The following is a 279679-nucleotide window of genomic DNA, read 5'->3' on the forward strand; positions in this document are numbered from 1 at the left end:
AGCATCAGGATGGTCACAGTACTCCAATGGGGCTTGGGATCTTCGTTTTTAAAACCCTTCCTGCAGCGTCATAGATCCCCACCAGTGCTGCTTCTCGCTCTTTTCAATATAGTGCAGTGTTCAGGAGTTTTGTGATAGTCAATGTCAATAGACTTGATTTGGGTGTAAAGTGGGGGAGAATTCTGTTGTTAAAAGATAGGCATGCAGTGGTTTTTTAATGTGGTTGCACTGGCTGTGCAGAGGATACGCAAATGTGAAATGACCTAAGAGAAACCCATGCACTTCTGGAGGCCAAGTGGGATATATTCTTTGGGAAGTCATATTGCCTCTCCACTCACTTCACTGCTACGGCCACAGCTGCTGCATCTCACAATTTCAGCACAGCATCCTTTTCCTGCCAGCTCAAAACAATGTGTTCCAAGTCATTGTGTCCCTCTATCACTCTAATTGCACTTTCCTCTAGGGAATTTTTCCAAAGCTTACTGTAATGAAAGGTGTCACTGCTGAAGTACATATGAGCCTTTTGTGCTAAATATGACATGAACAAAGAACAAAAGACAAACACTTCTTTTGGAAGCTTAACCCTTCCAGGGGATACAAGAGAAAGAGAGATAGAAAAGAAACAGAAGAGCCCACACTAGAGGTAATGATGGACAGAGGTCTCAGTATCTTCTTCACATTGCTAACCTTTTGGAGACATCTAAGAGAAGGATACTTGCTGAGGAGGATTCAAAGTGAGGTCAGAAGAATCGAGTGCTTTTACAGAGATCTCTTCACTATGTTCTGGAATAAAACCTTTAGGTGTTCTGTTCTACTTTATAAAGTAAACATGAACACTGATTCTAATGCTAGTGATTTTCTACTATCTTTGACCATAAAAATCTGTAAGTCAAAAAAATATACAAAATTCCTACCCAGAGCTATCCCAAATATCTTCTTTTATTCACTTGCAGTAGAACTAATATTTTTTGTTGAAAGCTTTGATGTAATAGGTTGACTTGAATTTCATAGATTTGCATGAATTCAAAAAGGTCAAAACTTTCAGTCCTTAAAAGTATTTGTCAATAATAATACATAATGAACTGATCATTGATTGGTCTGTGGAGTTGAATGCTTACATTGATGTATTTATGGCTTCCAATTGTTACTGAATTTCATAAATAAAAAACATAGAAACATTAATGGGCAATATATATTTTACAGTATAAACAGGAAAGGCTAGAGCAAATGCCTAGACGTGTAATCTCTTTTTATTGTCATTGACAGTGCACAAACAGGCTATCTAGCTCTCATTTATTAAGGTAATTTAAATAACTCATATGCTCAAAACAGATTTTTTAAAGACTTTCAGGAACTCCACAGAAAAAATAGTTATAAATTTGAATTGCATTAACGTAAGGCGTGTTTGAAGAGACTAATATCAGGCCTTTAACTAGTGACTAGTTGGCCTGGTATGGCAAACCTTGCCCTTGATCATCTTTGGTCTGCTAAGTCCATCTGGGGCTTTATTGTTTGTACCACTGTGGTCACTAAAAACCTGTTGTAGGTAGATCTTCCTGGGAAATAAGGGAAATAATTACTCACCAGAGGTGGCCCAGCATCCTGTGACAGAGATGGGGTATGAATATCTGGATGAGGGTGCAAGTGTAATCTAACACACAGTTATTCTAACATCTCTATAAAAAAGGAGTGAGAAACCGTGTGTGCTTTGATGTAACTTAGAGGATCCTGGACTGTGTTGTACCAGTACTGTGTCACAGATAGGCAAGTGCTAACATCTTACATAGCAGACAATGAATATAAGCATTTGCTATAGAAAAGAAATCCATCTTCTGGAGATAAAAAAATGGCTTTGGTGTCTCTCACCAGAGGGTCTGGTAGCCCAGACATCTCTGAGAGTTTGTTCTGCAAGTACTGTAAACACAAGGACCCAGAAAACAATATCTTTTGCTTATTTCTTAGGATCTCTAGTAACTGCAACTTCAGATTGATCCATGAAAAATCTTTGCCTTGTTGTCTTTCTTCATATTCATGCTATTTCTTATGGACAAGTTATTCCTCTAAAACAAATAAAACTGGAGGCAAGGGTGGAAACAAAGTTAGGGAGGAGAGAACTTCTAGGCATTTTTGTCATTGCCAGTCATGTTTAGTATTGGACTTTGAGAACAAGTTCCTCCCATATTCCTGAAGGAATATTACATGGCAGACAATAAACTGAAAAGCACAAAACAAAGATCCTGATTAAATCAGCAGAAGTATCACAGGTCAAATTCAGTTGGCCCTACACAGTTCTTCAGAGGTAAAGTTGTGTTGGTCCTAACGGGCTTGCCACAAAATAATTGCATTGTTTTTTCCATCCGTATAATAACATTAAAATAAGAAGCAGGTGCCTAGGAGGTAAAAATCAAAACAGACCATAGATTTTTCTCACTTGTGACAAATGCACGTCCCTCTGTTAGTAGAAAGAAGAGAGATTATGAAAGATAACCTTGATGAAGGGTTACCGTAACACAAGGATCACAGCACGTGCCCAGAATGCAGTACCATACATTTGCAATTGTGTTATCTCTGAGGTTAATGTTTTGACACCAATTCAGAGGCAACCAAGCCATTCTGAAACTCAGTGGGCTACATCCATTTTCCTTGAAAATCCTGCAGTTGTTCTTCAAACCGACCTAAGTGAGGTTTGAAGGTAATCAGGGTTTCCCAGAAATCTATGACCAGTACACAAAGTAAGCAGAGAATTACTTAACGGTTGGAACATGAAGCTTACTGATTAAAAATATCTTTCCCTGGGTGTTATGCATGACCTTGTGAGTAAAAGCCATCACCCCATTCCCACTGAGTCACTTTCAAGTGAAACACTAGTGTAGCAGAATAAAGGCAGCAGATTCAAGGCTAGCTCCTTAGCTAGTATAAGTGAGTGCAGCTCTTCCAACAACGGCATTATATTGAATATTTTCCCTTTGAGTGATTGAAAATGCAAGCGTGGAAAACACAACCTCTTGGTGGAGGCCACTGAAACCTCTGTGAAATGGTGGCATCACATGCATTGCTGAATGTTGTGTGTCATCCTTGTTGATGCAGGAGCAAATTAAAATCTCCAGCTACTGTGATTAGATCAACTAACTATTGGTAAAAGTATGGCCCAAAAATCACATTAATCTGGACTTACTATTTGTTTTATAGATAATTGATTCCTCCTGCTAAGAGTCGAAAATATACTTGTTCCAAGAGATACCTGCCTTATGAGCACCGCAGACCTCAGGGTTCCTATTCACTGATTGTGATATGTGTTAGGTGACGTTCCAATGAAACAAAGGTTACGTGTAAGTAAAATTAGGTTGCTTAGTCTGTCCCATGCCAACTACAGCAATTCTTTTGGCCTCAGCAATTTGTAATGGACACACTTTTAACTGAGGTTGGCTTAACGATGCTTTAAAGTGATTCTAGTAGTGTAGAGTTTTGAATAGACGTTGATTTGATACTCCATTCAGGTCTGGCACACTATCTGACTGTTGGAAAAACTAAGAAAATGAAACATTGAAGAGTCATTTCTGAGCTCCAGAAATGCAAGAAAACTGTCTTGCAGCACCCTAAACAATATAAATGCATGGATTTTTGTATGCACTGAGGAAACCATACTTTAGTCTCCCCTGGATTGTCCCAAATATATTTGGATCCTTGACAGCAAAGGGAAGGAGAAGAGAGGAATATTACTGCGAGAACAAGCAATTTTTATCTCTAGCAATGTTCATCTCTCCCTGATAGTGAAACTATTTCTTTCTTTGCTGTCCCATATTCTGTCTCCAAATTTGCTTTGTAGGGCTTACCAAGGTAAGACTTGGGGTTTCCATAATATATACAGCATTTTAAGAAAAAACGGCTATCAATATATCACTGTAATAATACCATGGTTGTAATAAACCTAAACCTACTTAATTTCACTTGTTGCTTATGAATTTTTCAAAGCTTTTGGTTTTAACTACTTTTGCAGAGGTCATAATAAATTCTGATATGACACATTTTTCAACATGTGCTCTCTCAGATAAAAGCAGAATGATTCACTGGATGATCAGTTTTGTAATTATTTGGATGGGGGATTCATTATTTGTTTAGTATTTTGAAACATTTTGAGCTAGGTTCCTAGAGTGCTTTGGAAACAAAAGGCCAATGTTTCCCTGGAGTGAAGTCATGGTGAATTGCATTTGATGACTACACAGAACCAAGTGAAGGAGCTTCAAAATACCCCCATGAAATAATTGGGAGGAAGTTCAAAGAAAGCAAAGGGATAAAGTAATTTTTTTGCCAGTACAAAAAGAATCTGCCTCCAAGCAGGAATCTAGGAACAGATTCCCTTGATCGTCAGCCAACAGTTTTACCCATCTGAAGAAGCCAACTGTTTTCTCCATCTAAACTAAAGCAGTAGTCTGGACACAAAATATGGACACTGAATTATTTTGTGCATCTGAATCTTCAGAGATGTAATTTCCATCCACCTGCATCCCTTGTTTCAGGGCTGTCAGGCTGCCGTTTGTCTGGAATGGGCTGGCAATTGTACCTCAGAAGGTAAAATTTTCTATCTTCACCCTCCTGAGTCTCTGAATGTGCTCTGACTGCTGCCCTCAAAATGTCTTCAGACATTAAAGGTCCCTTCCAATCCAAACTATTCTGTGATTCTATGATTCTATTAAGAAAGGATGCAGTTTAAAGAAGGCGAAGCGTCTTTGCCTACTCACCATGTAAGCAGGATACAAATATGAAATCAAAAGATGCTGAGAAAGCAAAAAAACCCAACTCTATGCACTTGTGGTGACTTCCATCCAAATCAAAAGAGGTGCAACAGTTCAAACACTACGCGTTTTAGTTATGCAAAATATAAAAAAATGGGATGGGGATATAGTTAAAGGCTTGCTTTCAGAACAGGAACAGATACTTAGGAGATCAGCACCCTCTGGAAGAGATGCAGGAACTGACCATGTGAGCACCCAAGGACCATTTCAATAAGTAAAGCAGACTGGCTGAAGACAGATATTTAAATTAAGGTGCATCTACCTGAGCTGGTTTAACCTTGCATTATACCCATTGAAATAGTCATATAGGCAGCAGAGCCCTGACAGCAATTCAGCTCATGCTAAGGAAGACACACATAATGCGGCTTGAGATGACCTGGGGTATTCAAGATGAGCAGGTGGGACATAAAAGAGACCTAAATCCTCCTTGAATGGAATGTGAAGGCCAGAAAAGATGTTACAGGACATCTGAAATAAGCTGTTACCCTCAGCCTGCTAGGTCTGCAGGTTCCTCTGACTTCACTGGCTGGATTTCCACTAATTGTAAGGAGATCTGAGACACTCAGCTTGCAGGCAGAACGTCACAACTAGATATCTAAATTTGAGTCAAATCTGTAACTTGGAACACAACTTTTATAGTTATACTATGCATGAATCTTATATTTTTCAATCCTGTAACTTTGAATTTCATGGCACTGGTATTTCATGGTGCCACTTTTCATGATATGGCAAATAAGCTGTGCTCTTACAAAGAGTGCTCAAAATTGGTCCAGGGGCAATGTTTCACATTGTGCACACACAGAGTCGCACACAGCATGGCCCTTGTGCGTGACAGCTTTGCATGTTGTGAAAACATCGATAAAAGCTTTTCTTTTGAAAGTACTGGATTGCCTCTGGAAGAGAAATTAACACTTTTCTGCTTCAAGTTGTTATTCATCTACCTGGAAGAGGAAATGTTATATACCTATTTATATATAGGTCTGGGTTTACTCCTGAAGCACTTATCAGAAGTGTCTAATTAAGAAATTTATTGCTCTGTCTCTATATATTTACTGCTTGTCAGTGCTGCTCAGGAGCCCACAACCATGCCTTCCCCTGTAATCTCAGAGCACACACCTAAGGGAAAGAGCACACACCTCTACCCAACTGAAAGAAGCATTTGATTGACCATTTAATTGGAGAGGGACGATTTAGGGAGCAGGCTGCTAGCTTAGCCATTTCAGTTATGCCACCAGTTTTACCTAGCATGTATCTGCATCCATTTTCCCAGAAGAAAAACCAGGTTATTCTCAACAAAAATATTCGCATGGTACAGACTTACAAAAGCAACTTCCAATACGCAGCCTTATTTGAATTTCTCCTATAAAACAAAAATTAAATTTTGGTGTAGAAAATTATTTCTAAGAAAAATCCAAATGTTAGCTTATGGAAGTGGCAGTCACCAGAGTAACCTGAACTCTTCTCTATGCAAAAATGTAATTACAGCTGAAGACATCTTGATGTATGGGGTCCAGAAAATGGAGGAAACAGTCATTTTAGGATTTTCTGCAGAAATATCTTAACATATTTAGGTGCTTCAACTATGTGTTTCCCTGCCAGACATATTTTCCATGTACAGATACAGAAAAAGAAACTTAGAGGGAGCATTATCACAAACAGCAACAAATTCCTGCAATCTATGCTATCAGTTGTATGCCAGTACTTATTTCTAAGTTTAAAGGGTAGTTTTTCCAGTATATCTGAGCAATGTAAAGGAACAAGAGAATCTCTGTTATTTACACAGGTTTACTGCTCTTCTGTGATATGAGTTTTGCATCAGCACTTCTGGCCCTTTGCTGACTTCAAGATTTCTCTAAGAAAGCTTAACATTTTATAAAAGTCTTTGCTCCTCTGCCTCAGTTTTTCCTGGAACGCTGCTTTGTTTCTATGTGCTGCAAGGCACAGAGAGTCTTTCAAGTACCATGTCCTTTACTACACAGTTTCACTTACTTGGAGAATCTGCTATAAGCACCCTTGACACCTCCACACATCAACATTCACTATAAGGAAAACTTGTTCCTGGATTTCCAAGATAAAGACAGGGAATTAATAATGTTACCAAGCTACCTTGCAAAAATTACCTTGCAAGGGTGAGTTTGTTACGTAGCAAAACTACATTGGGAGCTGCTATTTGGGACACTTTTTGTAGAGGATTACAGATTACACACGGGGTCATTCACTCCTGTTACCCAGGTAGGATGTACCCCATGTCACCCCCTGTAAAAGTTATCTGACACAGCTGAAATCACTAAGAACTGTGCTGATTTATTCTAGCTGAGGTTCTCTAACAAGGACGGCTGCATACACGAACATTTACTGTGATTACACATCTAATGTTCCCTCTCTTTGGGAGATGGACTGTCTTAACCCAGTTTTCATTCATTTTTTATTCCTGGCGCTGTTTTCTAAACACAATGAGGGTGAAATATTATGAGAATGCTCCCTTGTTTTTGCTTTAATATAGCAGAATTTAATTTTATGGAACTATTTGTACAGTGTCGGAGCAGAATCCTTTCTAAAACTGGAGAGATTTAAATGAACAGAAGACTTTGAAAATAAATATGTCACTGAATGGGGTTGTGTCACCTTCACAGAATTGCCCTGAAACCCACGGAAGGGCATCAGAAAACTTCCAGTAGATTGAGATTAATCTTTAAGAACGTATCCCGAACAAGACAGAAAAAAAAAAAAATTAGACAGCTAATCTATTTTATATAGTACTATAATTCTGGAAACATTGCAGATTTTCCCTACAGAGCTATATTTCACCCAATTTATTGCCTAATAAACTCACACTCTATCTAAGGCAGATAAGACTTTATAGAAATTTGAAGAAAAATTGCCATTATAACTTCTAACTTTTAGTTATTTTTAACTTTGTCAAATTTTGCTCCTGATTCAGACTCAGTCCAAACTTGATTTTATTTTTTGTTGCTTTCTTGTTCCCTTTTGTTCATTTGTTTAATGTAAGCTTGAGCAAAATTAAGCCTTTTCTTCTCTTTTGTCAGCTTTTTCATGCTCTTCTGTAGAGCACACAAAACAACCCCAAATCATGTTCATTATGTCCTTTTGGAGACTCAATTGTTAACACAGGTAGATGCTGAAAGCTGAAAATTCTAGCTTGGGAATAGCCCTGGCGAAACATACCCCTCATTTGAAAGAAATCAGATTCTGATTTGACTAAACTAGGTGATTTTGGCATTTTCATACTGTTCACAATCACTCGGGTTTTGTGGGGGGTTATTTGCAGAACAGCCTAAGCCATAATTCAGGGCTGTAAAGAGGCTGCTTGTAAGTGCTGCTGAGGAGCCCACAGTCATGCCTTCCCCTGTAATCTCAGAGCACACACCTAAGGAAAAGAGGCTTGTGCACAAAAGTAAATTCATTACATACCAAAACCATACTGGGAGCAGCTATCGTGGGCTTTTTGGAAAGGGCTGCAGGTTGTAGGTGAAGTAACATTTGCACCTCATGTTTCCTATAGCCTAAATTCACTGATTACATTGCATCCCCTTATAAAGTGGGCATGTGTCCCATCCTTTTTTTCATTCACAGCAATGCCCCATGGTGGTCACACGACCAGGTGTTAGTCCTGGGGAAAGGAGTCCAGAGAGGGACCACATCTGTGGGATCTGAGGGGGGCAGAGGAGTCCTGTTGTTTTGGGAGGAGGGCCTCTGAGTGGGAGAAAAAGGAAGTTTAGCAATTGCCAGTTGCCTCTGCGCCAAGTGTGAATGACTGTGTTCCCACAAAGGTTTTGTTGTGGGTGTCCTTGATCTTTGAAAAGCTGAGGTAAGTCGCATTCAGCTCATTTCAGAGCTTGAGAAAGGAGAAGTTCAAACACAGCATGTGATAAAACAGCTGCGTTAATATTGGACCATGCTTTAGCTGCTGTCAACTGTTGCTCCATGGAGATCAAGCTCCCCATCTCTCCTACCTGCTCAAGGTTCTCTAAGCTTCATGATTTAAGAAGCTTTAATGATTGAAACATTTTTACTTGAATTTTAAGGACAGGGAGAACTGTATTTTCTGAGCACCGACCTTGTGAGTTTTTCAGTGTATAGACTGCAGGATTTAGCATCCTTCCCATCTATCTCAGCTCCTCCTGATCTTAACAGAGTGCACTCTCATTTGTACCCAGCTGCGGGCAGGAGGCACGGCCGTAGAACAGGAAATACACCGCTGCGCTGACTCTGCTCCAGACTACAAAATTTACTTTCTGAGAAAATTGATTTGTACTATTTGACCATTACGTAAGGAAGGTAAACCTTGCATACTAGTGCTCACTCTCAGCGATAACGACTGCCTGGTGTTTGCAGTTCCCTGGGATCGTGAAACGGTCAGGACCAGATCAGATCACTGCTCAAGGAAACCTGGCAATGGGCGTCCAGCTGTGAACACACCAGTGCAGAGGTGAAATTCTTTAAAATGCTCCAATTTGTTTCTGTAAAGATGCTGAGAAATATTTATGGGTTGAAAAACACCTTCCAGCTCATCCTCAAATGCCACCACTGGATGGTACGTTCCTAGGTGGGTTGAAGTGCTCTGACCCTCGAGGCAGGAGCAGGAGCTGCATTGCCTTTAAAGGCAGAAGTCCAGCTGTTTTCCAGCCACTGAAATGAGGCAGTAACACTTGTCTGACTAAAGTCTACTTTGTGTTTGACTAAATCATAACTTCTAGGAGCATTCCTTATCTTGCTTTTATAAACATCACAGGGTGGTAAATGCAGCTTATGCGCTGGCAGTTTGTTCTAATAATCCTCAGGTACAATCACTTAGGGAAGTGGGAAGTCTTTGTGTTTTGGGTTGTTTCTTTTTTTACTCACAGCTGTTTGTTCCTGCTATGTGTCTCCCCACTTCTGTAAAAAGGATTTTGGCACCTAATATCTTCTACCTGTGAAGGCAGACGACCACCGTTCATCATCAGAAATATGTGTGTCAGGTTGGAGGGGCAGAGCGATCCATTTGTAATAACTTTCTTTATCCTCTTCCTATTAAGATACTCTTTTCATCGTATTTCTGAAGCGTTGCTCTGCAGGAGAAATGGTGTTTAAGTTTGAAGTTCTTCTGGGTAACTGCTTCCTTCTGTTCTAGCTCGTATCATTTCTATGCTACTGTAACTGAAATTCATATAAATCAGCATGTGACTCGGTTTCCAAAGTCCTTGGCTAGACCTTACGTGACATTTAAGTGTTGCTTTCAGTCTCAGGCATGGAGACAAGAAAGGTAGTAGCACTTCAATTCCCAGTCCCAGCTCAAAACATATTCAGGAAAATTTTACCCAAAGCTACTGCTAATCTGAAGAAGGTGGCGAATGGTTGAAACAAACAAAGGGGTGAAGTGAAAACAATTGTGACAATATTAAATGTAATTCAAAATCTAAACCACATCATATTAAATTTTGATGTATATAGCACGTTTAATAATTTATGATAAAAGAAACCTCACAGCTATCACTGAAAATGCTGATACACTGAAAACCATACATTTTTTTATGTTCTGAAGAACTGAAAATGAGATTGAAGGTCACACTTCAGAAATGCTTTAGGGTGCCTTCAGACACAAATATCTGAGATGTCTGAAGATAGGTTAAGATAGGTCTTGGAGATGTCTAAAGTCCTCTCATTGCCAGTGGAGATCTGGGACAGGATTGCTTAAATATAGACACAAGTTTTTTTTCTGGAAATAATGGTGAATTTTACCTGACTTCCAGGTTCCTCCCCAGAAGGGTGTGGATCTCCTCTAGGTCCTGTATGATACTTGCCATCCTCACGTATCAATCTTGAATACCCAACACATATACATATGAGCAACTAATTTATCTCAAGGTGTCTATTGGTACTTTAGAAGACAAAGTAAAGAGTAGCTCCTTTCTGTAGAAGAATCCAAAGCCTGTCATTAGGTGACATTTATACCACATGGGACACAAACGTCTTCAGACTCAGGTTTAAAGATGCTTACATATTGAGTAGGGAGGGTCCAGGGCCAACTGAAAGTGTGATGCCCAGGTCTATATCTACCTGAATTCTTCCTCCTCTGCATTTTGGCACACCCAAAGTCAAGTCTACGTAGTCACTCAGGCATATGAGTGACTTTCACTAATATGCTAAAGGTCTGCACAAGTCTTGAATCACTACCCAAGCCATCATGAAACACTGCCTTTCATGTTCTGGAAGTGACATACATCCCCTTCGTGGTCTACTCCTGCATCCTTTGTGTGGCTTTACAATACAGTTATGAACAGGGATTCAAACCAGAAATGGCTACAGCTGTTCTGGATGTCTCTGCCTTCCTTTGCCCAAGCATTTGTCACGTGGGAACTGTAACCAAAGCTCACTGCTTCTATATCAGTAGATAGCTGAAAATCTGGAGATTAGTTTTAAAGCTGCTGATGAAGGTGGGTTGGAGCTAAGTTACAGAACTTTGGACTGACTTGAATTCAGAGCATTCATATTTTCACTTTGCTGACGCTGCTGTAGGAGTTTACATGTGAGAATGGTAACTTCCTAAGATACTCTAAAGTAGATCCTGTAGAGTTCACCATGGCATCACCTCTCCCTTGTATCCCAATGGGGAACAGTCTGTATCAGGCCCACCATATTCACTACTTGTTTTAGTGCTGTGAGAATACTACTAAGATCTGCCTAATTATTTTGTTTGGAACTCCGTTGGGACTACTGTTGAAATAATCCAAAGTAGTACTTGTCTGCCCTGCAAACTGCATCCCCATATCCCCTACACCATTGCAAAGTACAAAGCAACTAAATGTATGGGATTAAAATGATAACAATAGGTGTCGACCATTCAGTGCCACACTTGAAGTAGTCTGGAAAACAAACTAGAAACGATGAGTGAGAGAAGTTCTTTCTGAAGGAAAAGAAAGATCTGTGTTGTCAAGTATTGAGGTGGTTTTTCTGGTTTAACCACCTATCAGTGAAAATCAAAACAAAATTATCTGTTCACTTCTCACTATGTACCCAGATGCCTCAAGATAGCGTGTTTTTTGTTTTCTTCTGTCTCCAAGAGATGACTCTGTCTTCAGCCTTTTTCAGTGTCACAGAAAGGTTTTAGAAGCTGTTGTAAATATGGATGAGAGCATCTTTAAGGTTTTCATCAAGTAACTTCCTTTTGTGTCAATGAGGACAAGCTGAAAGAAGAGGATCTGTGACCAAGAAAAAAAGAAATCTACGTAAAAGCTAGACCGCATGACAGGAAACAGAGGTCTGATAGAAAACCCTCTTGTTTGCAGTTGTTAACCCTTTGCATATAGAAGCTAATGCGATACAATTGTGACTCATAATATGGGTAGGTAAGTATATCCTGGACTTCCGTAAGTTGGGCATGTGGTAGGGACTGTAGGCGTGCCCCGATCCCCTTCCTCCACCATGATTGCGCTCTTCTGAAAAGCTTTAACAATTTAAACGTTACTTTGTCAAATGAAAAGTAGCAAATTCGATTTGTCAGAAGGTATAAAGGTATGAGTTTGTTAAGTCTTACCAGGAGTGCTAAGTCTTTCCTGCAGCTACAAGCCTGTACCTAGTCTATTACTACAGCTCATCTGACCAAGAGTAACTAGTTAAGCAATGGTAAAGTAATTGTCAGTCTGAATCATTCCATCAAACTCTCCTCTTGAAAACAAAAGAAGAGACTGCTGTTAAATGTCAAGGACTCCTTGCCTGGCAATAGACTGAAATTTGGAGATTTATGATAAACTTTAAGAATTAATTTTCCTGATGCAAAATTATTCAACTGGAGTTCATAGTTAGCCCCTGTGGTAGGGATGTAGTGACATTGCTTTTGTGATGAAAGTGAATTCAAGCTGTAAAGGCTGTTTATATACTTTATAAACTCTCATTCTTTACATAAACATGCATAATTTTCACCTCTGAATAACTGTGTATTGTTTATTCTTTAGCAACTGTTGTATGCTGAAAAAAAGTCTGTGGCGGGTCCCTATCTTACTTTATGTTCTTTTTATTCCTCTAACTTCTTCTACCCATTCTGCATGGTAGGTGAGTAACAGGATATTGTTCACTGAATTGCAGAATCATGGAGTGGGTGAGCTTGGAAGGGACCTCTGGATATCATCTGTTCCAACCCCACTGCTCAAGCAGGGCCACCTAGAGCCAGTTGCCCAGGACTGTGTCCAGACGGCTTGTGAATATCTCAAGGAGCGAGACTTCACAACCTCCCTGGGCAACCTGTTCCAGTGCTCAGTCACCCTCACAGGGAAAAAGTGTTTCCTGATGTTCAGACGGAACCTCTTGCATTTCAGTTCATGTCCATTGCCTCTGGTCCTGTCACCGGGCACCACTGAAAAGAGCCTGGCTCCATTCTTTTTGCACCCTCCCTTCAGGTATTTAAATATATTAATAAGATCCCCCTGGAGCCTTCTCTTCTACAGGCTAAACAATCCCAGCTCTCTCAGCTTTTTCTCATAGGAGAGATGCTCCAGTCCCTTAATCACCTTCATGGCCCTTCATTGGACTCTCTACAGTATTCCATGTTTCTCTTATACTGAGGAGCTTGGAACTGGACACAGGAATCCAGCTCTCATTCCAGTTCTCATTCCATTGTTCAGCCTTGACTTCACTTGACATCCTCAGGTGAGAATGAAGACTTACACATGAAGGCAGATTCAGTCTCCCAAAAAAGAAACACCACCGAGGTGCTAAGGAGGCCTTCTGATTGGTGAGCTCAGGGTGGAGCACTAGCTGCTCAACATGAAGAACCATCCTTGATCCATTCTGCTGAAGCTGTGCCTTTTGGGGGAAAAAGATCCCAAAAGTTGTTGAACTACCAACGATAATTTAGGCAGCAGAATGATGCTTTCTCTTTATGGTTAAGGGTCATCTCCCCAGGAATCCATTCCTTCTCCAACATACATCTTGCATACTATGTGAGCGGGGCTGGAAACTCGGGACCATTTCAACAGGAAAGGTGAAGCTGTCCAGATTCATTTTCTTTTTCTCATACCCTTCTCCTGGCAGTAGATAATGTTACTTCCCCATATCCTTCATGAGCGATTTAGCCTCTACCTAAATGTATATAAAACAGGTGAGTAGTACCACTGAGGTCACATTCTGTTACTCAAAGGAAAGAAACGTCCTCTTTCCACTGCAATTCTCTAACTTATTTTGAACACGTGCTTTCAGGAGAAGATTAATTTCTCCTTTAATGATCGGGATGCATTGAGTAGGTCTCTATTGACTGGAAAGAAAGACCGAGATGACAAGCCTGAATGTAGAGCTCCTCAGTTCTTCAGATGAATCCTACTCCAAAAGCTTAGGTGAGGTGATGAGTGTGCATCTTCTCTGAAAGGTAAACTGTGTACTAAGGACATATTTTTCTCCATCAAGACTCACATCTGAAAACTCCACAATCATCAGCCAGTAGTTGTACTTGCTGAGTAGCTGCAAAAGCAGCCTTTAGTCAATAATTGCTAAGTCTTGTAAAAGAATGCGTAAGTGGGCTAATGTCAGCCTGTCCATGGAACTGCTGTGTTCTGGGCCATCTGTTTTTAATTTCTTCATTTACTGAGAAACCGTCATGTTCCAAACACACTATAGAAAATGCTGAAACCAATTCAGAGTGTTTTTGGCATTATGTTCTTTCTGTGTAAATCCTGTTAATGTTTGTTTCATAAATGATACTTTTTTTTCAGTTCTTATAATGATTTTGATACGTTTAAACGAGAGTGTGCAAAAATGTGAGATATTTTCCAGATTTTATCCTTCTGTGATTACAGGAGTGTGTAGTACCTTTTAGAACACAAGGCAATGCTACCATTACTCACACAATGAAAATAATCATTAACTGGGGTGTCAGTGGCCAGTACCATATCTTCAGAGATGAAGAATGTTCAGAGTCCCAGCTATATGCAGTAACAGAAAATTAAAAAGTGTTGATCCTTTGGGATCAAGGTGAAGGTAAAGACCTTGAGCTGAGTGGAAAATTAAAAAATGAGGCATCCTATTGAAATGAAAGATCTTGGGGTCATAGCACAAAATGTCATGTTCAAAGACTATTGTTCTTCTTGGAAATTAAAAATCTGACGGTAAAGGAAGCAAAAAGGAAAAAGAAATTTTAAAAAATCATAAAAATTATGTGCAAAATCTCTTGAAAGTGCATGTTACTGGGAAGTGGTTTGGGGGACTGCTCAAAACCATTCAGTGATTTCTTTGTTGTTGTTAAGGTTTTTTTTCCCAAAACAACTTTCATGTGTGGATGTTTCAGTATGTTTCCCAGAAACAGATGTGACTTATTGCATGAGTTTAAGAATAGAGCCCTTTGGGAAAAAAAAAAACTTCATGGGTTCAGATTTCCAGGTTTTTCTTGTCTCTTAGATGTCTTAATTTAAATGTCATATACCACCAGCATCTCCTGCCCACTCCAAAAATCATTCATTGTCTATCGATCATAGAATTTTCTTTTTAATATTTTTTAGTATCAAAAGTTCCAACTTCTAAAGCATTTTGAACTTTATAATTGTAAGTAAAAAATAATTTCAAATCAAATAAAGACTTTTTTTGTTTTCCTGCTAGAAAATATCAGGCAGTGCATTTGAAGAATTTCAGAAGTGTGAAACTTTTGTAAAGATGGAGCTTTGCCAGGCTTAATACTTTGCTTAGAACAATTTCCCTTTTGGCAAATCCACATTGCTTTTAAACCAAACTGTCTGTGTTGAATAACTTTCACATGGTTCTAATTAAAATCGTTCCAAATTACTTAGTATAACCAACCACTGTTTTCTTGTATTAAGGCCAAGGAGACAACAGTGGTTGGAGCACACACATGGATCATCCCAACCTCTCACGGACAAAGCATGCTCTGTTGCCTAAACACATGGCAAGATGTACTGAATAATAAGGTCTCCTTCTGAAAATAAGCACGTGCCACATTTGAATTAGACAACCAATACTGAGACCTGGAGAGCATATAGGCTTTTGCAGGAAAATTCACATGTGTATTCAATGCCCTCAAAGATCTGGGGTTGAAGTCACTGCTTCAGACTTCCTGTGGAATTTGGGCCAAGTCATCTAGATTCTCTGCCTGATGACAAGTATCTCAAAAACTATGAACCTCTCCAAAACTTTAACATATTCAAGGGCTGCATAAGTACCTTCATTAGAAATAAATCTAGTATTATCAAATATAACCCTACTTAAGATAACAGGCAGGTTTTATCATTTCAAATTTCGTAGCACATATATCAACTGGAAGTGGCTTAATTCATTGGAGTTTTATTACAGTCTAAGCCTAAACCAAGCCCTACTAGTCCATTCCTCAGGCTGCTGCTGTCCAAAAGTGAACTATAGACCCCATGGGATAAGTTTGCCAGGAGCTAGGGAGAAGGAGCACAACACAGTTCCTGATAGTAGCAAATTACCCATATGCCTGGTTACGCAGACACAATCTTCCATATTCCTTATGCTGCCATTTAGACTACTACCAAATTTCCCCCCTAATGGCTTGGAAAAGAAATTAGGAAAAAGAAAAAGTAAAAAGAAAAGAAAGTTAAGATTTATGGACTGAGACTAGCAATCATTATTTTTGCTTCTGTGAGGAAAACCACATTCTAATTGCTCTTTTATTTTCTTTTTCACAGCATGGAATTCTGCCAAATTAGGGGCCATTAGCCCAAATAGCTGCTCTGCTCCCACCTACTTATCTGTCAGATGCAACAGGGAGGAATTACATGGGATCTCTAAGGAGATTCGTCTACGTCATAGACTTCTAAACTACATGATCTGAGACGTTTACAACACGGTACAAAGATTAGTCGAACAAATGTTGAATAAATGTTTGTTGTTAATGTTTTCTGGAGGAAACAGTCTGCTTGGTCTTGTATTTGTACTGGTGTGGCCTAACAGGTGACCTTGCCTTAGTACTAGAAATTAAGGCAATTTGTAAGGTGCATTGAGTTCACGAGTGGCCATGCAACATCAGTGTGAGAGTGCCACTGTGTAGCCTTCTATATAGCCTTTTTTTTATAGACACTTGTGTAAGTTTCATAAAGGGGCCCAAATATCCTTTAAATTCCAATTAAGAATTTAAATTGCTCATGAAACTTATACACATAGATTGATAGAATAACATAGTTTAGAATGGACCTCTGGAGATGGCCTGGTCCAACGCTCTGCTCAAAGCAAGGGCAGCTTAGTTCAGACTGCTCAGGGCCACGTCCAGTCCATTTTTAAATATCTTCAAGGATGGAGATTTCACAGCCTCTCTGTTTCTCAGTCGTCTGAACTAGCTGCATAGTGAAAACTTTTTTCCAAATATATCAACATTTTTCTTTCATCACAACTTCCACATGCTGCCTTTCATCTTGTTGCTGTAGGCCTCTAAGTAGTCCTTGCCTTTATCTTTTTCATGGTCCTCATCATTTCCTGGAGTCAGTAGAAGAAGATACGCATGTGGAAAGAGAAGGTGCATCCTTAAAAGCACAAGTGGTTTTAAGAGAGAGAGTTTGCTATTCTGAATTTACTTATCTGAATAGTTTCTTTGTTCAGCTAAAAAATACAGTAAAAGCAGCTTTAATCCTATGACTAAACATCCATTCAGTTTTGCCAATTAAAAAACAAAAAAAAAGGGAAAAACCTGTGGCACTGACTTAAGTATCCAGAGATAAAAAGGAGGGAGGAAAAAAGGAATTATTTTATTTTGCCTTAGGAGCGCCGGCCTGGAGCATAGGCATGGGCTCTCCCCTATCTCAGTGTTCAGCATCAGGACCCACCTTGCCATGTAATTGGTCTCACATCTCTTCCTTCTTCAGAGCAATGCAACTTTTTTTACCTTCGAGGCTCCCAGATGAGTCTTTTTAGGAAACCAGTGTTTTGATGACTAGAAATTTTCTTCTAAGTTGCAGTTAACGTTCATGTGTTTCTCTGCCATTACTCCCTCTGGCTGGAGCAGTCTTCTCCTTCCTGGTATTTACCTTGCAACGTTCAGGACTGCCAGCCTGTCTTCTACCTGTCTTCCTTTGCTACAATTAAAAACCCATACCTTTTTGCCATATTTTTTTCTTTAAAATTGGTCCCTGATCACATTTTCAAGCTTTTCATTGTTGCCAGGAGAGCTAAATATGGTTTGGCTTTTTTTTTTTCTTTTCTTTTGTATTCTTTTTCACTTTTTCTGCTGTAAACTGGGAACTATAAAATGGAAAATCTGCTGAGCTTTATTCTTTTTCAGCAGCTAAGATATTTTTTAAAACAATCACCAAATATTAAGAGAATGCAACATTAGCAAAAATCTGGCATGATCGTTAGGGACTGGCTGTGACTTTAAAGAGCTACGGGAGGCAAACAACAAAACTGTATTCTTTTTTTCTCTCTTCTTATGTCATATTAATAAAAGATGATTTTTTTATATTAATTGCATGAGTTAATTCAGATTCTTTCTACTAGCATATGCTGTCTGTTCAATTTCCAGGCTTTGATAGCAGAACAGACAAATAATCACATTTCTTAGTCCAAAGCCAACTGAAGCCTTTGGGGGAAAAAAAAAAAATAGGCCATTCTGTCCAAAATGTGAGCTTTTTAATTTAATTGGTCTTCTTCCCATCAGAACTGGGTCCTCATTTCTAATATATGTTTCATTTTTCCAATAAAAATGTTCCCTTCATAGATTGTTATACACAGAAGTGTACAACAAAGCCAACTTTGCTGGAATACCAAAACAATGATGTGCTGATCATATTTGTTTTTAATGAGAGGCAGCCTGCATTGATTACACCAGAAGTGAATTATTAATCCAAGTGTGACAAAAATTTAATTTTAAATTTAATCAAGATCAAAATCTTGACTATATTTCAAAATCTAAATGTGCCTCTCACACATGCCTTCAGAACTCTGTGGATCTACTGTTAAAAGAGACAAATCAGCTTGCTGAAGAAATAAGTAGATATTAGGTTGAGGTGAAATTGTTAGGGAAAAAGGGAGGACTATATCTCCAGGAGACTGCATACAAAATGATTGATTGACTTGATGTCAGGTTCCCAATCCTTGTTTTAAAGTTTTGGGAAGTTCACAACTAAATTTGCAATGGGTATGAAAAATTCCTCCAGCAGTAGCCAGTCTGCAATCTCACAGTGCTTCCGTGACAGCATGGGGAAAAAAAGCTTTGACTACACAACATAGTATGAGATTTTCTAAAACTCGTATTTTGCAAATCTTTTAAACTGTACTGTAGTAAGCACTTATGCACTGTTTGAAATAGTGAGTTTGGTGAACCTGAATCACTGGCACATACATGTCAATGGTCACAAATGCAGGCATATTTCGGTTAACATCCTATAAAGCATTTTACACACATGCAGGAGAGAACTCATAATTATCATTTCTTAGGCCAACCAATTTCCTCTTAGCTGGCTTTTCCTCTGCCCAAATCCACAATCTCAAATTGTTTGCTATGTCCTTGCCCTTGTTGCTGACACCTGACCTTTTAATGCATTTCCATCTAAAGCATTAAAATGACGAGAAATAAAAATGAGAAACAAGAGAAAACCGTGGTTGAACTTTTCCTTCTTAAAGTTTGTCTTTGTTTCTCCTTGCTCTGGATGTAACTGTTCATTTTATGTTTTCTGGGTTGTTATTTTCTCCACAGAGGACAATAAGAAGGCTGAATCACATATTACCCTTTTACGGAAGACAGTCTTACCTGATTACCCATGCTTCCATATTTTAACTAATGGGGTGGGAAGGTTTTCTTTTCCTATTTGTTGTGTTCTATCCTATGTGTTGCTTTCTTTGCTTTGGTTTGTTTGCTTTTGTGGATATAAGAGTCATTCTGATGGGATATCATCTCATTTCTTTCCAAAAAGCATGTTCGGGTATTGTGTACGATGAGACTTTGCCCAGACTAGCTCTTTCAAAGTTATGCCTAGGCCAAACTTAAAAATAGTTTTGGGGTTTTTTTTTTACTTGAGGATATGAGAGGCAAGCTAAATGACAATGACTGAAGAACCTATTTCTCCTCCCCAATGACCATAGAAAAAGTCAAAGAAAGCCTAGACCATGAGGGTTATGTGAAATTCACTTCCTTCTAAGAAAGTGTTTTTGAAATTAAGATCATGTTTTCAAGCAAAGTCATAAGTGGAAGAAATCTGAGATGGTAGAGATACAAAATTTGGGGAAACAAATGCAGGGATAGAGAATATTTCTACAGCACGAAGGGTCTTGGAAATCTTTATTATAGTGAGTAATTTTAATTGCCTTTCTTTACACACACTATCAATTCTGGCTTCAATGATACTCTGTTTTGGATATGTCATTGTGTTCAGTTTCCTTCTTGATATTGTTACCATTTTCTTTTTATGTTAATTACTTTTTCTTCCTGTGTTTCCCAAGAATGAACTATTGCAGCTGTGGTAAATATTGAAAATTCTGTGCCTAAAGGTAAAAAGAGCTGTTGAAATGTTCAAATTAGCTGACATTAAACAATAGCAAATGCTCCTTTGCAATCCTGGTGGCAAAGACAATAAAATAAGGAAATTACTGTGCATAAATAAGACTGTAAATAAAATTACAGCTTAATCTAGCCCTCTGAAAGAGTGGTAAAGAAGGAAAGGGAAGGAAAGAACCAAGGAAATTCAGAGGAAAAAAAGGAATGAAATTATATGAAATCACATTATCAAGCCCTAAGTGTAATTGGTTTTTGAGACAGCTTTGAAAAGTGTATGTGGGAAAAGGCAAGAGAACAAAGAGAGAAACAGCCAAGATATTCAAGAGGATGCTGACGAGAGGATGCTGACTCCTTTCCTAGTGTGTTTCAGATCTTACTCATATGGAGTTTTACAGATATCTTTTTTCAGTCCTCCTGTTGGCTCCACACAGGTAAACTTTTACCCTGCAAGGGACTTTCTGTATAACTATTATAGCAAGAGAGAAGGATTGAGAGAGCAACGACACAGCGACATGAAGCACAAATGCCTCCTGTTTATAAATGAAAAGCAGAAAGGGAGGTAAACTTTTCTAAAATTGGGCCTCCAGGAGAGCCCTGCAAGCAGAATCAGCAATCAAGAAATAGAAGATCTGATTTATGGGGGTGGGGGGGGTAAGGCCTTATTTTGAGCAGTAGTGGATATAATTCTATGGAACTCTTGCAATAAACAACTAGAATTTAATGCAAATAATATTTTTGGGTACCCAGGACATTTCTTGTTGCAGTATACTTATGTTTTACTCAACGTGCAGTTAATCTATGCAAGGATTCATAGAATTTAACAAACAAAAATTATATATTCTTAAAAAAATATAAAACCTGAACTGGTCAGGCAGTTGGACTAGATGATCATTGTAGGTCTTTTCCAACTGAAATATTCTATTCTATATGTTATTTTAGTAGTAAGACCAGCTCTCCTTTAGCAAAGCAAGCTTAATTTTGGTGGTCTGATCGATCAATAACTTACTAATGTAGTAGCATCACTTCTGAAATAATTAACAAAACTACTAGCTGTAATAAAATCTCCCTTTTTCCAGTTTATGAGATTACAATCTTTAATCACATCTTTCTTTTCCCATTACATTCCACCAGCATCATTTACTTTTCCCTCATCTCTTTGTGGTATAGGCATGCTAGAGCTCCACAAACACAGGGTTAACCATCTAGCAGGATCTGGGATAATTTTTGCTCCTACTGAGGTCAAAGGCAAAAATCCTGCTGAGATCGCATGACAGCCAAATTGCATCTTTTGCCACATTTCTGATCTCTTCAAGTGGTTGTTGTTGTTGTTGTTGTTGTTGTTGTTATTATTATCCTTATTAACTGCTGCAGATACTGTTGGCCTCCCTGGGGAGTCTTGTAAACTGTAACAGGAAAGCCTGAAATTACACAAGAGACAAAGCACGGTCTAGCAGATAGGTCATCGTGCTTGGGCTCAAGAAGACTTCGGGTTGATTCCCAGCGGTAACCTGTAATATAGAAACTTTCACTTCTATGCTTCATACATAGTTCAGCACACCTTTCTTTCATTTCTCTTTCTTCCTTCTCCTAATTACCTCTGGTGCAAGCTTGCTCACTCAGGACCTGTCTCTCACTGTGATCTGGGAGGTTCTGAGGATTTCTGTGATTTCCCTCCCCCCGACCCCCAGAATATGATCAACATCCTTGTTGTGCAACTAGATGCTCCGCTTATTGAGGAAATTAAGCACCAATCCCAGAGAAAGGTTCTCTGTAGCATAGTTTGAAGCTTTGTAGCATAGATGAACAACTAATAGCTAAGGGTAGCTGCTCTTTCTGTCTCAGTTAAACTCTCTTGCCTGCATCCACAATTTAGTATAAACTGGGCTCAGCTGTACCTGATGTGTTCAAGTTCAGATCTGACATACCATGTGTGGTTGGAGCAAGTCACATTGATACCTGCTCCTGTTTCGTTGGAGCTTAAAATTAAAAGTGCATGTTCATTGCATTTTTTTAATGTGAAAATACTGAAAACATGAAATGCTTTTACACAGGAGGGCTTCTTTTCCAGGCTATGCCTTTGTGGAAGCATTTCTGTACAATATTCATCACAAATATTTATTCTGCTTTAGTTTTCTCACTTCACGGTAATCCCAGATAACATCTCTGCGCACAAGAGCCTCACGCCCTTCATTATTTCAAACTTCAGATCTCCTCATGTGTGGGGTTTGTGTATGTTTTATATTTGCATAGGACCCATCTGCCCCAGTCATCACACTTTTTTGCTTCAATGCAAAACCCACCACCAAGTGCCAGCAGTGTAATGAGTTACCATCTGTCAGTTGAAGTGTATTAACTAACAGTGCAAGTGCTCCTTGGGTGTTGACCCGCATGACTTCAGCCAACGGTTGGAACATTTCCAGGTGTTACTCCATTTCTGCCAGAAGTCATCACTGCTGCAGAGAAGTTGGGGAACATGTAAACTGATCAAAGTGAACAAAAAAGCTGTATCAGACCTTCTGCTGGAGCAGATGAGGCATTCTGCTCTGGTGATGCTTCGTGGGATTGGTGTTCCTCACCAACTGTATGGAGAAAGCAGTTGAAAGCGGTAGCATGTCAAATTGAATGCATTCGGCTATACTCACTCAGCTGATAGATGTAATTGAGCGGCTCATGCGTCCTTCCCCTGTAACCACACCAGAGGGTTTTACCTGACTTTCCGTAGACATATTTTGCATGCTTTTGTTACTCTGCTGTAAACAGACATTGAGATAGCGCAGCAACCAAGGCCGTGGGAGACAAACCAGATAGGAGCAGAGCAGTGAGAAACATTCATTCTATCTGCTGTGCCAAGGGCTTGCAAGGATTTTTTATAAAGATTTCCCAACTAAGATTTCAGAATGTTCACATTTGGGGATAACAGCTGCTCTCTCTGACACCCCTCACCCCAGCAGCATGGGCTTGGAAAGTGCAGCATTGTCGTTTTTGAGACTTGTAATGATATATACCCCGATGTGTGGGAGGATAATGTTGTCCTTAAGGTCAGGTAGAGAAGATTCTTTTTACTAACCAGTACCATTTCATCATCTTGGAGGGAAAAGAGAATCGGAGACGACTCATTTTTCATAATGACCTAATTTAAGAAGACTGATATTTTTTGATATAATAAATACAATTCTGGGGTATGCTCACATATTATAGCAAATTTAATCCACCTTCTAAAAGCACTTTCTGGCATCTTTGTTTACTTGCTGTAACTTGAACAGCTCTTCTGGTTCCACCTTTCTGGTTTCAGAATGGAAAATAAGGAAGAAACAAATATGTCCTGATATAAATCCTACAAGATTAAGGTATCTGTAATGGTGTTTCCAAGGCAGCAATAACAGAAAGAATTTGCAGAAGTTGTTGTTGGGAAGTTTCAAAATCTATTTTTTTTAATGACTTAACAAAACTGACTAATGCTAAGAAACCAGGTTGAGAATAGTTCAGACTAACAGTAAATTGATTTCACATTTAAGCTTTTTAAAATACCCTCCTTCCCAGTCATGTGGCCTGTTTATATTTCATTCCATAGATGAGTAAACTTTATTGCTAAAATTCATTACCTCGTTCTTCTGCTCATTTCTTTTTTTCTGTTCATCAGCTGCTAAATATTTGACTTCAACTTAAATGTAGTTTAAGGAAGTTCTGATGCTTCCTAAATGATGCCTTTTGGGCAAAGCTGCAGATGCTCTGATGTCAGATAAGTACCTGCTGTTAATTGCACTGCATCTCGAGACACAGTGTAAAAAACCATAAAAAATAAAGATTAGAAAGATTATAGATTACATGTGAGCAAGACAACTTGAGCACAGGAAATAGTGTAATCAGATTACTGCTACCTGATCCATATGAGCCCATGTAGAACAGCTACTTGAATGATCTTTCTCAGTTGGCTTACATGTCCAAAAAAATTATTCAAATAGACATTTTTGAATCCTTAAGACATCTTAAGCCCCTCATCCCAAATATGCCAGGAATAGTGTGTAAGAATTAGCATGCAAAGTTTCACACCCTTCAGTTTTGTTGTGTGGAAGCTGAGAGATGACGACTGTGATACAGAATATTCATCTAAGGATCAAACAATATTTTTGTGGAGTCCATATTTTGTATGCATTCTCTGAGCAAGAATGAATTGCTAGCACAATGAGCAGCTAGTTTCAGCTTTACTCATGGAGGTATAATCTATTTCTCCACAGTCAGGTTGCAACAAGTATGTGTTACCTAGAATTAGTCTGCTAAGTGTTTTTTTTTTCCTACTGCCTGACAACGGTAATACCTGATTTTCTGGAGTCTCCCAAAAGACAAGTTCATGGGATTGACAAAGAGATGTGTGCACCTTTTGGGGATGTAGAGTTGTACACACTTTGTATTCTTGGTACTAGACGTACAGGAATGTACCAATCGGGAAATATTTCCATCATCTCTTCAGGGCATTCATGACCTGAGATACTAAAACCCCAGAAGAGCTGTGGTTACTGTCCTTTCTGTCTGTGGCCAGCGTATTTACATGTGAAGCAAAACTGTACTAAGAAAACTGAGTGAACAGCCTTGGCTGCCATTTGCTATATTATCTCTTTGGAAATACAATCAGAGCCATAAGTGAATAAAAAAGTCATGCTTTTTGGTCTATATTGGTCTATAGGAATATTTTGATGGTTTTCCAGGTCTGTTCTAAGTCAGAACTTCAGGGGTATTTTTGCAGTTCTCAACTCGGGCCTTACATGCACCAGCCATCAGAGGGCAAAACTCCTAATAAGGTGAGCTTGGCAAGGCAAATCCTACATGAGGATCCATTGCAATGTGAATTTAATCAAGTAGCTGCCAGGGCTCAGGTTATTCCATTATCCAGGAACAGAGAGGAAGAAAGGAGAAAGAATCCTTGGTGGAGATTCAGCTCAAGATTCAGATATCTAAATTTAGGCAATAGATGCACATATCTACACGTAAGTTAGGCATTTATATTCCCATGACAGTCATTAAAAACCCAGTCAATATAATCAGTGGACCTTACAGCATGATTTAATTCACAAACAAGTTGATACTTTCAGATGAGCTGAATAACTTTCCAGGATCTATTGATGCTACAGACGTTCTGTATTGACCATTTATTATACAGTCCATTGGTATCAACATGATTTTATATACCTAACTCATATAAAGACAACCAGAGTTAAAAAGCATAAATGAAACAATTCAATTTAGTTTTCTATAATACTAAGTTTCACAGGGCCATTTGCAATGCCATAGCGTTTCTGAAGTATCCAGAAGAGTTGACAGCAGTAACACAGGACCTGCAACCTTTTAGACTGACAGCTGGAGCCAGATGGGAAGCTCAGGGATATCTATAATGGCAATGGATACCTATATAGGGCAACTGAATCAAGTCATAGATGTTTCAAAATCTTACTCGCTCTGTTCCTTCCCCTCCTCTCCATTCCTCATGTTTATAATACGACAGAGTTGCAAACTCATACTTGCTCTCAGGAACAGAGGACTTTGGTGCAAAGGTTCAGCTGGGAGTGTTAGCTCCTGCCTCCCAGTGCCTCTGGATGTGAACGCACAGTGGCTGGCCAGTTCACCTGCTGATTCAGAGCCTAAAGGCTCAAACCTAACCTTCATACCCTATGGGAAGACATCTGTAGAGTGCAGGAGTGGCCTATTCAGTTCAACCTTGGCTAACACTCATCAGTGACCATTTGCACTGTGTACTAGAAAACACTATCTCATTAAGGTAGAGTGCTTCATGGGTAATGGAAGTAAACAAACCATCAAAATCATGGGCTTTTCACAATTAAAATTAACTTACTATTTTCCAGTTAAGATATATTTGCTTTTATTTTCAAAGGAACACTGCAGTACCACAATGCAGTGTGGTACTTTCGTTGGTATAATTTTACTCCTGCAAGCTTCATAGAAAAACACTACAAAATAAAAAAAAAAGAGGAAAAAAAGGGGGATGAGGGGGGAAAGCAGCAGTTTCCAGAGAAGAAGCATACTTACTATTCAGTGGATGCTTCATGCTCAGAATCTCTTTCTCAGCAAGTTTACAAATACACCCTGCTCTACTGAAATGACCTTTACATGCCATCGGAAGAGTCGCTGCAAAGAATACATGACACCAAACACATCTCCCAAAAGCAAATGCCACCTCACCACGTAAATGTCAGTAGGCAAATCTTTTTGAAGGAATGCTGATGGCCAAAGTCAAGTCCTGCTGCACCACAGCACAAGACATGCTTCGAGAGTTCAAATAATGTACATTTGTTTTTTAAAGACTCCAACGATTTCTTTTGTCTTGTTTGCGTTCTTCCAGGAATCTAAATGATTGACAATCCCTAATTAGTGTCTGATGAAATCTTTGAAAATAACCAGCTCCAAAGGAAAGACAAAGTTTAACAGGCTATATTTAAGAGTAAATTAAACAATCTAAAATGACTGGATACCTTTTTCCCTCTCTCATATACATTGCAATTTTTTTTTTTCCAGTGGTCAGCTTAGACTAGGTCTCCGTCTGTAAATTATGAAATATGCTAAACATGGAGTATCTTACTTCAGAATAAATGTGACTTCTGTGAAAATCAGGTCTTAAAATTTTTAATTTCTACACTGGCTTTTTCTCCCCTACACCCTAATATATATAAGGAATCAGAATGTTTCAATATAATCTCAGTACATTACTTTGAAAATGAAAAAAAATGGAGAAGGACCTTTTCTATGACTCTTCAATATTGATATCCAATGTTATCATTCTTTGCACATATATTTTATTCTTTTCTCATGGACACTAATTACTGTATATTCTGTAACAAGTTGAAAGACAGATTCAATCCCTAGAGTTCTGCTGACCCACATTATCATATCTCCTTATTCAGGAGAGCTACGACAATTTAAATCAGCTGAAAATCTAGTCCCATAAATTGTTTACTGCAGCAAGATGTAAGATACACTGCCATTCCTCATCTTTAATTAACTTTCTCTGTCACGGCATTAATGTGGAAGCATCAGAATAAGGAAAGAACAAGGCACTTGCTTCTTTGTATCTTCCTAACAGATTTCTGTAAGTGCTGTTAAGGTAGCCACTATAAATCTGTGTAATTCATAATAGAAACTATTCCATGTGTGGAATGACAAACATTCAAATATGAGCTAACAGAATAAAACAAAGTCATAGTCTCTGAAAAGCTTCCCCTAGAGAAAGGAAAACCTAACCTAAAGATACAATTTCAAAGGAGTAGGGAAGATTAGCTCTGCCTTTCATGATCTTATTATTGATTTCAGCATAATAAAAGAAAATCTCAAGGCAAAAACTTGACTTTCCTAGCACACACACACTCCACTCAGTTATTTCTTTGTGCTTTTATGTTGCCCCATTTCTCAGCTTGAGAATGACTGACTGTGTTAGTAATTTTTCCTAATTATTGGGAAAAGACAAGAATAACATTTCTGGTACAAGAAAAAATGGATTTCAATTGGTCTCCAATAAATTTAGGCTACATTTTGTTAGGTATTTTTAACCACAGAACAGATTCCAGACCAACCTTTTAGTAGGTTGGAGAGGACAACCAGTCTAATTAATTTTAAGATAGAGTTTGATTAACTGATAAATACAATTGTTTCAGTAGTAGAAGACTAGATGTGGAATGAGATTCCCTCAATAATCAGCAGAGAGAAATACATTAGATCCTATATAGGATGGTGTGAACTGTCCTCCATAGGTGCCTATTTCTCTTATATTATTTCACATGAAGCAGAGAAGGCTGTCTTCAGCTAGACATTAAACTTGTGAATAGCTAAAAGTTGGCATGTGACAACACTGACAACCCAATAGATCTTCCATCTCGTAGTATGCTGTCCAACTTCACCTTGGTCACACAGTCCTGGGTGGGAAATTCAGCTGGCCCTTTTACTCTCCTTGAGCACTTGGTCCATCCCGATTCCAGAATGTGTTTAGGGATTTTGCACAGGATTGCTTAAGGTTAGCTGCCTTGTTCCCAATTCAAATATACCTTTTCAGGCTCCAGAGCTGTAACAGAAAAACAAACAAACAAACAAAACCAGAAGGAAAAAACCTAAACAAACACCACCCCACCCACCCCATCCGAAAAAAAAAAACCCACAAAAACCTCCAAACCCCACAAGCTAAAAACCAAACAAGTATACAATTTTCTTGAAAGAGAAGACCTGCCCAACTCGACTTTAAATCCTCTGGAGACCTATAGCCATTTTATCCAAGGCTGGGTATCCTTTCTCTAGCTGTGTTTATCTGCAAGGAATCATTTTGTCTGATTACAGTGAAAGTCTCCTGACGCTGTCTTTCCTTAGTGCAGAATATTCAGTGGTGAGTAAGACAAATAAACAAAAAAAAACAAATAACAGTAGTGTCCGTAAGTAAGAATCTGATAAAATCCTCAGGCTAGGTAGCCTACAACCCTGACAAAAAGGATGAAAGTAGAACCAGAAGTCTTTTGTACACTTATACAGAAGCTTCTGATCCTTTTGTCCAAGGTAATGAAGGAGTGGCCAGATTTCACGTACCATGTAAGGATATCTCCCTACATGCTTTGATCTTCTACCCATTCCTCCTTTGGCTGACTTAACAACCTATGTTGTCAGTCGGTGTTGTCATGACCAATAGATAGAGCAGAAAAACCTAGACAAGACTGGAGTGCTGAAATTAAGCAGGAGAACAGAGTCAAGACACTCCTGAGCCAAGAAGCCAACATGAAACTGGGCTTAGAGAAGATGCAAAGGGCTATGAAAGCTGAAAATTCAGCTGGAGTAAAGGCAGAGAAGATTGGAGGTCAGTTATTTTGTTACAGTTGGTCTGGGCTTAACTATCCCTCAGGCTGGCCTGTCATGCCATCTTTGGGGCATGACAAGGAAGTTGGGATGTAACTGCAGATTTTTGTTGTGTGTCTGAGAAAGCATGGAGGGAAAACACGTGGTCTTTCTCTGTAAAGTAAGAAGGACACAAGTGAAGAGTGATGATTTAGGTTATTTTTACCCAGCAGTCCAAAGGCATGATAATAGCTCCTGTAAACATATCTAGTGCGATATTAAAGCAGTTTTCTCCAACAGTAGTCTGTCTCATGACTCAAGGTCAATAGTTTTCATTAAAACTTGTAAAACCCTTCCAAAAGTCCTGAATAATACAGATCTCAGTTCTTGTGCTGATCCCCTGCCAGCTATTTTAATGCTGCCTTGGAAATATATACACTCGCTGCAAGATCACCTTTGAATTGCACTGCCAACATAGCTTTAGTCTTGTTTTCCAAAAGAGTTGGGCATCTAAAAATACTAATCCCCAGGAAAACAAACAGTGTAGCAGGACCTTTGTGGCTCCACACAGTAACTATTCCAAGAGCGAAACGTTTGCTAGATATCAAGGCTTAAAATTGCCCCCACTCCCATACACTTCCTACATCTTCCCACTCCTGACTTGTGTTCAGAATTCATCCACATGGCACTTTGATCATGGGGCACGTCTCACTGAAAGTCAAAAGGATTTCCATTCTTAAGTGACTAAGTAGCTTTTGAAAATACAATGTGTGCTCCTTAGGGGCTTGGATCCCTTCAGAATAAAACATGACAATTAAACTTCTCTCATCATGATTGCAAAAAGATGAGTAACAGACAAGTGTGGATTTGTCAAGCAGAAATCGTGTTAGCAAAGTCTAATTTTTCTTGTGAACTTTGTGAACAGGAAAGAAAATATTGATGAGAGATACTATTGCATTGGTAGGGCTTCTAACACTATTTCTCATGACAGTTTCATTGGAAATTAAGGAAAAGCTGGCCTTGATGAAATTCTTACAGGCTGGGAATAATGCCACTCTATACCATTCCCAAAGAATAGCTATCAGGAGTGTAATGTCAAAATTCAAATATACCTCACATAGATTCTATATGGTTCTGTTCTGCATTTGATGTTTTTTCGATGACCTGAATGATCAAAAAGACACTATGTTCATTAAACTGCCAAACACAAAGTAGGGAGGGACTGCAAGAACACTGGAGGACAGGATTCACATTCATAAATATCACAACACGGAAAAAAATAATCTGAAAGAAAGAAAAAATGCAATAGGAACAAGTGTAATATAGTCCCCTTTATCTGTAATAACGGACTTTACATGGACAGGATGGGAATTAGCAAGTGGGACAACAACTTTTCAGGAAAAGGGGTTAAAATGGATGAACAAGAATCAGTGATGGCTCATGGTTTCTAAAAAGGCAGTTACCATAAAGAGATGTATTGTCCTAAAGAGATAGGAGACGTTGTTGGTCAGCTTATGTGCATGTGTACTATGAGGGTGGTGAGACACTGGAACAGGTTACCCAGAGAAGTTGTGGATGCCCCATCCCTGGAAGTGTTCAAGGTCAGGTTGCATGGGGCTTTGAGCAACCTGACCTAGCAGAAGATGTTCCTGCCCACAGAAGGGGGGTTGCAACTAGATGATCTTTTCCAACCCAAACCATTCTATGATTCTATATGTAATCTGCAAACCAAAACCACGATGTTAGTGTAAATATATGCATGTAAACATAATTACACGCTGAATAGTGAGTTGCCTTCAATGGCATCACCATAACCCAGAGATGCTCATAAAGGAGAAGCTTGTGTTGGTACTCCAGAGATGAGGGCCTCCAAAAGGTACTCAGACTAGACCTGGACATAGGGAAAATAGCCTGAATTATCTTGCCAAATCATTCACCAATGCTAAGAATTTGGCAAGAGTGTGATGTCAACTAGTGGACTCCACAATTCAGGAAAATGGAAGAGCCACTCAGCCGAGTCCAAAAGACTCAGGAAATTTCAGTGAAAAGAGATGGGTAAGACAAGAAGAGATGGGCTTAAATCACAACATGGAAGATTCAGATTTTAGGAATTTTCCTATGATAAGAGTATTGAGACACAGTCTAGGGGAGGTGTGGGATATCTGTCAATATAGTATTTTAAAGACAGATAGATAAAAGTTTTTTAGGAATCATATATGGATCATCATACAGGAATCATCCTGCTTTGAGCCAGGCAAGGCTTAGATGCATTTTACAGTTTACTTTTCTATTACCCTACAGCCTGGGTTACTGTAGTTTTATATTTTCATATGTGGAAAATACAGAATAAGAACTGCTGTCCTCATTAATTTGCTTAGTCTCTGTTGAATCATTCATCTTAAAAATATTGAAAAAATGAAAATATGTAATAGTTGAGTTTCATTTATTTTTAAACAACTTATTTTGATTTTATGTTTTGAAATGCATTAATCATGACAGCCAAGTAATCCAGACTGCTTTTTCTGGTTCTGTAGTACCAACAGAAGCATGAAAGAGTCCAGGTTATTTCTACTGTAAACAAATGCAACTTGGATAGATGCATACGGGGAACATCCTGTAGAAGAATTTGTTCATTGTACCCTGGCTTTCAAAGCAGAAGTGCCATTTCAATGCAAATGCCCCTGGAAGAAAAAAACTCTGATGCACTTTCATATGAATTACCCATGTACATGTGTGTGTGTGTGTGTTTCACTTTGATAAAGCAAATTAAGCTGAGAGAACTTTCCTGAAGGCAGAAATGTGCAAGAAGGCAGATACAGCTTTCCATTGGGAATTTAAATATATTGAGTGGCTTAGAAACCTGATAAAGACAAAACACTGTACCTCCTTGAGAGGTAGTGTGCTATGCTGGTAGTGACAGGCGTTCATGTGGGTTTGAGTCTTGGGGGTGACACACTGCAGTACCCATCAGAAGTCATGCTCATTCCCATTGGATTTCTACCCTCAAAGATGTGTCTGTTTGTTCTTGGCCATTAGTCTCTGCCAGAAAGACCCCATCTCATCACATTGGTCATGTTAACCCCCAGAGCAGGACCAAACTCTGAACAAGAGTTTGGGGGGATGGACAGCATTGCCCATGACTGAAAAAGCATGCTCGATTAAATTAACCCCAGGGAGTCATTGAAGCAGATCACACTCTTTTTCTGCCTACAGAATGGAAAGAGGACCAGAAAACTGATTTATTTTCCTGCTCAGCCTTGCAAACAAAGTCTATTTATCAGCCAGGTTTGTTGCAACATCATAGTGTCAAAGCTCAAGCTGTAAGCGAGGTGGTACCAGCTCTAAATTGGCTTCACTGGCAAATAAAATGGAGGAAGGTATTGATCTTTCTTCTCTGCTAGATTTTAATGTGTGTGATGGGGACTGAGGCTGGGAAGGACACGTTGGCTTTTGACCTTTCCTCCTCTCTGAGAGAAAATGGAGAGAACTATAGAGGTCATACGTGCACAGCCACTGCTCTCCACACCATCCTCCCTCCCACACTCACTACAGGAACAAGGCTGGAGTCAATCAACTCTTCGGGCTTGTGAGAACACATCGTCTGCAGATTTGAATTCCCATGGTGAGGACTGAGGATGGTGCCCAGGTCTTCAGACACTGTGGTTCTTCCTGTTCAGATTGTATTTGGCTGTCACTCTGAATGCCTTCCTTCTCCTCCTGTAACACCTGTATGATCACTGCTTAATCTTTCCTGTCAAGCTTTTTTGGATGGGAGGTTAGCCAAGAAGGATGCATACACGATTCTCAACAGGTTTCAAACTTATTGGGCATGTATATGTGTATTAAAGCTGATGGTTTTTCTATATTATCAGAGTTCCTTGTAGCAGAACTAGTTTCACTCAGAAAACATGGGAGAAAAATAAAACTTAGACCACTTCGCTGGAACAGAAATGCCTTACCTATGTGGTTTAAAACACAGCTGAAAGTGACTGAGATCGAGCAGATTGCATGGGACAGCCATTTTGTCAGCCTCACATCAGCCTAGGTGGCTTTAAGAATCAGTGAAGTGCCAATAACATATATACTAATGGTAGACAGAAGTAGCTGACAAGAACAACCCAATGACAGTAGGCTGTTCACTGATGGAGGATGAAGAATGTAATAAGCAAAAAAAGGGACTTAGTTCTTAAATTAGGGATCACTTGAGTTGTAAGCCCAGAAAGGAGTAACTATGAAAAGAAAGCCCTGAGAATCCTTAGTTTAAGAAATGATCTTCCTATTTCCATATGCCTATTCAATGAGTTAAAATAGAATTTGATTTTAATGGTGGTGATATAACCACTGCTTGCTTTAATAAATTTGGTACCTGCAGCTTTTCCATAGCTTACCAATTCTCTGGCCTCCTTTTCCTCTAATAAATTTGGAACATAACATCATCACTTCAATATGATTCATGCAACCTGACTTCAAAATCTAATTTTTAAATGCCTAAATCTGAACTGGTCAGTTGGGTTCCCTTTAGCAATAGCGGAGAGAAATCAACACCTCCAGAGGGCAATTCATCTCCATCTAACATAGTCATAAAATGGTCACCAAATGAATCCATTTCTGGAAGCAACCTTTTCTCTCTATTTTCTCTCTATTTTCTGTAAAAAGAACTTTCCTAAGCTTAGACCAGCTTAGAGTTACACACTTAACATTTAGACATCTAAAATTGCGAGATATGAGTCACCACCTGAGTTGCCCAAACTCCACTCTTTTGTGAAGTGAGAGACTGTGCACAAGTTATAAATATGCCGTAATCATCTAGTAATGTTGTTCTGAATGTTACATCTCATAGGCAGCAATTCTTCCTTTAAAGGAATTGTGTCTTTTTTTTTTTTCCTTAACCATTCATCAAGCAGGAGGTTAGCATGCAATAAAGGAGATAACAAGAAACACCTTTCAGAGACAGTCCTTTTGAATGATGATCTTAATGTTCTATCATTACAAGTCACCAACTTCTCCAAGGTAAAATTTATGGTGGTTTCCACACCTGTTTAGTTCTCCTGATGTGTTCTTCTTTATTTATAGAGTTGTTTAGCAGAGCCTGTATTTCTAAGTTTCATCTTTTATTTTTTCTTATAAATATTATTTCCACCCTAGAGAGCCATGAACCTTTTTCTCTTATTCTAATACATTAGGTAATGTGATAGTTTCCCCGCTCACATCAGGAATGTAATTAATCTTTCAGGTGTCAGCCTGATTCTGTAGTAAATTTTCAATATTTTGAGGAGAATGGAAGAATGTTTTAAAGAAAAGCCTAAGGATGTTTACAGCCTGTCCTGATTTCGGCTGGGATAGAGTTAAATTTCTCCCTAGTGCTGTGTTTTGGATTTAGTATGAGAAGAATGTTGATAACACACTGATGTTTTCAGTTGTTGCTAAGTACCCTGTCAAGGACAACTTCCAAGCAAAGGCTGGGAGGGAGCATAGCTGGGGCAGCTGGCCCAGCTGGCCAACGGGGTATTCCATACCATGTGACATCATGCTCAGTATATGAATGGTAGGCATGTTCCAGGAAGTAGCAATCACTACTTGGTTATTGGTCAGCGCGGGTGGTGAGCAATTGCATTATGCATCACTCATTTTGTATATTCTATCATCATCATCATCATCATCATCATCATTATTTGTTATTACTATTTTCCCTTTTCTGTTCTATTAAACTGTCTTTATCTCAACCCACGAGTTTTTCTCACTCTTACCCTTCCAATCCTCTCCCCATCCCACTGGGGTGGGGAGTGAGTGAGTGGCTGCATGGGGTTTGGCTGCCTGTTGGGTTAAACCACGACACGGCCCAATGTAAAGGGAAGCTAGATCAACTGCACTATGGTTAAAGTATCGCCAAAATCTACCCTCAGTGTCCTTGAGCTTTAAATAGGGAAAGCTTTGCATTCAGTCCTAAAGTCCTTATTTTAGAGAAAATAAATGGGAATTGAGGACAAGCTGGAGAAGGAACCTGTCTTAGTTATGTACAACCAAACACCAACCTTTGCATGATATTTCAAAGATTTTGAAGATTTGCCAGACATTTTCAAAGATTTCAAATTGAAGTAGGTCAGATTTATCTCCCTTTCTAATAGCTCCTGATTCAACTGAATTTTCCACTAATCCAAGGAAAGTTTTTGAGTTGTTTTGTTTTATGTTCTGTAGAATAACTATTAGGCAAGGTGTTCGGAATTTAACCGAGTACAAAGGGCAATATTGGCTGCCTCTTCCACTTAAACTGTACGTCTAAGCCTTGAAACCTCTTTCTATATGGCACATTAGATAGTGTCCAGCTTTGTTGTTTTATTTCCACTGGGATTTGCAAGTGTTCAGTTTTACCTTGTGTTCTACATTCCTGTGAATCCCACATTTTGCAGGATCCACCATAACAGGAAACAATAGGTTGGTTAAACCTGATTCAAATCCAACAAAGCCAAATGAGGTAAGAAAAGAAGCATACTACCAAGATATTTGCAGTATAAATATGTGTATATAAGAGCAGGACAGGAAATCTGTCATTATTTAGAGGTTCTGGCTGTGCATGTTGTTCAGAGCAGATTAACCTCTTCCCCAAGAATCTCACAGTGTGGAAATAAGGAATTATAGTATGTAGATAAAATATAGATATTTGTGCAAGAGACATCCAAATCTGAACTATTTACCTTCAGTCAATGGAAAGAAACAAGCCCTTTCAGAGGACAATTCCTCCTCAAGTAGACATCAGAGCATCTCAGACAAACCCTGGCCCAAATTCTCCTTTTTCTCTCCACTGATTATTGCAAGGGTCTGCACTGTGACTAACTCTGTTGTAGTCAGCTGAAGTCCAGTGAAATTATTGTTGTTTGGTAGAACTGATTTTTCTATTCCATTCTCTGCTTGGGAAAACAAATGAGCAATTCTCTCATTCACCAAACTAACACAAACTATAGATGTGAGCTGCCTGCCAACTATGGAATTATAGGATATCAACAAGCAATAGTATCTTGTAAGTCCACTGCCTGAGACATGTCCAAGTGGTAACAAGAGAATTTAGCCTGTGAACACATTTGGATTTAAAGCAGGTCTGTAGCACATCAGAAGCAAATGTTAGAAATGACCATCTGGTGAACTCCCACAATTCTCACTGAAAGCGCTTTAGAATACAGTCTAGAAAGCCTTAAGCCATATCTACACTGTTGGATGCATTCACTACAGGGAGATTTCCCTGGTCCCAGCCCAAATAGTAAAGTGTAGCTCATGTCCATCCTGTTTAAGATTAGCCATCTCTAAAGCACAGTGTTGTAGCCACCTGGCATAGCATTTCATTCATGTCTTCCCTGGCCTCTGTAGAGTGCTCCTGTGGCCCTAGGAAAGAATTGTCATTTTTAAAAGCATTTGGATATTTTTCAAATTAAAAGTGTCTTATATAATGTGAAGGTTGTGTCACAGCCCACAAGCTCAATGTTTTTGTAGCATGAAACTAAGGAAATGCATTGAATGTCCAGAATTGAGATGGGGGGGGCTATGTGGTCATTGTAATGACCACGGTGATGGCTGCTGTTTAGCAGAAATAGACCTTATCTGTTAGCTTTTCACTGTCTCTTTGTGCCAATGAAATCAATAAGGCGAAATAACAACAGCAAGACGGTCTCCCACAGCGGGAACAGCTGAAGTCTGTTCCTTTGGTTTTTCGTAGGAAAAAGGATGCAGAAATGTGTCTTTTCAGTGCAGGTGGAAGACAGTAACCTCATCTAGAAAAATAATAGTTCTTATTTAAAACAACAACAACAAAAAAAAGTGTCTCTTCTATACAAACAGAAGCCGAACCTCGGGATTTGGAGAGTGGAATAGTTTTGCAAAAAGGTGTTTTGTAAAAAGGTGTCTTCTACTAGTTGCTTAAACACTACTTCTGTTTGGCCAAGACACAGGAAGTTGAAAAATAAAAGGTAGAAACATCATTGCTGGTCAGTGTTTCACACAGCATGGTTTATTTTTGTCTTGCTGCTAGGCTACAAAGTGTTGCCTGCCTTACATGGTTCAATGGCTTCAAATAAACAACCGGCAGTTCAACTTAACAGGGACTGGATGTTGAGTAATGTTTGCAAATAGTGAATACGAAAGGGCACAAACATGGCTGAACTTTAGAATTCAGCTTGATGTTTGTCATTTATTTTGTATTTGTTTTGGAGGAGGGATTCGACCAAATACTAATGATGATTGATGATATACTGAAGTTTAAGAATGATGACTTTAACTCACAGATGTATGTAGAGAGACCAAATATAAAACATCATTGTACGCAAACATTCAGAAAATCCCCTTTTCAAGGCAATTCTTTGTGTTTTCTGTAGGTGTTTACTGATCCCATAGCTGTGGCTTAAAATTCACTCCCTGGAAGTTAGGCAATTGGAATCTTTTTGGAAACTGCATTACAGCTGATTGAATAGCTGGACATTTTCTCATTCTATGGTCACATGGTTATCATTGGCTGAAACCAGTGGCCAAAAGTTTTCCCTTTACAAGAGTCATAATAATACCAATTTCCACAATAATTTTTACTCAGAGAATAGATAAGAGCAAGACAATGCAGCTAAAGATGGGGCTGATCCCAAAACTTCACTTACTCAAGAGGCACTACAGCACTAAATCAGACATATTGGACGTTCATCAAACCAGTTGTGCCCACAAGCATGTGCGTCATGCCCTCTTGAATATTAATCAGTAATGAAAAGACTCGTAACTTGGCCATAATCCAGGGATGGTGCTGGTCAAAAGACTTTTGAGGGTTTCATAACTGAGCAAACCCTTCACATGGCTCATCTTCTCAGCAGTGACAGTTCTCCAGGGACACTGTGTCTGCCTTTCCATGCCACCCTGGTCTTGGACCATGTCCAGTCCCACCATCTAGTCCCACCACCATGTGGGATGCCGAGGGTGGTGTTAGCCAGTAGATGTCACTGGTGGAGCACTGGGCTATGAGATAGACACAGCAGACTGTCCAGAAGACGAGCTGTAGACCTGCTGGCAAGTAAAATGGTTAATTATCTTCTGATTGTACAAAAAGCCAATGCAAACACACAGCCAAAAAGACCTTGAGCTTCAGGATTTTTCTTTTTTTATTATTTCTATTTATTGCTTTGTCAGCAACACGTTGCACCTGGGAGAGAGAATTTTCAGAGTAGCATCTGTCTGGACAATGAGGCAGCAATTTTCTTCTCTGACACACTTTTGTGGCTATTCTGGGGAATTGTAGGAGAGCAGGTACAGCCTTCTCTGTTCATTTTGCATTCTGCTTTTCTTACTGTGAAAGCACAGTTTACGCTGTGCAAAAGGCAGGGGCTTAATGAAATGTGTTACGGGTGAATGATGCCCAGTGCAGGTTCCTCTCTTCACTTCCACCTGAATGCCAAGAGGCCAGTCTCTCCCCCAGAAAGTGCCACGCATTGAAAGATTTATCTACATGGCAGTCCAAGATATAAGAAGATACCAGCAACAGCACAACCTCAGCAACATGGAGCTCAGCACCGGAGTCCGTGTGACCTTTAGTTAAAGCTTTCACTGAGGCGTTACCGAAATAAAGGAGGATGAGACTTTACCCTCGATTAACCAGTCTGAATCCAAAGAGGCACAACTGCCTCCAAACTATGGACTCCAGACTCAGAGGTTTGCTGCGATTATTATTTTGGTACTGAAGTGCTGTGCAAACCCAGAACCCAAAGGTTTTTTTTCCACCTCACAACTTATAAAAATATAGAATTATATAACAATTAATAACAAATAAAAGAATATAAAAAAAGAAGCAACGACAGCATGGGATTGATTTGCCTAAAAATAAATGTGGATTGTCTCCTAGGCTGCCTTTCAGGTAGAGGAAATCTAATCAGGATATTCAGAGGAGTGCAGGACATTACAGATCCTAAAATAAGTGTCTAAAATAGATTGAGTGAATCGTGCCATAGAAGGCTGGGGTTTTTATTCCCCATTTTTGCGGGATCCCCAAAGGAAACCCCCCATTTTTGAGCCCTCCAGTTCAGAGATAGACATCTGCCCAGCAGGTGTCTAAACTCAGAGGTCTCCCACCAAGAGACGTGCAAACAAAAGGCTGGCCTCGAAAATAAAGTGTGTGGGAAAAATGTAATTTCCACCATAAACGAGCCCAAAAGTGTCTACACTCAAATTCTGATACAAGCTATTAATACCTGCGGCTAAAGTGAGCATGATCTGTTCCCAAGCATGGTACTAATTCTAACACTTTAATCCAAAGCTGAGATCCTGACAAATCCTCCCAGGGCACTGTTTAATTTCATTGATAACTTTTTGATATTCAGATTAGGTATTTCTTTTCACTGTGGCATCAGATATCTAGGTCAGTAGTTTAACTTCAATTTTCATTTGCATTAACTTTGGTTTAACTTCAGAGGGTGGAGGGGGATAGGTTTGGAGAGTGAAATAAAACTATCTCCTTCGGGCCTGAGCACCTTATGCCATGCATTATTTACCAGACTTTTTGATAACCTGTTTCACACACGAAGTACCCTCACTTTAAGGACTAGTATCTATCTTATTTCTACTTTGTCTGGATTCACCTTCTGAGCTGGCAACCATGCTATGTTTCTGATTCTTTTCCTCTATTTAATAAGAAATTGAGATCTAAGTAATTTGTTTCCAGCAAAACTTTGCAAATTATGTCTATATAACTAATAGAAGCCACCTGATTCACCAGTGCTGTTCCATAGATCAGAATAATTGCTTGGAGGTGGAAAGAAGTAGAAATATACTGACTCATCAAGACAGGGCTTTTAGTGAACTATGAGCCAGGATTTTTCCTTCATTTGTACTAATAAAGTACCTTTTAAATTGCCTTGCACACAGCAGGATGCAGAAACAATTATGAAATGGATCTGATGTCCACATCCTCAGGAACACTCATAGAAAGAACACTGCTTCAAAAATAACAACCCAGGCTCCTTTTCTTCATCGCTGGCAGGATATAACCTGTTCCTAAAAACTCCTCCATAGTGTATTCCCACGAAGTAGGCTACAAATGTAACAGCCATGTGCCTTCCAAGCCTGTAACACAGGAGGGGAAACCTGGCCTTTCTGCTTCAAAAATACTGGAAGTAAAATAATTGCAAGACCTGCTACATGCCATTAATCACAATAAATTGAGAAATTTAATTACACTTTACTAGCTGGTCTGAAAACCAGGAGAGATAAGCTGTTCTTGAAAGTGATGTTGTGTTAAAGACTGTAACATGATATAGGGCAAGCACCTGATTACCAAATCGCAGGATTTTTAAGCTGGAGGTGCCACTGCTCCCACTTTAGATCATGTACATCAAAGGTGGTTCACAAACCAATAAACTATAAGGTGGCATTACCCCACTGGAGACAGCAAAATTAAGCACTCACTCAAAGACACTAGTGAACAACATAAAGATTGTTTATTTCTGATGGGTCCTAACTGCTTTGGGGTTGATAGGGTGGATAAAGGTGTTCTGTGTGGATTTGAGCAACCCCAAACTTTGAATGCAGTGAGAGGAGGAGAAGGAAGTTTAGATTCTGCATCTGAGTCTGCATGCAAGCTCTGCAGCTTGCAAATCCTCCGAATAATGCTTCCAATTAGGACTTTGGATGCCACGACTCCATAATTTTTAGCATTTGAATCAGGCTCTGCAGTTTACTATTCAGAAAAATCACATAAATAAAATATACAGTGGAAACATTTGCTTTCTTATTATAACTACAAACAGACTAATAGGCAAATAAATGAACGCAATCAAACTGAATGTTCTCTTCATTATTTCATGGGAGGTAAAAATCATCTGCAAACAAAATCAGATATGTTTTGTGAGTTTGAGATACACAAGTATTTTGAAAGGATAAACAAGGTAATGAAACCTGGCTGGTAAGAAACTTGATTTAATTCAGAAGAGGAAAAAGAACGGGCTATATGGGCACTCAGTAAAACAGACAGCAGTTCAAGGAGAAGTGTGTTGAAAATTTTAGTGGGTTGAGTGACATAGGTTCATGGTCATTTGGAGAATGACTTCTTCTGTATGCCTCAGTTCACCATCTTGAAAGCGGGCAATGGTCTACAAGTGGCACAGATCTTCCAGTCAAAGATGCTTCAGAAATTCTTGCCACACATGGCCATTTTTTCTGGCAAGCCATAAGGGGTGTTGTAATATATTGCTCAACATGCATACTCGGTTGTGTGCTATGCAATAACAAAATACGGTCAATAAGGTTTTATAAACAATGAACAATCCAAACAACAGAAAAGCAGAAATAACAGTGGTGGTAAGGACTGTATAGCTTGCTTAGATAGTAACTATGAAGAGCTGCTTCATAAGAAACTCTTAGTCATCACACCTCCTAATCATTCAAACATTGTGCTGGGTATTCACCACCATCAGTCTGAGCCCAGGTTTTCCTACACGAGGTCTGGACAAAATTAGGTTCTTGCAAAGGAATTCTAAAAGAAGAAATAAATCTATTTAATCATTTATCAAAATAAATTCACTGATAGAGCAGAGCCCTACAATGCTGGCATCTCTTCTGTTCTCTTTCTGTTGCTCGCTGCAGATCTTTGGTCTTTCATGACAGGGCTTAGGGCTCTAACAGCGTTAGGAGCTTCTTGTAACCTTGAGGGGATAGAGAAGGGAGGGAGGTGTGTGGGGTGGATCAAACAAGACCTGATTCATTTCATGCAGTTGCAGTGTGGATCCAATAACACCAAATGAACTATCAGGACCGTGGTTCAGGTTATTCTGTTGTTCTGGAGGTAAAGGACATGGCTGGAGGTACCTCTGTATAAGGAGAGACTCAAGACTCTTTTCCACGCCAAACAGCTGCCTTCTTTGCTTCTCTGTGCTCCTTGGGCAGGGAAGCCAAGCTTGTAAGAGATGGGAAGAACTGGAGTTTTAGTGTTTGCATTCATCAATAGTCTCTTTTTGTCATTTTTCACATGGAAACAGTATAGAGCCTTATAATTATTAGTCTTTAACTTAACAGGTAAGCGAACAGCTATGCAAGGAAACAGGTCAGGCAGCAAAAAAGGCAAGAAGACCAGCTGCTTTTCATTTAACGATTGCCCAGCTAATAAACAAAACTGTCTGAATCAGGATGCTCCGGTGGTACCACATTTCAGTCTGAGCCTTAAAAGACCAGACACCTGCAATAAGCAGCAGAAATACTTAAGGATGTTTACCATCAGGATCTTTAGGCATTGATAGTGTTATCTGGCAGCTCAGCAGAAGTCTCAGGAATGTCAATAATTCCTGAAAAGTGAGCTTGGAACCTAACAAAACACTATTAAGGGTCTAACACCTTTTCCTGTTAGGGATTTGGTGTGTAGTAAAGAAAGCTGAAAACTCATGCACACTTGTTATTTTGGAGCAGTCCCTGCAAGCATACATTTAGTTCACAATTGCAAGGCAATTTGCTTCACTTTGAGAAGAAATAAATTATGCACTGCATAGCCAAATTAATTGAAACTTCCCCTAGGTGAGAATTAAGTTAAACGCATCAGTCAATCTGGACCTAAGAGAATTTGCAGGTGAAGAAAGTATATTTATCTTGCTGAGCTCAAAAACTCACACACACATGAGCCCCTGTGTATGACTCTTAACTCTGAGTCTTCCTGCTAATATGATTCCTTGACATTAAAGACACCAATAAGCATCTTAGAGACCAATTCAACAGGCTCAGCTTAGAGACCTGGAGCCAAACTCTGTTCTCAGGGTTGTGAGTCGCAGCGGGGATGGGAGAGCACGGCAAAGTGGTCACTACCTCCAGGGGTCTGCGTGGACCCTCATTCACAGACGGCTATATCCCTTGAAAATCAGCAGCTGAACCGTGGAAGTCTGTAGTGCTGTATTAAAGAAAAGCAAATTTGGTGATGGTTTTCTTTAGAAAGCTTTTATGCACTAAGCGTGGAATAGAAAAGCAAGAAGGGCTTTCTAATCTGCTGGTTCAAGTGGAGTAAAGCCTTTGCATGGATCCAAGGTCTCCGCTGCACAAGCGCTAATCTGAAGTGAATGGATAGAGGCCAATAAAGTTGTTCCAGATTTTGGAGAGTAACAGAGAAGAATGTTTCCTGGAAGTTCATTGCAGGCTTTGAGCTGCAGGGCTGCCTAGGTCATGATTGGTGGCAGTCTGTTTGCGTTATTTTTCACTGACTACAACAGTGAGGCCACCAATGTGACTGCATTGTGACTGCACTAAATGTGGTCCTGATTGATTAAAGCAAATAGATTTACATGACACGGAGCTGGAACAGGGATTTTGCATGACGCAAGGGCAACAAGATTTAACAGCAATTGCATTAGCGGTGTCCTTCTGCCCGATGCACATATCATATGTGTAATCACATCAAGGGGAATAAACTCAATCAAAGTAAATGCTGTCAAAGATAACTAGCATTAGGCAAAATCATCTACAAATAAAACCATCATGGGCCTTCCAGTCTGATCCATACATCTATGTGGTTGGAATAAATAAAGACCTCAAATCTTGTTAGCATTAAGCTGATTTTCATTCAAAGCATAATGGATGGCCCTTCCAGGGAGACATATCACTAGTGCATGTTCCCACCTCCTGCTTCTTCAAGGAAAACCTAAGCCAATGTAAAGGAAAATCAAATCAGTGGTGCTAAAAGGGTTTGGCTGTTTTTAACTTCTTTTTTATTCATTCTTAACCATATTCTTCTTTCTCATCTCAACATTTTAGTTCTTCAGGGAGGAGTACAAGGTCATACCACTTGCCAGACAGGATCAAATACCTTCTTCCCTGAGAAATCAATCTTATCCAGACGCTAGGCAAAGATGTTAAGAAATGCCACTCTGGCTGCAATTTATTCCAGCATGAGATTTCCTCCTCATGTCTGATCATTACGAACAGTTGTAAACTCTAAAGCAGGAGACATCTGTAATTAATGTCATTTTTATCTCATTCTTGACACCATATAACTGTTCAGTCCTTTCTGGAAAGTTGTTAAATACTTAACCTTGAAAACTCCCTGCCACCATAGCTACATCTATATGAGGATATTGAATCATAGAATCATGGAATAGTTTGGGTTGGAAAGGGTCTTTAAAGGTCATCTAGTCCAACCTCCCTGCCATGGCCGGGGAAATCTTCAACTAGATCAGGTTGCTCAGAGCCCCCTCCAACCTGACCTGGAATCTTTCCAGGGATGGGGCATCTACCACCTCTCTGGGCAACCTGTGCCAGTGTTTCACCACCCTCATTGTAAAAAATTTCTTCCTTATATCTAGTCTAAATCTACCCTCTTTTAGTTTAAAACCATCACGCCTTCTCCTGTTGCAACAGGCCCTGCTAAAAACTTTGTCCCCGTCTTTCTTATAAGCCCCTTTAAGTACTGAAAGGCTGCAATAAGATCTACCTGAAGCCTTCTCTTCTCTAGGCTGAACAACCCCAACTCTTTCAGACTTTCCTCACAGGAGAGGTGTTCCATCCCCCTGATCATTTTTGTGGCCTCCTCCAACAGGTCCATGTCCTTCTTGTGCTGAGGGCTCCAGAGCTGGACACAGTACTGCAGATGGGGTCTCACCAGAGCAGAGCAGAGGGGCAGAATCACCTCCCTTGACCTGCTGGCCACTCTTCTTGAATGCTCCAAGGTTCTGAGTCCAGTTGCTGATGAATCACCCATATGTAATGTTAAACTCTCTCAGCCACCAAAATAATGTGACCGTCTATGAAATGACTACTGAAGTAGTCCCTCGCCTGTAATAGGTCCTCAGCTGTGCTAGAGAGGGCTAGCTGACCAAAATTTAACAGTATGGAAGATTGTATTCCAGTGCCACCAACCAGAGGTTTTAAGGTGCTATTTAATCTACCAGTATGATGTAGCTGGTGAGGTCAATAGTCTAATAATGTGTTGAATGAAAAAAAGAATGCCTTTTCTTTAATTTCGTTCCGTTCCCTTCTGTACCTTTATGAAAAAGAAAACACTATTTGTTACATTCTCTATCCCATTGCTTTGTTTTTACTACTTAACCACTATTCTCTTTCTTTTTGTGAAGCTACCTGTCTTTTCCTAGAATTTCGCTTTTTTTATTGGATTCCCCTCACACTCCCTCCCACCAATATTGGAGTATTACTTGTGCCCTCCTCTGATTCGTTTATGCTCTGCAAATCCTTTTCAGGACAGAGTAACCAGTACTGTCAAGTGCATCCAGAAGAGACCAATTTGTAGTTCCTTCTGGACAGATTGAAGCTCTGTCCGCAGCATAGACGAAAGAAGAAAGTCACAGTTGCTCATGAAACAGGGATGAACAGAAAGGAGATGTATATAGTAATACAGGAGACCAATTGTATAATGAAAGAAGATTGCCTTTGCTTTAGAGACTTGGCTTCTTTGAACTCAGATGTTCTCTACCCCTTCTTCAGGGCACTGTATCAGGAGGTTTGTGTATCTCCACTTGGCAGAAATCCACTTCTGGTTGAAAGTGCCTGGTGTTGTCACAGGAGCAAGTGTGGTTGTACGGGAAGAGGCCATTAGCGCATAGAGCCAGGGATCTGCTGTGGAAATATGGCCACAGGTTGCCCAGGCTTCCCATACTCAAATATCTAAGCTAGTTCAGATATTATTCAAGGGATTACTTCTGAGTTATACAGACAACATTACTGCTGACCCTGAAAAGCAGTTTATTCCTGGGCTGTGTTCACTTTTACTCCGAACACCACAGAGCAGCAAGAAAGGCAATAGAGCAACACATGTCTCCCTTGGCTGTGTTTGCCCACATCCTAATATTTACCAACCTTAGCTAGGTCAAATTAATGTGCAGCAACACAAAGAAATGAAGCTTGACAGAAAAGCAGTTTTAGCTGATTTTTATCCTAACATTCAGGATGACATTTGTGGTCAGACGGAATTCTTGTGAAAAATGTTACTTTGCGGATATCTCCAGATTTAAAATTTCCTTTTCCGTAGTGGAGGTTGATGACTTGTATTCAGCTGAGCCAAGCAAGAAGATAATAAGAAGGTAACAAAAAGGAGAGAAAAAATAAAAGAAAAAGGAGGTAACAAAATGGGGCCACCCAGCTGGAAAACAGCTTGGCAAAAAAGGACCTGGGGGTCCTGGTGGACACCAGGTTGAACATGAGCCAGCAATGTCCCCTTGCTGCAAAGAAGGTGAATGATATCCTGGGCTGCATTAGGCAAAGTTTTGCCAGCAGGTAAAGGGAGGTGATGCCTCCCCTTTATTCAGCTCTGGTGAGGCCACACCTGGAGTACTGGGTCCAGTTCTGGGCTCCTCAGAACAAGAGAGACACGGACATACTGGACAGAGTCCAGCGAAGAGCCATGAAGGTGATTAAGGGACTGAAGCATCTCTCCTATGAGGAAAGACTGAGAAAGCTGGGACCCCCTAGAGAAGGAAGGCTCGGGGGGATCTTATCAATGTGTATAAATACTTAAAGGGAGGGTGCAAAGAGGCTGGAGCCAGGCTCTTTCCAGTGATGCCCTGTAACAGGACCAGGGGCAATGGGCACAAACTGAAACACAGTTTCCTGAAACAGAACATCAGGAAACATTTTATTTTTCTTTCCTTTTTCTTTGTAATTCATAGTCCATGACAGCTCTTTGTGAATTGCTTTCACCACACACTTGGGTCCACCTAACTGGACACCCAGTTCCAATTTTTAGCTAACTAAATCACAGCATGCTGCATTCAAGGTCTGCTGAGAACTTGATGCTCCCAGACATTTGTGGTCTAGATGCCCATATGTGGATCTAGATGCCCAATGACAATCCTAAGCATTGTGGCATAGTGATTTTCCAGATGCTATCTGGGAAGAAAGTTGCAGAGGTGGGAACAAGCATTCAGATCATTCAACTCCAAAACGATTAGCTCTTCGCTATATTTCTACAAATTGGAGTTAAATATTGCATCCTTGATTTCAGCTGAAGGGGTACTATGTGTATAGGTACAAATGTGACCTCAGATTTGATTCCTCAAAATTACAAGGGGAAAACTGTTGTGGTTTTTTTTTTTTTTTTAATCACACAGAAAGCAGGCTAAGGCTTAAGGGACACATTCTGCAGGGCATTGATTGCTGGCTCGAAGGATGCCAGTATGCTTAGTGCTGCCTTTGGGTCAGCGGGACTAGCTCCAGTATTGCTGCTTGACCTTGCAAATAGACATAAATGGGCTTGGTGGTATTGGTCCCGTGTCTCCTCTTTCCAGGCTATGTACTTTCTGATGCCAGGATGCCTTCCAAAGATTAGGCAGAGAAGTCTGAAAGCCTTCTTTCCTTTGCTTTGGAAATAATACTTTCATAAAGACTGAACTGTAACCCATCGAACTTGGTTCCTTTGCATACCTCTGAGTTTGAGCTGGATGGTTTTATACTGAAAGTGGGTGAAGGCTGTTACATTCCTTTTTCTATTCATTGTCTGGCTTGTTTACTTAGCGCTCAACAAAGACAACTTTAGCCTTCAGTTTTAATATGCCAGGTGCACTACAGTATAAAAGGCATGAACATGATTTATGATGTATTGGCAATGTTCACGTTACAATAAAGATGCTGAGGTGTTATTGTGAAACATTTCATTTTAAAAGTTCACAGTCCTAAGAAACAAAATTAAGCATGATGACTTATAGGATACATCAGCAAGTTAAAACGAGGAAGTGCTGTGTTTTGAATGGGGTTTTGCATTACAGCTCCCCACACTTGAATTAGCGTACCCTGCATGGGAAAGTCTAAGCTAAACTATGCAGTCTGCTCCTTAGAAAAATGAGCACAAAAGAAAGAGAAAACTGTGACATATAAGCGGTGCTTTCTTACAAAAGGAGAGAAACAACTCCCACACATTTAAATCCTTAGGATATAAGATGGATTTCAATGCACCCCTCTCAATCTCTTGAAGTAAAGGACAGCCACTACTCCAAACTGAGTAACCACTACAACATGCATTTAGGTTGCTGCTTCAGAGCCACTCTTCTTCCAACGGGAATGAACTTTATTGGTTTTTCTGCTTTTTGTCTGTTATTCAGTCAAGGTCAAACTGATGTTAAGCATCTAGAAGTGATGAAGTTCAGGGACAGCACATTAAAAAAAGTAGTAAAATTTCAGGGGAAAGTGTAAACTACTTTTAGGATGGAGCTTGATCAGCTTATGAAAGGGCTGTGGTTGTGTGTGATAACAGAGACTGGAATCATTATTTGAACAGGTCTCCATCATTTCCTTCTCTTCTCTCTAATCTCACTCTGCACAGAAACATGCTTATTCTTCCTGCAGAACGATTAACGAGTGTACAGGTGGTTGGATGGACCCCAGTGGCACTCAATCAAGGCTAGACCACCACTAGTCTTGTTCCCATCAACCTGATCAGTTCGTTTTACATTTCCACTTCTCTCCTGCAACACACCTCCTGCCCACATTGCACATTTGCTGGAATATTTCATTCTCTGAAAGCTTGAACTTCTCTGTATTTCAGGGTGTATAGAAGTCTGAGCCTATTACTCAAACATAGAAGGGGCTTGTTTCGTTGTCTTTGGAAAGGCATTACCCTTGTGTACACAGCTCCTACGTTTCTCTTTTGTTTTTCACTCTGGGGAACTCCCATGAGAGTTTTGTCCCATTACAATGACTCCACACCTTGAGACGTGAGCAAAAAAGCACAAAAAAAGATCTATTTTGAGCACATCTATCATCTAATTGTTTGGAACAGAATGCAAAGTGGGGGCAAAATGCTGTGAATGGCATAACTCCACTGAAGTGTCTCATATGTTCACTGCCAGACTTTTGAATGATTTACTCAACTAGCTGAAAATGTTTTATTGGCTATTCTTCCTTTGACCATCAGTGCAGATATCACAGGGGACTTTTGCATCCCCTGGTGTAAACTTCGCTCTGCTTTTTCAAGAAATGATTGATATTAGGCTAGAGCAGCACTTTTGAGAAATCAGGGGACTGGCTGAAATGATAAACAGTGGCTGCCACTTTCTGCCTCCTGTTAGGATAGAGAAAAGATGACATGGCATCGTATTAGTGACCAAGACTTGACTTTAGGCCAGGACTTTCTATGGACTTGAATTTTTACCCCATATCCCACCTCACATACTACACACTAAACACATGCACACATATTAGGTCAGCAAACACCTGCTTTTATTTCATATTGCTAGAGGTCAATGCTAACCAGGCAGGAATAAAATATAAAGAATAGAATAGAATAGAATAGAATAGAATAGAATAGAATAGAATAGAATAGAATAGAATAGAATAGACTACTTCAGCTGGAAGGGACCTACAACGATCATCTAGTCCAACTGCCTGACCAATTCAGGGCTTACCAAAAGTTAAAGCGTGTTATTAAGGGCATTGTCCAAATGCTTCTTAAACACTTAACTTACTGTTAAGATGAAAATAAAATAATCTTTTTTTTCTTTTGTTTTTGCTTGCATAAGGTTTTAATTAATTTTAAATTTAGGATCTTTGCCATTATGAAATGAAAAAAGAAAAATCTTTCTGAATCTGACCCAACGCTGAGTTTGGGGATAGATGAGTTGAAACTGTAGAAATATCCCGAGTTAATCACAACAGATACTTCAGGCTGCTGCTTCCCCATGTCACTTTAAAAGACAACTTTGCAAGGCTTTCAATAAGTAATGAAATTAGCAGAAACAGGCATCTACATGATATTTGGAGATGGTTTCAGAATGCATACTATGCCTGAGTACAGCTTCTCCCACCCCATACTAATTACCCTTCAACACATCAAATACAGAATCAGAATTTTAACTAGCTGGGAAGCCAGCTTTCCACTGGAACAAGGGGGGTTGTGTTGAATGTTAGCGAGCTGGATCTTATGTTTGCAAGATTTTCATTTGAAGATAAGTTATTGTAATTCATTGAATCTCAACTATATATTGAAAAGACTTTGCAGGTAACATTTTCTAAAGCGTTTAGCAAAACTAGCGGTAAAAAGAATTTCTGCATTTCCTGCAGAAATTAATGAGCTTCTCCTTATACCCTATTTAAGTTGTTATCATTTATGTAGACAGTCACATAAAGTCAGTAAAGCTTCAGGTAAAAAAAGAAAAAAAGTGGAAAAGAATTGTGTATTAATGGTAAGGCAAGGGAATAAAACTGCTGGTATATTTTAACCTAGTTAGTCTGTCAGGGAGACAAGGACATTGGGAGTCTGTGAGCAGCCACGTGCAATGGTCACCAGCAGAATGGACTCATGAGCAAGGGGCAAGGCACTGTGGTCAAGGCATGCAGAGGTCAGGAGCTAGACCTTAATCAAGCAATGGAATTAGCATATGGACAAGTTTAGGATGGGACATATGGAATGATGGGTTGTAGGAACCAAGAGCTACGACTAAACAGGAAGGAACTAGGAGAGAGACACACTTTGCTGTTGCCAACTGATAACAACTGCTCAAACAGCCTTCTACACCTGGCACGTGATATTCCCAGACAGAATCACTGGCTACTCCTTCCTCAGCTCACCAAGCACTTCAGGTCCAATGTCCCTCAACAGAACAACTGTTGCCAGATTACCATTTGCAGAACTTGGTCATCTAAATGAAGCTTAAGGGAGGTCAACATAATGGGAATCTTGGACAGAAAATCCAGCTACATTGCCTAGTTTCCAGGAATCATCTTCACTAGTGTTAGCTAGATATATAACTTGCCTGGAAGCTATCTCTTTTCAAGACATGAGTCTGTTTTAAATGCAAACTGGCATGCCTTGGAGGGTAATTTGAATCACAGAATAATTTGGGCTGGAAGGGACCTCTGGTTGTAATTTGGTGCAACCCCCCCTGAGCAATAGGTCAAGCACTTTGTGAAAGGAATGGAGTGGCAGCTCTGACCTCCCGGTCCTCTGAGCATGTACTGGTTTTATAGCACAATTACTCTCAGTCAGGTTTAATCAGAAGTTGTCCGTACGACTATAACAAATTTAGGTTGATGCCTCTGAACAGAAGGGCCTACCTCCAAAGTATATTTGCATCTGTGTGATTCCCTTTTTTCTAATTTCTACATTTTCCACTGCTCCTTTTCTATCCTAGCTTTACTGTGTCTGCTTTTATCACCTTTACAACAGCTGCAGTCAGCCATTTTGATAAATATCATAATGACAGCAAAGACACCTATAATATGGTATATCAACCAACGTAACCACTATTACCATATTCATTTATGCACCTTATGACGTTGTGCTCAGCAATAAAAGCTTGGGGAAAGAAGGAAGAGGGACATTCGTGGTTATGGTTCTTATCTTCTCAAGGAGCCGTTGCACATGCAGAAGCCCTGCTCTCCGGGAGGAGGCTGGAATCTGCCTGCTGATGGGAAGCAGTGAACAATTTCCTCTTCTTGCTCTGCTTGTGTGTGCATCTTTTGTTTTCCCTATTAAACTATCATTATCTTGATCCACGAGTCTTCTCATCTTCCTTCTCTTTTTCTTCCCATCCTGCAGGAGTTCCACACAGATACCTAAATTTACATGTCATAATTAACAATCTCAAATCCACCCCGCAAAAGGACAGGATTCAATTGTCTACAGATAGCTGTTTAGTGCCTTTTGTGGTCACAGGGTATCTGAGACTCCTGAACCAAATGCAAAACCCATGGAAGACCAGTGCTCATCTGGTTTGGCAGCTGGTGCCTGGGGGATATCCGATAACATCTCAAATGGCATTAGATGACTGTTTAGGCAACCAAATCCTATTCTAGCCTTTTACAATTGCAATTTAAAAATGGAGTTCAGACCATCTTTGTAGAAGTATCAGACTTGCTCACAGTCTTTACATGGGAAAACAAGATATATAACAGCTGGCCAGTAACAGCACTATGAAATAAAAGCAAAGAGAGCCGTGTGTGACAGGATGGCGATAATGGGATTTGACATGAAATGTACCCTGTGGTAAGAATAAACAAGAATGTACTTAGTCCCTACCTTCTGTTCCTTTGTTTCAAGTTGGGAGCTCTTGAAATAGAGGAAAAAAGTAAAGGAAACAAGGCAGTCAGTCAGCTTTGCTAAACAGTCTGGTGAGCATATGGATTTGGTCTTTCTTCAAGAATCAGCATGTAAAATTTCCTGAATTTTATTATACAGAAGCCTGCAAAAAAATCTCTTGGTCATAAAAATACATATATCTACCACTCAATAGTGAATCACCTAATGCATACGGCTCCTTCCATATTTGGGACTTTAGCCACATTATTGTCTTAGCTATTTTTTGTACCTGTTTTTTTGTTTCTTTGGGGTTTTTTTTTTCTAAATGAATTTCCATGCCTGACTATTAAGAAGGAGCATTTGCGACTGTTAGTGACACTAGAAATGTTTGGGGATTATATATTAAGGGCAGGGATTGAGCTCAGAATGATTGTTTGCTTCCTGCTACGGATAAAGTCTATATGATTATTTCCTTTTCCAGCTCCTACAATTTTCTGTAACTGCAGGTATGAAGTATTTTAAAAACATCTTTGTATCTTTCCTCCTGAGTATTGTCTGCATTCCAGATCCAAAGGGTGATCCAACCCCATGGACACAATTTATGTCTGCACCTGACAGTAAAAGCAGATGTAAACTTGAGAGAGGGCGTTCTTGTCTCTGTAAAGGCTACAACATTCAAAGCTTCCTGACTCATACGGCTTCGGCTGTTTGTGAAACATGGCATCAACGCAATTTAGAAGCATTGCAGTTGGAGAGTGAGAGAGAAGTTTTTCACAAAACCATGACGCACTGTGTGATGCCAAAGAAACTGTTTCTCCTTTGACAGCCTTTGCGTTGCTACCTATAAAATAACAATAAAGGCACTCCTCTTAGCAGTAATAACCCAGCTGAGTCTCTGAGCCTTTTGAAGATGTATTTGTGAAGCAGAAAGAGAAGAAAAACCAAAATACTGAATGGAACCTACAGCAGAGGCAAAATGGTCCTGTTTAAACTGGACACTCTAATATATACTGCAGGCTATATAGCAGAAAATGACACCGTTAGGAAATGAAAACTTATTCCAGCAACATATAATCAATCTTTCAGCAGCTTAAGGAGTTAGCATTGAATAAGACAGTAAGCATTCATCTTCAGTGGGTTTTTATTAATGCTGCTGTTAAAGTGGCTGCTACATCAACTTGTTTTCATAAAACCCCACTCCATGGACCTGTTGGACCGAGTCCAGAGGAGGCCACGAAAATGGTCAGGGGCACGGAACACTTCTCCTATGAGGAAAGGCTGAGACAGTTGGGGTTGTTCAGCCTGGAGAAGAGAAGGCTCCGGGGAGACCTTATTGCAGCCTTTCAGTACTTAAAGGGGCTTGTAAGAAAGATGGGGACAAACTTTTTAGCAGGGCCTGTTGTGACAGGACAAGGGGGAATGGTTTTAAACTAAAGGAGGGGAGATTTAGACTAGATCTAAGGAAGAAATTTTTTACAATGAGGGTGGTGAAACACTGGCACAAGTTGCCCAGAGAGGTGATAGATGCCCCGTCCCTGGAAACATTCCAGGTCAGGTTGGAGGAGGCTCTGAGCAACCTGATCTAGTTGAAGATGTCCCTCCCCATGGCAGGGGGGTTGGACTAGATGACTTTTAAAGGTCCCTTCCAACCCAAATTATTCTATGATTCTATGAAACCTGTAAAAATTGTAAAAAAGAATTACGGGCTTGTGCCTGTAACAGTTGTGCTGGCACACACAAAAAGAAGCCATGTTCTAGCCAACCCTGTAGCACAAATAATACACTTAGGCCATTAGAGGTTCAAGTCAAAGCCCACTACATTCCTTCCATCCTCTTCAGAAGAAAGTGGACCAGGCTATAGGTCATCTGTTCTGTTGTTCAATGTTACTCTTCAGCATTGGATTTGGGGTTGACTTTTACAGGCAGTGATCTGACCGAGTTAGGCAATATCTTTGCAGAGCCAAAGGGTTTTTTACAGAGACAACAAAGTATTAGAGAAAGAGAGAGAGATAGATAAAAAATACATACATACATGTATATACACATGTATATACATACATAGTTACACGCATGTATGTACTCCAAAAGTAGTGTAGTAAAGTACAGCATCTGTTTAGCTGTCTAAATTCTCTCTTCCTTTCCCATCTCTTCCTAGATACTCCCATGCTGCTGGGAAAAAATGGGACAACAGATGCAGTGAGAGCACCAGGCAGTTCTGTATTTTTGCATCTGGAAAGGTGAAAGGCCATTTTATTGACAGAGATTTTTGAAAATGTGGCGAGTTGGGGAAATACATTCTAGCAAACCAGCTCCCTTTCTCACACACTCGCTCATGCACAGTGGTGTGTGCCCAGCATCTCTCCAAGCTGCAACTGCCCATTTTGAGCACATCCACAGTGAAAAATGATTGACTGTGCAAGGAGCTTGGAGTTTCTGACTCTTGGATAAATGGGTGGGGGTTTTTGGCTATATCTGAGAGTTTTTTGTTTGGTTGCAGGACTTTGGTTTTGGTGGGGTTTTTTTAATTTTTATTTTTTAATCCTTCTGCTCATTTGTCTTCCCATGTCAAACTCTAAAGTATGTCTTGTTCTGTTCCTATAATACTGGGCTATATTTTTTTGCCCTTTATTATGCAGAGGAAAAAGGGGTCCAGCTAAAAATGTGAACAGTTGAATTTAATGTCAACTGAGTCAATAAGGAGAAGACTTTGAGCTTTATCAAAAAAAGGGGTCAATTACTTTAGGTTTGCAGCTTGGTTCTGAGCCTGACCCACGACCTCACTGGTAATTAATGTCACAGTTGCACTACACAAGGAGACAAATGTGCTGTTATTAGCAATTAATATCACAGCTGACCTGAGCTCTAAAGGTTCACATGTGGCCTAAAGGGATATTTAAATGCTTTGTGTTAGCAGCTGGAAGTTTTATATATGCCATTGTGTAAAGTCAGAACATTGTGAAGACCTTTAAGGCACTCAGAAACAGGACAATAATATTTGAATCTGTGCCTCAGCATCTCTTGCAAAATATGAAGTAAAGTCTCCACATCTTGGAAGGAAGCTAATAGACAGACAATGCAATGACAAGCTGCTCACTGTTCTATAAAAAACCCCAAAAAAACAGGTAAAAGAAGTAAGATGGTACCAAATACTTCCCTCATGGCCTGCTTTCTTTTATAACTGCTATTGGCATAAAGAGATACTGAGCCCTTCTACATGAACCAATTTGCACCTAAAATGGGAATCCAAACAGGTGCCAGTACCGACATCCAACATAATTCTCTCAGGAGTCATCTAAACCTGAAGACACTTCAACTCCTACAGTACTATCCCTTTTCCCTTGAAAGCTTTCTAGACACCTGCAGTGCCTCTCACGCCTTCAGCTGGATTGGTTTGATTAATTAAGAGACAAACGCACATATTTATACACCACTGGAGTCCTAACACTAGCTGGAGCAGCAGGTTGAGCCCAATCTGCTAGGCTAATTCAGAGCCAAACTACCCTATGTAGATCCCTGACTGGTACCTTGTAACAAGCAGAGGTAATTACTTTCCTTTTGACCACAGTAGGGGTGTTAGACCTGCTTTTGATATAATACCCTGCTGCTCAGAACACAGTCTAAGACCTTTTAAGCCTGTAGCACCCACCTGACAAGAGACTGCTCTAACGATCAAAGCACAGATGAGGAAAAAGAAGAAACGTGTGGCTGAAGATGCTATCTTTCCACAATAGTGATGCCACATTCATGGGGCTAGAGGAGAGGAGCCCAGACATCAGCAGGTCAATACCAGTCCAGCAGTCCATGAATCTGCATCACAAAACACCAGGATCTAAATATAAAGGCACTAACCTGCAGATCCTTGTATCTTTTTATTAGACATGTGTTTTAATTTCTCTGTGCAAAACCTGTACAGTTGTATTAGTTCTGCCAGTATGGAGATATAAACTGATTCACTGCTAGCCCTCCAAGAGCACCACGGAAGGTGGGTGGCCTCATACTCCAAGTCCTCTGCTCTCTCCAGGCCTGTTATCTCCCTGTCCATATTACTACATCTCAGTTTCCCACCACAAGACCTGCTGGACACTGGGCTGCTAAACAGCTCTTCTGCCACAATATCTGCTGTCTACTGGAGCACCACCTGCCAGATAGGAGACTGATGATGTGTTGCAAGGTTTCTCTCATGACGCAGGTGGTCCTGATGGCCTTGCACTTCCTTGGAAAGGGGGTGCTAATTAAGCTGCAGTAATGCCCCATGTGCTGACTCTGGCCTGGGGAGCAACACGTAACCCAAGAATTCACTATGAAAAGGACTTCCAGGCCCCTATTGGTTTAATAAACCAACACTTGTTTAAGTGGTGGTGTTTGTATCACAGATATTTCTCCTGGAAGTACATCCATAATCTCAGGATTCAGAAAGTGAGAGAGCAACCTGAACAGTTATTCTCTCTGCCCCCTCAAAAAAGATGGACTGCATCCTTCACAGCTTGAGGATGGTGGAAAGATGTGCAGCGGAGACTGAGGCATCTGGGCATATCTATACAACATGTATTCCTGCCAGGCGGGTAGGCATGTCTGTTTTCACCAACTGCCCCTCTGTCAGGGATGTTAGACAGCGTACTGGGTGAAAACAGCACTGATTGCCATGTTACTCTGAGGAAATGGCTCCCTTCTGGCCTTGAAGAGGTTGTGGGGATTTACAGACCCAATATTTTACTTCGTGTTTGCCGTAGGCAATCTATGGTGACTCAGGAAATCATGGAAATGTAATCACCTATGAAAGCTCTCAGAGTACCCTCTAAAATTCACCCCTTTTCTCTTAAAATGTCAGGACAAAATGCAAAGGTAATAAACTTTGCGGTAATAAGGAAACTTTATCATCTAACAAGCCTATGAAACCTACCTTATCTTAAATAGCCTGAAGGTATTTAGACTAGTCACCACATAATGAATGTCATTAGCATTAAGAGAGGTGAATTTGTGTGTGCAGATCATTGTAAAGAATTTGGATGCATTGTGAGATTAAAAAACAACACCAAGATAAAAAACCAGCACTGGGCTAGAGATAAGGGACTCATTGTCCTGGTAGTACTCAGAGGTGTGTATACCAAGGTACAGAAATTATTTCCTCTATTCAGAAAACAGAAGTGGGCAGACATCTCAATTTGCTTGTCATTGCTTCTTAGCAAAATGCTGTTGCTTTTATGTAGAAATTAAAGTTGAGTAAATTGATGATTAACAGGATGAGGAGGGAAAAAAAGCCTCATAATAATCTAGCAGTCAAGATGAGGACAGGCAGTTCTGAAAATAAGCAGGTGACAATGCCATTTTCTCATTTTCTCTGTAAATACTATATGACTCCTGAGGCATTTGTTAATCAAAATAATGAAACAATTCAGTTAGCAGTTGTCAGGTCACCTGAGTTTCCTCACCAGATTAGCTTTGGTCTCCTGCTATGACCTTGTATCTTAATGGAGACATGATGTGAACAGCAGCCAAAGAATTGCCCCCAAAATTCTATTTCCTGCCATTACTTAGATCGGAAGAGCAACAAGATAAGGCAAAAATGATATAACTTAGAGGATAAAATATATTAAGGATCAATTTTCTAATTTGCCTGTGTGGTGCTGATTAATTAGGCCCTATTATCAATCGCTTTTTGAAAAAGGCAGTCTTTGTATGCCTTTTTCTTCTTGTGCAAAACAGGGATTATATTGTCTTTCCTGGTAAGAAAATACATATGTCACAACCAATATTTCTAATTTCCATTCAGATCTTCCAATTAAAAAAAAAAAAAAAAAGTGAAATGAATCCAAAGGACGCCTTGAATCTAAAGTCAGGCAGCATTTGCGTCTTAATTGGAAGCGGAGGCTGGCGAGGGCGGGCGGGAGCGAAGCCGCTGCCTCTGTCCATGGTGCTGGATCCCACAGAAAGAGCTGCCCGACCCCTCTCGGGACTTCTGGCTCCTTCTCTGCCAAGGTACTGACAAAAAGGTTTTCAGCAGATTTCTGGTGATTTTTTTTTATCATCAGTGCCAATACAGGTGATTATTAATTGCATTTTCTTTGGCAAGCACTCATCTCTAAAAGGCTTTTATACATCAACATCCCGGCCATTCTCTATGGCTGTGGGTGTGAGAGCCACTGTAATCACCCTGGGGAGGAATTTTTCTGATCTAACCTCAATGTCTAGAGTGATGGCTTTACAGCCAGTAGACCTCTAGTCGGTAGAGTCCAGGACAGAATTAATTCAGTGCTAAACAAGATGTCTGAATAGGTCAGATAAATAGTGACTTCAAAATAATTGTTTCTTTCTTTTGTTTATAAAACAAGCTGTCTTGATTGGTGTAGCTGTTTGCACCGAAATTATCTAAAGTTACATGAAGATAATTCCACTCCATTCAGAATCAGCCTACATTAAAACAATTGAAATTACAATAATCTCTGTCACTCAAGGTGGGATTCACCTTCTCCAGTACTGAAACTGTAAAGCAGATACCTATTCAGACCTGCATTATCTCAGGCTCCTTCTGAAGTCAATGAAGAGAGATGGGCATATTCAGAGGGTGATCATAAAATAGTTGCCTAATACAGGTGAGATGAACCACCTCCACCCTTACAAAAAGGATGAAGTCAATTAGCTAAGCAATAAGGGAGAAGGCTGCTGCTTTTGTTAGCATTGCCGTTGCTTGCCAAGTATGTCTTCTGTGGATGACTCTGGATGACTTTGTCATTGACCCCATGTGCCCATGCAAGCTACTCATGCGCCAGGCTTGCTCTTGCTTATATTTTCTTTTTAAACATTCATTTGCCTAGCTTCTTATATCTCTACAGGAATGCCTCTTGTTGCTCTGTAATGACCCTGAAGTAATTTCCCAGATATTGTGTTGTGAAATGCAAATCCCAAAATCATATTGCAGCCGGGACTATGTTTTTTTCCCTCCTTTGACTCTCAACAAAGCAGACATTTGCTACTCTTGTTACTTTATTGTCTCAGTAACACATACCTGACCATGATGAATTCTAGCAAATTCCCTTTAAAAGTTTACAGATTAAAGGTCTGCTGCATATTCCTCCCCTAAGCCTCTAGGCTGTTAATAAATGGAAGAAAATCTTATTTCAATAACCTCTCTTCTAATTAACATTCTTCTCTGCTTTTCCCTGGGTATCTTAAACATCTAGTGCCTCACTGGGACTCAGCTGGATAGTGTCTTCCTACAGACAGTGCATAGCCCTCTACAATATTAGAAGTTGGATAACTAGTAATGTTCAATTTATGTTAAAAATTAAACATACATGGAAAGCCAATGTCTAAAATTACTCATTCCCTTCCTTTCCTTTCCCTTTGAGTTTGGCTGTATTTATGGTCCATTTGTTTGATCTGATTATTTTAGGCACCTCAGTTTAGCTGCCTGATAATCTCCTGCCTGAGGGCATGCATTGGTTCTACCAGAGGAGATCATTAGGATCAAATGAGCACACAATAAAGTTAAAAAAGCCTAATAATTTACCCTGCTACTTAAGAAATGCAATGCTGAACAGATCCAAAACTAGTATTGAATATGACTCGAAGAAGTTTGTGCGTATGCCATCTATTTCACAGATCTTACATACTGTAACTTAAGGCCCCAGGTTTCTGAAACTTCTGTAGTAAATAAATTTCTGCATTGGTGTTTTAGCCTATGCCTACCTACAAGCACCAAATGACAGTTCTGCGAAAAGATATCCATCTCAGTGCTTGGTGGGATCTCATGTAGTCATCCTATTCCAGCTGATGATCTTTTAGCTTTTCCAAGATAATGAATTCTTATGTATGCATATATCCTAACAAGTATAGTGGATGCAAGTCAGCTGCCAAATGACCAGAGTCAAGTATATAGAGGGTAGGGTGGGTATACGACGAATCTCATAAAGATTGAAGCATACAACAGAAATCAAAAATTCCTTGATTACAATTTAGTGATATTCTAGAGGGGGCTGTGTGTTTGTTTACTTTTGTGTAAAGTGTTTTGGTTTATACCTAAAAAGTGCTATGCTAATTGAGTAATGGAATTAGGACAATTAGAGACGGCCACAGCTGTATTTTTTTATTTATTAACCAATCCCACTCCTCACACCCAAAAGGAAAAGAGCAAGAGAAGAAAAAATAAGAAATATTGAAATAAAAAGAATAACAAGGGGAGCAACCCTCTTTCTTCCACATGGTTCTTGGCACCCCAAATTATTTTGATCAAACCGTAATAAAACACTCTGTTTCATTTAGCATTTATTCAATGCTTTTGTATTAATTTACATTTATTTTTTAAAATGAAAACCACAACAATTAAATCAGCTACTACTTCATTAACAGTTATTATATAAGCATAACTGTTCTCAAACACTTCTCCCAGTTTAACTTCAAGCTTTTTTTCTGTTGTTTCAAGCACAACAGTATAATATGGTCAAAAAGTTCAAGCTGGAACACTGCTTGTGAGTGACAAGGGGTTGCCTCTGATTATGGGATATATGTGGATTTGTTTAAAGATGACTGATACTGAAGATTTTTTTCCCTTTTGATTTGATCTCTTTGAAAAGGGAACTTGTTTTCATTTCAAAGTCATTGAAGGCTCCTCAGTAACGGATTTACAAGGCTTATGTGTCACAGCACACTACTGCTCAACCCTTGAGAAAATAACCCCAATTATCAGGTTATTTTAGGACCTTCCACTAAATTTGAGGGTACAAATGAAAATACATTAGTCAAATTAGTTCAACTGGCTTTGGAGAGATAATATTTTCAATAGGTGTTCTGATAAAAGTATTTGGCTGTGTTCCTTCATGTATTTACAAACATTTGTGTTATAGTTTTCTTTGATTTTACATTTTACCCCTAAAAAACCTGTCTTTGACTGGAATGACACTTCATTCTTTTTCCAGACTATTCTTATGTAACTATTTAGGCACTAGGTTTATTTATTGAACTAGCAGTTTAAAATGGGTCCCAGAGATTGTCTTGCATCTCAAATTGCTATTTCAGACCTTGTCGATCCTGATCCTTTCCTGTGGACTGGTGATGTTCTTACAATTCCTTTTTTCTTCCATAATTTCTGTTCACTTCTCATTAACCCTGTGAGTCTTCCAACCACAAATTACTCTCACAATTTTAGAACGGGAAGGTATCATCTTCTGTCCTGTGGGGTTCAATTAATTGCATTCATTTGGTTGTAGATTTGCCATAATCTCTGAAAATTATTCCACATTATTTGTGGGTTTCACAACTTGAGATGAACACAGGCTCATCCTCATGGATAGCTTTCCTTGTAGGTTTTTATATTCAGAAGATTTTCAAAATCAGTAATTAACATCAATAGTCATTCAGAATCTGGGGAATTAATATGAACTCATGGTCTTTGTGAAAGCAAACCTTGCAGCTTCTGAATATCATAAATGCTTCGTTGTTCTGCTCCATCTTAGCAGCTAATGGATTCTGCTTAGACATTTCATATTTTCTGGCTTCTTTTTTTTTTTTTCTTCAAAAACAAGAATGTGTATTTGAATTGCCCCCGATTCCTTTGATTTTTTTTTTCACTTTTTTTTTTCCTAGATCTGCATGTCAATAACACAGGTTATCTGAAGTTGTCCAGTGAAACAACACTCAAATGTTGTATATCTATCTGTTATAAATTATCATTGTTCTACCATATGAAAACACATTATAGAAATTAACATCAAACAAAACTAGAACAATGATTGTTTGAAGACTCTGCTTTCTTCCGTGCCAGCAAAAATTTCACCAGATTCAATCTCACATCCAGGAAAACTTTGAAAATCCCTTTGTTTTCCTTAATGCACTATTTAGAATGATTTACAACTTTCAGCATAATGTAGCTTGGGCACTGTGGAAATTCAGTAACTCTCAAAATAGGGCTGACATTTTAATCTTGGCTGCCATCATATGAAATCTGTGAATGTAAGATCTGTGAATGTGGATAACCCCTCTTAAATCCATTTCCAGTTTAATATTTCAGATTGATAATGCTGATTTTTTCTCTATTTTTCACTACTTATCAGTGTGTCCTGTAACAGCGAAAGCTTTCATAAAGACTTTGGGAGACTTTGGTGCAACTGAAGGTTGGTGTCACCAATGGTCTCACTCCATTCACTCTTTGCCTCAACCATGTAATGGCCAGGGTGCTACACTTTTCCCATGGTAGACTCGTGTTTTACCTGTAAGGACCACTGATTAAGTCTGAAACAGTCTGAGGCAACTGACCCTCACTGCACCAGGACTTTTTTGCCAGGATTGTTTATGTTCACACATTCTGTGAACATATTTCCAGGTGATTTCGAGGCTTCCTGACAGAGTTAGGCTTGGATGTGAAGCAGGTTGTCTAAGTGGAAGTTCTGAGCATGTCAGAAGAACCTACACACCTCCGTTGATGTGGTCTGACACAGGTTCCCCAAAACAATACCGGAAGTTTGTAGTGAAATGAGGAACTGAAGGCAGGTCCCTCCCAGCTCTTTCTAATCCCAGATCTGCAAGGCCATCCCTTTTTACTTGTCAGTTCCGTTGATTTTCCCCAAAGTACATAAAATAACGTTGTTGTTCTTCCAGTTAGGCTGATGCCTCTTCAGAGAAGAACATATTGGGATGGGACTCAGTTCACAGAGGGACACCAGCATTTTGGGGTGTATCTGTACATAAATTGAATTTCCATTAATAATCCCCTACACCCATTTTCCACTGATCAGGAACCAAGAAGGGAGGGAACATGCAACACTGAGCTGTGGATAATATCAATGGAACACAATTAACCATCACAACAGGAATCCAATTACTACATCTTCTTACTTCAGCTAATCCATCTGACTTAAGCTACAGTGGGTAATGTTTCTGACTTCCTTAAACCATCAACTTTTTTTTCCTTCTCTCATCTCTGAAGCTGGCACATAGACATTGCTGCTCAAAACTCTATTAATCTTGTTTCTCAATCCTCATTTATTCTATCTCAGACTCAAAAGTACAGCTACTAATGGCGGAGGGATAAAGAGGAGGTACGAACATGCTATTAATGTCTTCATGCTAAATTTATTAGATTAAATGATGGATTTAAGAACTGCATTGTAATCTCAAATTTGGTAGCATTGCTGGGAAAAGGAAAGTCTGTTACTAACATGTTTGATATCGGACGAAATTGATCCTGGCATCATTAAAATGGATATTTTACCTTCTTCACCTGCCCTACTGACTGACCCATTGAAGTCTTAGTCTTGCAATGTGTCTGTTCTGCTCTTCTAGCCCTGATTCCCAGATGAGATAGTGAATTCACTTGAATTGTGAACTTCAATATCTCTTCTACTCTATTGTCAGATGCCTAGCAGCTCTGCCAATGCTCATCCATCCTAAGCTAAGTCTTTTTCCTCTCCTGCGTGTGTGCTGAAATCTTTAGTACTGTTGTCATTTGACTGGATTAATGAATAAGGGAGCTGAAATCACCACTTCTGGGTAGGATTCAAAGCCTACACCACAGTGAGAGTCTCCATTACCATGGGCTGGGCTTCAGGTCATATTCCCTATGATATACTGGAGGCTTTGAAGCCTGTCGTCTGAGAGTAAACCTCTAATACTTACCAGATCACTAGACTATCCATTTGTTTAATAAAAACAAATGGACCTGTAACGAAAAGTACTGAGGCCAGACCCTCAGTGGAAGGAATGGCTGGAAGTAATCAGCATTCCTCCATTGATTTCTGTGATGATTTAAGGGTATTAACTGACCATCAACTCAGCGGAGCATTAAATCAGTGTTACACAGGAGAAAAATAATTCCCCCTAAACATTACTATTGAATAGGTCTATACAGCACAGTGCGTATGATGCTCTTTTTGGTAATGCAGCCTCAATTCTATTTCACAATAGAATTGTTTTTTCCCAACACGGAGTCATTCAGTAGCCTGTGTGTTCAACAAAGGCAACGCCTGCATTCCAGCCTCTTGCCAACAAGCCCATGATTTGTGTTTGGCTTGGTGTTTATTTTTGGGGTATTGTTTATGTGATTTAGTGATATAAACAATGCTGATTGTGTGGACAGAAATTTAATAACTGCATTGCACAAGTCTGAGGGTTGCATGTATTTTTAGCGTATGCTAGGGGTTTTTTTGTTTTGGTTTGGTTTTTCAATTAGGATATGAGTGTTTAGTTTATGGAACTGACTTTCCAGAATTTGGGATTAAACTTGGGACTTCTGGATTTAAAATCTAAGCATTTACTGCTGGACTTCATAGTTTCACCCCTTCTGTTTGTGCTAGTGCTCCAGCTGTTTTTGCAAATATATCTGAACTAACCAGAAACTGGGGTTTTTCTGAGTCCTGAGCCATGCCAGGAGCTTGGTAAAAACTCTGGCACCATGCCCATATGGACTGTCTGTCCTCTGCAACAGCATCACTCTCAATATCTCTACAGAGCTGTCCCTGCTGAGATGTCCCTCATGCGAAATCTGAGGCATTGGCAGACAACAGAGAGGTCTCATGTAACTGCTGTGACGTGAATTGGCTAAAGAAGGAAGAAAGCAGATTTCCACTGAATTCTGCCTTTACTTCTTCTCATTAGACAGTGCAAGTTTTGAAATCCCAGGAAATCGGAGGTTTTCCTCTTAGCTTCATGTTCTTCCAGTGTATACAAGATGAATGAAGCTTACTTATAAAAAATAAAAATCTAAGGACAATTTAAAGGATTTTATCAAAATATATCTTCTTTTTAATGAGAACATCTTTTGAAACTCTTATGTTCTTCAACCAACAGTGGATTACACATAAGAAAATTTAACACTTATTGACTCTACTGAATAAGAGAGTTATATTTTTTAAGGTGAGTGGGTGAGATGTATATTTTTTATACTGAAGGTCTTCTTACTTTGTTGTTAGTTTAAATGATGATTTTTCCTTTCAAAACCCATGGCAGCCTTCCTCCACTCTCACCTTACCCAGTACTGTGACAAATGTATAGAAAAGTCATAAGGCAATAATATTTACCGTTATTTAAGGCAATAATATTTACCATTGCAGCAACTTTGGTCTCCTAAACAAGCATCCCCCACCTCCAAAGAAATATTCTCATGCACCCTCTGCACTTAACAGGGTTGTACCACACGTGCCCCATGCACCCACCCACACCACCTAATATCAGACACAGAGAGAATTGCAGAAACTGTGATTTATGTTGTAAAAGCCGTTAGTGAGAAGTGGTCTCTTTGCTCTGTGTCTGCACAGCACGGAGCATAGGGGGTCCTCATATAAGTTTGGGGGCTCCTGGGACTGCATTCCCACAAATGCATTCCTAGCATTAATCATAGCTGGAGATGACAAGCACAGCTTTGAACTTCCACACTATGTGAATGGTACTGGTGGATGCAAAGACAATCTCTAACTCAGAAAATGAGGTAATGTTACTCCCTATCTCTGTCACATATGAAGGGCTGTTTGTTTCTCCCAGCCTCCTACGTGCCCAGTTAAACAGGCACGATGGAAGTCACAGTGATTTTCGCTTATTTTGAGTCCTCAACAGGAAGGGTCAGACTACGATTTGGAAACTGAGAGGTCTTTCTTGCATGATGGCAGGCTCTGATACAGCTGTTATCATTCAAGAAGGAGGGCTTGGGGTAGCAATGTTTTTATGGAAATGTCACTGCAAGTAGCAGTCAAAAAAGCAAATGAAATTTTAGGAATGCTGAGGAAAGAAATAAAGGAAAAAATAGAAAACATTGCTATGACACTATGGGTAATGTGCTGGCATCTTGAAAATTGTGTGCAGTTCTGGTCACCTTATAGTAACTCTAGAAAAGCTACTGGGAAGATCCATCACTGGTGGATGGCATCTGAATGAGGAGCAACTGAATAGGCTGGTAGCTAGCCTGGCAGTGGAATGACTGAAGAGGGTATGATGGACACTTATGAAATCAAGAATGATGTGAGCAGTGGCAGAGAAGATGAAAAGGCAGCAAATATTCCCTGCTTTTCTTGTGAAGTAATTATTCCGGATCAAATCAAATTAACAAGTGGCTGGTTCAAAACAAAGAAAAGTAGATGTTAAACAAAAGGGATGTTGAACTGTGAAACTGTCTGAAGCAGGTTGCAGCTAAAAGTTGCATGAGTTCAAAAAGCCATTGGAGGTATTTGGAAAAGGAAAACCCATGAAACACACAAACACACCAACACACCAGTTCATCTCAGGAGGTTCTGCAAGCCTCCACCTCACATCCGAGTCTCATATAGTAGGAGGTTGAGAGAATATATCAAGGAAACTTGTCTTATTCCTATATCCATCCCCGGGCAACTGCTTTGGACATATTGAAGACCGGATACTGAGAGAGATGGATTTGGGGACTGATCCCATAAGGACATTTTTACAGGTTTTACCTTCTCAGTGCACCTATTTTTAATGTTTGTTTGCTGCACAGAGCAGCATTAGAGTGGGAAGTGAGTACACGAACATGTTTGCTAGGTTAAATATATAAGACTGAAGTGTGGGCAAAACCAGCTGATTAATATTCCTTGAATGAGGGTGAGCTATCTGACCATATATGATTTGTGAGAACACCACCTAAGAGCTGCATCATTCCAAATAAGTAATGACAGGGAAAAAAACTACCAAAGGTGGCAATTATACTTTCCCTCAGATTGGAAACTGGAATGGAAAATGTAAGAAGCTTCATAGTCACAGTAAACAGCATAACACACTCAGTGAGCTGCAAAGTTTTTGCAGAAATGGTTACGTTACCTAAAGAAATAAAATAAAATTCTATTGACCGAAAGATATCTGTCTTTCAAGCCACAGACGTGTTTACCAGGGTGTGCAAGAAGTCTCACGGAGGCAGGGTGAGCTAGTGGGTGGACCAGAAGGCTGGAAGCCAGCAGGGTCCTGTCTTCTCCCTCTAGCTACTGAGGGTTTTCCTGTCGGTTCCTTTGTTGATACAAACTGTGTTGTTTGCAGCTGAGTAACTGAATTTTCATTTTTTTGCAGCGCTAAAAAAAAAAATAACAAAAAGATGGAGAAGAAATATTTTGCTTCAAAAACTTTAATTTCTTAGTGAAATAAAAAGGGGAAAAATAATTTTGTGGCAGCCAAACCATTAATCCCAAATGATCCTTTTATTTTAGCTTTTATGGAGAAATTTTTTTTAATGGCACCATGTTCAAAATTAGAAATGAAACAATTATTTTAAGAAAAAACTATTCAAAGATATCAGCTTTTTTCTTTTTCTTTTTTTTTTTTTTTAAATTATTAACTGGACATGAACACTCTCAGTGCTTTAACTGACAGATTTAAAAAAAAAAAATTCTTTGTGAAACAGGATTTGTGCAAAAAGAAATTTTTCAGCTCTATTGCTGAAACAATGTAAACCAAGATGATCTCCTATAATGAGTTTTTGCAACACTTAGCATAATTGTGTGCTTGTAACCAGTGCTAATTCTAGAATAATAATAACCACAATTTTAAGTGTATATGTGAACTTTACCTAAACCTTCTAAATGCATTGAGATTATCCACAGAAATGAAATGCTAAATGAGATTCTGATTCAACAGCTGCAGAGATAAAAATAACTTAAACCTACCCATCCTCTTCATATTTTTCTGCTTGCCCCAACAGCTGGTGCCAGACTCAGAAAGTACAGAAAATGCAAGAAAATGAAGGTAGGTTGGACTAAACGCCAGCAGAGTATTTTGACCTCCTCCACGGGCTGGATTCTAACACGGGGTAAGACTTTTGAAACAGTGCAGCTGAAAGAAGCTAGCTTGAATAGGCTGAGATTTCACAGCTCACTTTCCAAAATTGTTTATTTATATCAGATTTGAGCCCAATCCAAAAACCTAGATCTCACACTGCAGACATTAAAAAGCAGAGAAAAACGTTCAGCCTTTTAACCTCACCCGGCTGATCTTTACACAGAGGATAACCATTAACCAATGTTCCCTCTCTATTTTCCATGTTTTCTGCCCTCAGAGTACTAAACTGTTTTTTCCTGCTGTCCTGGATTTGTGTTTATATGTTTCCTCCAGTCCCTGTATGTTTTGGGATTGCAAACTTACTTAAACAAGTATAATTTGATGGGAAAAGCAGCTGCAAAGATTTCATGCAGCTTATGTTCCATTTTTGCCTTTACTATTCACCAGGGCTGATGTCCTCCTCAGATTTCTTTACAACAAATGCAGACTTTTCATAGCTGGGCATGATAATCCAAAAATATCACTCTCATAATTAAGAAGCATATGTGTGTTGCATGCTAACAACCATAGTTAAGCTTGCTGGATTAAGTATACCACTTTAGCGTGAGCTGGAAAAACTACATATCTTCATCCGTGGTGTCTACATGCCCTTTCAGTTTCCATAGCTGCTCGGTAAATGATTTCTTTCACCCAGTTGGTTTCAGGAGACAAATTAAAAAGTCCCTCTGCCTCTAAATTTGATATCATCCTTCTACTGAATGGCATTAAGGTCTACTGTGGGTTACGCCCAGTGTTAGACATATGGGCTCGTGTCCAACGTCAGTACATTTCAGCATGTGCAAAGCCAAAGGTATTAAAAAAATTTATAGCCTGAAGCAGCATTCCAGCCAAAAAGCTACAGGTCTCAGAATAAGAGGACTAAGAGTATAAACAAAAGACTTGTTTCATCTAGTCAACATCCTGTAACGTTCCCAGTAGACTATAAGTGGGACTTCTCTGACTTCCTAAAACTCAAGAATTTCATCCCAGAAGGCAAGCTTGTTAAGGGTACTTAACTGACTAATTTCAATGGGAATGATGTTTCTTATAGCCCTTTAGAAACACTAGCCTAGACATGCATCTTTAGATTTTATGAGTCAACCCAGCTGACTTCTAAAAGAGCCCCATTACGGTCCCAAGGCAGATCTGCTCCCCCTAAAGACACAGGAGGAGTCTTTTTTTTTGGGATGCATCTCCCCTAAGGTTATATATCCCCAATAAGGGCACTTTCTGCAGGAGTTATCCTGCTTTCCTTTACAGTCGTGGAGAGAAATAGGCATTTTGAGGTATTGTCCATCTGCCCAGATTTAGACAACTACTTTAGAGAGAAACAGATCATTCACTGCACTCCACAGACTGTACTCACCAGATCTCTCTTGTCCAGAAAGGGAGCTGAGGTTTGTCAGCTCAGCAGCAGATGTCAGATGAATGTCACTCTCTGTGGCCTAACTAGTTACTATTCCCAATAGTATCTAGTACTAGAATTGTATCTCAAAGACTCTCATCCTTTTACCATCCAACCCTTCCTGGTTCTGGTTTGCTTGTCTGGATGCATGCTCTACCAGGATTAGACTCCAGGGGTTTAGATTTTTCAGCAACAAGAGCAACGATTCTCTCCTGTCGTCCAGCAGCTCCCGAGCTTTTCCCGCCTCTTCTCTCTTCCATAATCATAATATTACTTCCATTTACACTTTCAGGTTGGCCACTCTACTTGGGCCCCTGGTTATAGCGAAATAAAATATATGCTGTTTTGGATGAGGATTGCAATAATCCTGCCCATCTGCTAAATATCTTCAGTTGAGCCCTGAGCTTCCTCCTCCAGAGTAGTCCTTTCCATGACCAGCTTCCCTTATTAAAACTCACCTATATTGTGTCCCTGCAATTACATTGCCTAGTTTTTTTGGAGAGGTTTAAACTTTCATTCAAGATGAGAACACACTGGAGCTAACAAAAAGCAAGTGGCGCTCTGCCACAACTTACTGGTATCTTAGTTCTGTTTGTTGCTATATATGTTTTCCAAATTAAGCAGATTGCTTTCCCTTCCAACTAGTTCAGAATGTGAATTTCTTCTGCCGGTAGTGTCTCCTTCTACCCTGTAGACTTCTCTTTTTGGAGATATTTCTCTGTAAAGATGACACTCACTGATGAGCATTGTCCTCCTTCTTCTTCCCAGAAGGGAGCTGGCACTGACTTCAAACAGCATCTCTAACTGCATTTTGCAACGAGCCAGCCCTCACCATTGATGTTAATATGTGTCTGCAAAACATCTCGCTCAGGTCATCATCACCATTAACTCCTACCTTGTGCTTTTCTTTGGAGAGCACAAAATGCTTTGCAAAAGAGAGAGGACTAACAGCACTGTTGTGCAGATGGGAAAACCTGAGTTGCCAGTTCAGCCGCGCTCTAACCTGAGGTTCAAGCAGTTACCAGCCAGACTGCCTGCTCTGCTGGGGATTATCTTTACAGCAGAGCGGGTGGAAATGAGTATATGAGCTCTCATAAATCACTTCAGGGTGAAGGTCAGGAGCTGAGCTCTCATAAATCACTTCACGGTGAAGTTCAGGAGCTGAGCTTAAGCCCTTTCCAATACCTGAGCACCTCGGGCATGTGCACACAGACCCTGTGCAGCCCCTAAGTGCCACCAAGGCAGCAGGGACAGACCTGACCCTGGATGTGGAGTAGTCAAGAGAGATTGAAGGGCTGCTGCTTGCCCTTTTCACGCCATCCTGGAAAGCCAGATGGACCCAACAAGGCCACATCCTGCACGTGTTGTATCTATCCCACAACTATTACATCTATCCTATCCCGTATCTATCCGTTGGCAGGCAGCTGAACATGAGCCGGCAGTGTGCCCAGGTGGCCAAGAAGGCCTATGGCATCCTGGCCTGTATCAGAAATAGTGTGGCCAGCACGAGTGGGGAGGTGATCGTGCCCCTGTACTCGGCACTGGTGAGGCCGCACCTCGAATACTGGGTTCAGGTTTGGGTCCCTCACTACAGGAAGGACCTTGAGGTGCTGGAGCGTGTCCAGAGAAGGGCAACGAAGCTGGTGAAGGGCCTGGAACGCAAGCCTTATGAGGAGCAGCTGAGGGAACTGGGGTTGTTTAGTCTGGAGAAGAGAAGGCTGAGGGGAGACCTCATCGCGCTCTACAACTACCTGAAAGGAGGTTGTAGCGAGGTGGGGGTCGGTTTCTTCTCCCAAGTAACAAGCGATAGGACAAGAGGAAAAAATGGCCTCAAGTTGCACCAAGGGAGGTTTAGGCTGGACATTAGGAAAAATTTCTTTACTGAAAGAGTGGTCAGGCCTTGGAACAGGCTGCCCAGGGAAGTGGTTGAGTCACCATCCCTGGAAGTATTTAAAAGATGTGTAGATGAGGCCTTTAGGGACATGGTGTAGTGGGTATGGTGGTGTTGGGTTGAAGGTTGGACTCGATGATCTTGGAGGTCTTTTCCAACCTTAATGATTCTATAATTCTATGATTCTATGATTCTATCCTGCAACTATCTATCCACCATACAGAGAACCTTGCTATGCAAATAGAGCACTGCACTGTCTGCCTTCCAAAACGTACAATGTGGTGGGCACTGCTGAAAACTTCGTGGGTCATTCAAAGGGACACAACTCAGGTTTTTTACTGTGGCCCTAACTCATAAATTGTTTAGACTACATGTCCCATTCATTTCTTATCCGAAACCATCATCAGGAGAAATCCTTCATGCCAGATAAGGTGTGACGCTACTGGAGTGTGACTCATCTGGCATATTTCAGGATTAATTGAACCACAGCCTGAAGGGTCCCTAGGGAAACCAAGTCAGACTTGGTGTCTAGAGCTATGTGGAATGAATCTCATCTTTATGCTGACTGTTTCCATATTTAATCTTCTCTGTGGCTCCACTGTTGTTTCACCAACCCTCCATTCTCACTTTGAGGAGCATAAAAATGCCTGTTTACATCTTGAGAGTGTGTGCGTCTATGTGCCCACTATGCAGAGGAGGCAACTCCCATGTGCACCTGATGGTTTGGGAGCATAACCCCCCTATGGCTTTGTGCTCATAACACCTTTAATCACATTTCAACATTTTTCCCCAAAACAATGAAAACCTCAGTCCTGGGGAGAGTGCAGCTAAAGCACATTCAAGGGAGATCACAGGCAGCGCACAATGCACAGAACAGGGAAGAGACAGAGAGATTCATCATTGCAAGAGCAGCTGTGGCCACAGAAATTACTTACCGACTTCTTACAACTACTGTCCAGGAAAAGAGCAGAAAGAGGCTTTTAAATAAAGATACCAATTTTCTCCATAAATCTTTTAGCAATTCCCTTTGGTTAAATTTGGTCCAAAGTTTCTCATTGGAACCGTTGATGTTGGCTGCCGATTAAAAGCACCCAAATGGATACATTTAATTTACCTTTTTGTCGTTACAGTGCTAAAAGAAATCTAAGGCAGACAAAATCAGAGAGGATTACTCATGTATCCAGAAGCAAATACATTCCTTAAAAAGGAATAAAAAAAAAATCTAGTTGTGACTACCTTTTAGAACATTCCTGGGAGGTTATTCAAGGGATCATAAGAGACCAGAACACTATTACAAATAATCAGAATATGTGGTTTGGTTTTTTTTTATCTGAGTCAGAGCATATGAGGAACGATCCAAAGCTAGCAGCTGTACTTTTAAGAAAAGGACTGAAGGAATCCTGTATCTTTTAACCTCCTTCCTCAATGTTTGACCCATCAATACTTCTACTTTAGAGCTTCACTACAGTCATTGAATTCACCTGTGTCAAATTGGCATCCCAGAGTGATGAAGCAAATGCTGAATTCCCAAGGAATCAGACATCAGTGCTGAGGATTGATTTTGTGCACTCGTCTTCTCTTGCCACTCGACAGGTGAAGCCATGAATGCAAACAAGACCCAAATGAAGTTGTAGAGTGTCATTTTGAAAACATATTGAGTCCACGGGCAGAAATGGTAGCTCTTAATGAATCTTCATATTTCAATTGTATTTACTTTAGCTTAATAAATCAATAGTGCATGCTGTGACAGCTGGAGGATTGCTGCCTATACACCCAAGCTAAATCAAAAATGTCAAGACAAGTGCTCAGGATGCAGAGTCACACAAAACAAGCCTAGAAGGGACCTCAAGAAGTGATTCAATCTATTCCCTCTCCATGCTAGCTCCCAGGCCTGAGAAATGTTTCTTTAACCTGTGCAGAGATCGTCATTCCACACTCTGAGGATACTATATATGACTCATATAACTCAATATAACCATATAACCAATACAAACTGATTGGGAATATAACCATAATCTCTTTCCTTTTTTTTCCTCCACCCTCCGCAGAGAGTGCGTCAATATGGGGAAGTACAAACCTCTGTGGGTGGGTGTGGGAAAATCCCATGGATCAGTACAGGTAGCTGCCCTGCTGAACGGGGCCTGGGTGTTATGCTGTGTCCCTCAGCGTGTTTGCATGAGACGTATGCTCTGGGCCCCTGACAATTTTGGTAGCCCTTTTCTCAATCCCTTTTAGCTTCTCACATCCCTCTTGAGCTAGAAGGGGTGGGGGAGAGCAGAACTGTCTACAAGGTTTCAGGAGTGACCTCACCAGTGCTGAAGAGGGGAAGGATGACAGCTTGACTTGATCTGCAGGCAACGCTGACCCTCATGAATGCTGATATGGGCTTTGCCTTAATCTCAGTTGGAGTACACCGTTGGTTTATATTCAGTCTGATGTCCACCATAACACCCAGACACTGTTAGCAGGGCAGCTGCTCATATATAGACAGAGACATCTCAACATCAGAGTTAACTGAAGCACACACATAGGAGTTATCAGGCTGGACTGGGTATTATATCTCATTCCATATCCAAAAAGGCAGCTTGGACCAGTGATTAGGGCTAGGGACCAGGATTTAAATGCATCGTCCTTTACAAATTACTGAGATTATTTCAGACAAATCCTTAAAGGCTCTAATCAGACCATCTGTTACAGGTACTCAACATCCTAATTACAAATCCCACGGCCTTTTTGTTCAAGAAAGCAAAACAAATGACTCAAAGTTTAGGGTTCCTATTTCCATTTAACTGTATAGTCAATGAAAAGAGTTAGTCATGGTATCTGAATTAATCTATATCAGGACATGTGAGTGTATTCCTTACCTTTTCCACGGATTTTCTCTGTCCATGTAGCTTTCTCCTACTTCAAAAAGGTATCATAAAAAAAACATTCATTCACAACTTCAATCTGCTCAGGTAATGTGGCAGAGAAGAATACCGGTTTCACAGGCGGGTCTGTCTCAAGCACCAACCAATACTGCATATTTCATATCGGTCAGCACGGGTGGTGAGCAATTGCATTGTGCATCACTCATTTTGTATATTTTATCATTATCATTATTATTTTCCCTTTTTTTCCCTGTTCTATTAAACTGTCTTTATCTCAACCCATGAGTTTTTCTCATTCTTACCCTTCCGATTCTCTCCCCATCCCGCTGGGGGTGGGGGGAGTGAGTGAGCGGCTGCGTGGTATTTGGCTGCCTGCCAGGTTAAACCACGACAGTCCTTTTTGGTGCCCAACGTGGAGCACGAAGGGTTGAGATAACGACACATCTGACCCGAACGGGTTAAAACAAATTTGTTATAAGCATTCATTATATCAGTTTAGTACTCGATGTTCACAATGTTGATTTATTTGCTCTCAGAGTTTTTGGATCTGTTCTTGCAGTTTTGGTATGTAGCACCTTACTGGCTGTCTATACTGCTGATTATCAGTTTGTATGTGGGGTTGGTCATCTCTGGGAAATGGATTAAGGTCATTGCTTTGCTATACTGTGTGACCTGGCTTTATGTTATGATAAAATTATTGGTCACGAGCCTGTACTCAGCACTGCCATCATTTCTGTTCTTTGGGAGCTATCTTTTGGAAACTATTAATAATTACACTTCTTACGTCTTCACCTCAGAGGATGAATTTAGGGGAGAGACAAGATGGGACACTTTCTCCCACTTGTTCACCTTCCCCTCCATAATCTTCAGAAACTCCTTTTTCTTCTATCCTCTTCATGAAGACGTCTACAATATTCCCTGAGAATTTTGAATATCCTTGGGATGTTCAAACGAGCATGATCATATTGCTATGTCTTCTGAATGTGGTTCAGGCCTTGTTTAGAGTTAAACAACTCTTCAGGAATACTGTCCAGAGATCAACCCCAGCAACAGATATAGTGACTACTCAAACCCCCACGACAGGCACTGTAGCTACTTCAACCCGCACAACAACCACCGTGGCTACTTCAACCCCCACAACAACCACTATGGCTACTCAGACCCCGGCAACAGTTACTACAGTTACTCCAACCCCCGCAACAGGCATTACAGCTACTCAAACTCTGCCAACAGTCACTGCAGTTACTCCAACCAGTGTGACAAGCACTGCAGCCACTCAAACCCCGGCAACAGTCACTACAAATACTCCAACCCCCGCGACAGGCACTGCAGCTACCCAAACCCTCGCGACGGGTACTACAGCTGAACCAGAGGACCAACCGTCGCTGGTATCCGTCGCCCCTGTACAGAAGAAGAAATCTTTGAAGTGGAAGTCAGGTCGTGTAGAAAAGGATGATGGAAAAGCAGGGCCATCACGAGGAGGGGAGGAGGAAGAGGAAGAACTCATAAATGAGACGGAAACCACCCGATCCTTATCCCTGAATGAGTTGCGAGATATGCGGAAAGATCTTGGCCGTCGTCCAGGTGAGCATATTGTTACCTGGCTGCTCCGATGCTGGGATAATGGGGCCAGTAGCCTGGAATTAGAGGGGAAGGAGGCCAAACAGCTGGGATCCCTTGCTAGGGAAGCGGGTATTGACAAAGCAATCGGAAAAGGGACACAGGTCCTCAGCCTCTGGAGGCGACTGCTGTCAGGCGTAAAGGAAAGGTATCCCTTCAAGGAAGATGTTATATATCGCCTAGGCAAATGGACCACTATGGAGAGAGGTATCCAGTACCTGAGAGAACTAGGCGTGCTGGAGGTGGTTTATAGTGACCTGGACGACGCCCGAACACCCAAAGATCCAGATGACGTCCAGTGCACCCGACCCATGTGGTGGAAGTTGGTACGGAGTGCACCAGCATCGTATGCCAGTTCGTTGGCAGTACTGTGCTGGAAAGAGGAAGAAGCACCAACGGTGGGTGAGGTGGTTAACTGACTTCGGGATTTTGAAGAAACTATCTCCTCCTCCCTTGTCTCGGCTGTGGAGAAACTGTCCCGGGAGGTCCAGCAACTCAAAGAGGATATGTCTTATTCTCCACCTGTACGGACCAGTATCTCAGCCATTAGGAGTCAGCGTTTTTCTCCTCAAGAGAGAGGATATAGAAAGTACACACCACGGGGCACCCTGTGGTTTTACCTGCGTGACCACGGAGAGGACATGAGGCAGTGGGATGGAAAACCTACCTTCATCCTAGAGGCACGTGTACGTGAGTTGCAAGGAAAAACAATCACACAAGGGGGTTCTCCCAGGAAAAATGCTGCTCCAGTTGTCAGGAAAAACATGTCTCACGACGGTCCAGTTTCCAGTGAACAGTTCCCCAGACAGAGTAGAAGGGCTGATCTTACTTTGGATTGTAATTGCAATGAAGAAATTCTTGACTCACGTTTGCAAGAAGTGAGAAGCAGATACTATGACCAGGACTAGAGGAGCCCTGCCTCCAGCCAGGTGGAGGAAAGGGACAACCAGGTTTACTGGACTGTGTGGATTCGATGGCCTGGCACATCAGAGCCACAGGAGTATAAGGCTCTAGTAGACACCGGTGCACAGTGCACCCTAATGCCATCAAGCTATAAAGGGGCAGAACCCATTTGTATTTCTGGAGTGACAGGGGGATCCCAAGAGTTAACTGTATTGGAGGCCGAAGTGAGCCTGACCGGGAATGAGTGGCAAAAGCACCCCATTGTGACTGGCCCAGAAGCTCCGTGCATCCTTGGCATAGACTATCTCAGGAGAGGGTATTTCAAGGACCCAAAAGGGTACCGGTGGGCTTTTGGTATAGCTGCCCTGGAGACAGAGGAAATTAAACAGCTGTCCACCTTGCCTGATCTCTCAGAGGACCCTTCTGTTGTGGGGTTGTTGAGGGTTGAAGAACAACAAGTATCAATCGCTACCACAACAGTGCACCGGCGGCAATACCGCACCAACCGAGACTCTCTGATCCCCATCCATGAGCTGATTCGTCGACTGGAGAGCCAAGGAGTGATCAGCAAGACTCGCTCACCCTTTAACAGTCCCATATGGCCAGTGAGAAAGTCTAATGGAGAGTGGAGACTAACAGTAGACTACCGTGGCCTGAACGAAGTGACGCCACCACTGAGTGCTGCCATGCCGGACATGCTAGAGCTTCAATACGAACTGGAGTCAAAGGCAGCCAAGTGGTACGCCACCATTGACATTGCTAATGCCTTCTTCTCCATCCCTTTGGCGGCAGAGTGCAGGCCACAGTTTGCTTTCACTTGGAGGGGCGTCCAGTACACCTGGAACCGACTGCCCCAGGGGTGGAAACACAGCTCTACCATTTGCCATGGACTGATCCACACCGCACTGGAACAGGGTGAGGCTCCAGAACACCTGCAGTACATTGACGACATCATCGTGTGGGGCAACACAGCAGAAGAAGTTTTTGAGAAAGGGAAGAAAATAATCCAAATCCTTCTGAAATCTGGTTTTGCCATAAAACAAAGTAAGGTCAAGGGACCTGCACAGGAGATCCAGTTTTTAGGAATAAAATGGCAAGATGGACGTCGTCGGAATCCAACAGATGTGATCAACAAAATAACAGCCATGTCCTCACCAACTAGCAAAAGGGAAACACAAGCTTTCTTAGGCGTTGTGGGTTTTTGGAGAATGCATATTCCAAATTACAGTCAGATCGTAAGCCCTCTCTATCACGTGACCAGGAAGAAGAACCACTTCAAATGGGGCCCTGAGCAATGACAAGCCTTTGAACAAATTAAACAAGAGATAGTTCAGGCAGTAGCCCTTGGGCCAATCCGGGCAGGACAAGATGTAAAGAATGTGCTCTACACCGCAGCCGGGGAGAATGGTCCTACCTGGAGCCTCTGGCAGAAAGCACCAGGGGAGACTCGAGGTCGACCCTTAGGGTTCTGGAGTCGGGGATACAGAGGATCTGAGGCCCGCTACACTCCAACTGAGAAGGAGATATTGGCAGCCTATGAAGGGATTCGAGCTGCTTCGGAAGTGGTTGGCACTGAAGCACAGCTCCTCCTGGCACCCCGACTGCCGGTGCTGGGCTGGATGTTCAAAGGGAGCGTCCCCTCTACACATCATGCAACCGATGCTACGTGGAGTAAGTGGGTCGCGCTGATCACACAACGGGCCCGAATAGGAAACCCCAGTCGCCCAGGAATCTTGGAGGTGATCATGAACTGGCCAGAAGGCAAAGATTTTGGAATATCCCCAGAGGAGGAGGTGACACGTGCTGAAGAGGCCCCACTGTATAATAAACTACCAGAAAGCGAGAAGCAATATGCCCTGTTCACTGATGGGTCCTGTCGCCTTGTGGGAAAACATAGGAGGTGGAAAGCTGCTGTATGGAGTCCTATACGCCAAGTTGCAGAAACTGCTGAAGGAGAAGGTGAATCGAGCCAGTTTGCAGAGGTGAAAGCCATCCAGCTGGCCTTGAACATTGCCGAACGAGAAAAATGGCCAGTACTCTAACTCTATACTGACTCATGGATGGTGGCAAATGCCCTGTGGGGGTGGTTGCAGCAGTGGAAGCAGAACAACTGGCAGCGCAGAGGTAAACCCATCTGGGCTGCCGCATTGTGGCAAGATATTGCTGCCCGGGTAGAGAACCTGACTGTAAAAGTACGTCACGTAGATGCTCACGTACCCAAGAGTCGGGCCACTGAGGAACATCAAAATAACCAGCAGGTGGACCAGGCTGCTAAGATTGAAGTGGCCCAGGTGGATCTGGACTGGCAACATAAGGGTGAATTATTTATAGCTCAGTGGGCCCATGACGCGTCAGGCCATCAAGGAAGAGATGCAACATATAGATGGGCTCGTGATCGAGGGGTGGACTTAACCATGGACGCTATTGCACAGGTTATCCACGAATGTGAAACGTGCGCTGCAATCAAACAAGCCAAGCGAGTAAAGCCTCTTTGGTATGGGGGATGATGGTTGAAATATAAATATGGGGAGGCCTGGCAGATTGATTATATCACACTCCCACAAACCCGACACGGTAAGCGCTATGTGCTCACCATGGTGGAAGCAACCACCGGATGGCTGGAAACATACCCTGTGCCCCATGCCACTGCCCGGAACACCATCCTAGGCCTTGAAAAGCAAGTCCTGTGGTGACATGGCACCCCAGAAAGAATTGAGTCAGACAACGGGACTCACTTCCGAAACACTCTCATAGACACCTGGGCCAAAGAGCACGGCATTGAGTGGGTCTATCACATCCCCTACCATGCACCAGCCTCCGGGAAAATCGAACGATACAATGGACTGCTAAAGACTACGCTGAGAGCAATGGGTGGTGGGACATTCAAGCATTGGGACACACATTTAGCAAAGGCCACCTGGTTAGTCAATACCAGGGGATCTGCCAATCGAGCTGGCCCTGCCCAATCAAGACTCTTACGTACTGTAGATGGAGATAAAGTCCCTGTCGTGCATATGAGAAATATGCTGGGGAAGACAGTCTGGGCTACTCCTGCCTCTGGCAAGGGAAAACCCATCCGTGGGATTGCTTTTGCTCAAGGACCTGGGTACACTTGGTGGGTGATGCGAAAGGATGGGGAGGTCCGGTGTGTACCTCAAGGGGATTTGATTTTGGGTGAAAATAGCCAATGAACTGAATTTTGATGTCAACTGTTACATGATATTGTATATCATTATTTCTATGATATAGCAGTGGTATAGCAGTGAAAATCACCCAGATTAGTGAAGAATGAACTAACTCCAATGAAACCGAGCGAAGTGCAACGATGATAGAACTGGACGAGCGCAGCAGTACCGAAATGAGAACTGGCTTCAGGATGCAACGGCCCAACACCGCACACCATCTCTTCGGCCCTGAAAGACTGTTATAACAGATGGAGCCCAAAGTCATGGACTAAATGAACTCAGTGGACATTTTAGAGGGATAGTCCATAGACCGAGGGAATGATATCTGTGCGTGCATATATATATATGTGTGTATATATAAAGAAAGATAGTGGTGGTTAATTGAAATGTATTAAAAAAAGATGTAAGACCTAAGCACGACATAAATGGTATGGAATAAGGGGTGGATACTGTCCTGGTTTCGGCTGGGATAGGGTTAAATTTCTTCCTAGTGCTGTGTTTTGGATTTAGTATGAGGAGAATGTTGATAACACACTGATGTTTTCAGTTGTTGCTAAGTGCCCTCCTAGTCCAAGGACGGCTCCCATGCCTACTGACTGAGCTAGGTACACGAGATGGGAGGGAACATAATCAGGACAGCCAGCCCAGCTGGCCAATGGGGTATTCCATACCATGTGACGTTAGGCTCAGTATATGAAGGGTAGGCGTGATCCAGGAAGTACCGATCGCTACTTGGTTATCGGTCAGCGCGGGTGGTGAGCAATTGCATTGTGCATCACTCATTTTGTATATTTTATCATTATCATTATTATTTTCCCTTTTTTTCCCTGTTCTATTAAACTGTCTTTATCTCAACCCACGAGTTTTTCTCTCTTACCCTTCCGATTCTCTCCCCGTCCCGCTGGGGGTGGGGGGAGTGAGTGAGCAGCTGCGTGGTATTTGGCTGCCTGCCAGGTTAAACCATGACAACGAGGTTCCTTTATAGTCAATGTCAATCCAGTCAATAATACCTTTGGAGTTTTGTTTCTAATAACAAGAGTGAGAAATCAGTAGCACAAGAAAGGAAAGCGGTAGATTCTCCATCTCTTGACACTTTCAGGCACAAACTGCTCACCTTCCTTGGAGCTATGCCTCAGCCAAAGACTACTTAGTGAACTCGTTGTAAGAAGTCCACAGTCCCAGTAATTTATATATTCTAGACTCAAAACCTATCACAGAGAAGAATGAATCACCCTATGCAGGGAATAATCCATTTCCATTGACTGTAAAAGGAGCTGAGGGAAACCAGCTCATTTTAGAGCAGGTAGTCTATCTCTAACTTCACTGTTTAAATAATGGTGTGGTGAATCCCATCCCACATACTATGTAAGAGATCAGGGTGGATGAGCTAATGATCCCATCTGGCCTTTAAATCCATGAAAATCTCTGAAATACAAGCTGATTCAAGGGACTACTTTCCCACACAGTCAGCCAACATAACCAATTTCTGCAAGACAGATCTGAAGACAGCCAAAATTTTAAAAACCATATGCAGAGTTAAATACTATGAATTAAAAATACTGGAGAGTTTTGAGAGGATTTACATTCTCCGCTTCAGAGATAAAAAAAAACAAGAAACGGGGATTAGGAAGAAACCACTCATATGGCTAAATTATCTCAGAGCTGACTGTTTCATGACTCCTTCCTACCTGCAACCAAACCAGACCTGTCCCATTTTATGCTGTAATCATAAGACACACTTTTTAAATGCCCTGTGTTTGACCACTCATCTTGTCCCAGGATGTCATGGGTTTGTGGTGCAGTAACACTGCTCTGCTCCCACTGGGGGATCCCATGCATCAGGCACTGATATCAGCAGATCAGCCAACCGTTCCTTGCATTTGAGGTCTCCATGGAAGAAAAAGACCACGGTGATTTGCTACGTGGCAAGGAATGTGACATTAAAAAAAAAAAAAAGCTCATTCCCCTATAGCTGCCTACTACAATGGGTTTTACCCTTACTGTGAGACCTGAGACCATGTCCGTCGCATGGCTTCATAGAGAAAGTGTACACTCATGACATGAATAGCTGACTGTCTCCATGATACAGCCCACTGTACATCTTGCATCAGGTTTCCTGTAACTTGAAAGGTCTGCCACATGCTTGTTGCTATCAGACAGCCTACAGGACCAGACAGACCATGATTTGATCCAATATGGTAACATCTTATTTAAATTTTACTTAGACAGCTATAATTGAAATGGACTCTTCTTCACTAAGCAAATTTCCATGTTGGATATTTTTTAAAGTCCGGCATCAAAAGAGAATGTTCAATCAAAGACTACTAAATTAGGCTGAAAAATGAAGCTAGGGACACATTTCCCCTCCCAAATGAGCATGTAATTAAATATTCTTCTTGCATTTGAGTAATTTCAGTGAGCTTCAAGCCTTTGGGCTACATTCTGAAGTGGAAGATTGATTTTATAGAAGTTTTGATGAAAAACTGGCTGTATTTTTGAAATTTCTTCCATTCCTGTACCACGTCTAAGTGAGACTCATCTACCTTATGATTAAAATGACTTCACTGGAGATTGATGTGAATTAAATATGACTGGTGGTGCCTCATAAATTTCCAGATACCCATATGGTAAATGGTTCTGCACAGTTACAGGACCCGTGGCTTTGAATGTATCTACAACGAAAGATATTGCAGCATGCCAGCTTGCTATTAGAGGGTGTTGTCACTGACATACTATTAGAGTGTCGACTTTGCAAATGGCCTCCGTGGCTCACAACTACGAGACAGCTATCATAGCTGTTTTGAAATGGCAACAAAACACACCTCAAACCTGAACAGAGATATTCAAACCATTGGCAGACCAGCTAGGTATGGTATAAGACATAAAGTAATCACAACATTATGGTGATGTGCTCAAGTGAATCAACCAATTAGTTTATTAATTAATTAGTTATCAGGAGCATCATGCTTGCCTCGTGTTTACATTTCACTGTAAAGGCCTGATCTACTTACCATCTCCCAAAGTAGCTTTGGAGAGTGTACATAATACTGTACTTACTAGGAGAGACCCAACTCGCAGGTGTTTGTCAGTCGAAGGAGATCATGGTCTACTGTGCTCAGATCAAAACAGGATCATCCTCCAGGAGCTGATTCAGCTAATTGTGCAAAAATACGTCCAATGCTTGAGGACACAATCTGTGTTCCCTTAAGTCTGGCCAAAAGGTTGGGTTCTGCTTTGGATTCGTTTCTCATCATGCTGGTGTGAGGTTACCCTGGTACCTCTACTGTAATCAATCTTTTTGTCTGCTGATCTAGCTTATCAACGTGGCATGCTCATGAATAATTGCCTGAGGATATATATAGTGTGCTGATTAGACCCAGCATTTGAAAGCTGGCTATGTCTGCATGACAGCCTAGCCACCTTTTGAACTCCAGATAGTGCTTTCTGTGCAAAGATGAAGGACTTGAAACTTTTCTGCAGAGCTGGAGCCCAGCCTGGTGGGATCGCCTGGCCAGTGTGGGAGAGCAGAGTCCTGGCACTCCCTGACGTGCCACGTGAATCAGCCCAGTAGCCAGAAATCGAGCCCTGAGCAGACACACCTTGTGACGATGTTGAGCAACAGACCTGGAAGTCACACGGGCACAGTCAAAGTATTTTGCCCCACAGAGCTCACTGCAGTGCATGCAAAGTTCATATGCCTGAAAATAAAAGCTGTCTCAAGATCTCCATGGCATATCTATGCAAATATTATCACTGTTATGAGATACATGTGAAAGAGGTTCATAAGTACATAGTATGTCCAGGTTTTATGGCTTAGCCTCTATAAATATTCTTCAGATTGCTTCCACAAGGTGATTATTAATCCACCCCTGGCTAGGTAAGAAAAGGGATTTTTTTAAATCCTTCTAATGACAATCATGGATTTTTTTGCTATTTGCCTCTATTTTCCCCTCTCTTTAAACAATAGAGAAATGGAGAAGTCTTGATAGGCTTTGGAAATGAATGGAATATAAAGGGTTACACTAATGTAACTACAGTTTTTAAGAGAATTTATCATGTTTAATTATGTACCAAAACCAAAGAACCATGCTTGTCGAAGTGGATTTCAAGCTGATGACCATCCTTTGAAGGAGCCCACAGGTAACTGCTTCCCTGTTTCCCAAGTCAGTCCAAGCAAGTAATTTCAGCTCAGATTGTTATTGTTTGTATAACCATTGCACTTATCGGCTTTATGGATTGTACAAATAAGCCTAACATCTAAGCAAATTGAAGGGATAAAAAGGAGAAGTGTCAGCTTGCTGAAATAGCTGGAGTGAAGAATGTGTGAATAGCTGGAGTACCAGATTTGAATTGAGGGTCCTGGTTCACAGGCTGTGCTGTCTCTCTGAATTAAATCCTCAACAACACAGTGTCTGCGAGCATTTCAGCATCAAGATTTCCACTCAGTCCACAGTTTTAATGCCTGAAGTGACCTACTACACAGCCAAAACCAGAGCACAGGGCACATCTGGAAGAGATATCACTTGCCGTGACCAAGCACTCCTAGATGAGAGCATTGCCAAGGAGAAAGGTCTAGACTGTGGTCAAGATGAGTAGATCCCACATGTGCTTTCTGTTAAGTTACTCACAGATGGAGACAACAAAACCCTGAATCCCAGTGAAATCTATGTCACCCAGCTTTAGACATCTACGATCTAGGCTTCTACACCTGAAGTCGTCAACCCTGAGCTGCATAGGCTTTTTTCTAAGGGGATTCATCTGACCTGTTTCAGATATCTACATCGGGATGAGCTACCTCATCCCCTGGATTGAAGTGATTGAACTCCCAATCATTTTTAAAAGCCTGGAGAGACATACAAATACCTGTAACATGATGCCCCATAGCTCAAGAACCATAACAGCAGTTTGAAAGAGCAACACTTATTCCAACACCCCAAGTACCCGCATCTTGCCCAGTCTCAGTTGCCTGTCCAGAATAGCACAGATGTATTGCAAATCCTGTAGATCCTGTACTGTGTTTACCACGCTCACATGGCTACGATGGAACATCTCAAATGACATTGTCAGCCTATGTTTAAGCAAACAAATTCCACCCAGAAAGCCCAACAAAGAAGTTGTATGAGGGAGTAATGCTCTTTTTTATGTACAAAGACACAGTGGCTCCAGTAAAGCCGGAAGATTGTCTAAAGATGCGGACTGTGGTGCACTGTGATAACACTTCACTATTTACAGGCCTGCTCTTGACAGGTAGTGTGCTTGCTTTTGTGGCCACAATTAAAGAAACACATGTAAATACTGACTTTTATTACAGGGCCCTTTTACTGTCCAGGAATAGACCAAGCCTTGCACAACACAAAAACCACAGAGATTTCCTTGCTGTGAATCTCATCCTGCTGGGGACTTCCTCAGCAAAAAGGCTCAAGCTCTATGGCTTTGACACAGTCCCTGCAGGGAGGAAAGGAGGTTATCAGAGGAGGGATAAATGCCATCACTACTCCTTAAGGTGAAACAGGTTTAGTTGCAAACCCTGCTTGCAACTAAAGAGTTAAAACCAGCCATCTCCCTTGCAGAGTGCATTTTGCAGCCTGTGGTTTGCAAGTGGGGCATGCATTGGCAGCAGAGAGAAGATAGGAGACAGCCACTATTGATATCTAACTCTTTATATGATGTTTGACTCTTGTCTGAGCCTGACTGGTTGCTCTGATATGCAGTCCTGTTTATCTGATCTGGGACACTTTTGACCCAGCTCGGGAAAGTCCTGAGTAGGTCCCCAAACAGGAAACAGTTTGAATAGACATTTAGCTTTAAGCACTTACTATAACCTCACCAACTTCAATAGGATTTGAGTAACTGAAATTTAAAACAAGTCTACTTTTTTTCCCTGACTCTGGATAATTTCTTAAAATGAAGACTTAGCTGATCATAACCCCCAATTAAGAGATTCCTTGTTACCTTTACATTGTTTAAAATTATTATTTTCTCACTTGTAAGCAAATTGGAAGACTGGATTTCATTTTGGAGTTGATTACGGTCTCACATTTTATAGTCATCCTTGGTATAGAGGGTAGCAGAGAACCTTGGTTTGACCTGGGTGTGGATACATGGGTAAATCAGAACATCTTTAGATCTGCAAGTTTTATCTGTGTATCTGATGCTGTGTCTTGTGGTCTCCACCCATATTGTTGAAAAACTTTGATGGAAGGTATGGAGACTTGATGCAGTAAGTTTCCGGAGCCGCATGCATCATTGATCAGCTATGCCTAGAACACACACATAAACAAATGAAAATTGGTAAGCTGCAGTTCAACAAGACGGGGATGACTCACTGCAGAGTGAGTACAACCCACTCACCTCCCCAAACAGTATGAGATATGGCACAGCTGCCTTTGAATTCGCCCTCAGAGAACTAGTGGCATTAAGGAGGGAAAAGATACTGTAAGTTTTCTAGCCCAGCTGCTCTTGTCAATGGGTTGTTTTATGTGCAAAACACATCCATCACCCCCAATTTCTGCTGGGAATCTTGCCTGCTATGAATACCTAAAGATAGTAGGATCTCGATGGGGTCAGCAGAGGTATTTGTTTAAAAAGCTCAGTCCCCTGTCTTACCTGTGACCAAAAACTTGGGTACCTAAGAACAAAATTTCCCATAAGCATATACATGAATGCTTGATGCTGTCCTCAATATTTGCATTAGAATATTTGTTCCTTTGCCAACTGCATACAGCCCAGTTTTCAGGCTATCTCCAGTCCAGGATGAACCAGTACACAGATGCCTCTCCCACCCTGCATGAAATTGTGGAGCATGAGTGCTTGCTCTTTGCTATTCCTAGCCAAAGTACTTATTTGCTGACCAAAATGTGCGTGACGCAGCATGCAACACAAATACGAAAAACTGCTCTGCTCTGAAAGGTTTACAGTCCAAGAGGTGGACACAGAAAAGAAAACACTGTAAAAATACAGAGGACTGAGTGTAAATAGAGAGATAAGGTAGTATTTAGGGAGAAGATTGATGTTACAAATGCCAAGGGTCACATTTTTTTGTTGAAGCAAATAAATAAAACTTTGTTGAATCTTAATGAACCCCACTGGGCCTATGGCAAGCCTTTAATACATGGGGAGCCAGTCCAAGGCATGGCAATGTAGCAGCTGGAGGCAAAATCCAGTACCAAACTCTTCTGCCCTTAAGAAAAGCCAGCCACTTCGCTGTGAAATCCCTTTCAGAGTCACCAGGTAATAAAGGAGACATCAGCACAGAGCCTACACATCAGGAAAGCTTAATAAATTCAATGCCATTATCTTAACTCAAAAACACTGGAGTCTGATGTTTCACTTCCCTCGACATACATTATGTCATCTTCTTGGATAATGAGCTCTCCACGGGAAGCATATCTTTATGTGCCTGGTATTTTCTACATAGCTACAGCAGCATCTACAGTTTAAAATCTTTTTCCCTGAAAAAGCCAGTGCCAAACCTCCTGGAAGATGGTTGCAATTCACAGGCATCAAAGTAACGCCATACACTTTAACTCTTTCGCTGTCGTTTATCTCTTGATACAGAAAATGAGAGCGGGGCCTCTCTGGGGAAATGATTGCTTCTGAAATATCATTATGTCATTGGCATTTACACTGTCAAAAAATGACAGGCACCATGGAAAATCTGTTCTTGTCTATCTGGTTAAATCCAACATGATTTAGTCTGCAAATACCCTTGGATTAGAAGAGGGTTTCCCTGTTTTGTATAGTCAGTCTGGCAGGCTTTGGGCATGAAGCTTTTTTTTTTGCTTACAAGGAAAGAAGAGTTGTCTGAGGAAAAAAAAAAAAAAAAACCAAACACCAAAATGGTCTGGAAAATTACATTTATGTCAGACAAATTCTTCCCAGACAGCATTCATTCAAGAGAACGAACTGTCATTTCTTATTCCCCCCAGAAACTGTTTTATTTTTTGTATGCATTGAAGGGACTTAGAGCATGCTCTAACACTTCTCTCCATTAGCAGATGTAATGTTTTGCTAACATATAGTAGGGATGCTTAATTTGCTTGCACAAATATATCCCGGAGGCAGCAGATATATAAGAAATGCATCAGACGAGGGACTCAGGCAAGCAGCATAAACCCTTAACTGTGATATTCAGCAGCTCAACCAAGAGACCTGAACTGCAGCAGACAGTAAGTCTTTAAGATCTGATTCATAGCAAGAAGGGATGGAGGAAGAGCTCCCAACCATAATACCTGGTTGGACTCTTCCTCTCCAAGAGATTATAACTCAAAAGCAAGCTGTTCTCATTTCTTTGCTGCAAGAAGGATTTTGAATAGCAGGTTTGAGTTGGAAACAAGGAATATCCCAGCTAAATAAACAGAAAAAAAATCAATAGTCTTAAAAGGGTGTTCAACAACTGCCAAAAAAACCCCCAGGGATCTGCAGAAATTCATTCTTCACTGATGACAGTGGCATTGGTTTGTTTGGGGTGTGAGCTCACAGGAGAGTCCTCCAAGCAGGCAGATACCTTCACATTAACCACTTGGAGAGTCTCTGATTTATTTTTTTCCTTTGGAAACAACCAGATTTCTGAGATGTATGAAAGACAGTCAGCAAGTTTCAGACTCAGGTGGTTTCCTACTGAGCTGCAAAAAAACCCCTCCGTTTGGGGGGAAGAGGGGGCTGTATTCCCCTCTCCCTATTCTCCATCGCCATGCCCAAGACCCAGGCTCCAGCGAGACCCTGTGATCTCCGCGCCGTTTGCCCGACAGATGCCTGCAGGCAGCCCAGTGCTGTTGGGGAAAAGCTTGCACGGTCCGGGCGTACCGCACGGCTGGCCAGCCGCCAGCCAAGCTTACCGCTCTTGTGCAGGCAATTGACTTGAACACAGCTGAAAGACCAAGGCTGTTGTCTGCTGAGATGAAAGAGATCCCTCTTTGCATGCAAAAAAGGCGAATGAAGGCAGACTGAGTTTGCTGATCATTTTGGAAGAGGAGTGGAAAATAAAAAAAAACAAATCGCAGGAGCTCTTGTGACAGATAAATCCCAGTGAGTGTCCTTTGGATGTTCAGTGCTTTGGATGTCAGCTGGACTGTTCTTTATGCTGGGGTTGGACTTAGAAAAGAGAAAAAGGTAACTCAGCCCAGCAGATGTTAAAAAAATGGGATAGTGCTCTGCAGTGTGGCCACAAATGCTCTACTGGGCACTGACTCCTGCTCTCCACCTCTTTCCTGGGATCTGGTTACTCATAAATAGGAGCCCACTGCCCCCCAGTGCTCTGCCAGACCCCTCAGGGCTCCGGCACTCACGGTGCCCAGACCAGATGGACGGACCATGCAGATCTTCATTAATAGTATGAAGGCAATGAACAATGTTGGCTTTTGAAACGTCCCCATCTTCCACTTCAATTCTTGCTGAGACAAATGTGGCAGTTCAGACTTCTCAAAACTGGTTTCAGGCTCCTGGCAAACTCAGGCACATCCAGTCTCACAGGTTTCGGAGATTTTGTCCACCTCTGGTGAAGCCAGAGGTGGATGAAAGCTGGGATCTTGGAGAACCAGTACAAGCAGACAACTTGGAAGAGCCCTGAATCTATTATTCACAAGTATTGCACTTGTCAGTTTACACCATGACTTACAACATTTATTTACAACATAAAGCAATATTTATCGCAAAAATTAGTTACAGTGTAAAAAATTCTGTTTTCAGCAGGTGAGGGGTCTTAAACACAGTTCATGGTACTAGCCACAGAGGTTCTCATCACCCAATCAGAAACTGTTTGGGACACCAGCAGCAAATACTCTCCGTACAGAGCAGTTCTATGATGCATTTGACCAGGCTGTGTAAAATGTTCCATTTCCTGCCTCCTCCACAAAAAAATCAACTGTGTCACATCCTCTACTGATAAGGTGGAGCCTTTATCTCAGTCTCTAGAGCATCGTGTTTTAGCCCAAGCTTTCATCTTGTATAATCTCTGGTGTCAACCAAGAAGCTGGGTGCCCCTGCTTCATGTGGCTTCTGTGGCCAGAGTCGTCTTTGTGAGAGCAAAATGCTTCTTCATGGTGGCCATGACTTGGGAGGAAACCTGCCTCCCCTGGACACAGTTTATGTTAAGGAATATGGTTGCAGTGATGCTAGATATTCTGCTTATCAGCTTTTTGCAGACATAACACTGCCATTACTGCCTCCTCTCTCTTCCTTTGCTCTGCAAAGCTCTAAGGAGAAAGTAGGGAGGGAGAAGCAGGCACCCTGTTTCCTCTTGTGTCTTCAGCACGTCACGTACCCTGGAGCGGTTTAACCATGTTCCCAGTGTAAATAGCACTGTTTTAATAATGCATGGTTTTCTACTTACCTTAATTCATTCTATTTCCAGCAGGCTGCCATCTTGAGTTCAGAGAAAGTTCTTGCTTGCTTGCTTGTTTGTTTGTTTGCATAGGGTTTTTTTTTGTTTGTTCTTCCTGAGCCCAAAGAGTTTATCTTTTTCTGCCCAAACAAAAATAGGATTTTTTTTTAATTATTTTTAAGAGAACTGTTTTATCCAAGTAATTCATGAGTGAATGGTCCCCTGTGGATATGTAATAGTAATTGCAAAGCTTATTCTTCTGCTCCCAGTGGCATTGTTTGTGCGAAAATAAATGTTGAGTACTATGAAACAATTAAACCTTACCCCTCCTGGGAGTTTGGTAGGTAATTATTCCTATCTTTAGCTTATAGAGTGAGGTGAGCAACAGGAGCTGGATAATTTGCCCTTGCCCCACAGACCAAGGACAAGATTGTAGTCTGCTTGTATCAAGTAGATCCTTTTAATTGAAATATTCCACTCATGCTTTTCAGATGTTTCACGTTCTGCTCTGACGCATCCATCTCTGCTGCTCTCATAGCTTTACGAGGCTATGTCATTGGACAGGCGGAGGTTTCGAGAAGAACTTCTCCACTGGGTAACTGTTGGAGACAGTTGGGGACAGAAAGGGAAGAAGGTCTGAGCATCTAGCCCTGCTGGATGGTGGTCAGCTTGCTTTAGATTTCTCCTAGGGCCACACTAGTATCTTCCCACAAGGACACACCACATTGAACTGTGCTGCTGTGCTAGCTGGTTAGCTAGTTCAGAACGCTCTGTGCTCCACTGAACAGCAGAGACATAGCTAGGAGATGAACAGGGACCATCAAGAGCTGTTCCTCTGACTCTCAGAATAACCAAAGTCACTGAACTCCTTGGGTGGGATTCAGCTCCAGATCCAGGCACCTGAATCTCAGTGTTGACACATAGCTGTCTAAAGTCCCATAGCGGTCAGTGGAGAGCTGGTCATTCCAGTCAGTAGGGCCTGCAGAGCAATTCAGCTCATCTTGCACAGACATTTGATTTGCTGAATATCTCTTGAGGCTCCATTGACTTGAGGTTCCATTCACCCCCTAGATATAAAATCAAGCAGATGGAGCTTATCATTCATTGCAAGAGGGAAGGAGTCTTCCAATACTCCCCTTCTGTCATGGCTCTTATCTGAACCATTTACAATGCCACCGGAGCGCTCTGGGTGGTTGGCCTCGCAGCCAGGAATAACATTTCTGTTCCAGTGGTCTTCATGGCCGAAGGTTCACCTTTAAGGAACCTTTGTGGATGACATCTAATTATGGAGCAAGGTGTTGATACTTGGAGAGAACTCAAAGCAGCTGGTAAGTGAAGGAAGGACCCTTTACAGAGGAGGTATTTAGAATTAAGATCACAATTAAGGTAGAACGGAGAGTACACATTCTCAAAAGACATAGCTTTTTCTGGTGGTGGAACTCAGGCATGGCAAATGATGTTTGCTGGATTTGTGCATAAACTACATGTAGTGTGATTATTAGATTCCTTTTTCTTAATCAGAGCTTGTAATTTTTCTCTCTGTTCTTTTCCTTAATAGTCTTATTTACTGAGATCCTAAGGGTTATCTCTTTTGCTCTACTCACAGTGCTTCTAGCCAAAGTGTGGTTAGAACTACCCAAAGCTCATAACTTTTAAAAGGACAATACCCTGTTTATATATTCTTCAGCCGGAAAAAAACTGAGAACAGGCCAGGAAAGAGTGTTGTAACCTATAAGCTATCACACTGACAGTACTGCCTCACGGGGACCGAGTCCACCTTCTGTATCTTGCATTTTACTAATATCATAAGCTTGACAGAGTAAAACCCTTTTTTTTTCCAATGTTAGTACAGCACAGTATGATCCTGACCCACAACTGGAGGCTGCAGGCACTAAAAAAATAAATACAGATACAAAAATTAATAATAATTGTTAATAATCTCATAGTGCAATATTGCTTGAGTAAAAGGTAAGTATGATCTATATTCAGAGGATTAGACCTCCAGATGTTAAAAAAAAACAAAGAAAATCCCAGGGATATGGTAAGATACGATATGATGTGATGTGATATGGCTGATTTACACCAGCTGAAAATCTGGCCCTTCCCAGTATTTTTGGCTTGTGCAATTGCTCTTGTGGAACCATCAAATCAAATATGATTTTCCTACATTCAGTCTCATAATTCGTTCACTGAAACAACTGTTTAGTGTTTCAGTGGTTTTAACTTCTCTGGTTTTGATAGTTATATGTAAGCTATAAAAGGGGTTCACAATATATATTTTATGGACTGTTCATAAAGCTGACAACTGTATACAAATACATTCGACAGCTCGTTTCAGTTTTAGCACCTTGTTTATCTTTCTTCACTTCTGAAAGCTTTTTCACCGTAACATAATACCTCCCTGTACACACATGAATTTTTTTTTATTGAAGTGTCATGGCCATGATTCTTAACTCTTTTTGCTGGGCTTGGTACAGAGTACTCTGAATTGTGAATGGTGAGGACAGAGATAATTCAGGTTCGGCTAGATATTTGAAGCCCTAGCTACACTGAATGAAACCTCACCAGCTGTTTACATCTGCCAAGAAAGTCATTCAGCAAAGAGGTTTTAGGGATATATGCTGGCTTCAAGTGATGACTGTAGATGTCTACCTACGAACACCTACATTTCATGCTTGTCATAAGAAATCCCTTTACAGTCGATAGAGATCTAATCAATGTAGTCAATAGAGTCCAGGGCACAAGTCACTTCATCCCAAAGGATGCAAAATAGATGAGATAAAATGTGCTCAGGTGGCAATATTTAAATTCTAAACATTCACAATTAAATAAACTGAATCCATCAGCTAAGCTTAGAAGGGATTGATAAAGCCCATACTCATGCACCTCTCAGGTCATCGTATTTCATTCAGCTGCCCTGTCCTGAGCCCATCTTCCCTGAGAGGCATCCAGTCGTTATGCAAAAAACACTAAGAGATGGAGAACACTAAACTGAGTGGAGTTTGCCAGGACCATTAATCATCTCCATTAATTTGAGGGCGTGGGAGGTCTCATTCCTCTTTCAAATTTTCCTGCTTTCAACTAACAGACATTGCCTTATGCTATCCTCTTTTTTCTTCTGAAAATGACTACTGAAGTGTCATTTAGTACCCAACATCTTCTCATGAAGCTGCTTAAATTTAAATAACTCACCTATCAAATTGCATTAATAAATTGGAGAATGAAATATCTCACATTCTCCATTCCTGGTGTTGCTCTGTGGACTGGATTTTGCTCTGAATTAAGAAAGGTATTAAGATCTCTCTTGTTGCAATTAAAGACTTGGAAAGTAACTTTGGCTAAGTGTCCCAGCAGGTTTACAGTCAAGATGTCCTACTGGATCTGATCAGTCGGTCATATCTGTGGACACCTGTACTTCTCGGCAGAAATGGGTGCACAGATCAACGTAACTTCATTTTGCAAAACAGACTGCTAAATGAATATATTCATTATGCCACTGGAGTCGGAGACTGCGCTGGATAAATATTTGGAGTACATTGAGAGGTCTCTCTGCACAGCAATGGAATGATGCTGGTTAAACCAGCTCAAGGCCTGGTCCAATGAACTGATAATAAATTAGGGGAGACCTACAAAAAGAAATCCAGGGGGAGAGCTGGAATAAAAACCACCTTAGATCCACCAAACCTGAAAGTCTTCCTCTACTGATTGTTAAATAAGGAGACTTAAAACACAGGAAACCACAACTGTTTATGCTACATTTTGCAAATAATGATGTCCTGTAGGTGGCTGTAATTGTTGTGTTTGCAAAACAACACAGTGAACATTTTCTTGTCTCTAATCCCAGCGCAAATAATACATAGAAATATATTTCGCAGTTTGTTTATGGAATGTGATGATATTACTTTATTTAAATACAATCACAAAGTGGAAAGCAGAACAGATGCACTGTGTTGAGTTGGGAAAGAAAGCTAAATGGGGAACATCATAACCCCAGGGGCACAGAACAGCAAATCCAGCCTTCAGCGAAGTGCCGCATGAATCAGCTCTCAAGTATTGTCCTTCTAGACACTACTGTTAATAGTTTTTGTATTTCTGATTGCCAGGGGCAGAGAAGAAAAAAAAAAACCCATAGACAGGAAACACCCCAGTTGCTTTTATTTACTGCTCCTGTTAGTCTTCACCAAAATTTCTTATATTCATGTGATACTGTCCCAAGCAATGTTCAGAAAGATAAGCCATTTTATGATGGATGCCTCAGCTCAGATGTTACCTTTAAGGAAGAGGGTTAAATAATAGAAATGAGGTAAGGCAGCCACAGAGAAGATGCACTAGCCCAAGACAGTGATGACTAAAATAACTGTGCTGCTACTGATGTGATGAGGAATTAGATCTTGAACTGTTTCTTGAATTGTTCATGACTCAGGTGAGAAAAAAAAACCTTCTGGTCTGCTACATCAATCTATTAGCGAAGAGGCTGTTGAGCACCAAGCAGCTACTACCCTCCCAACCTCACATCACCGTCCTGAAGCCTAGGAAAACCTTTCGCAGCGATATGTCAAATGGAAACGCAGCGGGGTGAGTACCAACCTCCCAGCGGCACAGCAAAATGGAAGCTGAACTTCAGCGTAGTTTAATGGAAAGTGAAGCAAATGAGCAAAATCTCATATAACATATCTAATCGATTTACACAGAGATAGGCTCAAAACAGAACCATCCGTCAGGGGAAGTACAACTTGGTATTATAATACATAGGTAAGACAGCTTAATACTTAAAAATGCTCCTGTCTCCACCCACCTAAGACAAAAAATAAAGGTTTAAACCATGACCATCACTATGCTACTCCATAAAACCACAGTGCACCATTTTTAATCCTTGTGGCTCCCATCCTTGTCCCAGAGAGGGTACTCAGGGTCAAGAATGGGTACAAAAGAGGGCAAAAAGGATGCCAAATGTATGGCACAGGCTCCAGGCCAGACAGCACAGGGCTTTTCAAGCCTGCAAAAGAGGGACTGATACAAAATCTTAAGCCACATGGAGAAGGGAATGCGTGTTCACTGGCAGTGTAAGATTTGGGGGAAAACCAAACCCAAGGGCTGCTCCCGGCACCATGGAGTTCACCTGATGCCTACAGGACATCAGACTAGCTGGATCTCCATCCAGCCCAGTCCGCAGGGCAAAACGTACCATTCGACCGTGGGTGAGACTTTTCCTGTAAAATCACTGTCATGAGACACAAACCCCTTCAGATTCACTCTCTGCAAAGAAACTAAAGAGCAACAGCTGCCAATACCTTCGCCTCCCCCCCCTCAGGGAAATCTGTCTTTAACAGGCTACTTGAAAGCCTTCAGGCTGCAGGAATAAATGGAATAAGCAAACACAAAGTGGCTATTATTAGCGGCGAGATGCAGTGACCAGCTAATCGGCCATGCCCCTGTCATTTTACGATCCGAATTGAGCTTTATATAGCTTTGTTGCGTGTTCAAATCGTTGTACAACTAATTGATGTAATTAACATCTTGTCCCTCTTTTTACACTGGAAATTATAAGCCGCCATCAGGCCTACAATGAGGAACAAGAGATAGGACTGGGATTTTTCATATCAAATGCAAAAGAAACGGGAAGAAAAACGTTTTTCAGGTACCAACAAAAGCGCAGGTCTTTCCATAAAGGTTAAAGGGGAGAAAAAAGATATTAAATTGTTTTTTTCTCACGCTTTGCATGTTATCTTTAAAAAGTGAATGTTTTAGTGATTTATTAACAAGAGCTAGAGACTGGATATAACTTTAGTATTTTAACCCATTAAGCCCTTTCCCTAAAAATGGCAGGTTTCTTGGTCATGTCAGTAAGTTGAACAGCCTGGAATTAGGGAGCTGTCTCCAGGGGCTCCCAAATATAAGGATTTTGTATTCTCTCCTCAGCAAGTGGTTTAAAAGACAACAAATCTGTCCATCTGATTAAGCTTGAAAATCTAGGAGGATTGGGGAGAAAAGAACAGCAAGGAGTATATTATTTTTCTTATTGTTACCTTTATTTATAGGGCTTCTTTGGATTTTCATGCTAAAGCAAGCCTATACTTGTGGTTCCTCTTGAGTTGAAAAGAGCATTGCCCTTAATATAAAATGAAATGCTCCACGTCATGCTGGAGAGGGGAGGGATTTCCATATTTGCATCAAAAATGCAGGTCAATCTGGTCTTGAGCTGCTCTTCCAAAATGAGAAATCCAGAAATGTCATGTCACTGACCTGCACCTTGGAAGTTTTCTTTCTTTTTCTGGGGAGAAGGACAGAAAGAGGACATACAGATTCACTGAACTGGGCTGGGATTTACAAACTTTGGTCCACCTAACCCCTTCCAACCAAGCAGCTATTTCAGAGGAAGCCAAATGCCCCAACCAACAATTCCTCTCCTTTCCCAGCACAACTTAAGGCACTTGTAAAGCTCATGGCAATGTCTGGGCCATCTCCTGTGCCTCTAACCACTACCCCTACCAACAAGACCATTTCCCATCACCCTCCTCAGCGTCTCTCAGGGCTGAACCCAGCACGGAGCCCCAGGCTCTGCAAAGAGGCGAGATGCCTTTGCACTGCAGGCTGTGGCTCTGCAAGCCTCTCACTCTGGAGCTGGAGGAACCCCATAGTGACTGCACTGGCTGGTGGGTGAAAACTGAACATCAAACTTTGCTGCTTTCCTCAGCCTCGGTTTCTTGCCAGCCCATTGCAATGATTTAAAAAATAAATTAAAAAAAAAAAAGGCAAAAAAAAGAGGAAAAAAAGAAAAGAAAGGTGAAAAAGAGAGAAATTAACTAAGGAAGTAAAAAGGAAAGGAAAGAAGATAAAAAAGGAAAATAAAAAAGGGGGAAGGGGGAAGCACAAAAGGGAAGGGAAAAAGTGGGCAAGGGGTAAAAAGGGGAAAATGGGGAAAAAGAAGGAAATGGGGAAAAAAGAGAAAAAGGTGGGAAGGGATAGAAAGAGAAAAGAAAAAAAGAAAGATGGAAAAAGGGAAACAAAGAAAAAAGGGAAAAGGAAGGAAAAGAGTGAAAAGAAAAAAGGGAAATAGGAGAGAAAGGGGGAAGAGAGAAAAAAGAGGAAAAGGGAAATAATGAAAAAAGGGAAAGAATAGGAAAGAAGGAAGGAAAAAATGAAAAGGGAAAAAAGGGGGGGAAGAAAAGGGAAAGAGGGAAAAAAGGAGAAAGGAAGGGGAAAGAAGGAAAAACAGGAGAAAAAGAGAGGAGAAAACAGGAGGAAGAGGCAAAAGAAGGGAAAAGTAACAAAGGGGGAAAGAAGGGGTAAAAAGAAGGGGGAGGGAGAAAATGGGGGGGGGGAAGAGAGAAGGAAGGGGGGGAAGGAGGAGGGAGGGGGGGACTCCCCGGGAAGCGCAGCCTCCCCGCGGGCCCGGCGGCACCTGGGGCGGGCGGGGGCGGGCGGGAGGCGGTGCCGCCCCGCCCCGCGCAGGGTAGGCGGCCGGGGGCGGCGGCGGGGCTGGCCCCGGCGGAGCGGAGCGGAGCGGGGCGCGGGGGGCGGTGGTGTCCCCTCCCTCCCTGGATGCGCTCAGCCCGGTGCCGGGAGCGGAGCGCCTCGCTGCCCGCAACCGCCGCACCGCCCGCAACCGCCGCACCGCCCGCAACCGCCGCACCGCCGGGACCTTGCGGTGCGGGGTGTCCGCCGCTCCGGCGTGGGCAGGATGGAGTACGCGGTCCTGGGTGTCGTGGTGCCGCTTCTCGGCTGCCTCTTCTCGGCGGTGAGTCCTCCCGGTGCGCGGCGGAGGGAGGCTGCGGGGCTCAGCCGCGCGTCCGCGGTGCCGGGTTTCCCCCGGTGCCCGCTCCTTCGGCGCGGGGTTTATCGGGTTAGCCTCGGGCAAACTTTGGGCAACTTTGAAAGTGCTGTTGGTTTAAGGCAGGTGTATGATTGTTGGCTTGCTTTTCCCCCCGATAATCTAGAAAATAGCAATCGCTTAATTTTCTTTTTGTTCAAGGTATGCTTCCTCTTCAAGAGCGAGAGGAGCTCCTGAGCTAGAGGAATTCACTTTGGGGTTTTAGTGTTTTATTTCAGGACTGGCTCTTGGTTTCGTCGTCATTCAGGTTTGCAGCCTGGCTTTCGGTTTGCTTTGGTTTCTGTTCAGGAGCTTGATTGTTTTGTGCAAAGCTCCCCCCAAAACTGGGGTTAACGTGATGAAATTTCCCAGAGGCGATTCAGCGGCAGGGCAGGGGACTTTCGGATGGGACCTTCCTCCAGATAAAGAACAGCCACCCATGAGAAGTTTGGCAAAGTGCTGCTCTCTGACACTTTAAACCTCACGTGGATGCACTGTTTGAGGAAAGAGCAGAAGCTGGGAGCAAAGGATGTGTTTTCTGGCTGCTGTGTCCCTTCTGCTTATAATTTCCATGCTTGCAAGGTCCCTGATTGGGGCAGTGCTGTTTCCTCCCCTGCCGCAGATGGCTCGTAGCACAGCGTAGAATTAGCAAACGGGATTGTTTCTCCTGGCGATGTCTCTGTGTGCGCGCACACACACACGTGCATGCAAAAGCTAATTCTCTGTGCAAACAGCGCAGACACGGGGTTCTGCACATTTCACTGATGCTTTGTTCTTGCGGCTTGTTTCCTTGCAGCGTACGATTTCTAGTGAGATTATTCATTTTTATTCAGCAGGCTGGGGTGGAGGGGGGTGTTGGGTGCTGGCTGTGGCTGAGTTTCCCCTCTTACTTCTCATCTTCTCCCACACTTGTTTTCTGTCTTTAGGAGGTGAGGTTGCTTCACCAGCATCTTGCTGGGTTGGGTGAGGTTGCCCACAGGAACTAGGTTGTGCCATCGGTACTTGGTTGCAAGTCGCTTCTGTTTGCTCTGCTCAGATGGTGACAGTGGTTCACTCAAAGCTGCTCTGATCCCCAGCAAGCAGAGTCAGGCTAACCAAGCCGAGCCTCAGAGAATGGAAGGTAACCCAGATTTGGCACTGCATCGCTCATCTCTCCTTTCTTCTCCCCTTGTCCCTTAAGAAATGAGACAAATGGACTTATTTCCATTTTTTTGGCTGTCACTGTGAGCCACCCAGCCATCTGCATCGCCAAAGACCTTCTTTGAGGAAGAACAGGCTGGGAAAATGGATTAAAGTATTAAAAAAATGACCAGGCAATTAGTTGCTGGAATTCTAGACTTTGCTTTAGGGAAGATCCAAAATAGCTCATGTCCGGGGCTGGAGCTGGGGAAATGAGAAGGGGGCAGCATTCCCATCACTGCTGGAGCTGCTCCAACTCCCGCTTCCACTGAAGCCCATGGCAAAAATCCCATTTCTTTAAACATTGTTGGCACGAAGAGGTCCTCTGGGGCCAGATCCTGCAGAGAGTTAAGTCACGTAGTCTGTTGAAATTCAACATGCAAGTGGTGGCAGGATCAGGTCCTTACGCTGGTGCTCTTGGGATGATTGTTGCTATCAATAAGCACAAACTCCTGAAGCTCTGGGACAACAGCAAGGCACAGCCTAGGTGCAGTCCAAGGGCCTGTACTGGTTCCTTTTCAGCCCTTTTATTATCTTGTTGTTTCATACTTTATCTCACTTCCTTGCCCTTGGTTTAATGGAGCCGTGGGTTGCTTTCTCATTCTTTTGTGGTGTTAATGTTCCTGAGACCTGGTTCATACGCGTACATTAGAGATGCACATGCTCCTTATCAGTCCTGGTCTGCAAGGTGACTAATAGTGAAGTGCCTCAGTGCTAGAGAAAATCCCTGTTGTTTTTGTTTCTCAGTTTAAACCTGTGATTTGGTGCTCATTTGTAAAGCAAAAGTAACTCTGCAATTGTAACAACCTAGCTCTGGGACCTACGATGGCTCAGCAGAGGTTTTTTTTCTTGTAATTTATCGTGATAATTTTTATTGGTACGTCCTTGGAAAAACTTTGAACGAGAACGATTGGCTGATCGAGAAGTTCAGTGCTATAAAACTGTTGCAGCCATGTGGTTTCTAATTGCTGTTATAAACTTTCACCTCGGCCTCTCATGATCTACAAATGTGGAAAAAAAGGAAATTGGGCAAATCTCATTTGCTGTCGTTCATCAGACCATGCTCACCAGAGACCTGCCTCCTGCAGCCGTCAGCTTCTGACATTTTGAAGAAAAGTGTTAAAGGTGGGGGGGGGGGCATGGTGTAAATCCAGAATAATCCCTATTACGTTCTAGTGGGTCGCTTTACCTTTTTAGGGGTGTAACTAGGATTATCTGGCCCGGAGAGCTACAAGTTGGACTATTTATTTTTTCCAGTGTGTGTCTAGTAAATGAGATGTGGATAATTGGAGCAGTTGGTGGATTCCACATGCCTTCAGACTGCAAGCTTGTTGAATTAGCCAAATCTGTCCAGCTGGTGTAATTTGTGCTTTTCTTCAGAGTTTTATTCTGCTCCAGCCATGAAGTAGACACATGATGGAAAGGAATAAAAAACTCGGATCTGATCCTTTAGCAGTCCGAGTGTAAACGCTGGAAACCAGATCATTGTAAAAAATCGGTTAAATTTAAGCTCACGGGACAACCACTTCATCTCTTTTGTCCTGTCGTTGACTGAGAAGTTAGATAAATACATTTAAACCAAAATAATCAATGTTTTTGGCAAAGAGGCAAGGTACTCGCTAGAATCCTCTAGCCTAATTCCTGCAGCCAACACAAAGATCCTTCAGCAATGACAACTTGTGTTTGACAAAGGCCTTGCCACAAAACCTCAATGTGTTACTGGGTATATGATTTATTAAATTTATACATGTATAAATGCATGGTTGACTTTATTTAAAGCCATCTAGGAGAACCAGTTGCCCAACCCTGTGTCTGGGTAGCTCGGAAAGTCTCATTGCCTCTCTCTAACGTTGAAAGTTTTCAGAGTACTTTTTAGAAGTACATATATTTTAGAAGCTCTTATTTAGGGTGTAACAAGGCAAAAGAGCAAAATAGGCAAAACCACAGTATCTGAGGAAAAAAATCCTATGTGGAATATTTAAGGCTGTTTCCAACAGCGTGTTGCTCCAGCCCACCAGCGTGTCAGCGGGGGGATTCACACCGTAATTATCACACCCTCCCCGCAGCCCAGAGGTCTGTCTCCAGCAGGAAAACTCCAGAGAACCAGACAGGAGGGGAATCGTGATGTATCGTGAAAGGAGATGAGTCCACTAAAAAGAGGGATAGTTGCCAAATATTCAGCATCAGGAGGCAGATGGGACCATGGACAGAGAAAGCTGCCTGGCTTGTGAATTTGGGTGTGTATGCGTTCTGTTGTTTCATTTTTACCCTTTCGACAGTGCTTTAAAAATACTCTGTTTCAAACTCCTTCCCGTTGTGGTGTGACAGCCAGAGGGCTGCACCAGATAAAAATGCAAAGTAGGGTGTGCTGCGTTTTGTGCTAAGTCCGTCCAGTGCTGACTTGTGAGGCTGCCGGGACGTTTTGTTCTTGTTTTCGTTGTTTTATAGCGACGTGACTTTGCTGGGCGGTATTTGTCTCTTCTCACTTGAATTTCCAAGGAGGAATCATGATAGTTGGTGGATGCAAAGCAGGGAGGTGCTCTGCACATTTTGCAAATGGGCGACTGGGGCATGAGTAAGTGATGGGACCCGTGTCATGAAAAAGGTGTTTCAGCTTTCCCGAGGCACTGACCGTGAGGCTGCCTTGGAAATGGCAAACATGCAGAATTTCTATTATTTTTTTTGGGGGGGGGGGGGGGCGGGGGGGAGGGAGGAAAAGGATAGCTTTTTCCCTTTATCAGATGGTCTCCAGCAGAAACAACTGGAAAGACTGGTATCTTGGTAAAATCAGTCTTCTACTTGCCACAGCATATGCCGACTTAGTCTGGTAGGACTGAGAAGATACCTGGGATTTGGACTAGCTTGTAGACACAAATCTTTGTTGGAGATGGAGAAGAGAGGGAAGAGGGACAGGGAAGGATAGCTCCCTGTTCAGCATCAAGTGTCCCATTTATTGGCAGTCTGAGGAAGGGCACCAGATGCTCTGTAGATCAATGAGACCCAAGACCAGATGATTTTTTTTTTAAGACAGACCTGAGCGCACTTGGAGGAGATTTGTCACACTCTGCTTGGCATCTGTGACTCAAATTCAGGAAAGGAGTCAAATTATCTGTGCAGAATAAAAACTGTTACTCAAGTTTTGATGAGGAGCAGGACTTAGCTTGGTTTTATGGAACACAGGAGGTCACGTCCTGCCCTCAGACCAGGTCAGCACAAGCGTGGCAATGTCATTTCACTGCTGTGAATGGGATTGCTGCTGCATCACGCTGGCTCAGTGGAAATGGAGGTGTGGTTTTCCAACGCCTGGGAAAGGTTGTGTGATTAAATATAGCCCCGTTCTCTGGTCTCATCAACTTTCTCTCTTCCATATTGGAAAGAAGAGGGAAGTCCTTTGTAAGACCCAAAATTGAGCAAATGCAGCCAAGAAAAATCCTCAGTCATGGGCCAAAAACATAGACAAAATGGATTGGAGATGCCTGAAGACCCCAGAGGATGAGGGGCTGGAGTTCTGGCCCAGCGGGTGGGATGGATAGCATGGATAGACAGACAGACAGGCAGGTCAGAAGCTCCTGCTCCCCCCATGAGACTTGCCGAGCCCGTCTGTGCCGTGGCACTGATTTGTCCTCCTGCCCCGTGCAGCCGGGCAGGGTTTCCCTCAGCGAGTGCTGAGCGTTGCCATTTCACTGCTCCCTCCCTTCCACGCTCCCAGATGTTTTCCAGAAGTCACGAGCTCTCACAGCTTCATTTAGGTGGGAAGCGAGCCAAGAGGGGAGATGTCTTTGCCTCTGAAAATGAGATCCCCGAGGACTGCAGTGGAAGAAAAATCAGACCCTTCGTTTTGAGGTACGAGAGGGGCAGGGAAGTGATGCCAGCCATCAGACTGGCCTCCATCCAGAGCTAACACGGCTAATGCGCGGCAGGGAGGTCCTGTGCATGGCTGGGGAAGGCTGTTCACCAGCTGAGCGGTCTTCTTGTCACCGTTCCCTTTTGGAGCAACCCTGCAGCTTGCTTGGCTTCATGCCTGACCACCAGGGATTTCTCTGGGATGATTCATGTCTCCGGGCACGAGCTTCACCTTTCACATTACAAGACCCGTAACGAAGGGAGAGTTCATTCATTAGTACTCAGAAAGTGCCTTGGGGAAGGTTTGAGAAGAAAATGGGCTCCCTGAAGCCACCGGTTGCTGGATGCTCCTTGCATCGTTATACAGCTCTTTTATTTGTTGAATGGGGCAATACCAGACTTCTTCAGCACTGACTTTTTAGAAAAACCTGAAGGCTTCTGGAGGTGTAAATAAAAGTGCAAAGTTTCTTACTGATAAGGATGTTGTTAATAAAGTACCAAGATTTTCTATCCTGAAACTTCAGCTTTATTAGAAGCATCTACTGGCTATTAGCTTTGCTACAAATCACTTTTAAACTGCTTAGCCTCATGCATAAACCCCTAATGAGGGAAGAGCTATAATAGCAAGAGCACTTATGTTTAATAATTGCCAATCTGCACAAATATAAATAGCCTATGTGAACACGGCTTGACCTGCTGGAAGCAAGCAGGTGAGGTTAAGAGGCGGAAGCGGGTGCAATATTTCTTTGCTGTTATGGTCCTTGCTTCCGATATTCTTTCCCCCACTCATCCGTCAGTCGTGCGGATGCAAGGCAGATGCGGTGCCCTGAAGTCAATGCAGCCCTGGCATGAAGTTAGCGTAGGTGACATCAGAACTCAGTTCAGTAATTTTTAGATGGTTGGTTTATAAAGTGAATTTAGAGACATTTTTGTGCGCAGGGATATGTGTTGTGGGTTGCTCAAGGCTGGAAAACACACATTAGTGCCGCTTTACTGGTGGTTTATTGTGCCAGATTTTATCTACAGCACTAACTTTTATATATATATATATATAGTATTTCCAGGACTTAAAGACCTATTTTAACTTCTGTACATGAATTTTAGAGACCCTGATGTACTTTATATTAACAAAGTCCCTTTTTCAGTCAACTGAAACAGCGGGTGGTAACAGCCTTAAACTCCTCCATTAGTCACATTAGGTAGATTTCTCACCCCCAGGGCAGTCACTAACCATCCATTTCACTGTTTGCATTGCGGGGAGATGGAGACTTACACTTCTGTCATTTGCATTTAAATTCAAATGTTCGAACTGAATCGGGACTATTTTCTAATTCAGAACCAAATCAGGATTATTTTCTGATGCATTTCACGAGTGGGCCGGACAACAGACTTGGTGATGCTGTTTTGATAAACTCTTCTGGGCGTCGTGACTTGGCTTCGTTGATTTGCATTGATTTAAAGTAGAGAAGAGACCAAAGGAACTGAATACAGAGGACCCAACTCTCTGTTTGCTGAACCACCATCCCCGTCATCCCCTTCTTGCCTTTGCAGCAGGCTCAGGGATCTTCCTACTCCTCACAGTCCATTGGGAAGCCGAGTATGAGCTCCATGGGTTTTTTTAATCTTCACGCCTGTGAAATTGCATCTCATCGAGAGGGAAGGGGAAAAAAAAAATCTATTTAAATACAATTCTTGTCTGGAGGGGAAAATATCAATACTTCGTGTCTCCTTTGTAAAGCTGAAATCTATTGAGTGTCTTTTTAAAAGATGTTTCTTCGGAGCTCCAACCTTGATTCTGTGTTTAACAGATGTTTCAATTAATACCTGGTGATCTGTAACATCACAGCCAACATCTGAGCAGCGACTGTCTCCAGGGCCCTTATAAATGTCATTGTCTATCACAGCTAATCAGTCTGTGAGCTTCCTTGCAGGTGACCTCGGGGTGGGATTCACCTTGCAGATTAGGACACCTACGTTTCGGCATTTCTGTGTAGGTGTCTACGTGTGACCCAGATGCTCTGAGCTCCCGTTGTGGTCAGGTTCACATCTGCCTGTTCTCAGACCATCTGAGATGCAGGAAAAGATCCCGTTGTCCCACATCAGCCCTTTCTGGAGAGCGAAGATCCCGTAGATGCTGTGTTATCTGCCAGCCCCACGTGGATGCTGTGAACACAGAAAATAAAGTTATCTCAGATGGCACCGCGTGCCTCCGCTATGCACCTTTTTGAACCCTCATTGACTATAGCGGCAGTTCAGTCACCCTCAGGTAGACGCTACGTTTGGAGATCTTAAGCTGCAAGCTGAATCCCTCCCCAGGTTTCTCTTGTGTTGTGTAAGAATGAAAAAAGAAGAAAACCTGCTCACGCTGAGCTTTTCCCCGCAGCCTGCTTTATTCATTACTGAAAAGCAGCTTTTATTTCATCTTTCCTAAGTGGCCAGACTGCTGCAGTTCAAACTTTAAGGAAGGTATCCCTTCGCAAGGCAAAAAGGAAACAAAATTAAATATACTGAATGTGATGCCCACCCCCCCAAAGAAAAAAAAAATCTGTAACAACTCTGTGCAGTTGCAACAAAATGAAAAGCTGCTTCCACACTGACACTCAGCGTTTTTATCCACTCAGCTTGGAAACAGCCAGAATCCAAATCCTGCTGGACATTATACTGCTTCCACCTTTCTTTTACTGTAGCCAAATTCAACTCTTATTTTACGTGAATGTAGTGATTATTTTTTATAGCCTCTTTCCCCTTACAGACGCCCAACCATTTATCAGGGGAGGGGTGAACCCCTTTAGAAAGTTCACCCCATTCATGGCTATATGGGACGCATGTATTGCCTTTTTTCTTTTTTTTTTTTTGTTTTTTTAAGTCACTTTTCACAGCCCTCAGGAGTTCGCTGAGCGGAGATTAAACCCCGCTGCCCCAGCAGATGTGCTTTCTTGCGGAGGGAGGGAATGAGATCCTCCCCAGGACCGTTCAGCCGTGGAGCTGCAGCAGCGCTGACTGATGTGGTTGCGTGTCTCCTGCTGCTAAAGCCGCTTCATCCTCTGCGCCATCAGTGATCGGGCTCAATCCTGAGCTGTGCCCGGGATTTCTTGGCTGCTTTTTCCCTTGTAATTTGGGGCTAAGAATTTGGGACGATTCAACAAGGAACGCAAAGGGATGCGGTTACTTTCTTCGCCTTGCTGAGTCCTGCCACGTGTGGAAGCTACACGGCGGGGGGATGGAGCCCCTCTGCCAGCCTTGCGCTGGCCGGGGACCCCTTTGGGACTCCCTCCCTGGGGAGGTCACAGGGCTTTCCTATTGCCTTGGGGTCATTTCAAAGCAGGTGTAAGTGCAAAAGAGCCGACACCGAAACAAGCCACTTGTTTCCTGCAATGTCTGTATCCATCTATTGGGTTATTTTTTATTTTCACCCTGGCTCTTAAGCATAATTAGGCTTTTCCAGCTTTTTTCACAATAGAACCAGGTGGTTTTTTTTTTGCTTGAATACTCGAAGGCAGAGAAAAAAGCTGCTGCTGAGATGATTCCCAGCTTCGCAGGGCACCGAAAGAAGGCCAAACACACTACGTGAAGAATTACTGACGTGCTCAAGTGTCGACTGCTAGGCTGCTTGCATTTTTTTGGGGAATGACATTAAACACGGCTGCAGAGCCGTGTGGGTCTCGGCTATGCCATGCACTTAATTCCAATCCTGCAACGATTCCTCTCAAAGAATTTTCCCACCCCTTCTGTTTTGCTCTATTCTCTGATCCTTGTTGTACAGTTCCCTTTTTGCACAGTTTCTCTGTGCAAAGCTTTTCTTCACCTTCTGGAGCTGGTGCTTTGCAGTTGGGGCATGGGCAGTGTTTTTGAGCACAGGAATTCTTGCTCTTTCATCCTCTCCACAAAATTTCTTTTGCAGCACCGTTTTGGGCAAACTGAATCTTTGTTTCTCCTTGCCCCGCTCTCTCCTCCCTCCCCTGGGAAGTCACACACGTTTCAGCAAACAGTATGTCAAAGACTTATCTTCTGGCTGTTTGTGTACAATGCAGATGAGGCAAGGTTTGTCAAGAGAAATAACAGCTTCTGTTGGAACAACTGAAATATATATCTTTTTATATACATCTCATTTTGCATAAAAAAAATATATAAAAAATAAAAATAAATACTTTCAGGCATGACAATACTTCCTGAGGTCTGAAAGAGAAACAAAGCTAAGGAGCAGTTGCTCTGGGTTTAGCCTCAAGATGTTGGTCAGTGGGACAACATGAAAGAAAAGTGTGCTGGTTGGAAAACCATTGCAAAACCATCGCTATCATGCTTCTGTGTTATAGACCTATAACGCATCTCCAAAAGCCAAGCCCACAAATTAACATTCATAGTTCTGCTGGGAATTAAAAACCTGCGGCTCAGTGGAGACTCTGATTTTTATGACATGCCACAGTTTTCTTCGCGTCTTGCCATCTGCTAGTTTCCTGCCGTCGCAGAGGCGATAACTCTTGCCCACCCCTGCAGTCCTACAAGGGCTGATGGTCCTACCACCTCCTCCTTGACTAAGTGATTCGTCTGCTCTGCAGGTGCTAATTACTCTTTTTTTCTGTAATTAATTAACTTGACTAAAGGCAGAACAGTTATTTCAGACCTATATGTATCCTGAGTGTGTTTCAGAGTTAAAGAGTTTCAAAAGCTCTTTTTTTTCCCTCTAGCTGTACTAGTTGTCTAATAAAAAAAAAAATTATGTCCCATATATCAGTAGTCGATCATGGCTATAATAGCACTTAAAACTGTGATGTGAGATGTTGCTTTTACAGATCCATTCGTCTTGGTACCTAGTTCTTTTGGAGACAGCAGGTTGGATGTCTGTCAGTGGGTGAAGTTGTGCTGGAAGTGTGTGACCTACACTATAATTAAAATTACACGCCGTGAGGAAGAGAATCATAACGTTGGGGTGTGTATTTGTGCCTTCCACCTTGATTGTTGTTTTCATTTGGATCTTACAAATTTGGGGATATAAGGTTGGAACAATCTTTCTGTCTCCTTGAGGTCTCTGCCAACACAGGGCTCCTATCATACTCGTAGGGTTATGTAAGTAACTTCTTAACTTCAACTTCTTAAAGTTCACTTTTTTGCTGTGCTCCTTTGATTGGGAAGCTGTTCCCAGAGCCAGACAGCTCTGGTGGTTAAACTATGTTAGCCAAGCCCTGATGGTTTTGTAGATGGAAAGGAAATTAAAAATTGGAGCTTGCTGCCTTGGCTCTACTTGACCTGAACCTCAGAAATGTCTTAAGGGACCAATAAGCATCTGGAAATATTTTTAAACCTAGCTATAAAGCTGAAGCTTTGGTTGTCTGTTCAAATTTTTTTACTACGTATTGTTGTTACAGGGAGATAAAACAAAGCCAGGATTTATTGAAGGGACATCTTCCAGAAACACTAAATTCAGCTGTGGAAGAATAACTAAGTAAAGGGCTGAGTAAAGGTTGTGATTTTCTAAAGGAAAGACACCTAGAGTGCTCGACAGCACTGTATTTACTCTTTGGAAAAAGAAATGCAGAAGGGAAGGGAGTCCAAGTGGCTGTGCAAGCTGTGATGGAGGCCTCAAGGACCGGCCAGGACCTGTGATGCCAGCGTGGCGTTTGCCTGGGGACATGGCGAGGGCTGGGATGAGGGAGAGGAGGAGGTTATGGTACCAAATGGAAGGGCAGCTGGGTGCAACGGGCAAGAGAAACATGAGGGCAGCAGTCGTGAACTCTGGCCGCAGAGAGGTTAGGAACCGCAGCCTTTGGGTAGATCAATTGTGGAACAATTTGAGCTGAATCTCTTGTGCGGGTTGGTCACTGGGTCTGCTGATCCCACTTGGATCGCCACTGTCTGGAAGCATCCCAGAGCTGTAGCACTCCTAGGGACAGCCCGAGCTGGGAACGCTGAGCAGCCCAGATGCCGTTGTCTCTCCTGTACTGCCTTTTCCCAGTACGTTTTTTCTCTGCATGTTGTTCTAATAGTGTATTTCTCCTCCTGCTCCTCTCTGCTGCAGATCTGACAGGGTTTGTTATTGCACAACATCATCATAATAAACCAGCAACTGTGTCTTTGATTCAGGCTTGCTTTCTTCCCCATTACGGGACTGCTGAAAAGTCAAGTCTCTGTTTCTAGAAGGGGTATTAAAATGCTTGGCAGGTTGGTACCCCTCTATTTTGTAATTATTTCTTCTCTGCCAGTTCACCACTCAAGCTTCCTGGGCTGTCAGCTCTGGAAACAAGTATTAAATATATATTGCAGCCCTGGGAGGTGAGCCCAACTGGTCAGAGTACAATGCACCTAAAAATAAATGCTTATTGCCCTTGCAGAGTAGCCTGGGGAGAAGTACAAGCAAGGAACAGTGTCTGCTAGGGTAACCGTGAGTAGAAGGAGATGAACCAATAAATTCAGCTGCAGCTGGGGAGGGGCAACGGTTCAGCCACAGGATGAAGCTGGGGAGCTCATAGTTCAGTTGCAGGCTCTGTAAATGAAGTTTCTGCTAGGGGTGGTCTTGCAGCTGAATGCCTAAAACCCAAGCTGGAAATGAGAAAAATATACTTCCTTTACTTGCCCTTTGCCTGTTTCTTTTCCTTTTTGTCTGCCTACATTATAAAGACTTTGCAGTTAAGTGTTTGGCTAGATTAGCCTTGCAAATCGATGTCACGGGGATGATGCGGTTACCCCCGACATGTGCACTCGTGATAACGTCGGGGAATAAAAGCATCTTCTAAAACAAAGGGCTGGGGCTGGTGCAGGAGTGTTTGTACGCTCGATGGGATTGAATTTGGCTGGGTGTGGGAAGGTTTGTGGCAGTGAGGGGAGTGAGATGAGAACAGCCAAGAGCAGCACTGAGAGCCAGAAAGCCAACTTCTTTTGTGATGGAGGTTGGCCCATTTCTGAAAGGGATGTGTTGTCTGTCACAGGGACCGCCTCAGCAGGAGCCTTCCTATATGATGTGTATGTTATTCAGCTCCTGTGCAGGGAAAGCAATTGGTGTGATACTGTTCACAGTGCAGTGCTCGCCCTCCTGCTTAAGGAAAAACTTCGCAAGGCAAAATCACCTTTAGCAGGAGGAAAACATTACCACAGTATAGATCTACCTGTCGATGCAGGAATGGGAGGCTGGCCGAGCTTGGAGACACATCCATGTTTGGCTTTGAGTGTAGGAGATGGAAACAGATCATCTTGGAAAGCTGCTGGTTTGTTGAGAGATGGGCAGGATCTCACTAGGGTTTCATATAATCCCCCCAGTATTGCAGCTTGGCCAGTTCTCCAGTGGGAAAGTCCCACCAATGATGCCTCTCTTGGCATCTCATCTTGGTCTCTTTTTTTGAAGGTATGTGTGAGTGCATTTGGGCACGCTGCAGGACGTGTTCCTGTTGCAGGAAACTCAAAGCCACTGGAAGCTTTGGTCTCCATGTGACAGGGGTCACTGCTCTCTCCCACTGTTACTCCTTGTTTTGAGGGATCCATCCAGAGTAGACTCGGGCCTCCTTGTGCCAGCCAACGGTGTCATCATTCAGGCTGTCATGGAGGTCATGGCCGTGAAGGGTGAGAAGTCTTTTGTTAGGGAGCAGAGACAGGGAAAGGTTTTCATCAGGATGACCCTGGCCACGTGCTCAGTGTTCAGCCAGGGGTTGGGTTGACCGTCCCAGCCCGGTGTTTCACAGAGCAGATGTGGTCTGTGTCTTGTACATCTTTTGTTTCAGATGGGAGGGAGGGGAGGATTAATATTTTTGATTGCTCCCTATTTTTGACCAATAGGGAGTTCCCAGGTCCTTCACACCATACTAAAATAACAACAGCAAGTTTGAAAAAGGTGCTTCTCTCCAGAAAAAGATGCAGTCAACCATCTCCAAGTGCACATGCACAGGGACGTGAGATGCTTACAAGGGGTGAGCAATTGGGTGAGAGGGAGAGACATTTAAAATCGATATCCTACATCGACAGTGAGGTCTACGGTGGGGAAACCATTATACTTCTGCACAGCTCACCCAATTAGTGGCTGCAGCTGACCCCTGAGTGTGGGGTGTGTGGTTACCATGAAATGAGATCTAATTCATCTTAAGGCCAAGATATAAAGAATCTTGACTCATCTCTTCATATTAGACCTTGCTGACCATTTATCTTCCAAATGTATTTTCCTTATCTAAAAAAACCTAACCTTTTACTTGAGGAATATTTTCAGGAAGGTGGGTTTTTTTGCTTGTAAAGTTGCGGGGGGTGAGGGAGATATTTATCCCTGGGGATTTTAATTCTTGATTGATGGGTGAGAAAAAATAGAGTAGCTTTTTCCTTTTTTCTTCGCATTAAGAAACTGGAAAAGTTTGCAAGTTCTGACTTATTTTTCTTGACAGAAGAGTGAATAAATAAAAAACCATACTTTTTATGGATTGTTTTTAAACTTTCTTTTTCAGGCCAGAAAATGGCAAGAATGTGCCACAGTCAAGGAGCTGAAATTAAATGTATAGAGATTCTGTGCTTCCATAGGGAATTTCCAGGAGTCAGCAAATTAGAACAGGAGTGAACTCCATCAGGTTCAGCCGGAGAGAGGGAGCTTTTGTATACACCTTTTTGTATAGACTCTAAATGTCCTATACGACTTTTTCTGATCTATAAGTAAGGTCTCCAAAGAGTTACACATGGTTTAGCAGAGGGAGTTTGCTGCACAGCCTGGCAGGAGAATAGGGAACAGGATGCCAGAGGTTTCCGCGTTTCTTTGTAATCAGTTAAGTGTTCGCACTCTGATAAGCAAAGTATGATTTTAATTAAAAAGCCATTCCAGCTGGATTTAATTTTTATGCCATTGAAGAGGCAAATTACTGTGGATATAAAGAGAAAAAAAAAAAAAATGACGGTCGTCTTGTTCCAAAGTGTTTTAATCCACAGTGGCTTGGATCCCAAGTGAAGGCTAATTTCCCTGCTCCTTGGAAGAAGTGTTGGGATTTTTTTTCTCACATGTCCCCGACAGAAGGACCAGTAAGATATCCCTGCTTTGACCCCATGTATTTTTAAGTTAAGGAGTTAAGTTAGTTGTGCCATCGCAGGGGGCTGCTGCACTCGGGGAACCAACCTTGACCTTTGTTGCCTTTTAAACAAGGGCTTTTCAGAGAAGAGCTGTACATTTTAATGTACTCTGATGCTGAGGAAAGCACTTCCCTCTATTTTCTGTCCCTTTCATATGCTGCCTTTAATTTTGTGGGGCAAAGACTGGAGCTGGTGCTGGGCTAAATGTAGGGGACATTTAGCCATGTTTAGTAGAAAATGGGTGTACACCTAGGAAAAAATAAAGGTGTTCTTCTGTTCACTTACATTGTTCGGTCGTATCTGGTCATGTTATTTAGCTGTGGCATGAGATGCTGCTGTTAAATAACTCGAGTAACAGCTGTCTGATAGCAACTTGTATCACCAAGGATATGAATGACACATATCTTTCCCAAAGGCTGATGTACAAAAAGAGAGGCTGGACCAGAAATGCAACAAGGTGATAATTATAAACATCAGCCAGAACTCTCAAAGGTCTTGCAGATTTATTTTTTTAAGTTTTTTTGTATTTCATTTATTCACCCACAAGAGTATTTTCAGTCCATATAATCACAATTATAGTCTGGAATGTCGCTGTAAATAAATGGGGCAGGATCACTGAGTTTCATTTTCCTAAAGCACTTTGCAGGGCTCAGTTTTGGATGTGTAGCTGGACAGGCGTGCTGGGAGCGCGCAGCAGTGGATGGCTTCTTGCCCAGGTTGGGAAAGCTGTGGAGGAAGAGGGCTCCCTCCTCGCCTGCTGTCCTGTGAGCATGTAAAGCACATCAGTTACAAGTGACAGTAAATGCAGCTTGATTACTGAAATAATAGGCTTTTTATTAAAATATATGCCTCGTAATAAGGTACTAAAATTTGATTTTAGGCTTTGTTGCTTCTTCTCTTTCCTCACGCTGTGGCACTGCTGTGTCTTCTGTGTGATTCCCTTGATCCCGAGCATGGGAATTTAGGAATGAAATGAAGAGACAAAATCACATTTCCACACTTAGAGAAGCCACTTTCTCTCATAAATACTCATGGTAATAATTGATAAACCTACGAGGGATGCACAAGGCACAGCCGTATCCAGTTTCACTGTGATTTAAAAGCATTCCAGCTTTGTGCTATGTCAAAGTGCCATAAACTCTCATCTACAAATAGCAGACCTCGGTAATATGTGCAGGGCATGGAATGGGATGTGCTGGGCAGGAAGCAACCCCTTGAGGCAGGAAACCCAGTTAAGGGAAGTTAATGGCAAGAACCAGATGGTGGTGAACACAATTTTTCATTGCGGTGGGCAGGCACGGGCTGCTGAACAGAATATCCTCATTTTTTAGTTGTCTAGCTACCAGCTGTGGAGCTGGGAAGAGCTTCTTAAGGACTCCTGTCCTCAAACACGATGCCTGTCGGCAATAGCCTGCACTATCTTGTCTGGAAGATCTTCCTTAGCTGGAGCAACCTCTCCCATAGCAGTATGAGCTTGTGCCACTGAGATGCATTTTCAGCTCTGACCATAGATGAACCTCAGAGAAAAGGTTAAACTCTTCACAGGAAGAGTAAAGCAATTGGGTTGTGAAATCCCAGCACTGCAGATGTGTTCTGGGTCTCTGTTCCCAGATTAACACCCAGATGAGTCTGATAAGCCACGTACAGCGCAACCCTCCTTCATATGGATGGGGCACATAAGATAGCAAGTGGGTTGAAACTCTGTCCCGCGGCACATCTGCAGTCACAGGAATTGCACAATCCATTTGTTTTCATTAGGTGAAGTACGTCCAAATAGTTTGTCACTGCAGATGCAGCCAGAGTTCACTGTGTCCCCGGCTCAGTAATGCAAGCCTGGGCTTGTAGGGTCCAGCAAACCCAGAACTGATGACATGGATGTTCTGGCTTTGAAGTCCAGAAGACAGCAAAGAAAAGTAGGAATAGTATCTCTTCCCTGGAACAGCGGGACAGCTCCTTCATTCAAGATGGATTTCTTTCTCCCATACACTGGAACAGAGGAAGACGTTATGCTCCCAGCATCCTTCATCCGTTAGTAAGAACTGGATGCAGACCCTCCTTTTCTCCTGTAAAAATGTCCCCAAGGTGGGACTGGTTGGCAGATTAAGATGTCTAACTCTAGTCATTTCATTATGGTTGCTGGAGCTTTGAGGTTTGATTTAGCTGCCCACGGGTAGGGCCTTGCGCCATTTCGGATAGCTTAGGGCTCCCAGGTGCCTGTGCAGAGGGCACAGGTCTCCCATACGCCCTTTCTCGTACCAGCCAGCTCGAGTCCCAGCTCTGCTTGAGTATTTCACATGGGGCGGGGCAGCAAACTTCAGACGAATTCTGCCTTGGGTTGCGATATGTGTACAGAGACCAGCTCGATGTCACCAGTCTGCACTGGTGAAATACCAATAGCTGCTAGTCACGCCGCTAGTCACTGACCATGCCAAGACAAAGGGAAAATACTGCAAGTTGCCTGATGAAACCTTGGGGATTGGCAGCACCCAGTGGCTCCGGCAGTATTAATATGACTTTGTTTTGTCTCTTCTTGCTTCATGACATGAATATTTAGACCTTGATCAGGCTTTTTCTAACAAAAAGGCGTTAATCAAACAGGAGTGCCCCTGGAGTTTGTAAAGACTTCTGTGCAGCATTTCCTCCTCTTGAAGTTCAGAATGTTATTGAAACTTCATTATTTGAATGTGTTTTTTTCCAAACATAGAGCAGCAAGAGCAAGCGGGCTTCCATGATTAGAGGCCAGCAGCTATTTGAGAAAATCCAAGTGGAATGTAATGTCTCAGTGCCTGGGCCAAGATCTGACATCAGAAACCCAGGAAGTCTGTGCAGTTGTAGTTATATTAAGATTAGAGTAATCCCTGATGGGAAGGGTAGATTATTTTATTTGGCTAGTTATTGAAAGCAACTAATTTTCACCAGTTACCTCCAGTAAGTTGAGTCCAACAACCTGTTTCTGATAAAGCATAACTCGTACTTTGTTGAACTCTTCTTTTCAGGAGCTCAGATGGACAACTCGGCACATCTATTTCCCTTTGCCCTAGCTATTAATCTAGACACCCTGGAGAGAGTTATGAACTTGCATGGGTTTCCAGTTTGCATCCCATTGTGCCTTTCTCTGCCAGATTGAGTTGCCTCATAGCAGAATACCTCTGAACACTTTCAACATCTGATTGAGTTACCTAAACATAGGTGCCCAGTGTCTACTGAGATAACCTTATAGTGAGGGCATCCAGTCTTGCTCCAGAAGGATGCGGAGCTCCTCTAATTGCTTTTATGCTTCCTTTCCACAGCCTCCCTTGGTTTTTATTGCCCTTTTAAAATGCATGACTCAGTGTCACAGCACAGGTCTTCCCAATACCACGTAGAAAAGGAGTATTATCTTCTTGTTCTTCCTTGCTGTTCAATTTATACAGCAAACAGTTGTGTCAGCCTTTTCTCAGTGGCATGTACTGGGAGTTCATGCTGAATCATTTACCTCTTTTAATTTCCAAATCCTCCACCACATTACGTCTTTTCCAGAATTCAGGCTGCCATTCTGGAGGTCTGTGCTGAATCTGTTCTTTCTTGAGTGCAGCTTTTGCATTTGGCTGTATTCAAATAGACCTTCTCAGCCAGCTGTTATGAGTGGTCTTAGGTGCAAGTTATCCAGGTCTGCTGAATTTAAATGTTTATCTCTTGTAGATGTTGTTTAACATCTGCCTTTGTTACTAATGGACTGGAAAAAGCTGCTTCATCATCATCAGAGACACGCACATTGTCCTGCTGCTTTCCAAATACAGATCAAAATCACACGTTGAACTTTCCTCTACTGGACTGTGCCGTCTGTAAGATTTTGTTTGTTGTAATGCTTTTTTTTTTTTTGGGGAGGGGGGAACAAACCAACAAAACAAAACCCAAAACCAACCAAGCAACCAAAAAAACCCTGAAAATAATAACTTCTCATTAATCTCATATTCTTACCAGCTGCAGATTTTTCCTGATGTCTTGAGGTTCCCATATAATGCTTCTAAGCTTCATGATACATCATTGATATTTCTTCATCTATATTTCTCTTACGTTTAGTAAATATTGCTGGGTTTGGGTTGTTGGTTTACTTATTTATTTTCACTTCCGATTCCCCCTTTTAATTCATAGTTGAACTGAGATTAGGTTTTACTCAAAGTTAATCATTTGGATTGGGAAATCGTGCTTGGCTTGGTTCATTATCTTTTTGGCCACCTGGCCTGTCCTTCCAGAAGAACCATGACCTGTCTCACAGCACTGTGTGCAGATAGGGCAACCAGCGGCAGGTGGTGAAGGAGGTCCCCCGTCATCGGGCTGGTGCCCAGCCATCAGGAGAAGGTTATGTGTCAGGTAGGACACACAGACCGCAAGAGGAGTGAAGACAAGTTTTATTACAGAAGCATAATTGAGGGGACAGTGGGGATATTTTAATAGGGTAACATAACATGCTGGAGTTGCTTACTGGAAAATATAGATCAGAAGTCGGAGGTGGGAAAAAGATAACATCATCGTAATGACATCCTTCTGAAAGCGTAGGCATACGTCTCCTGAAAAGGTATGAGGGATCAACAGAGAAGAGCACATAAGTGCAGTGATCCATTTGCTACAACTGTTTACTCAAAAATCAAATTTTAATAAACATTATAATCAGTGCAGTGAAATTTCCCACAGTCCACAGAGAGGACCTGAGAGGGGAGCTTCATTCATTTCGTGGGGAGATAGTTTTAACGTTGTTATGAACAATTTAAGTGCTGTTTCATTAACAATTTTATGGTTACTACAATTAATAATACCAGAGAAGAAAAAGAAACGTTCCTTATATTAAACTCAGTTGTCAGTAAATAGAATACATGCAAATGGGGATATCCTGTTTGGTATCATGGTTTCTAGAGATACGTCTGTGTTTATAGAATATATTCCTATTCATGTGACTTGGATGGCAGGCTTAAAAACTTGGCTGGGTTTTCTCAGTTAATGTTTTTCAGAAAATTCTTGGAATACGTTTGTTGTGTGTCCATGCTTGAATTGTTACTGCGGCGAATGCCTTCTGCGGGAAACCTGTGACTTCCAGGAGTTTGTAATGTGGCCAAGAAACCTCTGCTCAAGATAAAACTTCGGAGGGAAGAGGCACTGGATTTTTTGTAATTATTATTTTTATTTTTTAATGATGCACCTTAAATGCTTTAAGATGCCTTGGGTTTTGTGGTTATTTCCCCTAAGGCATTTTGTGTCTAGAAACTTTGACGACAGCTTGAGTTATTGCAGAGGGATTTTTAATGGGGTTTTAGATCTGCTTGTACAGTTTCATCTCTACTTACATCCTGAGTTTCTTGAAGCCGTGAGATTTATCCTCCTTGGATGGATACACTTGGCTGGACTTGTTAGAGAAACAGAAAGTGCATATGGATGGCTTAGCAGGTGACATCTTATTTCCAGTTGCATCCTGAATTAACACCCTAACAAGAGAGTGGTGTCGGCTGGGGATTGCAGGCAAAGGTTTTACACTGGTTGCTGTTAAAGTACCAGGCAAGACATTGCTAACGTGAAGTTGTCACAGGCAAAAAGGTGAAGGAATATCATGGATCACAAATGAATGGTCAGGAGGGACACAGCGTGAGGAGCCATAGCCATCTGAGATGGAGACAGATGCTTGGAGAAGCTATCAGCAATCTGGGAAGAAGAACAAGCGTTGGCCAGAGCTAACACCTGTATTTTTACCCTTCTATTTCAACATGAACGTATATATCCAAGAGATAACCTGTTGTGGCGCTTTGGGAGTTGGAGGATCTGAAGGGGGATGCCCTTCTCAGATAGCTTTTCTGCTTCTCCTCCGGGACAATGTTATTGCTTGCAGTTTATTTTTCCTGTTCAGCTGCGACTCTGGAACACAAAGTTCATTGGAGTGTGGCATTCACCTGCCGCACTGCTATTACCCGAATTTGCTGAAAGGTGATTTTGTTCTTAAGACTTAGATAAGGGATGTGGAAGAGTTACACTTGGTTCTTGCTCCTGATGAAACGTCTTGCCCTCCTCAACTATGTAAGCTTCTCTTCTCCGCCTGCAAAATCCGAATTTCTCAGTCTTTTTTGCTTGTTTTAGCCTATTTTCCATGTCAAGGATTCAGAGCAGGGACTGAACACACAGGCAACTCCTCTTACGTTTGGCTGCTGATTACATTAGACTGCAAGTTACATCAACAATAAACTGGAACCAAGCTTTTGTTTTGGTTAAAGGAAAAGAGGCGAGTGACCCCTGATAGACATTTAATTGGAGCAGATGTGTCCATTTTGGGGTAAAAGCCCTTGAAGAAGCTGGGGAGAGTCCAGGCAGGGCCAGAAGAATGATGAAAGGTCTGAAAAAAAGCTGTAGGGGGAAAAAAGTGAAAGAACTGGGGATGTGTTTTCTGAAAAAAAACAAAACACTGAAAGGAGAAATCACAACTTGTCTTTAAGTATATGAAAAGGCTATAGAATAGAATATAGAATCTGCAAATAAAAAGCGGGGGAAAAAAAATCTGTTCGTCATAACCAGACTGGGTAGAACTAGAAATTTGGGCCTTAAATTGCAGCCACAGAAATTTAGTGTTTCACAAAACAGACAAAATCTTTCTGAGGGTCAGCATAGAGAAGCCTAGGAATTGATTAGGGTCTATAAGGACACTGTGGAGTCTCTGTCACTGGGGACACTTGACAAAGGATGGGACAAAAGCTTGTCAGAAACCATTACTGGGACTTCTTACGTATCACACAGCGATAAAATAGTCGGTCCCTTACAGGTGCTCCTAATCTTTGTTGGTTTTTCTTTGCCCTTAACCTGTGATCATGATAGCTAGATTGTTAAAAGAAGAATCCCAAGAATTGCATATGCTCTCTTTTCTCTTGGCCAGCTTGAAATCATTTTCACACAGAATCCCAGGCTGGTTGAGGTTGGAAGGGACCTTTGGAGGTCATCTGTTTGGCTCTGTGAAATTTAGTCTGACCCTCTGCATAGCCCTAACCATTAGTTTCTGCTTTGGACCTCCAGTACAGGCAGACCCGAATGATTTTAAGAGACTCTTCCGGTAAGTCATGCCAGTCAGTGTTAAACCATTCCCAAGCAGTGCTTTACTTCTAATCCACATTTGTGTTGTTAGAAAATTCAGACACAGGAATTTGTTGAGCCTTTTTTTTTCACATTAAATAGTTATCCTTGGTAGGAAATCTTCTTATGGTTTAAGCACTTACTGGTTGTGATAGACTTTTTTTTTCCCCTCTCTCTCTATAAGTTTAGTTGGCATGTTTTGTTTTGGCACTAGTAGGTTTTCCAGACCTTTAATCATTCTTATAATGCCATTGAGTTGGTTAGCCAGGGTGTATATTGTGCCAGCTACCTGGAAACTAGGTGAAATCCTGGCTGTTTCCAAGTCAATAGAAATCTCTTTGACTGAAGTTTGTGTCTTACAATTTACCCTGCAAAGAGGCCACCACCTCCCAGTGCAAATTTATTGGTTATTATTTTTAAAGGTGAAAAAGTGGACACCTAACTATGTAGATGACCTTTTGCTGTATAAGAGGTGGTGGTACGGCTCTTCTCAACAAAACAGTCACCTAGAAAGATTGTACAGTCTCCATGCTTGGAGGTTTTTAAGACTTGGTTAGAGAAATTCGTGTCTGAGCAAGAGTAGTGTTGGTGTTAGTCTGGTTTCAAGCTGAAGGCTGGACCAGCATGCTCCAGAGGTCCCTTCCAGCCAGCCTTTCTGTAATTCGATGACACTGGGCACTGCCTGATCTCCTGTAGTCACTAGGATGCCTCTGCTGAATCCTTGCATTGACCAATATTGGGATATTCCTTTGGCCAAATTTACTACTGAACAGGTTGTTAGAACCATAATTGTAAGGGATAACTCACACTTATGTTACTTTGCTATTATGTTGGATGAACTTCCACCAGCTTACAAGTGGAGAGAATTAGTTAATCAGGCCATGATTATGTTATTAGCTGGAGGCATAATACCAGTGTCACTGATACAGGACTGAGCTTTTTCTGGGCTCAGGCTCTTGCATTCCGCTTGCCAGAGCATCTGACTGTCTCAGATTTGTTCTGTCAAAACCAGAAATCATTGCTCAATACCACTGAGAGAGTATCAGTAGATTCCTAGGCTATTAGCAAAAATGACCACTCTTGTTACTGGCTTTGTACGGAGCCATGTTTCTTCATGCATATGCACAGAAGAGCTGAGTGTCAGTCTGAAGTCACCCTTGGTAGGAAATCTTCTTATGGTTTAAGCACTTACTGGTTGTGATTGATTAGACTTCCCCCCGCCCCCCCCCCTATAAGTTTAGTTGGGATGTTTTGGCACTAGTAGGTCATTTGAGAACCGAAGGTCATTTGAGGACCGAAATCCCAGTGAAATCAAAGGGACATGTGAAAACCTCCTCTTCTGTTATACCATATTATATTCAATGTTCGAAAGGCACACAAGACAAAGGAGGAAAAAGCAACAGGTAGGACTGATTTCTTAACAGCAGCTTTCCTTTTCTCCCGTTTCACCCTTCTGGAGTGAATGCTGGGGAAGTAGATGTTCCCTGTGCTCCTCGCTGATATCCCTGCTGCTCAGCATGCTACTGCTTGTCTCTCAGCTAATTCAGTTTACATACCTAAAGGAGATGCAGAGTCAGCAAAATGGTTTTTTCCCTCAGTTTCATACTTTCTTCCCCAGAACCAAAGTTGGGTTTAGTTGTTATTTTTTTTTTCTCTCTCTTTTGTTTTTTTTTCTTTTTTCTTTCTTTTCTCCTCCTCCTGGCTTTCCAGCATTATTGTAGCTAACCGGCAGGACTGCAGTTTCTGGGGCAGCTGTCTGGTATCATTGCTGTCTCTGGATTTGATGTGACCAAGCATACAGCATCAAGGGATGCTGGAGAGGAGCCAGGAAAGATCAGGCTCTGGAAGAGAAGTTGCAGAGCAGGTAGGTGCTAAGGCATGGAGGAGGTGGCTGTGAAGGGCTGATTAATACTCATTAATCCAGTGGACCACCATCGTCCTTTAAATTATCCCTCTCTGTCCCTTTATAAGGGTCCTTGCCCCCTCTATTGCAGGCAGATCTGCGTGGGCCATTTGCAGGCATGTGTGCAATGTGTGATGAATTCTGCATCTCCTTGATCACTGAGGCCACCAAGGAGCACTACCCTCTATGAGGATGTTCAGAAAATGCCCCAAGAGGTGTTTGCTGGAGACAGAGACCATGTGGAGAAGAGTATGTTGCCTATAATACTTCAGTTGGTCAGCTTTGTTGTACGTGGTCCAGCATCCCTCGAGTTCAATCGGCTAACAGGTCCTTTTGCTCTGTGGTTTCCACCAGAGGTTTCAGATTCTCATGGACCTTTTTGTTGGTCGCTCCCTCTTTCCTCTTCTCTTTCTATCACTGCATTTCATTCCATCCTTATTAAAGTCAATGGATCCTTAACTAATACCACTGCAGACCTCCCTGTGGCTCTGTATTTCTGCCTTCAACACAACCTGCAGTCTTCACGCTTAGCCACTTCCTTCGTTTCCCTCCAGTTGTTGTATTAATCCCCGTATCTATCGTTAAGGCAGTCATCCCTTTTGGCATGCCATCAGACTATTTACTGAACTTAGGACAGATTAGATTCACTGATTTTTCCTCTCTCCAAAAAAAAGCCCAGGAACCTTATCGAAAAAAGCTATCAGTTACATTGCCACGATTTATTTTTGATAAACCACATTTTGTATTTTCTCCAAATCTCTGTTTGCTGCCATGCTTTCAATTACTCTTTCCTTCAAGTGGTGGTCAAAAATCTTGTGTACTTTTGTGGTCAGATTAACCTGCTGGTAGCTGTCTGGATCTTTTTTTTCCCCTCCTTCCTACATATAAAAAAGCATTACATTTGTTGACTTTCAGCCAGATGGTACCACTCCCACCATCCAATCTGAGCACATTGTTCTTTCTTGAGTGGCTTTCACCTCATATACAACAGTTTCCATACCCTTGTTTGCCTTCACAGTCAGCCCTGTTGTTGTTCTCAATTATTCAAGCTAAGTCATTTTTACCATGTGTAACTATTCCACTTTGTATTAGTAAAATAATATTTTTATCTCCGAATCGTTGGAGAAGCCAGTTTTCAGAAGTGGGGGGTGGGGCTGCATATGACTTCTCTTTTTTGGGGGCTGTGTTTAGTTTTGTCTTGAATTTCAGCACTTTGTATAGCCATCTCACTTTTTTTTTCCTCCGTTGTTTTTCTCTTTTTATTCATATCACTGAAAGACATTTTCTGCTTAGCTGAGCTGGTCTTGACAGCAAAGGCCAGACTTCTAGCAGGGCTCAGAGGTTTTCTGCTCCTTGTACTGCTCTAAACATCATTTTCTTTCCAGAGCCATCAGCCGCTCTGCCCAGGTGTTCTGATCATTCCTAATGTCCATCTCAAGTTTTATCTTCCTAATTATCTAATCTATTATTTTCCTCATCTCCAATATCCCGAAAGTGAGATTTGAAGTCTTTCTCTTGTTCCCATGGAGCAAGGGCCGACTCCTTTCCCACTCTTTTTTCCATCCAAATTCTCTTTTTCTCTGTTGGCTCTTTCTGGGCTGACCAAGGTATTTTGAGGAGAAAATTTAAATATTTCCTAGAAATCAGGACATCTCTGACAGACGTGGACATCAGCGTACACTGGCATTTGGGAAGGTCTTTTAGAGACATGTAAAAGCTGGTAACACAGAGTGTGAAGTATTTAGGGTTTTTTTGTGACTGCTTTTGTCTATCTTTGCTATAAGGAAGGAGTTTTGGGAGGCAGCCAGACCAACCTCACATTTTTGTTGTGGGTTTTTTTGGGGGGTTGGGTTTTTTGGGCGTTGTTTTCTTTTTTTTTTTTTTGGCTACTAATTTGCTGAATGATCTTGGGCTTTCTGCCTTGGTTTCTCCATCTGTCAAAAGAGGCTAGAGATACTACCTTTGTAAAACATTTTGAGGTCTACCGCCAGTGGCATCACCTGAGAGAGGTCTGGTGATACTGCACTGCTAAGATTCAGTTTTGCCATCTAAGCATTCATTTTCGGTGTCATTTGTGCCCTTGTATATTTTCCCTTTTAAATAGATAAAGCAGAAACATCTTCCCTCTGAGCTTTTTCCCCCATCCCTGTTGTTAGCAGGTAAGAATTAACAAAAAAAAAAGCCCAGCGCAATAAAGTAGAATTAATTATCTGCCTGAGTAGCCGGTTCATCACGATCTAGTTGCACAGTGGAAAGCAGCTGCAAGTTGACTTTGCTTCAGGGACCAACGGGAAGCAAAACTGTAGCTAACAGCCAAGCTGGGACGGTGAGGCCATGCAGGAAGCGAGGGTGAGATCTTTGCTTCCTTAAAGCCATTGGTAAACTCTTTCTTGGCCAAGCCTCGCCATCTTCAAACCATGGAAATTGCCAGTGAGTTGCTTTGATTTGTGATGCAGGTATTTCTAGCATCTGACACTTTACTTCGATCATCTCTTTCACTTGACACTCAGCTGTGTACTCAGCTAATTGAGATGCAGCCCTTGTCACAGCATCCTTGCGTTCTGGGATCTTGAGTCTTTTCTGAGTGTTATTAAGAGGAAGGTGGTTGGGCTGTCAGAGATACTAAGTGTGGCCCTCAGGCTCCCAGGAAGACATCAATGCTCTCTTCAGGTGGAAGTGTTGTATGCGTGCCTGGTTTAGCGTGTGTGTGTGTGTGTCATGTCGTATTTGTTAAATTTCCGTGTGTGTCTAAGGCTCTTAGGCTCATATTACAACCGGTTTAACCTGTAGCTTTAAGTCCTTCTTTTCAGCCAGGAAGACGGGAACCACGTTTTGAATTATTCCCATATTTTCATACTGATCAGGGTGAATGCTGATAGTTTCAACTCTTGTTTACTGTTTCCTCCAGGAATGTAAGTCCCTCTAAAATCTCCGTCTTTGGTCAGTTCGTTAAATCCTGATGAGAACATGTTCGTCTTTATTAATTGCTCAGATGTACTATATTCTCAATATAGACTAGCCATTGGGCACAGTGGGGGGTATCAAAACCAACGGCTGAATCCAAAGCTCCCAAACGTAGATGTAATTAGCAGATTTCCTCTAGGAGAGCTCTGGACAACCAGACAGTGATCTCCAGCATGTTCTGTTCTTCTAAATCAAGGCTGTCTCCATGTGTCCATCCTGCACTCTCTTAGGTAAGGATCTCTTCAGTTGCTCTCTGCTTGGTTTTCCCCATTCCTGTGAATCTTTGTTCTTCACTGCAGCAGTGCTCCCTGTGGTTGTTCTAACCTTGCTCTCTCTCCCACGTTTTAACAAGTGTCTTGCCCTTTTGCTTGCTTCCTTCCATCCTCAGCCAAAGAAGGGAAGGGTGGCCCTGACCTGATTTTGTTGAAGATGGCAGCTTTTGTGCTTGGAGTAGCTCCAAATCACTGAGGTGCTCTTGACTCCCTCGTTATTAAGACCAATGACTTGATCCTTTGTTCTGAAACACAGCCTAGGCAAGGAGTTTGTCCCAGTAGGCTCTTGTTCCTGGAGGACACACCTGGATGCTTCAGACTGTCCGTGAAGAATCTTTCTATAGAGAGCTCTGATGCTTTATAAAGGATGCTTTATAAATCCATAAATAACTTCCTCAGCCAGAGCCTTGTTGACTGAATTGCTTCATTTGAAAGATGGAAGATTAATTTCTTCGCGTTCTCTGAATGAACGAAACTCATCTTTTGCCAACATCTCTGTATTTTTTGTACTCTCCCTTGTAGGTAATCAGTCTTTTAAAGTGAACTCTTTGAAATGAGATGCATTTATAGATTGTTCCAGGCATGTACCTGGATTTCAGTAGAAAGCTTTGAATGGTGGCACAAACAGGCCCTGTTAGGGGCACTTTTTCAGGATGGGAAGTGATGTATGAATAGTAAAATCACCCTGGAATTGGTCCTAATTTGATTTAATAAAAGATATTGAAGTATTGATAGCCGATGACGTTAAAACCTTATCACCAGCTGTTTTATAGAAACGCACTGTGGTGACTGCTGGAAGACATATACCGTAGGAAGGATTATAATATGCATGTCTTTTTTCTTATGTGTTTTATGTTTCTTGTTCCTTTATCTCCTCCTGGTTGCTCTTGGGGAAGTGGTACTAATCTTGAGAAACCTGTGCTCTGACCCACAGGTTTCTCTTGTGGTTGCTGGGCCACAAGATTGGAAGATCCATGTCCTAAAGTCATTTACTGTTCGGTGAGCTCAGGAAAGTTTCAAGCACTGAGTGCTCCAAATGCTGAATGTGTCCAGTTTTGACTGCTCAGCTGGAGATGCTAAGGCTGCTATGCTAAAGCAAGGAGAGGGCACCCAGTAAATGCCAAACACCCTCTTTCGTCCACATGGCTAGCTTTGCTGAGCTTCAGAGTGCCTGCTCTGCCTAGAAAAAGCTGTGCCTGGGACATTGGCTGCTAGAATGCTCTGTAACATTGCCACTTTGCTGTTCAGTCCTTCCCTGAGTGCATGAAAAAGAAAAAAAAAACCAAAACCCTGAGTTTGCAATGAGAAGCTGGGCACGGGAAACGTATCCTCTCCAGACAGCCCTAGAGCTCCAGGTGAAGTTGCTGCTTATTGCAGCTGTGAGGGTTTCCAGCACAAATGGTGGGCAAGCCTGATGTCAGTCACTCCAGCCCTTGCTTTACTGATGGTGTAGTAATGCTAGATTAACACTGGATTTCTAGACATTCTCAGTTTCAGTTCCCCTAAAAGTTAAAAGGAGCTGCCCATGTTGCTAACCAAAACTATTGTTCCTCAAACCAGACCACTGCAGTATTTCTGAGAACTAGAGAACATCCAGCTTGCTTTATCCAGCTCTCTGGTTATAAATAATATCCAATAGCCAGCCTTGCAGGAGGCTGGTGGGGTCCTGTTTGCCAAAGGTTTTGTGTACACAACGTGTGTACGCAGCTCCCAGGCAGTGGGAGAGGTCTAGGGGATGGTTGGGAATGTAAAGGGCAGGGAAGAAACCGCAGGGACTTCACTGTGATTTTGATCAAGCTCTTATTTTGTCACAGCCTCCTGTGACACTGAACTGCCCACTTACATATGGATTCCCCAGGGCATTACTCAAACTGCCAGTCTCCATTGCTCTGGCTGTGGGAACCTCTTCTGCTCTACCCCCCACCCAAAGCCTTACGACTTTCTGGGGCCGTCTGAGCAGATCTGAGTTCTTCAATGTTGTGGCAGGTGGACTTGGTTGGTGGTAACATCTAAGTCAGATTTCGGAGGAAAACAAGACTCTGGGGGAGTGAACTGAAGCAACAGGAGATGCAGTGGAGAGCTGGCAGGACTGGGTGGGGGCCCCTGTGGTTGCCCAGGGCAAGAATCAGAGCTGGATGGATGGAGGCTTTGTCAGGAGTTAGCATCTGGCCCAGGACAGAGGAGACAGGAATGAGACATCTGCTCGGGGCTTTCTAGTCCCTTCTCAGCCTGCAATTGAATTAGGGACCATTTCTTCTGTGCACAGCAGTCAAGAGGTGGCTACTCAGGAGATAACTCGGTGCTGGATGGGCAGCAATTCAGGACAGGATGACCAGGTTACCTGCACATTCTCCTGAAGCCAAGTACCTTTTTTGAACAACAGTGTTTCAAATCAATATATCTTGAAAACAACAACCTGTAAACATATTAGAGACTTACTAGTCTTTCAGTCAACTTCTCGATAGGGATCCTGCCAGGTACCATCTCACATCTGCTCTTGGAGTAGGCTGGGGAAGGATGGGGCTGTCTGGAGGGGGATAATTCAGTTTAGAGTTGAGCCCAGGTCTGTGGGTTTTCTCTCATTTAACTTTAGATATTTGCAGTGTAGACTTCCACCCCTCAGCCAGTTGCCTAAGGCTCCCTGGTTGAAGCAGTGTAGGGTAAGTTTCCTCTGACCTATTTTAGACAGTTCCTTTAGTTTTAAGTGCCTGCTTCTCTCTTCAGGTGAGGAAGGATATTCCATGTGCAGTAGGCAGATGTAGGCCCAATGGATCCCCACATCACGTCTCTGAGTCCTGGGGGTCAAGCAGTTCTGGATTTGCATATCCTTTGTATTTCTGCTGTTCCTGTAATTGGCTGAAGAGAAGATTTGGAGGTGAATTTCCTCCAGAAGGTTCGATCAGTTTAGTAGTTAAAATTCTGACCAATCTGTAAGAAAAGGAGCAGAATTTTCCTCAACCAGGCTCTGTCCTTAGACCCAAAGGTAAAAGGAAATTAAAAGCAGTCAATGACCAGTAGTTCAGGGAAAACTATAAGTTACTTTGCTGCCCTCCAATTTCTACAGAAGTCAGGTAGTAGAGTCCCCTTTTTTCCTTCCTTTGCTGCCCCTGTGTACTTTAGGGATAATCACTATCATTCCGTGCTTATTTTTCTCAACTGTAACAGAGGTATTATAACACTTTGCTCTTTGCTCTGAACTGTAGATCTAAACACCACTGATCTCAGTGTTGCAGCGTCCCTCTATTTCTGCAATAGCCTGAATTCAAATGCTTCATCTGAGCTTCCTGGAAAGGAAATTTGTACTTACCTACTCCAGATGATAATTTGAAGTAAGGAGCTAAATGTGCCATCAGAGCTGTCTGCTACTCAGTTGTGAGAATTTACTCAAGTGCTGCCTCTCTTTTAATTACTGTGTCATTACTCCACTGCCAGGGCATCATTTCTTCCTTAAGACCTTAATTCAGCTCTGCTTTCCAAGACAGGCATATACAAGCGTGTCACTAAGGAGTTAAGCAACACAGCTGCTCAGCTTTCCTTTCCTTCTGGTTCTCCAAGCTCTTTGCAAAACACTCTGCACATGTTTCCTTGATCTTCCAACCCCTCACACAGAAAAGGGACAATCAGAATAAATGAAGTCTCCGTGCCTCCAAGCTGCTGGATTGATTTGGCCAAGTTGCCTTTGTTTAACAGAGCCTGCTTAGATGAGCTGGAAAAAACCATCTGCTTTCCTTGTCAAATGATAGATATGTTATTGGCATGATTATATTTGGCAGGAGCATAAAATGGAGTGATTTGAACAGCAAAGTGAGAGTCAGGATACTTGGGTATTTGCCTGGACCTCTTTTATTTGGAAAGGTCTCCTAGGGACGCATACTGCTACCCGTGCTCTGAGAGTCCCTTACTGATGGCTGGTTGCAGAGTAGTGTATTTACAACACGATTAGAGGTCATAGCAGAAAATAGCTTGCCTCTGCTTAAAAAACATTGTTTTTGCAAGTCCTTCTTTATTGATCCTACAAAGGCCACACAGGGTGTTTGGCATGTTTTGAACTTGGTCTTATCTCTCAGTTTATGTCTATATTACTGGTATCTAACATTTGCTTCCCCATGCTGTCATGACATATTTGTAATATGGTTTTGGATTCTTAGACAAAGGTCCTTTAGAAGAACAAATAATTATAATACTCCATAAATACTTCCTTCCCCCCCCCCCCCCCCCCCCCAAGACCACCAGAGCTTTTGCAGCTTTTAAGTTTGACAGTATTATTGCTGGAAATTGTGTTACCCATCAGTATAGATAAAAATCCTGTGTCGGTGTCTTCCTTTGGTCCGCTCTCTTTGCTCATTCTTGCACTTCTACACAGTATTTTTTTGGCTCACTCAGAGGGTTTTTAGGAATAAAACTGCATTTTCCTGAGGATGTTCAAAAGGAAGAAACTGAAAAGAAACTGCAAATCTAGTTTTAAGATAGAGCTGAATGAAGTTATGGAAGAAATTGAAGCCAAGATTGTTGCATAAGAAGTTCCTTCAGTCCTGTGTTCCTACAAATAATGAGCATAAATGAAAGCCCCGGACTGAAATTAATGGTGAGCTCTTCTGGCTACTAGCCAGAAGTAGCTCCTTCAGGTTATGCCACTGAGGCTTGAAATAAGACCTGCCTGCTAAAATCTTTCATTTCCTTTGCTGTCCACATGAAAAAGGGTTGAGAAACTCCATCTCCATCTAGAGCAGAGACTGAAGTCATGTTATAGAAACTGTAGGAAGGCAACTGATGCTCTTGTCTTATGCTGTTACTACCTCCACAGAAGCTGTGGGAAGGTAGTAATGGTATAAGAAATTTTCATTCAGATGACTAGAAGTGTACCCATGTCACTACTGTGTGGGCTCTGGGAGCTGAACAGAAATGGGTGAGGGATGCGATTTCATCATCTGTAAGCTTTTCAATTCTACTCCTCCCTTGTTTGACTCCAAATCCTGTTATCACTGTGGACACCCTAGTCCCCATCTCTGCTGGAGTTTCCATACAGCGAGCTCCAGCTGAGCCCAGGAACACTCTGGGATCAGGAGAAAGGGAGGTACTGAGGGTCAAGTCACTTCTTGTGGGCCCATACTCCTGCTTACCAGCAGCTGTGGCTTCACCGTGAATCCCACCTGCCTTTGAGGAGTTGCCAACTGGGCAAAGGAGTTGGCCTGTGGTTAGCCTGGCCCTGCTAATGGCAGACAGCATAGATGAGACTAAACATTTTTGCGGCTCCTTCAGTCTGTGACAATCCTTTGAATTGTATTTAATTAAAGAGTGTACACAATGGCTTTCTTTGCAGAGGCAGACTGTGCCGTAATCCTCGAACAATTGTTGGGATCCGGCAGGAAGGAAAACTCTCATTAATAAAGACTTTGGGGATAATTCCACATGAGAGTTGCTGCAGAATTCAGAGCTGCAGGAAATCACATCCAAAAAAACATTCCCTTCGTTTTTCTGCTCAGGGCTTCAGAGTGTGTGCAGGAAAAATGACCCCTGACAAACACACCACAATTTTTACATGGTATCTTGAGCATGCCAGGGGGGCTGAGCGAAGGAGGATTTACTGAATTTCAGCTTCACCCACAATGGATATGCCCAGGAAACTGGATTACTGTTCACCAGCTGATGTTAGTGTGAGCTAACCAAAGCTGGCCAGGCTTTATCTACGCTTTTTGGATGGGAAATGTGAATTAATGTAGTCCTCAGCCCCTTGTCTGCGTGGCCAGTTGCCTGCTGCAGTGAAAGATGCCGAAGCCCAAAATCTCTGCCTTTTCCACAGGAAAAAACAAACAAACAAAACAAAACAACACAGCAAAAAAATGGATCTGACAAAGAAGTAAAGTGAGTTTGTTCCAAGCTGTCTATAAAGTCTACTTCAAGCTTTTCTAGGAGGAATACACCAAGGAAGGAGAGTTATTAGTCTCTCATCCCAGGGAGAATCCCCCTTGGCAGGCAAGACTTGCAGCTCTTGAGGGATCTTTTCAGCCATGAGCCTTTTGCCAACTGGGAGGTGAATTAAGGCAGCTGAACTTGTTGCCCTGCTCACCATCATGCCAGCTGAACTGGTGACCTATCAACAAAAAAAGACACACTTTTCTGTTTCCTAATGATGTCCAAAACTGTGGGGGTTTTTATTTTTTTTTTTTTTTTATTCCAGTTGCCTTTGTTAGCCCATAGCAATGACGGCTGTGATATGTGAGGGTCATTAGTGTTATCACTAGGGAGGTAGAAGGAGGGTTGCTGTGATTGTTTGGGTTATTTATTTACTTGTTTAGTTAACGTGGAAAATGAGCCATAAACTAGAAGGCCTTCAATGTGAGTCTGTTTGTTGACCTTGATGATTCAGTTAAAGGTCTTTAGACATTAAATTCACACATCACTGACCTTCTCCAGCTAAATAGTAGGTATTTTAGTTTGAACTGGTCCAACTACAGTTAGTGAAGTAGGATGAAAACCTTCAGGGCTGATGCTCGCTAGCTCTCTGTGGACTAGAAGGAATGGTAAAAATCAGTTCAGACTAAACATACAGCTTTTACCCAGCTAAAATGAAGGAAGATGTGTCCCACTGAGAGAGAAGGTGAGAAACATCCCACTCTTTCTTTGTTTGTTTATTTATAGAATCATAGAAACTTTAAGGTTGGAAAAGACCTTTAAGATCGTCGAGTCCAACCGTTAACCTAACACTGCCAAGTCCATCACTAAACCATGTCCGTAAGGACCACATCTACACATCTTTTAAATACCTCCAGGGATGGTGACTCCACCACTTCCCTGAGCAGCCTGTTCCAGTGCTTGATAACCCTTTCAGTGAAGAAACTTTTCCTAATGTCCAATCTAAACTCATAGAGTTGGCCTTGGGCCATCGATCCAGCCTGTCCAGGTCCCACTGCAGAGCCTTCCTACCCTCGAGCAGATCAACACTCCCCCTCAACTTGGTGTCATCTGCAAACTTACTGTTTGTTTGCTTTTAAGTTTCTAGTACTGTTTTAGAGAGCTTAATATATATGAGGTAGCTGTTTTGGGGTTGGAAGATCCAACACAGAATTTACACGGGCCTGTGCCCCCTGTGAAAGCTGTTGGCCAAGAGGGATATCCTCGGACATCTCAGCTGAGGCTAGATACCTCTATTCGGGAGACTAAATCCCACCTCAGTGTCTGGCTCTACTTGGAATCAGTGGGGATTGGGCACGTAAGTACTCCTTCCATCCAGCCACCCACATTGCTCAAAAGCTCACAGCAAGTCAGCACCAGCACTACAAAAGCCAAGATCTCCTGTATTTTGGTGTTTTAGCTATAGGGCACTCTTTTTCCAGTGGTTTGCCTAACATAGATGTTTTTCCTCTTGGTGAGATTTTTAAAATTATGTCTATAATCAGGTTTACCTGAATCTCTCACAAGCCCACTTTTCAGAATACTAATGATGAATCAGCCTCGGGTTTTTTTTTTTTTTAAGTATTTACTCAAAAGTAAGTATCAGGCCATTGAGGTAAATATGCAATCAACCAATTTAGGCATGCGTTTTTAGTGAAGGGAAGATGCGGCAGCGAAGTACTTGCTAATGGGCTTGGTAGAAAATTTACAGCATAAAAAAATTTTAAAATGTATTGTAGAAGTACACAGTGCTTTGCCAACCCTGATCAAAGTTAGAGCTGTATAAATTAATTTATAAAGTGAAAACTTGAGTTATTTATAGATGTGAGATGAATTTGGCAATAGTTTAAGTCCAGAGAGTTAAAACTTTCCTTTGAAAAAGTCAGAATGTTTTGAAAACATTTCAATCTTTATTTTTACAGCAAGTGTTCTGCAAATCTCTCACGCTTCCCCTCACACTTTTTTAAGGTTAAAATAAAAAGGCAAGAAGCACTGTAAATCAAAACAAAATTAATCTATGGTATTTTAGATGAGCCAAGATAAAATTTCCTAAGATCTGTTTCCCTTTGGGAAAAAGAAATATTTGAATACCAAGACAATTCCAAATAATTCCCCCCCTTCTCGTGTTTGTTTTTTTTTTATTATTTTTAATTTGACTAGAAAACTGCATAATGAATTGTTTATACACGACTAAACAAGGCCCATTCCTAACCTACAGGAAATGACAGTCTGAGGAAGACATGGAGTGAAACAGGGAAGAGAGCAGGTTGGATTAATAAGAAATGGTGAGAATAAATTTAATGTGCTAAATTATTTTATGATTTTAATCCAAAGGGCAACTTATATCAAACAATTGTTCCTTCAAAGGATTTCTGGGCCTTCTGTCTTACAAACTTGTCTGGCAAATATATGGATAGAGAAATAGCTCACACATTTTGAAACGAGACATGAAAAGATCTTTTTTTTTTTTTCCTTTCTCTGCCTATTTCTGATGAAAATATATGCTTTTTCCAAAATCCAGCAAGAGTGAATATTGAATCAATGATTTCTTACAGGCAAAGGCTCATCCCCTGTTCTCAAAATCTGTCCCTGAAGCTGACCTGACTCATGGTTTTTCCTGCATCGCGTCTAACAGTGACGGTATAAATTCAAGCCGAGACTTCTTCTCTCTTCACATCATTTCCCTCTCGCCGTCTCTTTGCAGCTGAGTTTCTGAATATTCTCCCTGCTGAATGCTGTTTCCCATTCCTTTGAAAGAGATGGGGTTTTGTGCAGCGCCGTGCGTAATGGGACCTCAATTTCTGCTTGCAATTGCCATAGCAATAAAGCAAGGTGTTCCCTCCAAGTTGAGTGTGTTGGTGACAAGGGGACTGTGTTATATGACCTGTTGTCTAGCTCCTGGTTCCTTTTTTGGAGTGCAAATTGTCATTTGCACATTTTATGATTGAGGCTGTTCGTGAATTACATGTTGTAAGGAGTCCACGATTAATTACCTGAACATTTATAGCTACTGTTGTATTTCAAACACAATACCATTAGGTCTGACTGAAGAGAAACCACTTTGGGGGAAAAGTCTTATCGTTGGGAATTTCCTGCTTTTTAGCTCCTTGATCTCCTAATCTGCATCAGAGATTTCGTTCTTATTTGATTTGGGGTTTGTTTTGCTTTGAATTAGCATGAGCCAGGAGGCAGGCCACGTGAGAACGGAGGGAATAAACCATCTAAGCACAGATCTCACTGCTTTTGGCATGAATATTAAAACGGCCATCTTCCTGCCCTAGATAGCTGTTGGTGTTAGGTTAGTCAGGCAGGGTTCCCAGAGCGTAAAGAAGCAGAATTGCTCCTGATCATCAGAAAAAAAAATAGGTTGTTTTTTTTTAAGGAAGGCATGGAGGGAAATGCTGTTTTTTCAGCAGGCTCTGGGTTACACTCCCTTCTCTCAAGCAAACATAAAATAAAGCTGGATATATATCCCCATTGTGCAGTGGCCCAGGAGAACTCAGACGGCCATGAATCCCCAGGAACACATCTCTGAGGGTAGATGGGTTTTGCTCACTCTCTTCTTCTCTACCCTTTCTGCAGGCATCCAGCACACGTCCGGAGTGCAGCATCATGCAGGAGATTGAAGAAGAGCGCAGCCAGTGCTTGGCAGACCTTACTGGGGATAATCAGACTTCAGGTATGGGGACGCTCTCTTCTCTCCCTGGCCTGCAAGCCAACATCACCCAGCCTCACATCTGCCTTGCCCATGCCATTCCTCACCCCTTCTGCTGCTGGAGCAGGGCAGTCATTCCAGCTGATGTTGAGCTCTTACATTAGGAGGGAGAGAAAGAGGTACTTCCAAAGTACGATTCAATCAATCAAGAGTTTGAACAGCTCACTGGGGATCACTCGCTGCCTGCCAGCTGGGTAAGCGTAGCTGAGGTGTCTCAGTGTGTTTAATCACAGTCCGTCATCCATCTCTCTGAACTGGAAGTGCCTTAACCAATTTTACCATGGGGTCTGAAAGTCTGAAGTTCTCATAGGCCTTGGGTTACTTCAAGAGAAGTCATGGCGACCTTCTCCTTCCGTTGAACTGCCCTTCCATCCCCATGCCAAAATTGCTCCTGTCCTGGTGGTGAAGCAAAGGAAGGAAGGGTCTGCTCCAAGGCTGCAAGGTATCTGTGAAGTTGGGCCAGGTGGCTGAGATCCTCTCCTTGTTCATGTGACATGGAGCGCACACCACATTGGGCAGTCCGCTTGGAAGGCCCTCCGGTCCCCTTAACCCACTCCCTGATTCATTGATCAAGAGAGGAGGACCAGCTCAATAATGCCACCTTTGCTCTCCAGCCTCCCAAATTTTCTCCCTGCCGGCCTCAGGCAGCAGCCGTGGAGCTGTGCCTCCCTTGAGGAGCAGGCATGGCACACCACGCGTCAGGCACGTGCGGTTTCAGAGCAGGAGAAAGGCTGCGGGATGTTGCTGTGAACCAAGGAGCTGCAGACCAACCTGCGATACACGACGTGGGTGGGTGATGTTGAAAGGGTCTATGCTAAGACAATTCCCCAGTGGGCAACCTGCAGAGAGCTTGGGAAATTTTGATACAGCCACCCATGCTCAGTCTTAAATTGTAGAGATCAGTCTGGCAGAGAAAGCAAGCTTTTGGTTTTGGTGCTGTCCCGTCCCATCCCATCCCATCCCATCCCATCCCATCCCATCCCATCCCATCCCATCCCATCCCACAGTAGTGCTGTCAGAGCCCCAAGTTGGGGCATCGAGTTGGACCTCTCCACCTCCAAGTGCCTCTCTCAAGTTACAGGTCCTGGTTTTGTGAGTAAAGGAGGTGTAGGGACCAGTGGTAGGCTGTCAAGCTCCGAAAACAAGGGATCACGTTGCTGGGGGAAAGGGGTGGGAAGATGCGTATCCTGCATGATATTTGCATCCCACCTCCTGAAAGAGGAAAAAGTGGAAGAGGATGTCTTTTCATCCTCTCTCCCTTGGCATTGCTTGCAGCTAGACTACGGACTGAAGGACTGTTCTGCACAATGCTTATGAATGATAGAATAGCATCGGAGGGACAAGCTGATCCCTGGAGGAGCTTTACTGAATGCAAGGATGGCTTTTGGCCCCTGCTTTTATCTACTAAGATATGGTTTTCTTTGATTTGGAAACTATTTCAAGTGGCTCTGTGTGGTTAAATGGAGCCGTTTGAAGAAATGTTCTCCTGGAATCCAGTAAAGGGAAAAGTCAGGGTAGTTAAAAACATTCATCTGCAAGCCAACTAAATGCTTTATTTCATTTTCATGGACATTTAAAGGCATTCAGTTAAATACAGTACATTCACAATAGAAGAATAAATACTTGAAGTGTTAATATTTTCTTTCTGCTTTTTCAAAATGGTTTTTCTCATTGGAAAGTTTAATCCAAAACAGTTTTTTTTTTCTCTCCACTGAATTAAACCATTGAAAATATTTTTCCTGATTCTGATGCAAAAACACACTCAGTCATGTTGCAAGCCCTTAATGCCCAAGCACTAGCAAGTATATAAAAATCCTTTGGAATTTGGTTTTCACAATGGAATGCTGAAATATTGGACTGGGATAATTCTGCATTTCCACCAGTCTCTACCCATGGTCATTAAATGGGACTGATTCAGAAATCGCAGTTGTGAGCACTATAACATATTTTTTGTCCATGGAGACAGTACCTGCTACTCCTGAGTTAACGTCAGATGTCATTTGTGTATGTCTTCATGTCCTGGGTAGAAATGGTCATTGATGACATCAGTGTGGAACAAGTGTCTGTAGGGACACAGCACGTGTCCAACCAAATTTTACAACGCAAACTGTGTGGAAAGCAGCTGGCATCCATTTGCCCCAAAATGCCAGCAGGTATTTAAGAGCTCAATACCTGACTCTTAGCTAAGGCACTCACGGCTGCCCTTGCAATCAACAGAAAGAAACAAGCGTCTCTAAACTGTTGGCTCTCAAGTGGGTGACAATGGGTGAATCATCTTACGGAGGAGTCTGTTTTGAAAGTGGTGTGGACAGATAACTTCAAAGTGTCTATGTGTTTCCCCCTTGGAGAGTTCAAGGTACAGCATGTGAGCACATGTAGGTAGAAAACGCTGTTTTTCTGGAGTGGGGCTCCATAATTCGATAAATGTAGCTGAGCACAGCTGCAAAATAAAACTTTGAACTTTGATGGTTGGGGGTGAGGAAGAAGTTTGGTGGGGAGAAATCTTATGAAGGTGATGATATGAGATCAAACGAAGATGTTGACTGTTTAGTCTGAGTGTTGCTGGAAAGAAAAAATCCTAGTGAAACTCCCAGGAAAAATGTAATTTTAACACAGTTCAATCCCCCAGAGAAGAAGGATGGAAAGCAATTGAGATTCCCTACCATCCATAATGTAATACCTTGATTTATGACCCGGTAGGTGTATTGCCTTCTGCGCATTCCACATCCTTTTAGCAAAAGGAAAATCACTTGAGGTTTAGATTTGTTATCCTTTCTAATTAAATGAGTGGAAATAAGGAAACACACCGTTTCGGTACAGTCTGGAAATAAAGCTTTGTTTAGAAGCCATTATCAATTGTATTGATCAGAGGGGCTTAATCACGGGTGTAATTTGATGTGTCAGATAGATTAGTCACTTATTAAGAACACCTGATGGTAGTGCTGAGATTGATCACCGGCTCAGGATAAGCAGGTAGATTTCCACTGATAAAACAAGAACATCTGTCTGAACGCTATTTTGTCTTCGAACACCGATTCCTTCTAGTGGGTGTATACGCATGGGTGAAATCAATGCTTTCTTTTCAAATTAAACCTCTGTGTTTTCAGTCCTGGTAGTAGGTGCCAATTGCTGTTCCTGGTGTCAGCAGTCCTGGACCACAGGACTGCTATTTATTATTAGTAGGATGAGAGACTCTCTATTCCCCATTAGCAGTGTGATTCAGTCAGTGAAGTTACCCACATTCAAGGAGACTTTAGCAGGGACACAGGAGAGACGCAGGGGTCACAAAAGCGTGACCATCTCTGGTGAGAAGAGGTTAGCTTTTCAGCACGGGAAGGGCTGCAGAAGATGCAGCTAGGGAGAAAACAGCAGGGAAGACCCGTTTAAGCTGGCAGTGTGTACCCAGGAGAAAAAAAGGGCTGTGAGATCAAAGTCTGGACTTTAAAGGAAGTTTGTAACCATCAGAGGATACTGAACAGCCTTTCTGGAGGTCTGCAGGAAGGCGTGTTTTATTTACTTCATGGCAGAGCTTGCCCAGTTTATGACAGGGTGTGTAGGATGCAGTTGCGTATTGGATTGGATTCCACGAGCAGGAATCCCTTGCAGTCCTCTGCCCTGTTATCCTTTTACCTCCATGCTGAAATAACTGGTAAGGATGTAAAGCGACAGTTGTGATTCAATACCGAAGTGGATTCTTTACCATCAAGACTAAGTAGACTGAGACCGGTTTGTTTCAGCAGGCAAATAGCCATTGCATGGGAATGACTTTTGGTGAGGGATTCCTTTCACTTGGTTTTAGGTAGCTCCAGTGTATGCATCTCTTTTAGGATGTGATGAATTATGTTCAGATTGTTTTGCCTGTTGACGAGATCTTCATTTACTGTGAGAGGATTCTTAGTGAGCAGCTCAGCTGCGTTGGAAATAACCACACTTTGCAGATGATTCCTGTCCCCGGTGTTCACTGGCTCGGAGGGGATCTGGGCAAATGAGGTAAAGTCCCAATTCCATCATTAGGAGTGATGAATCTGTTTGTTCACATACAGAATTGCATTTCAGGAAGCTAAACTTTCACTTGGGTATTTGTTAGATGATCTTTCCAGCCCTTTGGCCCCCAAAGAGCGCTCACAATATAATTTGAGGCATTATTAAAAAAATCTTTTGAAAAAGTTGTTCCTGTGCAAGTGGCAGGATTTTTCCCTGCTCAGTGTAGGAGACGATGTACAAAATGCCTCATCTCAATCTCAGTGCAGACTATGTTCCTAAAGGACCTAAAACTTAACTCAGTGAGAGTGCCTGCACCATTTCTATGAAGTGATATAGAAGACTTTTTTGCTGGGTTTTGACATGTTGGAAAAGGAGTTTTGGTTATTCCTCCCCTTATCACAGCGCTAAGCAGAAAATGCTGCTGGATTGCATCACACACAGACATGCCTGGGTGTTGGACTAATGAAATTTGTAGTGTTGTTATGTGTGAGATGTCTGGCTTTCCTTGCCAGAAATGGGCCATTGTCATGGCAGGCATGGCTGGGATGCACTAGATGAAATACCGTGATGACACAGATCATGTCTGCTTGGGATGATGTCATGCAAATGTGAATCTTTAGCTGTGGATGCCTTAGTTTCCCACCCCAAGCATGTTTTAATCCCACTCCACGCTAGTCTCAGAGTTGGTCTCCCTGCAAACTTTGCCTTGCTTGATATCCATAGATTATTGCAACTGTAGCAGCACTGTTGCTGCAGTTAAGGAGACTCCTGGATCTCTTGGCCTTAGTTTTCCTCCTTTAAAATAGAAAAATTAATGTTTTCCTATCTAGCAGGGGTAAGGTAAAGACAAACATTGAAAAGCATCCAGCTATTTTACGACTGGGACTTATAAAAGTACTGTGGGCAGACAGAGGAATAGGAAATGAAGTATTCTGGCAGCACCCACAATTTAAATTCACAGGAAGCTGCTATGTATCTGGGGAGAAATAACACCCCAAAAGAGAAGATTCATGTCATCCAGGTTAGGTTGCCTCTTCTCTTTCTCCACCTCTCTTCTCCCAAATAAATCTGTACACAGCATCGTACATCAATCTGCAATGGCTGCGGGTGCAGGTTTTTGTGGGTGATGTTTTCCCAGCAGTTGCTTAGGGAGTTCCTTGGGGATGCTCAAGTTATATCGAACCTATACAAAACCACGTTGCCCTATATGCCAGTGCCAAGCAATGCAACGGTGTAACAGGCATGCAGAGGCAGGAGCTCAAGTCGTGACAGTGCTCCATCATCCAGAACAGCTGGGACGTTTAGCTCAGCAGCATCTCGGTGCAGTTACACCACCAGTGACCCTGCAGCACTGCTTTCTGCAAGGTGGGCGTGCTGTAAGCAACCAGTAGCAGGTCAAGTCTGGGGGTTCAGCTGCATCGTTCAAAAGGTTCCCAGTTCATCCCAAATTTTTAGCGGCCAGTGGTTGTGGGAGTCCTGCCTGGGCAACTGCAGGATCAGTTCAGCCAAGTCAGCCCCAGGATTTGAATGCCTTCAGTGAGAGCTCTCCCTGCTGCCCTGCTGGGCAAGCACGATGAGAAGTTTTTGAGAATTGCTTTGTAGACAGGAGTTTGCATGCTGCCAGCAGCGATAGCAGGTTGTGAGCTGCCCAGTAGCTGCTTGGGCTGTCTTCTTTCCCTTTCTCTTTGCTCTCTTGCTGTACAGGGCTGCTTCTCTGGTGGCATCTCCCACCACTGCAATGTAAAACAAATAAATAAGGCGATTCCGCAACCTGGGGTTCTCCAAGGCACTTAGTAATTTTAGGAGCTTGTAATAAATAGAGTTCCTCAGTCCCCTGCCTTACTTTGACAATGCTTACAAACATATTTCAAAAGTGAAGAATGCAATCCCAGCCCCACTGAAAACCAGGCTGTTCCTGCGGATACTTTTTCAGCCAGGACATCTGTATGCAATACAGTGACTGCTTAGCTGATAATACAGTTAGCAGCAGTAGGGAAGCTCTCCCAAGAGTTAGGAGGAGAGGATGGCTGAAGGGGGTTTGGTTTCCAGACTCACAGTTGGTGGCAAATCTCTCTCTATGTGAAGTGTGGCTGAGCTCCTAAAGGCTTGCTGCAAGGCAGGTCTCACTGCTGCGTTGCTTCTTGCTGACTTCCACTTGCTTTTTCTATATAATGATCCCGGAGCACAGAGGGGGTGTTTTTTGTTTTGGTTTTGGTTTTGTTTTATTTTGGTTTTGGTTTTGTTTTTGTTTTTCCATGGCTGTAGTTTACGAACAGTTCAGCTTAACCTGAAGCATCCAAACTAAAAAAAAGTAACCCTCTCTTTTTTTGTTAAAAAGCCAAGAAAAGCAATCAGCTCTAGGTCAGTTGGCTTAGCTTATTATCTGTTTATCCCATTATTGCTGATCAATTCGCTCTGCAATCAGATATTCTTTCAGAAGCAGGAGAGTCATTTAGGGATGGCAGTTGAACAAGGTACTGTGGCTCGTGTTTGGGTGGGATGAGCAGCTCTGGAGACCATGCCGCTGTGCAGGAAGCATGGGATCGTATGGTAAGCAGCCTTCATGGAGAGTGGTGGGAATATCAGGCAGTACTTGGGTACAGGAACCCTGGCCCAGTTTCAGAGTTTGCTTTAATGGCATGGAAGTTTGAGGGAAAATATTCAAGAACAGAGAGGGAAAATATTCAAGCCACAGAAGACTCCTGACACCAGAGCCTGATGACCTGAGCAGGTGGGATGTGGTTTTCTGCATTAACATAGTTCCTTGGCTTTGTATCACAAAATCACTGAGGTTGGCAGGGACCTCTTGATATCATCTAGTCCAAACCCCTGATTAAAGCACAGTCAACCAAATCAGGTTGCTTAGGACCATGACGAATTGTGTTTTGAATATCTCCAGGGATAGAGACTCCACAACCTCTCTAGAACCTGTTCCAGTGTTTAAGTATGTTAACAGGGAAAAAAAAATCTTACGTTTAAATGGAATTTCCTGTTTTTCAGTTTGTGCCCATTGCCTCTCTGTTTTCTTTGCTTTCCACTGAATGCCATCAGATATTTATACACATTGATAAGATCCCCTCTGAGACTTCTCTTCTCTAGGCTACAGTCCCAGCTCTCTTAGCCTTTCCTTGTACGTGAGATGCTCCAGTCCCTTAATCTTCTTTGCAGCCCTTTGCTGGACTCTCTCCAGTATGTCCATGTCTCTTGTGTACTGGGGCGCCCAGACTTGGACCCAGCACCATAGATGAGTCTCACCAGCACTGAGCAGAGGGGAAGGATCACCTCCCTCAACCTACTGGCAACACTTCTCCTAATTCAGCCCAGGATATCATTCACCTTCCTTGTGTCAAGGGCACATTGCTGGCTCATGTTCAACTTGGTGTCCACCAGGACCTCCAGGACCTTCTCTGCAAAGCTACTCTCCAGCCCATATGGGTGCATGGCATTATTGCTTCCCAAGTGTAGGACTTTGCATTTCCTTTTGTTGAACTTCCATCACTTTATGGTTTTTCAGGACTTTTTTTTTTTTCTCCAAAAGGGAAGACCTTCGGCTTGATTTGGATCCTAAATTCTTGCAGAAGTTAAGTGTAAGTGAAATGAGCTCAGAACTTCACAGCTGGAGTCTCTCAGCATCTCACAGAGTCAGACCAGCATTTTGTCTGTCTGTTCCCCACAGTTCAGTAGCGTGGAGATAGCTGAGATGATTTTCTAAGTGTCACTGAAAATTGCCAATAACCATCCAAGAGCTGCTACAGTCGAGCTGCTTCTGATACCTCGAGTACTTCAGCCCTACACTTTATATTTGCAATCTAGACCTGTCTGTCTTGCAAGCAGGATTTGAAACCCAATCAAAAAGTCAGAAAAGTGGAAAACATGAAAGAAAATAGTGCCAATCCCTCTCCCAATGCCTGTTCACATCTGCTTAACTTGTACGTGCTTCACACTTGCTGTGGGCAATAGAGCTGAGTCCCGCAAGCTCATCATCAGCATTGTCACATGCGAAGAAATCCAGGTGGGAAATGGCCCATCTTGTTTAAACTCCGAATACTCCTTTTGCTGTTCCACAGGCCTAAAGCGGGGAGGCTGGCTTGAAAAGCCAAATTTGGTGCTTGGGGTTCTTTGTCAGTCTCCCTTGAAGAAGTCAAGGCGTGTTTGATGGGAGAAGAATCAGTGAACATATGGAAATTAAAAGTCAAGCTGGAAAAACGTTAATGAAGTTTAAATTAGGAGTCTGTTTATTCATCACCATCTGTTTATAGTGCAGTAAGATAAGAAATAATTAATAGTTCCTTGCTTGCAAAAGTTCAAGTGAATTCTCACCTACAGTTGCATAAGACCTCCTGGGATAGATGATGTGTCGGTCGGATTTGTGTGACAGTCCGGTTATCAGCAGCTCCCCAGGTGCTCCATCGCTCGAGCAGGCACTACGTGGCTGATGGCAGCTCAAGCGCTCGAGGTAGTGCACACAGCAGGGTGGAGAAGGGGGTGGATGGACCACTCACCCCAGGCTGGGGAGATGCTGCGTTTTCTGGCTGCGCCAAGGTGGTGGTACATCCCTGAGACCTGCCAAGTGCTCATGTGGGTGCTCCTTACACCTTCATGTACATGAGGATGGATGGTTTTGTTAGCAAAAAGCCACTGTTTTAAACTCGGTAGCGGAGGGAGAATTCAGATGAGCTGCTGAACTGGCAGATTTGAAGGGTGGTAGCTTCCAGGGGACGTCTTAGCAGATGTCCGAGGGGGACTCCAAGTAATAATCTAAGGTAGCACTGGTGCAGCCAGAGGAGAGACCTGTCCCCAGAGGAGAAGGTCTGCAGAGAGGCTTTGCTTGCAGGGGAAGCAGGCAGGTTTGTCCCGATGGTTCAGAGCAGTCAAAGAAAAAAGTCAAGAAAAATAGCCAGACCCTTGGACAGGGGTTGACTCTTGTGAGCCCTTAGCCACACATCAAAGTTCTTAACAGATGCTCTTGGATAACCAGTGTGGCCTCCAGTTGTCATTTCAGAATTGTGTAAGGCTTTCATAAATCTTGTACTATATCCACCAGCCCCTCCAAAAATCTCATATATCCTGGGACATCAGGAATGGCATTAAATGACTACTGCTGGTCAGCTAAATCAAACCCTGAGGATCTAGTCAACGTATTCAATGAAGCCTGGAGAACAATTCAGTTCAGTCTAAAATAGATACCAACATTTGATCTTAATGATCTCTTTAAAGGCAAAGGGACCTGCAGGACTTCCTTCCATCTTGTCTTTCTTTAGTTTTTCGTTTACTGTACTTTATTACTCTGGTCTAGGTGATACAAAAGGCCTCTTGCTCTGACTAGCAGCATTGGACAACTTCCAGGTATGACATCAGTCCTCTCCATTCCTGGACGATGTGGCCTCTCCTACAACAGCAGAAAATTCAGCCATGTGACATCAAGACCTTAAACCGCAGACTCTCATTTGTCTCTCTTAGAGGATCAGTACTAAAGTCAAGGTGCCTTTTATTTAACAGGAATTTTTCTTCCAGTTATTGAACAGTGGCCATGATACTCAGTTGGGATAGGCCACTGTATGGTACCACCAAATGGCCTGCCTTCATTAACGCTTTCCTCATCTGCTATGGGACTCTTCCCAGCCACCCACACTTCATGCTGCAGCTCTTACAGAGGTGGAGCCTGCTCTCTGGAAATTCAAAAGAAAGAAATCTGCCCTGTATTTTTCAGAGGACAACCTTCCCTTGGCCATGCTAGGAAAGCTGGCATCTGAACCATGAGAAGGAAGCACGTGTTGCCATGGTCGTAAACTCAGCTTCAACCCTCAGATGTGAACAGCCCCCAGACTTTTGTGTTGGCTGCTTTGATCCAGTGCGAAGCCAATGGCCATTCTTCCAGGTCATGAGTCTCTTTCTGAGGAAATAGTACCCAAAGGTCTTTTCCCTACGAAGCTGCTATTTGGCTGTCCATCCTTGCTTGGTAACCTGCTGTTAAAGGAGGGTGCACCTTTCCACTGAGGACTGCTAATTCCCAGTTGAATAGTGGTACCTCCTCAGTTGTTTGTCGCTGTCTGAGCCTACCCTATCTCCTGAAGTCCAGACACTTACCAGCGACAGGATGAAATTCAAACACAGATCTACACAGCACCTCATCATTCTTCCCTGTAGAGCTAAGAGCTGATTTTTGCCTCGACCTCACCTTTCTACAGACACAAGCACGAGATAAGACGTTACAACATCTGTTTTGTGCCTTAATACGCTATAGGGGTGGAGGCTTTGCTTTTGTTTTGCCTGTTGCTGACATGTCCTGGCTCCAAGCTTTCCGACAAACAGCAGTGTTTATTTGACTTGGGAACAGCTGTCTTGTGGCTCGTCGGGATTAACAGCCATTTAGTGGACGTAAGTCTTGTACTGAAAAAGGCATTTTAGTTTTGGAGAATATGTAACATTTTTACATGCCATCAGACTTTTTGGTTACCTTTTTTTTTTTTTTTTAGCATGGGATAATATATAAATGCACACAGCCTTAGTGATGCAAAGGTTATAAAAATAAGGAGAAAATGTCATTGCTACAGACCAATGGAAAGCAAATTCAAAGCACTTTCAAAGCTCTGGATAATTGCTCAGATGAAATCCATCTATGCAGAGCTTTTGTTTCTGACAACGGCTTGTATTTGTCCCCCTCGCATCCCGTCAGTCTTTCGGTTAAGAAATCGCCCCTTCCTGACCTTTTTTATTTTTCTTTTATGGCTGACTGTATCAGGGCACTTTCGTGATGGTATCTACCCTTTTTATGTAAGATAAGTACATTGCAAAACATCGGATATGCCATAAGTTATGTCAAATTCCTGTTACAATATATGGCTGAGGTCCAAAACCTGCTGCAGCTGATGGAGATTTTTCCACTGGTTTTGCTATGCCTTGGAGTTTCTGTAATCTAGATGCCTTTATTTCTTGATATCCGGACCTTTTAACATAGGAAAGTGAAATTGTGGGGAACATGAGAAGCTGAGGTCGGAGGTACCACGCTTCACATCCACCAGGCCTAAGTACGGTTTCTATTATGGAAAGCTTTTAAATTATCGGTGTCTCACAAATTCAGCTTTTCTTCTTTCTTACCTTCTAACCATTAAATATACCTCCATGTGAAACCAAAGCTTTCTGGCCCCTCTTGTCCCTTCCTACAGAGCTAAGGTACAGGGCTCCCACACAACCTTTCCTGCAGATGCCCCTCAATATTTATGAGCGAGAAGCACATTTCCAGCCCAAACTCCAGCACATTTAATAAGCAAGACCCAGATCATAAAGATTTTACAGGATTAAGCTCTCTCCAGCTTTGCGTAAGTATCTTTCTAGTAACAGGACAGGCAGTTGTTTTTTTAGTGGGTTGTCATATCTTAGCCCAATATTTACCGTGAAGAAGAGCAACACAGCATTGGCTGAAAATCTCCTCCATTGCAAAGCACATCATTTGGTCTTGAAGGTACAGGTTGCTATTTTAAAGTAGCAACACGGTAAGATTCCCCTTAATCATGCCATAATTGCTATAGGACAAACCTCTCCACAGCTTATTGCAGACTGGTAAGCCGTGAGCACATTGCCAACGGGGGCTGTCACTTGCCTGTTTGCCTTCAAAGAGCAAGTCGGGTTGAGTTGGTCAGTGGGAGGGTTTGCACTTCATTAGAGTGGCCAGGTCTTCTGAGCTGTCATCTTGATGCTGCCATTCAAGTTGGCATATACATTTAAGCAAGTCAAGGAATTCATGCAGATCGGGCTAAATGTTGGAAAGTTGAGGAAAAGTCTCCTGACTCTCACAGCACTTGAAGCATCAGTGAGAGCTGCTGCACTCATGTCCTGTCCTTGCTTGGCTGGTTTTCTTAGGAAGCCCCACAAAATCTTTAATGCTTTCCTCCTCACAACATCCCTGCTTCTTTCTGGTAGGCAAGACAGTGAGGTACAGAGGGGCTACAGCCTGGGGGAGACCCATTTTAGATCTTACATTTTGAGGTAGTCACTCTTGCTTCCCCAACAGTCAAAAAATCATTGCTAGAGGTTAAGCCTAGTCATCTTCATCATTAACTGCAGTCTGGAGGTGCCTATGGGAAAAGCCGTATAGGAAAGGTAGGTACCTAAATTCAAAGTCTGATTCTCTATAAATCCAGTTCTCTACAACTTCTGGAAGAGCAGGGGGATTTAAAAGAGGAATGAGGAAGCCCTGGAATAATCCTTTAAGCATGCTTCATGTCAGAGTATGAGAGATCTATCTCTTGTTTAGATGCTGGTGAAGAGATAAGTTATGTTTTTGGCAACCCACACTGTAAATCTTTCTCTTAAATCTTGCCATCTTTTATTTCAGTTTACATGTTCTGGAATTAGGCAGAAGGGCTCAACTCACAAATTTGATTTATGAAAAGAGTGATCTGGAGGGATGAAAAAAAGTCAAGTGTTTATTTAGTTTGTTGGTTAAAGAAAGGCTGAAAGATTAGAAACTTTTTTTTTTTTAACTTGTTCCCTAGTAGATGTTGATGACTGAAAAACTCATAGGATTTTCATGCTTAAAAATAATCTTCCAGAAATAGTCTCTGGTGATTTCTTTCATGCTGTTTAGAATGACTCAGTCTGGGGGCTTAAGGTGAGGTTTCTTTCATATGTCTTTGAGTCAAATTTCTGCAAACATTTAGGGAGAAATATGTCTTTTAACATTTCCTGTTGAGTGCTTGGACGGCTTCTGCTGGAAACCACTGCAGAAGTGCAAACCAGTTTTTATAGCAAGTAACGGTGTTGTTCTTACTCTCCAGCTTGTACACAGAGTGGGAAAAATTAAATCAATATCTCTGGCTTGCCACAGATACTGAAGCAAACTCCAAGGTAAACTCTTCTCACTTACCCTCAATCTGGGGATCCTTTTTGCTTTCTCTGATTGCCCAAGTCCATTTTCTGCTGAATTATGACGGCAGATCCCTCACTGAGGGATGAATAAAGGAGCATCAGTGCATCACAAAGAGCACATCATGGTGGGAAGGAAATGCTACAGTGTCAGGGTTTTGCATACCCTGGCAGGATTGTGGTTTTCCTTCAGCTAAGTGGTTTCTCTGTCCCATCCTGCCTACAGGGCTGGAGTGATAGCAGGCAGCATGACAGGCAAAAAAAATCCAAATTAAATGCAAAGCCATGGAAAGTTGAAAGGGGAGCTCTGAGGGGATGGGTTTGCTTCAGAGCAGACTGTCAGTGTAGATAAAAATGAAAAGGTGATGAGATGGAGCTGGGGGAGGAGAGATGCCTGCAGGATGCTTGGGTGCACGAGTGGGGCTGGGGGGAGGAGGGCACAGCAGTGAATACGGGAAGGAAGGGGTTGAATTTTGCAGGGAAGGGTGGGAGGATTCATTTAGTGAAGCCTTGGAGCCAAGCTAGCCCCGGTCAAACCAAATCTGTCACAGAAAAATAAGGTAAAACTCTATTGTGCAAGTCCAGGGCAGGGCAGGATGGGGTAGAATTAAAACCACAAAAGATACAAGGGAGAAACTGCTTCCACACTAGAAGTGACTAAATAGGCTAGGACACTTCAACTTGAAAAAGAGATGCCTGAGGAGGGATATGAAAGAGGATTTTATGTTTTTTCTCCCCAGGGGAAGGGATATTGTGGTTAGGTTATGAATATTTCTGTCTTTGTAAAAGAACTAGGCAATTCCTAATGAAACCAGCGATGAGCCTGTTCAAAGTGAATTCAGAAAAGGATGTATTTTTTCTTTCAGTGGACACTTAAACTGCAAGTCCTTGGCCCAGGAGGTTGTGAATTTTAAAAAATTTCCATGGGTTCAGAAGCAAAATCAAATTGCATTTAATTTAAAAGATTTATGGAAGAAAAAGAATCTAAGGTATTTTTTATGATTACATACAACTTTTAAGATTTAAATAGAAGATTATCCCTGATTCAGGAAATCTCTGCTCAGCGAAGCACTAGTAGTAACCCAAAGCTCACGATGGGTTTTCCTAGCCTCTACTGAATTCAAGCTGCCTGTCTGGAACCGAGTTAGTAGATTGTTGCAGGGACCATCTTTTGGGATCTTTTTTCTTCAGTCAGGCAAAAGCTTAGTGCTCAACTGGGACAAGAATGTTGATGCAATGATAATTGGTTGTAATGAGACCAAACTGGGCAAACCATGGGTGAGCACCTAGGCTGCACTTCTGCACGAGCTTGTCAGTGGGAGAATAAATGTCACCCTATTTACAGTCCTAACTCCAGATAGGTTGGAAACTGCTTGCTGATGTCAAATTGGATTGAAAAGGAGTTTCCATTGCAAGCACACCAGCCTGTGATGATACCCTGTGATATCTCAGCTTGGCTTAATCAAGCTGCGCCTTTGCCTTGCTGTGGGTAGTGAGAGGCATGCAGATCCCAAGATACCCCAGGCATCAAATGGGTATCTTTGCATCTGAACATGGATTCAAAGAGCAAAAGTCTTGTGTGTGAATGTCCTTCAGAAGAGTCCAGGAGTGACCCTATTCATTAGGGAGGATTTGGTGTGAATGAGAGATGTGCTGAAAGGTTTTTTTCTGAATTAAGCGTTCAGCTGGGTTAAGAGAGTGCCTGGCCCCAGCCTAGTACCATTCATTTCTTTCCTCAGCAAACCTGGTCACATCTCAGAGCCATGCCAGAGCTCTGGAAGTCATGTTTATTCATGAAGGAAAGTTATTCTCTGCTGCTTCCTAGATAAGCTTTGACGGTGTATTTGCTGTAAGTGTAGATATGACTCGAATAAATGGTTTTTGTGCTCTAGTCTGCCAGTTTTGCAAACCACTGAACACCTGTGCCTCATGATGATTGTCCTGTTTTCTGATTATTAACCTTTTAAAGGGAGAGGAAATGAGGGCCTGAGCTTTGATTCACATTTAGAGAAGACAGTGGAAAAGGTTATCACCTTCTGCAGCTGTGGTGGAGTTTCCTAACTCACTGCAGCCAGGACCGTATCAGTGGTCCTCAGCCACTTCTTCTGAGACAGAGCCTCTTAGAGGAGGGCTCTCCAAAGCCCAGCTGAGGCTGATGCAGCCCTTGGCTTGCACTTGGGGCACTTGGCTTGCAAAGAGGGAGGCTGAGCTGCTGGATGTAAAGATCTGAGCTCCGATGTGTGGCTGACAGCCTCTGGACCTCCAGACGTTCATTGATGGTCCTCCTTGAGCAAGACTTCAGGACCCTATTTCAGGAGGGAGAGAGGTGGCTGCTAGTAATTACACTAATTGCGTGGCTTACAGTGCAATGATGAGCAGTTTGATCTGCTTATCTGAATGAAGGTTAAAAAGCAGCTTCATTAGAATCAGGAAGGGTTTCTCCCTTCCCTGAAGGGAAGATATTTAGCTCCAGAGAGCACTTCACGATCTACCAGGCAACAGCAGGACAAAGCTGAGTGTCTGGAAGTCACAGTTAAAATAATTGAAAAGGAAAAGACTCTCTTTTATATATATATATATTTTTATAATGACAAGAGTTTAAAGAGTGTACCTGATTACTCAGGGATGTGGTAAACGCTACTGTCTTGAAAAAGTCACACACTTATTTTTACACTGGTTCCCCAGACTCACTTGTGATCCCTTCCGAAACAAAGCACAGCCCTTGGCAGTGTGTATTCCTTAGCTTTCAGTAACGAGCAAATGAGCAGAGCACTTCTTTTGACTGAAATTGAGTTGAAGGGTAGGTGTATTCATGGCTCATTTGCACCTGCTGCCTTAGGTAAGGATTTATAAATACCTTTGCATCCTTCCTGCAGATACTGAGTGCAAGAGAGAGGACAACATTTATAATTAATTAATGGAGAAGCACTTAGCAATCACCAAACATGATTTGATCAGGCAAAACAAATTGTCATCTTTATTACAGCCACGAAGGCCAAGTGATGCCACAGGGAAGAGAGGGATTTGTTTTTTCTGAGGCACACTGCAGCTGTTTCTGCCCTCAAATACTTTTCTTAGGTATTGATCTGTCACGCTGACATGACTGAATATTGCCTGCCAACTCCCTGATCCCAGCAGTTTGCCAGGGTAAGGGCTATCAGTTTTGGAGAAAGAAAACCATTTTCTGGAAGGCTATTTGATAAAGGTTCTCTGTGTCCTGCTTTGGATGGACAGGCACAAACTTTTGCCTGATGTTGTAATGGGATGACTACAAGGCGAGCGGCAAGCGTTGGACTGCAAATGCAAAGCGTCTTGCAGGTATCAATCTTTGTATTGTTCTAATTCATTAAACTCGAGTTACTCATGCAGACCCTCTTCTAGTCATTGGAGAGAAGAGGACACCTCCAAAGAATGATTCATTTTCTGAACTTTAGATAACCATCCTACGGTGACATGAACTGCCAGCCAGAGCTCTGGTTTCCATTGCCTTCTTTACATTTACACATCTGACTTTTTAGATGCATAAATTTAGCGGTATGAATCCCACCTTTAAAACCTGGACCCTTCCAGGCAGCTGCACAAATATTGTCAATGCATCTGTGGGGGCAATAAGGAAGAATGGTTTTGGAAGAGCTAATAGGCAGATATGAGAGGTCTTTACAGAGGCAATAATTTTTAAAGATCCACTTTGTGTGTCTTGCAAGGCCAGTCTTGTGTGTCTTCACTTTATTTTAATCAAAGAGAGCTTTTGTTACAAAAGTGAACACCTGAAAGCTTTTTTTCATGCATCACAGGTGGTGGTGAAAAATGCTAACACAAAACAAGATACAGATCACAAAAATTCTCAAAGTGTGTAACTCAGGACATTTAAAAAGCCATCTGATGCTATCACCCTTGTATTTTATTTTGCATTATAACCTGACTTGAGGTAATGGTGCCCTATAATTTATTGAGGTTGATGGAGGAAAAGATTGTAGAACATGAAAGATCCTGTCATGAAATCATCTATTTTCCATGGGCAGAATATCTAATATCTTAATACTTTTGGAGCTGCTGGCTGTTTGGTGGCAGATAAGTATGACACTGTGGAAACTGAGCTTTGCAGCTGATAGTAGAAACCTGAAAACTGAATTTTAATGAACGATACAGAAGAGCATGCACGAAGAAGATACCGTCAGTTATTCTGTTTTTCAGGCTCCGATAAACTCACCTCAGGACTTCATTTGAAAAGTTCTGTTTGCTCATGAAAGAAGGAAGGAAAAATCTGTAAAATAACTTTGAAAGAGAACTGAGGGTTCTTTTTCAGCTTCAAAGCATTTTTGTGTGCTCCCTTTATTGATCTGAGACAGCACGCTGCCTCAGTCTGAACAGACTGGTGATGACACCAGCCTTTTTCTTAGCTCAAGTAATAAAAGATGATTTAAAGGAGGGATTTCAGATTGGGATATAATTACCAAGAAATGCAGCTTGACAGTGGTTTTCATAGTTCCCTTTGCTTGCATGTGAAAAGTATTTTCTCAAAGCTTTCTTCTTCATATTCTAGTTTCTCTTGTTAGGCTGTTGACCTTAACAGCAACACGTTAGTCACATTTGGGGAAGTGTTGCAATCTAATGGGGCATGACAAATAACCGAGAGCAGAGGTGCTATAAAAAAGCGAGGTCTTTTGACAACCCATCTATCTAACCCAGGCAGCAATTGAACTGCCTGTCTGTTGGAAATTTAAAGGGGGGAAAAAAATGTTTTCAAAATTCTAGTAAGAACTCTAAAATATGTAACGTGTTGAGGCAAAAACACATCTGATTTTTTTTTTTTAATTCAAGTCTGCCAACTCCTGTTGACTTCAGTGCTAATGTTACATTATTCAACAGTGCAGCATGTATGTGATATCATTAATGTCTTTTGAGAAAGCAGAAATAAAAGGACAAAATCAGAACAACATATTATAACTCTGTAGGAAAGACCTGCAATTTTTCTTCTCCCAGAAAGTGTTTATTCTATCCAGAAAATCTTCAGAAATTAAGCATTTCATAACAAAATCCCGTGTTTTCTCCCTGAAGTTAGCTCCATTGGTTATACCTTCATTCCTAGCTTGGATAGCTAGGAGGGTACCACCTTGCACCACCCTTCCATAGAGGGCATCTCCTGGCGACAGCACTGTCCCTCCTCAGCCTCCAGGAGTGTTTTGTACCTTCTCCCTTTTTAAGGAAAAAGCTACTTCTTGAGAAGGATTTGGTTCCTGATCTCTTGGCTGTCATCAGTGTCCCCTTCCCGCTGAGCCCATCCCCTGCACAAATATCTCATTTCAAGGGGAAGAAAAAGCCGGTGACAGAAGTTTGGGGGAAGCAGAGAAGGAAGGGGAGCATGTCTCACATGTTCAGACCAGGTGTTTTAATGCAACGGGGAGAGATAAAAGCAAGGGAGAGCGCTATTTTATTAGGCATTTCTGCCTTTTTCATCTAAAAAACGGTGCTGTTTTCTGTTAACTCTGATTTGCCTGATTCTTGCACCGATCTGCTGTTCTTTCTGTGCCCATTTCTGGAAAATTACAGACATCACCAGTGCTGAATTTCAGGGGCTAGGGTAGCTGAAAGCCACATATTTAAATAAAATATTTTTGTGCCTTTCCTTCCAAAAGGTGCCTGCACCGAGGTGGTAGGCTCCACACGCCTTTGCACAGCTGCTCTGCTCTGCCCCGGTTCCTCCGCTCCATCCAGCAGATACCACTCGTCCTTTGTTCTACCATCCGCTTTTTTCTTTTCCCCAGGTTGCAGAAGGCAATGGGACAACATCACGTGCTGGCCTGAAGCAGAAGTGGGAGAAGTTGTGGTACGGCCGTGCCCAAAGTACTTCAGATTCCTCACCACTTTTCTCGGTAAGCAAAACCAGACAGCTCGTCTCACTGAAATGGTTTTATGGCTTCACTGCCTGTGGGGTTTCACATCATATCACAGGGGAAGCTTCTTGGTATAATCAGAGGGAGAAACAAGCTCTTTGCACAAGGTAAAAGAGGTTTCCAAGCCCAAACCATTAGAGCATCCTCCCTATCCTTCTTGCAGAACCACGTACTAGTGTGGATCACAGGGTTGCAAAAATGGCTCCTGGTGAAATCCAATAATATGGATGTTGTGCAGTGAAAATTGAATCAACTTGTGTAATAGTATGTTTGTTGTACAAAATGAACAGTTTAGCACTATAATTAATTAAGTCTCTGACATAAAATAAACAAGCTGAAACTTTACGTAATAAAGTATCTTTCTGCTGAAATGACAAATTTGGCCGCTGGCCAAGAAATTAACCTGACAAATAACGGGCAGGGAAGGTTAATGGAGAAAGTAGCTTTACTCGCTGTTCAGGGTGTTCTGGGAAGCTTTAATTTAAAACTCAGGTCTCAAGGGCCGTGCAGCAACAGGACTCTCTGTCTCCTGGTAGTTTATAGTCATTATTTACTATTTTTCTTATAGTAGCCCTGCAGGTCTCCGCAGAGGATTAAGCTCTTTTGCACTGCAGATTATGCACCGAGCTGATAAGTCTCCACTTTTACAACCTTGCGGTCCAAACACACATGATAAATTATGAATGGGAGTAAGGATACAATATCAGGCCAGGGCACTACACTGATTAACCAGCACACGCTGATTACATGACTTGTCCAAGGCCACACCAAAAGTCTTTGCGGACCCAGAAGGGAAATTCAAAATCCCCGGAGTCCTATCCTAGTGCTGTAACCGCCCTGTTTCCAAAACTCCCCAGTAGTTCATCACTGTTGCATCAACACCCAGGGAAAGCAGGCAGAAGCTGCTGTAGTGTCACATCTTGCAGGACAAGACCCCTGCGCATTGGTTCAGCCATGTGGAATAACTGCCTGCTGTTGATGCTTTGTGCCCTCTCCCCTCCTGAGCACAACATTCGCTCACTGGGTTTTAGAGACCCAGCAGAGTTAGTTAAACAGGAAGAAAAAAAACTCTCTAAGAAGTTTTTCTAATACTTCATCCCACCAGAGCAGAGCAATGAGGAAAGTATTATGTATATTTGATCTCATATATATATCATTGTGGCTGTCTTGAACTTAAGCTAATTGTCGTGGTTTAACCCCAGCCAGCAACCAAGACCCACCCAGCCACTCGCTCACTCCCCTCCCGGTGGGATGGGGGAAAGAATCGGAAGGGCAAAAGCGAGAAAACTCGTGGGTTGAGATAAAGACAGTTTAACAGGTAAAGCAAAAGCCGCGCACACAAGCAAAGCAAAACAAGGAATTCATTCACTACTTCCCACCGGTAGGCAGGTGTTCAGCCATCGCCAGGAAAGCAGGGCTCCATCACGCGTAACGGTGACTTGGGAAGACAAACGCCATCACTCTGAACGTCCCCCCTTCCTTCTTCTTCCCCCAGCTTTACATGCTGAGCATGACGTCATATGGTATGGAATATCCCTTTGGTCAGTTGGGGTCAGCTGTCCCAGCTGGGTCCCCTTCCAGCTCCTGGTGCACCCCCAGCCTCCTCGCTAGTGGGGAGGGGTGAGGAGCAGAAAAGGCCTTGACTCTGTGTAAGCACTGCTCAGCGGTAACGAAACATCCCTGTGTTATCAGCACTGTTTTCAGCACAAATCCAAAACACAGCCCCATACTGGCTACTGTGAAGAAAATGAACTCTATCCCAGCCCAAACCAGCACACTAATGAAGGTGGGATGCCTTTAATTGTGCGGTAGGATGGGCTTACGAGACTCAATAAACTTGCCCATTCAGAGGCAACTACTTCTCTCCAAGATGTCCTAGGACACCCTGGTCTCCAGGTTCCCCTGCAGAAAGGTGCAGTTCTCCCATAGTTCATGTGTCATTGGATCTCTCAGGTCCTTAAGAGTATCTCAAAAAACCTATGCTAAGGCAAGTGAATGGTTTCTATTCTGGGAGAAGTTCAGACTTCACCGAGAGCAGTTAGGGCATCACTTGGGCTCACTTATCTCAAAGTGCCAGGCCAAGAAAGAGCCTCAAACACAAGCCAACCCATGATCCTTCCCTGCATACCCATGTTGCAGTGTGGCTGCTGACATTTGTGCTGTTCTGTGAGCAGTGAGCTCAGGAAATGTCATCTAGCCTTGCAGCTGGCAAGGTCAGCAGCCTTTTAGGGGGATTTCACATTGCTTTGGATGAGTATCCTCTGGTTAAATGTAGTTTTCTGCATCTGACTGTCATCCAGGGATTCCAGTCACTGGAGAGCTGGCTGGTTTGGTCAGTGATGGCTAAGGCATGATTCATCTCATCATAAATTAGCCACTTAAAGAGATCAGATGAACAGCACCATGAAAATACCTATTTCTCCTCAGTTAGTGTGGTAAAGCACAGAGTGACTTGCTTTCTTGGAGAAAGCAGATTCAGCACTTAATTTCTGCCGTTGCTAATGCAGGTGTGTCTGTATGAGCTAGGTGTCTGGGATCCCATTAATGTCAACAGTAATCTAGTCGGTGCATTCAACAGACAATGTTGAATGTATGTAGGAACCTGAACAGCTCTTTAGATGTCGTTTGCTGTATTGATAAATTTTCTGTTGAGTGTAGTAGAAATGCAGGCACTAAGCTCGCAGGTAGGCACCTACGCTCTAGACACTGAGGGCTCCATTCGGTTTCCTAAACATGAGCCATTTGAGATACACTGATGGATCTAAGAAATCCATGAGGATGCCTCAACCTGTATTTAGGAAACCAATTTCTAACCTGGAACAGGATTCATATCAACTGTTTTTAGAGTTTTCCATATGTAACCCTATCTCTGAGCTTGTTTTACAGTCAGTGGTGAGAAATAGGCTCCTTAGAGGTGCTGACTTTTAGACTTTGACTTCAGGATGAGTTGAACAACATCGATAAACGACATATTTCTCTCCATTTGCAATCAAATGATTGTAGAGTGGCTCTGGCAGATGTGAATGTCTTACAATACAGGTGAACCCCACCTTTGCAGAGCGTACATGCTAGCATCTACTTCTGTAGAGAAACTGATGCCATTTCCAAAGCAGAAACGACAGCTTTGATTTTCTGTGAGCTCTGCATTTTGTACAATCATGTACAAATGTGGAAAGCAGATATGATCTTAAATAAAGGGAGGGTAAGATTGCCTCTTGTTTTATAGGATTTGTTGCAATATTAATGCCATTAAAGTTTGTGAAGCAGTTCTTCCTTTGTAGTAGTGAGTATCATTGAATAGCTTTCAAGGAAATCAATCATCTAGTTAATGTTTATGTCTTAGTCTTTGATCCCTTTGCAGGAACATGAAAGCTTATACCAAGTTATGAGCGAGAGAAAATCTTTTTTCTGTTTATGGCAGGAACAGGGCGAAATACTGGGAAACAAAGAGTTAATGTGATTTTCCAGCCTAATGGAGAATATGCTCTTTAAATGACTAATATCCTATCTCATGGTAAATAAAGGATAAAATATCTCGTGGCATTTAGAAATCTTAAAATGCCTAGCATAGTCCTGATGTCATTTGACATTAAATTTTTATGCCATTCACAAATCCAGAAGATTTTCATTATTTCGTGACATTCGTCAGTACCATGTGAAGGAGATGACAGATGAAAATATTTTTGGCACCTTTTGTTATTAAAGTGCATTACTTGCTATCCCTTGACCAGAGCGTTCCAGCTTGCTTTCAATGCATGGAAGATAACATTTGTAAGAGGGATTTGTTTCCCACAGTTTCTCCAAAAGCAAATTGTCATGTACAAGTTAAAAAGTAAAAGTTAGTACTGACAGTTTTTAAGCTTCAACTATGAGATTAATTGACTTAAGGGGGCGGGGATGGGAATAACCAAACTCTGGAATCCCACTCAACAAGGTGAGATTCTTCTGAGTTTCAGGCTTGCCAAACTCTTTTTTTCCTCTGGTGCTCTAAATTTATTCCTGCTCTCCTTTCCCCTCCCTCATGAATGCGTTTTACTTCTCTTTCCTGCTCCACTTCCCTTCCTTGTGCTTAGTGGGCCTAGTGCAATTCATCATTAATTCTGGTATATTCCTATTTTCAAGCCACCTGGAACAGAGCTATCCGGATCCTGCCTCTCTGCAGGCGGGTAGTGCCGCTTCTAGAGTCACCCAGGCATGGCAGCTTCCCTGTGTGGAGCTAAGCACACCAACATCCACATGCATTTGCATAGTTCAACTCAAAATCCTTCGATGTTGGCCAAGTACATTGAAACAATAGCAGCACTGTTATCAGATATCACTGTAGCTTCAGCCATACCTTCCCTCCCCTGCTCCACGAGTTCCTGATCTCCCCCCACTCTCCAATACATAACGTCTTCATCCCCTTACTTGGTTTGTTCATCTTCATCATTTTCGCACCAAACACCAACTCTTTTCTGGTGTTAGAAATGCACTGCCAAATACTGGGCATGAGTGGTACAAGGAACTAGAACTTGTTGGCGTTGATAGATCCCACACCATGATTTTTTATACTTTTTGTACTTCTATACATGATTTATACTTTTTGCCGGACTAGTGGAGAGTGCACAACTTGACAGGTGTAGCCAAACTCTGACAGTGCTGTCTGGAACAGACATCATCAGTGCCTTTTTGTGTGGGTAGGAAGCCATCCGAGAGGCTAGCTGGCATTGCTGTCCGGTACTGGTTCATGTCCTGCCATCCTCCTATTGCATTTAGACATAACCTGCTCCAACAGATTGAAATTCTAAAACCATATCACAAGAAGACAACAGAAATTCTCAGAGCTTAGTGACACTTGCTTAGTTCGGTAAAACAAAAGGTGAGAGTTCCCCTTGCAAGAGTGAAATCAAGGAAGGGAAAGAGCAGTTTAAGCCGAAATCCAACAAAAGCAAAATATGCAAACTGCCATGAATAGAGTCACAGTAGAAACTGGAGGAAGGTTCCAGTGGAAGTAAAGACTAACTTTGGAGATAGCTTTGATAGGCTTTCAAACTGATTAGATGATGTTAAGGATCCAGGACATAGAATCATCGAATGGTTTGGATTGGAAGGGACCTTTAAAGGTCATCTAGTCCAACCTCCCTGCCGTGGGCAGGGACATCTTCAACTAGATCAGGTTGCTCAGAGCCCCGTCCAACCTGACCTTGAGTGTTCCCAGGGATGGGGCATCTTCCACCTCTCTGGGCAACCTGTGCCGGTGTTTCACCACCCTCATCGTAAACAATTTCTTCCTTATATTTAGTCTATACATCTTCAGGGCTGCTTCTGCGTGTTCTTCTGATGGACCCACAGCATTTCATATGCAGTGAGCCAAAGATACAGAGAGGGAAAGAGATTGGACCGTGTCGCTCACTGACTGCCAGGAGGGTGAGGGACTCAGTTCTGCGCCTGCTCACTGAATATTTAGAATTTGTGCATTATGAGCTATAAAGGCAAACCAAGACTGTAAGTATTAGTCTCAGGTGAATCTTGAGTTGTCTCAGCGAAATTATCTCCCTTCCTTTGAATGTCATTGCTAAGAATGCTGTCTGTCTGGCTCAGGACATTTCCTGGCTTCAGGCTGCTGCTCTTTGTCCTGTTTAGCAGTCCTAAATCCTACAGGCTGAGAAGCAAATTCTCCAAGTCATGTCTGGCTTTGGATGTCCATGGAAGCGATGCTTTTACTGGCTACCTGGAGTCTTAAAATGAGCATGAAGCTGTCTGTGCTTATTGTTGACAGCTTTTAGGTGCACTCACCATTTGTTAGACTGATTTCCATGGTGCTCATTCAGAAGGTTCCATGCAGTTCTTCAGGCAAGATCTACGGTGGGATGAGAGTCGTGTAACCAGACTCCTGTGGCTAACACCAGCTACAAAATTTGGCAGTCGTATCGTGTGTAACCTCTAAGGTACATATTTGTGCAGAGCAATACTAAGCGTTTAGGTTTGCAATCTTTTCTCTTAAACGGGAATTTTGAAATGACAAGGATATTTATCAGCATTGATTCATGAAAACAGCAAACTTTTCTTCTTCTACATGGCAGTTGGGATCTAAAGGGTCTAGGCTGCATGAGAAAGATGATTCGATCCGGTCAAGGGATTTATAAACTCCTGAATTTAAACAAGATCGTATGTTAATCAAGATGGGTTTTCTACTGAGTTCAGCCTTGCTTCTTTCTGTCTACACAGTGCAGGTAGTCAGGGTCAGTATCACCTAATGTTAGCCATATGAAAGCTCAACAATAAATCTAGCCAGATATATAGGTTTATCTCCTGCAGTAAATGGAGAGGCACATCCCATATGTCCTGGAGGTGTTTCTCTGTGGTTTGAGTCAGCCTATGATTTTGGCACTGTTCATGGAGGGAAGTCTATGGAGTAATTCAGAACAGACACTCAGGATTTCAGCTATAGGTGGACCAAATTTGCTCATCCACAGACATAGAGATAAAATTTTCCGATGTATCTAAATCACTCGTGTGTTTAATATCATTGCAAGTTATATGCAAATATTGTCTTATACCTAAAGAACTTGGAGACAAATTCTTCTCTGGGTTTACAATCTTTTAAACCTGGGGTAACTTCAAGTTTATACCAGCATTAGCATTCAGAATCTGACCTAAAGTCATTAAACAAGCCCTTTTCTGCATAAGCAGAGACTTACCTGAGAAATCATGTATCATATTATGTTATTGTGGATGTTTTAAATCGTCATCCATCATGAAGATTGTCTTCTTTTTTTTATGTCTTCTATCATTTTAAACTTGCACATTCATACTCTTCTGTCAGATAGCTTTTTCATTTGAATTTAAAAGGTATCTTTTTCTCTGTGGTACATTTCAATTCAGCAAATATAAATCAAGAGCTTTATTGTTGTCTTTTGTCATTCTCCTTTGATATTGTGCCCAAAGTTATTTTAACTACTGTTTGATCCTATGTACATCTCAGCTGTTGTGAGCGCTTACACACAAAACATGGTTCACATCATTCCTGGCCTCTGACTCATGGCCTTTGGCAAATTCAGTATGATGGACAGCAAAGGTCTAATTCTGTCATCTCATTTTTTTTTCCTGATTCATCTGTAGAGACATTTGGAAATGACACCCTCTCTGCATACCTTCACTTTGAAAGACATTGACTGATCCTTCGTAGCATTATCTAACTTCGTTAGGACAGAAGCAATCAAGTCAAATTCATTGGATGTATGTCATTTACTGTTAATATCCAGGTCCTAATAGTTCAGACTGAAGCAATACCCAGCTATCACCGCTCCCCACCCCTTCCAGTTCTGGCACACACACAACTCTACACAACTGCACAGAGCAAAGCAAAGAGCTCCCCATGAAATACCATGAGAATGAGCCCCTGCAGATATTGAAGCAAGTGGTTAAATAGACTACTGCAGGTAGCTCCACTGATGCCACCTGCAAGCTTGCAGGGTCCTCACGTGGAGCCCTCCAAACACATTCGAGTCCCTGTTAGCTCAAGGTGAGTCAAGGAGCAGAGTATACATGTCCTGGGATAGTCAAATGAAATTTGTAAGTAGGACATGGGTAGGGACGCCGGGGAGCTGGTATTGTACTGCCTTTCTTTTTGGTTAGTTAAACATATGGATGAGACTCCTTCCACTGAATTGTGGGCACTTAATATTAAGCATCTAATCTAAACTCCTTGTCTAATTTTCCCTCCAGGACTTTCAGGACATGGGTTATCCCATGACATTTCTTAGGAAGGGATGAGATGACCTTTGGATGCCTGATATGGCCTCTACAGGGAACCTGATAGTCTACTTTAGACTAGACTCCTTCATTTCCATGGCAAAAGTTAAGTGAGATGTATCCCAACTTTTGCTCATGCTGAAGAGATCTATAATGAGTAGATGAAAACAAACAAAAATGCAGAATCGCATTTATTTCCCCCCCTCCAAAAACTATTCTCATTTATTTGAAAAACATCTTAATCTCTCTCTCTTGAGCCAGCATTCTTTTCCTCAATTTGTTTTCTTCTTTATTCTATATTGCTTTTGAAACTGGAACAAAAACTGAATAAAATGAGGAAAGGGATGAGCAGATGGCAGCAGATAAGCAGAAGACGTTATCACTACCATCGAGAACCCGAAAATGAACCAGACCCACTGTTTGTTTACTACAGTACTCATTTAAAAGGAAACAAGCAGTTGAGTGCATCTGTTATGGAGTTTGTTTACTGAGGGCCCTCGACCTGTTCAGGTGCTCAGTCCGAATGTGCCTTTGTATCACGAAGGCAGAATTGCCAGGAAACCTTCTCATTTATGTGGAATTGTGCCAATTATTTGCACAGACCACCTTGAAGTCACAGAAAAGGGGAGAAGTCAGCCAACGCTCCTGCTCCCTGTGCCCATCAGGGCAGCCTCCAGCCCTGTTTGATGTTCCTTTTTTCTCATTTGTCATGGACAACAGAAAGTCCAAGGCAGAAAACAGCAGTGGATGACCTCATTTCCACAGATTGATTTTACATTCGCATTTAGGAGTGCACCTTTCACCTTAGCCAGCTCCAGCAATGTGCACGGGTGTAAATAAAGAAACAGGTGGCTTTCTGGATATACAGCTTATTTAAAGCTTGATTTTGCTTTCGACCTTTGAGATTTGTGTTCACCTGGGGTGTCACAATGCATGTACCCCACTCCTCTGAAGGATTGGTGCTGAGAAGGTTTTGTGAGCAGTAGCTGAACCTCTCCACCACCCTACAGAGCACCCCGAGTCATGTATGTCCAGTGATAGCAGAGCACACTGTGTTGAGGTCCTTAGGTTGGAAGCCCACTGCCAACCCACGGCTTGTGGAGTTACTATGCCTCCACTTATCCTGAAGCGTGCATCTTTTTCTTGTAAATATTTCCTGATATACTATGATTGCAATATCAAAAGATCTAATGAGAAATTTGTCCTAGAGTTTGACAGCTCTGCTTTTAGTGTGAGAAAACAGAGTTTACAAAAGGTGCCTAATTAATGGGAACATGTGATGCTAAGAAGGGAGGAATTATCTGTATTTATTAAGGATCGAGATCTTCACACTTAGAAATGTAATGTGCAGGAAGGGGAAAGGAAGATAAGGGAAAATGGAGGATTTCCCAAAATCCAGGGTGCAGTAAGCTTCAGGGCACCGGAGATGTGGCAGTAATAACTGCAGACCAAGTGATGGGAAGAAGAACAAATGAAGAAGCTGAAGGCTGTGTCTGTTGTGTGACATGCTGATACCATGCCATTGTTTGTACTATGGCATGAGATTGTGAAATAGCATGAAATACTAAGCAGAAATTGTACTGAAAGAATGATCTTGTGAGATCATGACTGAGGCAGATAAAGCAGGTTTGGAAAATATCTTGTCATGACTTACCCCACAAGTTTCTCCCAGATCTAACCACTTCAGCATCCAGTTAAGTGCAAGCTGTAGCTGTCTGAAAGTCTCAGGTGTTTCCCAGTAACAGTAGGACAGATCAATAATAAAAATGGAACTAGAGACGTTCCAGTGGGCTCCGCAGCATCTCAAGAAGAGTAAATGATAAGAACTGCTATTGCTTTAATAGCTTCTGCTTGAAAAAAATTGATTTCTGACCATGGAATATGATGACAGAGAAGCAGGACAGATTGCTACTCAGAGCAGAGCTTCCCCTCTCCTTTAGAAGCTATTACAGTAAAGGGCAAGAGAAGCAAGAGGGAGACCAAAGCGAACACCCCTTAGCAATGACTGACCTTATATTTCTTTGTATGAATTCAGGCTCCCATTAAAAGCCAATAAGAGGTTTTCTTCCACTAAGATCAAAGAGCTAAAACCTCACCTATAACACAAACTTTCAGACACGTTTCTGAGTCTGAAGTATGTATTTGAAACAGATGAGAGGCAAAAAGAAATTAAGAAAAACCTTAAGAGCTAGACATAGGCAACAAATTGCTTGGAATACAGTTCTCTCTCTGCATTTATTCAGTTCACTTGTTCAGTGTTTAATTCCTACCCAGATCAAACACCTTTTATAAAGAAAATGTTCAGGTTTTATCTTGGTTCCACTAACTCCTCACCTCTCTTCTGGTATGTCATGAATAAATCATGTCATTCCTCTACCAGGCCCTTTACTGGTTGGTATAACCCAATCTGCAAAGTCATTTTGATTCATATCTCTTCCACATCATTCCCAAATACATTTATAAACCAGGAAATCGAATTAGAAGTTTTGCATGTGTTTGTTCCTGTTCCAGAAAGTCTATCCCAATTAATAAATTGTGTGTGCAGTGTTTTGCTGTAGAACAACGTCCCTCTATTTTTCCCAAGGACCAATGATGAAAACAAATATTCACTGCAGAGCAGAGTTAGACCCCTTGTATAGGGCTATGAGGATCCTGGAGGCAGAGGAAGAAGGCTTAGAGTCAGCCCTCTGGGTTGTTTGTGGGCAGTGGAGGGATCAAGATCAAGGCCAGAAGACCTCATGGAAGGTGCAGCTGAGCAGGTCCATCAGGTGATAGTGGGAGGTTCACGTCCAAAGGAGAATAGGGCCACCATCACTGGAACAATGTATGAGTAAAGGTATGGACAGACACTGTACAAGTAAAGTAGCTAGATTAATGCTCTTCCATCTAGAAAAATGTGGATTGAAAGGGTGTGAGTCAGAAGTAAATACAGTCATGAATGTTGTGGGGAAAGTAGCTGGGGAATGATTGTTTCATGGTGTGTGAGAGAAGAGGTACTAAATGAAATTGTCCATCAGCAGGTCTAAAACATACCTAAGAGAGGTATGTTTTCAGACAACATATAAGGAAATGGTAGGGGTGATAGACCTGGAAGGTACAAGTGAAAGCCAAAAGTATAAAGAGCTATCAGAATTATTAGAAAGGCATAAGAAAAATTCAGAGTATAGGAATAAGATAAATCCAGTGGTTAGGTGGGTGCAACACTAGCTCATATGCAACTTCATTTGAGGGAGCTGAGAAGATATTTCCACCATCACCAGGATATGCAAGATGCAAAGCCATAAAGTCATTTGGCCGTTTAACTTGCCCTGCTTCCTAGGAAGCTTCAACAGCTCTGCACCTAATTGGGGGGAAAAAAAAGCAGGGGTTAAAGACAAAAAAATCCTTCTTGTCTCTGGATCAGTATCAGTAACGTCAATTCATCGTTATTTGTAGATCCAACTAAAAAAGGTAAGAGTGGTGTGGGAGAGGAAAAGGAGAGGAGAATGCCTTTATCCTCAGAAGAATTTGAATTAAAACAATGAGTAAAGTCTGAATATCCAAAACCTGAAGTAAACCCAGGAATACTTGGACATTTCCATCATGAGTTTACAGGTGTTGGTTTTTTTTTTTTATTTTATTGGGTTTTTTTAATGCTAAAAAGAAACATGTACGGGTTTTTAACCAAAACTTGTCTCAGAATTTAGCGAGTCCTGCTTGTTTTCGTTCAGGGGGATTTCCTTCCCTGTCTTTGCTACCCAGAGCAGAGAGTTTCTGAATCACCCTGCAAGCGAGAAAAAGCCGCTTAGGATAGGTGTGAGCCATGGACGAGATTTTGTACAACTACACGAGCTAATTGGAAGGAAAGATAGGAGCATTCGGCTAATTGCTTACAACCATCAATTCCATTTTCATAATAGGCATGCCATCAAACCATGCAGATTAGGAAATTAGAGAGGGCTTTGTGAACTCTAAAGAAGCATTTGCTTAAATCAGGAGCAGCTGCTGGGCCAGATGGCGAAGACCTGTCCTACAGCAGACACGATAGTAGCAAGATGCAAAAGTGTACGAAGGAAGTGCAATCTCTCCTCGTGCTTCATGTACATGATCATTAATTGCCGTGGCACGCTGCAAGCAGGTTTTCAAGGAATGCAGACAGAGGTAGCACATGAGGAAGAGCCATGCTTTATTATACATACATATATTATATAGACAGCGGTTAACATTGATTTAGATGGCCCATCCTGTCTGCTTAACTTTGCAGTCGGGTAGGGTTTAGCGTACTGCAGACCGGCTGGCGTTGATCTTGAGAGAGACCCTGCCGATCTCACTGGGGCTTGACCTGAAGCCACTAACACGTTTGCACCTCTGCGGTCAATACATCTGCAAAGAGGCAGAGCTCATATCTCGGGCTGGACCAAAAAATGTGGGGATTTGATTAAACAATTATGGCCTGTCATGCTACGCGTGAGCCTTTAAGGCACCGTTGCAGTAAAACTTACCGAAAACTGGTTATTCAGGCCTGCAGCTTCACCCCTTGCCTTTCAGTAGTGTTTTATCCTTGACTGTCATAAACACTGATATAAATGAGCCAAAGGTCTAGCCTCACATTTGCACTTGTAATTCCCGTCTGTAAGCAGTGGCTTTTATACCACAGCATACTTTCGGAAAGGTGACTGGTTAGTTTCCCATCCTGGTTCTCCAGCAGTAGCTATAGTTCCTTTAGCTTGTATAAGGATTACCTCTGCACGTTATGTTTGTCAGGTCTAGAGAACTAACTTTTTTTTTCCCCCTTTCGTTTCTGCACTGTTATTTTGCTCCCTTTGTACATTCATCCCCTCCTACCTGGCAGGGAGCTTTATGAAAAGATCATCACCTTGTTCCCTTTAAAACCTCATCTTTAAACTCCTTTGTCCTGATATCTGCAAAGAGAGAAGACAGCAGTGAAAGACCTGGGGGGCTGAGATCCCTCTAATTGTCTCCCTGTGGTGCTTTGCTCAGGACTCAGATACACAATCGAGTTACTGCGTCTTAGCAATTATCGTGCGTCTGCCGAGCCAGGGTAGCTCCCGACATGCAAGATTTACACTTTTGGCAGCCATGAGAGATTTCACTTAATTTACACTACAATGAAAACAGTTTAGCCTAGTTGCCATACCTCCACTTTGCCACACGCAGAGTCGCTGTGGATGAGCTGGAGAGCAGTTTATCACCGCAGCATCAGTAGCAGCCTCATGGGAGCATGTGCCCGGTGCTTCTGCAGCAACTGTGCACCCCTGAAATGGGAACTAGGGATTTTGTCCTGTGCTCGTGACAGTACCCAGAAGAGGACTTCTCTTACACGCAAGGCTGCCATTCACAAGTGCAATTCTGAAGTAATGAGACTCTCTTGCACAATATAATTGCCTTTGCATTTTCTAACCACGGCCAAACTGAAACACAGGAGGCTCCATCTGAACATAAGGAAACGCTTTTTTACTGTGAGGTTGACCAAGCACTGGAGCAGGTTGCCCAGAGAGCTTGTGGAATCTCTATCCTTGGAGGTTTCCAAGGATATCCGAAAGCCATCTGGACATGCTCCTGAGCAACCAGCTCTAGGTGGCCCAGCTTGAGTAGGGGGTTTGGACCAGATGACCTCCAGAGGTCCCTTCAAACCTCAACCATTCTGTGATTCTGTGAAAACAGGAAGCTGAGTTCTGGTAAGACGTTTTTATGAGGTTATTGTTATTGTAGATGAGAGTTATTTGTGGCTTTTTCAAATGAAACTTTTTTTTTTTTTAAATGGAAAACCTCATCTCATCAAAATGGATGTGGCTTTTAGGAGTAGATGCACCGGTTTGACAGTTGTAACATTTCTGATCAAAATGAAATGCAAACCCCACAAAAGGCAGATTATTTCATGACTGGGATAGGGAAAAAGCTGTTAACCAATACCACCCTACCGAGGGGACTCTGTCCACACCAGGGACTCGAACCTCCTTTTTCCACAACGTAGAGGAGAGCCTGGAGCACAAACCTACTGGCAGTGGGATGTTTTCCAGCTCTCACTGTGAATCTCCTCCACTGTGCACTGCTAATTATGTGTTACTGAGTTGTAAACCCCTGGTTTTCTTTCCCATTAATTCTCCAGGAATACAGTTTGAAAAGATTCAGCTTCAGTCTGATAGGAAATGGGAAAGTTTCGGAAACCTTGTGAACTTTCAAAGGCTGGAGATACCATTTCCAAGTCCAGGAGCTTTGTCTTTTCTGATACTGCCACTCATGTTATGCGGCTTCAGTGTACTTCATTAGTGCATCATTCTGGGGAGAATTTGTGTTACACAAAGTAGTGAGAAACACAAGTTAATGGGAAACAGTTCTGGAAAACAGAATATAAAACTTCTGGTGCTTTGAACACTTTGCCTTCCCATTGACAGAAGATCGGACTTTATTACCAAAGTCCTACTATTGGTGGGGAAACTGAGACCCAGGGAGAACACAAGAACTGGCTGCAGACCTCACTGGAGGTCTGTGGCAGAGCTGGGATTTGACCTTGTAACATAAAAATCTCAGTTTAATACTTCAGTCTAAAGTTTGCTGCCTGTAAACCTCAGAGTAAGAAGTAAGCTTGTGAGGCACTTTTCCAAATTTTAAGTTCGTTTTCAGTATAGAAAGTAATCTGGTAAGTAATACTAATTAAAAATGTTGTTTGCTCTGAGGGGAGACATGATCCATCACTTGAGCCAAAACTGTGGTGTGGTAAAATCTGTATTTTCTAACCTTATACTTTTTGCATCTCCCAGACATCTAGTATGGAACATGAGAGTTATTAGAAAGGTTTGTTATATCACACCATGCGTGTGAATTTGTGCATCAAAAAGTGACACGAGCAGCAAAGAGTGGTAGAAAAACTTCTCTGGGAAGTGAGTTTCCCTAAAATCAGGGACATTTTTATTATTATTTTTTAATCCCAGTGATGCTGTATCATTGTGCTTCCCTCTACCTTAGTTTCCACCTCTGCTAAAGCATTAAGACAACTTTTGAAAGTATTCTTGAGAGCAGTGAGAAGAATTACAAAAAGAATCAAACAATTGTGAGGAAGTGCACTTAAAAAAAATAGGAGAAATATGAGAAAATTAAGCTGAAAGAAGCACCCCTTAGTTCACTGAGAATAAGAAGCAAAAAATCAAAATCACTGTGAAAGCTAAAGGCTTCCCCAAACAGAGAGGAGTTTTGAGCAGGAAATAGGAAGCAGAAAAGTTCAGATAATGGGATCCATTGTAATGAAGAAGAAATAACAGAAATTACATAACACTTAAAAAAAAAAAAAGTACTGAACAGTCGTGTCCTTGATTTGTTTGCACAAGATCTCTTATGATCCCGATATGAACGCTGGTAAAAAGAAATGCAAACAATGACTATGCAGAAAAAGCCTGGGGAACAGCAACCCACCAAACTGTGCTAAAGTTAACTTCTTTTGGAGCAGCTGTTAAATTGAACAAAGGCACCAGAGCCTTCGTGGAGCTTAGATCTGTTATAAAGACAAATTACAGAGGCAAGTTTTAGTGTCAAAATCCACCTGTCACAGGGATTCAAGAAGTGAATTAAGCCAGGGGATAGGCTGCTGCTGATTTCAGTGCAAGACAAGTCTATGGTTAGGAAGATGTTCAGGTGACTCAATTGTCAGAAATTCCTGGCGGTGATGCTTGAATATTTTCATGACTCATAGCTGCATAATTGATTTGCCTCTGTTTGCAGAAGTTTTGTTATTCCTGTGTGCAAAGAACCCCATTGTTGGAAATGTTTGCAAAGCTTTTGAGTTTCACTGATGTAATTCTTCATCTAAGAAGCAAGTTTTGACTGTTGTTTGTTCATTCTGGTTTATTGTACCAGCTTTCCAGTTGGGGATGGCAGGCAGTTTTGTGTGATAAATGACACCAAAGGAATGCCACAGTGATGTGATTCGCATGAGATGGACAGGGTAGGGACCGGTGGTCAGAGTGGGTGCTGGAGGAATTTGCAATGTACTGTTGGATGTATTGCTGCGTTGTTATTTCTGTCTGACAAACATCTATCTTGGCCTTTTAGACTACAAACCTTTTAGGGTAAGGCCTATCCTGGTCAGATTGTTAGTCTCTTCTTCTTTTGCTTGATTAATATCTGTACAACCCCTAGCCGATGCGGGCGTGAGGTCCAGTTGGGACTGGAAGAAGAGTTGTCTTACAAAATGAGACATGCTTTGCACTGGACACCCCCCTTACCAATCCCGGAGGGACCGGGAGGTGCAGAGTACCAGAGAGGCATGCGAACTTCACAGTTTTGTCAGTTTTGGCTGAAGGAGAGAGGCGTCCTTATGTTAAGTAAAGCTCCTTTTAGCCGGTTGGAGGCCCTAGGCACTCAACTTGCTTAAGAGTCCAGGAAATCTTCCTGCCTTTGAGTATACATGTTAAAACAGGCAATACAGGTTGGCAGCATCTGGTTTTTCTCCCCTCGTAGCCAAATTTTGAAGTGTTTGGTTCTCAAACAAGAGCGCAGTAGATTTTCCAGGCATCACGTTTCATCAGTGCTCATCTTGTAGACAAGGTCTGGGTTTTGAGGACTGCATTCAGTTCCCAGACCTCCGACCTCACCTGCATAATGTGAAATGAGCACTTTATCTATCCCTGTCTTGGCTTCTCACAAGCGAAGTGAAAGACGTAGATCACTGCTCTCTTTAGATGAAAAATTTTCCAGGAACAAAGGCAATATGACAATAACGCTCTCAAACAGTGGTGCAGGGCCAACAACCAAAGACCCGGGTACAACTGGCATTATGGTACCACTAGAAGAGATGTTTTGTGGGCACCTCAGTATTAAAATGTACTTGTTTTTGAGGTCTGAACTTTACGACCCAACGGGTCCCTCCCATTTATGTGTTCTGTGTAATATGAACACTTCGTAACAGAGAAAAAGTATGAGAATTTTATTCTAAGTGTTACAAAAAATGTGCTCTGGCATTTGAATCAACAAAAGGAGACATTTGTTTAACAGCAAGCTGAACGTTTCTTTTTAAATCATCCTTTTCTCTTTTCTTCCAGGGAACGTGACCAGGAATTGTACAAGCCAGGGCTGGACGGATGTGTACCCTGCGCCGTATGCCGTAGCTTGTGGATATGATTCCAACAGCACTCCAGGGGAAGAGGTTTGTAAACCTGGATGGGTAGACATCAAGATCTGCCAGGGTTTGATATCAGAATCACGTGATCTTCCCATGCCCAATTTTTTCCATTCCCACTCTGATTCCTCAAGAAAGAAGGATCCTCTTGAGGATTCCTGGAGCAGAGAACAAATGTCTGGTCAAAGAGAAGATCCTCCCTTTGATTTTCAGAGGGATGGCAGGAAATCAGAACTTGAGAAGATCAGACCAGTGTCTCTGTGATGCCCACACATAACTTCAGGAACTTGGTTTTCCATGTTCAACTTTGAAACAAACTCTCCACATTTATATTGATCCTTAAGTAGATATGGTGATTCCAGTGTTTCTAGGCCAACATAAGCATCAAAAGATCAAAAGGGATAAAAGGATATAACTCACTTGCCACCAGTGCTGCACTAAACCAGCTAAAGATCTAGAAAACTGTAGGGAACACACAAATTTTCGTGCAATGTTACTGAATTTTGCTCTCTGGGATACTGCCTGTATGTAAATTAGTAATCAATGACCAAGGTATAGTTAGCTTTATAGAGTATTGTCATTACACAGGAAGGAGTTTGTTACTGGTTTGCTGCATGCTGAGACATGAAGGGTAAAGTCTAAAGAGGATAACAAATGTTGTTAGAAGCAAGATTCACTTCATCTAACTAAGAGTTCAACATCTAATCTAAACTAGTCACCTATAGCTGTCCCATAGTCAACAAGAAAAAGCTTATGCTAGGAAAGAATTATATTTCACTGCAACCATACATTTATATTAAACCTATTCCGATGCTTTTCTTCTGTGGTATGACATATGTCAGTGTTTGTGAATGTTGGACATAGGATGCATATGGTGAGAGGTCTTTATGTATGGTCACACATTACCAAGGCACTCAAAGAGTTAATGGAGAATCTGAATAGAACTGAGCCAGCCTTAATAGTGAAAGAACACAGAAAATATCAAAGGGAAAGTTGCACAAAGAATTTCAGGGCTTTACTGAAGAAAGCCTTAGTCTTCCTTCGAGGTCAGCCACCGCTTCACGTCCTCAAGTGTCCCATTTCTCAGACTGAGCTGTGTGGCACCAGTTGCACATTGCGAAAGCCTTTGTTACGGGTCTCTGCTCTGGGAAGGTCCTCCATCAAGAGCTCTGGTTTATGTTCCAGCTGCAAAGGGGATTTGGGAATTCCTGGGACATGCTTTGGCGACCCAATGGATTGCAGCGTTGCCAGAGTGCCGCGTTACCAAGAGAACACGTATTGTGTTCTTTTAATTCTTTCTTAATTATTTTCTCTCAATTTCCGCGGTTTTGTCACGCTGTTTAAGTCTAATTTGTGTGAAAGGTGGCTGAGGGGGGTGAACATGCAGTACTAGCCTGTGAAGAAGAATAGATTTTTGTTGTTGTTGAATTGGCTGTCAATTTGGGGAGGAAGAAGTAAAGGGAGTAGAAAAAAAGAACAGCAGGCTGTATGGGACATGAGGTCCAGAACAGACTGATAGCCTTCCGTGCTTAAAACACTTCATGAACTTTTGACACCTACTGTTCTCAAGTCAGAAACAACAAGAAAAATATGAAAAATAAATAAGGGCTGTGTGTAAGATTTTGGTTGTGCATTCTGGCTGTCCCTAAGAAGCAGATGATGTAGGCACCAAAGTAGTGCGCTTATGATCTTTGCAGCGATAATGATTCCTTCTCCAACCTGACCTTTATAAACCGTGTATTAGCAAATGGGGGGGTTGTTTTGCTGTCCCGTTGTCAGACGTGATGCACAACTTCTCCCTTGTGTGCCTCCATCTGGTCAGAGGGGCCACCCCAGGTGTCCCCATAGGCTTTGTCTGAAGATGGTGAAGAAAATAGACACCTCCAGAGCTCAAGTTTGGGTGCAGGGCTACTGAAAGACTTGATACCAGTATTTTTGTTCTTTTTCTCTTACGAATGTAAATGTTTCACATTCTAATCTCAGTTACCAAGGGAAAAATGTAGAAGTTACTGAACAGAAACCAAGGAAGCTAATTCTCAGTTAATCTCGGTTTAGCATCTACCTTAACTAATTGCTTTTATCATGTTCCTGTGAAATTAAGCAGAGGCTTTTAGAAGTCGGAGAGAGAATGATGAAATTGCCCGATTTCATTCTAGAAATTCTGATTCTAAATCAGTCTAGGTCTACAGCTAGAACCCAGGCATCCTGGCATGCATTTCCTTCACTGCTGTAAATCCCTCTTTTTTCTAATAAGAATATTTTAGTAAGCTGAGCTCTGAGTGAAATTCCAATTCCATTTATGATCTTGGTTCAAATTCTCTGCTTTGATATCTGTAAAATAGGAAGTGATTGTCATTAGCAAGTGCAAATGAAGAGTGAGAAGTCATTATGTGCTGTTTCCAGAAGAGAGATGACCCCACATGCTACATTAAAGCTGAATGCAGAGCCATCTCTCTGTACACAAGAAGGATTGGTCATCATAAAATATAAGGGCAGGGAATTGCTTGTTGCATAAGACCTTTCTGTGCATAACTTGCTCCTGTGAATAACCCCTGTGAATAACTGTGCAGAAGCAAAAGGCCTATACCTGTATTCACACTGGAGAGTTTCCATCACCACTCCACTCCTGACATCTCCTATGATATCTCTTAATTTCCTTTCCCCCATTTCTGTGCTCTCCTAAATATAGTGTGGAACCACCTCTTCCTCAGATTCAGTTCCCTACCACAAGCTCCCTCCTTCTGGCCAGGTCTTTCCTGGAACATTTCTGTTCTGGTGCCATCAAGAAGGAAACTAGATAATGAGAGAAAGACGAAATCAGCGTGAAGGAAGTTGACTGCTTTTACTGGAGAAGTCTCAGTTGCCTTTGGGAGCCCAAGCTCAAACAAGACTGGAAACAAGACTATATTTTGTTAGCTTTGGGTGGGATCTGCAAGGCAGTGGGGTAGAAAGGTGGAACCTCTGCTGTTCCTTGCTGCAGTGCAAGTCCCTCCATGCAGTGCAGATGAGCAAGGCTTAGGTATGACCATACCATACTGTGTGACTCCATCACCATAGCAGCCTCCTGGCATCATATGGTAGATAAATCAGCCTGAAACCCTTGCTATGAATTATGTATTCAGAGTTACTGACCCGAAACTCTTAGTGATGTGGATTCATTGAATGGGGCTGTAAAGCCACCGTGCTCTTAGCCATCACTGAGATCTGCGGTCTAAGAAGCAATACAGATATGACCAGTGTAACCTTTGCACTCCCTGAAAGCTCTGTCTTGTTTTAACACCTCTCCAAGCTGGGTTGTGCAAATGCTAGAGGATTACTACTCATCTCTGCCGCACTGGTTCTGTAAAGTACCTAGTGCTTGTCAAGGCCTGTGAAAATAGCGTATAAAAATGTCAACCTTCACGGTTATTAAAGAGTGTTTTCCCAAACAAGGTTGAGTTTAGATTTTCTGTCTAAACTGCTCTTTGCAGTTTTGGTTGTTTGGGTTTTTTATAGAAAACGGTGACAAGGAAGGCAGAGGAGGGTCAATCGAGGGCTGGAAAAATAAGATTTTCCACAAACTGAGTTAGATTCTCATAAAAACTTGGATTTTTCATTGATAAAATAAATGTCCAAGTACCAACAGATCTTTTGTCCTTTTTTTAAGCTTAAAATCAAAATATATTGGTTTAGAGTGTTGCTGGAGAGCCTTAGGAGAGCTGGAGTTTTGTTGCCTTACTTCCCCATTTTATTTAGACCAGGATTCCTTGTTGGATTTAAGTCCTGTCATGCCCCATGCTCAGAGATTCCCTCTGTGTGCTGTCAAAGAGAAAAGCCATGAACTAATTTCCAAATCAACATATATTTCTGAATTAACATATCTGTGATTTCAATAAGAACATTTTAAGTTTTTACTTGCTGAAACACAATGTCTAGCTTCCACAAAAGCAAACCAATTTCCAGACCAGTTCTATCCTCAAATTTCCTTAATAAGATGAAGCTCATCATACCACCTCAGAGCCGATGCGTCAGTACGCTGTTTAACTGAACATTAGTCATTCCTGTTCCACAAGATTATAACCATGTAGCTGTCTCTGCAAGTGTCAAATCAGACTCCTTCCTGAACTTTTCCCTTGTGTAACTGTAACCTGGTTTTGGAGTGATCCAAGCTCTACTGCAACCGGACACGTTCTTCTTATTCACACTGGTGGTATTTGAGTCATGTTCTCTGCTGGACGTGATTTTAAAGGGTGAAGGAGTTGAAGATTTTTTAAGAGAATGGAGTAGGATGATTTCCTTGTCTCACCAAGAAAGTCAGTAAAAAGTGTATTTAGGAATGCATGTTGGCAGCTCTTTGAAAGACCTGTTTTGTTCTTTCCTTCACATTAGCAAACGGCGTTCTATGGCACAGTCAAGACCGGCTACACCATTGGACATACCTTATCGCTCATTGCTCTCACAGCTGCTATGATCATTTTATGTCTTTTCAGGTAAGACCATGAGCAAAAAAGGCATAGGTAAGGGAATGACTCAAAGGACATAGTGGCTGTTTAAGTTATAGGTTATGAGTGTTACAGATGGATGCAAAAGACTTCTGTCATTTCTCAGTTGGACAGGGGAGGAAAGTTCCTCCATCTTCCGGTACCACTGTTTTCTGATATGTGTGAGAGTTATAACTCCAATCCAATTATTTAGGTGGGATTCATCTCACTAAATGTAGATTGTTACGTGATGGATCTCTGTATTAGAGGCCATTATCCCATAATCTTGTTATAGTCCACAGAGACCTCGTTAGTATGTTATATATGGATACTATAGAATGATGCATTTCTACTAAAGCAGGTATTCAAAAGGATACAGGTGAATCACACCCCAAAACTACCTCCTGAAGTCTATTTCAGAAGCGCTTCCTGCTGTAGCTCTATGGCAAGACGTAGACACCCAGAGCCGTTTTAGACATGCTGGAGCCTCTGAGATGTGCAGAAGGGTAGCAGATATGATGCAGGACCTTTAGGAGACTCAGGCCCTTATGGATTGATGGGCAGATACTCAACAGCATATAAAATGGCATTAGATGCCTAGATTGGAGCAAACGAATTAATCCTCAGTCTCTATTGTTTATAATAGATTCAGGCATCTAAATTTGGGTGCCTCCGATGAAGAAATCTGCATATAAGGTAATCTATTATAATGTTGTTTATGTATAGGGAGAACAGCAAAAAGCAGACCTCCGTGAGATGGAAGAACCTTCTAGATGTGATTCCGTCTCCTCATGCCACTCTCCAGTGGCTTCCCTGAAATGCGTTACATGGTTGTCCAATTTATGACAGTCTGGTCCAGACATCACCCCCAAGGAAAGCTGTAGGAAACAGCACACGTTCTAGGGTACACTCACACATATACCAAGACTGGCCTCACCCTTCAAGATCTCAGCACACGCGCTCCCTCCACTCCTTTTACAAAGGAAGAGTGAATCAGACACACACGCAAATTCTCTCATCTCAACAAGGTAGAAGGTGCCAGCCAAGCTGGTGAAACTGTCAGGGTTCACGCTCTTCATTTGTGGGAAACAGCGTAATTTGACTTGCCTTCGCCTGCAAGTACAGAGGACTCAGCTCAGTCACATTATTTTGCCATCATCAGAGATTAAGAGCATAAACTCTGCCAATGCACAGTGACTCATTAAGAGGTGGTAATTTGATCATGTTGCTGAGTGAGGTCTGTTGTGGTTCTGATGACTGTACAAAGTACCCATTTCCAGATATTAGACCTTTCCCTTTAGCTGATGTAAAGTCTCACTTGAAAAAAAGACCTACTTTGTCAGAATTCGTCTTCAAAATATTAGTGGGCAAGGGACAGAAAAACCCTGGTGTTCTCAATATCATTAATAACTAGTCATTTTTAAGTGAAAATATAGTTTGTATTGCTGCAGAAAGCCTGTAATACGTGTTAATTTTGGCAGCAGCTGCTAAGAATTTATTTCTCTTCCTGAAGAAACATTTCACTTTGGAAAGAATTATTGCAGTACAAACATTCTGTAGAAAACAGACCTTTATCATGAGCACAGTTTGCTCAGTCAAAAACATTTCTTTTCCAGTGGAGAGCAGAGTGATGGACCTGTTTTCTGTCATTCTGTATTTTTTTTCTGAGAATTGAAAAGCAGCAACACTGCTGCAGATGTATGGATTGCCACATGTTTTGTGGATTTAAAAAGGCTTAAGTGGATTTGCAGTGATTTGCATCAGAACATAGTCTGTCTCAGGGTTTCTAATGTTTAGTTGTAAGTCTATGTCTTAGCAGAGGAAACATGTAAATAGATAAATAATGCTTTTGAGAAGCCTTGCTCTTCAGAAATGTTGTTTCATCTCTTCCCAACAGAAAACTACACTGTACTCGAAATTATATTCATATGCACCTCTTCATGTCCTTCATAATGAGAGCCATCGCAGTCTTCATAAAAGATGTGATCCTATTTGAAAGCGGAGAATCTGAACACTGCTTTGTGAGTTCAGTAAGTAACCATGCACATTGAAGTTTCCACCTTATTCTGTTGCCCCTCTTAAACAATGCACCGAAAATTACCTTGCAAATGCATGTGAGACGGTACTTTGGGAAGATTTCAATTTTTTTTCTCGTTTGAAAGAAACAAAAACATGATTGCTGCAGTTTAATTCATATGGAAAAGGCATAAAACAAATTAGCAGAGTCAAAAGGTTATAGGCATCTGGTCCCTTCTGAGGGGGGACCCACAACTGGGACTTTACAAGATTTTGGGGCTCCTGTCAGTCCTGTGTCCATCTCCCAGTCCCATGCTAATTTCTTGGATAGCCTGGTCAAAGGAGACTTGCAGTCCTGTGTTTAGGGACTCAATAAAACCTTTCCCTTCAGTGAGGGCGGGAGTCAGATTCAGATTCATATAACTAACTTTAAGTATCTATGGGGTAAGCGCCTACACATGAGCTACGTGTGTAAAGTGCAACCATAATCAGTTGAGCTCTAATTAATGTAATCACTGGAGTCTGGAGAGCTGTTCACCTGGCTTTGAAGAAGGCACCTGCATTTGGATGGCTCTCTGGGCTCCACTGATTGCAGTGACCAGATCTCTGCAGGAGTTTAGGCAGTAAATCTATGTGTAGAAAACATTGTCTATTTTTCATCTGGATCTGTTACCCACGCTAGCTGTCCGCAACTGTGAAATTTCCCCACTGGGATGATAAATGAGGGGAATAAAGGAGTTGGGATTTTTTTTTTCGCTTTCAAGCTCAATGTTATCAGCTGGAGCAAACATTAAGGAGGGAGAAGAGCTGTTTATCTAAAGGCCGTATTGACGTAAGAGGACACTAGTCATGAATAAATTTAGGCAGGAAATTGAAATCACCAAAATAAAGAGATGTGATCAGAAGTCATCCGAAAAAAAAAAAAAGGAACCCTCCATAATAAATTCATAACATTAGATGAGCTGCTTGCTGATAAAAGCAGGGGACTGGGCACAGCAGTCCAGCAGATCCCTTCTGGACCTGGTTTTTTATGTCATACAGCACCAGAAAAAGATTCTCTTCTCTCTTCCATCCACCCAGTTTCTTCCTCGCCTTCTGGCTTTTCTGTACCCTTACCCCGAGTTCTATCCCTGCTGTTATAGTGACCTTTCTGCTTGAGCACCTCTCCGTTGATATCAAAAAGCAGCCTGCTCCCAGCTTTTCCCCAAGGACTGTCTGCAGCACGACGCGTTCCCGTTGCAGTGGCCCTCTGGTTTTTTTCCCCCTCTGTGGTTCACTGGAATCTATTTAGCAATGGAGTTTTATTGTGAAGGTCCGTGAATGGTTAGAATGACATATAAACTGGAATAAACAATTGCCCGGTGTCTGCTGCCACAGATAACTGCCAATGCTAATTGGCAGAGGAGCCAAGAACCCAATGAGCCATGGAGTTTGAACTAACCCCTCACCCCTACGGGCATTTGCACTGGGTCGTGAATGAGGCACAACTGCAGAAAGCTGTGTGAGAAGTGTTTGCTTCAACCATCCATCCAGAAACCCTTCTGTGCATAAATACAGGACTTTGTCCTGCAGAATCCGCGGCTCCTGGAAGCCAGTGTGCTTTCAGGCAGACCCGTGGCTACCACCATTGTGTGTGTTTCTCCCCATCAGAGGATTTTCATGTTAAATGCCAGCTCAGGGTGAATGGCTGGATGAAACACAAGGGTTATAAAAATATGTGGAACAAATCTGTCTCCGCCGCACTAGGCTGAGCATACCCCTTGCAAAATCTGCACCCGTCTGGACCCAACATTTTGGACAACCCTTTAGGTCATAGGGGAATGCAGTCAAAATGCCTCTCCTAATATTAAGCTGTTTGCAGAAATAGTTATAAAATCCATTGTGTTTATGTGGGTTTGGTTGGGTTAGGTTGGCTTGAGTTAGGTTAAGTAATTGATCTGTTTGTGCTTGAACTTGCAGGATAAAGTTTTGACTTGGGAGACCTGGGTACTAGTTCATATACCCAGGGTCTAACACACAATTTACTGAAGGTTTTGTGTGTAGGGCCTTGAGCTCATTCAGTCTGAGGAGAGATTTGAACAAACAGTTCAATTTACTGAATGCTCTCACCACTATGCTGTTTTAGAAGAGGGCAAAACCTAAGCAATAACAGTGTTTTATTAGAAGAGAAAGTATTTCACTTAGTTCCTTTAAGGAAAAAAGGATAAAGGCACCCCCCTTCCGGAACAGACTCAGGGCTTTAAAATCCAAATGAACAGAGACCTCTCCCAGCATTTCTGATGAAGGGATGAAATTCCTGAATTTGGCATTACCTGTTGCAGTAAGAAGACTTAAAATTATGTTTTATGCACCAGCCACACAAAAATATTTTAAGCTCTCCACCAACAAATGTGTCAATGCTCCAATCAAGTAGGAACTCCACTACATGTAGGTGTATAAGTAATTGAAAAAAACTTGTTTATAGGCTTTGCTGCAATAGCATTTTTACTTCATTTTATCTAGTGTGGGAAACCTCAGTTACGGTGTTAACTCTATGCCATTTTAAACTCAAATAGTTTTGGATTACCATTGAGTTCAACATGAACACCCTGAAAAATTAAGTTCGTTGGGTATTTCTATGGGCCACAGAGCCTGAGAATGTGGCAGTAAGCATTTCAGGGCCAATGCAGCCAAAATACATGTGATGAGCATCACCGAGCCAGAACGTGCGCCATGCACTGGGTGATGTTTACAGAGTGATATGTGGCACCCATAGCCTCCTTGAATTCCTTGGTCCTTCGTTCTTGATAAACCCACTCCTGGGGGAAAGAAAAATCTTGCTGCTTGGGTGAAAAATTCAGCCTGTTTTCATGGGGCAGAAACCCTAAGTTGGCAAACAAGGCTTGTTTTCATAACTAAATGTAGCAAGCTTACATGATCATTGATCCCAGGACCTGCGCAAGGTGGCCCAGGCCCTTTGTCCCACACCAAGGAAACTCAACAGCAGTAGCTTTACAAATGTGCCCAAATCAATTAGGCTTGTTTTTAGGCACAATGGGGATCCCTTGGCTCATGTAGAAGCACGTAGACTGACCTTCAGAGAAGGCTGGCTCTCCAAAAGCCCACTGTGGGATTTCCCAGTGGGAAACAAAACACTGCAGGGACCTTGAATTTTCTAGAGGGGTCTGATGGCCACCTATACACACAGCATATTGCCCAAGGTACCAACAGTCATTAGTAGACCAAAACCACTTTCTCTGTCTCTGTCATAAAGTATGTCTGTAATTATGTGTAACTGAATCATCCTGTTGGCTTAAATTGCTTAAAAATAGGTATATAGTCAAGTGTGTTAGTCAATCTGGGCTTTAAGCACTCAGATGTAGAGATGATCAGGCTAGGAAGGGGCTGGGAAATCACCCACTCCAACTTCTTCGATAACTTCGATTCATTTTGATTCGTTCAGAATACATTCTGTCTCAGTAATTGGTCATTTCTGATGGAAAACTCGCCGCACAGTTGGACTCGATGATCTTAGAGGTCTTTTCCAACCTTAATGATTCTATGATTTGTTGCATCCGATTACTCATACTGCATGAAAAATTGCACCACTTTCCAGCCTGTATTTGCCTGCATTCTTCTGGGTTTTTTTTCACTGCCAGACTCAAGAGGCCTCCTTACAAGTTTTAGTTTTTCACATTAGTTTTCTTGGGCCTAGTGACCTTTCGTCTTGCCATTCCCACGCTTTGTCTTCCCCTTTCTTTCTCTCCCTGGAGAACACCCTGTGAAACACAATAGCCAAAACAGCAAACTTGGTAGAAGGATTGAACTGAACGCTTCAATTGTCGTTTCATTCGATTTTTTTGTGGTTTTATGGATAGGTTTTGATACAGTTTCATTACTGTAATATCTGGATAACATAATGATGAACCACTTACATTTCCAGCCTAGCTGAACACAAAGAGCCAACAGTTTGATATAAACAAAGATCAGGTTCTACAGATTGAATTCGGGCTGACATTTTCTGAGCTCTGCAAATTTGCCTTTGCTGAGGATTCAGCCGAGGGAGAGTAGATCATTTATCTTTTGCCTTTTGCATTCCAGTAAGACAATTAAATTCCAACAAAAAATTCTTCTTTGCAAAGGAGGGTGGGACTTTTAGGAATTGTGAACATATACACATATCTCATATTTTCAGTGTGAAAAATTGGGCTTTTTCACATAAGCTTCCTCAGGCCAAACTGATAACAGCTACAGGCCCTAAATGAACTTTATATTTGGAAGTTGAAGACAGACACATTTTCTTTTCCAGCGCACCCCCATCTGAGGCTGCTCAGGTCCATATTCTGTGCCTCATGTGGGACTGCCCTGATATGCAGGCTATTGGAGAGATGGAAGAGTATAAGCCTTTTTATGCACTTGTGTAAAAATGAAATGAATATTAGAAACTCAGCCCTTTCATTGGGTTGCGTCCTCTAGGAAAGACATCTACTCCCACCTACACAGAGGAGGGTGAGAAAACTGGATGGGTTGAGATAAAGACAGTTTAATAGATGAAGCAAAAGCCGCGCACGCAAGCAAAGCAAAACAAGGAATGCATTCACTCCTTCCCACCGGCAGGCAGGTGTTCAGCCATCTCCAGGAAAGCAGGGCTCCATCACGCGTAACGGTGACTTGGGAAGACAAACGCCATCACTCCAAACGTCACCCCCTTCCTTCTTCTTTGCCCAGCCATATATGCTGATCATGACGTCATATGGTATGGAATACCCCATTGGCCACGTTCCCTCCCAGTCCCCCATGCACCCGGCAGGGCACAGGAAGCTGAAAAGTCCTTGACTAGTATAAATGTTACTTAGCAACAACTAAAATATCAGCGTCTTATCAACATTATTCTCATACTACATCCAAAACACAGCACTATACCAGTTAATAGGAAGAAAATCAACTCCATCCCAGCTGAAACCAGGACAGCACCCCATCCACTGAGTTCAGTGGGACCATCCAGGTGCAAAGGTGTTGCCTGAAATAAGGAAGCGCTTTACAGTCTTGCCATGGAAATGAGGCCCAACGTGAAATGAGGTCCACCTTGTTTCGCTCGGCTGTGTAGAGTGAAGGAGACCCTCACTTTTCCCCGCTAATAGGTAGCAGCTGCATTTGGTTTTCATCCCAAGGAGCAGCACAAGGAGCAAAGGAAAAATCACTGCTCATGCAAAGTAGAAGTTTCTCACTGTGCTCTTCCACTCATGTCTGACCTGAACCACCTCACCCTGTCCACAAATTCCTGTGAAACCCAGCCAAATGGTTCCTGCTGGCTTCAGAACATGGGTGTTGCAATGGACTGGCTTCAGTTCTTCTTTCTGAGCTTTTTGACAGTGTTTGGTTTCTACTTAGGATTCTGCTGAAGATCTTTATGATGTTGCTGTCACAACACAAACCTAACACATCCACCTCCTCAGTCTACATTTTTACCATCAGGTTAGATAAAGAGATTTGCATCTGCCAGACAACTTCTGTGGAATATTAACCTCGTATCTGCTGATATACCCATATCTCCTGATATCTCCATATCTGCTGATCACTGCTACAATCTAAGTTTTACACCAAAACAAATGACAGAGGGGAAAGAAAACAAAAACAACCTAGAGAAAGCTCCTGTAAATGAGACAAAGAAGTAAAGGAAAACAGGGGAAAACAATGGAGGCATTGTCTGTTTGCCAATTCTCTTGCAAGTCTTGCACCAGCACTTTAAATTTCACTTCACCAAAGGTATTAAGACATTTCTAGAAAAGACCATAAAATGGAGATGAGGTGGGGAGAGAAGAGACAAAGAGACTACAGCTACATTCCTTAATTAGCAGAGGCCCTAATGGTGAAAATATTACCCAGAAGTAAAAAATAAAAATAAAAAATGCCTCAAATATGCTTTCAAAAATCAGTGCCAGAGTTAAATTAAGAATTTAGCAACAAGTTCAGTGAATGAAGGATGTGTGAAGTAATGAGAAGCTATAATTAAGAGGTTTGGGATGTTAAGTGCACATGGCCAGTAGCAACCATAAGCATGGGAGATGGACTAACCATCCACCTAGACTGTTCTAATGTTCTTGTTTGGATTTTGAAATTGTCCAGAGATACCCCATCCAGGAGCGTGTTATCATCTCTGCTAAAACAGAAGAGGTCTCTACCTGCCTAAGCCCTCACTGATATTTATGAAGTAGGCCTAAGTCCTCTCATACATGCCACAAGGAGAGGGCCTGAACATAGGTCATTGCTATGGAGCTGATGGCAAGCAGTAACTTCTTTCTGTATTGGTGAGACAGCGATTTACGGCTGCCACACTTGAAGCCTTGGTTGCTGAGCCATACCCTTCACAGCGACTCAACCACAGGGCTGGCAGTAGCAAATAAAGTGTAAAAGAGATTGGGAAGAAGGGTTGTGCTGTTGGGAGCTGAAGCTTTGCTAAAAGAATGCGGCAGAAGAAGGAAACATGGGCTTCAGGTCTGACTTTGGGAAGAAAAGAACGTGCAGTGATGGAGAGTGAAGGGAACCTTGAGTGTCAGAGAAACTAAAGGTGAAGCCATCATTTTGAGACAGGGAGGCAATGAATGTCAGTGGGGGATGAAGCTAGGCACTTGGCGTGGGGCGCTGGAGGCATGCCAGGCTAGCAAGGGAGGAAGGTCCATGCCACGGGATTGGGATTCTGCTTTAGAGAGATGGGGTTTGCAGTAGAAGGTGGGAGGAACGGTGAGAAGAGGCTGGATTTCAGCTATAAGTTGCCCAGCATGGGCATCCCTACACCGAAGAGAAACAGGATATTCACCAACTAGTCCCACAACAGAGTCGATGGGAAGCGACAGAGGGAGAGCTTGATGGGAGCTCTGGCTGGGCTCCCTCCCTGACAGTTGGCCACAGGCCAGGCCCACAAAGAATGGATGAAGCAATCCATTCCCCCAAGGAGAAAGTATCAGATTCTGGGTTCTGCTCCTTGGACTGTTCATATCAGGCAGCCATTGAGAGGGTGTGGACCATGGAGACCAAGCTCTAACATGGTTTTACACAGTTTTGCTTGGATGAGTTATCCCCTTGCCTTCTCCTTTGCTCCTGGAAATAACCCAGGAGTGAAGGCAGAAAGTTAGACTGTGGAAGAGCTCTGGATCACTTTGCCTAAGTGACCCTATCGTGCCTGACACAGCAATGCCCCAATCATGGGCTGACACCTTAAAGCAACGCAGTATGGTCAATAATGAGAGAAAATGTGACAAGTGCAGAGAAGGGCATTACTAAAACTCTCATCACCTTCTCCCTTTAGTTGCTGCCTTGTGGTTGACTTGCCTTATTACTGAAGATGTGTTCAGAAGCGCGTTACTCTGTGATTGATGAGCACGAAATAGGGACAGTTACCCCATTTACTGAGATAATTCTATTTTTACGTCTAAACTCAACTCTGAATCATCTGACGCAGAGGCTAGACCAGCTAGAGCTAATCACCATCTTAGAAATACTCACAAGACTGCCCCCAAAAATCAAACAAGTATTCCTAAGAGACAAAATAGAAAGGCCGAGTCCCTCAAAGACTGACATAACCCCTGTTAAAATCAGCGGAAGAGAAATGCTTAAATAGCCTTGAGGGTCACAGTCATGGGGCTTAAACTTGCTTCTTATGTGAGGAAAAGCAGACCTAAGAGCTTCCTACTGAATTCAACAGATAGCCTGCGTGGGAGGTGGGCAAGGCATAAAGTGCAGTCATGTGGACCACGTTTTTTGTTGGTGTAAACTGATACAGCTCCATTTATTTTAATAGAGTTTGCAAGGTTTATGCAAGTGCAGGATCTGACCCTGCCATGCTTTGCTGGGTTGCAAGCACATAAAATAGAGGTTGTCTCATGTAACTTCCGTATTAGCAGAGACAGACTTTTAAATGCCTTGCCATTTTCAACTGGCTTTCAGCTGGCATTAAAGAGGTGAAAGCACAAAGAAAGGCCGAGGTTATCTCTTGGGACTTGGGGGTCCATATGGGTTGAGCTATTGCTAGAGAAATGATACTCTAACCAGAGAAATAATACTCTATCCAGGTTCAGTAGTGACCCAGCCTTGCTGCAAGTGGAAGTGGTGGCACAGATGGAGAAAGATGGAGATTGAGCCCAATAGGTTCTTCCTAACATCTCCATCCTTCCACAGTCTTGATGGGTGTAGGCAAGACTTAGGTTGCTGAAGTAGTGTGTGTGTGCATGTGTGTGGCTGTACAGCACAGCTCGTCAGTCTAGAAATAGCATTTATGCTTTATGAAAGTGGTAACAAATCAACAAGCTCAGACACAAATCCAGGTTATAATGGCTTAATAAATTGCCCAGTGACAGCTGACATAGAGTAAGTATTCTGGTGTGTGCTCTTAGGCAATGATAGGCACACGAAAATGTAGTGTATTGTGACCTAGAGGAAAGCGGGTTAAGATAAATTGAATTAATTTGCTATTGCCAAGGCTTAAGAGCATTCTTGCATAATGTTTCTGGGGCACCATTGATGCAGAGCAGCATGTTAGCAGGAAAAATGTGTGTTTGAGGCCTCTTATCCCTGTGCCTGAGATAGATGGTGACAGTGAATTCAGTTACGTTGATCTATCTGCCGTGCTTTTTATAGGGTTGACTTACAGTTGAAGCCACTAAGGGCAGCAGGAGCTGAAGGGTCTGTCATCAAGACAGAAGATTATTATTCCCGTGAAGATTTTTTCTTTGTTATGATTCCTGATAGATGAGAAATTGCTTTAACTGAGCCTTTGAACTTGACAACTTAGGGCCTCACAAACTGAAGGCTACGTGCCTCAATCAGAAGCCACGTTGTTTCTATCAGGATGGCATTTTAAGAATTTCTTTCATCAAATTTCTTTATTCATAGATAGTGTTAAGTCCTCAACACCCAAAATTTCTGTGCATCTTCCACGAAAGTTTGCAGAGCCACCCACTAGTGTAGCAATTTCTCATTTAAAATTACTTGCTTGTCAGACTCCATGATAGGGAAGGAAGGAAGAAGTCAAAGGCACTCAATTGATTTAGGAGGAGATTTCTTGTTTGAATAGACCTCAATTCCCTTTCATGGTAGAATATAAACCTTGTGGGGCTTTTTTATTGCTAACCTGTTTGAATCTAGTCTACAACTGCAATTAAAATGAGGAAAGAAATAAAAGTGATGGCTTTTTGCCAGATGGTCTTGTTTGTTTGTTTTTAATTTGGTTTTTCTGTTGTTACACAAAAGGTTGAGTGTGCTAAGGGTAAGTTAACACTTTTTCTTTTTCTTTTCCTTTTTTTTTTTTTTTTTTTGTGGCTCAGCAAATTGGTTTGACTTAAGGGCTCATTTTTAGAGGAACAGAATCGCCCAGTAAGAAGCTGTTTTATTTCTGTCAACAATTTCCATTGGCATCATGCCGAATTTCTGCAAATTAGACCTCCAGCACAAAGCCCTGTTGGAGTTGGCAGGGGCTTTGCCATTGGCCTCTGTAGGGTCAAACCATTACCCTGTGTAGCCAAATTGTCTCTGCAGAAGACTAGGCACAGTAACAGAAGACTGAGATAACAAATTGATATTCACATTTTCAGGTTGCCAAGTCAACTTCTGGAAATGTCTTCTCTACTGCAGTTTCTCTTGGAGGAGCATGGATGTGGCATGCTTTTCCACTCCTCTGTCAAAGCCAACTAAGGAGTGAAAAGACGATATGTAAAAGCCAATAACCTTGAGCCTGGGAATGAGACAAGAAATAGCCTGAGGCTATAAAGATATAACATTATATCTTAGCCACCTCCTCAGGAGAGGTCCAAGCCAGGATCAGTAGTCACTACTGAAAAACCACCTCTCCTCCCTCTGTGAAGGTCACTTGTAAAAGAAAGTTACTCTAGCATCTAGTTGGAACAAAAGTCCCCACCTGAGTGGGCAAGAAAAGTTTTCTTTCTGTTTCCAGTAAACAATACTGGCTTGGGCAACATCTTGCTTCTAGGGCAAAGCTCATTGAATAGCCTCACCCTTCCTTTCTTAACAGAGGCAGTAATACCTAGGCCAGTACAGTATATCCACTCCTCCAATCAACAGTTTTTTCTCTCAGAGAGTAACCAACCTTATAAAAAATAAATCTTATTTCTTATAAGAATAAATCTTAAGAAGGACATTGAGGTGCTGGAGCGTGTCCAGAGAAGGGCAACGAAGCTGGTGAAGGGTCTAGAGCACAAGTCCTATGAGGAGTGGCTGAGGGAACTGGGGTTGTTTAGCCTGGAGAAGAGGAAGCTGAGGGGAGACCTCATCGCGCTCTACAACTGCCTGAAAGGAGGTTGTAGCGAGGTGGGTGTTGGTCTCTTCTGCCAAGTAACAAGCAATAGGACGAGAGGAAATGGCCTCAAGTTGCGCCAAGGGAGATTTAGACTGGACATTAGGAAACATTTCTTTACTGAAAGAGTGGTCAGGCCTTGGAACAGGCTGCCCAGGGAAGTGATGGAGTCACCATCCCTGGAGGTATTTAAAAGACGTGTAGATGTCGTGCTTAGGGATGTGGTTTAGTGATGGACTTGGCAGTGTTAGGTTAACGGTTGGACTCGATGATCGTAAAGATCTTTTCCAACCTAAATGATTCTATGATTCTATAAAATAAAAGTAAAGTTAAAAGCAGAGAGAAATACCTCATGAAAAACAAAAACATGTATTTGGAAACTAAGTCTAGCCTGACATCTCCACGCAACATGCACAGAAATTAATGGACAATGCATAGCTATGAACAGTGCTGTACAATATTTAGGTTATAAATGATTGGGAATTTGTCAGTTGTGTGAGTTCCAGTGCCATGATAGTGAGATGGGGAATTAATCATACCATGTGATCTTACAAGCAGAGCGATTATTTGGTTATTGCATCATCATTACAGATTACATTATACTTTGGCTGAGGTGAACATCTAAACAGAAGAAGAGCTGGGATGGGATTCAATCTGATTTAGGCATGTGGGGTGGGAATCAGCTCAAGATTGAGACTCCTGAATTTAGTTATTATTATGAGATGAGTGTCTAAAATGGCACTATAATTACGGAGATGTAGGGGTAGGCCAGTCCCTGTGCTGGAAGACCTTAATTTCAGCATCTCCAAAGCAGGCAGTGCTTGCTCAGTGCTACCCCATCTTCCAGGTGTGTCCCAGCAACTGGGTCATGAGTGGGATCTATAAAAAGCTTTTAAATAAGATCAAGGAAGCCTTCTTGACGAGGCTGGGGAGAAAAGCAGCTGTTGCTGTGGGCAAATTCAGCATGAGTCACTCAGCAGCTAGCCCTTCAGATAGGTCATGTCTTCTGGGCAACATAAAAGAAAAGTGCTGGATAAATCTGTCACTGATAAAATGAGTTTTCATCTGTCTTGTGTTGAAGAGGCCTGCAGAAATCTCTGTGTAAATCTCTTCCTTTTGCATCGGTGGTGGTAGCCCAGGTAAAAGGACCTAAGTATCTTAGAGGGGATTTTGAGGCCTCCAGGTTTCATGATTGATTGAGGCAAATCTGAGCCCACGCTTTTGCTGAAGGCACTGGGGACTGGGCACTGTCCCAGCTTCATAAATAATGCCAGGAGCTGCAACATTGCCAGGATTGCATGTGATGTCTTAAATATATCTTTAAGCTGATTTAAATATGTCTTGGTGTCCTGCCACAAACCTTCCACGCCACAGGATGCCGCAGAATTTAAGGGTACAGGGGGGGAACATGGGGTCTGCGCAGGGGTCACATCCATGTATAGGAGATGTCCTACACAGGGAGGGACAGGTCAGGTCTCGTGATGGGGATTCCCGTGACTGGGGCAATGACACTCAGGCAGACTGTTTACATCACAATGTATTCCCAGGCCAGCTGTGATGGGGCGGGTGGGAGTATGATCAATCATTCAAGTGCCCCTTTATACTTCTTTGATCTAAATCCTTCTTTGACCCCAGTCCTAAACCTGTAACACACCGTATCCCCAATAAAGAAGACAAGGGAGACTTGCGCAGTGATGCTCTGTGATGCGCTGCAGTGTTTTTGTGGAGTTGATAGACCTCTTTTTGTAGATTTTTGCTGCATTCACAGGAGGCTGATGCATGCACATGTGTTGGTTGTGTGTGTATATGTCCCTCAAAACCTCAGACTGACTCCTGTCCAGCTAAGCTGCTTATATTGACCTAGAGAAATTCAGCAGCTGGTCAAGACCCACAACCCCTAGCAGTTATTAATGAGCAGGGATACCTCGAGCAGACCTGAGGACTGTGATATATATGTATTTAATGCAATGACAGATTCAGCTCTGAGTTAATTACTGCCTCCATCATCTGAACTGCATTTTTCTAGGTGGGTCAGCTGGTCACTACATCAGTTTTAGGAGAAAGATGTTTTTCTCGGGGCTAACATTATTTGAAAGTATAACATGCTACTAGGCACAGGGAAGAAGCCTGGTAGGGTTATTGCTCAGTCTTGTTTTTCCCACCCTTATGTCCCTTCTTTTTGCCTCTTTCTCAGAAAGCCTGATGGCATCTTGACTGTATTCTTCCTATGATTTGACAAAGCGGGCTGTGTTTTTCACAACAGCCATATACTGCCGTATACATACACATGTATGCTGTGCTGCATGCTGGCTGTGGGTAGCTCTCTTGCTTTTCTCACCATTCCATAAAGCTCTGAACTTGACCCCCTATTGACACCCTAAAATTTTTGCCCAACTTCTCAACTAAGCACATTTCAACATCACACCAGCTTTCTAACCAACCACGTGCTTTGTCCCTACTCATCCATCTCCTTATTGAAAGGACAGTGTACATTCCCAACAGCTCATTAAATATTTGCCCTCAAATGACTGCAAGAAGTCCCCTTCTCTTTCAAAGCAAATGTGGTATCTTTAGATACCGCGTAGAGAATAGAGAATAGACCTCTATTGCCTTGTTAGGCAATAAACAGGTGTATGCTCAGGGCAGCTCAGTCTCAGAAGGCAATAAACGCCCCTCATTTTGAAATGAAGTCATTTCTTTGAGAGCCATAGGCCTGGTTCCTATCCAGAAGGTAGGCATTCACACCCGTGTTCAGGGAACGCTGAAGACTCCATGACCAGCAAGACAGTATTTTGCATTCACTTCATACAGGTGTGAACATCCATCTAAAATACGAAATAATAGGAATTATTTCAAAGATTTGTCTACGTTTGAGGAATATAGACTACTTTCACAACAGTAGTACAGTGCAATATGTACATTTTTCCCTGTCTTGCTATCTCAGAAAGGATTCTCCATAAAGGGCAGATTTCTGCCATCTGACCGTGGGCATCTCATACCCCTTAAAACACCTGTGAATATCGCAAAGGTCTCCACAGGAAATCCCCATCCTTCTGGAGCAACAGCTGGAAGCCCAACACAATACTTGGCAGTGACCAAAATGACAGTAGCAGTGTACTTTTAAGCAGCTGACTCTTGCACAGTGTCTCCTTTCCAGATAGTCTTCAGTTAGAGTTGTAAATGTAGATGCATACAGCATAGATGGTTGGGCACCCTAAGGCAAGGGAGGGTTGGCCCATACAGTAGGTCTAAGACATGCCTTGTTTTATCCTCAAGTAAACTTCTACAATAATCGAGATTAAATTTTCTTATTGACTGCAAGGAATTTAAAGAGAAGCACAAAAGTGTTTGTGGGGGCAAAGAGGTTTCTATGCCTCGTTGGCTGGAGGCAGAATCAGTCTCAGCAGTTAGTCATCGGCAGCGCGTGTGGAAAGGGAGGGGACCTTCGTGGGAAAAGCAAATGGCCCACATCTAATGCAGTCCCAAAGGGGGAAGCAGAGGGGAGCCACTTGGGCAGATGTGCCATCCGCAAAGCCAAGGAAGACCATCTCACTGCAACATCTCGTGTGGACATGAGCAGGGCAAGATCCCTGAAGAAAGACGGGGAAATAAGCTGTTGTAAATGAGATAGTGGAAGGGGAGAGAATAGAAAAAGCAGTGCTGTAATGCTGCTTTTCCTGCTGAAAATGTCTTTTCTAAACATAGCCTGTACTAGTCTTTCAACACTGACACATCGTGAGGTCTGCTCTTTATGAAAAAAAGTCTTCTGTGAGATGTAATAACTCATCTCTGCCTAGTGTCTGTCATCTAAAGGGTGAAGCATCTTATATAAACGTGGATTTTATTTCCCAGCATTATAACAGCCATTCTGAGGCTGAATCCGATTGATCAGGAAGGTAGAGACCCATTACCAAGGGCTGCATGTAATAAGGTCTCTCAAAAGCCAGGAAGGGCTGTTTTCCAAATGTGTCGCTGAGTTGGCTGTCAAAGAGGATTCAATGGAAAAACAACACTGCAGTCAACAGTGAAACTGCCTCTCTCATAGAAATATCTGGTCTGGTTTAAACTTACCCAGCTTAGGCAATAGTAGCAAGAAGCCCAGGCAGCGAGAAAATACCATGATTTAATTTGTAAGACAGGACAGTGCATCCAAATCTGTTCCAGTGCAGGACATCCCCATGCCGCAGGGAATCCCTGGCTGCAATGTGTTATTGCCGTGTGCTCAAAATGATGCATAAAAATATCTTTTCTCCAGGTAAAACAAAAAATGGGGTGGTAGCTACTGCTCAGATAGCCAAATATCCCTCAGCATGGAGCAAAGAATTGATCTCCTACAGGTCCCTCAGAGAAGAAGTTGCCAAAACCCAACTGCTGCCCATGTGCATGATCCACCTTAGGTCTGTAACAAGCCACCACCACGTTAGAGAAGGAGGTAGGGCCAGAGACTCCCACAAAAACAATGGTTGACAATACTGGGAGAAGAGGTGATGGATTTGGGCACCCAGATCTGGGGCTTCTGCTGCCACAGCCCAAGTTCAACACAGCTTCCTCTCTGTGACAGCAGTAGCTCTGCAAACTCAGGCTGGGGATCCCTGCCTGAGAGTCTCTGTTTGGCAGAAATCACATCTGCTTTTTGTGAGCAGCCTTTCCTGGTCCCATAAAGTGTTGCAGCTCCTTGTGACGTGCTCCAGCCTCATGTCTCTGCCATAGCTTCAATGCAACCATCCAGAAAGGATTCCCCGATGTTCAATCCCCAAAACAAATCCATGTTTGAGGAGCGTGTGGTTGAGATGCATCAAAACTGTCCCCTTAAACCTCGTGTCTCACCTGTGAGCTGCTGAATTAGGGCCAAATAGTGACAGACTGAAACCATAAAAGAATTCAGTAGCCCCAACAGGGCTGCGTACACCCACACCAGCAGATCCCCGCTGGCCGCAGACACACCAAGCAGGCACTCAGGCTTTGGGCAAAAGAAATGAGGTGTGCCGACGTCACATAGCCATATGCACTCCATAGCATTGAGAAACAAAGAGCACAGGGATGCCATAGGGAAGACGCTGCTGCATCCCCAGCCCTCGTCAGCTCAGCTCTGTGTCACCTTCCCTGGGAGTTAACTGCCTGCTCTGCCTCCGCCTTCCCCCATCACCACCCTGCAACAAGTCTCTGCTTATGCCATCTGCCTCACTGGAGGGAGCTGATGCGCATATAAATTAACAGGAGCCCATGAGGGTCCCCAGTGTGACATACTGGGGGGTGCTAGGGGAGGGTTGAATTAATTTTGAGGTATCGGTGGGGACAAGTCCCTCTCCAAAACATGTGGCATCGAGAAAACATTTTCCACACTTCTCTTTTTAAGCAGTGTGTTTCATAGCAACTGTTTTCAGCAGGGGAGCGGGGGGGGAAGTGTGAGCTTGTCACTGGTGCAAATCAATTATTGCTCTAAATTCAACACATTGCGTGTGCAGAGCACCAGGGAAGAGCCGCTAACCAGAGAGTGCTAGCAGCCAGATTCTCGTGCCCATGCCCCGGTAAGTGCAGGGTATTACCCAAGCAGACTCACTGAAGCAAGGAGGCTGTTGCCGAATCAACATCTCAAGGGTGCTTAGGCAGCGTGGATGTGTGTAACGATGCAACCAGTGATCTCCTGTAAAGCTGCAGCTGGACCTGGATGCATCGCGTGCTGGGGCAATGGCCAGGGCTGACATACTTCTTTGGGCAGCTGATTCCTACCTTCAGGTGTTTTGCAGTGGGTTTGGTCCCTAAGTGTCAGAGAGAAATTTCCCATTTTTTTTCTTTTGTAAGGTGACTGTTCTCATTACCTGTGCTGCAGTGAAATCTTCACACAGCAAGTTACTGTGTTTAATTATTCATTTCCTGAACAATCCTCCTTCCCTTTTCAAATCTCTCCCCTTCCAATGCAATCAAATCTCTCCATGCTCGTTAGTGTTTACCCTGCTTCTCCTTCTTATCCTTTTCTTTATTTTAAAAATAGGTACCCCAGTCCTTCTTTTCCTGAGTATTCACAATTATTTATAGACTTGACTTTCTTCAAACCCCTGTCTCAAACTCCTTCAGGTTTTGCAGTATCTACCAGGCCAAGGAGTGATTATAACTGGACTTTGCTTTCAAGGGCTTTCAAGGGGTTTTTTGGGTTTGTTTTGTTTTTTTTTTAATCCTGGGGAATCAGTTTGTTCAAGTCAGAGGCTTCATTTCTTTGGGTTTAGGGAGCCAGGTAGTACTAGCAGGCAGCCCCACTGAGAATGACGGGGGGGGACCATGATGCCCAAGTCACTCAGTGTCGTTCCTCAAGATGCTGAATTTAGTGCCAAAAATAGCGTAAGAAATTCCCACCCATTCTTGTTTACTCTCCAGCGCAGATCACTTCCATCATGCTGAACCAAGTGTTTGCTGGCTGCACCACAAACCAGTCACTGAGTTGGTCTCAGTTCAAAGTAGCGCCTTTCTGGAGGGTTCTTCTGAACCAGCGCAATGGTTTGCTTCACAGCTCACCCCACAAACCCACGCCTGGCAGAGCAGAGAGGCTGGTGACTGCACATCAGGGTAGGACCTTCTGGCATCCACTCTGCCACTAAGCCAACTTCCCACAGATATACATCCACAACCTACAGAGAGCAGCACCATGTTGGTAGGGATCATGATCCAGCGTATCAGTTCGTCACTGCTCAGCAGGGTTTCCAAGCTTGAGTGCATCTCCAGGCTCACACAGTCAGACTGCATCCAAACCTGAGCTGGCTCTCTCAAGGATGCACGCTGTACTCTCCATGCAGGGGTTAACGTGTGTCAAGCGTGTTCACCCCAAGCAAGCTTGGTAGGGCTTTCGGCTTTTTACCATAGAGCTCATTCCATAAGGGCTTCAGGTGCTGCAAAAAGCAATCCCAAAGATACATGCAGAGCAAGGTTTACTGGTAATTTGGTGTGTTTGCTATGGAAACATGCTTCAGTTCACCACTCTGTTCCTTCTCTTCCAGGTAGGCTGCAAAGCTATGATGGTTTTCTTCCAGTACTGCGTCATGGCCAACTTCTTCTGGCTCCTGGTGGAGGGGTTGTATCTTCACACTCTGTTGGTCATCTCCTTCTTTTCAGAGAGGAAGTACTTTTGGTGGTACATCTTGATTGGCTGGGGTACGCATCTTCTCAAAACTGAATGCCAAGAGGTGATCCTGACAGGCATTTTTAAGAGCAAATTTTGTCCACAGACCTGGGGGCTCAGACAGGGCAGAGATGTAGTATACACGTCTACCTTGCTGCCAAGAACAGTTAGTGCAACCAGGAGCAAGATCAACTGATGGCCAGAGGAGTTTAACAGCATTAGCCTAAATCTTCAAAGGTATTTAAGAACTTAGTTTGTGCTAAGTTAATTGAGAGTTGAGCACCTCAGTGTCTTTAAGGACTGTGGGCCTGAGACTCCTCATCACCTTTATAGTCATTTGGTCCTTTGATCCTGACTGGGATGCCAAAGTTGATATCATGCATTGACCTTAAATTGTAAGGATGGATCCCAGCAAAGCAGGACTCCTGGACTGAACCAGACACTGCAGCCATCACTCTCTCCTCATCTTACTGAATTCAGGCCAGCTAGCTATCCCGAGATCCCATCGCCGGTGTGCTAATGCTGATAACCTTCTGCTAACTGCATTCGTGATTTCTCCAGCTTTGATGGGAGTCTAGTCTCAAACACATAAAAAATAAAGTAAAACAAAACAAAATAAAACAAAATAAAATAAAATAAAATAAAATAAAATAAAATAAAATAAAATAAAATAAAATAAAATAAGAAAATGCTAGGGAAGACAGAATTAAACTCTTCACAAAGTAACTCAGAGCTGAATTGCTAACTTATGCGAATTAATCCTACCAGATCAACTTCTCTTCTTTCTCCAAAGAGGAAACAGAGATCTCTTTTCCCCTTTAAGCCATTTAGCTGAAGATTTATGTATAAGTAAGCAAAATGGCTTTCTATTGCATGCTCTCGATAGCTGAAACAGAAATAATTAGAGCGGGAAAGAATCTTGAAAAGAAAAGAAAAAGTAAAACTGTGTCATGTGCAGGGGTATGCCTGGACTCAGGATTTGATCAGTTAGCCGTAGAGTAACTTCCATCAAAAGTGACAGGAGTTACGCTTAGGTTCACAGTGCAGAAGAGAGACAATTCTCTGTGCTATAAGCATAAGAAGAGACAAGCAGGCCGTGTTTCAGATGCAGTTAATCAGGTCAGACCTTCTTTAAACCTGCCTTGTGCATAGATACCCTTTCTTTCAGCACAGAAGAGCTGGCAGATTTTAAAGAAAAATGTATGAAACTAATGATTTTAAATCAGAGGAAATCTCTTGCACTCGTAGTGTATTCTACGGTTGCTTGTGGGAGGAAGGGCAATTCAAGAAAATGACAGGTGCTGGAAGGATCTTTTTGCCTTTCAGTCATCCCTCATTTGCAAAAGCATCAGTGATGGGTCTGAAATGGATCATGCAGGAATTAATAATTTGGACGCACTCATTACAGTTCTTACTGGTTTTATTACCATTGCACTTGGAAATTTCTGATAATAAACAATACGCGATACCGTGACTAACGCAGAACAAAGTGACGTGTCCTTCCTGGAGTATTTCCAATCTAAATCTAATTAAAGATGAGAGACAGAGAAAAGAAGCATCTCAAGGATGGAACAAGACCACCCTAGTCAGGCAGAAGATCATGGAGTAAGGAGCAGAGGCAGGTTCATCTGGCCAACTACAGACATCTACATGTGAACTTGTCACTCCAGGCTCCCTGTGTAGTGTCATGGTTTAATGCGGCAGGCAGCCAAATACCACGCAGCCGCTCGCTCGCTCCCCCCCCTGCAGTGGGATGGGAGAGAATCGGAAGGGTAAGAGTGAGAAAAACTCATGGATTGAGGTAAAGACAGTTTAATAGAACAGAAAAGGAAGGGAAAATAACAATAATAATAATAGTAATAGTAAGAGTAAGAGTAAGAGTAAGAGTAAGAGTAATAGAGTAATAGTAATAAATAGTAATAATAGAATATACAAAATGAGTGATGCACAATGCAATTGCTCACCACCCGCACTGACCAATAACCAAGTAGCCATCGCTACTTCCTGGAACACGCCTACCATTCATATACTGAGCATGACGTCACATGGTATAGAATAGCTTACTGGCCAGCTGGGCCAGCTGTCCTGGCTATGCTCCCTCCCAGCCTCTTCCAGAGCATGGAAGCTGAATGTCCTTGACTAGCAGGGTACTTAGCAACAACTGAAAACATCAGTGTGTTATCAACATTCTCCTCATACTCAATCCAAAACACAGCACTAGGAAGAAATTTAACTCTCTCCCAGCCGAAAGCAGGACAATAGTCAGTGGAGATCCAGGCAATACAGTCAAGGGAGTCCAAGGGCATATTCCTTGTCCTAAAGCAAACTTCTAAAGTAGCTCAGATAACCTGTGTGTTAGAAGTACATATTTCTCCCCGTTGATGCTAAAGAGAGCCTGATGACTGGCTTAGATACAGGTGTCCACACTGTAGATGTCTAAAGTGATTCCTATTCCTTGCATTTCACCATCAGAAGTTTTTTTGTAGGCACTGCAACAGGAAGATAAATCTGCTAGAGAGCAGTTACAGGAAACTCATCCTAATGGCCAGTGGGAGAGAAAGGCAACATGTTGCTTGTTTGGCATGTAAGCATTGAAAATGTGAAGCATTTGCCCGCTCTTGAGGGAAGGCATCGCCTCAGTCGCTCGGGAGAGATGGAGACTGGGGGAGAACAGCCCTGAAAACATTGATAATGATTTCTGACAGTAACACCATCTCTTCTTTTGTCAGGTGCCCCCTCCATGTTCATCACTGCTTGGACTATTGTCAGGATTTACTTTTTCGATGTTGGGTAAGCCTGTGGACTCAATTATCTTTCCTTTATAATTCTTCCTTCCTTTATCTCCATGGAAGGCCCTGCAGTTTTAGTAACCCAGCCATCCTGCCCTAACCCCAACAGCAGTCAGAGCAGAGCGGAGGCTTTCCCCTGCCACCGTCAACCGGGAAACACTCCAAGGTCTCCCTGAAGACAGACGGTTTGTGTCAACTTAGGCCAGTCACTCACCCTCTTTGTTTCCCAATCTCTTGGTCAGGATATTTGCAGGGAATTTGTGAACAGACCCTGATGGTCGCATTTGGCCCTGTGATGCTGTGTATAACAAAGATACCAGCTGAGCAGCTGCCCCGTGCGCGGAGCTTTGCGTCCTGCAGAATTGACCCTAAATATGCTCATGCAGCAGATACTTAATAAACACACCCATTAGCTCTCCCACAGAAAAAGTTTAAAAACTCTTTTTTCTTTTTTCCCCAGGCAGATCTTGGGATCTGTTCTTCATCCTCTTTAACCTATTTAAATATTTTATAGAAGATATATAGAATATATCTCTCTATATATATCTATCTTCTATATTCTAGAATATAGAATATTTTAGATATTTTATAGAAGAAGCAGATAGAATACAGCTAAGTAAATGAGGCAGATATCAGAGCTATCCAAGGATATATGCAAGTAAATAGGATCTGATTCTGCAATCCTCCTTCATGCTTTTACTCAAGCAGTCAAACTATAGTAATTGGAAAGGCTTTTATGAGAAAACACTCCAGAGAGTTACAGAATCAGGTGCTCATTATGTACTCACTGTGCATGCCCTGGCTTCTTGCACTTGCAGCATATGGTTAATTCCATTTTCTCCCGTGCATTCTGCCTCTCCAAATCTGACCTGATTTGTCCTCATTTCAGTAAGAGAAGCAGCTCAGATTTCTCACTGCGTTTTTGATTTATAGTCATGCTAACACATTTCCTGAGGGCTACTGACTTTTTTTTATGGTTTCACTCTATCTGCATAAAACTGACCTTATTTACTCTGTTAATAAATAGCCTCTACAATGAGATAGAGAGCAAAGGATTTAACCAGTCTGGATACCAATTCTTCTCACTACATATTCCCAGCAATTCTTAATAAAAATACAGTTGTTTTTGCATTTTCTGGAGGCTTTAAAGCTCTACATTTTTGTGCCAAGTAAAACAGAGTGTGAATTTACAGGATATGCTAATACCTAACATAGATTTTTTTGGCATACTAAAATTACCTACAGAGAAAAATTACAGGAAATTAATCCAGATTAAATAAAACCTAATTATGTAAGATTGGTTAAACAACATTAATCCTCTATTTAAACATTCTAACTCCAAATTAAAATGACCTTCATTCAGACTGCCTGAATTTATTTTAAAAATGAAGTGCACTAGACATAATTAGGGCCACTTTAACGCTAAATGAAAGGACAGCATGCACCTGAATAAGTATAAGCATCTGTATCTGAGCCATTTGCTCTGGTCTCCTTTTATAGCTAGTGGAGATTTAATCAGTGTAGTCCATGGAGTGCAATTCTTTTCATCCTAAAGCTGATGCCTAAAATAGGTCTCAGGAACTCTGCCCTAGAAGTGCCTCTCTTCATCTACCATTACTTGCTCTGTCAACATTTTGAATTAGATGAGCTGAATCCAGGTGAAATTGTCTACGATGAGTTCCACTAATCTATTTCAAACATGAATGCAGACCAGTTTTCAAAAATGCTCTCCTAAAAATGCACCTTCAATCACCTGACTCTTGTGAGGTCTGCAGAGAAATGTGTCCCAAGCAATATTACTCGTTTCCACATCATTCCTATTCTGTCTTTTCCTTGTTGGCTTTAAAATATAGTTCCAGATGACCTAGTTAAGTGGTGTGGTTTGCAGACAATTCTGACTTCAGGATGAAGTAAATCACAGCCTGGACCCTATGGACTTGTCCGACTAGATCCATAGCTCAGATGCAGCTAGCTAGATTTAGTCTGACTAATCCCACCATAGGCTGTCATCTTTTTCTGAAGGGCATATATGTTTTTTTCTGATGGTGCCAATTGCTCCATGCTTAACAAAACCCCCATCCATGACGGTGGATAGCATTGGAGACCTCATGAGTCTGTGGTTTTTGATAGCATTTCCTTGTAGCAGACCTCAGTGTAGGAGAAACAAAGTGAATCACCATCCTCCCCGACATTCACCCTGAGATAACATCCTCCAGTCCATTCCATTACGAAGGGGAAAAGAGCTCACAGCGTTATATCTGGGGCAACTCCTACCTACCAGCGCTCAAAGCCACTGCAAAGCAAGTCTTCAGCCCTTCCCAGTTCATGCACACCAGGTTTAGTCCTCTTCACATAACCTAGCATAGCCATTTTTAGCATTTAGGGAAACCAAGTATCTGAGAAGGTTACATAGCTGCTTGCTTGCTTTGCTTGATGTTTTAAGTCTGGTTTTGTTTCTTTTTAGGTGCTGGGAGGAAGTAGTGGAATCCCCATTCTGGTGGATCATTAAAACTCCTATTTTGGTGTCTATTTTGGTAAAGTATCAGCACATTCTGCTGGCTGCAAAGCCATCTTTAATACTGAGTGTGGGGGATGAAGGATTGTTGAGAAATATTCTGTAAATGCCCATGGAAAATGCATTGACAGATAAAATCCACTGTATATTGAATGTCTGTCTCAGGCTCACCCTCTGGATAAACATCTTTACCTTTAAGCATTGACCACGGGAAGAGCTTGAGTGTCGAAACAACCAAGGTGGAGCTCATTTGATTTAACTCTTGACCACCTCCATCTCAGCTAGTCACCCTGGGCACTCTGGTGCAGTAGCCATGGGTGTGTGTAGCCAGAGGAGGTTGAGGAACATGGTTAGAGATCCAGGAAGGGCTCATCTTGTCTAATGAATCAGTGGATGTCTAAATTCGATCAGATGAATTGTGCCATGAATGTTTTTGTTTCTCTGAGCTGACCATATGCAGAGCCCAGGTTGACTTGTTCAGTTGTAGATGACACCACTATAAAGTAAAATGGGATGAGTCCTACCACAAATTTCTAGCTAGATACAAAGAGGTTAAGTGAATTCCCCTAGATATTTGCCTCTTGTTATCGCATCCAGTACAAAGTTGGATTCCAGCTATGTGTTTTTAAAGTAAGTTCTTGAGAAGCTTGACTAATTTCCAGATGAATCAACAGAAGTCGTTGATGTCTTACTTCTCTGGATATGATCAATTCTAACCACAGAAACCACGACACTTCTGAAGAACTCTGAGTCCTTCCATCCTTGTTGAATATTATGTGTTTCCTCTGTCACATATCAAGCCAAAACTTGAAATCAAATGAACTTGAGTTAAACTTAGCTTTGAGTTTTCTTAAATGAAGGCAAGTATGTGGGAAGGGAAGAAAAAGAATGCAACAGAAATCAAACCAAATATATCTCTTTTCAGCAGAAATCTTTTCTTAGAAATACATTCTTCTTATTCCACGTACATTATGACCTTTACAGGAAGACTTTTTTTTCTGTAGCATTTGTCATACAGGGATTTCAAACTGAAACAGTTTGAATAGTTACATCTTAATCTATTCACCTCACTGAAAAGAAATAAAATACTTAGATGACACATCTCAAAATATTTATATCATCATATAAAGCTATAGATAGTATTTCCGTTTCCTGAGATAACCTTCTGGTAAAGAAATAGACCCTGTTCTCCTCGGGTCAATGAGTCTGTATTTTCTTTTGGCCAATAAATTATTTCCTCATTGCCAAACAAAATTTACCCAGCAATTTCTGATTTTCCTTCTGCAGATATCATATAAATCTGGCACAAAGGAAGGGCATGATAACCGCTACTTAATTAACAGCAGGTTTCTTCAGGGAGGAATGCAACATTTTCTCCATATCCATGGAAATAAAGCATAGATCTCAATGGGAGGAAGAAATACATATATAAGATATATAAGATATAAGATATTAAGCACTGGGAACAGATCAAGTGCCTTTGATTATACTCTAGGTTGAAAAATAAACTAAACAACTTCTCCTGTTGCCTGATAGCCGTACCTTCTACCATGCAATGCTAAGACTGTACTAACCTATAAGTCATACTCCACCTGACTCATTACTGCCCTGTGTCCATGTTTGCTCTTGACCACTACGAGCCAACACAGTCAGTATTTAACTGCTCTGATCTTACCTTTAGTGCTGCAGCTTGTGTGCTATCAGTGCTCATTAGAGTAATTGATCTAGATAATACTGTTTTGAACTGATAAATTTGACTTGCCATCAAGTCAGACGCAAACCATTTTTATAACAGAAACTATGATAAATGGCATGGGATAGATAAAAAGTGATTAAGCAATGCATCATAACCAAGAAATACAATTAATTTCCAATCACTCATAGCCTTTGAAAAAAGAGTGAGTGTCTATTTGCGAGACGTGCTTCAGTCTACTTTATTCACCTATTGTTGAGATAAATGTAGGAATTGTTGGAGGAAGTTTTACAATCTGTTTTTGCAGGAAATCAGATTGGCTGGTTAACACAATCCCTTCCAGATGTTGAGTCTCTCAAAATCAGAATCATTTGTGCATTTGCTAACCATGAAAGGATAAACAAAGAGGTTGTGTGCCAAACTAAAACACAACTAAGTCCACAGAAATCTGTCATGGCTTTTCTACTGTATATGTTGCATGAATAACAGCGTGATTCAATGGGTAGGACCTTAAAAGCAAATAGATTTGCATTCAACTCATGCCATCTACTATGTGCCTTTAGGAAATTGACATTCCTATCTCTACACCTTTGCTGTTAAATAAAGTTAACATTGCTTGAGTGTGTTGCTGGAGCACTTTCAGATTTTTTGAGTGAAAAGCACCATCTAAAGTCGAGGTATTAGCTAGACTCCTCTGGTGTAACATCCTAGGAGGGAATGTTTTCCACTGTGTCGGTGAAGTCTATCCCTTGTTATACAAGGTCTCCAGCTTCTCTCCAGAGAAGACATGCCCAATAGCATTGAGTAGAGGCCCGCTTGAGTGGATACTGCTTTGTGTTTTGTTTTGGTTTCCTTGGCTCACCGCCTCAGTCTTTGACATGCTCAGCAGCCGGTCCCATGTCACCGTCTCCCGAGGGCTTTGACGTCCGTCGCTCCGCTAACTCCCAAGGCTCTTTTCCCACCCTGTCGTCGGCACTCCCCCGCGCAGCAGGACGTCGTGCATAGCTGTGCTCTATGGGTTTGACATCATCATACTTGGGATGTATGACACAAAGTCCCAAGCAGGCTGATGTCAGGCCCAAGATGGCTGCCATCCTATGTCGGTTTACTATGTACTCCCAGAGTGGGGTTCTCTGCTCATGGCTTTTTAACAACAGCTTGCTCCATGGCAAAAATATTGCAGTAAAAGGAACTCCCCTCTAATGATTGGCTCTTTTCACTGGACAAAAATACTAATTTTTTATTTCTCTCTCTGTTTCCTTTCTACCCATCCCAACAGGTGAACTTCATTCTCTTCATTTGCATCATCCGTATCTTAGTCCAGAAGTTGCATTCCCCAGACGTTGGACACAATGAAACCAGCCAATATTCGTAAGTCCTAGACTTTTTGAACCATATTGTATGGTTTTGGGAAAACCTCTTTGGCTGTTAGTTCAGTATTGCATTCTGCACTGATCAGAATCAAGTATTTGTTAATTGATTAAAGCTGATCAGAAATCAGGAAATGGGGCATTTGCTGAAACGGCTGGGCATGTTTTGTATCAGTTTGAACAGACAGGCAAGAAGGCATTCTCCTGGGATTAACGATGAAGAAGTGAGAGCAACAGTAATGATCATGAAACAAAATAAGATTTTTCTTTGTATGTTCGATATTTATTGGATTCTGAAGGCAGAGGGACCCTTACGGAGAACAAAGAGTGGTTTTCCACAGTATACGGGCTTTTTTTTTCTGAACTAGTTACCCTCAGCTCCCTTTTTCAAAGGAGGAGAGATCTAGAAAATTAGAACATTCAGTAGAATGTATGGCAAATTTTCCTTATGCTAAAGCAGACCCCTAAACTAGGTTGGATTAATTCAATGCATTTCTCTTCACTGTTGAGAAGTAGCACTGTCTCAGAAGTATTGCTTGACATAATGCTTTTATTCCAGGGACATAAGGTTGACCTTAACGGGGCTTTTTATAATGACCAACATGCAAGTGAGATCAGCATCTGTATCAGTGGCCAAGACTGGTCTTAGTTGCCATATTTTAAGAGTGCGAGAAATCTGTCTATCTGCATGGATTTATTCTGGCTTCAATGCAAATAAAATAAAAGTTCAGACCAGCTTATTTTTGACTCTTGCCACTGTCCTGGCTCAGCATTTCAACTATCCTGGATATTGATTAAATGTTTCCTAGAAAAAAACTGAAAAGAAAAAAGTCCAGTGTCTACATGGTCACTGCTGATAAATCTTCTTTGTCTTTGGAGGGAGCTTTGGTACCCTGAAGGTACCCTGAAGAACCACTTTGGTACCCTGAAGAATCTGACCTCAGTTCATCTTTCTGCAAGATGGAAGACAATATCAATATGGTCCTTAAATACTGACCAGCCATGACACTGAGTCTTTCTCTCTGGTGATGGTAAATTGTGCATTTCGTGCCTCGAGATATTCTCAGATTTATGAAAGGAAATTCCAGTATTTGACCTTAAGTTCTCCCTGCAGCAGCCAGAGCCAATTACCTCTTTTTCTGTCATCGTAACATGACAACGTTACCAGACCCCGTGCTTTCTATCACCTCTCTTTATGTATTTCCAATGGGGCATTGTATCTTTGTACCCCCAGGATTGCAACAGCTTTGGCCAGGTACATAGATTAAATCAGCATATTGAAATATGTTCTAGTACTAAGCAGCAGCCTGGAGCAGTTGGCTCCCATTCATCTCAGTAGAAGTGCTGCCAACATGCATTGGAAGTGTTATGCCCAGATTACCTCGGAGGTCATGCTGAGCTTTGGGTTCAGGGCTTTTTACTTCACATTTTCCAATGAAGTGGGAGCTGCCAGGAAAGCTCTCTGCCTTGTAAACAAACGTAGCACGTCAGGGCGGTAAGTAACACGGACTTCCCCCCACCAGCCTGCCAAACAGGAGGCACTGCTGAAGTACAAATGATCTTCACCTCTTCGGTTCCTCACCTTCCTCCTCCACCTGGAAAAACATCTCAGTTCCATTAGGGCATGAATCAGTTGCTCACTTATAGATGTCCAAGCCATATGAGATGCTTTAGCACATTTGAGATACTTGCCTGGACCTGGCATATAGGACCCAGGACCTATGGGAGACTTGCGGCAGCTGGCCACCAGCCAAATTCTCTGGGGCATCTGGAAGTCTCCGTTGACTGCATTGACTGCAGTGGGACATGAGATGCCACGCTTTCCTATGGAAATGAATATTAAGTGTCCCAGTCTGAAGGCTGGATCTCACCAAGGGGAGTTCTCAGCGTGATCCTGAGTTTTTAATGTTTAGATGGCTAGCTGTAGAGACATCAGGGGTCCAGACCCTTTTATAAATGCCAGTAGGCATGTGATCTGCCATTGTAGGTACCTGATTCTTTTACATGTCATTCCCTTATTACCTGAAATTCTGCTGCTAGCTTCAGGGGTTTGGCCTGCAGGACCCAAGAAATCTTAGCAAAAACTGCTGCTAACGATATGTGTGGGTTCCTCCTGCCAAATCTGAAAAAAGTATGTTTTAAACTAACAACATCGGGGATCTCTCATTTGCATTTCTCCCTCCTTCTCTTGTTTATTACATATTGTTTATTTTATAAAAAAAAACATGTTATGTTGTTAGTATGGTTCAATTCCAACCGGTTTCAGTTTAGCTGCAGGCTGGAAGTTCAGGTGCGCCGCTGACTCACTCATTAATGCTACAGACAGTGATCTGGGCTTTAATGGATTGGAAACTGTGAAAACAAGTCTCCCAAAACAGTTTTCTGGAAATGACAGAGACATGTACAAGAATGGGACAGCGATATTTCAGGCAAATAGAAGTTGTTTTCTGCAACAGAAATCTTGAGCAAAATTCATCTCTTTCTATTCTGTACATGTTCATAGATCAATATCATCATCAAAGTTTTCTGGGTAACTTTTCCATTATGCGTTCAAGGAGCATGACTAAAATGTAGGTTCACTCTTACCCACTCCCAAGGAGAGGAGTAGGTTCAGTGCAGGCTAGTGCAGACGTGTTTTCCCTAAATTACCTGTCACCATGTGTATCTGTCAGAGAGGGGGGATCTAAGAAGTTCACCCTGTGCTGGGAGTGGAAGTAATGAGTTTTTTGAGAAGCCATGGCTTCCAGCAGGTAGCTTTAAACAGCCTTGGACAATCTCCCAAGCAGCTCTGCCTCTTGCACAGCCAGGCTTTAGCTTCCTGGAGAAATTACACCATAACTGGGGAAGGTGATTTTCCTTATTGCAGTATTTAGGGGGGGGGTCTCTTAAATATCACAGGGCTAGATCACAGGCGCCTTACCTTGAAGCCAAACTGAGATCTAAAACGTCACTCGATATTCTGGGGAAGCTCGATGCCGGGAGCAAGAGACTGGTTTGGGGAGTTGTGCACACTGGAGCGGGGAATCCTAAGGTTTGGCATATAGGTCCTGTTCATTGCCACAGTCCAGCCAGGAGGGACAATGCTATTGCTGAGGCCCCGATGTTGCCTGCAACGATAAGATAAAATTTTCTATCTATTGGAGGTTGCAAACAGCCTTTCTATGAATATGGTACATGATGGTATCTTCTCTAGGTTGACTTGTTTCTGAAAGACTGAGGAGAGAGGAGAGATCTCTGCAAAGCCAGTATTAATATTCAATGAACTGTGATCTGCTTAGAAAATAAGTTGCTTTTCCATATGTTGGGAGCTGGGGGAATTAGGACTGGGTCATACCAGTGTGGATCACGCTGGCCAGAGCTGCTTTGGACAGGGAGGACCATGGTACCCTGATGGTCACCAATGACAGTGACAGTCCTCTGGCAGAGCAAGACATTTAAGAGGACTCAGATTTTGGATCTACTCACTGTAAGCAGGGATGTGCCCGCTCGTGAGGGGTGTGGTAGGAAAGGCAAATTCCTGGAAAGTTCCTCGGCTTCCTACAGGCACTCGTTTTGCCTGGAATGACTTGCAGCCAGCTGCTTTTCAGCCACCAGGTATTCCCTGGGGAACCACAGCCTCCAACCACAACCTTAACGCCAAACTTGTCTTTGGGCCAGGCCCAGGGAAAACTGGAAAGGTCTGCTAGGAGATAGAGTGATGAGCATCATCTGCATAAAGCTGGCACATCAGCCTTCCCAGCAGGCTTATGCAGATGGCAAATAAATGAAGATGGTCTGAGGGGACTGAGCCTGATGGGATTTTGGAGGTGAAGGGTTTGCAGATGGAAGAACAAGTATTTCCAACATCCCAGCCTTAGCTTCAATTCCTCCAGAAGCCTCTGGGAGAGGGGGACATGGAAGGTTGTAGGTGACCAAGGGAGTCAAAACCCCCATAAGCATCCTTACGTCCTTGATTTCATTTTATTTCCATCAGCTATATTTTAATAATGATTAGATTTAATAAATTATCATCTCTTCCTAATTAGACCTCTGATTACCCAGCCTGATGCCATTAAGCACTAATACTGTTCATCTCCCTCCTTTGGAGACATTCATTGTGCAGTAGCCTGTCATTATTCTGAGCTAAACATACCATTTCTCTCCCAGAAGCTGTAATTTTCAGAAATCCCAAGCAAACAAAGAGAGTGCTAGATGATGATTTAGCTTGTAGAGATGAAAAAAAGATCTCTGGTGGGAGGGGAAGAAGAGAGAAGGGAGAAAGAAATACCTCCATTGAAGGTACTGGGAATAAAGATGTCACATTTTATGTTGTCACCGCATCTGAAATCACCAGCCATCTGCAGTCTGCAGGCCAAGGAGAAATAATCTAGGGCTGATCACTCTGTCTCAGCTGGAGGCACGTATATATTTATATGAGAGCTGTTAACGAGGAGGAAAGCAAGCCTGTGGAAATGATGCCAGCATGGTCCTTGGTTAGTCTGAACTGCCATACAGTGACCGTGCCCAGCTGAGGGTCCACCTCCATGTGTCACTGCATCCCAGCCCAGGTCGTCAGAGGGATCCTGGGGAGGTTAGGCTGTGAGGAGCTATCTCAACACCCTCCGTTTTGCTGTACCCCAGACACATCTTCCCTCTGGGCAAGGACAGACTCCTGATGCTGCCTCACTCGAGGCTGCTGTTGAAAGGCTGGATGTTCCCAGGACCTCAGGGTAAGCGGCCGATATCACATCTCCTAAGGGCAAACAAAGGTACTTAACATGCATGATACAGGCTACACCATCATGATGCAGATAATCAGCAAATATGTACTGCAGCAAATTAAAGTTTCGGGGTTGCACAGGGCTCAGCTGCAGGATTTCTCACCAGCTTACCCTTTAGCTCCTCTTCCTTCTCCCATTATGACTCATGTTTGTCTTTCCAACAGGAGGCTGGCCAAGTCCACCTTGCTGCTGATCCCTCTCTTTGGCATTCACTACATCATGTTTGCTTTCTTCCCTGACAATTTCAAAGCAGAAGTTAAGCTGGTCTTTGAGCTTGTGGTTGGGTCGTTCCAGGTAAGCCACCCTTTGGGCCACCAGTCAGTCACCAGGTCTGTCAGCAGGGAGAAGTGTAACAAGCATGACAAGGGAATAAGCAAACATGTGAGCTGGGTTTTTGCTGGACGTGCCCAATACTGCTCTTATAACTTTGGGGAAAAAGCTACTCACTCCAGCTTGGCCAGGATGGAAGATAATTTTATATTTTGCCTCCTGGAATTCCAGAAGGAAATTCTCTCTCCTCCTTTTAGGCACCTGAAAAGAAAATGTGCCTCTGTAAGTTAGTCCCCCTAGGATTTTTGCACTTACGGGAGAAAAATGAGCACCTTAGTTCAATTTATGTATCATTGACATGGTGTAAGATGAGAAAAATTGCTTTTGAGAGGAATGTCTTTCTGGCCATTAACAGGAGCCTCGTCTGTCTTCAGAGAGTTGACTTGCATGAACTTTCTCCTCTGTTGATAAGCCAAGATCCTGCTGTAGATCCTGCTCAAGCAGGATTCCAGTTCATTGGCATAGGAGGCGGGTTCCCTACGGCGATGGATAATGGGGCTGTCCTCTGCATTAATTTTCAGGAAGCCCTGATGACGTTTGCTTCTTAGACCCTCCTACACACTTCACTTCAGTCAATTCCCATGTTGGGCTGTTAACGTTGGCCCTGCTGTTGCATGAAAAGAAGCACTTATTTATGTCTTTCATCCCATTGCATCCATCCATCAATCAGCTCTAGCCACTCTGTCTTCTCACAGCCTGCAAGCAGGATCTGTCTGTCACCATGTGCCATACGCGTGTCAGTGGCACGCTTTGTTCAGTGGTGAATGAGTTAACATCCTTGGCTACATCATCATCACTTCACATCTGGCATCTCTCCTTTGAGAGAGAAATGGACCTACGCTTATGTCTTGTCTTTAGTGTTTGCAATCATAAGGGCTGGAGATAAGTTTGGTTTATTTTTTTCAGTGAAAACTGAGATTCTCAAAAACGAGGTGTCACTGCAGGGGAGATGGGAAAGGAACAATTTAGCCCTATGCTGTGTCTAAGATCATTCTGACCTTGATAGTGTACGAGAGAGCGTGGTTAGATGTCCCCAGTTTCAGCTGCCAAAAGCAAGCAGGAAAGTTGGGTCTAGTATCCCATCCAGTTGTCTCTAATGCCCCAACTTGAATGACCAAGTGCCCCTCTTAGAGCTGAGCTGACTGCTGAGGGCTTTAAACACCAGCCTGGAGCGATCTTTGAACTCACACCCATACATCTGCTGCAAGGTACCTTGACCAATCTTCCCCTGCTCCTTTTACAGGGAAAATGCAATCAAGTGGTTTCTAAGGGGCACCTTAGCAGTGCCCCAGCAGTGTGCCCTTTCTCCAAGGCTGCAGAGAGTTTGGGTTGTGATCTAGGGGAATATCAGCTATGAGGTGCTAAAAGCCTGTTCTCTCCTTTTCCCTAGGGATTTGTGGTGGCTGTTCTGTACTGTTTTCTCAACGGGGAGGTAAGATCAACAATATCGTTTGGTTAATGTTTGCAGCTAAGGCAAATTGAATGCTTGTGGAGAGTGGATTGAGAAGTGTCCCATTCCTGATGTTATCATATTGGCAGGAAGCTTCCACGTCAAATCGCTCACTCCAGAAAAACAACTCAACCGTTTTCCTGATAGTTTCCAGCACAATTAATAAACATATTAGGACTTTTGTGCGAACTGTAATATTTCTGCTGCTGAGTCCTTCCTTTACTCATGAGACAGCATCAGCAGAACTCCCATATGACCTTGCATAAACCCTGATCCGAAGGGACCACCTTCAGCAGGGAAGAATAAAGCCCATCTTCTAAGCCCTATTCATGCTTAGCGCCTCAATGAATCCTCCACAGAATCAGGCCCACTGCCAAGATGAAAGCTCGTTAGTGCAGTGATATTTTTGTACCATGCTCCATCTGCCCGTAAGAAATTCTGCAGAGACTGATTAAACCCATATCGTGAAGGCTACCAAGTAGGTGTGAGCAGCTAAAAACTTGGAGCTGCTGTCAGTTGGAGCACTTTCAGCTCAATAAACTGAGCACGGACAAGAAAGAAGCAGCTGTGATCTGGATTTGTGTTCCAGCTTCCTGGGGAGAGGCAGAGTGTCCAGAATCACAATTTGCTCTCTTACAGCTCTGATGCTGCTTTCAGCCCCGCTGATGCCATGTGTACATCACGCAGTGGCATGCAGGGCAGATAGCCCAGCTCCAGCAGAGATCATTGCCAGTAAGCCTGCGCGGAGCAGGACAAAACCACAAACTTATTAATGATCCAAAACCAATATAGGCATTGACGTGACTCGTTAGGCACAGACCAGTGCCAGGTAAACACGCTTCTGCCTTACAGGCATTGCTCTTGCCTTTCCCACCTTTCCAGTCCTGGGGTTGTACTATTCCTGTGCTTTGCTGATCCCAGAGACCCTCAGACACAGCTGTTTTATCTAGTTCATACTGTTACCTAAAAATTTGCACTGGAAGGCTGCAGGAGGGGACAGGGACGGTGGCCAGATTTGTTCAGGATTTGAATCTGGACAGTGTAAACCAGATGATGTATGTAAACTCCCTGAGCAGGAACAAGTAGCTTCTATCAAAAAAGCACAGCTGTATTGACAGCTTTACAAACAAGCTACAGTTAAATCATTTGTATTTGGACAAAAACAGGGAAAAAAAAAAATCTTAATTATACTCCCAAAGTGTAGAATATGTTGCCATTAAAATTAAGTAGTCTGGCACCTTCACTGTATCAGGTAAGCAATTCTCTGTGCTGACCTTTCTGCTGAAGCTCAGGGATTTCTGCTCTAGTAGTTCACTGGCTGGACTGTGACCTCTCTTCTATGTGGCTAAAAGTTCTGGCCAGGTTGAGTTTAGTGACCTTTATAAAATAACTGATAGGTGGGTCACCCATTGCTACCCACACAATCAAGTCAGAGCAATGGAAAATTCTCCCCTCTGCTCATTTGCTTGTCTTTCCACCACCCAGGTCCAAGCTGAGCTCAAGCGAAAGTGGCGGAGGTGGCATCTGGAGCGGTTCCTGGGCTCGGACATGAAGTATCACCACCCTTCCTTAGGCAGCAACGGCACCAACTTCAGCACCCAGATCTCCATGCTGACCAAGTGCTCACCAAAGACACGCCGGTGCTCTGGCTTCCAGGCTGAATTCTCTCTGGTGTGATGGGGAGAGGCTCTCCGAGCACTGAGCATCCAAGAGAGAAACTGAGACAGAAGGATCCCCAGGAATCGGCGATACGATGACAAACTCTTGTGAAATGTCACGCTCCGCATGAGCCAACAGAGGACACAAAACTGGAAAAGCCACTGGCATCCAGAACAACATCAGACAAGCCACGAGGCAGAGAAATACTTTTCCTTTTCCTCTTTTCAGACCTTTCACTCTTAAGTTTCAAGCCCTCAGGAGTTGATAACTATGAGTAAAGGTCCCAGTCACTTGAGGAGAGCCTGGGAGATCCTGATGTGTCATAAATAATGAAGTTTGGGGGTAAGGGAGGGGAGAGCCTGAGTCCTTGGTGGCTTTACCAGAACCGGCATCTCTGAAACAGATAAATTGCACTTTTTAAAAAATGAGCCAGTAAAGGAGAGAAGGAGTCAAGAAGCAGGAAAAAGAAAAAAAAAATGCCAAACATATGAATGTACGAAAAGTCCATTGATGAGAGGTGGCGATAAGGCACCAAAGACAGAGTCAGGGACACGGGGAGGAGGGTCAGGAGCTGGAAGGGGAGAGGCCAGCGCATGGCCCTTGCCTCTGCGTTTTACACGTGCGAAGACGAAGCTGCAGCACCAAGAAAGCCCCTCGGAGGATGCCCCAGTGCTGCAGCGTGTTCTGCTAATTGCCCTCCTCATTAGCAAAAGCTTTCCAAGCAGCCTTGGGTGCCCTCTGGAAAAGCAGATCGCTGAGAAGGAACAGCATGAATGCCCTTCTCTGCGCTGTGTTCATGACATCGTGTTTTGTTTTCAATGAACAGGGAACTCGATTTGCATGTATAAAAACCAGGTACAGATGCCAAAAGCGGAGCACGGCTGTGTTTTTCATTCTTTTTAAGTTTGCCCATAGATCTTGGTACATTAACGCACCCAGGATCGTTAGGGATCAGGGGAAAACAATTGGTCTGTAATTCGTTTGCACTTGCTTAGCACACACTGCCAGGAAAAGGAGATGTAGAACCCTGTAATCCTTAATTGAATCAGACCCGCCATAAGGAGCCACTCTCCAGATGAAAAAATTAGCGTCACAGCAGCAAGCAAAATTGCTTTCATCCGAACAAGGTTGTCTCAGCACGTAACTGGCACTCCAGGAGTCAGGAAGGAGTAAAGGAGCTATTAAATTGATTTCTTCTTCAGCTTTTACGGGGAGCTTTCATCCTATGATGAAGCCATTGTTAGATCTTTAAGACGTGCATGTGTATTTTACCTTTTTTCTGAAGGTCTATTAGTTTCCATATATTTGAAGAACGCACATAGATCCTGTTAAAACCAAGGGAAGGGTTATTTTTTTCTTTTGTTTTCTTAGTGGAGGGGGCAAAGGAGAGGGATGAAACCAAATCTTGCTCAGACACGCCAGGCTGGCGGCTTGCAAGGGCATCGCGTGCAGCTCAAACTCCCAGGCGCTGCATTTGAGACAATCCCTGCAATCCCAAACTCAGTCAGAAGAGAGACCACGCAAGGATGCGGATGCTCACGTTGGCGTCCCACCCAACTGCATCAAATGGGGTTGCACCAGTTTTACGCTGGGGGTGGGAAATCCCTGCCCATCTCACGTGTACACTGAGTAATTGGGCTGCTGTTGTCCTATTATAACATGTCGTAGCCCTGTCCTCGCGAAGGAGAGTCTGGGTCACCAATGCATGTACATGGAAAGGAAGGTAGGCTCCTCTTTCAGAGTTCAGAGATCTTGAGTTATCCACCAGGTGCTAACATTTTTTCTACAAAATGAAGTGTAGTTCATTGAAAAGAAGCATCTTTAACTTGGTGAGTTTGGGGTTTGTTTTACTTGCTTGTTTGCTTGCTTTAAGCATCTGTGATTCACTGCCAACAAACCACACTGAGCCCAGGAGGAGAGTTGCAGATCTGGACATCCAGTTCCTTTCTCAGTTCTGAGAGAGTGGTTGTTCCACGCTGTAACCCTCCCCAGAGCTATACCTATCATCTGAGCTCCATGCTTCCAAAGTTTTTCTCCACATGCGGGACTGAGAACAGCATACAGACCTGAAGTCAGTAAGGGGCATGAGATACTCCGATACAACTGCCCTGAAGGGTAGACATGCTCTCATGAGTTTCCAGTGAGCTAGCTCAAATGCTGTCACAGTGTAGCCATGGCCACCCAGCCTGCAAAACCTAAAAGGATAGGTAGATATTTGTGAAGGTAGTTATAATGAGCTCCATGGTCCTGGAATTAAAGTGCTGACGAGACCCCAGGTTAGCCAGGTGCAAGCCATTTTTGTTACGGCTCCATTATACTGAAACCATATCATTAGCACTCAGAATCCAATGCTCACGTGCCATAAGATCATCAAAATCCTCTCTTAGCAGCTCTCCAATTCCCAAAATCCAGAGAAACCAAGAGGATGCTTAAAATTTCCCCATGTTGCTTGCACTCAAGCCCTTATGCCCCGTTGAAACCCCCATGAGGTCCTCAGAGTCAAGGACCCTCTTTGTGTTTGGTGCTGGTGCTGCTCTGGGGAGTGCTTTTAGACCTGGAGTCAGACTCACACAGAAGATGCCAGAGAAGTCCCACCAGTATCTTCTCCTGTGCTTGGTTCAAAGTTAGGATTTGACCTAGCTCTGCATTTCACCAGGTGAATGGCTAGCTGCAAGTAAGCCCAGAAGAAGGGAAAGATCTTTCGCACCTTCCATGTTGTTCTGCTTGGTATAAAATGCTTCCTCTCACTGGTTCAGAATTTGGAAGCAACATCAGTCTGGGAAAGATTTGATTCATCAAGCTACAAATTCACCCTCTTCATCTGTCATGGTAGCTATTTATGCCCAGCAAAATTGGTGGGCTGCAGAGGAGCAGTGCCTAATCTTGTTAATGTATCCACTGAGGTGCCTAAGGTGTGAACTTGAATCCCGGGTCCCAGACAAGCAGAGGAGGAGTTTGAGCACAGAGCTGTTGAGCATAAGTGACGCACCATTACCAGCAACCTCCTTTGTGAGATGTGAGGGAAACCTTCCCATCTGTTTTAGGCAGCTGTGCTGGAGTAGAAGGTCCATGAGCAGTGAGACACTTGTGCACTTTCACTCTGTTGGTCTTCACCTTCCTTTTCCTCTCCCTGTGCTTGTACCTCCATTTGCAGGAGGACCTTCTGCTTTGTATTTACAGCTTCTCTTCCATTTCAGCCCTGTGCTAACCTGTGCCAGCATCAACCATATGCCAAAGGCAGCAGGAATGGGCTTGCCTTTTAGAGACATGACAGAGAAAAATTCAGCTGGTTATTTACCCATGCCACAGGGCCTTCTGCAGCCCGTGAGATTCACCACCAGGTTATTCTGCACGGGAGTGTGAAGATAGGATATGACCTAAACTGAGAGATTCCTTCAAAAAACGTTGACTACATAAGCATGCCAGGAACCGTGCCCCCAGGCATCCTACTTGCCATTATTTTGTCACCGAACATCCAGCCGCATCACCATCGTGCTGTCAAGGGCGTTTGAGAGATTAAATGAAGGTGCTGAATATACCTGCTGTGACAGGCATGGCAATATCAGCGGTGCAGGCAGCGCAGAGCTGCCAGCCCAGCTGTGTTGGCCTCATATTTCAGGAGAACCGAGGAGTCAGTGGTGAAATCAGAGCTTTTCACTCTGGGGATATGAGCCATCGAGTGAACGACGACATTCGGATCAGGCCCTCATTTAAGTGGCTTAGTGCAGGAATTTGGCCTCCTCTACTCTGTTTTTCATCGAACTCATCGATAAAATGGAGTTCAAGGACTTCACTGCAACCCCAAACGACAACGCAAACTGCATTGTCCTGCGCCCATGCAGAACTGAGATGCGGTGCTCAGCACGGCTGCTGTTGCTCCCAAAGCACCGGTCAGACCCCCTTAACTCTGGTGTAGGGCAGGAACGACTCCAGTGAAGGCAACTGCATTAATGTGCTGCAATATAAGATTAAGAGGCACACATGGATGTGACGGGCTTTTAGATATGTTTGAGGACCATGAATTTGGACTCCAAAATTCTTTACAGAAATCAGGCCAAATCCTGATGCCACTTGCACCAAGGAGTTTACTACGGTGGCTCTTGAATTACCCCAGTATTAAACTGGAATTTGCCTTTAGAATAATTCCTTTATCTTCAGCCTGGAACTGTTTACTCCCTTTTTATACCAGTGAGAGATCAAACCCCTCCTGTTAATTAGTCACTCTGTATTTCAGTGATTAAACTATTAAACAATTATTAATAAGTATAGAACAATTAAAATATAAAAATTAAATTATTGTCTCAAGGTCTAGAGGTACAAGGTTCAATGCTAACATTAGACTCTAGATATTTCTATTCAGCTGGGATCTACATTGCTCTGTGGCCCTCTCATAAGCAGCAAGAAATAAGAATATGACCATGTTTAGGGTTTAAAAAAGAGCAGTAAAGAAATCCTAGGCTGTTGCAGAATTTCAGGGCATTAACTTGAAACTAGTTTTTAAAATCAGAAGTATATATGCAGCAGCATCATTACTGCAGTTATGGAATGAAAAGGGGATCCCAAGGAAGCCCAGGAGACGAAACACCTGAATATTTTATTGTTTTTTTGGTTTTTTTTTTGCCTATGAAGCAGTTATATTTTTCTCAAGGAAGGTGTTAGTGGAGAAAAAATGTTTTGCACACTAACTAATCAGCAGATTTACTTCTTTCTCAATATCCCGCTTGGTTCCCGCTCGGCTCAGAAGCAATGAGGCGGGGCGGTGTCTGTGCCACGGGGCTTTGCGAGCGAAGGGATTAAAACCAAATCTCTGCTCCAGTCTGATGGAAATACTTTGAGAGAGAGGCACCTGCTGATTAACGAAAGGCTGCCAGTGGTTTTTAAAAAGCAAAATGAAGTTCCAAAGAAAGCTCAGGAGTGAACATCACTTGGCTCCGTGGCAGGGATTAAAGGGGTTTGGTGGGATTATTTTGTCTCCATTCCTTCCACCTCCACCACAGCGCTTAAACAAGGCAAAACACAGTGGGTTTCTGCAGGAAATATGAAATATTTTCAGACTAAAAGGGAATCTCTCAAACTTGGAAATGCCAATATGTGTCTTTGTGAAGCTTATTTTATTCTGTCCGCACAAGTTCAACCTGGTTTGATAAATGGCCTATGGAAATCTGTGTGGTATCAGAAGCAAGGAGACTGAGAAGCAATGTTTCTTCTCTAGAAGATGAATCTAGGTTTAACACCAAAGCCCATGTAAAACATGCCTCCTCCCCGCTGTGTCCCAGCCTCTCTGCTTTCAAGTAGGGCGTGTAGCTGAAGAAAGGACCTTGCCTGGGGTGTTGAGGCAGCCCAGGCACAGCCCTGTGCTTCTTCCCACGGCATCTCTGCACCAATGAATGTGCCAAACGCTTGGAGACAAGGACTGCCGTCCTGAGCTCCCTGACTCGCCATGCAACTTTGCACTTTTCACACACCGATGCTTATGGTGGCAAGGACCGTAATGCTTCTTGATTGTAGATGACCCTTGAAGAGCAGGAGTCCAAGCTCTTGGCCTCATATATACCCATATCAATCTGGAACGACTCTGTTGGTATCATTCTGGAACTAAACTGGTGTGATGGGGAAAAGAATTAAGTCCCAGACTGGTACGTGGAATCAGATGTCCCAAAATCCAGAACAGCATGGATGTCAATCCATTTTCTTTCAGTCAGTCAACTCTTCACCCTGTCTCCAAACCCAGTATTTACATATTAGTCTGATGAGATATAATTACAATGACTGATCTTGTTATTTCCCCTGGAGATCTGTACAGTTGTAAACTATGGCTTTGAGGAAGTAGGAGTTGCCTGGGCCCACGGACCATCTCTTCCACCTCCTGCTCTCTGAACGTCCTAACTCCTTGTCTGCTTGCATGGTGTTGTGCTATATACTGAAGAGCCCTGGGTTTGAAACCCTGGTTATTTCTAGCATACTGTGAAATCACAGGGAAGATGACAAACGTTGGGACTGGAAACTACGTAACAGGTCTGTAAGGGAAATAATGCCCATTTGGGTTCTGAGGGCCAGGCCTTTAGGACACACCAATTGGCATCAGCAGAGCACTAATGTTTTATACCCCTGTTTTGTGGATATTGTAAATTTGTACATAGAGGAAATCTGAACAGCACATTTAAAAAAAAAAAAAAACGAACACATTTTTGGTACTCTGATGATGATAAATTAAGTTTGAAAAGGCACTTTTGAATTCAAAAGTGCATTTTTCAGACTGTTTCAAACACCTCAAGCTGTTGTTCAGTAGCTGGTGCCAACTGACTCGTCTCACTCAAACTGTAAGCACCTCTGCTCTGCCCTCCTGTAAATAGGCTTTGACAGCAAAAAGTGATGAAAACTGGCTGTGAACAGAGAGCCACTGTCTCTGTGGACTTTTATGTACCTAGGTGCTTGTGATGTATTCTTCATGCCAGTGAGAACAGGCCTGCTTGCTCAGCACAGGTGAAATCTCTGCCTTGTTTCATGGCCTTTTGCCCGATGTTATTTATTTTGTTCTGACTCTGTACATATGCAAGGAATTGGCTATGTTTTTTTTCCTTTGTATTTGGTTCATCTCCTTGCTTCAGAGGAGGTTCTTCTCTGTGGTTGACACTGCTGAAAACAAGCAATAAAACCATCGTGAAGACATTGTTCCACCTGATATTTGCATTTATTTTTCTCGTTCCTGAAGAAGACCCAGACAGAGGAGAAAAGGCTAAGAAGGAGGTAGTGAGCTAGTGAGGTGGTTGCCTAGAGTTAGGCATAATGATCTCATACTTTGTAAGGTTAGCCAGATAGACCAAATCTCTCTCAAAATGGGAGACCTTTTTTGAGAACATCTGTGCCAGCAGAAGAATCAGCACCAGCCCCATGAGTGATCCCCAAAACCACCACAATGAAGGCAAAACCACCACAATGAAGGCAAAACCACTGCATGAGCTAGGTGGCTGGATGCAATGTCTTTTGGAGGTAGGACTCATGCATGGAGGGGATAATCATGTAATTACAAACACATTATGGTTCTTTTGCCACGATCAAGAGATGTTAAATGATTCCTGTATTTCTAGGTACATACACCCATGCACATACAAATATATATTTTGATGGTTACAAGTGTAGGGTTGGATGCTGGAATATCCTCCAACTGTCTCACTATACCGTGCCATTCAAATTCATCCCCATGACTATCCCCCCGGTACCCTGGGTGGACAGACCAAAGCTAAGATCTGTCTTCTACATCACAGACTGTAGCAGTTCATAACCACCCTCCAAGAATAGGAAAACCCCAAAATACGTGAAAAACCATGTTTGTTCTCATTCCCTTCAGGACTGAACACACTCAGACTGCCAGTCATCCAGGCCACATGGTAGGAGAACCCGTGAGCAGCTTTTCGAGAGCAGACGCGATGAGTCCATTCTACCTGCAGAAATCCCACACCGCTGCGAGAAACCACAACGCTTTACCCATGAGATGCATAAGAGAGCTGCCATCCAGCGCTCTCTGCAACATTTGGCATATATAATGACCAAGGGCATCTTCCAAGGCAGTTTCCAGCTCAAGGCAGCGGTTTGACATGGGCTTGTCACAACCGGATGATTCCACAGTGCTGATGGTGTAAATTCATAATCTGAGCATCATGAGAATATCCTGCCTGCAGCTCTTACAACTAGAGCCTCGACCCCTCCACCTCAGTACTGTACATGTACACCCTCACTGTACAGGCATATACAAACACAATACGTCTGACTGTAGCAATAATTATATGAATGGGCAATTAACGACTTGCAGGTGTAAAGGGAAGCACAACAGCTGGGTCTGGGGTTAAGCATCCTGCTGCTTGGTTTGCCTTTGGGACATAGGTTAAGTTAGTCCTCTGAATGTATTGTTTATCCACCTCAAAAGGAACGCCTTGATTTTTGGAAGTGCAGAGTTCATTGGATCTTTTCAATGTGGAGTACAAATTCGGCTACTTAAATCCCTTCACATAATCTCTGGGCTGAAAATAGCTCTCTCCATGGAAAGAAATGGACTGTGTTTGAACATGGATTTTGCAAAGCCTCCAAATCTCTGCTAGTTGATTCCAAATCATTAGCAAGCCATTTAAATTAACACTTCTTTCAAGCACAGAATTGCCCAGTAGGGCTAATGAGACTTAACACTCTTCCTTTCCATTTCCGCTGCCCCTGCATGGAGCTGGTGGTACTGCAAAGCTTGGGTCTGTCTCTGCCTTCTCAACACACCCTGCGTGCCAAGCGCTGGCATCTTGTACACTGGTCCCTGGAGCAGCAGACACAGCAGTAGTTCTCAGACTACTGGGACTGTGTGCTCATCCCTGGAAGCTTTCCCACCCTGCCAGGTAACCAGGTACCTCCCGAGCCTCGTGTGGTGACCTTAGCTTTCCAGCTTCCTCCAGCTTTCCCAAGGGTGCTGCATCTGCCCCTGCATCATGTCTGTGTTTCATCCTTGCTGGGTGCCCGGTTCCGTAGTGCTGTCTTTTCAGATCTTTATTGCTCAGAACAAAGCGTGAGCCTTCCTCTGTGTTGGAGAAATGCCAGGCAGGCAACTAGTGAACTAGCAGGCAACTACAAGTGAACAGTAATTATTCGTATAAAAGACATATTATTTAATGCACATGGATTTTAGGCAGTGAAAATAGATCACAGTGAGAGGTCAATGAGCTTTTCCTTGTCCATAGAGCCAGTTGCACACCTCACCCCCTTTTTAAGCTGGTTTACACCCACTGTTCACATGACTGATAAAGGCTAAATCTACAACCAGGGATGACAAGTCTTCGCTATATATGTCCCTCCTTTCTGCATGGATTAACCCTTTTCCTTTAAAAGCAAAGTGTCTAATGCTCTGGGCCACTCTGAGAAGCTGTTGTGGTTTAACCCAGTAGGCAGCCAAACACCACACAGCCGCTCGCTCACCTCCCCCCGCCCCCAGCAGTGGGATGGGGGAGAGAATCGGAAAAAAAGACTAAAATTCATGGATTGAGATAAAGACAGTTTAACAGAACAGAAAAGGAAGGGAAAATAATAATAATAATAGTAGTAGTAATAATAGTAATAATAATAATATATAATACAATACAATACAATACAATATAATATAATATAATATAATACAATATAATACAATATACAAAATGAGTGATGCACAATACAATTGTTCACCACAGGCTGACTGAAATCCAAGCAGTGATTGCTACTTCCCGGACCATGCCTCCTATTTATATATTGAGCATGACATTGTATGGTATGGAATACCCCGTTGGCCAGTTGGGTCAGCTGTCCTGGCTACGCTCCCTCCCAGCTTCTTGTGCATTGGAAGCTGGCAGAGCACGGGAAGCTGAAAAGTCCTTGACTTCATGTAAACACTACTTAGCAACAACTAAAACATCAGTGTGTTACCAACATTCTTCTCATACTAAATCCAAACCACAGCACTATACCAGTTACCAGGAAGAAAATTAACTCTATCCCAGCTGAAACCAGGACAGAAGCAAAGCTGTTGCATACTGACTTTCACTGGATCCCTCTGTGGATTAAATCAGAATTCAGAAAAACAGGTTACAAAGGCTGGGGAAAGGGAAGATCAGCCAATTGCATGTATTCTGTGTCTATAGAGGTGATGATAATCACATACTGCCAAAAAATGTCTTCCATATGAGGAACTCCAATCACTGCCCAGAAATTCATTAGTGTAAGTGGCTTTGATGAAGGTCACCTAAGAAGTTGGAGGCAAAAATCAACCCAACCATCTTCAATCCCTGCTGTGTGTCCTCTGTGCAAGAGCCATCTTTCCTGGTTTACAATGAGCATAGCATTGCTTTTCTTAGACATGCACCATTATTCTGAATTTGATAGAACACGCGATCACATGTATCTGGAAATTTCTCAGCTTGGCTTTTAGAGCTTTTTTGTATAAGTTCAGTGGTGAAATGGCTTTTCATGACTGCAAAAACATCATTCTTTATAAGACAGAGCCATGATTAAAAATGGCCAATGGCATCCTTTTCCTTTGATCCCCTATGGTTTCCATGGCAAAATGCCAGGACGAGGACTTTTGTGATCTCCATGACATTAAAGCAATTTCCTGTGCAACCAGTTGCATTCACTCCCTCCCACTAGGGATATAAAGTTTGAACTGTGACTCAATGCAATCCATAGAAAGAGTCTGACTGCCCTCAGACGAGTTCAGAAAGACTCTGGATTGTCCAAGGATCACAAGTGAGTGTGGCACAAAGAGCCTAGGCACTGCATCACTGCTGTAATACCATGCACTTTAAAACCTCTTCCAATGCTGACACATGCTCACAGAGGAATCATTCCTACTGGTATAACTCCCTATGCATTTAACGTTTTGTTGGATCATATGAACAAAGCCAGGTAAGTTGAAATGTCATCTCAAAATAGCCATTTCCCACGTAGTGGTATTCTCAGAACCAATTGGCCTTGCAGCCCAAGACCAGACAAGGCAAGAATTTTATGGATATGGCATTAGGTCCCCTCTTACGGTGCTCAGTGATGACCCCTCTCCTAGAGTCCACCCCTGCCCCATCACACCACTGATTGAACCTCTCCCCTTGGAAATATCTCCACTCTGCCCAGTTGAGATCAAAGCCTTGAACCCTTATCACACACAACCTAAGAGTACAGGAACTAACTTGGCATGCCGAAACCAGCCAACAGAGCAACTCTTATTGCACATTGACTGGGACAGAGGGAGGGAAAGAAAGGAAAACAACATCTGACTTGTAAACCTGAGGGTTGGTGTGCTTGATGGGGAACCAAGACCAAGACACTCGAAAGCACACTTCATTGTCCAAACGTTAAGAGGACAATTACCTCAACTCAAAACTTAACTCAAAACTTCAATATCTTGATAGTTAGACGTCCTGGATGACAAACAGGAGCCCTGTCACTTAATATCAGCTCCAAATTAAGGAGAAAGGAGATTCTAAGTGGGTTTCTATCCAAGATGATGTCACATGAGTAAGAACTGCGAGCACCTCATTAGCTCTGGAGAGTTGTCCACTTTTCCAGCAGGTGACACAAAAGTCCTTAGAAACTGAGAGGTGTCAGTGGGAGCTGGACAGTGGCTTTTAAAGCACAGTGATGCCAATATATGATGTGAAGAAAACTAGGGTAGAACGATGTCATACAAACACCCACATATTTGTATACCTTTCCCTTCCTTCCGGCAGGTCCTGACAACTGTTTACACCCCGTTGTCACTTTTTACCTGAATCCACGTGTGAATCTTATTTTACAAAGGAAGGAGAATACTGGCAGTAAGACCCCAATACTGAGTTGGCCACTGCTGCCAAGAATCTGCCTCCCCCAACCCTTACAGATTTACTTCACTGGGATGGCTAATCAATGGCTGTTTCTTATCAACCACTTAACTCTCAGCTCTTTGGCATAAAGCAGTTAGAAGCCATAATATTTCATTACATCCTCTCTGCTCCCAGCTAAAAAATATGGGGATCTGATAGAAACATGGCTTCAGTCTGCAGTGATGAAGGAATTTATTACGTGTAATAAATTTTTGAGTGTAATGTGATTTCTGGTTTGGACTGGGGTCCATTGCAGCCCATCATGTATTTCCCACCAAGACAGTGCCTGTGTCATCTAGTTCTCTGCTAAACTCCAGCCCTCTCTCCTTGTGTCCCATTTAGTTCATAGTTAGGAGTCTAAACAGAGGGCTCCTCGGGAGCTATTCCAGCAAGGCTCTTTGGCTTTTGAGAAAATGCCAAACGTGTTGGTCTATGATGGGAGAAGGTCCACACACATCTCACAGCTCGCAGAGCTCTCCCTGAGACAGCAGGAAGCACGAGGGCAAGTTACTCAGCCTGGTCCTCCCGCTGCCAAAGCCTGTCTGGCCTTGTCCTCCTGGCTGAGTCTGAACTCACCCCTTTTCTGGTTCATGACGGTCACATTTCCAAGGATCTGTTTGTAAAGTAGAAGGTTATTTATAATCACAGTCATTTATCTGATCTGGGGAAGAAGACTGGATGGTTTTCTCCTTTCCTGCTCCCATTACTGGCCAGGCACCAGGAATTTCTGAGAGGTTTACTGTCATTGTAGCCAGAGCTGGACAAGGATAAAGCTTAGAATCAAAATTATAGTCTACACCTCACTTCTGGGCTCTCACCAGCTCCCCCATCTCAGAGGAAAGCTTTGGCTTTCATCAGCTGGATTGGTTATTAGGACTTGTGTGAATAACTGATTGCATTTGTTTGGCTGATGAGGAGTGAAGGGAAGGAAAAAAAAATCCATGGTTTATTTTGGAAAAAAAGCAAAAAAAAAGCTATGGTTTATTTTGAATAAAATGTTAAAACAGACACGTTATGGGGTTTTTTTCCCTGAAAAGAGAAACATAAAAATACCATTTGGAAAAAAAAAAAAAAACAGTGATATGGAATGGAACATTTCACTTCTGCCATTTGAATTTATAAAAAAAAAAAAGAAAACAGGCAAGTTACTCACAAGACAAGAAGCAAAAACAGCACTGCGTCCCTTCCACTAACTCACCTTACAGCCAGAGCAATTACGTAGGGTGAGAGCAACAACGATCTTCAAGATCGAGTCCTTTTACATTGTGCATAGTTGAATTAGACTAATTTATTTACTAGGGTATTAAATAGAAGAAATTAAAATCCCTCAGCTCTTTCTTGTTGCACTGTTATGACTTTCTATAACTGGAAGAAACTGGGGCTCACGTGCTCATGCTCCCCCATCCCTTTCCCCGCCTGGCCAGGTCTAATCACCAGCCTGGGGCGTTGTGCTCTGTTTCAGTAGATTTTGCAAAGGGTACATCTTTTAGATGCACGGTCGTCTTTCCTCGTGTAGGACATTACAGGTTTGTCTAATTTACAACTGAAATTAGACATTTATTCAAGCTAGGAAAGACTTAAGATATTGAAACAAAGCGTAACGTTATACAAAACAGCACAACCCAAAGAGCTGGAGTCTGGGCCACCCTCTCAGAATATTGTATGGGCTAGGTTAGTAACACCTACTGTCTAAAGTGGCAACTTGTAAGTAAAATTAAACTTATTGGAAGGCTTAGCAGAGTTAGTTTATCTACAATAATCTTTCTACATGGGTCATGTTTCCAAAAGGGTGATCAAAATTAATTCTGGTTGCTGCAATGTCCTACTACATCAGCTCACTTCTTCTATGTACATGATGATTAATTTGTATATAGTTTATAATACACATTACTTTTGTGGCAGATTAGAAGCACAAGGGTTGCATCTGTGGAGCTAAGCAGTGGTAAGAGTCAATGGGCACCTTTCCTGACGTCAACAAAAGATATATATAATTCAGCAACTCTCATTATTCAAATACCAATCTAATTACACTGCAGAATGTAAATGAATGGAACATTCTTTTGAGAGCTGCTCAGATCCATAGTAATATTCCAGTTCTGGAAGTTGCCCAAGCCTTGAACAAGAGTGAAATTCTTCAGACTCAATATTATCTGAAATGTTACGGCCTGTTCACAGTGAAAAAGCTTTTTAGGTGTTATTAAGTCAAAGAGCAAAGTAGCAATTACTCTGGCAAGGGAGAAATTTCTAGGGAGCATTTGAGACGGGTTCCAAGTGGATCACACACACTCAGCTAGAATATATCTCTTGTCAGAAGAAAAACAAATCCTTGAAAAAGCAAAGGATTTGCAAAGTGCTGGTGAAGTGTTGTATGGCACACAGGTATGAATCACTTCAGCGACGAAGATAAACGACAGAGTCATCACTATTGTACAGAGAATCTGGCTGCAGAAACTCATTACCAAAGTTTTCTCTTTTCATGAACCAAAAGAAGAGCAAATTAAAAATAATACAGTGCAACTTGGTGAGATGGACAATGCAGATTCCCATTAGTCTAAACTCCCATTTATTCTGAACTCCCATTTAAACCTGTTCTGACCTCCTCAGGTGTGAGCACTTTAGTTAAATTGGTTTGCTTTCTTCATATAATCTTAACAGGGCAGGTACAAATTCCTAGCATCAGCCAGGAGAATGCATCTGATAGACCCCATTCAACCGCAGGCTGAATTTAACCACCTGATGTGGAAAAACCTTCCACCCAACGTCTCTCTCCATAAAGCCGTTGTCTTTCTGCGGAGAGAAGAAGTTGAAAAACTACATTTCATTGCACATAGAGCACCACTGTTTGTTCTCTGTTAAGTGGGCCAGAGTGTGAAAAACTATTGTCAGCTTTGTAAACAGAAAGCAAAGAACAATTGTTATTGTAGTATTGACTTTCTGGGTGAAATTCCTCTCACCCGGTTTTATGCATCTATTATGCTGTCCTGCTTTCAGTTGGGCTAGAGTTAATTTTCTTCCTAGTAGCCGGTATAGTGCTGTGTTTTGGATTTAGTGTGAGAATAATGTTGATAACACACTGATGTTTTAGTTGTTGCTAAGTAGTGTTTACATGAAGTCAAGGACTTTTCAGCTTCCCCTGCTCTGCCAGGAGCACAAGAAGCTGGGAGGGAGCATAGCCAGGACAGCTGATCCAAACTGGCCAACGGGGTATTCCATACCATATGACATCATGCTCAATATATAAGCTGGGGAGAGTTGGCCAGGGGGAAGCTATCGCTGCTCGGGGATGGCTGGGCATCTGTTGGTGGGTGGTGAGCAGTTGCATCACTCGTTTTTCCTGGATTTTGTTCCTCTCTCTCTTTTTCGTTGTTTTCCTTTTCATTACTTTTTTTCCCCCCCTCCCAATTATTAAACTGTTCTTATCTCAGCCCACAAGTTTTCTTATTTTTGCTCTTCAGGTTCTCTCCCCCATCCCACCGGGGGGGAGAGTTAGCGAGCGGCTGTGCGGGGCTTGGTTGCCAACTGGGGTTAAACCACGACATATGCAGTTGTTAATGTCAGAACCACTCATTTGAACTCCTTTCTAGGGAGCTCTAGTCAATGTAGTTAATTCAGTTTAGGGGGAAATTCATCTGTCCAGGTGCAGCAGATAAATTGAGGCAACTGAGAGACATAATACGCTCGAATAACCCCAGATTGTCTGATTTAGGACTTTGGAAGCTAAAAGACAGAGCAGACTTTGAAATTACCGATTCTTCTGTTTGAAAGGGGTAAAATGTCCACCATGCAAAGACCTCCTCTCCCAGAATGCATAGCATGCAAACTGTAAAGAAGGGATTTAGAGATGCTCAGTGGAGGTGAGCTGCTCTGCAAAGGTCTAAAGATGACTACAGAGGCATTGCCCAGGGGAACCTGGACATTCAATTAATGGATGTATCACCACCACCCAAAGCTGTCCTTGACCTTCTGAGACACAGTTACTCTAGTTCCTGTCAAATCACTGAAGACAAAAATTAGTAACAAGTTATTGTGAACAAAAACATGTATTGTGGGAGGAGAAGCCAATAAAAAGATATGGTGATGAAGAGGAAGACATTACACAAACTCATTTCAGTTCAAAGCTGAAGGAGGAAAACAGCAACAATTATAGTTTTGCTTGAAATACATGACAGCACGCCTCACAATATGTCCAATATTCTTTCCTTAAAAATATATGTAATTGTTGTTTGTTTATGTTCTATATTAATATTGAATACAAATTCTTGTAATAAGAATTTTTGGTGACCACTGCATATGGAAACCTTGAGTATTATAACATAAAAATATACTTATGACCAGAAAGGACATTGCTGATGTTAAGAACATAATTACAGTTACTACATTAGCGCTTTGTGAAGTTACCAGTTGTAAGTAAAATATAAATCCAGAATTTTTAACAAAAGTAGAGAAAACATTTGCTACCTCCAGGAATATACTTAAAACTTCTGACCTTGGCTCATTGACAGTACTCTTTAGAATAATTTTTTGGGCAACGTGGGTTCAGCAGAGAGTGGATTTGACCATGGCTCCAGTAAAGAGAGATTAGCTGGGATAGGACACCCACCAGATGATCATTAACACAGTACTTTTCTTTGTAGGTCATAAAAAGTTCTTCCTCTCCCCAAAGATGAAATGAGAACAAACCTGCACTTACATATATTCAGTTTCTTTACTAATGGAGTATTAATTTTTGTTTTTCATGGGGCTGTTTGGGAGGTTTTGGTTTAATATATTGAAATTGCAGCTGTATATATTTAAATTATTTATGCACCCAGACATGTAGACTGTGATTAAGTTTCTTATTTGGTTGTAACACAAGATTAATTTCTTTTGCTGGTTGATTTAGCATGGAGAAACCTTCCCTGCGGGTCTGCTTCACAATAAATTGCTATTGGCAGATAGAAATGTCAGGTTTACTCTCCAGATGGGAGCAACAACAAATCAGACCTTTGCTTGCTTCATTTTTCCTTCTGCAAATGTAGCAAGAGATGTGTGTTCCTCTCCACTTACTCTCAAATGTAGAGTTATATTGGGGCACTTTTTCACATATGAATTTCATGGACTCCAAAACCGAAGCAATGTAGCTCAGGGTCTGTGAAACTGGCTAAGAATGGCAAACTTCCCAGACCCAAATTTCAACTTTACTATTAATCTATTGAAGCTGAAATAATGTTGTTTTGATTTCCTGGATTGCACTTTTAACGTGAAGTGCTCTTTATAGTCACTGGAGATTTGGTCAATATAAGCAATGCACCAGTAATATAATCATTTCATCTCAAGTGGACAGCTAAATTACATCAGATTAACTACACATTAGTAGGACTCTGTTGTGTCTAATGCCACAGGAGACCCCCAAAGTATTGTAGATGTCTACATGGGAACAGAAGATGTAACGCAGGACTTACATGACACACAGATCACTTTGTAAGGACAACTGTACTCCTAGAAGAAAACCCCACAGCATCTATTATGACTCTTCAAGCCTGTGTTTAGGCAGCTGAAAATCTCACCCAAAGTGCCTATTTCTTGCCTTGGATACAAAGGGTTTACTAGGACTATCTCAGCTGGAGACATCAGCAGCGGCGATGTCTAATGCTAGGCCAGGGCAATTCACCCGCTGTTGAATAATTTGATTTATTGTGACTGTAAGTGCTACATAACAAGGAGTCATTTTTCTGTGAGTACAGAATATATTGATCTCAATCACAATTTACTGGTAGTGACACGAGAGAAGTCGGTACAGTCCAAGGGCAACACTATGGTTTCCAAGCTCCCAAACTGAAAAAACTTGGATAAAGCTGCCACTGTGGGAGAAACAGGACCATAGCTGAAGATAAAGCCAAGATCTACGGCTTTTAGGATGTTCACGCACCTACTGGTTTCCTCCACCTTCTCCGCTGCCTCCATCTTCGTGGACATGAAGATACTGCCTTTAGCTTCTTCACTAAAGCTCAAACCATTTGTTCCTGCACCTTCTGAATGATTGTTTGGAAAAGGCAACTAATAACAAGTGCTGCTTGCTTCTGATGGGACAGGGAATGCTTAGCCACTACCACCTGCATTTTCAATATGGTTTTCAGAGCCCTCTCATACCCCTCAGTTCAAGGTGAAATGCAGCTGGTGAGTAACTTGGGAATATATTAATTTTATTTCCTTGGTTATTATTATCAAAGGACTTAAGTGACAGTGCTAAAATTGCATTTTTTCCCATGTTTTATTTTCAGTAGACTATTACTCTTAAGGAGGATGTAAACACTCTTGCACATTACGTCACTGCCCATAACCGCAAGAGACGGCGCGAGGGGGAGGGAAGTGGTTGCTCTCACAGATTATGACCTTGGATAGTCAAGTCATCACACTCAAAACACCAAAGCCAGATAAAGACTTCATGCAACAGAAGAAGGTTTTGTTGCTGGGAGTTTTTCTCCTGGCTCAGTTCCTCATGCTATCTAGGAACGTAGTATGCAAAAGGGTTAGCCACCTTAAGCAGCAGATGTCTTTAGATAGCAAAAATGGCCATAGTCCTGCTTTGCCTTTCCCTGCTGCCTCTTCTCCTCGCAGAAGCCCACTTCAGCACTGATGATGCTTCTCCAAACCAGCTCTGGACTCCAAAAAAACATCACAGGGTGTAACTGCATGGTGTCCACAAAGCTATGGGATGTCAAAGAAGGAAGCACAGATGGGGAAAGGTGCTCCTGCTGAGGGAGAAGCTCACTGTGCAACCTCACCAGTGCCCTCATGGGCATGCTTATGTCTGTGCTACTAAATAGAAGGGTCAAGGGCTCAGTCCCTGCCCCTGAGAGAAATGGCTTAGGACAGCTTGTGTCCTAAAGACAAAAGACAAATTTTTTGATTCGGCAGGAAAAATTTAAATTTTCCATATTGCCTTCCAGGAACTTTTCCACAAACACACCCCCAAAAAAGCCAATCCAACTGGAAGTCAGACACTTGAGATTTAGATATTTCCCATTTTCCCAGTGACTGGTGGCATTTAGAGCAACTTCTAGATCATGCAGAAATTTAAAGAGTGTAGCTGTTAAAGTCTTGACCCAGTGGCTGAATCATGGCTGCTACTAGTGCTAAGCTTGAAATCTAATGGAAAAAAAGAATTAAAAGACACTCCAATACAGAGCAAGCTCGCAATCAAAGTTATGAAAGGTCAACCATGTTTCACCGTTTCTTTGCCCCTCTGTTTTCACTCATCCCCCTGACCCTGCTCTGGGCTCTTGCTGCAGTTATCTCCCCTTTACCCCAGGGCACCTTTTCACAGCATCTTTTGGGAATGTTAGATATTTGTCTACCAAGCAAAAAGACACAGAAACAGGGGCTGTGAAGAGCCATTCACAGATCACCATTCACCTCTGAGATAACCAAGAGTGGGTCCGCGTTTGCAGCAAAAAGCTATTATTTTTTTGTCCTGTTCCAGTCACCAACAAAAAGGAACATTTCTGCTGGCTGGCCAGACCAGCATTGTTTTCTGTGCAAACACCTGGACAAATGAGACCATTTGTCTAAGTCATGGCAGCTGGCTTAAATACGACCTAATGTGCAAACATATCAGATAGCTTTTTATAGGGTAGGTTTTGGTTGTTTTGGTTTTTTTTTTTTAATTTCCCTGAACTCTGTTCAATACCTGGTTCAGACTGAGGAACACAGCATTCTCACTGCTGGTACGGTTGCAAAGGTTCATTTTAAGGCTTCGTTATTAATTCATTTTTCATCCATTAATAATAAAGCCTTCTGAACCACGGACACTGGGATGATCTAGGCACATAGAGACATGCAAAGCCATTCTTTTTTAGTTCACTGACATGGACTAAATGAATGAGTTTTATTGAAGTAAGAGCATTAGATAGTGAATTTTTCCTCTGACTAGAAGGTGAATTAAGGTGGAGAAAGAAGATCTTGACAAGCAGAGGAGGAGCTCTGTTGCAATGAGTCCTACCGCTCCAATGTGATTTTATGGCACTTCATCAAAAGGATTTTTCACTCCACACATGGGTATGTCAGTTATATTAGCCCTCTATAAGACTGTTCCATTCATGTTAAGCAGCACGTACACATCAACATGCTGATTCCTGACTTTTCCAAAGATGTGCACCCCAGATTTACTTTCTCAGAGAAAGCAGACAGACACACCAATTTCTTATGGGTTCCAGAAAACAACATTAAAAACGTACAAGTCCTCCTGTTCTTCAACACCTCAGAATAGGTGTCACACTTCTCTGAGCACCTTTTTGGGATCTAAAAATTTTATTATTGAAATTTGCCTGTTCCTTCTCAATGGAGGGGTCATTCTCACTCTTATCTCTGTAATTTTGCTTTTTCTGTAACTTTGAGTTACAGAAGTTGAGTTGAGATCAACCCCCTGTCCTATGAAAGGATGTCCCAATCCTACCTGTTTCTTATTTAAGTTTCTTGCACGTGACAGTCCTTTCTAGCTCTTCTTGACTGTCAATAGTCCTTTTAGAATCAGTTTTAGCCTATTTTCTAGAGCAGGGAGAGGTACCTTTCACGTTGGTACCACCCCATCAAGGTGTTATTTCTTTAGTAAAATGTTAATAGAATTAGATACATCATTCCTGTCAATTTTCCTCTTTTATCAGGTAAGTAGGTACAATGGACAATAAGTATTTTTTCCACATTTGCTTTTTTATATGCCTGTTTGTTTTTATAGTGTCTCTAGCTTCTTGCTAGGCTGGATAACCATCATCCTCACCTAGCCCTAAAGTCAGCCTTGGATTCCCTGACTTACAAACCCCAGCAACAAGAGCAAATGACAACAACAAAAATATTGCCCTAGGGGAAAAATCACCCCAAATCTTTCAGGCAAAATGATTTTTCTCCCAATACCTGTTTCCCAACAGGCAGAGGGGAAGCTTAAAAGAAAGGCAAATAGAGTATTAAAGCAGAGGAGGGGAAAGCAATAAATAAAAAAAAGAGCAAGATAGTTGTGAAAAATGCCTTTCCAGTACTATGAGCTGATTCTGTCCCAATTAATTTTCTATTTCTGATGATAGACACCTCTCCTGGATTAGTGCACAGGACAGCAGTGATTCCCAAATCACTCAGGATTGGGTACTGGCAGACCTCACTGATCTGCACCCTTCTTCTGAAACCTCAAAATATGCCTTAAATTACACCTAGCTCTCTACACAGGAAAAAAATCTGCCTTAATGCGTCAGAAATGCTTGTTCACATCTGTTGTTTGGGACCTTTGAAAACAGAGTTGGATTAGATCTGGAGAGGTCAGTTTAGCCATCCCTCTGCTACAAGATGTAAATGACAGAAGCCAAATTCCTCCAGAAGGATGACAGACATTTTCAGGTACGCATTTAAAACAGACCAACTCACTGCATTTAAAGGCACCGTGAGAATACGTCAAGTGTGTTGCGTGACACTACAGTGTATTTGGGGCTGTGGACTATGGAGAAAAAACTATTTTCAGGTTATTCAGGCTTCTCTCTAAATGAGACAGCTAAAATCTAGTCATCTGCAATTACAAGAGATTAAACTGGTTGCTCATTTCCAACCCTACAATCTGCAGCAGAATCATGTATCAGTATGGAGCTCAGTGCTATTTCAGCTGCTTTTCCTCATCTCCCCTCCATGCTTTGTGAATGACAGACGGTTCATCATTAGTGCCATGACACTGGACTTCAAAGGATTTACAAGCAGGGATAAATAAACCCAAATAAGCTCCTATTGGGCTGGTGGGGTCTTTGACCTCACACGGTATGCCTGATCTTACTAACTCTAGTGTCATGTTTGATTATAAATGTGAAATTATCTGAAGAATGACCCTGATTCATTGTCACAATTATTATTCTGTTGATACTGATTGTCTACAGACAGTTAGTGGCAGGGTCCCAATGTCCCAATGCATTCAACTTCTGCCAATAAAACATTGCAAGATTGACCATGGTTGATTCTGCTCATCTATCACTTAAATGAGAAGGCACAAGTTAATTGGCTGCTGTCTACTGCTTTTGTTGGGAATTTAATGGGATTGTCGTAGACCCTCCAAATATAGAAATGATTGTAACGTGTGACCAGCTCAATGATTGTAATGTGTGACCAGCCACTCCTTAGAGATGCTTACTCATAGAGTACCTACACAGGCTGCACGTCAGCCTGCCAGACTTCATGTTGGTCTGGGCTTTCACCTTCAGGAACCTCTGGAACCAAAGGGCACAGATGTGTCTGACATCTGCACTGCTTTGTAAAAAATCAGAGGTGTCATTTGAGCATAGGAATTTCAAATCAGTGAAGACCATGTGGAACCTGGTGTCTAGTTTTCCACAACCACAGACAGCCATCACATACATGTCCTTTTCCACAAGGTCCTCACGTGCTGTACACTAGAGACAATTCCCAAAATCTGTCACAAACTTAAGGCTTCTAGCAAAAGATAAAAAGCTACTATAACATGCATAAGAAAAGAGTAAGAGGTATTTGCAATAGCAGGGAAATTGTTTTTAAAAACTTGCAGATGATTCTCGGAAGCCAGTCACACCCCACACCCCAAGAAGAGACAAAAATTCCAGTGATCTTGGCCAATCTGACATGGGAGAAACATCTTTTCCGAATTTCCAATTTGTAGCATGCAATCAGGACACACATGAAAGATTTAATGAAAGTAGGTGCATCAAGTGATTTGGGAATGCAGGCCCAGTTTTGGGAAGAGTTTTCTCTCCAAGGAGTCTGTCCTGGCTCTGATACTGCAACAGTTAAGAAAATAACCACCATGAATCTTCACACCAATGCTTTCTTCATCCTCTCCGAACCATCACAGAGTGTCAGACACCACAGTTTCACTGTAACACTTCTGTAAGTCCATAGCTAGTGGAGATTGAAAGACTTCAATATTCTTGGCATCATTCTGGTCCCATGCATAGATATCTTGATGCTCTAGATTATCTGAGACTTCCAGGGAGCCGCAAGGGATGGTTGCTCCCCAAGGGACAGGCAACCAGAAGCCAAACTTGATGACACATCCATGAGGATTGAAGCCACTGTGCCGGCGAATCCTTTCTCACTTCAACAGACCACCTCAGGAATTCATTGATTTAACCACAAAGCACTAAACTAGCATTAGTCACAGCTGTAGACTCATCTGGAACAGTGACCTTTGGCCTGTCACAAGGGGATGCTTTCTAAGGCACAACAAGCCTTTCCTCCTCAGGTGGTTGAGGATCTAGTCCAAAGTCGTTGGAGAAAATTTGTTGCTTTTTGCTGTCACCAGTAAATGCTGGAAAATGGCCCAAAATGTTTGGTTTGTCCACTCGCTGACCTTGGAGGGTTAGAATGACCTGCGTCTTGGGGATTGACATTTTCACTGAGATTCACTTCACTTAATTTCAGGAGTTTACGGTATTGGTGACCACAACAGAGGTAATTACTTCAGGCTACCTTTATAGTCACTGAGAGGAATAGGCCATGTTAACACGTAGATTATTGACCTTAAAATGAGCTGAATTGCTCTTTAAAACTTCTTATTTCTCTCCACTCTCTGTGAAGGCAGCTTTGAGTGACTTGCTCAGATGTAGATCTTACCCTGTAATCACGTTTGGTCAGCAGCGGTCAGTGATGAGTGTCATCTCCTGACTTGAATGACCTTTATTGCTCTTCTTCCCTTCCTGCCCAGAAGCCCTCATACCCTCTTCCTACACAGACACCCAACTCACCTACCCAGCACTGACGGAACACACAGACTTCATGAAGATCTTTCTCATTCTGTGTGACACTGGTATGAGTGTTGTCTCTATTTGTGCCAGGCTTCACCTCATCCAGCTTTCTACACCTCCTCCTGAGGTCAAAACAAGTCTTTCCATTTATTTCTCTGACTACTGGATTAAGCTCTTACAGTGCTAACACAAGCTTTAAGGTATATACATGAGAGAAGTGTAGTTTCCTAACAAACCTTTGCTGGAGTTATAAATAACTAGATGGTGCCAGTTTAATGCTATTTCAGTATTGATTAGCACCTAATCCACCTGAAAATCTCACCAACAGATCCATTCACAGAGCACAGCAGTATTTAGCAGGATACTAAGTCAAGCCTGACCAGTTTTTAAAGCACAGGAGAAAATAAGCCTTCCCAGTCTCTTTCCCTAGGCACCCGTATGCCACATTCACCATCACGGTGTTTCCCATTTCTCCCCCGCCCCGGCCAAAAAATGTTTTGGCCATGAAAGTCAGGCTGAGAGCAGAAAAGGGACCGTACCAGGGAGCACCGCAGAGATCCTAAACTATTCCTGTTCTGAACCACCACCTGGGCACGGCTCTCTTTCTCTCCCCTGAATACAGATGGAGCTAAGAAACTCTTCTATCAACATAGTTGCCCCATAAAGCTGCCTAAATTTAAGCCTACAAATATGCCCCAAATCTTTTAATAAATATACAACAGGTATCACTACTTCATACTATGCTCACCTCATTTTCCTTTTTTGCTCATAAGTTTAAGAATTTGGGCTACATTATTTTCAATCCTAGTTTTCCTCTTGAGACTAATGTTTTTAGAGAGAATGTGTTTCTAGAATGGTTGGGCAAGTTCCAATAATGAGGGCAGCTTTTTCTTTCTTAATCTTCCAATCTGTTTCTTTGAGGGATTCCTAGTCCCGCCGCAGAAAAGGGATTAGAGCCTGAAGGGTGATTGATGCCGCAGGATGGCGGTTCTGTTCTTTCCATCTCCTCCTTTTTACAGGCTAAGATATTACCAACTGAAACGATTGCATTTCAAAACCACTTTTCAAGTTGCAAAGTCAAACCTGCAAAAGTTAGGCAATGCCAGAATATGAAGCATACCTGTCTGTGTTGGGCCAGTATGCAATAAATAAGAGCATACCTGTCTGTGTTGGGCCAGTATGCAATAAATAAGAGCAGGGGCTTCACATTTGTATGTGTGAAAAGGAGACAGACATTTGAGGAGCCGCCCAGCGATGCTGGCAGCACAATCTGTCCATGCACTGAACCAAGCAGGTGCAGGGAGAGGAGAAACTGGAGTTCGGAAGCGCCTAAGGCCAGTATTTCCAAACTCAAGGGCCGTAAATGAGTCACTCTAAAGGATATTACTCGGAGGACCTGAATAAACATTTCATCTCTCTCTTCCAGCCTGTTTTGTTGGATTTAAGCCTGGCTTAAAAAATGGGAGTTTGACAATCCCAAGAAGAAGGCTAAGGAACAAATACTCCCACATCTGACTGCTCATGCTGCCTCCGAGGTGAAAACCGAATAAACGAGTTACAAACCAGACCAATTCATTTACATGCTTTTTCTGCCTTGCGGTGAGCCTAAAAGAAAGGAGGCATTGCAGAAGACTGGAATGAGTGATTGCACTGCCTGCAAGGTTGAACAAAGCTGGGATCCCTGGGTCTGTGAACTATTTGCTGCTAAAAGCAGATAATATAAATATAAATATATATAAAAATATATATAAAAATATAAATATATAAAAATATAAAATAAGCATAAATATAAATAAGTATAAGTATAAATATATAAATATAAATAAATCATGTAAACATAAATATCATGTAGATTCAAAGCTGTACCAGGAGGAGATTCAGGAATCAGTTCATCAATCCTACATGTAACAGCACATGAATTTTTCTGCCCATTTCTGAAAAGTTTGGGTAGAAAATAAAAAAATCTTAATCCATGGAGAGCGGGGGGTGCCCTACTTCATGCAAGGTTAGACTTCTTCATCATGACGTATTCTGCCGGCACTGCAGACACCGTAAAGACAGCTGAGGGATGCCGTTCATGCCATCCAGCTGTCTAAGCAATATGCTGCATACTGTTATGCCCTGTGTGGTCTGACAGTGCAAAGAGGGTCCCGAAAGCACTTGGAATAAACAATAAGGCTACAGCTATTGCAATAAGTGAAATGGGTTTGGGATCTTTCTCTGGCTCTGAGGCCAGCTGGCTGGGAATGACCCACTGCTGTTTTATTAAACTCTCCTGGTTTCCAAAACATGAGGCTCCATCTAAACTCTTCATCAGGAATGAGCCACACTAGCTTCCCTCGAGAGATCCCCAGAAATTCTTTGGGAAAGTGCTATTTAGCCCAGGCACAAGGCACACCAAGGAGTATCATAACAATTTCACAATATAGATGATCAATTCCAGTGTCTGGGAATGTTCCCTGGCACTTTGTAGACATAACCTCAAACGTTAGCAGTATTATGTAGGTGGTTAAATCCTATCTGCAAACCTGGTTTTACCGTAACAGGGTCACAGGTCAATGTACCAATGTCGTTGTGGTCTTTGCAGTGTAAATGTGTCTGGATAAATGGAGACAAAAGTTGAGAAAAATGGGCTTGGACAAAAAGAGACTCCTTTTGCCAGAGTGGCAGGACTTGCTTTGGAGAAGGAGCTGCAGAGCTTCAGTGAAAGTCCTCAATTCACTCCATGCTGCTGTCGTGGTTTAACCCCAGCCAGCAACTAAACACCACACAGCCGCTGGCTCACTGCCCCCCTCCGGTGGGATGGGGGGGAGAATCAGAAGAGTAAAAGTGAGAAAACTCATAAAGACAGTTGAGATAAAGACAGTTTAATAATTGAAATAAAATAAAGTAAAATAGTAGTAGTAGTAGTAGTAGTAGTAGTAGTAGTAATAATAATAATAATAATAATAATAATAGAATGTACAAAGCAAGCGATGCACAATGCAATTGCTCACCACTCACCAACAGTCCCTGAGCAGCGATCGCTGCCCCCCAGCCAACTTATATACTAAGCTTGGCATCATATGGTATGGAATATTCATTTGGCCAGTTTGGGTCAGCTATCCTGGCTACGCTCCCTCCCAGCTTCTTGTGCATTGGAAGCTGGCAGAGCATGGGAAGCTGAAAAGTCCTCGACTTTGTGTAAGCACTATTTGGCAACAACTAAAACATCAGTGTGTTACCAACATTATTCTCATACTAAATCCAAAACACAGCACTATACCGGCTACCAGAAAGAAAATTAACTCTATCCCAGTTGAAACCAGGACAGCTGCTTCTCTACCAATGTTAAGATGCTCATCAGGTTTAATACAGAGATGCAGCACAAAACTTGCAAGCTGGAGATCTCAAAGTTCTCTTTGAAGGAGGCCAAGACTGCAGCCCTTTCTTTTACATATAGGGAAACTGAGGCTTGTGCAGAGACATGGAAAAAGGCCATCTGACAAACAAGTGAAAGAGCAAGATATGAGCCCCATCAGGTCATCTGAATCATGTCCAAACCTGTTCATCATGCTGTGTCTCCATCATGGCTCAGTTCTCCGAGTGAAAGAGTAATTCCTGCAGTTATGAACAGCTGCTTGCTGTATGGTTCACGGCGGGGGGAGGGAGGGAGTTTTTTCTTCATTCTGGGATGCTGTGGAAATAGAGAATGAGGAAAGGACAATGAATTAATATGCTCTGATCTCTTTTTCAAGTGCCTCTAACAGCTGCCAGGCCCTCCTCCTCATTTTGGACTCTCAGCCAATATCACTGCACCTCTTCAGCAAGGAGAGAGCAGCCTCTTCTGCATATTAATGTCTTACAGCTTCTAGATGAGCCAGGCTGTGGTGAGGAGACGCCTCTCGCAATGTGCTTTTAATTTCTATTATGCAGAAAGGGCGATGTGCCGTGCAATCCGCCGGGAGATCACCTCGGTGGATCCCCCTGAGCACAAAGGTTCAAAAACAATCTTGGCACTGCAGAAAAGTGCGCAAAGCTGCAGCATGCACCAAACCCAGAGAATGTATTTGCTGCTTCTGCTTGGCAAAAAATTCTCCACGTGCCATGTTTGCAACGGAAAAATAGTCCACGAGGGCAATGAAAGCACCCAGTGCTTCCCTCTTTCTCACCTGCCATGGCTACCTCACAACTCTCGCATCTGAGCTATCATTGAAAGATTTCAGGTCATCATATTTGCTAAGGAAGCACTTTTGGTAAAAGGTAAAAAATTGTCCAAGATTATTTACTAAATCGGTGGTAGATCTAGGGACGCCTGGCTTATTTCCACTACTTGGCATTTAGCTTCTGGTCTGATTCTTACTGAGAAGTCTACTCTTCGGAAAAGTCATGGGCAAATTGGCAATGCAGTCTATGCTTATGCTCAACAAGGTCAACCACAAAGCAGATTATCTTCTGTACCAGATAATTTTATTTTAGGACAGAGCAGCTTTCTTCACTTCCGAGGCAGACACAGAAGGATTATGGACTAAAGCCAGCATCCCAAAATCCCACTTGACCATCCTGCAGGAGATCTCCCAGCGTTGACATACCTGCCTTACTTTGGATAAGGACTACCACAAACACAGATTTGTTCATTCATTTCTTCCCCACTATTGCTGAGCACATTAAAAAGGCCACTGCTGACTTTTTTTCTGTGCTGTTGATAAAATTTTGAAGCAGCTGCAGCTTCCCCACTCATTCACAGACCTGAGGCTGAGGTAATTGTGCTTTTACTGCTGAGTTTGGAAATCCTCTTTGCTTCCATTTGAGCAGCGGAAATGGTTCTTGCTCCTTCAGCCGGTTGCATCCGTCGCAAGGCACAGGGGTTTCATGAAGGGCAGGAACGTAAATGAGATTATCCACGGGGCAGCTTTTACAGACAATGGGAAATCAAATGTGCTCTCTCCCAAGGGAAAGCAGGTGGCTTTTTGGGGCCCAGGCCTGATTCTGTGTGGAGCCAAGACCTCACAAAGCACTTCAGTGCTTCAGTAAAATGCTTTGACATCAGTAACCGTGTTACAACTCTCTCTTCATCTGCTGTGTTAGTAAATTTATGCAACAACATCAAATGTCTACAAGTGCTGAGAGTGGTGACAGCCTGCTTAGACCCTCATCTCTGGCCCAGGCACTGGCTCCCCAGCGCAGGAGCTCGTTCACTGGTGGGACTCCATCCTCCAAGTGGTGCAGCCACATCCCAGACCTCTTCTAGCAGACTCAGTGCGAAGCAAAGCCTGCTGTGCTGCTGAAATGACCTACCTTGCTGTTGCATTTAGCTGGTTCGCTCTCAATCTATGCCAGCCCCAGGGACAAGCAAAGAGGACGTGAGAAGTCCAGCTCAAGAGGTTGAGTTCCTGAAACCTGGGATTCATCTCATTTAACCGCACAGCTCTGAAAGACAGACATTAAGTCTACTGACTTCATAGGCCACCTCTGGACCAGAGGAGAGAGGTGCCTACCTGCTAACTCACAACAAACTCTACCAGGTCTCAGCTGGGGTGGTTGAACAGTTCTCCAGAGGCATCTGCCTCCCTCTATTGACTCTAGCAAGAGCTTGGAACTCTAGCAAATTAGGTTGGGCTAGATAACAAGGTCATTTAACAGATATAGACGAATCCCACCCAAAATCATCAACCTGTTCCCCTTCTTCCATCCAGTCTTGGAATGTACTATTTGATTTGCATCCCAGACTAAGGATTCAGCCCTGTGGGACACAGTTCAGGAAAACCAAAGATGCTTTTTTTATGAGCTGTTTCCCAGGCTCCTGCATCTGAGCTGTGCAGCAAGGTTTTGGGAAGTGAAGCACATGTTTCCTGAGAAGGATTTTTAATTGGGTATTCTTTAAATGTTTCTTGGGTTCATTTTTCTGCTTGTTACTGCTGTCTATACAAAACTGTGGTTGCAAGAGTGAAAAAAAATTAGCCATAGACACCTGATCAGTTAGAGAAATTGTTGTCACAGCTAAACTGGGTGAAACAAAGCTGCGGGCAGGTCAAGAAAAGTTCAGACAGAGCAAGCCTGACGAGCCTGACAAGCCCCCTGAGGCCTTGCAAATTCCGTGCAAAGCTTATGGCCTTTTAGTAGCGATGGCAATACTGTATTACAGGGCTACATGGTTACATACCGGGCATCTTTTCCCTGTAATTTCCCTATTTTGAGCCTTCCAGATCACTTACTTTTGATGATTTTTAATCAAAACAGACAGTTCATGGAGGTCAGCTGCGGGCATGGCGCTAATTGGAGCTCTGGCTGAACTTGTCAATGACGGCACTGGCACCTCAAAAGAACATTTTGGCCAAGTGGAAGCTTAAAAGCTCTCAGTCCACTCCTCATGCTTTGTTTTGAACCAAGCATGGTCACAGCAGGGAACCCTGTCACACAATATTACCACAGATCTGTCTGGATAGGTAGATCACAGCAGACAGATAGGTCTATCTGGTGTGACTCATCTAATGAGATGTAGAGCTCTCCATCCAAGTCCAAGTTCCTCCTCTCAAACGTGCTATGTTAATGGAAAACGAGTCTGTGTGGCCAACATTGCGATTCAGCCTATCTTGGTCAATCTACATGGTGCTGCAGTGTCCTCTGTGGGCTTCCTGGCTTGGGTGCACCCCTAATTCCAGCATCTCTTCATGAACCCTGTCTTGTAGTGTTGTACTTTGCCATGCCATGAATTTTTCTCATCCTCTTGAATGGGCAACAGAGAACATTATCTCTGCTGCTGCCCTCAGATAGTGAGAACTCTCATCTAGCTCAATTAGCAGAAGACATGCTTTAGAAGATAATACAGATATCAAATTTAGCACTGACATTTCCTCCTCTATTTATAGTTTCATTCATTGAATTAATGGCACTCACTTTTTCCTTGGGTGATTAGTGAGCTCTCAGCAAGAGATATAGCATATAAAAGTGCTCACTCAAAAAAAAAAAAAAAAAGAAGCCTAAAACCTCTCTTGATTTTTCACTCCAATATTTATAACAATGAATCTACTTCCATCCGATTGTCAAGCACCCAGCTGTAAGTCTGGTAGCTAAGCCACACAAGGGCATTCAGATTGCTGGCCTGCAGGTTTTAGACTGGGATCAATCTTTTAGCCTCACATAGCTTAAGTGAGAGCTTTACCCACAGGGACACTGCCCAGCCTCTTTCCTGGGTATATTTTTACATGAACCCCAAGCCAGCAGATGGTTTCCCAGCATGCGAAATTAATCAGGTTGTGCAAGGAGATGATTGAAAACCTACTTTATCGAATCCAGAAGGGCTATGTTGGCTTCTGAGGTTGTACATGTTGCCATCGGCAGAGAACAAGTGCTTTTACAAAGACTTTCTTCATGGAATTTGAAGCAAGTTTCTACAGCAAAATACCATATCCTGCAGGTAACAAAGTTAATTTTGAATGAGGCAGCTAAAATACATCTGTCTGAAATGGCTTTGGGGTTTGCCAGCATCTGACTATATCCATCAGGGGTTAAGCATCAGCTGAGCATTAATTTTGATGACCTTGGTTTAAGGATAAATTAACCAACCTGATCTGTTGAGAATGCACCCCGTATCATTTTCCAAGGAGCTCATTAACATTTCCCTCCTTTACCAGGTAGAGAAATTGGAGTCATAAAGAAGCAGCACAACTAGTTAAAGGTCACCCAGTGGCCAAAGGTCAAAAACTGCACCTTCTGCACCCTGGTCCAACCATAGCAGTCTTTCCAGTTATAAGGCAGAAATGGTCTAGGAGGAATGCCTGATGAGTCTCTCCATTGGCCTCATTAGGATTTGGATCAAATATCTAAAAGCTAATCTTTCTATGTTCCCCTATGAAGCTATGCTTTTAAATGATTCATATAACTGAGGTGCATACGCTAAATCTGCAATGCTGCAGGCATCAATATGCAAGTGTTAGAAACAGCTCTTTATTCAAGCAACCTGGGCAAAACCCTGATCCTCCTATGAGAAAAAAGAATGCTAAAGAAGCTGCGATAAAGATGATACTTTTAAGTACACATCTAAAGAAAGGCAGAATAATTTTGAATGTATCCGTGCCCTCTATTATTCACTGGAAAAGGTTTCATCTTTTGTGCATTTGTAAATATACTCGAGTCCATGATTATGCATTGTCATGACTATTTTGTGATGAAGTCATCAATCTGAGCTTCTCTGGAATTAAGCTGAATTTTGCAAGTGAATTCTTTGTTAGAGAAAAAGTTGTAGAGCTCTCTCTTCCTTCTTGTATTTAGAGAATCAGCCATATTAAAGAAAAAATCCACTGAGTTAATCCACTGATGGTTTGACAGCCCAGCCTTCCAAGCCTTGGAAAGCCTTGGTATCTTAATTCATACACAAATATCACCGGTAGGCAGCATTGTTATGGACATGATCAACGCTTTTGAGAAACAGTCTTAGTTCTGTCCACACAGAAGGGTCTAGCGCCATTTGAGATGTTTCAGGGTATCTCACCAGGCTCCAAATTGCTCCAGAAGGACACAGGTCTCTCATTGCATCTGCACCATAACTTCCATCCTCTTATGGATGCTTTGGATGCCTCCAGATACCTGTTCTGAAGATCTCAAAGAAGACGAGAAAACAAAACTATTATTATTATAATTTACAGAAGAAGGAATGACTAATGGTGTAATTTGGCAATTACATTAAATGTTGGTCCTGAAAGAGGTAGGTATTAACATCAGATCTCTCCAGATTGTGTTCTGTGCTATTGCTAGAAGCAAATCCTTCTTTCCTCTCAAGCTACAAAGATAAACCCTCCAAAGCAGGTTGGTGCACTGGAGAAGTCTGACCTGAGAAAAAACAGGACAAACTCTCCAGCAACGTCTTTACGAGCAACCAAACACTAGCACAGGCTCACCCATATACTGTCAAACCTTTAGAAAGGCTCTTGTCACAGTTTTGACCCAGGGCAAATTGTCAGCACTTTCCCAGCCATTGTCCAGGCACAGGAGTCACCGTGGGTCAGGGACCATTTGCTGTTTCACTAAGGGACGTCCCCTGTGCCCATCTGGAAAACGAACATACTCAGCTGCCTGAACAAGGGCTATGTCCATGTTGGCATCATGGCTAAAAACTCATTCCAGACCCAAGTATAAATACAGCCAGTGATGTCATTTTAAGGTTGTCGTGGTTTAACCTGGCAGCAGCCAAATACCACGCAGCCGCTCGCTCACCCCCCCCCCGCTGGGTGGGATGGGGGAGAGAATCAGAAGGGTAAAAGTGAGAAAAACTCATGGGTTGAGATTAAAGACAGTTTAACAGGGAAAGCAAAAGCCGTGCACGCAAGCAAAGCAAAACAAGGAATTCATTCACCACTTCCCATCGGCAGGCAGGTGTTCAGCCATCGCCAGGAAAGCAGGGCTCCATCACGCGTAACGGTGACTTGGGAAGACAAACGCCATCACTCCGAACGCCCCCCTCCTTCTTCTTCACCCAGCCTTATATGCTGAGCATGACGTCATATGGTATGGAATAGCCTATTGGCCAGCTGGGCCAGCCGTCCTGGCCACGCTCCCTCCCAGCCCCCTGAACATCTGGCAGGGCATGGGAAGATGAAAAATCCTTGACTAGTGTAAACATTACCTAGCAACAACCAAAACATCAGTGTGTCATCAACATTATTCTCACACTACATCCAAAACACAGCACTATACCAGTTAATAGGAAGAAAATCAACTCCATCCCAGCCAAAACCAGGACAAAGGTCTAGAGTCCCTTCAGTCTGGAAACTCCAGGGAATACAAAACCTCAAAAAGGGTTTGCACATATCTCTGGCAAGCCAGGCAGACCTGCCTGGACAGGCAAAAACCCCACAGATTTTTTTCATCCTAATTTCAACAGCAGGAAAAAGCAAGCTTATAGTTGCATCTTCAAATAGAAGTTTCTGGCACCTAAAGCAAAATATGCCACCCTCCCATATACATGCAATAGCACAAGTCAAAGAGGGGAAAAAAATACTTATATTTTGTAAGTATATAGAATAATATGAAGTTCTACTTATACAGTAGCTTTTCATCAGCTGCAACCCACAGCCTCTCATTACACTTATTAATAGAGCTCCAAAAGCATTGCTTTATCAGCTTGCTCATAATTCAGAAAGAAAAAAAATCATTTCAGGATAAAACAAATTCAGGGTTTTTTTCAAAATGTAAAGGTAATCAATGGTTCAAAAGCATTGTTTGGAGGTAAATAACACTTTCAGTCTCAGCTTCAAATGTTTTAAGGATTTTTTTGCAAAGGGCTTTTTGCTTAAATGGCACTGTTAGAATTCAAAATTCCATTCAAATCAAAAAGCTGAAAGATTTAATTCTGAAAAGCAGGAAAAGGGGCAATTTAAGTGCTTCTCAAAATTGCTGTTTGTCCGATTTCTACACAAATACATTGACAATACCAGCAATTAGCATTCTGGTGGCTCTAAATCTGAATGTTTCCCCTGGAAAAAGTTTTAGCCATAAAATGTTGCCCAGTTTTTCACTGCACTGCTCCCTGCCTAGGAATATATTCAGAGAAGACACCGTTTGCTAACCATACATCATCCAGAGCTACGGAAGAACAGCTTTTCTGAGCAAACGGGATGATTCAGAACTGGAAATGGAGCACGAATGTACTTCAGAGAAATGTGTAACGGTATCACTAAAATCTTGACATTTCCACAATAAGGTGTTTGCAATAGTCTTCTATTTAGCAGAGAGAATTTCAAAACCGCAGTAAATGTTACAGCAGCCAGAAGCCCATGTCAAGACTCTAGTGGTCCTTAGTGTAATTACCCGAGTGAGAACTCAGCCAAATGGCCATTATCCTTCTGAGAAGTGGCTTTTTCATTTTAATGGCCATTAGACATCAAAGCTTTGGACTGATGTCTGGTCTGAGAGGCAGCACTTCTCCCAGCCTGTGGGTCTCTTGCACTGTGAGGTCTTTTTTTGATCACTCCAGGGAGGCCGCCTATTAATTAACACATCCCCTGTAAATACAGACCTACCAGCTCCTCCATCGTGGATCACTCATGGACCCAAGCTGGACAGAAATCCTGGATAAATGGCCCTTCAGCACGTGTATGTTGTGTCTATACCATATGCATGTAAGTCCCATGTATCCTGGACATGTTGGATTCATTGTCCATGCAGCGTGTGGTCCATCTGACATGGGGAGCGAGTCTGGTCCTCCGGGGCATGCTGCATTTGCTGGGCATGTGCAAATCAATTTTGTAGTATAGAGCCAAGGGGGTTGATATATAATCCATTACCCCTCCTGTTTTCAGAGCTGCCCACACAGCAGATCTACCAGTGCTACTTCACGGTGCACCCCTGGTTCTAGGATGAAGAAACCTTTGGTCAGCAGGAGTTTGAGTACGAAGTCTGTGAAGGGTGCTCCATATCCTCCAGGCTGCCAAACCAGCTGTGCGTGGCATTGCCACTGAAATTATGGGAGCTCCCAGATGTTGGCTCTTCCCCTAATTTCTCAAGCCTGGGGTTAAAAGTCGTTCCCATGCAAATCAACTAGACAGTGAAGATTTCCACCTCTGTTACTTTTCTGGTCCAGAAAAGGTTAAATTGCTCTCTTCGCTGACAGTAAAAGCAGCTTAGCCTAATACAGTACAGATTGATTGTTCTTTTAATTATATGCTGTCACTCCAAACTTCACAGATTCTCCAGATATATTTCTTTCTTTTTATATGCACACACACGGGTCTGTAGACACTGTTTTTTAAGTTCAGCATCAAACTGCGGGCAGAAATGACCAGAGTCACACTTGAAATTAAACTACTGCAAGCTCCTGAAATACTTTCTTCAACATATCCCCCTCTTCCCACCTCCTCCTCACCCCCCTCCTAAGTAAGATACAAAGGAAATACTAATTAGCTTCCAGCATTAGGCACGTCTGTATTATATGCTGCTTTCAACTGACAGATACTGTACAGTAATTGGGTCAAACGCACAGATGCTCAGAATAACCGAAGCATTGTGGTTTTGCCTGCAGCTCTGTTGGAGGAAGAACGGAGAATTTCACAGTAAAGGAGGACCCAACACAGTTACTTGCAGCTCGACTTCTTTAAGGATGCTTGACTAGAGCTCTTTATTAACATTAAAGATTTATGAGGATTTTTACAAAAGCTACCAATATATGACTGGTAGAAAAAATCATTTTGCCCTTATAGAAAAACCATCAGGCTGAAGGATCACAAATATGTTATTAACTTCATACAGATAGCACGCCTTTCCACTGCCACGTGCATCCCCTCTTCACACCCTTCAGCTTCTCCAAAACCAAAATCAAAGCATCTCCTTTAGTGAACATAGGGTGGCATCATTCCGACCTTCACCTTTCTGCAGTGAGGTATTTGCAGTGCTGCCTCTACTTAGCACAGAGACATCAAAATAACCACAGTAACCTAACTAATGCTGGCAGTTCGTGTGGACAAGGTGCTGGGCTGCAGGGTGAGCACTTACACAGCCTGAAGGATGTGGATCCTCTCACCAGCTAGTTGCTGAGGGTGAGCCCTGCAACTCGTTAATTAAACCGTGGCAAGCTGGGAAGGGTACAGCATGAAAGGCCAGATCCTGAGATAATATAGCTCTGCACACACCAATGTCACAGTGGCATATGTCAGAGTAGCTAGATGGAAGTCACCTTGGGTCCTCACTGGTATAAGTAGATATATTAATATCTACAAGCAAATACCCTAATTAGTGGAAATCAAGTGCCTGCAGCTGGTGTTGCCCTGCCAAAGTCTGTAGAGTAGTGCTAGTGTATGTCTGCAGGAGTTTGACTGGATTTTCAGAGTTGGAACATTTTCAGATTGGGACAATGGACATTTCTGTTGGCCATGCTTGAAAACATGGCTAGTCACACGATGCTGACACTTTTTCTTCTTTCCAGATACAAAGGATCCTTGAGAACTCAGTTAAAAATCCTACATGGTGCTACCCCATTAACTTTCTTTGCTGCAATACTACTACAGGGTGGGTTGGATGAGTTCAGCAAGAAGGAGATGGTTTGTATGATCATGAACAAATAAAGGGTTTCTAGGAGATGCTTTTTCTTAAGCCAGCTCCCTTTGTGGAGAAAAAAGAAAAGAGTTTAAAAAGGCCGCCAGAGAACCAGACAAGGAGATGTGGAGAAGCAGATGGCATCTGCTCCTGGTAATAGCTCTGCAGAACCTTAAAATCTTTCTGTTGGGAAGCCTGGCCATTCATCCCATCCCAGGGATATATCAAAACACCTCGTGCAAAAAGGGTTCCCTCTTTTATTCTTCCAAGATAATACTTTTGACCAGACAAGAGTGTGACCCACATAATAATCAGCCCCATTTTCCTCTTTAGTTTTGTGGACTTGTCTTGTCCAAGCTGCTCAGCAGGATTGTTGCAGTCTTTATTGTTTCCAGTCTAAGAAGGATGCAGCATCGTGCCTGGCATATAATTTAACGGAGGCAGAGGATCCCTTGATCCCAAAGCAAGGATCTTCAATGCTGCGAAGGCTTGACACACCAGGCACACCAGGCACACAGATCCCAGCTTCAAAGAGCAACTCATCATTATCTGCAGAGCAGTTAGGGCTAGCACAGCTTTTGAAGATGCCCACCAAAGACATTCCAACCCTAGCCCAAAATAAAATAAACAAACACCCTCCTGAGATGACTTACTCTTTGCTGATCCAAGTCAGGGCGAGTGCCGGGTGAATCTGGGAAAATCCCAGAGCCGGGTTCGCTTCCTACACACTCCTGCTTTTAACAAAGCAAATGATCCACCAGGATTTTACCCACAGCTCAGCACAAAGGCAGGCTCCCCTCCAGGGGAAACAACCTTCCCTGAACGGGGGAGTGGAAAGTCCTTCTATAAGGGGACCTCCTAGAGGCACACAGAGCCTAGAGAAATAGTCTGAGAATTGTTCAGGTTGGTTATTTTCCTACTCTCAGACCAGCAGGCAGCTGACAGACCTAGTTTTTCAGCACTGAATAGCACTGAAACCCTCCGGACTCATGACATTTCTTCCAACCTGAGATGCAAAGGTCCCTGCACCGCAGCCCTAATGCGCTCTATCTTTTAAATGCTCTATTTGGGATGAAGCACAGGGAGAGATACCGGTGGCCATAGGGCCTGATAGGAGCTGTACCATGCCACAGCTTCAGTCCTGCCTTCTCGAGCCCCTCCACCCCCCCAGCACCACTGGCAGCAGACGCAGCTCAGCTGCCTATGGCCAGGGACCAGGAACCAGGCAAGGGGCACCATCCTCATTGTGGGTCAACGTGGAGTTATTTCGCATTCAACACGTGAGGCTTGACAGGCCTGCGAGGATCAGCAGAGATCAGCGATCAACATTGGCGAGCCTTGTTAGACAGCCCTGCTGGCTGGAGCAGAAGGGACCAGAAAGCTTTGTCCTGCAGGAGAAAAGAGGGGAAGCATAAGATTAGACATACCAGCCCTCATTAGAGATATTCCCAGCTCTCAGGACTTTCTTCTGCTGAAGCGATGCCCTGGAGCTCATGGCCAGGCTCTGGATGGAGACCCTCTCTAACTGCTTTGCAATAGCAATGGTCTAAGCTGATGTTATCAGGTCAGGCAGAGCCTCAGCAAGAAGGTTGGATGTCTGGTTATTCCCATCCCACCTGGGCTCCTTGCAGCTACCACCACCTCTCCACCCACCCTCCAATGCTGACCTACAGCCAGCGTTGATGGGACCTGCCATGAATTTGGCACCTTCCCCAGTGAGTCACCTTGAGCAGAAACCTCTTATCCATGCCACGCACCTGCAAAGACCACAAGGACCCTCACTACAGCTCAACTGATGTTGAACAATCCCACCCTCAACCCCATCCACCTCACCTGGGTAAAAAGCAGGGTGGAGGTGAGGCACAGCAGACTGTGCCCTCTCTTGTCCGGATTTTTCTGATGCTGCCAAAAACTAGGGTGGTTATAGGCATGTTATCTGTGTGCATAACTTCTGCTGGCAGCCTGCAAAGAAATATCAAAAAGGCAGTTCCTGGTGCTGCTAATTTCCCAGGAAAATGAGATGGACCTATTTCTCTCTTGTGGCTGTGGGTCTGCAGGCAGTGTCTGTACCCAGGGACGCTGTCTGCAGCACTGAGACACCCCATGTGCCACCAGATCATGCTGCTCTTGCCCATACAAGTCGGATGCCTGGAGCTACCCACTGCAGTCACGTGCCGTTTTTTGAGAACACGACTCTAGAGAAAAAAGCATAAGCTGTTGCTTTCTGCATATTAATAAGCACTATACATACGCATATAATACGCATATAATTCTGTGTATTGGACATGCAGCAGCCTCTAAGAAACCGAAGCACTTTGAAGATAGAGCTGTGATTTCTTACACACTTGACCATTTGTTACCCTAACACAGCCAGGGCAGCAGCCCCACTTGTATAAGGACCAGGTACAAGGCAAGCCTGAGTTTATGACTGCTTTTACAAAATGTTCTTAAATTCCAAAATGCCCCGGGGCACCTCCCAGTTTCCCTGATTCTGCCAACTGTTCACTTGGTTAAAGGTAGGGGAGTACCCCATTAGGCATATAAAATCAAAGATCACGTGCAGCACAGCAGCACATGCAGATACATTGGGGAAGGAAAGGGATCTGTGACAAAGTGAGTTCACTTATTTTCTTCTTTTTTTTTTCTTCCTTTTTTGTGCGCGTGTGTGTGTATTTGTCTGTCATGATAACTATCAGAAAAAGAGGAAACAAAGTCTTTGCTTTTTTTTCTTAAAAAGAAAATGTCTTGACAGTATCTCTCAACTAAAGCCCTTTGAAAATCTACAGCATTTTTTGCCGTGGGGAGGGCTGTTACAAGCCTTGTGATCCCTGACATAGCGGAGGAATGGAAATGCTCCAAGTCCTATATAGCCTGTGATTAATCTGAAAGAAGAACATCAATAAAACATGATCTGCTTCTCTTCAGCTGATAGAGACTCATAAATAATAAAGCTATAAGATGTGGAGTCCGAAGTGGAAAGATTTTTTCAGTGTCAGAAACAGTAGGAGAAAAATCTCTGAAAATTATGCGGGAGAAGTTAATTTAGAAACCCCCACTGCTTGTTCAGTGCTCTGCTTCCCTTCGTGCCCTTCCCACCACAGCCTGCCACCTGCACAAAGCATTAACCACCCAGCCTGGAGCATCACCTGAGTCACCCCCTGGGAAGAAGAGGTGATCTAAATTACCCCTATAGGCTTTTCCCAGCTATACTGCCCAGCTGCTATGCAAATCCGGGTGTAGATGCGCTCGTCACTTGTGTACTGCCTATCTTGCAAAGCTTGTAATATCCTCCAAAGTCTGTGCTAGCTCACGTTGTGTGTTGCTAAACAAATGCCATGTTGTTAAAATTATGTCAGTCCAAAGCAATTTGTTATATGTAGGTTGAAAAGTATAGGTGTGGAAGAAACCTCCAGAAATCCCCACCACATCTGGCAATCCATGGATATAAGCAGTACCTAGACCTTTGAGGTCTTCAGTCTCTGTCCCTAGCCATAACACCCCACTTCTTCCAGCACGGCCTCTTTCTACAAATCAACTGGATTCCGATTTTCCTCACTGCAATGAAGGGCAAAAATTTATCTGGAGAAATATAGGTTGGCATCATGCTGCTTGGGGAGGAGGACATCTCGCAAGGCTATGTTCTCCTCCATAACCAGCATGGAGTATATTAGTACTGGCAGTATATGGAGTATATTAGTATTGGTAGTATATTTATTAGTACAGCATAGCTTCAGATAGCAGCAGACACAGCGACTTAGCAGCGCATGAATAAACATAAGAGATAATAGACACCCCCCCTTCGACTCTAATCATGCCAGCAGAAAATGGTCTGCAAGGGGCAAGAGGTTCAGGAGTGAAAACTGAGGCAGAGACTTTCCTTGATCGTAGATCAGAAAGTGGAATCAAATAAATGATTAACAGCTTGACTTATACAAAATAAGATAACTTGGTGCTATAAAGAGTTATACAGATGTACTTTACAGAGGTGAAGGTTGCGTAATGTTAGTAACATCCCACTGTCTTCAGTATATTACTGTCATTGTGTATTTGTGATAATAAAAAAGGTGCCGTCGCTGTGGCATGGAGCCTGTGTCCATGCTTAAGTTCGTACCTGCAAAGGCCCCAGCTCTTTGGAAACTTAGGCTCTGAATTTCAGTAAGTTCAGGAAGATTTCTCCTCTGCTGACACTAAATGATCTGCAAAGAACGATTTGAATCTAAATCTCCATTTTTAATCTAAAGCTTTATTTCTTTTGGCATCTATTTGCATTTATTTGGTGTTTTCTTCTCTCCTGTTACACATAGAAATTTCACAAGTGGCATAATACTGCCATGTAGGAATTCTCTGTGCCTTAATTGAATTACACTTATTTACGAATTAGGATATATTTAACATTTTAAGCAAACATTCCTTTCTTTCCTATTTGTTTGAGAGATTATTTTCTCTGGGGGGTTGCTTGAACTCTCTGTGTTGTTGTATCGAGTCTGGGGGGTACCAGCAAGATCCAGAAGCCTTAGAAATCCACCACTACGTCTGCTGCTTCCCTGGTGTTTTCAACAGTGATGGGTGGACTCAGGCTGCAGTTTCACTCTCTCTTCAGGCACATTAGAGCGCAATCTGCAATCAGCCACTTAGATCAGCTCAGAGCAATCGAGAAGCCGCCGCCTTAGACTATCTCATGGTGGACTCTGAAGAGCTATAAGTACTGTGGTCAGCTGTGCTAAACACAGGCAGTTGTGTTGCTCCAACATGCTGGAAGCAAGTGGAAGTGAAGAAAAATGTAAATGTGCCAATGTAACATGCCAATGCAACGCAAAATGGCTGTGTGTACATTGCCCCAGGAGAGGGAGGTGAGCTCCCAGCTCTGCTGCCGTGGTTTTCTCCTTAATCTCAGGTGGCCGGTGACTGTCCTCTGGCCCAGCATAACCTAACCTTGCTGCTGCAAAAAGTCCGTTCTCCTCCAGCTGTGGGGTTCTCCTAATACCTAATGATAACATAGCTAATACAGTGTTATTTTCTTGAACAGCCAGCTTCCAGGGAGGTGGATGGGACACCAGGTTGCCTCTCTGGTGTCAACTAACATATTCAGTTTTCATGAATACTTTCATTCTTCAGCCAAAATCACAGATGAAATGGCACTGAGGTTTTGATTTGCAATGGCTACTGGAAATGTGTGCAAACTTGGAGGGACTCCAGTGTTGCTAACCTAGACAAAAAGAGGTGGCTGGTACGGAAAAATATTAGCAAAGCTAAAGACATGAGATTGGAAGCATATTCTGTCTGTGCTGGGAATCCTTTCTGGGCCTGGCCCTCAGCAAGAAATGGGAAAGAGAATAAGCCAGTGCACTCATCCGTCACCATGACAGAATCTATACAGACAGCACTTTTCATCTGAGGAAGCTTTATGCATTTATCATAGTAACTGTTCTCAGAATTTGCAGTGTCTTCTCAGCCTGGTATCTACACATCACTCTCAACCCTCTCTGTGAGAAACAGAGATAAATGCACAATTCAAAGGAAACTGGAGTGCTGGACAGCGAGGGAGGCAGAAAACAGCTATTCAAACAGCGAATCAGCCCTGGAATTAAAATACATGTAAATGCATTGGTCCAAGAGGGTGAAAATCAGCCATCTCCACCATTCATGGTGCTGAACCCATGAGCAGGAGGCAGGAATGATGTACTGAAGGACGGCACTGCTCCTTCCTCCACGATGAGATGCTCTTCAGGGGCCTTCATGTTCTTCCCAATGTCACCCACCAGCCTGCACCCGCAGCAAGGAGTTCATCCCAGGAGACAGTGACAGAGACATGGCACCTCTGAAAGCTACCACATGACTGCTGAGCAGCAAGGACTTTCCATGTGCATGGCATGGCAAAGGGATGCTAATTTGACTCCTATTTGCCAGCAATAAAATGTGTTGAACCCATCCCAAATTACATTGCATAGACCCCTCCCAATGTTTATGAACGGGGGCTCACCTAATCCTTGGCAACTTCTACACTGGGGCAACTGGAGGAATCTGAATTTGTAAATCCTGCACCATGGGATCCCAAAATACCCTCACGGAAACTGAAAGAGGTCCTCCCCATCCAGTACCCCATCTCCTCTTCTCTTACCAGGGGAGGCAGAGCAGGCAGCTCCATCTGTTTATGGGGAAAATTTCCCTCTCTGGCTGTTTGAGGGAAGGAGAGCATCTACAGGCAACAGAGCCTTTGTCTAGTCAAGTTGAGACTATGGTAAGGGAGAAGGAGGTATTTGCATTTTCTCTTCCACCCTGAGCAAATTGAGAAGAATTCAGCCCCGTCTAGTTGCCCAGGATAAGCTGGAAGGAAGAAGAAGACGACCACCACCTGTCAAGGATAGGCACAACTGACTTGGGCCAGTACTGCCACAAGTTTTAGAATTCGATCAAATGTAGACTCAAAACAGGCTTTAAGCAGAGCTCTCCAGCCACGAAGAAGAGTGGAAGGCAGGAACCTGTTGCCAGAGGATGCTCTGGCGTTGCCAGCGCTGGGGTCACCAGCACTGGGGCCCCAAAACTTTGAATGGCTTTTGAAACAACTCCTGTGTAGCTCCAGGCCCTGCTATCATAGTTTCCTCTCCTAGGTATACTCATGTTTGGTGAAGGGGGTGACTTCTCCTCCTCCTCTTCCATCCCCTCAGGCTGAACACTGATGTCCCTGCCTCTCCCCATCTGCCCCACTATACACAGAGGGCCCAAACCCTCCATGCTTTTCAGCTTCAGTCTCAAATACCTCCTGAAACCCCCCTGAGAACCAGCAGATAGCCAGTTTTTCAGTATCTCTCCATCACTGGATGTCTTTAGGAACCAGCTAGATTGGTATCACTCAGATGCTTCTTTGGTGAAGAGTTGATGGCCAGACTCTCACTCTTTTTCCCAGCAAGCACATCACGAGTTGGTCTCAGTCTCCACGGTGGCCTACAGGAGCTTGTTATTTTTCTCTTAGTGGTGCTCAAACAGCTGCTATAAACAGATACCCTACTAGAAGGAAGTCTCATTTTCTCCGTGTAACTTCAGCTCCAATAATATAACATCTGAATAATGTATCAGAGCTGTGATGTCTACTATCCCTTCAGCTCCCTATTCACCCCGAGTTTCCTGTCATCTCGGCCTGATGCAATCAAAGAAATAGCAGAGGATGTTTTCCTAGCTCCTGGGTACCACTGCTGAAAAGTCTCTGATCACTGTTAATAATGTTGGTTCAGCAAGGCCCAAATTCTAATGCAATTAACAGGGGAGTAACTGAATCGGCTTTATTGTGTCTCCACTGGGGACACACAAAAATGCCTCAAAGCCTTTTGAGGCCATGTGTAACTCCACAGGCTTCCACACTCTTCCACATACCCCCATATCAGAAACTGCCAGAAGTTTAATCACGTTGTTCTTCCCAAATTACAGCTTCAAGGCGACTTGGTGACCTATGGCTGCAAATCTTTTTTACAAAGGTTCTTGATTTATTTTAATTAAGATGGATAAGCCCATCTTGTATTCCCAGCAGAAAAAAGGCATTTTAGGATTGATATGCATCACTGTTAGATGTGCCTCCGGTGGTATAATCACAATTTCCACCATGTAGCCAAATGCACTTTGAACAGAGAGAAGCAGCAGGCAAGGAGAGGACTGGATGGAGGCTACTTAAACCCTTTTCTGATTACAGGTCTCAGGAGGGAACTGGTTGCTGCTTATTCAGCATTTTGAATGTTTTATTTCCTCTCTCCAGTGCTTACTTCTTCTTTTTCCAGTTTTGTCATGACTAACGGGAAAATAAAGAAAACAGAAGAAAAGGGCAGAAAGAATGTGAACCTCACCCCAGGTTGGGTAGGCAACCTTCATTGTTGCATTCATCAGGGTTTGGTTGCTTGACTTTTATGTTTTGTGGCTGTTGAACATGCATGTACGCAACCAATGATGAAGAAAAGTGCGTGAGCAAGACAGACTCTCTCTCTTTCACAGAAACCACTTAGCATCATTCGTGGAAGATTGTGTCTTGCTTTTATCAAGCTAAATGTGAAAGTTCAAAAAGCCACCCTTCTCCTGTGTCTGGATAATAATCCAGCCTGAGCGAAGTGCCACATTTAAGTAGACACAATAAAAACAAGATCCTTTGTTGTCCAAAATTGTGCTCCAAAATGCTTCATATATATATATATTGACAAAGCTTTTGCAGTTTTGCTGGTGTAAACCAGTGCAATTTATTGACCTTTGGCAATAGGCAGTGCAAGTTCTAAAAGGAATTGCCTTATGTCAGGACATAGCTGAAATATAAGATTAATTCAAAGAATTACTTATTGGGTCTAGAGGGAATGTACTCTTCTTGACCAGTAAGCTATGGCCCATATTAGCAAGGGTGCTACAGAGATCATTTGCTTAAAATAGGCACAGGAAGGAAACCCAGTGCACCACAGATGTCATCACTAAAATTCAGAGTTCACAGGTGAGAGGAGGGAAAGAGACAGCAGCTGATACCTGTCATCTGGTGTCATTTTAGCAGTACAAAGCCCAGCATCACGATGTCAGCGTTTGAGACCATCTGCCCTATTTCCTAGGTGCAACCTGCCTGGGAGAGGTCCATAGGTTGTACCAGGTGGGGTTCAGTTCACTCAACATTGGTGGACTCGGCAGTGTTAGGTTTATGGTTGGACTTGATGATCTTAAGAGTCTTTTACAACCTAAATGATTCTATGATTCTATCTCTAGTGTGGACATCTCCAGCTGGGCAAAGCACTGCAGGTCCCACTCAGCAGAGACAAATGAGCACTTTTAATGAGTGGTTCTTCTCACCTATTTTGGATGCCTCCTTTAGGACAGGCTGAGCTGCATGGCTGCCATGGCTGTAGTGTAGATCTAGGCTGACGTACCTAAGGATGGACATCATCATGGTGGAGGGGTCTGTCCAGTCAGATGAGTCTCCCACCTAATTTAGGGGTCTCTTTTTTTGCCAAGTTAAATGCCTGGAGTTGAAAATTCAAGCAACCTTCCACCACAAAATAAAATCCTCTTCACTGTTATTCATGTAATTTTCAATATTTCAGATGATCAAGCCAGAAAGCTGATCTTCTCAGCATAAGCTCACCTGCAATCTGGTTGAATGGGCTGGGGATCCTCTACTAGCTCCATCCCGAAGCAGGTGATACTTCATATCTGCCAAACCACAAGGTGACAGCTACAGGCACCGTGATGGCATTTTGGCCACCAAGCTTGACCTAATAAAGTAGAAGAAGCAGGAGGAAGGCTTCCCAGGCACCTCTGTGAGCTCCAGGTCTCACTTAGGAAGTGAGCACCAGCTGATATTCTCCCAAGGTGGGAAATGGTCAGGTGTCTTCTCAACTGGACTCACACGCACCTTGCTCCTTGCCATTTACATACTAAAACGCCGCTAATGGGCCATGTCATCCTCTCCTGAGTCACTGACTCTCTTTCCCGTTCTCTGTATCCAGGGTTAAGGCAGTTTATTAACCTTTCAGAAGTCGGTATTCAGCCGGTCACATTTTCAGTCCCTTCCGATGAGCTACTTATCTTTGGTTGGGTTCAGGTTCTGTTTCTCAGACTGCAGGATTCCACATATATTTGGTGAAAAAATTTTCCAGCTGTCACATCCAGTAGCATCTCGGTCAACTCACTGGAAAATTCATTTCTTCTTCATGTAATATCTGCAAAATTAAAAGTCACAAAGATCTCTCCTTGTGATATCTTTATTGCTTTAATACTATCACATAGATCTTTTCCCGTGTTCGAGCCTGAACTGATAAAATTTTGCTTATGACTGTTGGGTATGCCAAACTCCTGCAGACAACATGGTAATAGGGATCATGCAGTGAGTATGTCCAGAACAGCCTTAACAACACCTCTAAAGTAAGCACAGAGGGATCATCTCCAGCTTCTGCCACCTCTCCGCCAACCCAGTTCACGCTAATTGTGGGCTTGTCCATAAATACCCCCTTTAGCATATTCCTATGAGATAGATTAAAAGTTACGTTAGTATTCTTTACATTTCCATCAGTATAGCTCTCCCCTATTAGAAGCTGTCATGATTTGTCTAGACATGTACAAACATACAGCATCCAAAACATTAAAGATACCATGGATATTTTGGATCCTGCGATGTGGCTGTGGGCCAGATTCTCTGCAATTGTTGCTCTCCTGAAGACCTGGGGTCGGTGCAGCTCTGATGGCAGTGGGGAAGATGAGGGTGGAAGCTTCCTTCTGGGTCTGACATGTCTAAAATGCAGATATTTAAGCCTGAGCTGCTCACTCCAGTCTCCTTCTATAGTCAATACAGAGAAATGGGCACATCCAGAGGGTAATTTGCCCCACCGTAAAATAAGTCTAAGGTCAGTCTGACCCCAGCATGAGCAGCACAGATGTGGTCACCTGACTTTTACATGCCTAAAATTAAAAGATACAATTCGCACTTTGCACCTCCTCCCTGCCCCTCCCCGCCACATCACATAAAGGGACCAGACCCTCCTCTTCCATGTGGCTGTGTCCCCACACCACAGGGCTGGGATGGGTGGAGAGGTACCATCCTTCTTTATCTCTGAAGGGAACATCAGACTTTTTCCCACTCCCTGTGCTTGGGGCTAAGGAAGCAACCCACATCCGTGTGGTGAGGATGGGTGGGTGCTCAGCTACATTAAGAGAAGCACAAACTGAAGGTTAATGAGAAGCAAATGACCTTCCTGGCAAATCTGAGCCTGATTATCCCACCAGATCACTCCACTAAAGCCACTGGGACTTCACAAGTTAAGGTCACATGTGTTTAGGTTACCTGCAGAGCCCTCACCCATAGAACATATGATGAAAACCAGTGTTTCCTAGAGAGCTTGGGGGTTTTTTTTCTACCTTCCCTCGGAAATAGGTTTATAAAATCATCTCAGTTGCATAAGAAACTGATCTTGGCATAATCACACTGAAGGGAGAGCTTTTTCCTACTGCACGATTACAACGGTGGCAAGTCTGAATCCCTCTCCCTACAGTGAGATGATTTCAGCCTGAGCCGGACTCATTACAGAGTCAGAGCAACTCCTGCGCTCTGCATTCATTTATGCTCAGAGGCATTCACTAGAAGTTCATCTCTTTTCCCAGTACCAGGAAAATCACTTCACTTGTCAGCGAGACAGAGTCTTTTTGATCAACCTGAGACAGGGTGTCTTACAGTAAATACCTTGCTGCCTGCAGCAAGGTGCAATCTGCACTATTTTCCAGGCATGATTTCCTTTGTTTTCCGCCCTCAGGTTCTTTCTTTCACAAAGCAGCACTGCAGACTGGGACAATTCACACTCTGTTGGAGCCCATTAGATAAGTTTGCAGCCCCTGTGAGTCTTTCCATATTTTTTTTTTTTTTAAAATCTTCAGAAAGGAATGAGAGGCTAAGAGAATAACCTTTGCTGGACAACTTTTTGTTTGCATTCGTCCCTAGACGTGCTCTAGGCACTTCTGTGTGTAGGCTGGTGGAAATTTCAGCAATCACATCTTGATCTCAGTCCCACACCTGGGAAACAGTTCTGCCCACATTGTACTGGGATTTGGAACATTTGTTCTCGGGAATGGAGAAGAAAGGTGGAGAAGTACAGGTGATGCCAACCTATGATACACCTATGTTACTGTGTTGTTCTCCTAAATAAGCAATTTCAAACCAAAAGGAAAAGGAGCATTCTTAAAGAGTTCAGATGTTTTGATGACTTTTTTGAAAGAAACTGTTTCCACCCACACAAGCTTTTCATTTTGAAAATTTCCTTAATTGCTCTATTGTTATCTTAATGCTCAAACTTTGATCAGAGCATTTTGATTCAAATGAAATGTTTTATTCTTAGAGTTGCCAGTAGCTCAAAACATCGCTTTCCCTAATTACTCTAATTGCAGAGGCAGGGTAATTTGCCTGCTTAGTGCAGGAGGTATCAAATTGCCTAGGAGTCAGAGCTGAGGCACACAGGTCACCACGACTTCCCGACCAGGATAAAATTCTGTAAAGCTTGCTTTTGTGAGACAGGCAACGGAGATGGACATGACAACCAGGGTTCAATTCCAGCTCCTCCCTTAGGCTTTCTGGGTGGCATCCATCTCAGTAGGCATAGATGCCTCTAGCTGAGCTCCTCACCCTGTATGAAATCAGTCAAGTGGGCAATTCATCTCATCCTAAAGAGGATGTATAAATAGATTAAACATCTTGCTCCCTAAAAATACCAATTTCTCCCCTTAAATCCATAATCAGACCCTAGGGATATAATTTAGTTGCCTAAAAGCAGGCTTCTAGTGCCATTTGAGACCCATGGGGCTCTCCCACTGCCCATCTAGCTGCCACTTCAAGAGATCCTGAGTACCTCATAGGTCCTGCCAGCCCCATACAGATGCCACAGATACCCCAGATCATGTAAAAAGGCACTAAACACATATGTTTAGTCAACTGAATAGACCTGATCACAAAGTTCAAGAGATAGAGAAAGCAATAATTCCCTTCGGAGTTTGCTCTAGTAAGTGAATCATCCTTACCATTAATATGTTTCTCCTTGCTGTGTTGTGTTCTTGTCTAGATTAAAAAGCCCATTAACCTCCAAAATTTTCCTCTCAGCAATGTACTTTTAAAGACAGCAATCAATCCCCCTGTTGACTGCAGCAGGGTAGATAGAGTTTGTGAGGTCTTGCTGTAAGATCTATTTTCCAGTTCTGAAATAATTTCCATGGGTGGCAGAAATAGGCAAAGTAGGACAAAAATAATCTTTGAATGGAAACTGGTTCTTAAAGACAATTAATTCCCAGTCAATGCATGTAATTCACAGGACCCAGAATTGCAAGTGTACAATAAAGTCTTCTTAAAAACCAATTTCCACTTTTTCATAGCATCATTTCTAGCACTGAATGTCATTCTTGCATTCAGGAATGGATCTTTTTCCATGGAATGAAAGAAGTTTCCTCTTACCCCACACCTGCTCTTAGCTATCACGAGGCAAACAATCAAGGTGAGCTCTCTAAAGGAGTTTCTAGTGCCTTCTACATTGAGCAAAACTGTTAGCTCATGTGACTTCCCTTGATGCCAAGGGCACTGGGGAGAAGGAGCTCTGCTAAACCAGCCAGGGAGAGTAATTTGTTAAGTCACCCGTACTGTTGACTTTTATTACCATGCTATCAACCTCTACAGCTTTCAACAGGAGGAACAGAGACTTTTATTACAGGCGTCAGCTAATGCAGGAAAGTAATTATGTTAATGAACAAGACAAACAGAGATTTGTGAGGCAGAGTCAGGGGAATTAGCTCACGCAATACATCAGAGCGCATTTTAGCAGGGCACAGGTGATAAATGTCCTCGTGACTGACGAAGGAGGGAATGGAACCAGCAATCTCAGGAGCACTCAGGAACAGAGGTGCAAGCAGTTATTGCTGTTCTGAAAAGAAAAAAAAAAAAAAAGAAAAAAGAAAAAGAGAGAGAAAACTAAAAGATAGGCATTGTAGAGTACCTGGCCAGAGACCTGTACAACGTGTGCAGTCCATGGGTCCAACCTCTAAATTTTATCTGAAGGTCATAAACCTACTGAAGTATGGCTGAATCCCACCCAACTGCCTAACAACCATCATCAGAGAACGAACTACTCTTTGGAAGTTTCTGCTTCTCTTGACTGATATAGAAAGAGCCTGGATGACTGATTTAAAATTAGCAGCTATCTTTTAAACATCTGACGTCAGATGAAATGTAGTCTTCCCCTATTGTTTCAGTAGGAAAGAGAGGATGGGGAGAGAAAAGGATGGTTGCAGAGGCCACTTGGACTGCCTCGGCTTAGGAGTATGAGTTCTTACTGATTTTCTAACCGACTTTTTTGTGTTTGTTTTTGTTTTAATGAAACAGTCAAAATTTAGCTTCAGAATCTACACTCAGTAAAGTCTTCCCTCATCAGACAGCTCTTCCTTCCCCTGCCTGTTTGCAGAAGAAGGACTGATGAAACCACTCTTCTCCAGAACAGGTGCATTTCAGCAGTCCCCTGCTCCCCTTCTTTGTCAAGAGCTTCCTGACAAACAGGATCCAAAGGAGGCTGAAAATCATCTTTTTCCCAGCCTAACCCTCCACATCAAATCCAGTTGCTCAAGCTGCTAATTGCACAGGAGGAGGACTCTGTGCAATCCCTTGTACTTGCCTCCGGCCAGCCTGTGCCATGCACATAGAGCCAACGGAGCAGCCCACGATGGTCCTGCTGCCCCCGCAGCTCCCCAGCATCCACATCGGGCTGTCAATGTCTTAACAGCCTGTTTCCCCCCCAATTTGACTTGCTTGGCTGAAGGGGGTCTGCATATCACGGGGCTTTGATGAACAGTGCCTCTCTCTGTTGTTTTACTTTGTAGAGGATGCTTTCAGGGAGTACTGGACACCTCTGGCAAAACACACTGCCTGGGGGCACTTAAAAGCCAAGCAAGGAATTAGTCATGGTGAAGTTTTTGAAATGTATGAAAACTCTACTTCTGGTGGACTAAAAGCTACGCACTTCGTCTATTTTTAGTGCAACTGGCAATATATCAGCGTGGATATAAATACAATATTTTAAAGGGTGACAAGTTATGGAACAAGCTATCAGTCCCCAGTTAATAGACGTGTTCTTGGCTTGTGTCAATGTGAGTTGTCTTAACCTCTTTCCTCGCTTCATATTTGCTCTCTGCTGAAAGCTCACCTGTGACAAGTCACCATTGCTCAGCTGATAGATGGCAACTTGTCCATGGGTCCAGCACAAAGGTTGCACTGTTCAGATCACTGCAATTAAAGCTATTAAACACCCTTAGGGCCATAGGAACGCAGGAGTAAGCATGTCAAAATAGCTCATTCTTATAAGCCTTAATGATGGTAGCATGATTGAGATTAATCATTTTAAATCCAGACATGCAAATCTGAATGTCACTCCACTCCTATGTCTTAGACTGTTGACTGAGTTGTAAGTGAATATTTGACCCATTGGTTGGGAAAGACTCAAAAATCATTCTAGACGCATGGTGCCACTGGACAATGCTGGTTACAGAAGCATACATACCTTAACCAAGCTGGCACCTGGGATTGGGACAGGCTTTAGACCTATTTCCGTAGAGAAAATAAAATAGACTATATTGCTATGATGTTCTGCCTTGGCCACCCTCTGCTCACCTAGAGGCTAGATGCTCCTAGGAGCTGGACTGTCTTAGCGCAGCACTGAGCTTAGGTGACGCATCTTGTTCAATATCTTTATCAATGATCTGGACGAGGGGATTGAGTGTTCCATCCCTTAAGTTTGCAGATAACACCAAGTTGGGTGGGAGTGTTGATCTGCTGGAGGGTAGGAAGGCTCTGCAGAGGGACCTGGACAGGCTGGATCGATGGGCCAAGGCCAATGTATGAGGTTCAACAAGGCCAAGTGCTGGGTCCTGCACTTCGGCCACAACAACCCCAGGCAACGCTACAGGCTTGGGGAAGAGTGGCTGGAAAGCTGCCCAGAGGAAAAGGACCTGGGGGTGCTGGCTGACAGCTGACTGAACATGAGCCGGCAGTGTGCCCAGGTGGCCAAGAAGGCCAAGGGCGTCCTGGCCTGTATCAGAAATAGTGTGGCCAGCAGGAGCAGGGAGGTGATCGTGCCCCTGTACTGGGCACTGGTGAGGCCGCACCTCGAATCCTGTGTTCAGTTTTGGGCCCCTCACTACAAGAAGGACATGGAGGTGCTGGAGCGTGTCCAGAGGAGGGCAACGAAGCTGGTGAAGGGTCTGGAGCACAAGTCTGATGGGGAGCGGCTGAGGGAACTGGGGTTGTTTAGTCTGGAGAAGAGGAGGCTGAGGGGAGACCTCATCGCGCTCTACAGCTACCTGAAAGGAGGTTGTAGCGAGGTGGGTGTTGGTCTCTTCTGCCAAGGAACAAGCGATAGAACAAGAGGAAATGGCCTCAAGTTGTGCCAGGGGAGGTTTAGATTGGACATTAGGAAAAATTTCTTTCCTGAAAGAGGGGTCAGGCCTTGGAACAGGCTGCCCAGGGAAGTGGTGGAGTCCCCATCCCTGGAAGTATTTAAAAGACGTGTAGATGAGGCACTTAGGGACATGGTGTGGTGGGCATGGTGGTGTTGGGTTGACGGTTGGACTCGATGATCTTAGAGGTCTTTTCCAACCTTAATGATTCTATGATTCTGTCTTAAAAATCTCTGGTCCCTGGATGCCAAACAAGGAGTTTGTGCTAAACAGCAGCCCATAGGTACGTAATGGTTTGGAAAGACTGCCACTATTAATAGACTGGGAGAGAGAAAAGGGAATAGGTTGTCTTCCTGCCAGGACATCAGCCTTTGCTTCAGGTGCTATAAAGCTGTCATGTTGCAGAAAACATTACCTACTAACCCAGGTGGTTTTACAGGTGCAAAGTACTATGTGAGGACCTGGTTTAAAGTTCATGTGTCCCACTGTTCCTGGATGGAGGAGGAGATTCCCCTGCACAGCTCCACGTGGTGCTGGGGGAAGGTCTTCACAGGACCAGGGCAGTTTAACCAGACATTGAAAAGGCCAGGACATCACCTGCTGTGCACACACCATCCCTGAGCACAGAGCCTCATGTGAAGGACACACAAGCTCTTTCTTCCTCCTGAGGAGGACCACACTATGCAGACGCCCCTGGTCTCCCTCCCCGCTGGGTTCAGCCCACATCAGGATTTGAACGCACCTCCTCGTCACTCCAGAGTCACCCATGAGGACACCCCAACGCTCAGCGTTCACGTCTCGCAAAGAAATTGAGCGTGCCGACATTGCCGCAGAGAAACAACCAAAGTCAGGAATGAGGTGACTCCAGGCAGCACAGCTTCTACCTCAGCGATAAATCCTCCTCGTTTGGCAGGATGGATGGGAGCTCTGATTTCCTGGACTAATACTAGCAGTGAAAAATCAATTACGCTGAAGTCTTTTAAACTCCTCAAGCAAATGCATTAGGAGGTACATGCTCTCTGGGGGTACGCACAGGCAGGCTGCTGAAAAAAAAAGAAAAAAGGGTTACAGAGCTTGCTCGTGATGGATTTCAAACATATACTCAGAACAGAAATGAGGGATGTACTCGTGTTCACTCTCCAGAGAATAACAGCAAGGGTGAATAACTGCAGAGAGCTTTGGATACATCGTGGCTTTTCAGGTTAAATAAGGAGCCAAGAAAAATTAAAGGAATTGAAAATTATTTGCTTCTTGGGGTTGTTCATTAAGGCAAGAAGTTGACTGTGGCCACAGCAATTTCAACCTGAAAGACGTTTCCCTGTAAGTCACCACAGCATTACCAGCTGCAGGGATGCTGCTATGCTGGTGTGTGTCCTTTTGTCAGGAGTGCGCCTCAGAGCCACAAACTCCTTGCTGAAAGCCAGCACAGACTTCCATGGTCATCTAGAGAGAATACTGATGCATTGACACGTGCCTGCAGACCCCAAGATCCAAGCCTCAATGATCCAGGCATAAACTGCACAAAGTAACAGACAATTCCTGCTGCAAAAATCTCCTAAACCAAATACAAGACAGAAAAATTGAGAGGAGCATGTTCTTCTTTTAAAGATGGGAAAGTGAAGCACAGATGGAGTGTAGGACTCCCCCAAGGTCACCTGGGCAGTCAGTAGCAGAACATGGGAGTAAATCCAGATCTCCTGAAATGTGCTGAACTACTGAAATCGTGAACATGTCCTTCTTTCCAGACATGGCACAGACATGAAACATGGGCAAATATCCATGCCTTGAAAATGCAGCTGCACATCAGCTGATGTTTCTCTTAGCATGATGGGACTTCCCTGAAAGAGCGGGGTAGCAGAAGCTCGCGTTGGAGCTCTGCAGTCCAGATGTGGCTTGGAGGCCAGATTTTACTTGTTGGGAAAGAGACTGCATTCAGAGGGGAGGTGAAGGCTGCAAACAATCAGCTTTTAACCCCAGAAACAAGAACATTTTTACAGAAGACAGAATTAAACTCATCCTAGGGAAACTGCGATATTGTAAGGCAAGATTTTTGCTGTGACACATAAACGTAAAATAGATGCTAAAGACCAGAAATGCTATTACTTCATGGATGCAGAGAAAGGATTCAAGTACCATTATTTCTGCTTGAGTTGCTTTTGACACAATTTTCCTCCCAATGCTTGTTAATGCCAGCATAAACAGAGGCCAACCACTGACACATACCGTCAATGCTAATAAAAAGCACGGTTGCTTGGCACACAAAGATCCTTCTCCTAATAACTGAGAAGCTGCTGCTATTATCACTACAGCCTCTATGAATGTTAGTCAAAGCACCTCTAAATGGAGGGAGTAAACTGCAAGGGAGCCGTATCATCTCGGTTGACTTTATGGCAGCAATAACATTTCCATTTCTAATCCACCATTATTTCAGATGAGAAACTCTCAAAGCAAGAGCTAATCTCTCTCATTGCTTTGTCACATTGCCCTTTACTTTATGGCAATTTGCAGTTTGTCCCATCGCTGGGGTATGTGATAGTCCATAGGCTGTTGTGCAGCGATCCCTACAACCCAGCGAGTGAGGGAAATGCCCACTTCCCAGGTGATGGTATGTCTGTGGTTGTTTGCTAGGTCCTGTTCTCTGGCTCTGGGGCTGATAGGTTTACATCCAAATAGAAGAACTTAATGCTTTTGCCCACCCCTCACATAATCACACTCATGGCCCTCTACTCACAACCCTCATCTTCTCAGAGCCCCCATCTTCTCACTGCCTCCCTGTTGGTGCAGGCCAGCTCTGATTTATAGGTCCCTTTTGCTTCCACCAACTCTGAGAGGCACAGGCTTAATCACAAGGGTTGACTGGGGCATTTCTTTCTCACTGCGACATCTTTTCTCAATCCTTCAGTTCAACTAAGCCTTTTTCCTCTAGCCTCATGCCCCAGCGAGCATCCTTCCTCTTGATGCTAGCCAGAGGTCTTCGCTCAAGACAGCCTTGTAAGCACTTTGTTACAGGATGAAGGTTAGAGAAAGACCAAAGTGATTTTGATGAGAAATACCTGCAGTTACATAGCCTCAGGCTGTATCCTTGACAGATCTAAGGCTTCATTAGCACAGTATTGCATTTATTTATGGAATTTGTAATACACTTCAGGATAAAAGGTGCTATATAAACGAAATATTGCCAGGAATTATTAAAGATTAGGACAATGCAAAAAATCAGGACTTTCAGTGGCTTTTTTGACTTCATCCCTCATCCCTTTCTCTGTATCACTGCACTCTAACAACTGGGGGGTGGGATGGGCAGAGTAATGGAAGGTGTTTAAAGGGCACTAAGGGGAGTGGTGACATCAATTCAGTTTGTGGAACCTGTTAAAGAAAAATACTGAAAGTCTCTTCTCTTTCAAATGGGACTAAGAAAAGAAAAAAAATGATTGGAATGTATTATAAGGCCTGAGGAATGCAGTGTTTGTAGCCTTCTATGGAATTTTGTCCTCCAGAGCCCCATGTTGTGAAAAGGGCCAGTATGGTGCCAGTTTGACCAGCATAGTTAGTCTGGTGCGTTGAGAAGGGCCAGTGTGGTATAAACATCTACAACAAGCCGTTTGAGCTGCTGGTTATACCCATTTTGGTCGTGCAGTATGCTTTCAATACACCAGCACTGTTGCACCAGTATAGCCCCCAGTGTGGGTGCAATTACGGTGATGTAATTACACAATTTCTGCTGTGTGATGAAAAATAAGACCTCAGGTTATAGGCAAATGACAAAAAGAAAAGTATATGGCAAAAAGAAAAACTCTTCCAGATCCAGCTGTGCTGGTGAGAGATAACACAAACCACTCCGTCATGTTTCCTCCCCCACTTTGGGTGAGTCCACTGGTGGTTGGCCAAGCTGCTTGTGTGAGCCCTCCCAAATCGCTGCAGGCAAAATCAGAAGAATTAGCTCAGCTAAACTGATTTAGTAGGGAGTTCAAGGAAAATGCACAGCTAAGTCGGAGCAGCCTCCACTCTCTGTCAAGATGGAATGAAGCAGGTAGGAAGGTGGCTACTCCCTTGCCCTGGGGAGGCCTGGGGGAAAAGCCCATCCACAATCTCCTTTGACAGAAGGGTCAGTTTGGTGGTCTGAGTCAGTGTGTCTGTTTGCTGCAAAATCAAATCTGACTCTTATAAGAACAGCGTGCAACATGCACCTGCACCGGTTGGGTTTCTTACATGGGTTGCATTTTCCTTCCCAAACTTACTCTCGTCAGTACAAAGTATTTTTCTCCTATCTGAAAATATCTTTTCCTTCTGAAGACCAGTCTTTGAGAGGAAATTCTCACCAATGTCTTACGGTCACAGTCTTATTCTGTTATATTTCCCGTGTGCATCTTAGTCATTTCACAATATTCAAGAAACCTCAGTGAAGAAACCTCTTGGTGCTCTTGGGTCCCAGGCTGTAATGTAGCAGGAGTAACAGAGACCATCGCAGAGGAGGCGTTGGGAAATACAATGATCTGAAAAACTCGACCAAAGCTGACAAATGACAGTGAGATGCACTTAAGGTCCTTACAGTCCTCATAACCTCCTTCACCAAATTCAAACCTTTATTTTCACAACCCCTCTCAGAAAGCACTATGGTATTCACTTGACAGATAAAAAATGAGGTTACGTGACCTCTCCAATGAAATAGGGTGTTTCTATGCTCGTAAACAAATAAAGTCAAGGCATGGGCACTTTCCAGTGATCATCCACATTGTCAGCATGTTGCTCGGTAGAGGTGTTTTCAGAGACTGTTTGATGACACATGGGGAAGTTCAGGGACACATCTGGGCTAAACCAAAATGAAGGAGAACAGCAAAGGAGAAGACATTCACTACAGTGCTGGACAACAGAGTGGAAAGAGAGGAGAAGTGAGCTTCCATGAGTGAAGGGAAGGACAGCCCTGGTCCTTCCCAGAGACATCAGCTTGATGCGTGTGTGTTGTCTCTCGGAAAGCACTGAGCAAGCTCACTGCGAGGATATGTTCCGTGTTTCAGGATCCTGGCGTATGAGTACAAGTGCACGACTGCAATAAAAGCTTGAAACACCCCCATGCTTATCTGCTTATCCAAATGTTTTTGTTTCTCGCTCTGAGGTAAGCAGTATGTCCCCAAATGCCTTGTTGATGTTTGTGGTGGGTCAGCTGCTAGCGCTGTGCAACAGGCAGCTCCGCGGTCAGGGAGGCTGCAATGCTCGGAGGAGGGTGAACTGCAGCGGTAAAAAGGTAAGCAAGACCCAAGCACAGCCGTCAGATGACATAACGGCACCATTTCAGAGCAGCCTTCAAGCCATTTCCTCCTGCTGTGTTTTCTGACCACAACTTTAAAATATAAAGCAGACGTCCTCTTGAGATCGAGAAAAGAGACTGTAACTTTGAAGACTGGGGGGAGGGAGGAAAGAAATAGTCCACTTTAAAAGAACAAGGCAGCTGACCACAACTGATGCTGCCTGAGATATGAAGCAGCTTACAAATGCTGACTGTGCTGACAAAGCTCCCGCTTGTCTCATTGCTCCCAAGACTGACAGAAACCTCAGAGGAACCCACCTGCCCCTTTTCTTGAGGGGGACTGAGGCTGGCCGTGCCCTGCACTCAGAAACGACACCTCTCCAGCAGCCCTCTGGAAGGATGCCCCTTGGTTGGTCCCACAGCCTCCAAGTGCAAGAGCTGAGTTCAGCATCGGGGCTTTCAGCTGCCCGCGGCATGTCTTCACCCCTCCTTGACATACCCGTTAGCTAGAAGAGATACGCACTGCTTCCGAAAACCATGGTACCGCAGGGATGCGAATCAACACGTCCTGAGTCCTGGGGTTGGGTCAAACCCTCCTCACCATCACTTCTCCCTGCTGAGGAAACCCCAACAGTGCTCAGTCCTCCTCCTGAGCATATCAATAGGGACATTTCTCTCCTAATGCTGGAAGGAGGGCTAGCTCTGGGAGCAGAAGGAGCAGGCAGCTTCATGCTACAGCCTGCTCCTCTCCTTCCTTGTTCCACGGTGGAAGCAGCCTGGCTTTGGCTTGTACATGGCAAAACTCCAGAGAACCCTTGACCCTTTGGCCAAGATACCTGCACTGAGTCACGCTGGCTGGTGTCCTGCAGACAAAGGGCTGGAGAAACACTGAGCATCTCTCTTCATACCGCTGCACAGTCGTGTGGCTGGGATCCAAGCAACAACATTCCCTAGGGATTAGTGGACGATTGAAAAGAGACACCACCAGTCCTCTCAGGCCACCTTTAATCCCTGGGAAATGCAGTCTAATATGAGGATAACTAGTGATATTCCAATCCAAATAAGCTGTGGCTCTTAGAGATTTACTTCTGCACAGAGCACAGCTCAGAAGGAAGCATGCCCGAAGATGCAGGTGGTCAGAGGCCAAAGCCATGGCTGCAGTAGAAGGACATCTCACTGTCATCCAACACCGCCACAATCCTGTCCCTTGTCCAATCTCTCTGCACCTGTAGGTATAAAGGATGCCATCTAAAACCACAGGGAAGAGATATAAAGGATCGCCAAGGAGACAACAGATAAAATTTCCGGCAGTGGTCCTATGCCACTGCATCCCTTTATCCCAGTGAAGAAACCTGGCACCAAGCCTTTGTGCTGCTCCTGGTTGTGATGTAGGTTGCAAGGTTTTCCAGAAAGCAAAGAAATGAAGACTTATCTCTTGGCCATGGCCGTTTAATATCATTAGCAGAGCCCTGCAGAGAGCCGTTCATCAGCCATTTGCCTTTCTTTGGCATTCCCAATCATGAGAGCCTAAATCCAGGCTTCACTCCAGGGCTACAAAACTAGGCAAATCCTCCTCGGCACAAGAGCAGTCTCCCGCTAAGTCTGACAGGCTAAATCATTTCCAGACCCAAAAATGCTAAGGACAATTGCTTTTTCCCTACCAGCAATAAACACCTCCAAGCCATGATACTCTGGACATAAGCTATAAACTCTGTTCAATCAACATGAGGTTTTAGAGAGCTCATTCTCCTTTTTTTTGCCCTCACAGGCTGCGTAGAAGTGACAACTTTGGTTTTGCTGAGGGCGTGAGGGGAGCGAGGCCACGTACACACTGACCAGCGAGGCACATGCAGCTCCTATTCGGGTTGCAGTTTGATACAATTCCCTTCCTTGACATATACCATTAATAAATTGCTTTGATCTCACAGTACCTGTCAGATGGGCTTTTGCAGACCATGGTAACAGAGCAAATTAAAATGACAGTTGTTCTTCATTTAGAGTATAAATAACTGGACGTTTTCAATGTACTTCAGACCTGTGAAATCACTAGATCTCTTCTTTTGGGCTGGTTTTGCTCAAGAGAGCAACAGAAAGACCAAGGGGAGCTTCTGAGTTTCTTCCTAAGTGAAAACGCTGCCAGTTGTTATTAGTCACACTCACGGATGAAACTCAGTACGGCTCCCGGGAAAGTCAAGACCAGCTCTCCCAGGTCGCTAAGAGGAATGGATTAGATCTGCAGAGATGAACGTGCATCCCGGGAGCTGTATCCCAGCTGATGCAGAGGGAAAACGAGTTTGTTTCAGCTCCTCAGCACATCTTGGCTTTTCTAATCAGTGTGTCGCAGTCTGGATGTTTAAGAGTTCCACCTCAGTCAGGACAATGTCAGTAATCACAGGGACATATCGGCAGTCTTGGCCGCTTTCTATTTTGCTTGAAAGAGGAAAAAATACGACAAGCAGATGCAAATGGAAACATGGATCTCTCTAAGAAGTCATTTACATGGCCCAAAGGTCACAATTTGCAGCCAGAGGACAGTGATGCAGCTATTTTTAAAAGACTGCTGGGAAAAAAAAAAAATGGAGACGATACAGAAGATGATAACCACAAGGATGATTCATAGACGTGAGAAAATTCCTTACAAGGCTTAAGAACTGAATCTGTTCAGTTAACAGAAGGAAAAGTTAAAGGAGACTTGACTGAGGTGTGTAAATGCCTCATGGGGAGGTAACCCTGGGTACTGGCAGGCTCATTAGCAGGACAAAAATTAAAGAGTGGAAACTAAAGCTGGAAAAATTTAATCTGGAAATCAGAAACACATAAGGGGAATGGAGCTGGGCTTAGTGAAATGGCAGGTTCTTCCTTTCTGACAGCTGCAGATGCAGACAGGCGACTACTAAACGAATATGCACAGGTTAGGGGTTAGCTAAATACAATTTAAGCAGAAGTAAGAAGGTGAAAAGCAGTGACCTGCTTCATACAGCCCAGATGTTGCACCAGTACCTCCACTGTACCAGACCCGCCTTCGGCTCACGGAAGAGGCACCAAAGCATTGGGATCAAACTTTTCTGAAATATTGAAAATCTTCTTATGGTTGCTGAGTTATAAACACGTTTGTGTGTTTACGGCAGGAATAACCTGGTGAACTGCTCCACCATCCATTTATATCCTTTGCTGAGTATTCAGCATTCTTTGCATAGTCCCCCTGCCACGGGAGGCTTCTGCCTATCCAAATATTTACGCGGGTGTCATCACTAGAGCATCTGAGCATTTACTTTTCTTTAAACAACCTACCCTTAGGTGAAGCAGCTTTGTTCCTGGTCATGAAGAACATCTACAGCAGGATGCAAACCAGGCTAGAGCAGTGTAGCTCATGCTATAACAACATAAAATTGGCTTTTTAATGACTTTAGGTAGCCTGCATTGCTATTTTATTCCTTTCAAGAGAAACCAGGTCAATTGTGTTTCATGCTGCAGAGATCGCCTACAAAACAGGGAAAAAAAAAAGAGAAACCCGGTGGTGAATATACTTAGTGCAGCAGTGCCGCACCTGACTGCATCGTTTCCTTATGTCCTTTCTCTGAGGAGAAGCACTATAAACTGGCCCCAGTATTCAAGATGCAAACAAATTCCAATTAACCCAGTTGCAACCGGTAAAGCCTGGGCTTTCTCCTGCCACCAGAGCAGCACGGGGACAGTGTTTATCACTGACATGTCCTGGCAGCACCTTTTCTGCCCACTGACCCATGAAGAATTCTAGAAGTAGTGAGGAAAATGGGGTGATGGTCACGGCTTAGTGTCAGCTTCAAGGTCGGCTAAAACAGGCACTGCTCAATCCCTGCTGAGACAAATATTCATTCCAGCCTCTCGAAGGCTGCAGTGCACACGAATACGCACACTCGTGCACGTACCAGTGCACTTCTGACCCTGCCTAGGGTAGGTCTCTTAGAGGCATCCATCCACCCTTTCTTTGGGGCGATTCAAGAAAACTGTGTCAAAAATGAAATAACGATGGACTCCTGAGTGCCTGGTGCAATTTGGTGCAACCTCTGGTGCTCCTGCTGCTCTCCAAAAGGCTTTTATAACTCCAAGGGAGAAAGACCCAGCCTGGCCCAAGAAGAAACGTCCATGTCTCTGAAAACCAAGAGCCAGGTTTGATACAAGAGGCCTTGCTATCATACGATGCTCTGAGAGTACCAGGTTAAATGAAATATGGACAATTCCTGGGTTCAGACTAACCAAAATCAGCAGCTCCTCCAGTCCGGGCACCCAGAGTCCATCACTGCTGTTTTCAACACCTCATCCTCAGGCAATGTCTTTTATTCCTTGCAATTCTCCTGTGCCCCATTAACCGGCTGAGTTTGGTCTCAGGATTCAAATATCATCATCTAGCTCTAAGGGCACTTCACTTTTATACAGAGCAGCTTCAAACACCGCGGTGCAGGCTTGAAACCAGACAGGCTCCTCCAGACGAGGAGGGCTGTTATTCCCTCACCAAGAAATAAAAGCTCTGAGCAGGGAAAGAGAAAAATGCAGCATGCTGGCACCCAAGACACAAGAGTGTCGTGGTTTAACCTGGCAGCAGCCAAATACCACGCAGCCGCTCACTCACTCCCCCCACCCCCAGCGGGACGGGGAGAGAATCGGAAGGGTAAGAGTGAGAAAAACTCGTGGGTTGAGATAAAGACAGTTTAATAGGGAAAGCAAAAGCTGCGCACGCAAGCAAAGCAGAACAAGGAATTCATTCACCACTTCCCATCGGCAGGCAGGTGTTCAGCCATCGCCAGGAAAGCAGGGCTCCATCACGCGTAACGGTTACTTGGGAAGACAAACGCCATCACTCCGAACGCCCCCCCACCTTCTTCTTCACCCAGCCTTATATGCTGAGCATGACGTCATATGGTATGGAATAGCCTATTGGCCAGCTGGGCCAGCCGCCCTGGCCACACTCCCTCCCAGCCCCCTGCACATCTGGCAGGGCATGGGAAGATGAAAAGTCCTTGACTAGCGTAAACATTACCTAGCAACAACCAAAACATCAGCGTGTCATCAACATTATTCTCACACTACATCCAAAACACAGCACTATACCAGTTAATAGGAAGAAAATCAACTCCATCCCAGCCAAAACCAGGACAAAGAGACACACCACTGAATATTTCCTTCTGGATATTTCTTTCTGGATGCTGAGAAGAGCCAGAATTCTCCTCCAAAGGACCAGAAGCTTTTCATATCGAAGCATTTGGACTTTTCAAGCTTTAATTCAATATCTCATTGTTAAAGGCTCTGTCAAAGATGCAGGACATGCTACAGCAGAACTGGTTGCAGTGATTTCTTACCCTCCAGTCCCAGTGCTGGCTTTTCTTGGAGGCAAAGAGTTCCTGCACTGGCGTGACACTGGCTTGATCCCACTGCTGATCCCACCCATCACCGGCTTAGCATGGAAAGTGCTATTTGTGGCTGGGGTTTTGCAGGAACAGATGCCAAATGCCATTGATTTGGAGCTCCTAATCCTTGTAAGTCTCTTCAGCCCCGCTCCATGTACTTCGTTTAGCAGGACAGTGAAATCTAACCCTGATGGATATACAGGGCAGATATGGAAAAAAATACAAGATGTGAAAAGCAACAAAAATATTAACTGCTGCGTTGGAATAGGATTAGTGGCAAAAAGGAGGGTGTTCAGCTCTAGTCCCTCACTACTGGCACTGAGGAGGACATTAGCCTTTCAATACTTCCAGGGGGCTTATAAGAAAGATGGGGACAGACTTTTTAGTAGGGCCTGTAGGATGAGGGGTAATGGTTTTAAACTAAAAGAGGGGAGATTCAGACTAGATATGAGGAAGAAAATGAGGGTGATGAAACCCTGGCACAGGTTGCCCAGCGAGGTGGAAGATGCCCCATCCCTGGGAACATTCAGGGTCAGGTTGGACGGGGCTCTGAGCAACCTGATCTGGTTGAAGATGTCCCTGCCCATGGCAGGGGGGTTGGACTAGATGACCTTTAAAGGTCCCTTCCAACCCAAACCATTCTATGATTCTATGATAAATGTTATATACTGCAAGACAAAGTTCCCGTGGGGTGTTCATGGTACCCAACAGGTCTCCTTGGCTGGTGATGTGACACCACGAGACCAGTGAAGATAAGACTTATCATTTTCTAAACCAGCCCATCACAGTCAATTAAAGCCATGGAGAGCAAGGCAGCGCTGAGATTTTTGCATGTAGTTGTTTGCTTATTCTGAGTTAGCTTTTTTATTTCCTTTCCCATTCCTCTCAAACTGAGTTTTCACACATCAGCCCACAATCAAGGAAGGTTTTGTTCCCAAGATCAAGCCACCATGGCCTTGCTTGGTTCGCACGCCTCCTTTCATCTCACTCCGGCAGTGCGTCCCACCCTCATTCCCCACCTGTATCAGCAGCGCCAGGGAGAAAATCTGCAGAGCTTCATCTCTTTGCTCTTCTCCCCTTCCTCTCCCTGTAATTCCCCTACCAAAAGCCTGAGTTTAGTGTCCTTCCCGTCAGATGCTCGCTGCCCTCTTCAAGAGTAGGGGAGCAATGACTCGGTTTGCCGGTCTGCTCCCCCTTCCTCAGCTCTCCCTCTTTCACACACAGGCGGCATCAACCCTCCCTTATCCCTTTTTCATTTATTTGAGCAGCCGACAAAGGAATATTTCCTTCGTGAGAAGTTTAAGGAATTTTCTGGCCTGAAACTCTGCGGATTGTGTCTGTCCTGCTTCCTCCATCACCACCTAATGGCCTGCAAGAAAACAGCATTTAGATCCTGCTAAATTCTGTATAACCGGTGTTATAAGAGCAGATTCCCACAGAGGCACGTACGGGACTTTGTGTGCACCTCTGTCACTTTGGATTTACTCAAGAGACCAGCGCCCGTGCTCGTACCCCTGCCAGAACAGCCAAAATTAGTCCTGCCTCACCAGTCAGGGTGACAGACAGGGCAGACTTTCCCAGGGAAACAAATCAGACACTAAAAAATTATTGCTTCCATTTTACTGTAGGGAACAGAGACCCAGAAGGGCAAAATGACCAAAGGGACAGTGCAGCACGGGGAATTAACTCGGCTCCATCGTCGTTGCAGAAGCTCCGTGTGTGCGTAGGTACCTGCTTACACTGATGTTCAGTGCCAGCCCAGCACTGCTGAGTGCAGCCAAGTCCTTCCAAAGAGATTTGTAGAGACATTAAAAGACACCAGGCAAGGACCTTCTGCCTCCCCCTTACACCAAGGCAAAGCCACCAGTCATAAGGTCCTCTCCTTGTACAGATCTTCACCTTGACCACAAGGAGTCACCTTATCTGCCCTCACTTAGCTGCCCACGAGCAAGGCATCTAAGCTTGAGATGCTTGACCTTTTTTTTTCCCCCAAAATATTCCTCCCTTTTGCATTGTTTCTAGTCACGCTCCAAACGTCCCACTCAAAAAACATTTAAAATATAATTTTCCTGACATATTCCTGCAGACAGATGTGTTGCTATATGGTTTACATGGTCTCCAATATGCAACGTATCAGTAAACCCTGCACTTTGGTTCAGCAGGGATTTTTGATGTCAGGAGGTATTTAGTGCTCTAAGACATTTCTTTAATGAGAAACTTAAGTGCAAGTTTAACACCAAGATGCCTGCCTAGGTTAGCAATAAAACCCTAATCAAGAAGAGATTTATCTCCAGAGGGGACAGTACTTGTGTCATCGAGAAATACAAAGCCAGAATTTATCTATCTTGGCTCTTTCTCCCTGCAAAACAGCATAAGAATGCACTTTTCAGCAATGAAAGTTAAGCCTGACTCAGGAGTGACCCATCTCCCTTACCAAAAAATCAAAGCTGGAGACAGAGAAGGCTGTGTCCAGGCACTCCTGACCATTGACTCCCTCTAACCAAACACAACCACACACCTTGCCCAGAAAGGTGGATATTTGTCTCCCTGTTTTGGGTGTCAGCCCATGCCGGACCAGTCACCAGCTGTCCGGACTTTGCTGGGGAACTCCTCAGCATCTCTGAACAGAAACCATCCTCTGGCAGGCACGAGGAGAGCCGTGCCCGGCTGATGAGCAGCTCAGATTTGCTCTTTTGGGAAGTAACGAAACACTGTCTTCCTCTTCGCCATGCACAGCAGCTAATTAGAGCATCTCCCCTCCAGACATCACCCAGGCTTAAACGTTTGCCTGGATTAAAAACAAAAACGTCGCTTGGCACTGACAGGCACAATAAAAAGAGACGCTGACAGGTCTGCTAGAGCTGAAAGCCACTGGCAATATAAGGAGAAAATCAGGCTATGTGGCATGTCAAGGATGTCTTGACCCTTGAAGGGCACAACACAGGAAGAGAACTTGCTTTTTTACAGCTAAGCCTCATCCCACGCCTCTGAAGAGGGAAATCATCCGTCCTCAAGAACCCAGCTCCATTACACATGGGCAATGGAAACTCAGTGTCCTGCTCCACTGCCCTCCGGTCCCAGTAAGATATCATGATCTCGGAGATGCTGGAAGGGGAATGGAAGGAATGAGTCATGAGAAGGAATCAGGGCTCCTAGTTTGGGGGACAGCGGTAGAGTAGAGGAATTGGGGGCACAAGGGTAGTATGCTGAACTCAGATGTGACTTGAACCACCTCTTTTCTGCTGCCCACGTTGCTCAGGGTGTTCCCAATACCATCTCCCTGGGTAAAGGGGAGTAAAGACAGACTGGGGAGATTTGGTCTACCTCTAGGTAGCTCAAGGACCAGCCCAACAAAGCTGTGGATTCCCTTTCCACCTCCACTACTGCACAAACCTGTGACCATGGCTTCTCACTTGTGCCTCGGTTTCCCCTGTTTGAAATTCATGGTGTTGATCATGACTGTAGGAAGGTCCTGATGAAAGTGAAACATGGTGATGAGTGCTGTTAGCACAGCGGTTAATACCCTCCCATCACAATTCTGCTCCGCTCAGGATCCCCAGCTGATGATGATGTTGCAGGGGGAAGAAACCAGCAATGTTTGGGGACACATGTGGCTTCATTTAACACTCCTTCAAGGGAAGGCACCTGCTTTTACTCCATCCTCTCTACATCTCCAGCAAGAGAAATCTTACCTTGTTTATTCATTAAAAATATTTACAGCGCTTTGCATCATGCTTGCTAATGCAGAGGGCTCTGTTCCACCGCCCACAAACAAGGTTAAATTTGCTTTCTCCTAACACCCAATTTCACAGTTCTAGTTGCCTTTTCATAAGGACTTTGAATTACAAGTTGCTGCACTTCACAGGCAGGGAAGGAGCAGGTTTTCCCTGTTCGGTCATGTCTGATGTGTATTTGCTCCTTGCTTGTTAGGAACGCAGAAGAAAAATAAGCAACACATTTACTTTGGTCAAATAAAAACCAGTCCTGTTCTCCCCTGCCACCAAGAGCAAAGAGAAGGGAAAGTACCAGCACCCTGGTACCTTTTATATTAACTTTGTTCAGACATAATCAACAGTGAAAATACAACGGCAATCCATCCTTCTGTTTGATAATGGCATACAAATTTCCGTCACCTCAGGACCCATTATTCTTGAGCTCAACTCTCCAGTGTTAAAGTGTAAATTTACACCCCCATTACCAAAAGTTGCATGGGGCTGGTGGAGCCCCTGGCGTAATTTAAGCTAGTTTATAGGCTGTTTTGGTTTTTAGCTCTCTGCAAAGCTCCCCAAGGGGCTGCTGGGGCTGGGGGGGGGTTGGAGTTCAGCACATCCCTAACAGCCAGGCTTGGGGATGAGAAACAGATGTTGTGATGGATGAGGTGAGGATTTTATCTGGCAGCTCCTGTTCTCCCCAATGACACAGGGATCCTCACACCAGCTTTGAGAGTCCTTGTCCACCCACGGCTAAGCCAGCCTTACACATAAAATCCACATTGCTATCCCCTCCCTCAACATAAACCTTCTGAACCTTGATCCTCGGGCAGGCTGTGTTCTTCTAAATCCAACATCAGGAGGCACATAGAAGGTGTCCCACTCAACTTTCCTTGCTCCTCTTTCGCATTCGTTTCTGAGGGGTCAAAGGGACTGGTTTTATTGTTGGGCTAACCATTGATAGCTATTCCTGTTAACCTCTAGAGATAAAGCCCTTTCCAGAACACAACTTTAACATAAGCTCTCTGGTACCCGAGTAATAAAACTGGATAATATTTTTCCCATGCAGAAGTTCAGTTTTCATAACCAGCATTTTCATTTTCCTTATCTCTATTGCTGCTGTCTTCATATACTTGCACAACCCTCCTGACATCTAGGGTTGGATTCAGAGGTCAGCTTTAACCCCGGCTTGGTCATGACCTGCCACGCTCTTCCCTAGGATTTCCTTCCTTTCTGGACAAAGACAAGCAGGCAGCCCAAGGGCATCACTCTCAAACAGTTCCAACTGCAAATGCTGAGCAGCTAAATCCTGCCTCTAGCTCATACGCAGACACCTTCATGTGCACATCCAAATGAAGCTGTCTCAATCTGCCAAGTGGCTCCCACCTTTGAAGTGGAGTCAGCTGCTTTCAAGCAGATGTAAACCCTTTTTGGACCTCCAAGATATTCCTCCTGGCCTCCAGCTGCCTTTTCAGAAGGACTCTTGTTGGTCTCTTGTAAATCCTGTGTCACACCTGCCAGTCCCATGCAAATGTCTTAGATAACACCTCAAATGGTATTTGACAGCTATGTATAGGCAATTGAATCATACCTGAGATTTGCAGGATAAGGGAGCTGAAGTATGTGCCACTGGTAAAAGGAGTACATAGAATCATAGAATCACAGACTAGTTTGGGTTGGAAGGGACCTTTAAAGGTCATCTAGTCCAACCCCCCTGCCACGGGCAGGGACATCTTCAACTAGATCAGGTTGCTCAGAGCCCCGTCCAACCTGACCTTGAACGTTTCCATTCAATGGATGGAGTGAGAAAAGGCTTGTCCAGCTACCTACCTTCCTATCACCAGACCTGGAGCATCACGGGATCTTGCAGAGGGAAAGATATCTAAAAGCATTGTAATCCTCCAAGACACCAGATGAAGCCATAGGAGCCCCTGGCTGGGGACAGCACATTGCAGCCAGTCCTCTCTGGGTGTGCAGTCTCTCAGCAATGAGAAGTGGTGGTGCGACTTTTGAGTGACTTCGGTGCTGAGCTGCTGCTGATGGGAAACTCTCAATATAGAGACTTCATCTGTCACAGTCCATTGCAAAGCTGGCCCCGTTCATCTGGATTTCTCACTTACTGCATGTGTAAGTCCCAGCAGCCCCGTCACTGTAAGTATGTGTCACTGGTTTATCCCAGCTGAGAGTCCAGCCCTTTATTTTTAACTTAGATGCATGAAAACAGGAGGGGACCCGAGCTACAACAGTTATAGACAAGTGAAGGGTTAACAGACTTCAAGAGAGAAGTTTTTCAAATAAACATGAATTCAGGTTGGCTCCAGCTCAAAGGAAAAGACAGAGGTGAATTAATTTGCCCCAATAAAATCACACGCCCGGCTGCTGCTAAGATGTGAATGAGACTGGAGGTATTTTCTTGGCTAGAAAATGCATGTTTATGGTGGCCATGTCAGGTTTGCAAAATGATGGACCTGTGAAATACGGATGTACACAACCTCTTCTTCCACACATGCACACAAAGACACCCTCTCATGGATATGTATCTCTGTACCTTTACATATCTACACAATGCATATATGTCTATGCATGTGTGTCTTTGTGTCACCCTGGGCTCTCTCCATGCCCCACAGAGGTCTGCTAAATGCAGTCCAACTACAGATCATCTTGTAACAAAGCAGCCATCCAAGCAGAGCAGATGCACAAGTACCTTCAAAGTGCTGATGTGGATGGCCACAGGAATCTATATAAAAAGACTTCAATATGCAAAAATAAAAAATAAAAAAAAGAGCACCTGTAGGAACAAGTAGCAAGTGCCTCCCTTTTGGAGCTGCTACTGTCATCGGTGTCGTGGGCTCACATGCACCATACAGACCATAATTGCCACAAACCAAGTGAAGAATGAAGAGTAAAGTTTAAAAATCCCCTCAAATGATTTAGATTGATCTAGCTAAAATATCCACGACAACACAGGAGAAGATTCCTGTTTTGCCACAGGAATGGCACGGACATTGTAGCCAACTTATTCCTGCTGTGACCTCGGGGAGCCCAAGCATCGACCACATCACTGCACATCTGCAACGTTCAGAATGGCCCCAGAACAGAGCGCCCTGCCTGAGGGTCGCAAAGGGCTTTGGGGACACAGCAACCACCTGCAGTTTGAAATGTCCCTTCTGTTCAGAAAAGGAGCAGTGGTTCCACCTGACCCAGCTGAGATGCCTCCTTTCCCCATCCACTGCCCCGGGATAGAAGATCTGGGATTTCAGTAAAAATCTTCTCTTGGTGATGTCTTTCAAAGGCCAAACTTTAGAAAAGAGACGATTTAGGTTCTGATACCTGGGGCTCGACTCATTTGCCTAAAGACAGATATCTAATGACATCTGAGCAATACTGGCACATCCGAGATGTCCACACGGGACTGGAAGACAACCTACAGGAGACCCAAACCCTCCTGGGCTGGCAGCATGGGACCAAATAGGAAACCCTCAAATGGCATTGATACTCAGACAACCGAATCTCAGTGTGCCTAAGTTAGGGAAAACAAACGCTCAAAGACATAAATTTACATGGCTCTTTACTAGAACCACATTAATATTCAGATGTTTATTGCACCACTTATGAAACAAATCATTTCTTTTTAAGTGTTGCTTTTATATGCTTTGTAGAAATCTCTTTGCAGAAGAAAATCA

General features: G+C 42.9%; 1 protein-coding gene and 1 long non-coding RNA gene across 2 annotated transcripts; one reads left to right on the forward strand and one right to left on the reverse strand.

Moving 5' to 3' along the window:
* Positions 1–97557: 97557 nt before the first annotated feature.
* LOC142079674 (vasoactive intestinal polypeptide receptor) lies at positions 97558–216327 on the forward strand. The gene is made up of 13 exons (XM_075144291.1): positions 97558–97671; positions 133486–133582; positions 152233–152340; positions 169131–169234; positions 173576–173676; positions 175565–175697; positions 192958–193111; positions 195809–195869; positions 198333–198402; positions 201356–201447; positions 206371–206500; positions 207927–207968; positions 209472–216327. The coding sequence occupies exons 1-13, from the start codon at positions 97615–97617 to the stop codon at positions 209661–209663; spliced, it is 1341 nt and encodes a 446-aa protein (XP_075000392.1). The 5' UTR covers positions 97558–97614; the 3' UTR covers positions 209664–216327.
* Positions 153657–242452, reverse strand: LOC142079675 (uncharacterized). The gene is made up of 2 exons (XR_012672752.1): positions 242066–242452; positions 153657–153732 (listed from the first exon to the last, which is right to left on the reverse strand). It is a non-coding gene; the product is annotated as an uncharacterized LOC142079675 (long non-coding RNA).
* Positions 242453–279679: the final 37227 nt, after the last annotated feature.

The sequence above is a fragment of the Calonectris borealis genome, chromosome 2 (assembly GCF_964195595.1).
Source record: "Calonectris borealis chromosome 2, bCalBor7.hap1.2, whole genome shotgun sequence".
NCBI classification, from domain to species: Eukaryota; Metazoa; Chordata; class Aves; order Procellariiformes; family Procellariidae; genus Calonectris; species Calonectris borealis.

What these genes read in the sequence shown, in the direction of transcription:
- LOC142079674 (XM_075144291.1), top strand. Translation starts at nt 97,615, where the DNA reads ATGGAGTACGCGGTCCTGGGTGTCGTGGTGCCGCTTCTCGGCTGCCTC. An exon ending in TCGGCTGCCTCTTCTCGGCG is followed by an intron (nt 97,672 to 133,485) that starts GTGAGTCCTCCC and finishes CCCTTTCTGCAG; the next exon opens with GCATCCAGCACACGTCCGGA. An exon ending in ACTGTTTTCTCAACGGGGAG is followed by an intron (nt 207,969 to 209,471) that starts GTAAGATCAACA and finishes TCCACCACCCAG; the next exon opens with GTCCAAGCTGAGCTCAAGCG.